This window comes from Drosophila miranda (assembly GCF_003369915.1).
Source record: "Drosophila miranda strain MSH22 chromosome Y unlocalized genomic scaffold, D.miranda_PacBio2.1 Contig_Y1_pilon, whole genome shotgun sequence".
Taxonomy (NCBI): domain Eukaryota; kingdom Metazoa; phylum Arthropoda; class Insecta; order Diptera; family Drosophilidae; genus Drosophila; species Drosophila miranda.
The window spans coordinates 22,141,834-22,371,717 of record NW_022881603.1 but is presented as its reverse complement, the minus strand read 5'-3'; the positions used below and the strand labels follow the sequence as shown (position 1 = coordinate 22,371,717).

At 44.4% G+C, this 229,884-nt stretch overlaps 11 protein-coding genes, 6 long non-coding RNA genes and 6 pseudogenes across 25 annotated transcripts; 10 read left to right on the top strand and 13 right to left on the bottom strand.

Moving 5' to 3' along the window:
• Nucleotides 1-6,082: 6,082 nt before the first annotated feature.
• LOC117190564 lies at nucleotides 6,083-6,782 on the top strand. The gene is made up of 2 exons (XM_033395623.1): nucleotides 6,083-6,425; nucleotides 6,484-6,782. Exons 1-2 carry the CDS (start codon nucleotides 6,398-6,400, stop codon nucleotides 6,756-6,758), a joined length of 303 nt encoding a protein of 100 aa, XP_033251514.1. The 5' UTR covers nucleotides 6,083-6,397; the 3' UTR covers nucleotides 6,759-6,782.
• Nucleotides 6,531-8,075, bottom strand: LOC117190563 (putative nuclease HARBI1). Of its 2 annotated transcripts, none has more exons than XM_033395621.1 (4): nucleotides 8,023-8,075; nucleotides 7,561-7,960; nucleotides 7,386-7,488; nucleotides 6,531-7,304 (listed from the first exon to the last, which is right to left on the bottom strand). In XM_033395621.1, the coding sequence occupies exons 1-4, from the start codon at nucleotides 8,065-8,067 to the stop codon at nucleotides 6,983-6,985; spliced, it is 870 nt and encodes a 289-aa protein (XP_033251512.1). In that variant the 5' UTR covers nucleotides 8,068-8,075; the 3' UTR covers nucleotides 6,531-6,982. The 2 variants fall into 2 exon arrangements, with proteins under 2 accessions (XP_033251512.1, XP_033251513.1); XM_033395622.1 differs by having other exon boundaries at nucleotides 6,531-7,298.
• Nucleotides 8,076-50,396: 42,321 nt separating this feature from the next.
• LOC117190671 (protein Shroom-like) lies at nucleotides 50,397-136,768 on the top strand. Of its 2 annotated transcripts, XM_033395735.1 has the most exons (8): nucleotides 50,397-50,650; nucleotides 51,158-51,570; nucleotides 52,157-52,919; nucleotides 52,983-53,973; nucleotides 54,054-54,250; nucleotides 134,381-135,851; nucleotides 135,916-136,173; nucleotides 136,244-136,768. In XM_033395735.1, the coding sequence occupies exons 1-8, from the start codon at nucleotides 50,472-50,474 to the stop codon at nucleotides 136,505-136,507; spliced, it is 4,536 nt and encodes a 1,511-aa protein (XP_033251626.1). In that variant the 5' UTR covers nucleotides 50,397-50,471; the 3' UTR covers nucleotides 136,508-136,768. The 2 variants fall into 2 exon arrangements, with proteins under 2 accessions (XP_033251626.1, XP_033251628.1); XM_033395737.1 differs by lacking the exons at nucleotides 50,397-50,650; nucleotides 51,158-51,570; nucleotides 52,157-52,919; nucleotides 52,983-53,973; nucleotides 54,054-54,250 and adding an exon at nucleotides 58,045-58,622 and having other exon boundaries at nucleotides 136,244-136,763.
• LOC117190676 lies at nucleotides 64,345-67,563 on the bottom strand. Of its 6 annotated transcripts, none has more exons than XR_004473787.1 (3): nucleotides 67,527-67,563; nucleotides 64,443-64,793; nucleotides 64,345-64,371 (listed from the first exon to the last, which is right to left on the bottom strand). It is a non-coding gene; the product is annotated as an uncharacterized LOC117190676 (long non-coding RNA). The 6 variants fall into 6 exon arrangements; XR_004473790.1 differs by lacking the exon at nucleotides 67,527-67,563 and adding an exon at nucleotides 67,296-67,443; XR_004473789.1 differs by lacking the exon at nucleotides 67,527-67,563 and adding an exon at nucleotides 66,281-66,316.
• Nucleotides 75,817-76,778, bottom strand: LOC117190677. Of its 2 annotated transcripts, XR_004473792.1 has the most exons (3): nucleotides 76,564-76,778; nucleotides 76,155-76,241; nucleotides 75,817-76,060 (listed from the first exon to the last, which is right to left on the bottom strand). It is a non-coding gene; the product is annotated as an uncharacterized LOC117190677 (long non-coding RNA). The 2 variants fall into 2 exon arrangements; XR_004473791.1 differs by lacking the exon at nucleotides 76,564-76,778 and having other exon boundaries at nucleotides 76,155-76,545.
• On the bottom strand, nucleotides 86,022-87,321 carry LOC117190674. The gene is made up of 2 exons (XM_033395742.1): nucleotides 86,322-87,321; nucleotides 86,022-86,264 (listed from the first exon to the last, which is right to left on the bottom strand). Exon 1 carries the CDS (start codon nucleotides 87,222-87,224, stop codon nucleotides 86,559-86,561), a length of 666 nt encoding a protein of 221 aa, XP_033251633.1. The 5' UTR covers nucleotides 87,225-87,321; the 3' UTR covers nucleotides 86,022-86,264; nucleotides 86,322-86,558.
• On the bottom strand, nucleotides 93,697-94,070 carry LOC117190679. Its single transcript, XR_004473794.1, has 2 exons — nucleotides 94,034-94,070; nucleotides 93,697-93,940 (listed from the first exon to the last, which is right to left on the bottom strand). It is a non-coding gene; the product is annotated as an uncharacterized LOC117190679 (long non-coding RNA).
• Nucleotides 99,148-101,137, top strand: LOC117190672. Its single transcript, XM_033395738.1, has 2 exons — nucleotides 99,148-99,219; nucleotides 99,297-101,137. Exons 1-2 carry the CDS (start codon nucleotides 99,211-99,213, stop codon nucleotides 101,112-101,114), a joined length of 1,827 nt encoding a protein of 608 aa, XP_033251629.1. The 5' UTR covers nucleotides 99,148-99,210; the 3' UTR covers nucleotides 101,115-101,137.
• Nucleotides 136,769-151,945: 15,177 nt separating the features above from the next.
• On the top strand, nucleotides 151,946-152,807 carry LOC117190675 (PRKR-interacting protein 1 homolog; the record flags this gene model as incomplete). The annotated part of the gene is made up of 2 exons (XM_033395743.1): nucleotides 151,946-152,155; nucleotides 152,213-152,807. Coding segments are annotated over 2 exons (732 nt in total), but the record flags the coding sequence as incomplete, so codon positions are not given.
• A 488-nt stretch (nucleotides 152,808-153,295) lies between these two features.
• Nucleotides 153,296-155,462, bottom strand: LOC117190673 (lissencephaly-1 homolog). Its single transcript, XM_033395739.1, has 7 exons — nucleotides 155,356-155,462; nucleotides 154,985-155,285; nucleotides 154,766-154,922; nucleotides 154,521-154,698; nucleotides 154,322-154,457; nucleotides 153,910-154,261; nucleotides 153,296-153,842 (listed from the first exon to the last, which is right to left on the bottom strand). Exons 1-7 carry the CDS (start codon nucleotides 155,391-155,393, stop codon nucleotides 153,769-153,771), a joined length of 1,236 nt encoding a protein of 411 aa, XP_033251630.1. The 5' UTR covers nucleotides 155,394-155,462; the 3' UTR covers nucleotides 153,296-153,768.
• A 395-nt stretch (nucleotides 155,463-155,857) lies between these two features.
• LOC117190680 lies at nucleotides 155,858-157,274 on the top strand. The gene is made up of 3 exons (XR_004473795.1): nucleotides 155,858-156,650; nucleotides 156,709-157,099; nucleotides 157,162-157,274. It is a non-coding gene; the product is annotated as an uncharacterized LOC117190680 (long non-coding RNA).
• A 4,547-nt stretch (nucleotides 157,275-161,821) lies between these two features.
• On the bottom strand, nucleotides 161,822-163,545 carry LOC108158819 (prominin-like protein). Its single transcript, XM_033395740.1, has 3 exons — nucleotides 162,775-163,545; nucleotides 162,548-162,708; nucleotides 161,822-162,458 (listed from the first exon to the last, which is right to left on the bottom strand). The coding sequence occupies exons 1-3, from the start codon at nucleotides 163,543-163,545 to the stop codon at nucleotides 162,329-162,331; spliced, it is 1,062 nt and encodes a 353-aa protein (XP_033251631.1). The 3' UTR covers nucleotides 161,822-162,328.
• A 1,843-nt stretch (nucleotides 163,546-165,388) lies between these two features.
• Nucleotides 165,389-168,825, bottom strand: LOC117190678. Its single transcript, XR_004473793.1, has 3 exons — nucleotides 168,699-168,825; nucleotides 165,486-165,837; nucleotides 165,389-165,414 (listed from the first exon to the last, which is right to left on the bottom strand). It is a non-coding gene; the product is annotated as an uncharacterized LOC117190678 (long non-coding RNA).
• Nucleotides 168,826-182,904: 14,079 nt separating this feature from the next.
• LOC117191502 lies at nucleotides 182,905-183,773 on the bottom strand (annotated as a pseudogene).
• Nucleotides 183,774-190,102: 6,329 nt separating this feature from the next.
• Nucleotides 190,103-191,037, top strand: LOC117191501 (annotated as a pseudogene).
• A 6,154-nt stretch (nucleotides 191,038-197,191) lies between these two features.
• LOC117189405 lies at nucleotides 197,192-198,804 on the top strand (annotated as a pseudogene).
• Nucleotides 198,805-204,608: 5,804 nt separating this feature from the next.
• Nucleotides 204,609-209,366, top strand: LOC117185940 (annotated as a pseudogene).
• LOC117191849 (splicing factor YJU2-like) lies at nucleotides 209,280-209,795 on the top strand. Its single transcript, XM_033396615.1, has one exon. The coding sequence runs from the start codon at nucleotides 209,316-209,318 to the stop codon at nucleotides 209,778-209,780; it is 465 nt and encodes a 154-aa protein (XP_033252506.1). The 5' UTR covers nucleotides 209,280-209,315; the 3' UTR covers nucleotides 209,781-209,795.
• Nucleotides 209,796-209,875: 80 nt separating this feature from the next.
• LOC117191500 lies at nucleotides 209,876-210,300 on the top strand (the record flags this gene model as incomplete). The annotated part of the gene is made up of 1 exon (XM_033396349.1): nucleotides 209,876-210,300. A coding segment is annotated over one exon (384 nt), but the record flags the coding sequence as incomplete, so codon positions are not given.
• Nucleotides 210,301-210,310: 10 nt separating this feature from the next.
• Nucleotides 210,311-211,353, bottom strand: LOC117191850. Its single transcript, XR_004474087.1, has 2 exons — nucleotides 210,860-211,353; nucleotides 210,311-210,476 (listed from the first exon to the last, which is right to left on the bottom strand). It is a non-coding gene; the product is annotated as an uncharacterized LOC117191850 (long non-coding RNA).
• Nucleotides 211,354-212,007: 654 nt separating this feature from the next.
• On the bottom strand, nucleotides 212,008-215,502 carry LOC117191499 (annotated as a pseudogene).
• A 1,627-nt stretch (nucleotides 215,503-217,129) lies between these two features.
• Nucleotides 217,130-220,662, bottom strand: LOC117191498 (annotated as a pseudogene).
• Nucleotides 220,663-222,221: 1,559 nt separating this feature from the next.
• LOC117191497 (leucine-rich repeats and immunoglobulin-like domains protein 3) lies at nucleotides 222,222-225,806 on the bottom strand. Its single transcript, XM_033396348.1, is given in 6 exon segments — nucleotides 222,222-223,409; nucleotides 223,470-223,751; nucleotides 223,821-224,195; nucleotides 224,248-224,347; nucleotides 224,350-225,099; nucleotides 225,792-225,806. Coding segments are annotated over 6 exon segments (2,664 nt in total). The 3' UTR covers nucleotides 222,222-222,267.
• Nucleotides 225,807-229,884: the final 4,078 nt, after the last annotated feature.

Sequence of the window (229,884 nt, the reverse complement as noted above, 5' to 3'; positions counted from 1 at the left end):
TCCCATAACTTGAGATGTTGCATTTCCAATACCACTGAGTTGTATGACTGAGTCGCGCATTTCTAGGCCCAGGGCCGAGACTATCCTAGCCGTCAGAAAATTTAATTGACTACCGGAATCTAACACGCACCTGCAATTGCGATATGCTCCGTCTATAGCTTTGATTTGAACTACAGCGGTCGCAAGAAATTTGGTGGATGATCTAGACAATAGGGAGCTATGCAGTGACTTTGGCTCTTGCAACGCCTGCCCTTTGAGCCCCGGCTCATTGGCAACATTAGGTATCTCTCGATGCAGAAGTTCATGATGCGGCTTGCTGCAAATCGTACATCGCGGACCATTACAGTTTCTAGTTGTATGTCGCTTGCTAAAACAAATCAGGCACAGCGAATGCTTCTTCGCCTCATGGTAACGTTGTACTGGTGATAGTTCGTTAAACCTTTGACACCCTTTCAATCCATGGGTCCCAGGACAAACGTAGCAGGCATTGCTGCCTATTGTTGCAGCTAAGGTCGCATTTTTCATCTCACCTTTACCACTGGGTCGGGCTCCATTGCCTCGCCGAACTTCCCTATTTGCCATATTGACTCCTCTGTTTATCAGAAACTGCGATAACAATGACCACGACGGTAACTTTTGGCAATCCCACTCAACTTCCCACCTATCCATTGTATCTTCATCAAGCTTTGTACGAATCAGATGGAAAATTACTGCATCCAGAATCTCCTTATCGTCGCTTAACGACTTGAGTGCTACTAATTGGGCATTTACATTGTCTACCAGCACTCTCAGTCCCTCTGAGTCGGGTCTTTTTAGCCGCCTTAAGTTGAATAGCTCCTGTACATGTGATTGCAGAATAACTGCCTTATTTTCATAGCGATCTTTCAATAATCGTAGTGCCTTGCGATAATTAGGCCCTGTTAATTCCAAACCCTCAATCGCACTTAACGGTCCAGCTCCTAACGATGATCTCAAATGAATAAATTTAGACAACTCATCCAATTCAGAGTCTGATTCTATTAGAGTAGCAAAGGTGTTGTACCAGCTGGTCCATTCCGTAAACTTTCCAGCGAACTCAGGCAGCTTTAGGTTGGGAAGTCTCGATGAACGAGACACCTGTGTGCTATTTAGAAGATCACCTACATTGGACTGCCGCCGTCCCCTATTTCCAAGACAGCTTAGTAACTTGGCCTTTAATTCGCAATAAACCTCCTCAGCTTCATAGCGGCTTTCATATTCGCTGGCGTCCTCGCTATCGTGTTCAATTTTAGCCTGAATGTTGCAGAACTGATTAAAGTTTGTCTCAATTAGACTTAACCTGGCTTCCAGCTCCGCAGCCGTCATGGAGTCGCTATTTTTTTCGATATAGACCTTGTTACGGACAAAGGAATTCATTAACGCCGTTCGAGAAGTGAGCACCTCCGCAGCCTTACCCTTTCTAGGCGCCATTTGCACTGACTATTTACACCGGTGTTACCCTTAACAATTTAACAATAAAAAATACTCAATATTGGCATGAGTAAGTAACACGGTTCCAAGTTTAGCCACTCTATTCAATAATCGGCTAACTTTAAATTCTCACTACACTGCCCAATTCAATAATTGATCAACAATTGACCACTGTGCGCCACTGTACCAAAATGTGTACTTGCGCCCCAACGAACCGGCAGGCAAAGAAGAAACGACTACAAAGTTAAATCAATGTCAAATAGCAATTACTGTTCTTTAGGTGCCGGCTTGTAACTGCATATATATGCAAGTATGTATGTGCCTTGCTTCAACGTATAGCAGTGCACGCAATAGGCTGTATGTGTGTATGCAGATACCTAAGCGCTCAAGCTAACTGTAATTGTAATCTGCTTTCTACACGAGACCCCGCTTACAGAACAATTAAAGCGCAGAAGTCTCAAAGCCGCGACCACTTGACACTAAAACAATTGTATTGTTTTAAGATTATTCACACACATCGAATTGGAACTAAACATGCCTGCAAGAAATATTAGATGCTCAAAGCAGTTCACACTCACAATTCGATACCGAAGCCGCTGTCGCACTCGCCGTCAGCCAGACTCAGGGTGAAATATTTATTGAGTTCCAGTCGTGAACTCCATCCGTTAATTTAACCTTCTCCAAAGGTCCCTGCTCGGGCGCCAAATGTACGAGCTAAGTCCCTCCAACAGTTTTCCAGTGGAATCCGTCTACACAATTAATACCTTCCTTAATCCGCTCGATGTAGTTCCTTGCTCGTTCGTTTTATTTCGTATGTCTCTTAAATCTAGTGATCATAATTCACATCGTTTTGGCTCGATACTATTGATACTATCGATTGCGCTTCTTTATATGTACATAATGTAACGCGCCAACTTCAAATTAATTCACAATTTTAGTAATATTTACATATTAATTCAAATATTCAAATTGTTAATCTTTATAAAGTAATTTAATTCTATATTCTATTAAGGGGCGTCAACAGCTTGCTTTTCATTTGGATACTCTTTAAGAGGGTATTATGTGCTTTCCTAGACACTTACAACGCAGGGAACGAATCATTTCATACACCATGGATTCTCTAGACTCCTAATAAACATCCATATCCAATTCCATAAATGCCATACACCGTACAGTTTCCATAGGAACTATACATCTGTCTCAACTTTCTTTTTTAAATGTTGGCTTTTATATGAATATTATACATATGAAATATCTAGAGCTATCGGTTGTAAAACAATTTATTTGTCATTGAAGTGAATTTAATAAAAATAAATAACCAAGATTATTTTAATGATATCCCATCTACATAACTAAGTCAAATTTGATAGAGTACGATGAAAAAAGTATTTATTCTTTTTATACCCGATACTCAAAATGAGTATTGGGGTATATTAGGTTTGTGGTAAAAGTGGATGTGTGTAACGTCCAGAAGGAATCGTTTCCGACCCCATAAAGTATATATATTCTTGATCAGCATCAATAGCCGAGTCGATTAAGCCCTGTCTGTCTGTCCGTCTGGTCCGTCTGTCCGTCCGTCCCGTCCGTCCGTTCCGTCCGTTCCGTCCGTCTGTCCGTCCCTATTAGCGCCTAGTGCTCAAATAACTATAAAGAGCTAGAGCAACGATGTTTTGGATCCAGACTTCTGTGATATGTCACTGGCTACAAGAAATATTTCAAAACTTCGCCCCGCCCACTTCCGCCCCCACAAAAGAACGAAAATCTGTGGCATCCACAATTTTAAAGATACGAAAAAACCAAAAACGCAGAATCGTAGAGAATGACTATATCTTTTAGACTGCAGAATCTTAATTGTATCGTATTATTATTATAGCCAACATCAAGAAAACAAATTCATTTTTTCTCGCCCTGTCTCTCTCTAACACACCACGTAGCATAGCCGGCTTTGCTTAGAGTAAAACATTAGCGGCCAAGATCTCAGAGACTATAAAAGCTAGAGCAACCAAAATTTGGTATCCGCTCTCCTAATATATCGGACCGAGACGAGTTTGTTTCAAAAATTTCGCCACACCCCCTTCCGCCCCCACAAAAAACGAAAATCTGTTTCAATCCACAATATTGAGGATACGAGAAAACTAAAAACGCAGAATCATACATAATAACCATATCTATCAGATTGCTGAATCTGGATCAGATCGGATCATTTTTATAGCCAAAAGGAACAAATCTATTTGCAGTGGCTACGCAGCGCCCGACGTCACGCTCAGACTGATTTTCTGTCTCTCTCGCACGCACTCTTTATCGTGTCTTTTAATATTAGTGGCGTCTGCCGGAGGAGAGCCGTACTGACTAAGTATCGGGTATAAATGTAGAGTTGCGGTCTCCGCAGCAACTCAACTCAGCAAAATGTAATTTCTATCAGATTCTACCATGATCTATGTGATTTAGTATCTCCGCATATGATATGGCTGAGAAAAAAAAAATCTATCTGAAAGGGTATCTCAAGCATCGGCACCTAGCTTTTATTAGCGCTATATATTTCTGTTGGTAAGGACCTCGTACCCAGACAGTGGCTTTCTCTTCCGCACTCTTAATCGCACTCGTTTCCTTCCCCCGTCGATATCACCGTTTGACGTTTTTTTGAGTGGCCGCCTAATGAGTTTAATGCTTTGTTATCATCGCTGTAATCGGCTTATGTAATATGACAGTATAATTGAATCCATCCGCGAATTATGGCAAGCTGCATGTACGAGCATGTACATACATTTAGAACGCACACATCGAATTGCTGTCGCATACAATTTACAATTGCAAATTACCTTCGGTTACCCTGCACCACCTACTCTACCATCGGGCTCCAGCCCAGCCAAAATTTGTGGCACGAGAGGGAAAGCACTTGGCACAAGCCTACTCCACACATTGCCAATAAGGGAAAACCACTTTCATTTTTTCGCCAGCAGCAGAGAAAGCGAATGAAACTTAACGGAAAAGAAAATTACATCATGCTCGTCTCAATGGGTCGACATAATATTATTTCCTCGGTCTCGGTCGAGGTCTTGGTCTTAGTCCGGGTGTGGTGATATAGAGCTAGGGCCAGGGCACCCACTGTGTCCCTGTTAGCACTCCTCCGGCCTCCGTCCTCCAGTCTGCATTTCACTTCCCTCCTTGTCTGGTAGTCAATTTTTTATTTATTTATTTTATGCCTACGCACATACACATACAGGACATGGGGGTAGAGGACAGGAGCCTGACAGGTGTCGCCGACTGAGTGGCTGCCTGACTGACTGAGGAGGAGGGCATGCGGAAGAAGCAGAGGCAGAGGATGAGGGCTGTGGGTGTGGTCCGGGAGTGGTAGCGGGCTGTGCTGTGGGGCCGAGGGTGAAAAATTGTAGCCTATTATTCTTTGTATTGTTTTATGTGGCATTTAGACGCTTATTTTTGCAAAATACGCAATACACAACCAGCACCCGCACACTCCTGGCCAGGTTCTAGTATTACCCATCTGGGCGGCAGGGAGGTCTGCGCTTGGGCTCCACTGCGAGTGTCTGCCGGGCGTTTTATCATCATCCAATCAGTAGATAAATAAGACATAAAATGAGGTGCTTAATCGGGTTCGAAGTGATGAAAGTGAAACTGAGCCCTAAGTATGCGGTGGGATGTTTGTGTGTCCGTCCTGTCTGGGAAAAGACAGGCCTATGCGGTTATCTGTCGGCCTGTATGTGTCCCGCCGAAGGCGATGTCTTTGTCTCTGGAGTAAATCTCGAGTATCAACTGTGTATTTCAATATCATTTACAGCCAACCAAACAGTGCTGTGTGTGCGTGCTGGTGTCACGGAACGTGTCCTCAAGGCGTGACAGCATAATTTCACTGTAATTTTGCACGCGTAGAGAAGTAATTTGTCAACATTATTTGCATAAATTAAGTAGCCAATAAAACTGCTAGAACAGAACTGTTGATTGACGAAAGAGAAACACACGGAAACCAATTGAACAATCTAATAGGCTATTCACACTGACGACCATCCACCATCCATTTCGGTGATGGTTCGTAAGGTTTTGCCGTTCCGAAAATTTCCCAGTTAGTCCACCATCCATTTTTGATGTTCCTAAACCGCACGTTTCTATGCGATAGTTAGCCGATGGTTTTCAAATGCAACTCTGAATAATTGTCATTCACAATGGAAAAATGGTATTCACGCGAAAACGTAAACAAAGATTGTGACAAAATTAACAAAAAACAAAAACAACAACAGAACAGCTCGGAAGGACAGCAGACCAAATTTTCGAAAAACTTATTAATAAAATGGATTTAGTGCCAGAAAACTCCTACAGTGGTACGTTGAATAGATATATTTGTTTTTTATTGTTTATAATATATAATATTATTACACAATGCAGCAAACAAGAGAACAACAGCAGGCGGCAGGGTGAAATGGAGTGCCGCGCTTGAGAGCCTGCTGATTGACATATGGAAGGAGAAAATTGAAAATTTGCGCGGACCACGCAAAAATTCACATGTGTAAATTAAGTTGTCCGTATGTCCAAGTAGCCTTAGCTGCTTGATGCGGTGGTCCTCGTGCGGGTTCCGTGGTATATAATCCTTTATGAAGATTATGTTGGAGAGATAACTGTCTCTCTTATCTCCGGCTGGTTGCCGGAGCAAGGTTTATTAACAAGCGTTAGCTTTCGTTATAAGAACAGAACTAAAACTAGGAGCCACCAGCAAGCTGGGGCATAAGCCGAATCAAAAGTATTTAATTGCCAAAGAATGCAAAGCTACAAAATATATGTACTTAGAGCTACAAAGCTACAGTCGGTAAGCCGACTTGGCATAAGCGATAATGCTGATCTTGCGGCATGTGCAAGATATCAGATTACCGCCGGTTGACCGTCACATTCAGGGCGCTGAACTGAAGTTCACTGATTTGGCATCTTGAGTGCAAACAACATGGAGCAGAGCACATTGGACAACGACAGTAAGTTTTATTAATTTATTGCTAAGAAAATATATTTCATTTAAGGTGTTCATTGCAGATCCGGATGAGTACTTTTCGGATATTATTGAGATGGACCTGGACGGATCTTGTAGCTCCAGCACCTTGTCTGGGCGTCCGCCAAAGAAAAAGAAAAAGACCGACATTTCGTGGCTGGCAGAGATCGCCCAGGAGCGTCTCGAACAACAAAAGGACCACCACAGAAAGAAGGAGGAGCACGACGTTAGGCAGGAGAAGATGGTGCAGGACTTGATTAGCACCCAAACAAAATTCCAGAACGACTTATTAGAAGTTTTGAAAAATAAAAATAAATAAGTTTTTAATTTTCATTACGGTCTACACAATATTTTGCGATTGCAGATCGTATCTGTTCTGCTGACTGATTAAAGTCAGCAGAACTGTTGCTGGTATCGTGCTGTTCGCGCTGCTCATTTGTTGCAACCTCCCAATTTTCATTAATCGCGCTGTTGTGCATATTTAATATATTGTGTAAAATACAACAGCTCATTATTATGGCGCTATTATTTTTGTGGTGGCTATCAAGACCTTTTCCGATTATTCGAAATCTGGCTTTTAAATGCATTTTCCACCACTCGCCTAGCTTTGGAAAGGTTGTAGTTAAACGTGCGCTGTTCCAAAGAGGCGACTGTGGAAAACGGGTAAGGTTTCATCAGCTTTTTAGAAAACCTAAATGCCGAGTCCCCGATAAGCATTACAGGGACGTTTACTCCGCTTATTTCCTTGGCTTTCTCTTGGAGTAATGCCGATGCTTCGATATGTTTTGCAAGGCTTGACTTCTGGTATATCATCGAGTTATTGCACCTTCCTGCAGAGCCGATATTTACATATGTAAATCTGTATCTAAAAAGAATCGGATTTAAATAATTTAGGACATTAAACCAACTTGCTAAATACATATTTTTGTGCAAGATATTTGCATACCTATAATCCACTAGGGCAAACAAGACTGTGGAATACCAGCCCTTATAGTTATGGTGGTCTACTGCCTCAGGTGCTGGTGGTTTTATTTCGATGTGGCATCCATCTAGAATAAAAAGGAAGTTTAAAAACCAATTTATATGTAAACATATTGCTGAAGTTCTTATTGATTTCCTACCAATTGCACCTAGGCACTGAGGAAACCCAATTGCCTCGAATCCCTTTACGCACTCATCAATTTTGTCGGAAGTTAGGTAATTGGGCGACATGTACTCCTTCGAAAACTCGTCGATAAGTGCTCTGCAAAACTCGTGCAGGATATTACACACACTGTTTGGAGCTACACCGAAAAGCCTGCCAACTGTTCGGTACTCAGAGGACGAGCCCAAAGTGTATAGCGCAATGGCGATGCGCTTTTCCAAAGGAATTGCAGCTCGGCAGTTGGTGTCCTTCTTTCGCAGCACTTCAAGCCGATTCACTAAAATATCAAAGCAGGGCCTCTCCATTCGGAAACTCTCTTTGAAAAACGCCTCGTTGTTTTCTGGTACATCTTTCTCCCAAAATGTCCCGAACCGCTTCTAAAACCATAAAATATGTCCTTGTAGTTTAAACTATGGTTGAAGTTAGTAGAAGTACTCACAAACGACCATAATCTTCCTGGCTTTTGTGTTTTTATGGCAGTCATCTGGGTCATCTATCCTCGTCAATGGTTAAAGTCATCATCGTCATCATCATTATTCATTGACAGCAACATTATTAGGTTGGTGCAAGAAAATATTTTGCTGTTGAACCACAAGCCGAAATAATTGCTATATCTTCATCATCCATTATAAGAACCAAGAATTAATAAATCTTCCGCGCAAATTTAATGAACTTGTTATTGGCATCAGCTGTTTTTGACGGATGGTGGATGGTGGCAGTGTGAATCGGAGTTTCACATCTGTCAAAAAATCCCACCATTCCCCCGGGATGGGCTCAGTGTGCAGGTATCGAAAATTTAATGTGCTATTTTTCGGGAATTTTGTAAAACATTCGATAGATCGATACTTGAACAAATAAGCTCATCTGGATACCGTTTTGCCTGTAAATATAACCGGATTTTCCCTGAATTTTTTAAATAAATTTTCTCTATTGAATTTTAAATATATTGAGCTAATCCGCCGATTGATCTGGCAACTCTATTTCACAAACAGTTCATACTTATTTACGTTGTTCGTTTGACCGCGTCTCGACTCCTACTACATAAACTTTAAATTTTTTAGAATCCCGTGACTCTACCGGGAACGAGCTCTGAAAACAACACTATGCCTATTCCGAGCATAACGGACATTACATGGCACAAGCATAGGGCGTACCCGAAAAGTACTAGGGGCTTTCGTCGGCGTGTTCCAAACTCTCGCGGGCGTGAGGTCTTGCGATGGAAGTCGACCCACACGATTCTATACCCACCCTTCCATGATTTCCAGTGGTGCGAAGGTTCTGGAAATCCCTAAACTTCTTACCCTACCCCATTACGTCACCCTGTCCCTTGGAAATGATAAGTCTACTCCATGTTCATTGCTAATAACATTCAATATATTTCGTTGTACTTCATCATAGACATGTTGCTTCAATCAAAAACTAGCAAACCAAGTTTCACTTCCAAAAATAACACAAGTATTGAACTACAATCAGCAGGCAACTCAAAAAAAATGTTTAGTGGAATGAAAAAAAAATAGGAGGCTTAATCCCTAAGGAGGAAAAAAAATTTCTAGATATAGGTATATATAAACGGTGGAGTATAAATAGAAAAGATAGGAATATAATATAGGATATTCGAAATAAGTAAATTAGGTATGTATAAAGGAAAAACGAGGGGGAACGTTGTGAGTTGCTGCGGAGAACGCAACTCTACAGTTATACCCGATACTAAGTCAGTATGGCTCTCCTCCGGCAGACGCCGCTAATATTAAACGACACGACAAGGAGTGCGTGCGAGAGAGACAGAAAATCAGTCTGAGCGTGACGTCGGGCGCTGCGTAGCCAGTGGAAATTGATTTGTTCCTTTTGGCTATAAAAATGATCTGATCTGATCCAGATTCAGCAGTCTGATAGATATGGTCATTATCTATGATTCTGCGTTTTTAGTTTTCTCGAATGTGCAATATTGTGGATGCAACCGATTTTCGTCCTTTGTGGGGGCGGAAGGGGGTGGGGCGAAATTCTGAGATATACGTTTTATAGTGATATCTAACAGAAGTGCGGATACCAAATTTGGTTACTCTAGCCTTAATAGTCTCTGAGATTTGTGGATGCCCCAGATTTTCGTCCTTTGCGGGGGCGGAAGGGGGTGTGGCGAAATTTGGACACGAAACGGTCAAGGTCCGATATCACAGGTGTGTGGATACCAAATTTGGTTGCTCTGGCTCTTATAGGTTCTGAGATCCTTGAACTCATATTTTGCAATTGGCAAAGCCAACCATGAAACCTGTGTGTTAGAGAGAGACAGAGCGAGAAAGAATGAAAATGTTTTCTTGATTCTGGCTATAATAATTATACGATCTGGTTGAGATTTTACACTCTAGAACATATAGTCATCCTCTACGATTCTGCGTTTTTGGTTTTATCGTATTTTTAAAAATGTGGATGCCACAGATTTTCGTCTTTTGTGGGGGCGGAAGTGGGCGGGGCGAAGTTTTGAAATATTTTTGTAGCAGTGACATATCACAGAAGTCTGGATCCAAAACATCGTTGCTCTAGATCTTATAGTCTTTGAGCACTAGGCGCTGAAGGGGACGGACGGACGGACGGACGGACGGTCGGACGGACGGACAGACGGACAGACAGACAGGGCTCAATCGACTCGGCTATTGATGCTGATCAAGAATATATATACTTTATGGGGTCGGAAACGATTCCTTCTGGACGTTACACACATCCACTTTTACCACAAATCTAATATACCCCAATACTCATTTTGAGTATCGGGTATAAAAATAAAAATCAAAAAAATTTTCAAAAGCAGCGGGGGTCATACCAGCGATCAGCAATGGTGAGCCAAAACGAAATTTAATTAAACATTATAAATTTATGGATTTTTTTTTTTCTGTGTTGAGGAGATTATTTTTCTATGTTGGTTAGTGTATGGCTTGACTACGTTTCCATGCATTAAAAGAATGCAGGGAATGCGAGCAAGGCAAGCTTAGCAGAATTGGCACCGAAGAGACCGAAAAGCTTCGAGCGTGTGGAACGCAAGCGTTGCGCTCTCTTATCAGCAGCGGCTGGCCGCTGCGCATGCGTTTTAGATTTTGACGAAGACAGGCGCAAAGGAGAAAATTGAAATTGGGTCACTTCCGGCTTTAATACAGTGGTCCCTCGCTGAAAGGCGCCTTTCGTTGTGGAGCTGTGGAAACCATGTTAATGTGTGCCCAGGGCGGAGTGGGATTGGTAAATAGGGGGGGTATGAAAAAGGTTTTTTTTGTTTTGTTTTTTTTATACCCGATACTCAAAATGAGTATTGGGGTATATTAGATTTGTGGTAAAAGTGGATGTGTGTAACGTCCAGAAGGAATCGTTTCCGACCCCATAAAGTATATATATTCTTGATCAGCATCAATAGCCGAGTCGATTGAGCCCTGTCTGTCTGTCCGTCTGTCCGTCCGTCCGTCCGTCCGTCCGTCCGTCCGTCCGTCCCCTTCAGCGCCTAGTGCTCAAAGACTATAAGAGCTAGAGCAACGATATTTTGGATCCAGACTTCTGTGATATGTCACTGTAAAGATACGATAAAGCCAAAAACGCAGAATCGTAGAGGATGACTATATGTTCTAGAGTGTAAAATCTCAACCAGATCGTATGATTATTATAGCCAGAATCAAGAAAACAATTTCATTCTATCTCGCTCTGTCTCTCTCTAACACACAGGTTTCAGGGTCGGCTTTGCCAATTGCAAAATATGAGTTCAAGGATCTCAGAACCTATAAGAGCCAGAGCAACCAAATTTGGTATCCACACTCCTGTGATATCGGACCTTGACCGTTTCGTGTTCAAATTTCGCCACACCCCCTTCCGCCCCCGCAAAGGGCGAAAATCTGGGGCATCCACAAATCTCTGAGACTATTAAGGCTAGAGTAACCAAATTTGGTATCCGCACTTCTGTTAGATCTCACTATAAAACGTATATCTCAGAATTTCGCCCCACCCCCTTCCGCCCCCACAAAGGACGAAAATCTGTTGCATCCACAATATTGCACATTCGAGAAAACTAAAAACGCAGAATCATAGATAATGACCATATCTATCAGATTGCTGAATCTGGATCAGATAGGATAATTTTTGTAGCCAAAGGAACAAATCAATTTGCAGTGGCTACGCAGCCCCCTACGTCACGCTCAGACTGATTTTCTGTCTCTCTCGCACGCACTCTTTGTCGTGTCGTTCAATATTAGCGGCGTCTGCCGGAGAGAGCCATACTGACTAAGTATCGGGTATAACTGTAGAGTTGCGGTGTCGCAGCAACTCACAACGTTCCCCCTCGTTTTTTTTGTAGTCTGTTACTTTTATGATTAAGTTTTTCGGTCTCCCAACCCGCAAAAATAAATTCCGGTTTTTGGAGACTTTCACATTCCGCCTATCGCAGTAGGGAACTGTGACGCAGAGTTAAGGAAAGTTACATAGTCATATAAGTGCTCAGAAGGAACAAAAAAAAAAAATTACAATTAAAACTACACTATGCTTACGAAATCTGGGTCCGGATCCGTGCGGCGTCTACTAGGCCGTCGCAGACAGCGAGTTAGCGGCGCATAGGGTGTGGCGGGGGGGGGGGGGGGGGGGGTGACTTCTATGCCCTCTATGCCCTCTATGCGCGTACGTTAGATATGGCGCAAGGGTTATGGCCGTGGAGGTTATGTCGCCGGGCAGGTGGATGCTTCAACGACTCCAAAAGGGAAAAAAAATCTCGGCCCCACACCAAGGTCGACTCCGAAGAGTACTCCCGTCAAGGGTGGGAGTTTGGTGTGGGTGGGGCAGAACTTTGGGAGAGCCGGTGGCTACCGCTCGGGCCAGGGCCCTATGGCGAAACAGAACCAAAACCACGAGGGCTAAGAAAAAAATCTAAATTTTCCCTACAGGGCACTTTAACATACCGGTTTTTCGGAATTTTTCCACGAGACACGAGCGTGGGTTCTCCTGGCAGAGCTGCGGGAGGCACGGGTTTGCAACAAGAACAACACTTGCTGGCGTGGCGAGGCAAATATGCACTTTCGCCAGGGTAGTTTCTTGCCAGTTTTCTCGCGCACGGTTATTAATTTCGACCGATTTTTGCGGCGCGCCCACCGTGTGGGATTTTCCCGTTCCGTTTTATTCTTTTTCGGTTTGTCTTTGGTGGCACTTATTTGGGTATTTTTCGTTTCTTTTGGGCTTACACGTGGTCGATTTAGTTATATATTTGCTACCGACACGGAGATAGCACCGGCTGCACAGATTCAAATTTTCGAAAGAGAACGTTCTGCGTGCTTTTGCACTGCTTAAATAAGAGCTTACCGATCTTAAGCTCGGCTTCGAAAGCTCCGTTGCGATGCGCTGCACAGCACTTACGGCAGCCCAGCTCAGCTGTTCCCTACCCTCGAGCTTGCTTGCACCATCCCAACTATACTATGCCCTGCAGCGATAATTGGCCCAAGGTTATTGCATGCGATATCCGAGCACCATAGCGATAACCTATTTTGAATCGGTATTGTCCAACCGCAACCGTTACACCACCCGATAATATGCCACCGTTAGACGGAATATTAGCGGGAATCAGGATCGAATGTCTTTCGCATGAAAGGTTCCTATTTCTCGGCCCTGCAGATTTTCCAGGAGGTAGACACAATTACCCCAGTTTTTTCCGCACGCGACATTTCAGAAATTTAGGAGCCAATTTGGCATTAAAATTTTGCGTGAATTTGCTCAAGGAAAAATTTCGGTGAAATACTTCCTGACCTTCTCGGAACGACACAGGCTTGGCTCGTAAATTGTATTGAGCAACGTTGCGCTCATACGCTTTCTTAATATTGCCCTGTATATCTTTTCGAATTAGAGCTAAATGTCTGACCTAGCTACCGGGACAACGGTTCTTCCAGCAAGTCTAAATCCTTCAGAAGCTTATAATCCGTCCCATGAGTGAGCATATCTAAGCAAACAGGGCTCGATATGGTGAACAACCTAAGGACTAATGTAGTGACGATCGCATCGAACAAGATATACTTGAGAGATGCTGATCCCCAGTATGTCTGATCCTGCTGAAGATATGCTCGCACGGCAGCTAACAATGAACGATTTACTCGTTCGCCCGCATTACTTGGGGAGAGTATAGTGCCGGTGTACATATGTTTAATTCACAGCTGTGTCAAGAATGCGTTGAATTCTGTAGCTTTGTTTTCCATTGTCGCTAACAATAGTTTCAGGCACCCCATATGCATGAAAGATATGCTTTAGCAGAAATTCTTGGATTACTACGGAAGTAAATTTCTTCAGGGGTGCAGCCAATGGTATTTACTGAAGTGATCTAAAACAATTAGCAAACCAACATGTCCATTTTTTGCTGCGTGGATAAGTCCAAGCAGATCTATGTATAATCGTTGAAATGGTCGACAAGTTGTATGTGGTTTCCCATGGGTGGCCGCAGAGTATAATTAGAGCTTTGCCATGTTTTGCACACCTCACAACTACGAATATACTCTCGAGCATCTTTAGCTAAGCCGGGCCAAAACAGACTTCTCTTCGAACTTTTTTCTATGGTCTTTTGCATGCCGGCATGCGCTGAAGTAGGATTGTCATGAGCTTGTTTAAGAACGTCGGTCTTCAATCGCTCGGAACCCATAACTTCCAAGTTCGACTGTCTTGCTCCGCCTTTCCATCTGCGTGTTCGGTTTGAATGTACAGAAATTGGTCGATAATCTTCAGATCGGGCAGTTGAGAGGAATTGTTCTGAAACTGTTCTTTTAACTGTTGGTAGCTCGCATCCTGAAAGGCATCGGATTCGAGATCTATCACAGGACTCATCACTACTGCGGATACTTCAGGGTCATGTAATCGGGAAAGAGCATCGGGGACAATGTGATCTTTTCCTTTTCGGTGCGATATCGAGAATTTAAATTGCTGCAATCTAAAAATCCATCGAGCTAACCTCCCCGACAAACCTTTTGCTGGCGCATTAGCCACAACAAACTGAATGATCAGTAACCACTTCGAATTCCTGCAGTTCCAGATAGCAACGGAACTTTTCGATGGCCAGAATTACGGCCAAGCACTCGCGCTCCGTAACGCTATAGTTACATTGCGCACGACTTAGTTTTTTCGACATAAACGCTATTGGCTTTTCCTGCAGATCCACCAATTGCACGAGCACGGCTCCTATATCAAAATCACTAGCATCACAGTGAGGAAAAATTTCTGTTCGACGTCTGGTTTTCGAGCACTGGAGCAGAAGTCAACACGGTTTTTAAAGAGTCCATTGCGACTTGTGCTTCCGGGGTCCAAAAAATTTCTTTTTGTTGGAAAGAAGCTCGGTGATAGGACAGGATAGCTCAGAGAAATTCTGGATGAATCTCCGGTACCAGCCACAGACCCCAAGAAAGCCGCGAACACTGTTTTAGATTCCTTGGCGGTGGCCAGTTCACTATACAAGCTACTTTGGAGGGATCAGTGCAAATACCTCCATTACTGATGACGTATCCAAGATAATTTACGCTGGTGACACAGAACTGACTCTTCTTAATATTCAGAGTCAGGTTGGCTTTTCTGAACTGTTCAGCGAGTCGTACCAGCACGGCTAGATGGAAGAGAAATCTGCTGATACGATGCAGAGATCGTCCAAGTATCCAAAGACGCAGTAACGCAAATCCGGGGGAATGATCTCATCCATCAAACGACACATAGTGGATGGAGCGTTACACAGGCCAAAAGGCATAACCTTAAACTGATATAAAGGCCTTCCCGGGACCGTAAAAGCAGTTAGTGACGTGGAATCCTCAGAGAGTTCGATCTGCCACTATGCATCTTTTAGGTCCAGCTTGGTTATGATATTTGCCTTGGGCAACCGGCAAAAATACCATCGATACTTGGTAATGGGTAGGCATCCTTACGGGTGACTTCATTCAGTCTTCGAGCATCGAGACACAGACGGACTTTGTGGGCTTGAGAACCAGTCGCATTGGCGAACTCCAAGCACTGGATGACGGTTCGATAAACGCCTAGTTGGAGCATGCGATCTACCTCAGCATAAAGCAACTTTTCACCGCTGGGCTAACCGGGTAAAAGCGTTGTTTTACGGGGGCGGCCTGACTACATCGATATGATGCTTAAGCAAGGCCGTACGCCTAGTCCTCCGTCGCGTTGGGAAATAACTGTTTTAACCTACCTCGAGTTGTTGGTTTTGCTGCCTAGTTAAAGATACCGTAAGGGATCTGGTTCGGCTGCCTCATCGTCTTTCGAGCTTATCTCGACAGCTGCAATGATGTCTGGGCCAGCGAAAAGGATCTCCAAAAATCGTGACCTAGGATTCGATTTTGTGTCAGGGATGGAATTATATATAACTTCATGGGTTTCTCGATAGTTCGATAACGCATGATGACATTTAATACCCCCAGTATCTGTTGACTTTGGCCATCTGCAGTTTTTGCAGTGGCTTTTATTAGTTTATATTCAGAAAAGGATGAAAAATCAGTCTGAGCTACTTCAGCACCTATACAGCTGATACTTGCGCCGGTGTCTAACAGCCCCTGTTCTGTTCGACCCAGAAAGGATACTTCGGCATAACTGCGCATATCCTTGGACTATTAATAATAGCGGAAACTAACAGTCTACGGTTATTTTTGACATTATCATAATATTTTCTTAAACGCTGGATTCGTTTGGGGCTTCATGTGGTTTTTCATTAAAAATTCTGTTTCGAACCTCTAAATATTTATGAATCCGTTCGGGATAGGGTAAAAACCGACAACCTCTCTTTACGATCGTATTCGTTTCCTTTCTTTTCTCACAACAAGAAGCCAAACTCTTCTTGTCTCGCTCTAAGTCAACGGGCAAGATTAATGGTGGTTTTTTGGGGGCATCCGGCTGTTGTTGGATGCACCTTCTGACGGTTTTCAGAAGCTCTTCGAATGCATGTTTGGCACTGCGGCTTATAGACATTCGAGCTCCACAGCCGTAACAAAATATCCGCCTATCTGCCATACAATTTTCCCACACATGTCCAAGCTCCTCACAATTCCAACAAGAACGCTTAGCCGTCGAACTTTGAATGGCCTATACGCTGATATCCTCATACTCTTCTTGATCGCTTTCAGGGCGCGATTCGTCCAGACTATGTATCGAACAGCGGCCGACCGAGACTTGTCAGATTTCTGTAACTCCTGCACTAGATTTTCATGCATCTGTACTAATCTTCTCAATTGACCAACTGAGCTAATGGACTGATATAAGATTTTGTGACGGGTTTCGGGAAGCAAATTTGCTTTTAATATTTCTATTAATTCCTCTTCCGCCATTTTAATGCCAAATTTATCTATAAGACCAGCCACGGCGTCGTGAAAAGCGACGAAGGGTTCTCCGACGTGTTGCTTTCGAGCTCGAATCAATTCCTTGCTCATAAACTCCGAACGATAGTCTTTATATTGTTGTCTAAGAGCTGCACAAAATTCTGTCCAAACGATGCGATCTACCTGCTTGTGGTATCTCCAATACCAATCGCGCGCTTTGCCAACCAGCAAGATGTGCAAATGTTTGCAAAGGCCGAGAAAATCGCTATCCAAGGTTTCATCGTTAATGTTTTGACTCGGTAAATGAATTCTTCTACCCCTAAACCTTCGGTAGAACCATCAAAAAGGAACATTCCACTTTTGCATAATGTGGCCGTCTTGGCCGTTCGCAGGCTAGTCATGCTGTTTATACATGAAACTGGTGGTGGGATATTTGGCCTCGCATACCCTTTCCTGCGGACTCGCTGGCGGCTGAATCTGCAAAGTGGATATGGCTCTGGCCACAGTGCGCTCAATTATCTGTTGGAGGACATCCAAGTCCAACCCCTTGGCTTAGAGGGGCTGTCCGTGCATTGGGTGCTTCCCAAGGGCTAGAGTGAGTGGCGACATTAGCTGACGGAGCTTCAGTCTGGTTGGAGCTACGGCTAGCATCCAATCCCGACAAACACACTACTTCCGACCGGAAGATCGACCTGGCGGGAACTTCGGGACCTGATTTTTGGCTGGTGCTCGAGTTCTTTTGGAACGAGTTGGCCTAGTAGTTTCGTTCTACCGGGACTGAACCTACAGTTGGAATTTGGCTCAATTGGGTATTCTTGCCATTTCCCTCGATATCTTTCCCGTCTCTGGCTGAAAATGTCCATTTGCCGGGGTCTGTACGACCTCCAAAGCTTTGGCAAGACTTCGAGTAGTAATTCCCGAGGGACCGGGTAATTCTGTTAGTTCCGGCTGCGGCTTGTTTGGAGAACAATTGCCAACAACTAGTTTTTGCTTGCGATAACGTACATACTCGGCTACAGTTCGGACAATCATCGTGATGAGGGAACCATTCTTCCAAACATGCTTTATGGAAAACGTGATTGCACGGAGTACAAAAACACGGCTGAGTATTGGAAATTTAGGAGCAACAAATGCCGCAAAAGTTTTCCGAACTCAGCGGATTGTTTGCTGAGGACTATGTCGCAGCGGCATTTTTTATAAGATTTTTTTAATTTTTTTTTTTTTTTTTTACTATATTCTACCAAATTTTTCCCAGGGTGACATTTAATGGGTGACATAATAAGATAGGGATAGGAGTTGCGAATCTTTGGAGAACAGCGACAAAAGAATTGTTTTTTGTTTGTGCTATGGTTTCTAATTTGCATTTTCTTAGTATCAGTGCACTGGTTTAAGTGTCCACATATGATTCGGCAAGGATACGCAAGCAGCATACGCGCTAGTTCCAGACAACCATATGCAGCCACCGCTGCGCTGGAATAATACCCGCCAATGGTAAGGGTATGAGTGAAGACCAAATCTGGGACCGCCATCTCTGTGCTTCCATCACCCGTACAGGGACAATCAGTACTGATATCCGGCCGAAACCAAATATGCAATATTCTGCAATTGTATGCAACCGTATGCTATGCGCAAAGAGTACAATTAAAACTACACTATGCTACGAAATCTGGGTCCGGATCCGTGGCGGCGTCTACTAGGCCGTCGCAGACAGCGAGTTAGTGGCGCATAGGGTGGCGGGGGGGGGGGGGGGGGGGGGGGGGGGGGGGGGGGGGGGGGGGGGGGGGGGGGGGGGGGGTGATTCTCTATGCCCTCTATGCCTCTATGCGCGTACGTTTAGATATGGCGCAAGGGTTATGGCCGGTGGAGGTTATGGGCGGCCGGGCAGGTGGATGCTTCAACGACTCCAAAAGGGAAAAAAAAAATCTCGGCCCACACCAAGGGCGACCTCCGAAGAGTACTCCCGTCAAGGGTGGGAGTTTGGTGTGGGGGTGGGGCAGAACTTTGGGAGAGCCGGGTGGCTACCGCTCGGGGCCAGGGCCCTATGGGCGAAACAGAACAAAACCACGAGGGCTAAGAAAAAAATCTAAATTTCCCTACAGGGCACTTTAACATAACCGGTTTTTTCTGAATTTTCCACGGAGACACGAGCGTTGGGTTCTCCTGGCAAGCTGCGGGACGCACGGGTTTGCAACAAGAACAACACTTGCTGGCGAGGCGAGGCAAATATGCACTTTTCGCCAGGGTAGTTTTCTTGCCAGTTTATCTCGGCGCACGGTTATTAATTTTCGCGACCGATTTTTGCGGCGCGCCCACCGTGTGGGATTTTCCCCGTTCCGTTTTATTTCTTTTCGGTTGTCTTTGTGGCACTTAATTTGGGTTACTTTTCTTTCTTTTGGGCTTACACGTGGTCGATTTAGTTATATATTTGCTACCCGACGGCGGAGATAGCCACCGGCTGCACAGATTCAAATTTTCGAAAGAGAACGTTCTGGTGCTTTTGCACTGCTGTAAATAAGAGCTTACCGATCTTAAAGCTCGGCTTCGAAAGCTCCGTTGCGATGCGCTGCACAGCACTTACGGCAGCCCAGCTCAGCTGTTCCCTACCTCGAGCTTGCTTGCACCATCCCCAACTATACTATGCCCTGCAGCGATAATTGGCCCAAGGTTATTGCATGCGATATCCGAGCACCATAGCGATAACCTATTTTGAATCGGTATTGTCCAACCGCAACCGTTACACCACCCGATAATATGCCACCGTTAGACGGAATATTAGCGGGAATCAGGATCGAATGTCTTTCGCATGAAAGGTTCCTATTTCTCGGCCCTGCAGATTTTCCAGGAGGTAGACACAATTACCCAGTTTTTTCCGCACGCGACATTTCAGAAATTTAGGAGCCAATTTGGCATTAAAATTTTGCGTGAATTTGCTCAAGGAAAAATTTCGGTGAAATACTTCCTGACCTTCTCGGAACGACACAGGCTTGGCTCGTAAATTGTATTGAGCAACGTTGCGCTCATACGCTTTCTTAATATTGCCCTGTATATCTTTTCGAATTAGAGCTAAATTGTCTGACCTAGCTACCGGGACAACGGGTTCTTCCAGCAAGTCTAAATCCTTCAGAAGCTTATAATCCGTCCCATGAGTGAGCATATCTAAGCCAAACAGGGCTCGATATGGTGAACAACCTAAGGACTAATGTAGTGACGATCGCATCGAACAAGATATACTTGAGAGATGCTGATCCCAGTATGTCTGATCCTGCTGAAGATATGCTCGCACGGCAGCTAACAATGAACGATTTACTCGTTCCGCCGCATTACTTTGGGGAGAGTATAGTGCCGTGTACATATGTTTAATTCACAGCTGTGTCAAGAATGCGTTGAATTCTGTAGCTTTGTTTTCCATTGTCGCTAACAATAGTTTCAGGCACCCCATATGCATGAAAGATATGCTTTAGCAGAAATTCTTGGATTACTACGGAAGTAAATTTCTTCAGGGGGTGCAGCCAATGGTATTTACTGAAGTGATCTAAAACAATTAGCAAACCAACATGTCCATTTTTGCTGCGTGGATAAGGTCCAAGCAGATCTATGTATAATCGTTGAAATGGTCGACAAGTTGGTATGTGGTTTCCCATGGGTGGCCGCAGAGTATAATTAGGAGCTTTGCATGTTTTGCACACCTCACAACTACGAATATACTCTCGAGCATCTTTAGCTAAGCCGGGCCAAAACAGACTTCTTCGAACTTTTTCTATGGTCTTTTGCATGCCGGCATGCGCTGAAGAAGGATTGTCATGAGCTTGTTTAAGAACGTCGGTCTTCAATCGCTCGGGAACCCATAACTTCCAAGTTCGACTGTCTTGCTCCGCCTTTCCATCTGCCGTGTTCGGTTCGAATGTACAGAAATTGGTCGATAATCTTCAGATCGGGCAGTTGAGAGGAATTTTTCTGATACTGTTCTTTTAACTGTTGGTAGCTCTCATCCTGAAAGGCATCGGATTCGAGATCTATCACAGGACTCATCACTACTGCGGATACTTCAGGTTCATGTAATCGGGAAAGAGCATCGGGGACAATGTGATCTTTTCCTTTTCGGTGCGATATCGAGAATTTAAATTGCTGCAATCTAAAAATCCATCGAGCTAACCTCCCCGACACGTTTTGCTGGCGCATTAGCCACAACAAACTGTAATGATCAGTAACCACTTCGAATTCCTGCAGTTCCAGATAGCAGCGGAATTTTTCGATGGCCAGAATTACGGCCAAGCACTCGCGCTCCGTAACGCTATAGTTACGTTGCGCACGACTTAGTTTTTTCGACATAAACGCTATTGGCTTTTCCTGCAGATCCACCAATTGCACGAGCACGGCTCCTATACCAAAATCACTAGCATCACAGTGGAGGAAAAATTTCTGTTCGAAGTCTGGGTTTTCGAGCACTGGAGCAGAAGTCAACACGGTTTTTAAAGAGTCCATTGCGACTTGTGCTTCCGGGGTCCAAATAAATTTCTTTTTGTTGGAAAGAAGCTCGGTGATAGGACAGGATAGCTCAGAGAAATTCTGGATGAATCTCCGGTACCAGCCACAGACCCCAAGAAAGCCGCGAACCGGTTTTAGATTCCTTGGCGGTGGCCAGTTCACTATACAAGCTACTTTGGAGGGATCAGTGCAAATACCTCCATTACTGATGACGTATCCAAGATAATTTACGCTGGTGACACAGAACTGACTCTTCTTAATATTCAGAGTCAGGTTGGCTTTTCTGAACTGTTCAGCGAGTCGTACCAGCACGGCTAGATGGGAAGAAAAATCTGCTGATACGATGCAGAGATCGTCCCAGTATCCAAAGACGCAGTAACGCAAATCCGGGGGAATGATCTCATCCATCAAACGACACATAGTGGATGGAGCGTTACACAGGCCAAAAGGCATAACCTTAAACTGATATAAAGGCCTTCCCGGGACCGTAAAAGCAGTTAGTGACTTGGAATCCTCAGAGAGTTCGATCTGCCAATATGCATCTTTTAGTCCAGCTTGGTTATGATATTTGCCTTGGGCAACCCGGGCAAAAATACCATCGATACTTGGTAATGGGTAGGCATCCTTACGGGGTGACTTCATTCAGTCTTCGAGCATCGAGACATAGACGGACTTTGTTAGGCTTGAGAACAGTCGCATTGGCGAACTCCAAGCAATGGATGACGGTTCGATAACGCCTAGTTGGAGCATGCGATCTACCTCAGCATAAAGCAACTTTTTCACCGCTGGCTAACCGGGTAAAAGCGTTGTTTTACGGGGGCGGCCTGACCTACATCGATATGATGCTTAAGCAAGGCCGTACGCCCTAGTCCCTCCGTCGCGTTGGGAAATAACTGTTTAACTACCTCGAAGTTGTTGGTTTTTGCTGCCTAGTTAAAGGATACCGTAAGGAATCTGGTTCGGCTGCCTCATCGTCTTTCGAGCTTATCTCGACAGCTGCAATGATGTCTGGGGCCAGCGAAAAGGATCTCCAAAAATCGTGACCTAGGATTAGATTTTGTGTCAGGGATGGAATTATATATAACTTCATGGGTTTCTCGATAGTTCGATAACGCATGATGACATTTAATACCCCCAGTATCTGTTGACTTTGGCCATCTGCAGTTTTTGCAGTGGCTTTTATTAGTTTATATTCAGAAAAGGATGAAAAATCAGTCTGAGCTACTTCAGCACCTATACAGCTGATACTTGCGCCGGTGTCTAACAGCCCCTGTTCTGTTCGACCCAGAAAGGATACTTCGGCATAACTGCGCATATCCTTGGGACTATTAATAATAGCGGAAACTAACAGTCTACGGTTATTTTTGACATTATCATAATATTTTTCTTAAACGCTGGATTCGTTTTGGGGCTTCATGTGGTTTTTCATTAAAAATTCTGTTTCGAACCTCTAAATATTTATGAATCCGTTCGGGAGAGGGTAAAAACCGACAACCTCTCTTTACGATCGTTTTCGTTTCCTTTCTTTTCTCACCACAAGAAGCCAAACTCTTCTTGTCTCGCTCTAAGTCAACGGGCAAGATTAATGGTGGTTTTTTGGGGGCATCCGGCTGTTGTTGGATGCACCCTTCTGACGGTTTTCCGAAGCTCTACGAATGCATGTTTGGCACTGCGGCTTATAGACATTCGGAGCTCCACAGCCGTAACAAAATATCCGCCTATCTGCCATACAATTTTCCCACACATGTCCAAGCTCCTCACAATTCCAACAAGAACGCTTAGCCGTCGAACTTTGAATGGCCTCTACGCTGATATCCTCATACTCTTCTTGATCGCTTTCAGGGCGCGATTCCTCCAGACTATGTATCGAACGACGGCCGACCGGTGGCCGAGACTTGTCAGATTTCTGTAACTCCTGCACTAGATTTTCATGCATCTGTACTAATCTTCTCAATTGACCAACTGAGCTAATGGACTGATATAAGATTTTGTGACGGGTTTCGGGAAGCAAATTTGCTTTTAATATTTCTATTAATTCCTCTTCCGCCATTTTAATGCCAAATTTATCTATAAGACCAGCCACGGCGTCGTGAAAAGCGACGAAGGGTTCTCCGACTTGTTGCTTTCGAGCTCGAATCAATTCCTTGCTCATAAACTCCGAACAATAGTCTTTATATTGTTGTCTAAGAGCTGCACAAAAATTCTGTCCAAACGATACGATCTACCTGCTTGTGGTATCTCCAATACCAATCGCGCGCTTTGCCAACCAGCAAGATGTGCAAATGTTTGCAAAGGCTGAGAAAATCGCTATCCAAGGTTTCATCGGTTAATGTTTTGACTCGGTAAATGAATTCTTCTACCCCTAACCCTTCGGTAGAACCATCAAAAGGAACATTCCACTTTTGCATAATGTTGGCCGTCTTGGCCGTTCGCAGGCTAGTCATGCTGTTTATACATGAAACTGGTGTTGGGATATTTGTCCTCGCATACCCTTCCTGTGGACTCGCTGGCGGCTGAATCTGCAAAGTGGATATGGCTCTGGCCACAGTGCGCTCAATTATCTGTTGGAGGACATCCAAGTCCAACCCCTGGCTTAGAGGGGCTGTCCGTGCGTTGGGTGCTTCCCAAGGGCTAGAGTGAGTGGCGACATTAGCTGACGGAGCTTCGTTCGTTTGACCGCGTCTCGACTCCTACTACATAAACTTTAAATTTTTTAGAATCCCGTGACTCTACCGGGAGCGAACTCCGAAAACAACACTATGCCTATTCCGAGCATAACGGGCCTTAAATGGCACAATCATAGGGCGTTCCCGAAAAGTACTAGGGGCTTTCGTCGGCGTGTTCCAAACTCTCGCGGGCGTGAGGTCTTGCGATGGAAGTCGACCCACACGATTCTATACCCACCCTTCCATGATTTCCAGTGGTGCGAAGGTTCTGGAAATCCCTAAAATTCTTACCCTACCCCATTACGTCACCCTGTCCCTTGGAAATTATAAGTCTACTCCATGTTCATTGCTAATAAAATTCAATATATTTCGTTGTACTTCATCATAGACATGTTGCTTCAATCGAAAACTAGCAAACCAAGTTTCACTTCCAAAAATAACACAAGTATTGAACTACAATCAGCAGGCAACTAAAAAAAATTTTAGTGGAATGAAAAAAAAATAGGAGGCTTAATCCCTAAGGAGAAAAAAAAAATGTATAGATATAGGTATATATAAACGGTGGAGTATAAATAGAAAAGATAGGAATATAATATAGGATATTCGAAATAAGTAAATTAGGTATGTATAAAGGAAAAAAAATAAAAATCAAAAAAATTTTCAAAAGCAGCGGGGGTCATACCAGCGATCAGCAATGGTGAGCCAAAACGAAATTTAATTAAACATTATAAATTTATTTTTTTTTTTTTTTTCTGGGTTGAGGAGATTTTTTTTTCTATGTTGGTTAGTGTATGGCTTGGCTACGTGTCCATGCATTAAAAGAATGCAGGAAATGCGAGCAAGGCAAGCTTAGCAGAATGGGCACCGAAAAGACCGAAAAGCTTCGAGCGTGTGGAACGCAGCTGTTCCCTACCTCGAGCTTGCTTGCACCCACCCCAACTATACTATGCCCTGCAGCGATAATTGGCCCAAGGTTATTGCATGCGATATCCGAGCACCATAGCGATAACCTATTTTGAATCGGTATCGTCCAACCGCAACCGTTACAACAGAGAGAGCAAGAGAGAGAGAGAGAGAGGTCAGGGGTTCAAGGAACACAGAACCCAAGGTTGCCAAACAATCCCATCTTTGTTTTTGGGAATAGGTTGAATGATTTACAACCTTTTGAAGAGAACAGTATTCGTAGATGGTCACTGCTGGAAAGATCTAAAGATTAAGATATCAAAGATCCAAACCGAAAAACACGGGGAAACTCAAGGAGAAAGATTTCACGGTTGGAAGAATAGGAACTTACAGGGAAAAATATTGATTTACTTCTGCTCTAAACATAGATCTTGGCATGAAGATACGAAAGAGCCGTGTGTTCCGAAGGATTTCGGGGTTAAGCATCATAATTTAGCTGAAAATGTGAATTTATTTTGCCATAAAGGGATCTTCCAGTATCTGAATGGATACTGGAATTTAGGGAGTCAATCAGTAGAAGAAAAATCATACCATCTACCGTATACCGTATCGTCGGATGGATTTCCCGAGTGAATCAATAGAAAAACGAGGGGGAACGTTGTGAGTTGCTGCGGACACCGCAACTCTACAGTTATACCCGATACTAAGTCAGTATGGCTCTCCTCCGGCAGACGCCGCTAATATTAAACGACACGACAAAGAGTGCGTGCGAGAGAGACAGAAAATCAGTCTGAGCGTGACGTCGGGCGCTGCGTATCCACTGCAAATTGATTTGTTCCTATTGGCTATAAAAATGATCTGATCTGATCCAGATTCAGCAATCTGATAGATATGGTCGTTATCTATGATTCTGCGTTTTTAGTTTTCTCGAATGTGCAATATTGTGGATGCAACAGATTTTCGTCTTTTGTGTGGGCGGAAGGGGGTGGGGTGAAATTTTGAGATACACGTTTTATAGTAAGATCTAACAGGAGTGCGGATACCCAATTTGGTTACTCTAACCTTAATAGTCTCTGAGATTTGAGGTTGCCCCAGATTTTCGTCCTTTTCGGTGGCGGAAGGGGGTGTGGCGAAATTTGGACACGAAACGGTCAAGGTCCGATATCACAGAAGTGTGGATACCAAAATTGGTTGCTCTGGCCCTTATAGGTTCTGAGATCCTTGAACTCATATTTTGCAATTAGCAAAACCGACCATGAAACCTGTGTATTAGAGAGAGACAGAGCGAGAAAGAATGAAATTGTTTTCTTGATTCTGGCTATAATAATTATACGATCTGCTTCAGATTTTGCACACTAGAAGATAGAGTCATCTTCTACGATTGTGCGTTTTTAGTTTTCTCGTATCGTCGAAATTGTGGATGCCACAGATTTTCGCCATTTGTGGGGGCGGAAGTGGGCGGGGCGAAGTTTTGAAATATTTTTGTAGCAGTGACTTATCACAGAAGTCTGGATCCAAAACATCGTTGCTCTAGCTCTTATAGTCTTTGAGCACTAGTCGCTGAAGGGGACGGACAGACGGACGGACGGACGGACGGACGGACGGACAGACGGTCAGACGGACAGACAGACATGGCTCAATCGACTCGGCTATTGATGCTGATCAAGAATATATATACTTTATGGGGTCGCAAACGATTCCTTCTGGACGTTACACACATCCATTTTCACCACAAATCTAATATACCCCAATACTCATTTTGAGTATCGGGTATAATAACCTAAATTCCTTAATAAACAGATCTTTTGGGATTCGCGGACCATTATTTTTCCATAAAGATCAATATATTCGTTTAGCTCGAACCAACGCTCGTCGATCGCACGCTCTGGTCCGGGGTTTTAGCCATTTCTGACCTCGCCATCGATTGGCCAGAAATCAAAACCCGTTCTTAGAGTCGCTCTGGTCGGTCGTCTAGTCGATGGGGAGCTCGAAGCTTTTGAGCTGGGAGCTCGGGAGCTCGGGAGCTGGTAACTGGAATTGGTATTGGGAACTGGGGAACTCTTGGTGTTTCGCTTTGGTTTTTGTTTTGGGGTTGGGGTTGGGGTCTGGGGGTTGGGTCTGTGCTTGTTTCACTGGCGCCACTCTCTGTATGTTTGCATGTTTTCCGCATTATTTTTTTTGTCATTTATGCATTTCGATGTTGAATATTACGTGAGACCCGTACCCAGACCCGTACGTACAACGGCAGCAAAAGTGTCTAATTTCGGAAATCACTACGAGCGAATACGACTAGTCGTATTCATTGCATTCTGCCAAGGCCATAATTAGCAAATCGTGGGGGGGGGAGGAAAGCTTTCACATGTTGGAGAAGGTGGAGAGGCTATTTCCTCCAGGGGGGGCATGAAACTGCAACGAGGAGGAAGTGTCATTGCACTCTCTCCTGTGGCTGAGGCTGAGACTGTGGCTTTGGCAAGTAAGTAGATTTATCTGCCTCGTTCTTTTCCCCCCTCGCCACCCATCTCATCCCATCCCAAAAAACAGGCTTCTTCCTTCTCTTTGGGGGCTTCTTGTGCTGCTTCTCAGCTTGGGCCCAGGTCTGGTGTGTCTTTGCTGCTGCTGCTTCCCGGTCTGTGTCTGTGTCTGGGTTTGTCAACAGGCAGCAAGAATCCAGTTTTTCTCCTAGGACAAGCTCTAGCTCCAAGCAGCAGCAGAAGCCCCAGTCGATGCTGCGTTCCTTTGGCAGGCAGGCTGGCAGGCAGGCGGCGGTGGTTCCAATTTCAATTCAAGTTCCAGTTCTTTGGCCCTCATAATTATGCACTAAACACTTGAGGTTTACGGGCCCCAGAAGTGGCAGCTGCTGCTGCTGGTGGCAGCCTCTGGTGGCGTTAATGGACATAAATTTGCATAGAAACCATACAGAAAACGATGACATTTTAAAGAGAGGCAGAGATACAGAGACAACTGCGTGGGCCAATCGGAGACGATGAAATGCAGTCGCCAAATCGCAATTGGGCGCAAATGCTGGGCAACAACAAAACTTGTTTATTGGCTTAGACGGACGACCGACCAACAGACCGACCGACCGGCCGACCCTCCCCTGCTGTCGCCTCCCAGTCGACACTTGTGTTGCCTCTTCTCTCCTCTCCTCACGTCACGTCTCTCCGCTCGTTTCATGGGTCAATGTTATGCAAACCTGGTTCACTTTTTATACCCGATACTCAAAATGAGTATTGGGGTATATTAGATTTGTGGTAAAAGTGGATGTGTGTAACGTCCAGAAGGAATCGTTTCCGACCCCATAAAGTATATATATTCTTGATCAGCATCAATAGCCGAGTCGATTGAGCCATGTCTGTCTGTCCGTCTATCCGTCCGTCCGTCTGTCCGTCCCTATTAGCGCCTAGTGCTCAAAGACTATAAGAGCTAGAGCAACGATGTTTTGGATCCAGACTTCTGTGATATGTCACTGCTACAAAAATATTTCAAAACTTCGCCCACTTCCGCCCACGCAAAGGATGAAAATCTGGGGATATTCACAAATCTCAGAGACTATTAAGGCTAGAGTAACCAAATTTTGTATCCGCCCTCCTGTTAGATCTCACTTTAAAACGTATATCTCAAAATTTCGCCTCACCCCCTTCCGACCCCACAAAGGACGAAAATCTGTTGCATCCACAATATTGAGGATACGAGAAAACACAAAACGCAGAATCATAGATAATGATCATATCTATCAGATTGCTGAATCTGGATCAGATCATTTTTATAGCCAAAAGGAACAAATCAATTTGCACTGGCTACGCAGCCCCCGACGTCACGCTCAGACTGATTTTCTGTCTCTCTCGCACGCACTCTTTGTCGTGTCGTTCAATATAAGCGGCGTCTGCCGGAGGAGAGCCATACTGACTTAGTATCGGGTATAACTGTAGAGTTGCGGTGTCCGCTGCAACTCACAACGTTCCCCCTCGTTTTCCTTCTTTTATACCCGATACTCAAAATGAGTATTGGGGTATATTAGAATTGTGGTGAAAATGGATGTGTGTAACGTCCAGAAGAAATCGTTTCCGACCCCATAAAGTATATATATTCTTGATCAGCATCAATAGCCGAGTCGATTGAGCCCTGTCCGTCTGTCCGTCCGTCCGTCTGTCCGTCCCTATTAGTGCCTAGTGCTCAAAGACTATAAGAGCTAGAGCAACGATGTTTTGGATCCAGACTTCTGTGATATGTCACTGCTACAAAAATATTTCAAAACTTCGCCCCGCCCCCTTCCGCCCCAACAAAGGACGAAAATCTGTGGCATCCACAATTTCGACGATACGAGAAAACTAAAAACGCAGAATCGTAGAGAATCACCATATCTTTTAGACTGCAGAATCTAAATTGGATCCTAATATTATTATAGCCAGCATCAAGAAAACAATTTCATTTTTTCTCGCCCTGTCTCTCTCTAACACACACGTAGCATAGGTGGCTTTGCTTAGAGTAAAACATTAGCGCCTAGATCTCAGAGACTATAAAAGCTAGAGCAACCTAATTTGGTATCCACACTCCTAACATATCGGACCGAGACGAGTTTGTTTCAAAATTTCGCCACACCCCCTTCCGCCCCCGCAAAGGATGAAAATCTGAGGCATCCACAAATCTCAGAGACTATTAAGGCTAGAGTAACCAAATTTGGTATCCGCACTCCTGTTAGATCTCACTTTAAAACGTGTATCTCAAAATTTCGCCCTACCCCCTTCCGCCCCCACAAAGAACGAAAATCTGTTGCATCCACAATATTGAGGATACTAGAAAACTAAAAACGCAGAATCATAGATAATGATAATATCTATCAGATCGCTGAATCTGGATTAGATCGGATCATTTTTGTAGCCAAAAGCAAGAAATCAATTTGCAGTGGCTACGCAGCGCCCGACGTCACGCTCAGACTGATTTTCTGTCTCTCTCGCACGCACTCTTTGTCGTGTCGTTCAATATTAGCGGCGTCTGCCGGAGGAGAGCCATACTGACTTAGTATCGGGTATACCTGTAGAGTTCCGGTGTCCGCTGCAACTCACAACGTTCCCCCTCGTTCTTTTTATACCCGATACTCAAAATGAGTATTGGGGTATATTAGATTTGTGGTTAAAGTGGATGTGGGTAACGTCCAGAAGGAATCGTTTCCTACCCCATAAAGTATATATATTCTTGATCAGCATCAATAGCCGAGTCGATTGAGCCCTGTCTGTCTGTCTGTCCGTCCGTCCGTCCGTCCGTCCGTCCGTCCGTCTGTCCGTCCCCTTCAGCGCCTAGTGCTCAAGACTATAAGAGCTAGAGCAACGATGTTTTGGATCCAGACTTCTGTGATATGTCACTGCTACAAAAATATTTCAAAACTTCGCCCCGCCCACTTCCGCCCCCACAAAGGACGAAAATCTGTGGCATCCACAATTTCAAAGATATGAAAAAACCAAAAACCAATCATTCGACCATATCTTTAAGACTGCGGAATCTGAATTGGATCGTATTATTACTATAGCCAGCATCAAGAAAACAGTTTCATTTTTTCTCGCCCTGTCTCTCTCTAACACACACGTAGCATTGGCGGCTTTGCTTAGAGTAAAACATTAGCGCCTAGATCTGTCTAGTCACGCTCAGACTGATTTTCTGTCTCTCTCGCATGCACTCTTTGTCGAGTCGTTTAATATTAGCGGCGGCTGCCGGAGGAGAGCCATACTGACTTAGTATCGGGTATAACCGTAGAGTTGCGGTGTCCGCAGCAACTCACAACGTTCCCCCTCGTTATTTTCTTGTTATACACGATACTCAAAATGAGTATTGGGGTATATTTGATTTGTGGTGAAAATGGATGTGTGTAACGTCCAGAAGGAATCGTTTCCGACCCCATAAAGTATATATTCTTGATTAGCATCAATAGCCGAGTCGATTGAGCCATGTCTGTCTGTCCGTCCGTCCATCTGTCCGTCTGTCCGTCCCCTTCATCGCCTAGTGCTCAAGACTATAAGAGCTAGAGCAACGATGTTTTGGATCCAGACTTCTGTGATATGTCACTGCTACAAAAATATTTCAAAACTTCGCCCCGCCCACTTCCGCCCCCACAAAGGACGAAAATCTGTGGCATCCACAATTTTAAAGATATGAGAAAACCAAAAACGCAGAATCGTAGAGAATGACCATATCTTTTAGACTGCAGAATCTGAATTGGATCGTATTATTATTATACCCAGCATCAAGAAAACAATTTGATTTTTTCTCGCCCTGTCTCTCTCTAACACACACGTAGCATAGGCGGCTTTGCTTAGAGTAAAACTGGACGGTTTTCTAAAGGTTAAACTACAAAGAGAGTGAGAGCGCTCTAACTGCGATTGCCCACTCGGAGAACGGCGTCGTTTCATGCTAGGGCGATACTCAAAATGAGTATTGGGGTATATTAGATTTGTGGTAAAAGTGGATGTGTGTAACGTCCAAAAGGAATCGTTTCCGACCCCATAAAGTATATATATTCTTGATCAGCATCAATAGCCGAGTCGATTGAGCCATGTCTGTCTGTCCGTCTGTCCGTCCGTCCGTCTGTCCGTCTGTCCGTCCCCTTCAGCGCCTAGTGCTCAAAGACTATAACAGCGAGAGCAACGATGTTTTGGATCCAGACTTCTGTGATATGTCACTGCTACCAAAATATTTCAAAACTTTGCCCCACAAAGGGCGAAAATCTGTGGCATCCACAATTTCGACGATACGAGAAAACTAAAAACGCAGAATCGTAGAAGATGACTATATCTTCTAGAGTGCAAAATCTGATTCAGATCGGATAATTATTATAGCCAGCATCAAGAAAACAATTTCATTTTTTTTCGCCCTGTCTCTCTCTAACACACACGTAGCATAGGCGGCTTTGCTTAGAGTAAAACATTAGCGCCTAGATCTCAGAGACTACAAAAGCTAGAGCAACCAAATTTGGTATCCACACTCCTAATATATCGGACCGAGACGAGTTTGTTTCAAAATTTCGCCACACAACCTTCCGCCCCCACAAAGGATGAAAATCTGGGGATATTCACAAATCTCAGAGACTATTAAGGCTAGAGTAACCAAATTTGGTATCCGCACTCCTGTTAGATCTCACTATAAAACGTATATCTCAAAATTTCGCCCCACCCCCTTCCGCCCCCACAAAGAACGAAAATCTGTTGCATCCACAATATTGAGGATACGAGAAAACTAAAAACGCAGAATCATAGATATTGACCATATCTATCAGATTGCTGAATCTGGATCAGATCAAATCATTTTTATAGCCAAAAGGAACAAATCAATTTGCACTGGCTACGCAGCACCCGACGTCACGCTCAGACTGATTTTCTGTCTCTCTCGCACGCACTCCTTGTCGTGTCGTTTAATATTAGCGGCGTCTGCCGGAGGAGAGCCATACTGACTTAGTATCGGGTATAACTGTAGAGTTGCGGTGTCCGCAGCAACTCACAACGTTCCCCCTCGTTCTACCTCGTTCCGCGTTCAGTTAAATGTACAAATAAAATCATATTTTACCGGCTGCAACTCTAAACGGCAAACACAACGCAAACCAACGGTTTATCCAACAGCCGCTATCTCTCGCACGAAGCAGGGACAAAGAAGACCAGACGATAGCTCTGCGCCTGGACAGTAGCACACAACAACAACACAAGCCGACGGTTAGACAGCAGCCTCTCTCTCGTGCAAAGCAGAGACCAAGAGACCAACGAGCGTTCTGTTGCTGCACATCATCTCTAGACACAAGGCCTCAACTCAACGCTCACAGTAGCACAGTTTCTGATCTCCGCTCGGACAACACCAACAACAACGACTCGCAAGTTCTCTTAAGCTACGCTTAAAGCAAAGAGAAGCACTCCCGAGTACCAGTGTAAGTGTTTCGTTGTGGGTATTTTGTACAAGGTCAAAGAGAGTGCAACTAAGGGTGAGAAAGGTACATACACATATAACAGCAACATGTCAACAGCCGAGTCCCACGACCTCGAAGCCGATCCTCAGGTGGAGATCGACAATCTCAGTGTTATTCAGACAAATCTCATTGCGAGGGTTAATCAAACGGTGCGTAATTTCAGAAAGGATGGCAGATCGGAAAACAAAAGGTTATTTTCAAACGCGCTTACAAACTTTGCAACGGTTCTTAGGTGAATTTGAGCAAAATCATCAACGTTTACTAATACTTCGATGTCCAAGTACGCATAGTTATGTGTCCAGCGAAGTGGCCTTTCGCTTTGATGAAGACTATACAACGGCATTCAGCATCATATCAGAGGCCTACGAAAATGTATGTCCAAGAGCACCACCGGTACAGCAGAATCCGGAGCCAGCAAATCCATCTGTATCATCAGTGCAATTGCCCAAGCTACCTGTACCGACATTTACAGGCAAGTTTGTGGATTGGCCGGCATTTCACGATGCATTTGTTCAACTCATCCATAACAACCAGAAACTGTCCGACGTCCAAAGGTTTCATTTCCTGAAGCAAGGTCTTCCCTCGGATCGCGACGAGGATATTCAGCAGATGGCGCTAGCGGGAAATAACTATGCAACAGCTTGGAGTCTCGTCCTCAAGCGATACGACAACAAACGGCTGCAGTTTATGTACCATATGAACGGTTTGTATGACTTGCCACAGTTGACAAAAGGGCAGTCTGCTGATATAAAACATATGCTTAATGTTGCGACGGTTTGTCTCAATGCTTTCAAGAATCTAGATGTTCAGCATTGGATGGCTCATCATCTCACTTCCAGACTGCCAAGCACGACACTGCAAGCTTGGGAGCTCCATCTCGGTAGCTCTGCCGAACTTGCCACATTTTCTCAGCTACAATCATTTCTCAACGACCGTCTCGTCAGCATCGATGTGTTCGAAAATCGAGGCCACTCCACGACGCGGACACCTGTGCCGCAGCCTGTCAATCAAAGGCACCAGAAGAAGTCAGTTGGCAACGTAACATACAAGGGCAACAGTTTCCACGCCAAGACTGCGGTTGCCGAACACACTCGCTGCCCTCACTGTAGCGACAGTCACAATCTTCGGCATTGCCCGGACCTTTTGTCCAAGGACTGCTTTGCAAGGAAAGCCATCGTCGATCATGCAAAGGCATGCCTCAACTGTCTGAGCCGTTCCCATGCACTTTCAAAATGTACCAGTAAAAGGAACTGCACGCAGTGTGGTCAAAGACACCATACACTGCTGCACTTCCCAACTCCTGCTCAGGTGGCAACCCAGCCTCACGCTGCCTCCCATAGCGCTCGGTCCGGTAACTCCTGGCAGTATACAACGAGCGACTCATCTGGCAGGGCTACACCTACGCAACTCTACGCTAGGACCCCACTTCCTACTCAGAGCACGGCAACGCTACGGCAACGCATCGCGGACCCAGCACTGTCCTTCTGGCCACTGCCCTGGTCACAATCCACAACCCCCACACTGGCCAATCAGCTGTGGTACGTGCGTTAGTGGATTCAGGCTCGGAAGGAACCCTCATTACAGAGCACACAGTGCAGGCTCTCAACCTCAAGCGGCATCCAATTTCGGCAGAAATCGCTGGAGTTGGGACCACCTCCAAGAACAGGTGTACCTACACTACAGAATTGTCATTAAGTTCTTGTACTTCGCAGTTTTGTACTACCATTGATACTGCGTTTATACTTAAAACGCTTACATCGCAATTACCTTCAAAATCCATCAAATTGCAGCAATGTCCTCATTTGAACGGAATAGAACTCGCCGATCCCAGGTTCTACAAATCACAACGGATTGATCTTCTGCTGGGAGCGGACGTAATCCCACAGATCCTGCTTTCAGATATCCGCAGAGGAAAGGAGAACCAACCAATTGCACAGCACACCCAGCTGGGCTGGATAGTCTTTGGTCGAGCCACTTCCACACTCTCACACGCTGTCACCATTAGATGTCACCACAACAGGCTAGAGAATCTCGTCCAGAAATTCTTCGAAATGGAGCATCTCGGTTCTGCAAAACAGCTCAAACCAGAAGAGCGATGGTGCGAGGAGCATTTTAAACGAACTCACATCCGTCAACGAAACGGCAAGTATTTGGTACGGTTACCACTTAAGCGTTTGTTTGACCCTTCGAAGTCCTTCCGAAGTCATGAAGGAGTACTTTCAACTAGGCCAGGTGACCAAAGTAACAACCAAGGAGCAGCAGCATTGCATCATTAGCAAGGAGAATGGAACCGAGTCCACATGTTGCTCCTTGCCTCATCACGCAGTATTCAAAGAGGAAAGTGTCACTACTAAGGTTAGAGTAGTATATGACGCCTCCTGTAAAACGTCAAACGGAAAATCGCTCAATGACGTCCTATGCACCGGACCAGCGCTCCAAAACGGTCTAGCCGGCGTGGTCCTGAATTGGCGTTTCCATCGTTTTGTTTTTGCTGCCGACATTCAGAAGATGTATAGATGCATTGACATGAATGCAGAGGATTCGCAACATCAACGCATCTCTTGGCATGACGAACACAACCAAGTAGCTGAGTATTATCTCAACACAGTTACGTTTGGAACCGCTTCAGCTCCTTACACAGCCATTCGCGTCATACATCCACTGGCGCAGGATGAACGAGACCGATACCCACTCGCGGAAAGGGTCCTTCGACACGAAATATACGTTGACGACGTACAAAGCGGAGCTTCCACTCGCGAAGGAGCATTAGAAATTCAAAATCAATTGATCGGAGCCTTACGATCAGCAGGAATGGAGCTTCGAAAGTGGTCTGCGAATGACGCTTCTCTGCTACAAGACATACCTCCAGACCATTTATCTTATAAGACATTAGAGTTTGAGTACCAAGATCCCGTTAAAACCTTAGGCCTTTATTGGCATCCACATCAAGACTATTTTGGGTTCAAGATAAATTTTGAAATCAGTCACGCACATACTAAACGTTCTTTACTTTCCACAGTCGCCCGACTGTACGACCCATTAGGTTTCATCACGCCCTGTGTCATGACCGCGAAGGCGATACTCAATGACTCATGGATGGCCCGCATCAAACGCAACGATGGCAGCCTAGAACAACTGGACTGGGATGATCCGCTGCCAACCGAACTGCTTGATAGATGGCAGGGATTCATACAGAACTTGCCATATTTCGAGCAAATTCAAGTACCACGATCGCTGCGCTTCAACATCCACGAGCTTGCGTCATTACAGCTACATGTTTTCTGCGATGGATCATCACTGGCGTATGCAGCATGTGCATATATTCGTGCAGAGCTACCAAACGGAATGATTCAAACTCATTTGCTAGCTGCACGCAGTCGAGTCACACCCACGAAACCGATCACAATTCCAGGAGTCGAACTTTCGGGTGCGCTGCTGGCAGTTAAACTGGCCAAATGCATCCGCGACCAACTTCGCACTGCAGGACCACCTATGGCAACCTTCTATTGGTCAGATGCTACTATCGTTTTGTTTTGGATAAATGGAGATCCCCACCGATGGCAAACCTTTGTGTCAAATCGCGTTGGACAGATTTTGGAGCATAGTACATCAACTCAGTGGAGACATGTACCTACTGCGGTAAACCCAGCGGACTGCGCAACTCGTGGCTTAGCACCACAAGAGTTAGCAGCCGGAAAGCCAATGGCCGGCAAACGGAGTTCCCAGTCAGGACATCGACAGGACTATAATCGAGGAGAAACCATCAGTTTTGTTCCAAAATGCTGTGCAAGTCTCGGAGGCTCCAGAAGCCTTCATCCAAAACTCGTCCTCATACGACAGGTTAATATCAGTCATGGCATATGTTCTACGGTTTATACATAACATTCAAGCCAAAGGGGACAAACTGTCTGGACCACTGAGTGTGCAGGAGCTCGACAACGCTCTAATTCATCTCGTTCGCAGCATTCAACAGGAGGTCTACGCGACAGAAATATTGAGGTTGAAGGGAAACAAGGCACTATCGGGCACACACAAGCTGTGTCAATTATCCCCATTTCTAGATGACTAACAAATTCTACGAGTCAGAGGTCGACTGCGAAATGCAATGCACCTTCCAATAAGCCAGCGACAACCAATGATCATTCCCAATCATCATCATTTTACCGATCTCGTCGTGCGTAATGCCCACCGTCTCGCACTCCACGGCGGCACCGAATTAACGCTGGCCACTATTCGACACAAATTCTGGATAGTCAACGGAAAACAAGCTGTCAAACGCATTCTTCGACAATGCGTCCGATGTTTTCGTCACCGACCGAAACCAGCAGCACAATTGATGGCCGATCTTCCCCTACATAGAGTCAATCCGCCAACTCGTGCATTCATCGCCACCGGAGTGGACTATACAGGCGCGTTCGAAATTCAAGCATCCAGATTCCGTGGACACACAAACTACAAGGCGTATATCGCAGTTTTCATCTGTTTGGCTACAAAGGCAATTCATCTTGAAGCGGTCACGGGCTTAACCACCGAACACTTTCTCATGGCCCTACAACGTTTCATCGCGCGTCGGAGCTACTGTCAACACATGTGTAGCGACTGCGGCACGAACTTCATTGGTGCCGACCGGGCTCTTCAAACCTGGCAAATACATTTGAAACGAGAGCTACCCACAACTGTAATACCTGCTTTAGCGGCCCGAAACGTCCAATGGCATTTTAATCCACCGCATAGTCCTAATTTCGGAGGCCTTTGGGAGGCAAATGTAAAGTCTGTCAAAACACATCTCTATCGAGCCTTTTCAGGATATAAAATGACCTACGAACACCTACGTGCTAACACAAATTGAAGCCTGTTTAAATTCCAGGCCATTATGTCCACTAAGCGCGGAGCCGGAGGACCTAGCTGTCCTCACCCCGGCACATTTTCTTATTGGAGATTCATTATTAGCTCCGCCGGATGTAACGACAAGGGATGTTCCACTCACAGTCCAATTTCTGGAAGGACAGAAAATGATCCGGCAATTTTGGAAGCGTTGGAGTTCGGATTGGCTATCACATCTTCAAGCCCGTCCAAAGTGGCGACATGAAACCGACAATCTACAAGTCAGCGATCTAGTAATTGTCAAGGATGACCGACTGCCACCCAACGAGTGGAAACTGCGAAGGATAATAGAAGTTCACCCTGGAGCTGACAGTTTAGTCAGAGTCGCAACTGTTAAAACAGCAACAGGCGTATACAAACGATCGGTCTCTAAACTATGTCGGCTACCGTTGCCACAGACCTCAGAATAATCCTACCACCGTTGCTAGCTCCATTCGACCATACATGTACCATAACGAACACTTTATTTATTCACAGAGCATTCACATGTGACATCCTTTGGTTTCTAATACTGGTCCCAGTATTGGGGGCGGCATGGACGCTTTTCTAAGGGTTAAACTACAAAGAGAGTGATAGCGCTCCAACTGCGATTGCCCACTCGGAGAACGGCGTCGTTTCATGCTAGGGCGGCGTAACCTCGTCTCCGATCACCAAGATGAGTCTTCGTTTGCGTGTCGACGAAATCACAACGACAATTAGCAGTTGCAGCCGGCCGCGCTTAAACCCGTATTACCCATTACATTGTACTCTATACGCGATTAAGATTAAAGTTTAAGTTGAGTGAAGTCCAAATGAATAAATCTCGAATTGTCTATATCGTGTAGTACATTATTAAACGCAAAGATTCCCCAGAGCATTTCTGCTCAACATTGAAATCTCGTATCGAGGATTTCACAACAAAAACATTAGCGCCTAGATCTCAGAGACTACAAAAGCTAGAGCAACCAAATTTGGTATCCACACTCCTAATATATTGGACCGAGACGAGTTTGTTTCAAAATTTCGCCACACCCCCTTCCGCCCCCGCAAAGGACGAAAATCTGGGGATATTCAGAGACTATTAAGGCTAGAGTACCCAAATTTGGTATCCGCACTTCTGTTAGATCTTACTATAAAACGTGTATCTCAAAATTTCGCCCCACCCCCTTCCGCCCACACAAAGGACGAAAATCTGTTGCATCCACAATATTGCACATTCGAGAAAACTAAAAACGCAGAATCATAGATAATGACCATATCTATCAGATTGCTGAATCTGGATCAGATCAGATCATTTTTATAGCCAATAGGAACAAATCAATTTGCAGTGGCTACGCAGCGCCCGACGTCACGCTCAGACTGATTTTCTGTCTCTCTCGCACGCACTCTTTGTCGTGTCGTTTAATATTAGCGGCGTCTGCCGGAGGGGAGCCATACTGACTTAGTATCGGGTATAACTGTAGAGTTGCGGTGTCCGCAGCAACTCACAACGTTCCCCCTCGTTATACCCGATACTCAAAATGAGTATTGGGGTATATTAGATTTGTGGTAAAAGTGGATGTGTATAACGTCCAGAAGGTATCGTTTCCGACCCCATAAAGTATATATGTTCTTGATCAGCATCAATAGCCGAGTCGATTGAGCCATGTCTGTCTGTCCGTCTGTCCGTCCGTCCGTCTGTCCGTCCGTCCGTCTGTCCGTCCCTATTAGCGCCTAGTGCTCAAAGACTATAAGAGCTAGAGCAACGATGTTTTGGATCCAGACTTCTGTGATATGTCACTGCTACAAAAATATTTCAAAACTTCGCCCCGCCCATTTCCGCCCCCACAAAGGACGAAAATCTGTGGCATCTACAATTTTAAAGATATGAGAAAACCAAAACCGTAGAATTGTAGAGAATGACCATATCTTTAAGACTGCGGAATTTGAATTGGATCGTATTATTATTATAGCCAGCATCAAGAAAACAATTTCATTTTTTCTCGCCCTGTCTCTCTCTAACACACACGTAGCATAGGCGGCTTTGCTGAGAGTAAAACATTAGCGCCTAGATCTCAGAGACTACAAAAGCTAGAGCAACCAAATTTGGTATCCACACTCCTAATATATCGGACCGAGACGAGTTTCTTTCAAAATTTCGCCACACCCCCTTCCGCCCCAGCAAAGGACGAAAATCTGGGGATATTCAAAAATCGCAGAGACTATTAAGGCTAGAAAAACCAAATTTGGTATCCGCACTCCTGTTAGATCTCACTACAAAACGTATATCTCAAAGTTTCGCCCCACCCCCTTCCGACCACACAAAGGACGAAAATCTGTTGCATCCACAATATTGCACATTCGAGAAAACTAAAAACGCAGAATCATAGATAATGACTATATCTATCAGATTGCTGAATCTGGATCAGATCGGATCATTTTTGTAGCCAAAAGCAAGATATCAATTTGCAGTGGCTACGCAGCGCCCGACGTCACGCTCAGACTGATTTTCTGTCTCTCTCGCACGCACTCTTTGTCGTGTGGTTTAATATTAGCTGCGTCTGCCGGAGGAGAGCCATACTGACTAAGTATCGGGTATAACTGTAGAGTTGCGGTGTCCGCAGCAACTCACTCACAACGTTCCCCCTCGTTTTGTGTTTTTTTGGTGTTTTCTGTCAAATCAGCCAAAGCACTTGACGCTGCAATGGTATTTATTATACCCGATACTCAAAATGAGTATTGGGGTATATTAGATTTGTGGTAAAAGTGGATGTGTGTAACGTCCAGAAGGAATCGTTTCCGACCCCATAAAGTATATATATTCTTGATCAGCATCAATAGCCGAGTCGATTGAGCCCTGTCTGTCTGTCCGTCTGTCCGTCTGTCCGTCCGTCCGTCCGTCCGTCCGTCCGTCTGTCCGTCCCCTTCAGCGCCTAGTGCTCAAAGACTATAAGAGCGAGAGCAACGATGTTTTGGATCCAGACTTCTGTGATATGTCACTGCTACAAAAATATTTCAAAACTTTGCCCCGCCCACTTCCGCCCCCACAAAGGACGAAATTCTGTGGCATACCCATTTTTAAAGATACGATAAAACCAAAAACGCAGAATCGTAGAGGATGACTATATGTTCTAGAGTGTAAAATCTCAACCAGAACGTATAATTATTATAGCCAGAATCAAGAAAACAATTTCATTCTTTCTCGCTCTGTCTCTCTCTAACACACAGGTTTCATGGTCTGTTTTGCCAATTGCAAAATATGAGTTCAAGGAACTCAGAACCTATAAGAGCCATAGCAACCAAATTTGGTATCCACACTCATGTGATATCGGACCTTGACCGTTTCGTGTCCAAATTTCGCCACACCCTCTTACGCCCCCGCAAAGGACGAAAATCTGAGGAATCCACAAATCTCAGAGACTATTAAGGCTAGAGTAACCAAATTTGGTATCCGCATTTCTGTTGGATCTCACTATAAAACGTATACCTCAGAATTTCACCTCACCCCCTTCGGCCCCCACAAAGAACGAAAATCTGTTGCATCCACAATATTGCACATTCGAGAAAACTAAAAACGCAGAATCATAGATAATGACTATATCTATCAGATTGCTGAATCTGGATCAGATCGGATCATTTTTGTAGCCAAAAGCAAGATATCAATTTGCAGTGGCTACGCAGCGCCCGACGTCACGCTCAGACTGATTTTCTGTCTCTTTCGCACGCACTCTTTGTCGAGTCGTTTAATATTAGCGACGTCTGCCGGAGGAGAGCCATACTGACTAAGTATCGGGTATAAATGTAGAGTTGCGGTGTCCGCAGCAACTCACAACGTTCCCCCTCGTTTTTTTCTCGGTTTTGTTGTTACATATTTTGATTATTATTATGGTTTCGTTTCGTGTGAAGTTCAGGCTGAATCCTAGCCCTAGGCCACTGATCAGTGGGTCACCCTAATCGGTGGTTCAATTCCGCGGCAGAGCTGCTCTTCTTTTAGCTGCGGAAATGATCGCATATTCCGCCAAAAGAGATCTTAAGATTCCAAGCAATTAGGGGCGGCAAAGGCGGTCGGTCAATCTGCTAAATGGCTGATACACTTCCTAGAATTCAACTAGAGAGAGAGAGAGACACGCTCTTGGTATTTGTTGGTTCTCTTTCAATTGAGTGAAAAGTAGTAGAGCCAAAGGGGGGAATTTCTCAGAGAATTCTTAAGAGAATCATTTGCAGAAACAATCTTTAAGATCTTTATTTGTGGGAGATTTTTATACCCGATACTCAAAAAGAGTATTGGGGTATATTAGATTTGTGGTAAAAGTGGATGTGTGTAACGTCCAGAAGGAATCGTTTCCGACCCCATAAAGTATATATATTCTTGATCAGCATCAATAGCCGAGTCGATTGAGCCATGTCTGTCTGTCCGTCTGTCCGTCCGTCCGTCTGTCCGTCTGTCCGTCCCCTTCAGCGCCTAGTGCTTAAAGACTATAAGAGCGAGAGCAACCATGTTTTGGATCCAGACTTTTGTGATATGTCACTGCTACAAAAATATTTCAAAACTTCGCCCCGCGCACTTCCGCCCCCACAAAGAGCGAAAATCTGTGGCATCCACATTTTTAAAGATACGATAAAACCAAAAACGCAGAATCGTAGAGGATGACTATATGTTCTAGATCGTAAAATCTCAATCAGACCGTATAATTATTATAGCCAGAATCAAGAAAACAATTTCATTCTTTCTCGCTCTGCCTCTCTCTAACACACAAGTTTCATGGTCGGTTTTGCCAATTGCAAAATATGAGTTCAAGGATCTCAGAACCTATAAGAGCCAGAGCATCCAAATTTGGTATCCACACTCCTGTGATATCGGACCTTGACCGTTTCGTGTCCATATTTCGCCTTACCCCCTTCCGCCCCCGCAAAGGACGAAAATCTGGGGCATCCACAAATCTCAGAGACTATTAAGGCTAGAGTAATCAAATTTGGTATCCGCACTTCTGTTAGATCTCACTATAAAACGTATATCTCAGAATTTCGCCAGAGTCCGTCCGTCCAGAAGCGGCAATGGCAACAATAGCCAGATTCCAGCTAAATTGTTTGTGTCTTTGTCTTTCAACTCGAACCGCCTTCAGGAGAGGCTTTTGCTGGTGCTGCTGCCACATCCACTGTTGCCGATGGTTTGCATTTTTTAAGCAGAAGAAACAAATTATAGCAAATAATTGCCATCTGCTCTGGCGACAGGTGCATATGGTATGCCCGTACACTTCTTCATCTTCCAGCTGCAGATTCCATTGATCCAGAGATGTTCCACTGCACTTTTTGAGCCACTGCTCTGGCTGCTGCTGCTTCTGCTGCTTTAATTAATTAACAAACCAAGTGAAAATGCGTTTATTTTGTTGTTGGCCGTTGGCCGTTTGGCTCTCCTTCACCTAGCTGTCTCTTCGATTTCATTTTTGTATACTAGATCTCACCCACACGAGCACCACCGAAAATTTCACTTTTGTTTCTCCTCCAGCAGCGGCAGCGGCAGACAAAGCGACATGCAAGCCACGAAACAATTTTGAGGTCAACAGAAGACCAGAGAAGAGACTCGTTCCCATTACCAAGATTCGTCGGCTGTTGGCCAAAAGTGTGGCTAGGGTGGGGGGGGGGGGGGGGACAGACCTCGAGGGGGCTACAATGTTGCTTTGGAGTCCATTGAAATTCTTGCTGCTTACTCGACCAGCGACGGGTGCTGCCACAAATGAACTGAAACTCTGCTTCTCTCTCTTGAGATAATTTAATGCCAACTTAGAAGAATCCAGACCCAAGAGTCGTCTCTGGTGGAGTGGCAGACAGACTCGTCTCAAGATAGACAGCTGCCCTTTCGATACAGTTGCAATTTTTTGTTGCTTTGGGCCAAAATAAACATGATTTGCCGTTTTCTGTGCTGTCATCGCGAGAGTGGAGGATCCTCGTGTCTCGTCGACAATCGAAAGTACAAGAGTTTTCTGTTTTCTAATTAAGCGTGTTCGGTTCTGTGGCATGTCCAGTGGCATGCGTGGCAAGCCACTGGGGCTTGGCTAATTAAGGGCCTCTCTCCGTCTCTGCCTAATTATGGCAAGTATTTTCCACTTTTTGCAACATGTGTGAAAGTGAATTGAAGTCCAAGAAATGGAAATCAAGTTACGCTCCGTTGCATCAACTAAAGATACATATTCGTATGACCTTCTGGTGTGGAGTTCTTGGGTTCTGGAATTGGCATTCTCCCGCATTTCAAGAACCAGTTGGTGCCCACAAAGGGGTCTGGTCTCATGAGTGTGCCTGTACCGCCTGTACCGCCTGTGCCTGTTGAGGTTGAGTGGCCCCAAAAACAAACAAAACTGCGTTGCCATGTTCGTTCTTATTTGCTGCATGCCTGAAACTTATCTTGCCGCATGCCACAGCCAACGCCACAGCCAAAGACCGAAAGACCGAAAGACAGACACGGCATACCAGACCAAAGGAGAGCCAGTGGAGACCAGTGGATACCAGCATACCAGTTGCCGTGCCATGACCATTACCAGTTCTCGCCACTCCGGCCGGGGGTTTTTGATTTTTTGTTTTTTTTTTTTTTCCAAATTTTTTAACGTCAAAGAGGCTGCAGCCGGAGCAGCCGAAGCCAGGCCATCCATCGAGGTGAAGGATGCAGCAGCAGCCATATCTCTCTGGCCTGGCATATGTATATCCTGATCCCATTGCATAAACACTCACTCATTCGCTCGCTAATGAGGCGATCGCTAGTTCGCTCCTTCGCTCCCGAGAAATGCCAAAAATTATTACTAATGAAGCGCGTGCGCAGCAGATTCACTTTCATCGGTGGCCCACTTTAAGGGATTCACCGCCAGACAGACGATGTCCGATGACCACTTGACAGCTGGCGAAAGGAGTCTCTCTCTCTCTGTCTCTGTCTCTGTCTCGTTGCGAAAGTGTGAATCCCGTGAAGACCTCCACGGTGGGTCAGCATATCTTCCTGGCCTCACAAACCGAACAGAAAAGAAAAGAAGCCAAAAGCAATGCAATCTCTGGCCAGAAATAAGTGTTCAAGCTGCCGGCCATGCCACAGTGGTTCAAAGATGAGTTGTAGTGGAGGCTAAAACTGCATTAGGACTCTCCTCAAATCTCTGCCACAAATATCCCCTGGCTGTGGCTGTTTCTTTGCACAAACATCGCATATTCCCTTCACTAAATCTTAGACTTTGTCCCACTGTGCAATCAGTTTTAGCCTGGACGTCGCGTTGCCTGACTGCCGTTTTGTGATTGTGTCCAATTTGGGTGCAGATTGACAGCGATATGCGTTTAATTTGACGATAAATGGCCAATGTAGCACGCAAGCAAAAGACTGTGGTGGGGGGAGCGGGGAAGGGGGCGCACAGGACTCTCGGTTTTGGGCCTCTTTTTGTTGCAATTCAATTCTAATGCCCCACGCGGCCTGCGGGCCTGCGGACCCCCTCGTCCGACTCTTGTTCGTGCTCTTGCCAATTGCCAAATTCAAATCTAAATCGCAGCACGATCGCCACAGTAACAAAAGCCCCAAACTGAAGTTGAGACTGAGACTGAGGCTGAGTCTGAGACTGAAAGCTGAAGCTCAGAGCTAAGGTTGAAGCTGGAGCTGAAGCTGAAGCTTGGCCACGTCTGCTCGCATTTTGATGGCAATTTCTTTTCCTTTTGCTGCTGCCAGGGATACCCGAAGAGTCTTCAGAGTCAACGAGTCGTGTTGGCCATTAAAGAAACGCCAGCGACAATGGAAAACGCAAACGGACACCCCAACTCTACGGTTATACCCGACACTAAGTCAGTATGGCTCTCCTCCGGCAGACGCCGCTAATATTGAACGACACGACAAAGAGTGCGTGCGAGAGAGACAGAAAATCAGTCTGAGCGTGACGTCGGGCGCTGCGTAGCCACTGAAAATTGATTTGTTCCTATTGGATATAAAAATTATCTGATCTAAACCAGATTCAGCAATCTGATAGATATGGTCATTATCTATGATTCTGCGTTTTTAGTTTTTTCAAATCTGCAATATTGTGGATGCAACAGATTTTCGTCCTTTGTGTGGGCGGAAAGAGGTGGGGTGAAATTTTAAGATACACGTTTTATAGTAAGATCTAACAGGAGTGCGGATACCAAATTTGGTTACTCTAGCCTTAATAGTCTCTCAGATTTTTTAATATCCCCAGATTTGCGTCCTTTGCGGGGGCGGAAGGGGGTGTGGCGAAATTTTGAATCAAACTCGTCTCGGTCCGATATATTAGGAGTGTGGATACCAAATTTGGTTGCTCTAGCTTTTGTAGTCTCTGAGATCTAGGCGCTAATGTTTTACTCTAAGCAAAGCCGCCTATGCTACGTGTGTGTTAGAGAGAAAAAATGAAATTGTTTTCTTGATGCTGGCTATAATAATAATACGATCCAATTCAAATTCCGCAGTCTTAAAGATATGGTCATTCTCTACAATTCTACGGTTTTGGTTTTCTCCTTTGTGGGGGCGGAAATGGGCGGGGCGAAGTTTTGAAATATTTTTGTAGCAGTGACATATCACAGAAGTCTGGATCCAAAACATCGTTGCTCTAGCTCTTATAGTCTTTGAGCACTAGGCGCTAATAGGGACGGACAGACGGACGGACGGACAGACGGACAGACAGACATGACTCAATCGACTCGGCTATTGATGCTGATCAAGAATATATATACTTTATGGGGTCGGAAACGATTCCTTCTGGACGTTACACACATCCACTTTCACCACAAATCTTATATACCACAATACTCATTTTGAGTATCGGGTATAAAAATCAAAAGCCAAACGAGAAAAATGTACAAATTTTCCTCACGAAACGAATCACTGATGAGCCCAATGGAGGGGCCCCAATGGCCAAAACTGAAAGCCGATCATCAGATCAGACCTCGAGCGCGTTGCATTCTCGTTTGGGAATACCGCGCATCTGTGGGGGCGGCGGCTGTCAGTCTGTCTCTCAAGTGTATCTCTCCGTTGTCTCTCTCCCTCTATCTGTCTGGCTGTCTCTTATCACGCGCTCGGCACGAGAATGTGGCGTTCTTGGGTGGCATGAGCATGAGTCAGTGGCAACGTCATCGCCATCGCCATCTAATGAATGCCAGACGGCGGGGCCAAGCTAATGTTTGAACTGAGTTTTGCCATTCGTTTCGTTCGCTTGGGGGTATAAAATCTACAACTATTTCCAGCGAAACGATATATATCTTTTAACTTGCCCCAAAGGCTGACTTCTGGGGCAAAGTTTCTTCTGTTTCCACATACGAAAGAAAACGAGGGTGAACGTTGTGAGTTGTTGCGTACACCGCAACTCTACATTTATACCCGATACTTAGTCAGTATGGCTCTTCTCCGGCAGACGCCGCGAATATTAAACGACACGACAAAGAGTGCGTGCGAGAGAGACAGAAAATCAGTCTGAGCGTGACGTCGGGCGCTGCGTAGCCAGTGCAAATTGATTTGTTCTCTTTGGCTATAAAAATGATCTGATCTGATCCAGATTCAGCAACCTGATAGATATGATCATTATCTATGATTCTGCGTTTTTAGTTTTCTCGTATCTTCAAAATTGTGGATGCCACAAATTTTCGTCCTTTGGGGGACGGAAGGGGGTGAGGCGAAATTTTTAGATATACGTTTTATAGTGAGATCTAACAGGAGTGCGGATACCAAATTTGGTTACTCTAGCGTTAATAGTCTCTGAGATTTGTGAATATCCCCAGATTTTCGTCCTTTGCGGGGGCGGAAGGGGGTGTGGCGAAATTTTGAAACAAACTCGTCTCGGTCCGATATATTAGGAGTGTGGATACCAAATTTGGTTGCTCTAGCTTTTATAGTCTCTGAGATCTAGGCGCTAATGTTTTACTCTAAGCAAAGCCGCCTATGCTACGTGTGTGTTAGAGAGAGACAGGGCGAGAAAAAATGAAATTGTTTTCTTGATGCTGGCTCTAATAATAATACTATCCAATTCAGATTCTGCAGTCTAAAAGATATGGTCATTCTCTACGATTCTGCGTTTTTGGTTTTCTCATATCTTTAAAATTGTGGATGCCACAGATTTTTGTCCTTTGTGGGGGTGGAAATGGGCGGGGCGAAGTTTTGAAATATTTTTGTAGCAGTGACATATCACAGAAGTCTGGATCCAAAACATCGTTGCTCTAGCTCTTATAGTCTTTGAGCACTAGGCGCTAATAGGGACGGACAGACGGACGGACGGACAGACGGACAGACAGACATGGCTCAATCGACTCGGCTATTGATGCTGATCAAGAATATATATACTTTATGGGGTCGGAAACGATTCCTTCTGGACGTTACACACATCCACTTTTACCACAAATCTAATATACCCCAATACTCATTTTGAGTATCGGGTATAAAAAACTGTGCCCCGTGGGACAGTTGCTGATTTAAATTCCGTGTTAGAGAGACAAAATAATTGCGGCAATTTGTCGTAGAAGCCGGAAAAAAAAACCAAAATGAAATGAAATGAAGAAACTGCACGACGATCGACCCAACGAGTGAGTGAGTGAATCAATGAATAAATGACTCTTCTTGGAACCATGGAGAGTCTTTGGTTTTTGTTTCTGTGCCTTGAGTCTTGGGAACATTCGAAGGAGGAGAGTGGCAGCATAAATCATTAAAATTCTTTGTCGATGCGCCCCCGGGGCACCCAATGCTCGAGAACATTTCGGCTTCAGAACTAAGTAGTCGACCCAGAAAATGATATTCTATTGCATATATCTGACTCCGACAGTCTGTCTATTTGTCTGTCTGACTGACAGACTGACTGACTGACTGGCAACTGTCAGTCATATGATTCTTTCCATTATTCTGAGCATTATTATTATATATATTTATGATTTTCTGATTTATTTTCGCCTTTGTGGCGCCAAAGTCAAAGAGACAATCAACAGCAGCTGCTGCCCACGTACCTGGGCATTAAAATACAGAAATAAAATCAACGATAAAAAAAAAGATACAAAAATACAATCCCCAAACCCCCAATCTCAATGCAATCGAGAGACTTGAAGCCAAAAGTCTGTCAAGTGGCTTAGAGGCTTGGTCTTGCTCGTTTCGATATTTCTCTCGGTGTGTGTGTGTGTGTATTCGTACGAGTATTCATGAGTATTTACAATTCGATTTGGTTTATGAGACACACTCTCGTAAGCGCAAAAGCGCAAGCGCAGGCATCAAATTGTTAAGTATACGACGCGTGAGCTTTGTCTAGGGATGGCAAAAAAATTGAATGGATGAATGGATGTGTATGTAATGCTGGCACTCGAAGATGGGGCTACTGTGATCACTGAACCAGTCACCGTATTTCATATAAACATTTATGAATCCATAAATTAGTAGAGGAGATGGTCAGTATCCATTTATTTTATGGTACGAGTGAATATAAATGTTGTCCATCAATCAGCAATTATTGTTGTTTTTGAACCATCACGGATTTTGAAACGTCCCGCAAATTTCGAAAAAAAAAACAAAATACATGTGGCGTACATGACGCGTTGCTATTGGTTGTGCTGCCAAATCTATGAAGCCTGTCCACTGCTGATCTAAAGAGCATATATAGACGATAGCTAGACGATAGCTTTCCATTCAGAAATGATACAAATTGCAGAACAATTACCACAAGAACTGATGTTACTGGCATGATCTGAGTGGATTATATGATAATGTATATCGCAACATTCTGCAATATTTTTTCATTCATTAGTAATTAGTAGTAATTGTTGAACTTTTGATCGCAAATCTGTGATTGAATATGAATAAGTTAACTTTAGAATAGTTTTCCCTCCAGATTTCTACAAATTCTGATATTTTTTGCGATTTTTACCTTCGCCAATTCTCATTTATGGTATAAGTCTTTCCACCATACCAGGTAATACTTCCATTTGATCAATCTGTGATTTCTGATTGCTGTTTGCTTAAGATCTCCTCCCCCCAGTCACTGTGATTGTGATTACGCTCGCTATCTGTTACTGTGTCGAGTGAATATTATATGTTCGCAAGTTACCACTCCATTCACTGATTACTTGGATCACCGTATCACCGCATGAATCACTGCCTAGAGCCGTCGAGCCACTGCCATCCAGCCCTGTGTCCGTGTGCCCGTGTGCCCGTGTGCCTGTGCGCCTCTGTGTGCTGTGTGGCTCTGCTCGTAGCGTACGAGATCTATGACTCCATCCATCCATTCGTTCGATGCACACAGCATTACTTAATCCGGCTTATTATGGACGCTCCGATTCGCTGACGGTTTGCGAGTATCCGCCTCACCCCTTTCATCCACCCACGTGGACGGTTGCTACAACATCGCAAGCGGAGGTTTTCGGCTTTTCGGTTGCACTTCAAAATTTGTTTGCTCTCTGGCGGGAGATTGCCAATTGCATGGACCATCTGCGCGGGCCTGGACTGCAATAATTTTCACTTAATTATCTAATGAACACAGGGGGCAAAAGGGGGCAGAAGGGGCAGCAGGGGAAGCAGGGGACTCTAGTTATTGTTGATGTTTGTGGGGCTCCCGTAATTATGGCCGGGGATCATTTGCAAATGTGAGCTTTTCGGCCAGACCGATGGTCGATGGTCACATAACTAATGATTAAACCATTTTAATGTTTTCACTCTCCATTGTCTATCGTCTGATCTTTGCAGGACCACCAGCACCACCAGCACCAGCAGCAGCAGCACCACCACCATCTCCATCCCCAATAGCAGCAGCAGCAGCAGATGGATCAGTGCGGTTTGACCCAAGCGGGATTGGAGGAGTACAACATACGATCCTCCTCGCAGTACTACGACCAGACGGCATTCCATCACCAGAAGCAGGCCTCGTACGCACAATCCGAGGGCTATCACAGCTATGTCTCAAGCTCGGATTCCACATCGGCCACGCCATTCTTGGACAAGTGAGTTGTTGGAGGGGGCCCCCACGGGGGCAGAAGGAGGAGCTTCTCTGGGGCAGGGTAGTGCACTGCAAACACGTTTCCGAGCGGCGACAATTATGAATTTTATTCGTCTACTAAAAAAAGGCCATTAAAAATTCTTGGTAACGCCATAACACATGAAAGAGAGAGAAATAAAACCGAAAACGACGACCAGTGCTTAGGCTCTTGGCTTTCAAGGTCTTTCAGACGCGACTCAAGTGGCTCCGTCTCCGTCTGCGACTGAGGCCTGAACTTGCCCCAAAGTGTAGCTATGGAGCCGCGTCTCTCTCTATGGCTCTATCAACATGCTGAATTTGTGAAGGCTAGGCCAGAAACTCAAGTAATTACTTTGCGACCATGCGAAAAGCGAGAAACCAGAAACCAGAAACAGAAATTTCTGTAGCACGCAATGATTTGCCAAAATGCCAGACCCCACTCGAAAGCCCCAAAAACCCTTCCTTCATTCTTTCATTTCTTCCATTTTTGCAGATTACGTCAGGAGAGCGATCTGCTGTCGCGGCAGTCACATCACTGGTCTGAGAACGATCTCTCGTCGGTCTGCAGCAACTCGGTGGCACCCTCGCCCATACCGCTGATGGCACGCCAATGCAGCAGCAGCAGCAGCGGTGCCAGCAGCAATGGACCTGGCTCCCATCACTCCCACTCACATTCCCATTCCCATAGCCATTCCCATGGCAACTCCTCCTCTTCCGCCTCGAAAGCCAGCTCCAATAGCAACAGCAACAGCAAAAACATCATCGGCAGCAGCACCAGCAATGGGAACAGCAATAATAACAGCTCCGAGAGCACTTCATCCACGGAAACCCTGAAATGGTTGGGCTCCATGAGCGATATATCCGTGGCGAGTCATGCCACGGGCTACAGTGCCATTGCGGAATCGGGTAAGTGTCTCAAAGAAAGGGGAAAACAATCGAGAGAGAGAGAGCCATAGCCATATCCATGTAGAATATCGATTTTAGAATCGATCGAAGTTTAATATTGATCATTCGACAAGTATATGGAAATATTTATTGTTCATCAATTAACTATCGATTCCATGGGAAATTTACTTTCCTACAATTATGGATCGATTTCACTTAAATATCGATCAGCAACTGGAATTTCCAATGGAATTATCTTGCAAATACTTGAAAACATTTACTTTCGAAAAGAACACTAGCCAGAAAATAGGAATAGTATACCATTCTTGGTATGACAATCAATTGCAGAATTATCATAAAAAATATCATTAAACGCTGTAAATTTCGATCTTTATGGCGATCCCATAATAAGAGAAGGCTTCTTGGACAATTGCCGAAACTTTTGGGCGACTGGCAGCCGCAACCACAGCCACAGCCACAGCCCACTCACTCACATATACGACCTTGGCTCATTGTCTGTCGACCCACTTTTACTCCTGAGAAACACGCCCTAACCGAAAAACGGAAAACGACCAAACATTCTCCCTTTGTTCTTTATTTCCTGCAGTTTCCTCCTCGCAGCTGATTGTCCACAGCTCCCGGGTGCCGACCCCGAAGCGACACCACAGCGAGAGCGTGCTCTACCTGCACGACAGTGATCCCCCAACGACGACGGTGACGGCGACGACGATGACCTCCTCCTCCCCCACAGAGAGCTGCTCCTCGCAGCACGTCCTGCATGCCACACAGGCCTCTGAGGACGGTAGCAGCTGCAGCAGCAGCAGCAGCAGTTCGATGGCAATGCAACCGCTGCGCGTCCAGCATCGCCACAGTCCCAGCTATCCGCCCGTGCATACGTCCATGGCCCTGCACCACTTCCACCAGCAGCCCCGGATGAGCACACAAAGTTCCGTGCCCGGACTGGAGTCGCCCACGGATAAGCCTCGCTCGCTGATGGGCCAATCCCATTCCACAGGCGATCTCCAGCAGCAGCACCATCACCACCAGCACCACTTGGGGCGCGCCGGCCAGCAGCACAAGTCCAGCATTTCGATGACCATATCCAGCAGTGAGCCCCAATCCCAGAAACAGCCCCAGCCGCTGCTGCCGTCCAGTAAGGCTGGCAAGCAGCCGCTGATCAAGTCAGACGTCCTCAGCTGCAGTGCACCCAATGTGGGGGAGCAGTCGGCGGCCGGCGCCAACGACTCGTATCGCAGCAACCTTCGCCTGTTCCCGGTCAGCACATACACGGAGCCTGTCCACAGCAACACCTCGCAGTACGTGCAGCATCCCAAGCCGCAGTTCAGCTCCGGCCTGCACAAGTCCGCCAAGTGAGTAGATGTCAAGCAGATCCAGCGCTTGAAGCTAATCTCTCTCTCATTGTTTTCTTGCAGACTACCTGTGATAACGCCAGCGGGAGCGGCTGTCCAGCCCACCTGGCACTCGGTGGCCGAGAGAATCAACGACTTTGAGCGCAGCCAAATGATCGAACCGCCGAAATTTGCCTACCTGGAGCCCAGCAAGACCCATCGCCTGTCAAATCCCGCTTTGAAGGCCCTCCAGAAGAACACCGTGCAGTCGTACGTGGAGCGCCAGCAGCTGCAGCAGAAGGAGGAGCAGCAGCTGCTGCGCCCCACCTATCAGGCGCTGCATGTGGAGCGCAAGTCGCTGCCGAACAACATGAGTCCCATCATGATGGGATCCTCGTCGTCGAGTGGTTGCAGCTCGCCCACGCCACCACCGCCGCCCCCACGCTCCCGCTCGCTGCTGCCCACGCTGTTGCGCCGCTCCAGCTCTGCCTCGGACTATGCCGAGTTCCGGGAGCTGCATCAGTCGAAGGTGCCTCCTCCCAGCATACGGAACATCAGCAGTGCGGAGAAGCTCTCCTTCAACGACTGTGGCACGCCGCCGCCTCCGCCGCCACCTCGCGGACGCGTGGCCATGCCCGCGAGACGCACATCCTCGGCCACGGAATACGCTCCAATGCGGGACAAACTGCTCCTGAAACAGGCAGTGGCCCTGGCCCACCAGCAGCACCATCCGAAGCAGCACCGACAGGCCGCGTACCAGCCGCAGGCGCCCGAGCGTCCGCCCAAGCATCCGAATCTGCGTGTGCCCTCGCCCGATCTGCCACCGCCGCCTCTCGGGGCAGAGCTAGACACCAGCTACACCTTTGACGAGCCACTGCCACCGCCACCGCCGCCGGAAGTGCTCCAGCCACGCCCACCGCCATCGCCCAATCGGCGCAAAAGTTTCGCTGGGGCATCCACGCGCCGCTCGGCCTACCCGCCGCCACCAGCCACAGCCACAGTCGCAGTCGCAGCCCCAATAGTTCCAGCAGCCAAGGTTCCTCCTCTTGTGCCCAAGAAGCCAACGAGCTTGCAGGTGGGAGCTTGACACTCGACTACCGATTACTGAGTGCGACAATAGAATTGTAATTTCTGATTTCTGTTCTCTGATTGCAGCACAAACATCTCGCGAATGGATCCGCCAATCTGCCCACTAACAATCGCAAGCGTCCGCATCACACGCCACCGCAGCAGCCCATCCTCGAAAATGTTATTGTTGCGCCTCAGGTGCCGCCGCCACTGATGCCGCGTGCCCGGCCCTCGGCCAATGACATTGTCATCGCCAGCAATCCGGAGAGCCATCAGCAGAGGGGGTGAGTGCAAGAATCTCGTAGTCTAGTCTAAACAAGTCCAAGGACCGTTCGATCCATCAAGCGTTGAGCATTGAGTGGATCTCGGTTCAGTGGGCTAATCGTCTGGGTGCGCCCTCGCTCTCTTTGGGCCATTGTTCTTGACCTTATCGAATCCAATTAACTTTCAATGGAGTGCGTGGCCCGGTAGCCAAGCCGCTCAAGCTCTCGTGGCTCAATGATCTGGTGATCTAATGAGCTGCTTCCTTTGAGGCAGAGCAGAGCCAGGACTGTGGCCTGTGGGGCCGTCAATCAGCTGTCGTCTAATGCTTAATTGGATTATGAAACACACAGACCAGGCCATACCGATCACTGAGCAGAGACTTTCGCTTTCGACCCACTAAGCCCGACTTGGATCCAATTGCCAATCGCCAAAACGCTAAACGCCAATTGAGAGCTGCCGCCACCTGAACGGTGGCCCCGCAGAAATGTGTCAACTGTGGCAACAATTTATGCTTTTGCTCCTTTGGCGTGTGGGCAGCAGCAGCACCGTGCACCAGTCCACACCAGTCCACACTCCCGCCCAGTTGTGGAGTTCTTTGTTCTGATTGTGGCGGTAAAAGCCAATCAAATTGAATATCGAAATGTATCTGGGTAGGCGGGACAAAAGGTCCATCTTTTGGCCACTGACATTGATAGATGAACGCCGTGCGGTTCATTAGCGCATGGAGCGCATAGCGCATAGTTTTTGCAGTCACTGTTTGGGCATCGCACCCAATTTCGACCATTAGATAACTCAGAGCCACACATTCGGGGTTTCAGGTTGTGGCACGATCGGTGGATCAATATATCCGTAGGTATATATTTGTGTGGTTTCAATTCTCTATAAATCCACACTGTGTCCCAGTGCTCCCCCCTGTCCGTGTTCAATAATTTCTATGGCCTGTCATGTTTTTCGGTGGGTTTGTTATTTGTTTTTTTCCTGTATGTCGTTTTTGTTTAGATTTCATTTTGGTGGCTTTGCTTGACACCGGAGGAGACCTTTGCGGCACGATTTTTTGCAGCGGCAGCAGCAGCAGCAGCATCCAGTTATCCAGTATCCGGCATTCAGCACGAGACAAATATTGACACAACTTGTGGCAAAGTTTTCAACTTCGGCTGGCTGGCTGGCTGGCAATGGCTTGTAAATGGGCTTGTCGTTGGTGGAGAGGAGAGCTTCGCTCCGTACCATAGTCCAGAGTCCAGAGTGGGTTCAAATGCCGTTCACCGAACGAAGGAACGTGCCTAATTTGCATTTTGAAAGTTTTCGCGTGCTGAAAATAGAGCAAAGGGCAGCCAGCGCTTGCATTTCGTCGAACCGAACAGAGATCACCTGCACCGCATGTAGACTCTGTCCGCCAAAAGCTGACTTCAATTAGAGCAACACTCCAACTCCAATTCCAACTCCGAGGAGAACCGGAAAAACCCCCCCGTCCGCTAGAGAGGTGTGCCATGTGACATGTGTTCTCTTGACAGGGACTCTAATTATCGCCTCGCGCAGCCGTCGCACAGCCCCCAAATCGCAGTAAAGTGCAGGCATTTTGTGGAATTAATTCTCTTTTGGCAATTTGGCAACACTCTCGAGTGCTCGAGTGCTCGATTGCTTGATCTGCGGGCTGTATTATTTTCAAATTAACTGGCGACCACAGACCACGCGTCGTATGCGCACTATAAATCACTCATTCGCCATTTTTCCCCAGCCATGAGCCCAGCACGAAAGGAACAACAGACAGGTACATACTCGTATAATGAAACGAGGCGGAACGTTGTGAGTTGCTGCGGAGACCGCAACTCTACATTTATACCCGATACTTAGTCAGTATGGCTCTCCTCCGGCAGACGCCGCTAATATTGAACGACACGACAAAGATTGCGTGCGAGAGGGACAGAAAATCAGTCTGAGCGTGACGTCGGGCGCTGCGTAGCCAGTGCAAATTGGTTTGTTCGCTTTGGCTATAAAAATGATCTGATCTGATCCAGATTCAGCAACCTGATAGATATGATCATTATCTATGATTCTGCGTTTTTAGTTTTCTCGTATCTTCAAAATTGTGGATGTCACAAATATTCGTCCTTTGGTGGACGGAGGCGAGGTGGGGTGAGGCGAAATTTTGAGATATACGTTTTATAGTGAGATCTAACAGGAGTGCGGATACCAAATTTGGTTACTCTAGCGTTAATAGTCTCTGAGATTTGTGAATATCCCCAGATTTTCGTCCTTTGCGGGGACGGAAGGGGGTGTGGCGAAATTTTGAAAAAAACTCGTCTCGGTCCGATATCTTAGGAGTGTGGATACCAAATTTGGTTGCTCTAGCTTTTATAGTCTCTGAGATCTAGGCGCTAATGTTTTACTCTAAGCAGTGTTAAAGAGAGACATGGTGAGAAAAAATGAAATTGTTTTCTCGATGCTGGCTATAATAATAATACGATCCAATTCAGATTCTGCAGTCTAAAAGATATGGTCATTCTATACGAATCTGCGTTTTTGGTTTTATCGTATCTTTAAAAATGTGGATGCCACAGATTTTCGTCCTTTGTGGGGGCGGAAGTGGGCGGAGCGAAGTTTTGAAATATTTTTGTAGCAGTGACATATCACAAAGTCTGGGTCCGAAACATCGTTGCTCTAGCTCTTATAGTCTTTGAGCACTAGGCGCTGAAGGGGACGGACAGACGGACGGACGGACAGACGGACAGACAGACAGGGCTCAATCGACTCGGCTATTGATGGGGACGTTACACACATCCACTTTCACCACAAATCTAATATACCCCAATACTCATTTTGAGTATCGGGTATAAAAACAAAAATTTATAGGAAATCTTGTATTTTTCTACATGACATTTACATTTAAACTACATGGCTCCTCGGCGACCCGTCACCGACGTAATAGACGCAAGTTTTTCCACCACTTGTCCCATTGACTTTACTTCCGTCATGCTATGACAAATTTGACAAACGTGTTTCCAAACAATTCGAGTTGCAGTGCAGATCAATCCGATCAATATATTTTTATTGGGCCAAAGAAAAATAGCAATTTTACACGATTTTTACATTCATTCTACGTGGTGAGGTGTGAAAACTGTAGCATACTTTTGCGCTGTACAGAAATGAATAGGGTAAACGAAAGAGAAAACATCAGTAGCTCTCTCTTTAAAATAAAGAGTATTCTCCTAAGAGAGAGAGAGAGAGCCCGCACTTGTCCGATAGACTATTAAAGTTGTAGATGTTAATCTCTAGCAAATATGCAATAAATGGCAAGAATCTGCCTAATTCTATGGGCCATAAATAACCTGGGACTATTAAAGAGGCCAAGAACCCAAAGGTGAATTCCACTTTTATTCTTTTAGGAGAATTCCTAGCCAGTGACTAGCGTTTGTTGTCCATTTATGAGCCGTCTCTTCGCTGCTGGCGACACTCTTGGCCCGCTCTCTTCGACTCCGCAGAGTTGAACCGGCTCCAGTTGACTATTTTTGTACCCGATACTGATATCACGAAATTGTGTGCCATCCAGAATTTTGAAGATACGAGAAAATGTTAAACACAGGTTTATTAAGACTGATCTTGTATACCAGATTTTCAAAAATGATTACAATCGGTGCATTATTATATGCAGAATGAATAAAAATAAGTTTCTCCCGCTTCGCGCTTGCGCTCTCACCGCCGACACGAGTACACTGAGGCGAGACTGAGAGACTCTTACTCTTAAAAATAATAAAATACGTTTCGACTGGTTTTGGTCTTTTGCCTGTGGCCATCAGTGCGCTGGCGATGCTTCAACTTCAAACGATTGGCAACCGTGGACGCGTTCGGACGTACGAATGGTGCTGACAGGCGATGCGCGTGTGAATCCCCAACGAAAATAAATCAATTGCATTCGATATTTGGGCAATTAAAAATGCCAAACTCTCGTGACACTTGCATACGTGTGTATCGACTGCATAAGACACGTTAACTTCCTGCTAACCAAAAATAAAAACACAAAATACAAAACACAAAATACAAGCCCGCGAAACGAAAGCGAAAAAGTGCCGAGTGCCAGCGCCAGCGCCAGTGCCGAGCGACAAGGAAGTTCATTCGCCGCGCGGGTTCAAATGTTAGGCCAGCCGACAGACGAGCGGGGGCCAACAAACCAAAAGTTGCATACAATTTGCACAAATAACTGACAAACAAAAGGAAGAAAGATATCACGCAAAGTTTTACCTTATTTTGTTGTCACTTGTGCGCCAGTGTATCTGTGTGAATCCGGCATCGACATCGGCATCGGCATCTCTATCTTCATCTCATATTGGATTTCACAATATTGGATATCGTCCATCACATGAAAATGGTGTTCGGCGGCAAATTTCGAATCAGAAGGTAAACATCATTGGCCCCCCCAACTCAATTGCTTGCTTGGATGTTCAGTTATTTTCGCATGATCTCAGAGCTGATAAGGAGGGGGTCGGCCTATTGCCGGACCACTGATTAGTCAGCCGCACTTGGGGCCTTCTGTGAACTTCATTAGTTGGCAAATGAAACGGAGAACATGACTCCCAGATACACTAGGAATAAGTAATCGCAGCTGTTTGTTTTCCAGCCAATTTTTAAGACAGGAAACTTCCCTTTGTTGGGATTATACGAGTATACTATATAGAGAGAGATATTATCTACGTATTTAACAAAAATCATTGCAATCGAGTAATTATTAAAACCACAAGTGACAAAAACTAGTTTCTATATAGTATTTGGTCCCCATTAGCGGGTATATTTTAGTCGGAATGTGGCCAATAGCGTTACGTTCTTTCTGGTTTAGAGTAGTTTGTTTTTTCCCAAGATCTCTCGTACGAGTGCGAGTATGCTCTGTATGTAAGTCGTTTGTAAGCTGCATTGCTGTCTCGATTGGATCAGTCTGCTGCTGCTGCTGGCGTTGTACTAGTTTGTGGCGATGTCGGCGGCGGCTAACTTCAGTGGAACCATATTTAGCATGCTCAATGCCTTGCATGTCCGCTAATGACGACAGTTGCTGCTGCTGCATCTGCCGACTGGCTGGATCTCTGACTCCATTTTTAACAACTGTGGCCTAACCTTACTACCACTCGCATAGCGGAGCTGATAAATTTTCACAGCTGTTGCTGTTGCTGTTTCTGTTGCCCTCTCCACCATTAACCATCCACCATTTACCATCCTCGTGCTCTCTTTCAATCTTTCTCCGTCTCTCTTTCTTTATCTATTACTGCCATTCCCTTTGGAAGCCACGTAGGCCGCAGGTGCCAAACTGAAGCACGTTTCCTGCTGCTGCCCCGCTTACCTGCCGCTTCGGCATGGCAAATTGTCTTCGCATTCGGTCTGCATATGCGTCTGTATCTGTATCTTTTTATACCCGATACTCAAAATGAGTATTGGGGTATGTTAGATTTGTGGTAAAAGTGGATGTGTGTAACGTCCAGAAGGAATCGTTTCCGACCCCATAAAGTATATATATTCTTGATCAGCATCAATAGCCGAGTCGATTGAGCCATGTCTGTCTGTCCGTCTGTCCGTCCGTCCGTCTGTCCGTCTGTCCGTCCCCTTCAGCGCCTAGTGCTCAAAGACTATAAAAGCTAGAGCAACGATGTTTTGTATCCAGACTTCTGTGATATGACACTGCTACAAAAATATTTCAAAACTTCGCCCCGCCCACTTCCGCCCCCACAAAGGACGAAAATCTGTGGCATCCACATTTTTAAAGATCCGATAAAACCAAAAACGCAGAATCGTAGAGGATGACTATATGTTTTAGAATGTAAGATCTCAACCAGATCGTATAATTATTATAGCCAGAATCAAGAAAACAATTTCATTCTTCCTCGCTCTGTCTCTCTCTAACACACAGGTTTCATGGTCGGTTTTGCCAATTGCAAAATATGAGTTCAAGGATCTCAGAACCTATAAGAGCCAGAGCAACCAAATTTGGTATCCACACTCCTGTGATATCGGACCTTGACCGTTTCGTGTCCAAATTTCGCCACACCCCCTTCCGCCCCCGCAAAGGACGAAAATCTGGGGATATTCAAAAATCTCAGAGACTATTAAGACTAGAGTAACCAAATTTGGTATCCGCACTTCTGTTAGATCTTACTATAAAACGTGTATCTCAAAATTTCGCCCCACCCCCTTCCGCCCACACAAAGGACGAAAATCTGTTGCATCCACAATATTGCACATTCGAGAAAACTAAAAACGCAGAATCATAGATAACGACCATATCTATCAGATTGCTGAATCTGGACCAGATCAGATAATTTGTATAGCCAAAAGGAACAAATCAATTTGCACTGGCTACGCAGCGCCCGACGTCACGCTCAGACTGTTTTCTGTCTCTCTCGCACGCACTCTTTGTCGTGTCGTTTAATATTAGCAGCGTCAGATACCAATGACCCGTGCCATTGGCATGCACGATTCCTTGCTCTAGTCAAGTCATACGTACTAAAACCACCCCACACACATACACACCTCTTCCCCCGCGGGATCACCGTGAGGTATTGCTTCGCGGGGAGGGGGGGCCTATTCTAGGCCGCTACATGCCGCTCTTTCTCGCATCGTCTCAGGTCATCCTGGATGCGCTTGATGAGACGGTACACGTATATATAGTTATCCTCCGATGCTGTCATAAAGCTAACCAGCAATTCTGCTGGGGGATATTCTCCGTCCATGCTGCGTATCTCTTACAGCCGTAGAGGGCATGCTCCGGGTCTTCGATTGCGGTTGGGCACGTAGGGCAGTATGGGCTGGTATCGTGTTTATAGGTAGCTACGATAGCCCCCATGCGCGGTTAGGAATTGCGTTATGTGGTAGTCCGCGTTGCCTCTGCTCCTTCCGATCCACTCCTTCGCGCTACTGATCAATTTATGCGTCCACCTCCCTTTGACGCTCTGATTCCACAGTTCCTGCCATGTTTCGATGGAGGCCTGTCGCGCTGTATTGCGGATGGCCGCCGTGCCGCCTATGGTTCCCTGCGCCGTACTCTTTTCGTACACTATTTTCATCTCCCTGGCCAGTATGTCCACGGGTATCATATCCGCTAGGACTAGTGCTGCGTCCTCGGACACAGTCCTGTAAGCCGAGATGACCCTCAGCGCGGCTAGCCTGTATGGAGCAGCTAACTTCCTTCGCAGGCTTTGGTTGTTTATGACCGCTGCCGCCCAGATTGGCGCTGCGTGGAGAAGGATGGAGGACACTACGCTTGCCATCAGTCTTCGGCATCCAGTCTTTGGTCCACCAACATTTGGAAGCATGCGGGAGAGAGCTCCTTGCATCCTCGCTGCCTTCTGGCTAGCATACTCCACATGCGAGCGGAAGGTTAGGCGGTTGTCCAACATCACTCCCAAATACTTGATGGAGTCTTGCGATTTTATCAAGTCTGCTCCTACTCGCACTGTGGCGTACTCCGTCTTCTTCCTGCTCGTGATGAGGACTGCTTCCGTCTTGTGGCCAGCCAGATCCAGACCGGCTTCCCGCATCCATCCCGAAATTAGATCAATAGCTGTATTGGCTACCAATTCGACTTTCTGGACCTCCTTAGCTACAACGTCTAGGGCCAGGTCGTCAGCGAAACCGATTAGCTGGCAACCTGGGGGTAGCTGCAGTCTGAGCACGCTGTCGTACATGAGGTTCCACAGGAGCGGTTCCCCAAGACTGATCCTTGCGGGACTCCTGCCGTAACCTCGTACGCTATCTCTCCTTGGTCCGTCTCGTAGCCCAGCACCCTGTCCGAGAAGTAACTGGAGATCATCCTCAGAAGGTATACCGGTACCCCGATTCGGTACAACGCCGTCTCGATCCTTGACCAGTTGGCCGAGTTGAAAGCGTTTCGGATGTCCAGCGTCACGATGGCACAGTACTCCTTGGTGCCCCACCTCCATCTTGTTCCTTCTATGACCTTCGCTGCGATGCTAGCTACCGCCATGATGGCGTCCACGGTCGAGCGGGATTTCCGGAATCCATATTGCGCCTCTGAGAGTGCTTCTGTTTCCTCCACGAACTCTAGAAGCCTGTTGTACAGCACTCTTTCAAGCAGCTTGCCCACCGTGTGTTCCAGTCCCACCTGAACGATAGGTGGCCAGGGCTGAGGGCGACGCGCCATCTAGCGGAAGTCCAGGGAGGCTCGATGGTGTATTGGGACATCGGGGGGAGCTGGAGCCGTTACTGGGGATATAAGGAAGAGAATAGGATTAGTTATATGTATTAGTAAGGGAAAAAGGGATAAATAGGAGTGAAAATATTAGAAAACGTGGATTGGATTATGGAAATCGTGGAGCGTGGACGGAGTAACGTCGAAATTTGAAATTTTGTGCTTAAAACAGAAAGTTTGAAGTGAGTACAGAAAAGGCGGGCGATAAAATAGGTTGTAATGCAGAAAATTTTACTAACAGCCGGCAAGGAATATAGCCACCAGAACCGGGCCAGAAGGTTTCCTGGAGAGGGACACTGGAGTTCGAGAAAGTCGACTGCAGAGAAGAAGACTGCCAAACGGAACCTGAGTGAGTTCGTTCCAGTTGCACGTGTGTGAGCCAAGTAGCGCGGGACGTGTGAAGGGGGAGGGTGAAAGAGGACGATTTAGCTGCCAGGGCGATTCTAGCCACACCGCACGATCGTTGCATCGCCTTCCAGTGCGTGCCACACGTTTGGTCTCATTCACCAAGTAAAAACCCCGAAACCCTATTCACACACACACACACGCACACGTATACACGGACCTATATAAATTTAGGGCTGACCGGCCGCGGCCAGCGATCGCCCACGTCGTTTGAACTTAAAGAAAAAAAACATAATCCGCACTCCAAACACCGTTCCACATTAAATGTTATTTTGTTCCGTGTGTTGTCCTTTATTTAGTAATTAGTATTAGCTTAAACCGTTTAACGTAAAATCTTGGCCATTGAAAAAAAATATGTAAAAACACCAACACCTTTCACGAACCTAAATCTGCGATCAGCTGTTCAGTGCCAGAAGATTAACCCTTAATGGGTGACGCGGGGGTCCCATCAGTCCACCGTATTTGGTCGAGCGATTTGTGGAAAAATATTGTTTATTGTTTAAGTCCCGGGGATCCTTAACAAGAGCTCTTGGTAGGTTAAGTCTCCGTAGGGGCCCGAGTTAAATTAACTCCCGTAAAACTGGATCCACTCATCTACACATATTCCATTACGTATGGGTGAGGGTATCCCTGTTGGTTGAACGAAATTTCAGCAGTTATTTCCTTGTTTGCCTTTGTGTCGAACGTTTTGGTGTTTCTTAGTGGTTAGTGATAATTTTGAGTATAGCTATTTATTAATGAGAAAAATGAAATTGTCAATTTACGATTATTAAAGCTTGGATATATATTGAAGCATGATGCATTAAATTTAAAATAGAGGGAGGACGCGTGGCGTAGCCATGGATTAGGCCAGCCGTTACCGTTCCAGCAGAGGGTGGCCAAAATGAACGTTGTGTTTGGTCACAGGTAGGGCGGGCGCGCGAAGTGATAACACCCAAGCTTCACCCACTTGATAGCCGTCTGTTTATGATTTTCTTTGTTGTTGTTAGGTTGTTGTTAGTTTTGATGTCCCGAGAAGTAGTATGTCTCCTTTTTTGTCTACATTTGTCGGGCAAGGGGAACTACCCAGCCCTGGGGTCGACAGCTAGCCGGCATTGCCCTCTGGGAAACAAGCCAAGTGTAACAAATGGCGCCCAAACTTATTTTCGAATTCGCATGCATCTGGACTGACGCAGGTTCGGGTGGTATTACAACAAATGTCACTCGGGCTGGTAAAGGCAGATGCGGGGAATGAAAAAAAAAAAAAAATGTTGTGGGGAAGACGACAGCTCGCGAAGGGCAGTTTAGCTGTCCCGGCAGAAGTCGCTGCTGCAGGCTTAAGGTGAGCGTAAAGCTGGTCCTTAATGGCGCGGGGTGATTGATGCTAGGGATGGATAGACGGAGGCAGTTAACGGATATATAAAATATGTGATAGGGACTTACGAATTACAGTTGAACATTTTGTCGCTATTCGATGTCGCAAGTGAACGTAAGTCACTGCCGTTCAACAAAAAAATGGACAGGGAGTTTGCGACGGACACATTGCCTGGTGGACTGTGATATCGAATAAATCTGTGATGGAATGTGATATTGGAATAAGTTAGAGTAAGTCATGTAGGTAAATGTTCATTGTAGTTTCGCACCTGTTTGTTTAAAACAAAGCCGCTTTCGTGTTTTTGAACCTGTTGTCTGTCTGCCGAGAGGTGGTGAGGAGTAGGTGGCCCGGGAGTCGTAAAGACAACGCGCGATGCATCTGTTGTCATGGCAGATCGGTATGATGGATGACAGGAACAAATTTCAAGCAAAGTGAGCTCATGCACCGTGAAGCTTCTCGTTTATCGGCCATCGCTTAGAGCGATGACTAGAGTAGATGACAGGCAACACAAAGGTGGTGTTCGTAATTGTAGGATATCCGTAGGGCGACTGTCAAGTGGAGCGCAGAAACTGGAGCGGTTGCTGGTCCCGGCTAGTCACGTGTCCCCCTCTTAATGAATCTTGTAAGAAAAAGAAGAACTGTTAGGAATTTTTGTTGTTAGGTTTTGTGTTGTGTTGAATGTGTTTGAAGTTTGAGTGTCTTAGGTGTCGATCGAATATACATGTATGTTATTATTTATTTATTCAAATATTTAATTGCATATATCTCGTTAACGGCGCTAGTTGGCGCAATATTTATATCGGTATTTATTTATTTATTTATCGGAGTATTTATTGGTCCGAAGCGTGATGTTATTTATTCTTACTAGTTATTTCTTTGGGTATTTATTTCTTTATTTATATATATTATCTTAGTTTAGGAGTTTCCCTTTTTTTTTGTAATATTGGTGTTGCTCGGTGCAGATGCCACAAGAAGGGGGTAGTCGACAGTATCATACGCGATCACGCGTAAACAAAACAGTGGACCAGATAGGAGAAGTGTCAGGGGCGATGTTTGATCTAGATCGGGAGGAACTTGGAGCTGTGGGTGGGTTGCCAAGAACACCGGTCCAGGCCAGGTCAGAAGAATGGCCAATGTCCGATCCTACACCCACGCTTGCTTCCGAACTGGCATCAGCAGTCAACGTATCGTTGGCTCAGGCTCATGCGACACACAGGGCAGCGAACACTGACTCGATTAGTCGGGTGTTGCAGGAGGAGTTGCGTAAGGGGTTTATCGAGATGATGCACCAACTCAACGAGGTACTCCAGCCGGTTAGACAGCTGCAGCAGCAGAAGGAACCGCAGCGGGAGGAGGTTCACCACGAGCAGGAGTATCGAGGAGCAATCCCGAAAAGGAAGCCGTCTAGCACGACTGATGCGCCGATTCCGCCACCAAAACCATTTTTGGCTCGCTCGGGGCGAGGTGGTATTGGTCCGGAACCGTCTTCAGGAGTAGGACCGACCACATCCAGTGAGCAGCAACCCCCTTGGGCATCAAGCGCGAAATTGGCGAAACCCGATAGCACTCAGACACTCGGGTCAGGGTCGTGGCGAGGGTAGGAGAGCTGGTGGGATTCCTCGAGAAGATCCGCATCCAAATCCCCGGGTTATAGACCTTGGCCACGGTGGGGCCGAGTCGAAAAATGGGACGTGACGTTCGACGGAGACAGCAACAAAATGACAGTCGAGGATTTTGTGTTCCGAATTGAATTCCTACAAGCCCAATGCCGCTGTCCGTGGGATGAAGTTCTAAAGGGATTTCATCACCTGGTTACAGGAAACGCGCGGGAATGGTACTGGCCGTACATCCGTGATCATGGCGGTGGTGTTTGGCAGGAACTAAGGGGCGACTTAATTGCTCGTTTCCGAGGCACGGCGTCCGAGTTCGACCGCATGAGAGAACTGCGAGAAAGAATGCAGCGGTCAAACGAGAGTGTGGAAGACTTTTTCCATGTCATGAGAAAGCTCGCGTCGAGGTTGGAGATGCCACCACCTGAAAAGGAGATGGTAAAAATCGTCAAAAAGGCACTCACAGATGAGATAGCGAGTTTCGTCTACGGCTTACGGGTTTATTCCTTAGACCAACTGCGGGATGAGTGCGTGGAAATAGAGGCACATCTGAAGAGGAAGGCTCGATCTTCGTGGCGAGGAGCACCCAAAGCCACAAACTATGGTCGCGGGCCGAATGCGAACGTCAGCGAGGTCGCGCAGGATCGGTCGATTGGCGATGAAGAGGCAGAGGTCATTGAGGAAGCGCAAGTGACACAGCGTGTTCCACAGAAGTTGATTTGCTGGAACTGCGGGCAGACCGATCATGGCTTTAGGGACTGTATGGCATCGGAGAGGCGAATTTTCTGCTACCGGTGTGGAAAGCCCGATGCATATTGTCCAACCTGTCCGAATTGCGCGGGAAACGTGAAGAGGGGTGCGATCCAAGCAGGCGAATCCCGCTCACAGAAGGGGCCTGCGCAGAGAAAGTAGAAGAAAATAAAAATGAATTAGATAGACGTAAATTGCATGCTAGGTTAAGGAACTTATCATATGAAGAGCGCTTAAGAAATTATTTAGAAACCAGAAATATAATATTTTCTGAACTACGAGTGGATGGTATGCGAGCACTGTCGGTGCGGGTGAGAAAGGCGAGATCCCGTTTTAAGCAAAGGCGAGCTATGAGGAGGCAGGTGATTGCTTCAGTAAAGCGTTGGTGCAAGAAAGACCCGAGAGTTTTCGCAGAAATCTCTATAATGGGCGAGTCCGTGCGAGGCCTGTTAGATTCAGGCGCTACACACAGCATGCTAGGGTGTAATGGTCAGGAATTCCTGGAGAAGCTGGGCGTGGAGGCTCGTCGATTCTCATTGGCTCCTGAGGTGATGGGAGAAGGTCCAGTAGGGGCATCTCACAGATTAGTGGAAGAAGTGCTGGCTGATCAAGTCGCTCACTATGTGGAAGGCCCGGAGAAGGAGATAGTGCAGGAAGAATGGGAGTTGTCAGAAGAGCAAAAGGCAGCCTTGGATTAGGTGAAGGCAGTGTTTCTGACTTTCGAAGCCGTAGGCCTGGGGAGGACGTCGAGAGAGACTCACAAAATTCAGTTGGTGGAGAAGGCCGAGCCTGTGAAGGATCGACATTACCCGCTGTCGCCAGCGATGCAGGAAGTGGTGTGTGGTGAGGTGGACAAAATGTTGGCTTTGGGAGTCATCGAGTACAGTGATAGTCCGTGGAGCAACCGTACCACCGTGGTGCGAAGGCCGGGCAAAAATCGTTTCTGCCTCGATGCCCGAAAGCTCAACAAAGTAACCATCAAGGACGCTTACCCACTTCCTAGCATCGAGGGGATTTTGTCGCGTCTCGATCAGACGATATATATCTCCAGCGTCGACTTAAAATTCGCTTTTTGGCAAATCGAGCTGGACGAGCAGAGTCGACCATATACGGCGTTCACGGTGCCGGGACGGCCTCTGTACCAGTTCCGTATGATGCCATTTGGCCTCTGCAACGCCGCACAACGCCTATGTAGACTGGTCGATAAGGTGATTCCGGTTGAGATGCGGTCAAACGTCTATGCGTATCTCGACGACTTGCTGATTATAGCTGAGGACTTCCAAACGCACGTGAAGATTCTGCGACAGGTTGCCGAGCGTCTACGAGAAGCAAATTTAACGATAGGGCTGAGCAAATCTCATTTTTGCTATAAAAACATGAAATACCTGGGATTTATAGTGGGAGGAGGAGCGCTGAAGATGGATCCGGATCGTGTGTCGGCCATTTTGCGCATTCCCGAGCCGCGATCTGTTCGAGAATTGCGTAGTTTCCTGGGAACTGCGGGCTGGTACCGGCGCTTTATGAAAAACTATGCTGAGATGGCCGGTCCGCTCACAGACGCCCTGAAAAAGTCGGGAAATGGAAAGTTTAAATTGACGGAGGAGGCAAAACGAGCCATGGGGGAGCTAAAAGCTGCACTCACCTCGGCACAAGTCCTGGTACACGCGGATTTCAAGCGGCACTTCTACATTCAGTGCGACGCCTCACATTATGGAGTAGGAGCCGTACTCTTCCAAAGGGATGACGAGCAGAACGAGAGGCCCATAGCGTTTTTCTCTGCCAAACTGAATTGCCACCAAAAAAACTACTCGGTGACAGAGAAAGAGTGTCTGGCAGCCCTCATGGCGATCCTTAAGTTCCGTCCGTACGTAGAGCTTATGCCGTTTACAGTCATAACTGACCACGCCAGTCTCAAATGGCTCATGACCATGAAGAACCTGGATGGTCGCTTAGCTCGTTGATCCCTTCAACTGCAGGCCTTCGATTTCGGCATAGAACACCGGAAAGGAGCGGACAATGTAGTGGCAGATACATTGTCACGCAGTATTGAAGAGCTGGAAGTGGATCCGAGTAGTATCCTGGGTTTTGAAACGGTGGAGTTTGAATCTGGAGAATATCAGGAGTTAAGGAAGGAAATAACAGAGAACCAAGACCGCTTACCTGATCTCCAGATTGTTGACGGCATGATATTCAAGCGCATGCGCTTTGAACGATTGGATGATCAACTGGAGGGCGCCGTCTGGAAATTGTGGGTTCCGAGTTCGCTGACGGCCGCGTTGATAGACAAAGCACATTCGGAAGAGAAGACAGCGCACGGAGGAATCGCGAAAACCTTGCACTTATTGCGTAGGCAGTTTTACTGGCCGAACATGGCGACAGAGGTGCGGGATTATATCCGACGGTGCACCGTGTGCAAGGAGTCGAAAGCGCCGAATTATCGGATGCAGGTCGGGATGGGGCAAGAAGTGGTCACTGAGCGCCCGTTCCAAAAACTTTATATTGATTTTTTGGGCAAATATCCGCGGTCAAAGAACGGTCAGGCGTGGATATTTATTGTAGTTGACCAGTTCTCTAAGTTCACATTCCTAAAGACCATGACCAAGGCCACAGCAAAGGAAGTTGTAAGATTCCTCGTTCACGAGGTGTTTTACAAGTTTGGAGTGCCGGAGATGATTCACTCGGACAATGGGGCTCAGTTCGTCCCGAAAACTTTTAAGGAGATGACCAATGCATTCGGAGTCACTCATATGAGGACGCCAGTGTATTCTCCGCAGAGTAACGCAGCCGAACGCGTGAGTCGCACAGTACTCAGCGCGATTCGGGCGTATCTGGAAGACGATCACCGGGACTGGGATGTGCATCTGCCGGAGATAGAACTGGCTATTAGGAACTCGGTTCACGAGGCAACAGGCGTAAAACCATTCTTTGCAGTCTTCGGGCAGCAAATGTATTTGCATGGGTCATGCTACAAGCTGGCAAAGCGACTGCGGTCAATCGGCGAGCATGACATATGGCTGCTGGAGGGTCAGGACAAGCGACAACTCATCCAAGAGAGGATTCGCGCTAGTTTACATCAGGCATACGAGCGTAGTAGGGTAAGATACAACCAGCGAGCTCGGGTTTTTTACGCGAGGCCGGGACAAGAGGTATTCCGCCGAAATTTTGTCCTTAGTGACTTCGGAAAAGGCTTTAATGCCAAGTTCGCGCGCAAATTCATCCGATGCCGGGTAGTGAAGCCAGTAGGAGAGAACGCGTATGCTCTGGAGGACCTTAACGGCCGTCCCATAGGAGTGTACCACGCCAAAGACCTGAGAATGTAGTGAGGTGTGGGTGTGGCCTACGTTGGGCGCGGCAGAAGAATGCAGGGCACGCCGGCGTGTGCTCAATAGTGTTCCGGAATCCGGTGGGCATGCCCACGCGTATGTTGTCCGTCCTGGGACTGACGACATACTCGTGGTGGTGTTCCAGTCCCACCTGAACGATAGGTGGCCAGGGCTGAGGGCGACGCGCCATCTAGCGGAAGTCCAGGGAGGCTCGATGGTGTATGGGGACATCGGGGGGAGCTGGAGCCGTTACTGGGGATATAAGGAAGAGAATAGGATTAGTTATATGTATTAGTAAGGGAAAAAGGGATAAATAGGAGTGAAAATATTAGAAAACGTGGATTGGATTATGGAAATCGTGGAGCGTGGACGGAGTAACGTCGAAATTTGAAATTTTGTGCTTAAAACAGAAAGTTTGAAGTGAGTACAGAAAAGGCGGGCGATAAAATAGGTTGTAATGCAGAAAATTTTACTAACAGCCGGCAAGGAATATAGCCACCAGAACCGGGCGAGAAGGTTTCCTGGAGAGGGACACTGGAGTTCGAGAAAGTCGACTGCAGAGAAGAAGACTGCCAAACGGAACCTGAGTGAGTTCGTTCCAGTTGCACGTGTGTGAGCCAAGTAGCGCGGGACGTGTGAAGGGGGAGGGTGAAAGAGGACGATTTAGCTGCCAGGGCGATTCTAGCCACACCGCACGATCGTTGCATCGCCTTCCAGTGCGTGCCACACGTTTGGTCTCATTCACAAAGTAAAAACCCCGAAACCCTATTCACACACACACACACGCACACGTATACACGGACCTATATAAATTTAGGGCTGACCGGCCGCGGCCAGCGATCGCCCACGTCGTTTGAACTTAAAGAAAAAAAACATCATCCGCACTCCAAACACCGTTCCACATTAAATGTTATTTTGTTCCGTGTGTTGTCCTTTATTTAGTAATTAGTATTAGCTTAAATCGTTTAACGTAAAATCTTGGCCATTGAAAAAAAATATGTAAAAACACCAACACCTTTCACGAACCTAAATCTGCGATCAGCTGTTCAGTGCCAGAAGATTAACCCTTAGTGGGTGACGCGGGGGTCCCATCAGTCCACCGTATTTGGTCGAGCGATTTGTGGAAAAATATTGTTTATTGTTTATGTCCCGGGGACCCATAACAAGAGCTCTTGGTAGGTTAAGTCTCCGTAGGGGCCCGAGTTAAATTAACTCCCGTAAAACTGGATCCACTCATCTACACATATTCCATTACGTATGGGTGAGGGTGTCCCTGTTGGTTGAACGAAATTTCAGCAGTTATTTCCTAGTTTGCCTTTGTGTCGAACGTTTTGGTGTTTCTTAGTGGTTAGTGATAATTTTGAGTATAGCTATTTATTAATGAGAAAGATCAAATTGTCAATTTACGATTATTAAAGCTTGGATATATATTGAAGCATGATGCATTAAATTTAAAATAGAGGGAGGACGCGTGGCGTAGCCATGGATTAGGCCAGCCGTTACCGTTCCAGCAGAGGGTGGCCAAAATGAACGTTGTGTTTGGTCACAGGTAGGGCGGGCGCGCGGAGGGATAACACCCAAGCTTCACCCACTTGATAGCCGTCTGTTTATGATTTTCTTTGTTGTTGTTAGGTTGTTGTTAGTTTTGATGTCCCGAGTAGTAGTATGTCTCCTTTTTGTCTACATTTGTCGGGCAAGGGGAACTACCCAGCCCTGGGGTCGACAGCTAGCCGGCATTGCCCTCTGGGAAACAAGCCAAGTGTAACACGTGTCCAACAGGCAGATTGGTCTGTACGCCGATGGATCGTCTGCTGGCTTGTTGCCTTTGGGCAGCAGAATTAGACGCTGCCTCTTCCATCGTTTTGGGAATGTTCCCTCCCTGAGGCAACTGTTGAAAGTCTCCGCAAAGGGTTCCGGTCGGGTGGCCACCGCGAGCTTTAGGGCCTTGTTGGGTATTCCATCCGGCCCTGGTTGCTTCCGGTCGCCAACTTTCCTGGTTGCTTCTTTGACCTCCAGTGTAGATACTGGCTCGTATGGTGGTTCCTCCTGGTCCAGGTTAGTTTCTTCCTTCTGCGGGTGCCTGGGGAACAGCGCTGTCACAATACTATGCAGCAGCTGCGGGCACGTCGGGGTAGGAGTGCTTATTCCTCTGATCCTTTTGATGACTACTTTATAAGCAGTACCCCAGGGGTCTACCTCCGCTTCGTCGCATATGTGGCGGAAGCAGTCGCTCTTACTCTTCTTGATGGCCACCTTCAGCCCGTGTTTTGCCGTGCGAAATTCCTCTTGCCTGGTTTCGAAGGCGTAGCGGCCTCTCGCTCTTTGGGCACGCCGTCGCGCTCGGAGACAAGCCCTTCTAAGCTCGCCTATTTCCTGCGTCTACCAGTAGCAAGGTCTTCCTCGTAGAGACGGCTTCCTCCTTGGCATGGACTGGTCGCATGCGTCGGCTATCCTCTGCGTCAGTTCCCGTGCCGCTTCCTCCGCTGAGATACCAGCTAGGTTCCACTCGTGTTGCCTGAAGGAGTCCGAGAAGGCTGCGACGTCCAGTAGACTATCCTTCCACTTTGGCCCCTTTGTTTTTGGCTTCCTGGGGACAATGTTGCGCTGTCCGAGCTCAAAGTGTATCGCCTGGTGGTCGCTAAATGTGAATTCGTCACCCACTCTCCAGGTGGAATGTCTACATAGCGAACTGCTCAGAAAGGTCAGATCTATTATTGAAGATCTTCCCGCCCTGCAGAAGGTCATCTTTTTCCCGTCGTTAGCCAGTCCGACGTCGAGAGACGAGAATTGCTCCAGTAGGCAGTACCCTCTTGCGTTGGTCTCTTTGCTGCCCCATTCGACGGCCCACGCATTAAAGTCCCCTGCGATGACGAAGGGTGTCCTCCCACGAGTGTCTTCCGCAATGTGTTCCAACATAGTTTGGAAACGCGACAGGTCCCAACTCGGCGGTGCGTAACAACTGTAGAAAGTTACACCCTTGAGTCTAGCTCTTACAAAGCCCTCCTTTGACGAATCCACATCGAGCGGCGGGGTCTCGACGCCCCAGATCGCGGCCTTCCTGCACTTACTTTGTGCCCAACCGCTGCCTGGCACCGGTTAGTATGGTTCGCATACGATGACCACGTCCGGTTTCCTCTCCCTGGCGTCTTGGCTCAGTAGTCCCTGTGCCGCATCGCAGTGGTTAAGGTTCAGCTGCATGCACCTCATCCTATCCTCTTTGCAAGTGCCTGTCTAAAGAGGGGGCACCTGCCGCTTCCTGCGATATGCCTCCAATCTTCCTTCTTTCCCTTGCAGAACATGCACTGGGGGTCCTTGTCGCAGTCTTTTGCAAGGTGGTCCTCCTTCCCGCATCTGCGGCACAGCTTAGAACGATCTACATCGCTCCTACACTGTCTGGCCATGTGACCGAACTCCATGCAGCGGAAGCATTTGGTGACGCTGACCCTTCCCTAAGTCTGCCTCTTACCCAGCCGACCTTCAGTCCTCCTATTTTGAGTGCCCTGCGGGCGTCCTCTGTCGGAAGTCGGACAGTTGCAATCTGCGTCTGTCCGTACCCTCTCCTTATTGATATGTCGTCCACTGCCACGTTTGCCAACTGGACCTGGGACATGAGGGCGTCCCTTATCTCCTCCTTGGTGGTCACCTCGTCCAAGTCGCTGCATTCAACGATGACTCGCTGTTGGAGGGCGCGGATCTCTGCTGCGTCCCCTAGCGACTCGCCGACCAGACTCTGGAAGGACGAGGTTTCCTCTCCTGATTTGCTGAGCTGGAGCAGGAGTTCCCCTTTTGGGTGCGGCGGATTCTTGCCACCGCCTCTCCTAGCCCTTGTAGCTTCTCGTCTCCTTTTACCTTTCGCAGAATCTCTGCTTAGCTGCTCGGGTCTTTCGCCGCTATGATGATGGCATCCGGGCGTGCCTTCTCCGTCATCACCCTAGAAGGCTCCGGCTTCCTTACTCTCGGCCTTCTTTCAACTTTCCTCCACTCCCTGTTCGGAGGCGCCGTCGGTGTCTTCCCTGTGTCGTTATCTCCTGGAGTTGGAGTTTTCGCATCCACTCCAACCGCGCAGGTTTTCGTCTGGGTGTCCACCCCTTTGCTCCTCTTGTTTTTCGGTGCTGTGTGGTGGATGTGTGTAACGTCCAGAAGGAATCGTTTCCGACCCCATAAAGTATATATATTCTTGATCAGCATCAATAGCCGAGTCGATTGAGCCCTGTCTGTCTGTCCGTCTGTCCGTCCGTCCGTCCGTCCGTCCGTCCGTCCGTCCGTCCGTCCGTCCGTCCGTCCGTCCCCTTCAGCGCCTAGTGCTCAAAGACTATAAGAGCTAGAGCAACGATGTTTTGGATCCAGACTTCTGTGATATGTCACTGCTACAAAAATATTTCAGAACTTCGCCCCGCCCACTTCCGCCCCCATAAAGGACGAAAATCTGTGGCATCCACATTTTTAAAGATACGATAAAACCAAAAACGCAGAATCGGTGAGAATGGCCATATCTTCTACAGTGCAAAATCTGATCCAGATCGTATAATGATTATAGCCAGAATCAAGAAAACAATTTCATTCTTTCTCGCTCTGTCTCTCTCTAACACACAGGTTTCATGGTCGGTTTTGCCAATTGCAAAATATGAGTTCAAGGATCTCAGAACCTATAAGAGCCAGAGCAACCAAATTTGGTATCCACACTCCTGTGATATCGGACCTTGACCGTTTCGTGTCCAAATTTCGCCACACCCCCTTCCGCGCCCGCAAAGGACGAAAATCTGGGGCATCCACAAATCTCAGAGACTATTAAAGCTAGAGTAACCAAATTTGGTATCCGCACTTCTGTTAGATCTCACTATAAAACGTATATCTCAGAATTTCGCCCTACCTCCTTCCGCCCCCACAAAAGACGAAAATCTGTTGCATCCACAATATTGCACATTCGAGAAAACTAAAAGCGCAGAATCAGAGATAATGACCATATCTATCAGATTGCTGAATCTGGATCAGATCGGATTATTTTTGTAGCCAAAAGCAAGAAATCAATTTTCAGTGGCTACGCAGCGCCCGACGTCACGCTCAGACTGATTTTCTGTCTCTCTCGCACGCACTCTTTGTCGTGTGGTTCAATATTAGCGGCGTCTGCCGCAGGAGAGCCATACTGACTTAGTATCGGGTATAACTGTAGAGTTGCGGTGTCCGCAGCAACTCACAACTTTCCACCTCGTTTTTGGTTGTGATTGTGGTGTTTCCATTCTAATGGGTCACAACTCCCGGGTCGTTGTTCCTGTTCGCTTGCGCAGTCGCGTTATTAATCTCATGGTTGTCTATGCAAGCAGTGAGGCCATGCTAGGGTGTAGCATATTGGATATTACCAAACCTTCACGGAAGGCTGAGCAGGTGATGGTTCGTCTCCCGTCCGGGCACGTGCTTGTTCCGGCTTCCGTCTCATCGGCAAGAAATGGGGGGGTTTTTTTATTTCCCAGAACGGACGGGACACAGCTCTACTCCAACAATCATAATACTGACACAGTAACGTTCATTAAAATTTCACGTGCAAGCGAAGTATCGACACAAATATGTACAAGAGCAAATTCACCTAACTACACACACACGGACACATACACACATACAAGTCGTGCCACGGTGTTGTTGTGACCACTCATGCCCACCCTACCATGATCACCGCTCCCGGTTCATCCGGTGATCCCATAAAGAAGGCTCTTACAGCCTCCTATCCAACCCCATTACCCTCCTTTGCCCAGCATGGTCCCCGCATATAGAACTCTAGCCCCGATTCATGTTAAATCCTATATTTCATATTGAGCAATAGCACATGCATCGCACTAGTAAACTAATAAATGATTAACTCTTAATAATACACTTTAGATTGAAATTTAACTTACAAATTGAAAGAAGGAAAGGGTACATATCTCCAGCTTTTATGTTGGGCAAATAGATAATAATAATAAATAAATATGCAAAAGGGAATGTAAAAACTGTGCGCCGCGATCGTTATGGCAGGTCAGTTATTCAAGTGCATTAGCGAAAGCAACCGCAAGTAGAAAGCATAAAAGAACGTCAGAGCGACCAGCCTCGCATCTTCCCTTTTGTGCCTTGTTCTTAAGAGGGCTGGTTCTTATGCGCGGCGTAAGCGCTTATGGTTGCCAGCAGGGCATAAGGGAGAGCGCACAGCCTCTCTTAAGCGACGAAGCCCCTGACTACGTGAAGTTTTTTTTTTTCGGTCATGCAATAAATAGTTGCTCATAACAAACAAACTCCAATATTTTATCTTTATGTTTTGGGATCACTTACGGCCTTCCTTTGATTTGTTTTAATAAATGCGTTGAAACAGCGATGAAAGCGCCTCCATGGACTGCGGCAACGTTCCTAAAACGAAAGCTGGAGAAATACTTTTACAAAAAAAAAACTCACGCTCTCCTCTGCCGTTTAACCGTTGTTCACTTTCGCCCTGTCACACATTCCACTTGCTATTTCTTCCGAACAGAATTTAAAAACACAACCAAAAGAAATTTACTAAGCTAATTACACTAATGACACTATAGCATAAAAATAGGAATCAGCGGTTACACTGATGGATATAAAAAAAAAAAACGACAGTCGTTGCCGCCGGCTTCACATCTGGGCACTCCTCGGCACTTCGTATGGGGAAACGAAAATAGGTCGAGACCCAGATCTATATTTCGGGTAGCAATTGGCTGACCGTTTACATAGCTTTAATAATTTCCGCAGAATTGGGCGGCCTCCAATATATCGCGGGTCCGTGACACATAAGTGGCTCGCGCCCGCAAAGCGACTGATGAGCCGATCTTTTACGCCTCCCGCTTTATGCTGCTCGGCCTAGCGCTGGGAATTTTTGGTACGGAGCTGTAGTTGGGCGAGGAGCATAAGTCCCTTGCCGCGGGCGGAGGCCCTAATATCAGGGAAATTGTTGTTGCGAGCTTTAGTATTGGGGTTCAGACAGGTACCCAAACGATTGCCCGAAGTTTAAGCCGGTACTAACCGCCAATCTGAAAAATTAATTTCCTACAATAAAAAAAAAGCACTACCCTACGCCACGAGTGTATGTGGTGTATATTAGCGACGCTGAAATACATACCAATTGAGATTGGCACTTAACACACTTTTACTTTATAAACGCACAATATTTCTTTCTTTTTGCTGTATTCAGCTGTTAAGATCTTTTCCCGGTTTTTATTCCTCTTTTTTTTTCTTTATACTTGGACTGGACAAAAATAGCACGTCTGTCTTCGCCAACAGTTTTTCTTCCAAGAGACCGAGGCTAGATCTGCACAGTCTGTGACCCCCCAGTACAGCGTTAAACTTGAGAATCCTCCATTTTCGAATTGACGCCGTAATTATTTTACAAGTTTCAACTCAAACGAGGGGAACGTTGTGAGTTGCTGCGGACACCGCAACTCTACAGTTATACCCGATACTAAGTCAGTATGGCTCTCCTGCGGCAGACGCCGCTAATATTGAACCACACGACAAAGAGTGCGTGCGAGAGAGACAGAAAATCAGTCTGAGCGTGACGTCGGGCGCTGCGTAGCCACTGAAAATTGATGTCTTGCTTTTGGCTACAAAAATGATCCGATCTGATCCAGATTCAGCAATCTGATAGATATGGTCATTATCTATGATTCTGCGTTCTTAGTTTTCTCGAATGTGCAATATTGTGGATGCAACAGATTTTCGTCTTTTGTGGGGGCGGAAGGGGGTGGGGCGAAATTCTGAGATATACGTTTTATAGTGAGATCTAACAGAAGTGCGGATACCAAATTTGGTTACTCTAGCTTTAATAGTCTCTGAGATTTGTGGATGCCCCAGATTTTCGTCCTTTGCGGGGGCGGAAGGGGGTGTGGCGAAATTTGGACACGAAACGGTCAAGGTCCGATATCACAGGAGTGTGGATACCAAATTTGGTTGCTCTGGCTCTTATAGGTTCTGAGATCCTGGAACTCATATTTTGCAATTGACAAAACCGACCATGAAACCTGTGTGTTAGAGAGAGACAGAGCGAGAAAGAATGAAATTGTTTTCTTGATTCTGGCTATAATCATTATACGATCTGGTTCAGATTTTGCACTGTAGAAGATATGGTCATCCTCACCGATTCTGCGTTTTTGGTTTTATCGTATCTTTAAAAATGTGGATGCCACAGATTTTCGTCCTTTGTGGGGGCGGAAGTGGGCGGGGCGAAGTTTTGAAATATTTTTTTAGCCGTGACATATCACGGAAATCTGGATCCAAAACATCGTTGCTCTAGCTCTTATAGTCTTTGAGCACTAGGCGCTGAAGGGGACGGACGGACGGACGGACAGACGGACGGACGGACGGACGGACGGACGGACGGACGGACAGACGGACAGACAGACATGGCTCAATCGACTCGGCTATTGATGCTGATCAAGAATATATATACTTTATGGGGTCGGAAACGATTCCTTCTGGACGTTACACACATCCACTTTTACCACAAATCTAATATACCCCAATACTCATTTTGAGTATCGGGTATAAAAACCGCTCTCCTTCGTTTACCTTTTAACTTGAATTGAGGCGGCAAAGTTGAGTAACATAGGGAGACCAATATCCCTTCTTGGTACTTTTCCAAATGTTCCCTTTTGTGGATCCCAGTATTTATACCTTTTTTTTATACGTTACTCTTTCAAACCACTTCAAATCCCCCCTACCAAAATCACACTTTGGGGAAGAAGGACCAAAAGGGTGATTCCCACTTAGAGCGATTTTTAACCATGGTGCTACTGTTTGATATCTTTGGCATGGAATTTGCCGATCAGACGTCCTTGCAGATCCTCTAGCTCGTAATAGGCTTGACCCAACGGTCGCCTTACCCGGGACTTCACAAAAACGGGAGCCAACTTGGCATTAAATCCTTTCACGAAATTACTTTGCTGGAAATTTCGACGGTTAACCTCCTGTCCCACTCTGAATGATACCTCCTTACTTCGAAGGTTATACGTCTTTTCATTTCGTTCGTGCTGAGCCCTCATTGCCTCCTTTGCCGTGCCACGCATCAGGTCAAATGAGTCGTCCCTAGAAAAATGCACCCAACGATCTTCTAACATCTCTAGCTGCCTCAACAACTGATACGTGGTACCATTCGTGATCATCTGTTGCCCAAACGCCAACTGGTATGGACTCGCCTTTACGGCACTGTGCACAGCCGATCTTAACGCACATGCTACACTGCTGAGCTGCTCATCCCAGTTACCTTGGTCAGTATTTATGTAGGCTTTGATTGCTGCCAAGATAGATCTGTTAACTCGCTCGGCCGCGTTAGCCTGCGGAGCGTAAACGGCGGTGTAAGCGTGCTCTATGCCATACTTCTGAAGCAAGGAGTTGAATACATGGGACTTAAATTGGACGCCGTTGTCCGAGACTAGCTTTTCCGGCACTCCAAAGCAGTGAAATAATTGTTCCTCAATGTATGGTACGATGGCGTCGGCGGTAAATTTTCTTACGGGTTTAATAAACGGAAATTTGGAAAAATGATCTAACACCACAAATATCCCGACATTCCCACTACGACTTCTAGGATACGGTCCCAGAAAATCTACGTAGAGCTTCTGGAAGAACCGTTCTGTTTCCCCCGTTTTTGCTAGTGGCGGTCTTAAAGGTCTATTTGGATGCTTAGTACACTTACAAATTTCACACCGGTTTATGAACTCTTTGACATCTTTTAACAACGTCGGCCAATAATAGTAGCGCCGAACCTTTTCGAGCGTTTTATTTATGCCTCCGTGTGCAGATAGGGCGTGCTCGTGGGCCATTTTCAGGACCGAATCTATGAGCCCCTTGGGAATCCAAATTTTCCAACAGAGTTCATCCGCTACCCTTTCGCCTGTTGCGTGCTCGGTGCGACGATATATATGCCTGCCTACCACCTTTACATCTGGCATCTAAGCCTGACTACTCGCTAAGGGAAACGTAATCCGTCGAACTAAAGTGCTCCGACTCCAAATCGATCCTTTCTTCTGGTTCGATCTCTGACAAATCTGGGGAAAAGACCCGAGACAAGGCGTCTGGAACGATGTTTCGAGACCCTTTTCGGTGGCTAATATTAAAGGAATACCCCTGAAGTTTCAAAGCCCATCTGGCCAGTCTGCTACTCAGATCTGATTGGGACATCAGCCACTTCAAGGAGGCATGGTCGGTTATCACCGTAAATTGATGTCCCTCTACATAAGCGCGAAATTTCTTGATGCTCAGAATGGCAGCTAAGCATTCCTTTTCCGTCACCGAGTAAGCACGTTGGCACTTATTCAATTTTCGTGACATAAACGCAATTGGTACTTCATCGCCCTCTTCGTTTATCTGCGTCAGTACCCCTCCTACTCCTGAGTGACTAGCGTCGCAGTGGATAAAGAAAGGCTTTTCAAAATTCGGTGTGTGTAAGACGGGAGCTTCACACATTGAGTTCTTCAGAGCTGTGAATGCAGCTTCTGCTTCTTCGGACCAAATGAACTGGCGTTTCTGCTTCAGGGCGTCCGTCAGAGGCGCCGCAATAGCCGCAAAATTCTTTATAAATTTGTGGTATCATCCCGTCATACCCAAGAATCGACGCAACTGTTTCACCGACTTCGGAGCAGGATATTCCTTAATGGCCTCTATTTTGTCCAAGTCCATGCCTATAATACCGTGACCCACTACATGCCCCAGATAGCGGACCTCAGGCACACAGAACTTGCTCTTCTGTATATTAATTGTAAGCCCCGCTGCAGACAGCTTCTCTGCTAATACTTTTAACACACTCAGATGCCTTTCAAAGGTGTCTGACACTATAAGCAGGTCATCCAAGTATATAAACACTTCGTTTCGAAGATTGGCTGGAATAATGCGGTCCATAAGTTTGGACATAGTAGACGGCGCATTGGTAAGCCCAAACGGCATAACTTTAAACTGGTAAAGCGGCCGTCCAGGCACTGTGAATGCTGTTTTATCCCTAGAACCTTCTTCTAGCGGTATTTGCCAGTAGGCATCTTTCAGGTCGAGGCTAGTTATGTATTCTGCCTTTGGTAACCGGCTTAAGATCCCATCTATGAGCGGCATGGGATACGCGTCCTTCCGAGTCACCTCGTTCACCTTGCGGCTGTCTATACAAAGACGAACCTTCTCCGGCTTCCGGACGCACTGTTGGATTCTTCGATGACCCCTAGCGCTAACATGCGATCCAACTCCTCATACATTAATTTCTCGATAGCTGGGGACTCCCAGCTTTGCCTCCCCTACATCTATTACATGGGACAACAACGTGGTTTTTCCTAAACCATTATCCGCGAAGGACGGAAGACACTGAATGGTTTTATTCAGTTGTTCTCGTTGCACCTCCGATAAAGGACGTTGGTTTTCTGGCTTCCACACCTCATCGCAATGGTTCATCGTGTCATTAGCACTTCCTTGTGGATACAAATCGGCTGGCAATAAGCCAAATTCGGTCCAAAAGTTAATGCCCAGATACAGAGGCTGCGTTAGGGTTGGAACGATGTATAGGGTAACAGACCTGGTAACACCTTTATAGCCCACTTCCGCTTTAAGCTTCCCCACCACTCTCTGAGACTGCCCACCCGCTGTCCGAACTGTGGATGTCATGGGCTTAAATTGAAATTGGCTTTCAAGCAGCTCGCTGGCCAAATCTCCACCAATGCAACTAATAGATGCCCCTGTATCCATTAATCCAACAAGCTTTCTGTCTAATAATGTGACCTCTGCATATGGCCTGAGATCTTCTGATATTATCGACGATACCAGAGCTTTTTTCTCTAACCTTAGATTTCTGACAAATTCTTCCCGACGTACTTTAGCTCGTGCCTTCCGTTTAGACTCCCTATCCTCTTTTTCTTCCTGTGTTATTTTCTTATTAACTATGGTAAAATTATTGTTTACTATTGGGATTGGGAATTGCGTAGCAGCTTCTATCGCTACTCGGTGTTCGTCGCTTTGGACGCTGATGGTCTGCGTGCCCTTTTCAAGGGTGCACGCACTTGGGTGTTTTTTGTTGCTTGGCATTTTTGGCACGACGGCTTGTAAGTGTCAGGCTGGCCACACCCATAGCAAAAAACTACTCGCTCTGCTACGCAATCCTGGTAGCGATGACCATTACCACGGCAGTTCCAACAGACTAAGTTGAACGCTGCTATCTCCCCATCACTTTCGTCTGACTCCTCTTGCCCTGGGCTTTCTACCGCGTGAACCAACCGTCTTGGTGCTGGTCGTGGTCTAGCCACCGGATCTTTACCAACAGTTTGCATGAACAGTTCCCGAGTCTTCACCAAGTGTCTTAACTGTGCAATGCTAAAGATCTTTTCATATAGCAGTTCATGCTGTATCTCCGGCAATAAATTGGATCGGAGTGACTCCATCAGGGAACCTTCTGACAAGGGCGTTGTCAGGGTATCTGCCAGTCGGACAATCGCTTCGTAGAACTCATCAAATGATTCGTTCTCCTTCTGCTTCCTTGCAGCTCGAATGTTGACGTCTGTCCTCGCATCCTTGAATCGTACTAACAATGAAGATTTAAGGTCGGCCCAAACGACCGTCCTAACACTCTTATGGTAGCGCCAATACCAGTCACTGGCACTTCCCTCAAAGAGATTGCTCACGTATCTCGAAAGCAACTCGAAATTCCCGTCCAATGTTTGGATCGTGAGCGCTTCTACCCGATAAATGAAATCGTCGACGGAAATTCCAGTCCGCCCAGAGAACCTAAGCTTCCAATTGACTAAAATTTGACTAACACGCTCTGGTCGAATATCCACACTCATGGGGGAATTCCTGCTGGCTGTTTCGAAACCCTGAAACCCGGGCAAAGGTGTCGGCCGTCGTGCCGATCCTTCTCCAGCTTGGTTATCCCTCGAAGGAACATCCGCTGTATTTGCCAATTGGCCCATGAGAGAGCTGAGAATACCTTGAAAACCATTAGCGATCGCATTGCTTAGCATCTCGGTTTGTGTCAACGAGGCTTCAGCCATGGCTTCGGCTATCATTCGCTGAAGCTCGTTACTAGGCGGCGGATCTACCACCACTGGCGGACCAGCTTCCCTAGTTTGCGGCTGATTGGCCGAAGCAGACGTCGAAGCTCCCTGTGGAGCCCCCACATGGGCTTTACTCCTTGTATCAGGCATTTTTGGTACCAATAAGGTTCCGACGGTATCCCCAGCAGTTTCGTCTAATAAATTCAACGTCGATGACTGAAAAGACGTTTTGCAGACAGGACAAACCTTCTTAGAACCCACTTGTGCGCCAAAACAGGCCCTATGGAAAGTGTGACCACAAGACGTGGTAAGGAGCTGAGCCAAATATTCCACCTGAGCCTGGCAGATCAAGCAAACACTTTCTTGTAATTCTTCGTCTGCTAAATTCTCGCAACTGCCAAATACGGGCATAATATAAAATATAAAATATAATAATAAAGTAATTAAATAGATAAATAAAATTTAAGAAATTAATAAAAAAAAAAAAAAAAAAAATACAGTATCAAACAAAAAAAACAATCTGCTAGGACCATGCTTAAGTCAAAGGGAATAATAGGGCTTTTTTTTTTATTTTTTTTTTTTTTAAATTCCATTTAATTGCTTGTATTTACAACTTATTTTATACTTAAAGCAAACTATATTAAAGGTTAGGCTATGCAAGCCCAACATGTGTGGTACGGCCGTGAAGCAATGCTTCACACATGTGCAGGCTTCGTTTAGACTAACTGGACTCTTGTCTGGTGCTCAACAGCGCGCAGTTCCCTCATAATGGTCGCCGCGAAGCAGCTCGTCACCTCCCAGTTTTCCGGGGACAGGAGCATGCACGGCACCAAGCTCTGCTTGACTACGGCTCCACACAGCGCTTCTTCTAGCCGCTGGCGCTGCGCTGCGAACCTGCCACACGAAAATATCGCATGCTCGGCATCCTCCTCCACGTAGTGCCCGCACCAAGAGCATTCTGCGGAGTCCGCGTGCCCGAAGCGATGAAGGTAGCTTCGGAAGCAGCCGTGACCACTGAGGAGCTGAGTCAGGTAAAAGTTGACCTGCCCGTGCTTCCTGCTTACCCACGCGTCGATGGACGGGATAAGCTGGTGGGTCCAACGCCCCTTAGTGGTCGTGTCCCAGCGCTGTTGCCACCTTCTGAGACTCTCCTGTTTGCACGCCATGCGTACCTGCCTTTTCGCCGCCGCGTCCATTCCTCTGCCATGTGTTTCCTGGTAGTATGTGGACCGTTCATCCGCCAGGAAAACCAGGGGTGCTATGCCCGCGATCACGTGTGCTGCCTCGTCCGAGACCGTTCGGAAGGTACTGGTGATCCGAATCGAAGAGAGGCGGTGCGTGGCTGCCAGACCCCGTGCGTAGCTCGCTGTTCGAAGGGCCTTTGCCCAGATTGGCGCCGCATATAGCATCACCGATCTCGTGACACTCGTTAGCAGTTGTCGCCGCCATTGCTTTGGTCCTCGGGTGTTCAGCATTAGCCTCGAGAGCGCACCGTTGGTGGTCGCCGCCTTCGTGCCCATGTAGGCCAAGTGCTCCCGAAAGCAGAGACGTGTGTCCACCAGGACACCAAGGTATTTGATAGCGCGCTTAGACGCAACCAGGGTACCTGCCACTGAGATGTTGGCCGTCTCGACTTTCTTCCGGCTGGATACCAGCACTGCCTCTGTTTTGTGGGGTGCGAGTTCGAGCCCGACCAGGTTCAGCCACTGTTGAATGCGCGCTATCGTTTGGTTGCAGGTCGTTTCCACGACGGACAGGTCTTTTGCCACCACTAGGACAGCCACATCGTCTGCAAAACCCACCATGTGTACTCCGTGGGGGAGGCTGAGTCGCAAGATGCCGTCATACATTGCGTTCCACAGAGTGGGGCCAAGCACTGAACTCTGCGGGACGCCTGCCGATACCTCGTATTCCTCCGTGCCAGCCTGCGTGTCGTACAAAAGCAGCCTTCTCTCAAAGTAGCTTTGTACCATCCGCTGCAGGTACCTGGGTGTGTCGAAACTCTCCAGCGCCCTTAGGATGCAGCTCCACCTCGCCGTGTTGAACGCGTTCTTAATGTCTAGGGTGACTACTAGGCAGTACTCTTTCCCGCCGCCTTTCCACCGAGTGCCGGTAATTGCACCGGAGGCAATGTCCACCACCTTACGAACGGCGTCTATCGTGGATCGGGCCTTGCGAAAGCCGTATTGGTGCGGTGAGAGGTCGCCAGCCTCCGCGATGGAGCGTTCCAGTCGCGCGCAGACCAACTTCTCAAGCAGTTTACCCGCGGTGTCGATCAGGCAGATAGGCCTATACGACGACGCAGTCCCCGGCGGCTTGCCTGGCTTGGGAATAAGCACTAGCTTCTGTATTTTCCACCTCACTCCTTCCCGAAGGCACTGATTTAGCAGCTTCGCAAAGATGTCCGGACGCGTGGAGAGGGCTCTGTTCGGGATAGAGTCCGGCCCAGGAGCCTTGTTCGGGCTGATGCTCCTGGCTGCGCTTTCGACTTCCTCGAGTGACACCTCCTCGATGTGTGCCTGACTGTGCGGTTGCAGTGTGAGGCAACGGACATCCCCGATGTGGTCAGCCCTGTGCGGAAAGAGTTCCTCCACGATAGATCTTGTCGTGTCGGGGTCCGATGGGGGGGCCTGCCTCTTGGCGCAAAGTTTGTTCGTCACCAACTTGTACGCCCTTCCCCATGGGTCCTGCTCCGCAGAGTCGCATAGCTTGAGAAAGCACTGGCGCTTGCTATCCCTAATGGCCGCCTTGAGGGCCCTTCTGCAGTCCCTAAACGTGGATTGCCATTGCGGAAAGGCAGTGCTTCCGCGCGAGCGCTGGTAGCGGCGTCGAGCTTGGTTGCATTCCCGGCGTAGCGCGGCAATGCCCTCGTTCCACCAGAACACAGCTTGGTGGTGGCGACCGTAGTGCTTCCTCTGCGCCATGGTGGCATTGCATGCTGCCTCCAGATGCTTCATGACATGGTTGGCCATGCATTCAGCATTTCCATTCGCCATGAGGTTGGACATAAGCTCCATGAACAGGGCCGTATTGAGCGTTTCGGCGCGATAGCATCTCCATCTGGGCGCAGCTGTCTCTACGCTACACGTCTGTTGGCCTGTGTCCCATATAATTGCCCTGTGGTCGCTCCCTGTGTAGATGTTGCTGATGCTCCAGTCCGATGAATTAAAAAGTGAGCTGCTGACAAATGTAAGGTCGATGACCGATCCTGTTCCTGCTCTGGAGAAGGTATGCTGGTTTCCCTCGTTGAGGAGCGCGATGTCCAGGGGCGCAATGATCTCCAGCAGAGCTCTACCTCTCGCATTCGTCGCCACGCTTCCCCACTCCTCAGCCCACGCGTTGAAGTCCCCTCCAATGGCTATTGGGTGACGTCCTCTAGCATCAGCCGCTAGGTTGTCTAGAGTACCTGCGAACTCGGAGAGCGTCAGGCTTGGGGCAAGGTAGACGCTGTATATCTACACACCTCCGACCTTGGCGCGCACAAACCCAGCAGCAGCGCTTGAGAGGGAAAGCTGCAATGGCGTGGCCCCGCATAGCCATATCGCGGCCTTTTTGGTGGCATCCAAGATGAACCCAGGGGACTCCCTAGTTTGATATGGCTCGCTGAGGATGGCGAGGTCAATTGCCAATTCTCTTATGGATTGGCTCAGCAGGTCTTGAGCCGCAGCGCAGTGGTTGAGGTTGAGCTGCATAACCTTCATTATTGGGCCGGCAAGCTGGGCACGCTCCTGGCTGCTGGACATCTCCTGCTAACCGCATAATGGTTCGTCTCATTGCTGTTGTTAGCGGTGCAGATGAAACACCGCGGATCGCTTTGACAGGTTGCCGCCTTGTGCCCGTTCACGCCGCATCTGAGGCAGCATCCGGTGCGATCCACCGCGCTCTTGCACCTGATTGCTAGATGCCCAAACTCCAGACACCTGTAGCATCGTCGTTGAGCTGTCCGCTCCCGGATCCTACAGCTTGTCCATCCGACTTTAAGTTTCCCCACCATGAGCAGGGCTCTTGCCTGCACGGGCGGCAGGCACACAACTGCCAGTTGCGTACCAGCGAACGATGGCCTCAGACTTTTAATGGCGCTGGTGTCCACGCTGGGGGCGTCTATCGATGCAGCTATCGCTGCTGCGATGTCCTCCTTCTCGACCAGGCTGTCGAGATCCCTGACCTCCACGCAGAGTTCTTCTGACACCGCCCTGATGCCCGTCTGCAGTCCCAGTGCCGCGCTGATATCCTCCTTGAGCTTAGCTGTGTTGCTTTTGCTCGCGCCGTTGAGCTCGAGCAGCAGCTCGCCCTTTGCCGTCCTCCGGATTCTGTTAACATTATCCCCTACCTCCTGAAGCTTGCCATCCTGGCGCCTGGTGACCATACGGAGGATGTCGCTATAGCTAAGCTCGCCCTGGGGTTGAATGATTATTGCGTCTGGCCTTGGCTCGCGCTCACGGGGCTCCCTTTTTTTCCTTACCCTAGGGCAGGGAATAATAGGGTATATCTATGTGTGTGTATGGGTATGATGTTTCCCATGTACTACATTTACTCAACTACATGCATAAAGAAATTAATAATAACCCACAACTCGTAGCTATAGGCGGTCCGGGTCTTTCGCGGTGGGTAATAGTTTTATACCACGTTTCCATCCAACGATACCAGATACCCAGCCCGATGAGTATGAGTCCATTCACAACTCCTTCCTGGCAAATTGAGGCCTTTCACCCACCGTTCCTGATCGGATAATCCAAACCGAAAAAAAAAGGAGCATTCCTCCAGCATTGGCCAGAAGGAACAGGAAGGAAAGGAAGACAAACGAATAAAGAAAGAAAGAACGAAACGAATAGTAATAAGCTCGATGCATCGGGGTGGTACCGGTGTTATATGTACTCATCATTCCGGCCTGCATCCTAGGAGCCCGCTTGGTCACTTACAACGGTGGCAATAGTTTAATAACCCACTGCGCTGATCCAGCATAAAGTGATAAAGCCAAAACAAACAAAACAGAATGACAACTAGAAAGACACATCTGTCCCTATACTGGTTGGGAATGTAAGGTCACATCTACATTCCACAATTTTCACAATCATTTGGGCCTTGCCGGTTTGTTGTCAGTTGCGACAACTCGGGCTCCACGTTGGGCGCCAAATAATAAACTAACTGTAGCATATTGGATATTACCAAACCTTCACGGAAGGCTGAGCAGGTGATGGTTCGTCTCCCGTCCGGGCACGTGCTTGTTCCGGCTTCCGTCTCATCGGCAAGAAATGGGGGGGTTTTTTTATTTCCCAGAACGGACGGGACACAGCTCTACTCCAACAATCATAATACTGACACAGTAACGTTCATTAAAATTTCACGTGCAAGCGAAGTATCGACACAAATATGTACAAGAGCAAATACACCTCACTACACACACACGGACACATACACACATACAAGTCGAGTGTCGAGTGTGACTCAGTCGAGTGTGACTCAGTGTATTCTAGTGAGTGCGGTCGTGTTTTAAATCGTTCCGTATAATTCAGTGGAAAACGTCGGAAGTTAGCCTGGAAAAGAGGCAAAGAGTTGTTAGCGCGAGCCATAGTAGTGCTGCGTTACTTACCTGCGCGGATCGCAAGTCCGCAAGCAGAGAAGCAGCCACCTGGCCAATAGTACTGGCCGAAATCCCAGTGGGACGCCGTCGAGCCCTAGGCCGAAGGGGGGGGAAGGAACAGCAGGTAAGTGCCTGTTTTCCTACTCTTCTTCGCTGTGATTCTTGGCGCCACTTGTTGGTTGCTGCCTTCTTTTTGTTTTTGGGCAAAATTGGCCAAGCACACCGCAAGTGGTGTTGGATAACGACGGAAGAACAGCTGACTAAAGGCACGGAGCTAAGTGCGGGAAAACGACAGCGTCTGGCCAATAGAGGGCGCGGCCACAGCAACCGGAGTTGCCAGATCAACGGCCAGATCGGAGATGAGCGATCAGCGGGAACAAGCTGCGGCTTGCAGCACTCCACTGACAAGCTCATTCGCCTGGGATGAGGAGAATCCCTTTCGCCGGAAAAATGCTCTGGCGCGATCGCCAAACCAGCTGGCGGAAGCAGTGGAGGAGCGCTCAAGATCCTCTCCTCCAACGCTGCAGCGCCCCCAAGAGGAGCAAGCAGACCAGAAGGAGAGGGCCATGGCGCATTTGGCGAGCTTGGGCCAAAAGGCCAGAGAGTTGAGGAAGCTGATGGTGCTCCCAAAGAGGTCCATCACGAACCCAATGAGGGATCTGGTGGATGAGATCGAATATCTGCAGCGAGAGTTGGAATCGTGCTGGCAGGCGATCTCTGCGGAGCAGGCTGTAGCCAAGGTTACACAGCCGGCAGTGACGGAGAGGGCGGGAAAGAGGGCACGGCCAGAGCCCAGGAACACCACCCACCCGTCCCCGTCCCCGTCCCCAAGGCCGAAGAAGCCAAAACATGGACCCAAAAAGTCAAAAAAAACGGAGAAGAAGCCGCAGGAAGGCCAAATGAAGGACGCCGTAGCTCGCAAGGGACCGGAGGACGCCCCAAAGGATCGAGATGTGGGGTGGGTGAAGGTCGTAGCTAGGCAAAGGCCAAAGCCAAAGCAGCAGCAACGACCAAGACCGCCACGCAGCGATGCAATAGTCATCACCGCCACCAGCACTGTCTCATATGCAGACATTCTAAGGAAGGTCAAGACAGAGCTAAGTCTTAAAAAGCTAGGGCAATCGGTGCAAGGGGTGCGACGCACGGCAAAAGGAGAGCTGTTGCTGTTGCTGGAAAAATCGGCGGACCCGAGAACCCACGAGATGCAGGCAGCAGTCAAGGAAGCGCTAGGAAGCACGGTTGAAGTAAGGAGTCTTACCGAAACTGTCATCTTGGAGGTAAGGGACATAGACGAAGTGTCCACCCAAGAGGAAGTCCTAGCGGAACTCAAAGCGCAGGCAGGGGTGGAAATCTGCGAGGCCGCAGCCACCTCCATCAGACCAGCCTATAGGAGCACGCAGACCCTGACTCTGAAAGTTCCACCGGCTATAGCAAAGCCCCTCCTGGAGAAAGGAAGAATTCGCCTGGGGTGGGGGTATTGCAGAATACGACCCAAGTCAACTCCCCGAAGATGCTACAAGTGCATGGAATTTGGCCACATCGCGCCTAATTGTAAGAGCAGCCAAGACTTCACGAAGTGCTGCTACAATTGCGCAGGAGCCGACCACCAGGCCAAAGATTGCAAAGACGAACCAAGTTGCATTCTTTGCAAGCGCCACCGGGTGAAGGACCCGAAGCACCAAACGACGAGTTCGAGGTGCCCGCAGTACCAAAAGGCGATGCAGCAAATGAAGGATAGATGAAAATCATCCAACTAAACCTCAACCACTGCGAGATGGCACAGCAGCTGCTGGACCAGACCATAAGGGAGCACCGTATTGATGTAGCAGTCATAAGCGAGCAATACCGGAATCGCAACTCGGGAGAGTGGATTGCTGACTCGAGCAAGAAGGCAGCGATATGGAGCTGTGCGAGTCCCACACAGCAACTACTGCAAACATACGTCGGAGACGGATTCGCCAGAGCCCGGATAAATGGAGTGCACATATATAGCTGCTACCTGCCCCGAGCCTCAGCCTACAGCAGGCGACGCAGGCACTGGAAAGGATTGCTGAAGATGCGCGGGAGAAACACCCTACGCTCATAGCCGGCGATTTCAACGCTTGGGCGACGGAGTGGGGATGCCCGAGAACGAACCCAAGGGGACAGGCGCTCTTAGAATGCTTTGCGACGTTGGATGCCGTACTGCTGAACACAGGCACACAGCAGACGTTCGGCAGAGCTGGAACGGGGTCTATAATAGACCTTACGTTCGTGAGCAGCAGCCTCAGCCGCAGGACAACGTGGGAAGTTAGTGGCTTATACACCGGGAGTGACCACCAAGCCCTCATATGTGAAATCCAGGAAACGGGCGCACCTACCCCGTTCATTGGTAAGCAGATCGGTTATAAGACCGAAACGCTAGAGCCGGATATGGTCCGGGCCATGTTTGAGGACTACGAGACCAACGGTACGGCTGACGAGAGAGCACGCCAACTGGCTATACATACGCTGGAAGCATGTGATGCCTCCATGCTAAGGAAAAGAAGAAGCCTGAACAACCGCAGGCCAACGTATTGGTGGAACGCTGCAATAGGTAGCGCCAGGCAGGAGTGCCAGCGGAAAAGACGACTATACCAGCGTTCGAGAGGTTCCCCGGAATTCGAGAGGCTCCAAGGAGAATATAAGGAAAGCAGACGCTACTTGAAAAGGCAGATCAAGGATGCCAAGCGCAAATGCTTCGAAAAGCTCTGCGATGACGCAGATGCGAACCCTTGGGGCTACGCATACAGGCTGGTAATGAAGAGACTGCGAGTGTTCAGTCCCCCGCCGCCAATGTGTGCAGATCTGCTGGTTAACATAGTAGAAACCCTATTTCCAGAGAAAGTGGCAGCCCAGAGGGTGATGGATAGAATACCGCCACCTGAAATAGAAGCCACCACGGGAGCAGAAGTCCTCGAAGCTCTACAACGGATCAAGAACGGCAAAGCACCAGGACCTGATGGGGTCCCAAATGCCGTTCTCCGCACGGCTATTGAGACCAATCCACAAATGTACGTGGATTTATTCAATGCGTGCATGTCCGAAGGGACCTTCCCCAGACCATGGAAGCGACAGCGGCTAGTCCTCTTACCCAAGGGGAACAAGCCGACCGAGGAGCCATCATCCTATAGACCACTCTGCATGCTCGACACAGTGGGTAAGATCCTCGAGCGCATAATCCACACCAGGCTGGAGAAGGCAGTAACGCGTCAGCTCTCACCGAGACAGCACGGGTTTCGCAAAGGCAGGTCCACGGTGGACGCAATCGGCGAGGTATGTGAGATAGCAAAGCGAGCTATCGATGGCACCCGATGGATGTACGGGACCAAAGAGTATTGCATAGTGGCAACACTCGATGTCCAAAATGCATTCAACTCTGCCAATTGGGACCACATACTAGAAGAATTGAGAAACTTTCAAATACCGCCGTATCTGCAGAATATCATCGCGGACTACCTAAGAGACCGAGTGCTCATATATGAGACGGATAAAGGGACACGTGAGCACCAAATCACTGGAGGAGTTCCCCAAGGATCGGTCCTCGGCCCGCTGCTGTGGAACATCATGTATGATGGAATCCTCAAGATGGATATGCCAATGGGCGCTACGGTGATAGGCTTTGCCGACGACATAGCAATAGTCGTAGTGGCAAAACAGAAAGAAGCGGCGGAAGAAATCTGCAACGACGCGGTAGAGAGAGCCAGAACATGGCTATCAGGGAGGGATCTCTCATTAGCCACCCACAAAACGGAGGCGGTGCTCATAAGCAGCAGGAAAGTAGTGGAGACGGTCACGATCCGAGTAGGAGACTGCACTATTAGCTCCAGTCCAAGCCTGAAGTACCTGGGGGTCATGATTGACCACAGACTCAGCTTCAAGCATCACATGGCGTATGCAAGCAGCAAGGCAGGAAAGACGGCAGTGGCCCTATCCCGCATCATGGCCAACACCGGAGGCCCGAAACAGCCAAGGCGAAAGCTACTAGCGAGCGTAGTTGGCTCAACGCTAATGTACGCTGCACCAATATGGGTTGATGCAATGAAGCATAAAACATATGCCCGAGAATGCAACGCAGTCCAGAGGCTGTGTGCCCTGAGGGTGTGTTGCGCATTCAGAACGGTATCCCAAGACGCCGCACTTGTGGTCGCAGGAATGATTCCCATCCATCTGCTGGCAAGAGAAGCCGCAGGAATCAGGGCACAGCGAACCCTGGGGACTACGGACCAGGACACCAGAGGTGCCTTAAGGCAGCGCACAATCCTGCAATGGCAAGATTCGTGGGATAACAGCAGCAAAGGGCGATGGACCCATAGGCTAATCCCAGACCTGAAGAGTTGGCTGAACCGTAGCCATGGACAAGTGGAGTATCACCTGACACAACTGCTGACAGGACACGGTTGCTTTAAAGCCTACCTGCATAGGTTTAAGCACGAGGACGACCCCTTCTGCGTGGTCTGCGCAGGGGTCATCGAAGACGCAGAGCACTGCTTCTTCGAATGTCCAAGATTTCGGCAAGAACGAGAGGATCTAAGCAACAAGCTTGGAAGAATGCCAGCGGTGTCAAACCTGGCAGAATGCCTGCTGGAGTCGGAAGGAAACTGGGCCTCGATTAGATTCATGGCCGTAACTATGGCTACCAAACTGCGTCGCGAAGAAAGAGCACGCAATGCAAGGAGATAAAGGATAAAGGAGATTATTAAGAGAAGAGCCCTACGGGCATCTCCCCCCGGCGAAGTAATATCTCGCGACAGTACCGCCGGGATCCGGGATAGGTGTGGTTGGTTTTAGAGCGGTTAGAGTCCCTCACTTCGGCTTCGGCTGAGTCGGCATGAAGCTTTCCTGTAGTCACACAAAAAAAAAAAAAAAAAAAAAAAAAAAAAAAAAACACATACAAGTCGTGCAACGGTGTTGTTGTGACCACTCATGCCCACCCTACCATGATCACCGCTCCCGGTTCATCCGGTGATCCCATAAAGAAGGCTCTTACAGCCTCCTATCCAACCCCATTACCCTCCTTTGCCCAGCATGGTCCCCGCATATAGAACTCTAGCCCCGATTCATGTTAAATCCTATATTTTATATTGAGCAATAGCACATGCATCGCACTAGTAAACTAATAAATGATTAACTCTTAATAATACACTTTAGATTGAAATTTAACTTACAAATTGAAAGAAGGGAAGGGTACATATCTCCAGCTTTTATGTTAGGCAAATAGATAATAATAATAAATAAATATGCAAAAGGGAATGTAAAAACTGTGCGCCGCGATCGTTATGGCAGGTCAGTTATTCAAGTGCATTAGCGAAAGCAACCGCAAGTAGAAAGCATAAAAGAACGTCAGAGCGACCAGCCTCGCATCTTCCCTTTTGTGCCTTGTTCTTAAGAGGGCTGGTTCTTATGCGCGGCGTAAGCGCTTATGGTTGCCAGCAGGGCATAAGGGAGAGCGCACAGCCTCTCTTAAGCGACGAAGCCCCTGACTACGTGAGGTTTTTTTTTTCGGTCATGCAATAAATAGTTGCTCATAACAAACAAACTCCAATATTTTATCTTTATGTTTTGGGATCACTTACGGCCTTCCTTTGATTTGTTTTAATAAATGCGTTGAAAAAGCGATGAAAGCGCCTCCATGGACTGCGGCAACGTTCCTAAAACGAAAGCTGGAGAAATACTTTTACAAAAAAAAAACTCACGCTCTCCTCTGCCGTTTAACCGTTGTTCATTTTCGCCCTGTCACACATTCCACTTGCTATTTCTTCCGAACAGAATTTACAAACACAACCAAAAGAAATTTACTAAGCTAATTACACTAATGACACTATAGCATAAAAATAGGAATCAGCGGTTACACTGATGGATATAAAAAAAAAACGACAGTCGTTGCCGCCGGCTTCACATCTGGGCACTCCTCGGCACTTCGTATGGGGAAACGAAAATAGGTCGAGACCCAGATCTATATTTCGGGTAGCAATTGGCTGACCGTTTACATAGCTTTAATAATTTCCGCAGAATTGGACGCGGGTATCGCGTGACAATATATCGCGGGTCCGTGACACATAAGTGGCTCGCGCCCGCAAAGCGACTGATGAGCCGATCTTTTACGCCTCCCGCTTTGTGCTGCTCGGCCTAGCGCTGGGAATTTTTGGTACGGAGCTGTAGTTGGGCGAGGAGCATAAGTCCCTTGCCGCGGGCGGAGGCCCTAATATCGGGGAAATTGTTGTTGCGAGCTTTCGTATTGGGGTTCAGACAGGTACCCAAACGATTGCCCGAAGTTTAAGCCGGTACTAACCGCCAATCTGAAAAATTAATTTCCTACAATAAAAAAAAGCACTACCCTACGCCACGAGTGTATGTGGTGTATATTAGCGACGCTGAAATACATACCAATTGAGATTGGCACTTAACACACTTTTACTTTATAAACGCACAATATTTCTTTCTTTTTGCTGTATTCAGCTGTTAAGATCTTTTCCCGCTTTTTATTCCTCTTTTTTTTTCTTTATACTTGGACTGGACAAAAATAGCACGTCTGTCTTCGCCAACAGTTTTTCTTCCAAGAGACCGAGGCTAGATCTGCACAGTCTGAGACCCCCAGTACAGCGTTAAACTTGAGAATCCTCCATTTTCGAATTGACGCCGTAATTATTTTACAAGTTTCAACTCAAAAAACAGAAAAAAACCGCTCTCCTTCGTTTACCTTTTAACTTGAATTGAGGCGGCAAAGTTGAGTAACATAGGGAGACCAATATCCCTTCTTGGTACTTTTCCAAATGTTCCCTCTTGTGGATCCCAGTATTTATACCTTTTTTTTATACGTTACTCTTTCAAACCACTTCAAGGGTTGACTCGCCTTCACGGGGTCAAGAGTTCAGAGCCGGATCCGCGCTAGTCGGGAGCGTTACTCAACCGAGCCTGCACCACCAACTTCATGGCGACGAATCAGGAAGCGTACCTAGGAGAACTGCCAGTTTTTAACGGGACGGGGGCGGCCTCATCATTAGCCTAGAAGCTATTTCAGCAGGATTTCACTCCGCTTACTGAAGTTCTAGAATACTGACGCCGTCAGCCCAACAACGTCTTTCCGTGCCGGTGTTTCCAGTTTTATAATCAAGGCTGTACTGGTTTCGGCCTTGATGCCGTGTTTTGTCGCCTCCTGCGACAGGCAGCGGCTCGCCGTGGTGGTTACTATTATTAGGTTCCACTACCTTTAGTACGACTGCCTCCTAGTACGTCCCATATCACCAATAGTACCGTGTCCAAAAACTTAATTTTGGCACTGTGTAGCCACCTTAATACAGTGGCGTCCTCTGGTGGGGGAACATAATCTATGCTACATGTAGGTGTAGCAGATGTAGGAGTAGATAACCCTAGATCAGCATGAGCACGCCCTCTGCCGGTGGCTCATTGGTTCCGCTGCAGTGCACTGGTCGGCAGCTGATATATCGATCAGCTGGCCTGACGAGTAACACTTGCAGTGAAGAACAAGAGCAAGACGGCCGGGCCGAAAAGTTACAATTAAAACAACAAAGAATATCGAGTGCTGAAAGAGCAGGGAGAACAAGAAAGGAGGGCAAACTCACCTGTCGGATGGACAGCAGCTGACTGATGTGCAACTCAAATAAGTGAAGTTTATATGGGAATAGCCCAAACGAATGCAAGAATAACCCTCAAATAACATACAATCTTAGCGAAAATTGGTAGATAAACAGAGAAAAGTGTCTTCTACACTTTCCTTGGCCTCAAGTTTGCCTTGCATACCCATCTTTTGTATAGGGTATATCTTTGCCGAGACAAAACGAGCCCCAATTAAACAAAAAAACTTTAATATTATTCTGCAATGCCGAATCGGTCTTTTTTTATTGAGGCTTCGCTCGAATTGCGTCAGGAATTTGCTGTCTAAGAGTAAAAATGTTTTGGGTTTTCGAACCCCAGAGCAACGGCATAAACAGAAACTGAAAGAAATAATCAATAAACATTTACAATATCAAAGCAGCGACAAGAATTTCGTACGATTGCGATAGATCTTGTGTTACACCCAACCCGCAGCAGATCAGATCCATGAAATTAGTTCGACCTTCGATGGAACTTTGATTTTTATACCCGATACTCAAAATGAGTATTGGGGTATATTAGATTTGTGGTAAAAGTGGATGTGTGTAACGTCCAGAAGGAATCGTTTCCGACCCCATAAAGTATATATATTCTTGATCAGCATCAATAGCCGAGTCGATTGAGCCATGTCTGTCTGTCCGTCTGTCCGTCCGTCCGTCTGTCCGTCCGTCCGTCTGTCCGTCTGTCCGTCCGCTTCAGCGCCTAGTGCTCAAAGACTATAAGAGCTAGAGCAACGATGTTTTGGATCCAGATTTCCGTGATATGTCACTGCTACAAGAAAATTTCAAAACTTTGCCCCGCCCACTTCCGCCCCCACAAAGGGCGAAAATCTGTGGCATCCACAATTTCGACGATACGAGAAAACCAAAAACGCAGAATCGTTGAAGATATATATATCTTTTAGAGTGCAAAATCTGAACCAGATCGTATAATTATTATATCCAGAATCAAGAAAACAATTTCATTCTTTCTCGCTCTGTCTCTCTCTAACACACAGGTTTCATGGTCGGTTTTGCCAATTGCAAAATATGAGTTCAAGGATCTCAGAACCTATAAGAGCCAGTGCAACCAAATTTGGTGTTCGGTCAAACTCCTTTAAGGAACAAGTATTCAAATGATCCTCGTAAAATAGAGAGCCTACGCTCACTTTTTGTATTTACTCACCATTATTGTACTTCATTATTATTGTAATTATTGTAATTCACCACTGTATTCTCTCTCTTATGCTCAGTACTCAAGCACTAAGATTTGTAATAAATAGTTATTCCCTAATACTCAACTGGATCGATCGATTTTTCTCTTTCTTGTATAGACTTTGATTCGTTTGCAGAAAAAACTAACACACCCCCATCCGTGAATTAACATTAATGCGGAAAACGGGGCATGTGTGTTATGTTAATTCTTCTGTGAACAATTAAACTAATCGCAATCTACAAAGGCAACAATTACAACATTCGCTCGTCTCGCAGCTGCAATCGAAAGTTCCGAAAACCGTATCAGAATTGTTCGTCTAGATCGCGGGATCGTTGTCCTCGCCTTGCTCTCGCCGTTCTCGCTTAATTTTATCATTCGCTTGTCACCCACAACGCATTCAACGGCGCTTGCATTCTCGGTTCGTTCGCTTTGTAGCTACCTGCTTTGGTCCATCGATCAACGCATTCTTTCTATTGGAATTCCACCGCTTCACTTTCGTTTTACTTTCGTTGCCGCTGCTGGAACTTTTGCTTTTGCTCTAGCTGCTGCTGCTAGACGAATGGAGAAACTGACAGTGGCGTTCCAAAAGCTGTGTGCATGCTAGCCAGGTTTGCAAAGTTTTGTAGTCCTGCGATTCCTTCCACTTGTTCCGAGTTTGCTGATCACACTTTTCCATTATAATATATATAACCATAGCGTGAACAATGTTCTCAGGTTTGCCGATGGACTCCAGCGAGCTTAATATAGCGGATGCCTTATCCACTAGGCTGTGAAGCTGCTGACTGTTTGACCTTTCCACAGGTTGTAGTGCAAACAATGCCTCAATACCTTCTAAAAATATAAGAGTAGGATTATCAAAACGGCCTTTGAGTTTTGCTAGGGCCTTCGGATAGTTTTCGCTTGTAACCTGGAATGCCTGAATTGTATCTAATGCCGGCCCCGTGAGGCAGGTCAGCAAATAATTAAACTTTTCTATATTAGACAATCCAGACTCACGCACAACAATTTGCTCGAACGAGTGAATGAAATTCTTATAGCTTGCATATGTTCCGTCGAAAGTGGGTAGCGACAACCTTGGTAATGATGACTTCACTGGCGGTGGGTGGTAGTCCGGCGCAACAATGCTGGCGTTCAGATCTCCTCCCATTTTTTCCCTTATGGCTAGCTTGATTGCTATGTATGTATCCTCTAAATCTGACCGTCCTTCATCATTCGGACTAAGGTCTTCAATATTAGCTTGGACATTTAAAACATTCTTGAAATACGTTTCTAAGATGTTCAACCGATAGCGAAGCTCATCATTGCATATCGGGGTTTCCGATTTAGCATCTACCACAGATTTGATCCGAGTTATATTTCGTTTTATATTGCTCCGTTGGCGTTTTAAGTCTTCGAGCGTCGTCATTTTGTTGTGTAGTGTAATTACGCTGACACAGAACTAGAGCTTCCAAAAATAACAACAACAAAAAAACGCAGCAAGCAGACGAAAGACGAAAGGCTGAATCCAATAAATCAAATCGTCATTCTAATCACCAAATAAACTCGTCGTTTGCTATCACTAATCCGTCTTGTACACTTTGTTCTAGTTCTGGCCATAAGATCTCTAATTGCCCTCAGTTCAAGGCTATGAACAGCAACCAACGGTACGACAATGCAAAACGCCTCGGTCTCTGCATCAATTGTCTTGGAAATGGTCATAGAGTGGCGCAATGTTCATCGACTCATCGTTGCCGATCCTGTAATCGGAATTATCATTCATCTTTGCATCACTCTCAGCCGCAAAAGCCACCCCAATCATCAGCAGGACAATCTTCAACTACTGAACCGGTACTCCAACCAGCGCAACCCTCCTGGCAAACAGCTCATCAAGCTGCTTCACATTCTCATATGGAGATCGCAGCAGATGATCAAATTTTGTTGGCAACAGCTATGGTTTTGGTAAAGGATGCCACAGGTGAATACAAACTCGGTAGAGCGTTGCTTGATTCATGCTCTCAGGTTAATTTTGTAACCGAAACCTTTGCACAAAAGCTTCGCCTTCGTCGTGAAAAACACCACATTGGAATTCGCAGTATAGGAGACTCCCTTACTAGTTTGAAGGCTCGTACGACTACCTCTATTAAGTCACGTACTTCCGGCTATCAGCTCACTCTCCAGCTTGGAATCACATCCCATATTGCCTACCAGCCAGATAGTGAGATCGACATATCGAATTGGAACCTACCAGCTAACACTCCATTGGCTGACGAATCGTTCTATAGGACTAAACGTATTGATTTGTTACTGGGGACCGAAGCCTTCTATGGAGCTCTAGCTGTTGGCCAGATTCGCATTGGTCCAAATCTTCCCACTTTGCAGAAGACTCTTTTTGGTTGGGTTGTTGCTGGGAGGTACCAGCGGCAATATAGCAGACAGCCACCATTGTGCTTGGCGACTGTAGAAGAGTCGATCGACAAGAATTTGCAGCAATTATGGAAAGTGGACTCATTTGTCGATCCAAGCGCTAGAATGCTCCCAAATCATCGTCGCTGTGAGGACCATTTCAGGGACACAACACATCAGGATGTCAGTGGGCGGATTGTCGTTCGCTTGCTATTTCAAGAAGATCCAAGTTGTCTTGGAAGTTCCTTCGATACAGCTCGAACTCGATTTTTTGCCATTGAGAGACGTCCCGCTCGTCTACCGGAAATTCGCTCGCACTATATCTCGTTCATGCAGGAATATGAAAGTCTCGGCCATATGTCCCTCGTACTGAATCCTAACTTGGAAGAACCGCATTATTATATACCCCACCATTTCGTTCTGAAACCAAGCAGTACCTCGACGAAACTCAGAGTTGTCTTTGACGCCTCTTGCCGTACAACATCTCAAAGGTCACTTAACGATCTACTTTTAGTCGGCCCTACCATTCAGGATGAGTTGTACTTGCAATTGCTGCGGTTCCGCATGCATAGGTTCGGCATCACAGCCGACGTCACAAAAATGTACAGGCAGGTACTTGTGAGTGAGAAGGATAGAAAATTCCAGTACATTTTGTGGCGAGCATCTCCAAATACGGATCTTCAAACCTACCAACTCAATACAGTGACATATGGGACTGCGTCTGCCCCATTTCTCGCAACTCGTAGTTTGCATTACTTGGCTGAGGATTGTAAGGATGCATGGCCATTAGGGGCTGCTGCTGTTAAAACTGCATTTTATGTTGATGACCTTTTGTGTGGGGCTGATGATATAGATACACTCTTCAAACTAAAAACTGAAATCACATCAACTCTCGCTCGTGGTCAGTTTCCATTATGCAAGTGGCATTCAAATCATCCAGGCGTGATGGAAGACGAATCTACCAAGGAATTAAACATTTCAGAAAACTCAGTCAGCAGCACACTCGGCTTAACTTGGCATCAACGAAGAGATGCATTTAGTTTCACATTTAATCCAAAGGAAGTCTATCCCACTACCACAAAACGAACAATTTTGTCTACTGCGTCGTCGCTATTCGATCCAATCGGTCTGCTATCACCGTTAGTCATTGTCTCTAAGATCATTCTTCAGGAGTTGTGGCTTTTGAAACTCGACTGGGACGAGTCTGTCCCCCAGAATTTAAGCCACGCATGGAGCAAGTGTTTGGAATCGCTGAATTCACTGTCGTCACTAGCGGTACCTCGTTTTTGTTTGCAGCCTGATACTAGGAGCATTCAAATACATGGATTTTGCGACGCATCGATTCGGGCATACGGCTGCTGTGTTTATGTGCGCACGGAGAATTCGCTTGGACAGGTCACAGTGAAATTGTTCACTTCTAAGTCTAGAGTAGCACCAGTGAAGAAACAGTCTCTTCCGAAGCTTTAACTATGCGGCGCACATCTACTTTCTCAGTTGTATAACAAAGTCAAGGCCATATTCAGTAAACACACTATCACATCTTATTTTTGGAGCGACTCACAGCTCGTATTGCATTGGTTGCAACAACACTCAGTCACCTTATCGACCTTTGTTGGAAATCGAGTGTCCGATATTCAGGATTTAACGTCTGATGGAAAATGGCGCTATGTGCCAACACATCAAAACCCTGCTGATATTCTGTCGCGAGGCTGTAACGTGAGCGAGTTGATTAAGTCTCCATGGTTTTCGGGTCCTACGTTTCTAGTCGAAGATTCACTAAACTGGCCCGCCACTGGTGGAAAACTTGATATTGACATGGACGTGGTTAACTCGGAGAATCGGAAAAGTTTGTTTGCTGCCGTACACGAGACAAATCATATCCTCAACATCGTCGATAATATCAGCTCGTACACTCACAGTCTGCGTCTCATTGCTTGGATGATTAGGTTCATAAGGAGATGTCGGAAGCAATCGACGTTTACCACAACCTCACCGACGCCAGATGAACTTCGTTTTGCTTCACATTGCCTTATTTGGAACATTCAACAAACTCATTTTGTAGAGGACATCCGTTTACTTCAGAAGCAAAAACCATTAAAAAGCAGCTTAAAGTTTCTTACTCCCTTTTTAGAAGTCGTGAACGGATTCGAACTTATCAAGGTTGGTGGACGTTTGGAATACTCACCCCTACAAGACGGTCAAAAACATCCGTTGCTGCTGCCTAGTCAGTCCAAATTTGTATGGAACTATATTCGCCATTTGCATCTTCGGAACTATCACGCTGGACCTAAAGCCCTAGTCGCTCTCATTCGTTTGGAGTATTGGATCGTTTACGCCAGAGACTTGGCACGTAGAATTGTTCGCTCCTGTGTACACTGCGTTCGCTACAGACCGAAGCTGCTACAACAACTCATGGGCTCATTACCGCCTACGCGACTCGCTCCGGCTCGACCCTTTGAACGCTGTGGAGTTGACTTTTGTGGACCCATCAACACATATCTACGCATTCGAGGAAAAGGACCTACAAAAGCATACATAGCCGTGTTCGTCTCACCAAGGCCGTTCACATCGAAGTAGTCTCTGATTTGTCAACAAAGGCGTTCTTAAACGCATTGAAACGGATGGGAGGTCGTCGCAAGCTGCCGACAGACATCTTCTGCGATAATGCCACTAACTTTGTAGGGGCATCGAATCAACTGCAGGAACTAAAAAAGTTTATGTTTTTAAAGCAGACCCAAGATGAAATCTATAAATTTTGCGCATCTGACTTTATTAATTTCCATTTTATTCCCCCCAGGGCACCTCATTTCGGAGGCCTTTGGGAAGCGGCAGTCAAGAGTGCAAAGGGGCTGTTAAATCGTACGCTGGCCAACACCAGGTTCACCTGGTCGTCGAGATAGAATCGATCCTCAACCCGCGCCCGCTATCGCCGCTTTCGTCAGACCCAAATGTCTATAGCACTCTCACGGCTGGTCATCTCTTGGTTGGCGAATCATTGTGATCACTACCTGAAAGGTCCCTCGAGAATATCAAGCTGTCAAGTATGGACCGCTACGATGCGATTACGGCCGTCAAGCAACGGTTTTGGGAGCAATGGTCTGCTGACTATGTCAACGAATTGCGATCGCGCACGAAGTGGACAGCACCCTGAACGAACCTCACCGAGGGCACGTTGGTCATCATCCATGAGGACAACCTGCCACCGCTACGCTGGAAACTAGGCCGAGTGCAGGCTACTGTGCTTGGGAAGGATGGACTTGTACGGGTGGTGCACCTCCGCACTGCAAATGGAACATGTTGCAGGCCAATACACAAGTTGGCAATTCTTCCGGAGGTTTGAAAGCAGTCCTTTCAACGGGGCCGGGATGTTCGGTCAAACTCCTTTAAGGAACAAGTATTCAAATGACCCTCGTAAAATAGAGAGCCTACGCTCACTTTTTGTATTTACTCACCATTATTGTACTAAATTCACCACTGTATTCTCTCTCTTATGCTCAGTACTCAAGCACTAAGATTTGTAATAAATATTTATTCCCTAATACTCAACTGGATCGATCGATTTTTCTCTTTCTTGTATAGACTTTGATTCGTTTGCAGAAAAAACTAACACACCCGCATCCGTGAATTAACATTAATGCGGAAAACGCTCTGAGTACAAACATTTGGTATCCACACTCCTGTGATATCGGACCTTGACCGTTTTGTGTCAAAATTTCGCCACACCCCCTTCCGCCCCGCAAAGGACGAAAATCTGGGGCATCCACAAATCTCAGAGACTATTAACTATTATTAACTAACTATTAGATCTCACTATAAAACGTATATCTCAAAATTTCGCCACACTTTCTTCCGCCCACACAAAGGACGAAAATCTGTTGCATCCACAATATTGCAGATTCGAGAAAACTAAAAACGCAGAATCATAGATAATGATTGCTGAATCTGGATCAGATCAGATCATTTTTATAGCCAATAGGAACAAATCAATTTGCAGTGGCTACGCAGCGCCCGACGTCACGCTCAGACTGATTTTCTGTCTCTCTCGCACGCACTCTTTGTCGCGTCGGTTAATATTAGCGGCGTCTGCCGGAGGAGAGCCATACTAACTTAGTATCGGGTATAACTGTAGAGTTGCGGTGTCCGCAGCAACTCACAACGTTCCCCCTCGTTTCTTAATGATTTGCGTGGCTGCGATGTGTCTGTTATGAATTAAAATTTTTATACCCGATACTCAAAATGAGTATTGGGGTATATTAGATTTGTGGTTAAAGTGGATGTGTGTAACGTCCAGAAGGAATCGTTTCCGACCTCATAAAGTATATATATTCTTGATCAGCATCAATATCCGAGTCGATTGAGCCATGTCTGTCTGTCCGTCTGTCCGTCCGTCCGTCTGTCCGTCTGTCCGTCCCCTTCAGCGCCTAGTGCTCAAAGACTATAAGAGCGAGAGCAACGATGTTTTGGATCCAGATTTCTGTGATATGTCACTGCTACAAGAATATTTCAAAACTTTGCCCCGCCCATTTCCGCCCCCACAAAGGGCGAAAATCTGTGGCATCCACAATTTTAAAGATAGGAGAAAACCAAAAACGTAGAATTGTAGAGAATGACCATATCTTTAAGACTGCGGAATCTGAATTGGATCGTATTATTTTTATAGCCAGCATCAAGAAAACAATTTCATTTTTTCTCGCCCTGTCTCTCTCTAACACACACGTAGCATAGGCGGCTTTGCTTAGAGTAAAACATTAGCGCCTAGATCTCAGAGACTACAAAAGCTAGAGCAACCAAATTTGGTATCTACACTCCTAATATATCGGACCGAGACGAGTTTGTTTCAAAATTTCGCCACACCCCCTTCCGCCCACGTAAAGGACGAAAATCTGGGGCATCAACAAATCTCAGAGACTATTAAGGCTAGAGTAACCAAATTTGGTATCCGCAATCCTATTAGATCTTACTATAAAACGTGTATCTCAAAATTTCGCCCCACCCCCTTCCGCCCACACAAAGGACGAAAATCTGTTGCATCCACAATATTGCACATTCGAAAGAACTAAAAACGCAGAATCATAGATAACGACCATATATATCAGATTGCTGAATCTGGACCAGATCAGATCATTTTTATAGCCAAAAGGAACAAATCAATTTGCACGGGCTACGCAGCGCCCGACGTCACGCTCAGACTGATTTTCTGTCTCTCTCGCACGCACTCTTTGTCGTGTCGTTTAATATTAGCAGCGTCTGCCGGAGGAGAGCCATACTGACTTAGTATCGGGTATAACTGTAGATTTGCTGTGTCCGCAGCAACTCACAACGTTCCCCCTCGTTTTTCTTGGTTTTTTAGTGGCTAAAATGTAATGCAATTAACATTTTTTACATATATTGTGGTGTTTGTATGTACTTTTAAACGCAACAATTTCTCATTGGCCTGGGAAGGTTTTTTGGCCAATGAAATGCTCATAAACTTGGAAATTGAAAGCGTTTCTTTGTGGTATGCGGAGTAGGAGCCAGTGCTGGGAATATACTTCATTATGCATTAAATATATTTGATTTTGCGAGGGTATCCTATTGTGGTAAAGGGGTTGTGAATATATGACTATACTACGGCTATTTCAATCGAATGTAGCTGTAGATTTTGGGTGAACTAGAATAGTTATTGACGTGTGAAGTTTGGCATATATAACATGTAAAGAACAGGTTTAGACGAGCAGAACGAACAAATATTTATAGTAAGTCCGTCGATCCCCAATGCAAGGGGATTTGTGACGCGAAGTTGTGAAAATCACTTATCGATTGCATTGGCTTTCGCCTGATATTGCGTCTTTGGCTTTTGCCATGGGAAAGTTCTCTCTGTCTCCCTCCCTTTCTGTGTGACTATTGGCCAAAGCCTAATGGCCAAGTCGATAACCGCAACGCAACGCAATCGGGCGTGTCGGCTGCGGCGGACGCAGTGACTGTCGCTGTCAATGAACTTCGTGGCTAAATTACGTGCCTGCAATTATTCTTTGGAAAAAGAAGGAGGCCCTCGCCGAATAAAAGACTCGAAAATCTTTAGTTTGCATATGTGCATATATGCATTCAAATGCTGTGTTGCGCAATGAGAACTCCCTCGGTCGTACGGTCGTACGGTCGTTTTGGTCGTTTGGTCGCCTGCTGCTTCATCAATATTTAAATTTTTTGGAAAGATTTTTATGGGTCTACGTGTAGATCACATTTGCGACATTTGCTCCCCTCCATAAAGTGCCGTTAAGAGTCCCGAACAGCGTGGAGCAGAGTGGAGTGGAGCTGAGTGGAAATTCAATTAGCGACACCCACAGCAATGGCACTGGGCCTCGGACTCGTACGCGAACTCGGACGACTCTGAGGCTGACAGGTCATTATGGGAAACAGAAAACTTAAAAAGCAATTTAGTTTTATGATAGAACTCAAATTGACACCAAAAATAGTGATTGCCGTTCGCTCCATTTCGAATGGGAATCTCAATTGAAAAGGCTTTTAGAAATTGTCATTGAAATGTGCGGCAGCGTCGTCGCACTTTGGAGGGAAATAAAAAAGTGAAATAAACTCAGACCGAAATGAAATCAAATGAAATGAAAACAGGAGAAAGACGAAAGAAATGTGTGCATTATGCATATTAAATGCTTTCACTTTCGTTTCAGAAACAAAACCATAGACGAAAAAGTGGATTAAAATGTATGATTTTTATTGGGCACTTTTTTTGGCACTGACTTGCGTGAATGCCCCCTCCAACCGATCTCTGGGCCACAATTGAAATGCAAAACGAGCAGTGCATCTATTTCTATATTTATTTCTATGGCCATTCGGATTCGGCCATGGTCAGCTGTAGTCTGTTGGCTGTTGGCTGTCCGTCCCCCGTTCGCGTTTGATTGTCAACCAGTACGAGTCGTTGTCTGCCTTGTGCTCAATCATTATTGCCCGTTGCATGTTTTATAACACATCGAGAGATGATGATGATCATGATCACATGCACTTGGCATTGCATTACTCGTGTACGACTATTCGCAAGGGGTTTAATAACTCTCCGGTGATTCGATGAGACCCGCGTTCGTGTCTAGAGTCTAGACATTGTCTGTGTCCCGGTGATTGATTCCCACAAATGCAAATGAGCTGCGGCGAGAACAGCAGGACAGTCAAATGAAATGCAATCAATGATTGTTCCCTGCTTTCAGCCAGATCCATAAGCCACGGCACCGGCCATTATTATGCGTCCGGCTTGTACTTGTGCTTGGGCTTTTGCTTTTGCTTTCATACGTGGCCTCAAGGCCGACACTGTCCAGGCCAGGGTCTGGCTCTGGTCCGTCCTCTTCTTGGGTCTCCTCTGGGGTCCTCCTCTGATCTCTGGACAAAGCGTTAACTAAGCAGCCGCATATTGCTTTGTTGTTCTCGATCGCATGACGAATTCCCCAACAAAGAAAACAAAGACCACAAATATGCATCGATCCGAGCCCTACCCCCTGCCCTGCCCTGCACTCTGTGGCCTTTTGCGGCTTGCCTCTTTTTGCACGTTCTTCAGGGAAAACAACCCAAAGAAATCCAAGAAAACCAGAGGAGAGGAGAATATGATAATGGTAGAGGATGAGGACGAGGAAGCTGGTGCTTCTTGGGAGTACCTTCTGGTAAACAATTTTTAATCAACTCCCTTAGCTCACGGACAAACCAATTAGCAATTTAACCAAATGAAATGCAAACCCAAGCGAACAAATTTCAATTTCGAATGCACAAAAGAGATAAAAGAGCTGAAAGAGCCGATTGCGGATGGTGGATCATAAATAAACATAAGGAAAACCAAACAAACGCCCAGAGACAACCTGCATTCCTCTGCCGTATACTATATATAAAGGTAATCATGCTATTATACACAATATATGCTTTTGTAGTTGGAACATTTTGGGTCAGCCACTGTTGCATAAATCAGAGCAACAGAGCAACAGCCACATTTATAACGAGGGGGAACGTTGTGAGCTGCTGCGGACACCACAACTCTAGTTAACCGCAGTTATACCCGATACTAAGTTAGTATGGCTCTCCTCCGGCAGACGCCGCTAATATTAAACGACACGACAAAGAGTGCGTGCGAGAGAGACAGAAAATCAGTCTGAGCGTGACGTCGGGCGCTGCGTAGCCACTGCAAATTGATTTGTTCCTTTTGGCTACAAAAATGATTCGATCTAATCGAGATTCAGCAATCTGATAGATATGGTCATTGTCTATGATTCTGCGTTTTTAGTTTTCTCGAATGTGCAATATTGTGGATGCAACAGATTTTCGTTCTTTGTGGGGGCGGAAGGGGGTGGGGCGAAATTCTGAGATACACGTTCTATAGTAAGATCTAATAGGAGTGCGGATACCAAATTTGGTTACTCTAGCCTTAATAGTCTCTGAGATTTTTGAATATCCCCAGATTTTCGTCCTTTGCGGGGGCGGAAGGGGGTGTGGCGAAATTTTGAAACAAACTCGTCTCGGTCCGATATATTAGGAGTGTGGATACCAAATTTGGTTGCTCTAGCTTTTGTAGTCTCTGAGATCTAGGCGCTAATGTTTTACTCTAAGCAAAGCCGCCTATGCTACGTGTGTGTTAGAGAGAGACAGGGCGAGAAAAAATGAAATTGTTTTCTTGATGCTGGCTATAAAAATAATACGATCCAATTCAGATTCCGCAGTCTTAAAGATATGGTCATTCTCTACAATTCTACGTTTTTGGTTTTCTCATATCTTAAAAATTGTGGATGCCACAGATTTTCGCCCTTTGTGGGGGCGGAAGTGGGCGGGGCAAAGTTTTGAAATATTCTTGTAGCAGTGACATATCACAGAAATCTGGATCCAAAACATCGTTGCTCTCGCTCTTATAGTCTTTGAGCACTAGGCGCTGAAGGGGACGGACAGACGGACAGACGGACGGACGGACAGACGGACAGACAGACATGGCTCAATCGACTCGGCTATTGATGCTGATCAAGAATATATATACTTTATGAGGTCGGAAACGATTCCTTCTGGACGTTACACACATCCACTTTTACCACAAATCTAATATACCCCAATACTCATTTTGAGTATCGGGTATAAAAATTTTAATTCATAACAGACACAAAATAAAATAAAACGAGGGGGAACGTTGTGAGTTGCTGCGGACACCGCAACTCTACAGTTATACCCGATACTAAGTCAGTATGGCTCTCCTCCGGCAGACGCCGCTAATATTAAACGACACGACAAAGAGTGCGTGCGAGAGAGACAGAAAATCAGTCTGAGCGTGACGTCGGGCGCTGCGTAGCCACTGCAAATTGATTTGTTCCTATTGGCTATAAAAATGATCTGATCTGATCCAGATTCAATAATCTGTTAAATATGGTCATTATCTATGATTCTGCGCTTTTAGTTTTCTCGAATGTGCCATATTGTGGATGCAACAGATTTTCGTCTTTTGTGTGGGCGGAAGGGGGTGGGGCGAAATTCTGAGATACACGTTTTATAGTAAGATCTAATAGGAGTGCGGATACCAAATTTGGTTACTCTAGCCTTAATAGTCTCTGAGATTTTTGAATATCCCCAGATTTTCGTCCTTTGCGGGGGCGGAAGGGGGTGTGGCGAAATTTTGAAACAACCTCGTCTCGGTCCGATATATTAGGAGTGTGGATACCAAATTTGGTTGCTCTAGCTTTTGTAGTCTCTGAGATCTAGGCGCTAATGTTTTACTCTAAGCAAAGCCGCCTATGCTACGTGTGTGTTAGAGAGAGACAGGGCGAGAAAAAATGAAATTGTTTTCTTGATGCTGGCTATAAAAATAATACGATCCAATTCAGATTCCGCAGTCTTAAAGATATGGTCATTCTCTACAATTCTACGTTTTTGGTTTTCTCATATCTTAAAAATTGTGGATGCCACAGATTTTCGCCCTTTGTGGGGGCGGAAATGGGCGGGGCAAAGTTTTGAAATATTCTTGTAGCAGTGACATATCACAGAAATCTGGATCCAAAACATCGTTGCTCTCGCTCTTATAGTCTTTGAGCACTAGGCGCTGAAGGGGACGGACAGACGGACAGACGGACGGACGGACAGACGGACAGACGGACAGACAGACATGGCTCAATCGACTCGGCTATTGATGCTGATCAAGAATATATATACTTTATGAGGTCGGAAACGATTCCTTCTGGACGTTACACACATCCACTTTAACCACAAATCTAATATACCCCAATACTCATTTTGAGTATCGGGTATAAAAATTTTAATTCATAACAGACACAAAATAAAATAAAACGAGGGGGAACGTTGTGAGTTGCTGCGGACACCGCAACTCTACAGTTATACCCGATACTAAGTCAGTATGGCTCTCCTCCGGCAGACGCTGCTAATATTAAACGACACGACAAAGAGTGCGTGCGAGAGAGACAGAAAATCAGTCTGAGCGTGACGTCGGGCGCTGCGTAGCCACTGCAAATTGATTTGTTCCTATTGGCTATAAAAATGATCTGATCTGATCCAGATTCAGCAATCTGATAGATATGGTCATTATCTATGATTCTGCGTTTTTAGTTTTCTCGAATGTGCCATATTGTGGATGCAACAGATTTTCGTCTTTTGTGTGGGCGGAAGGGGGTGGGGCGAAATTTTGAGATACACGTTTTATAGTAAGATCTAACAGGAGTGCGGATACCAAATTTGGTTACTCTAGCCCTAATAGTCTCTGAGATTTTTGAATATCCCCAGATTTTCGTCCTTTGCGGGGGCGGAAGGAAGTGTGGCGAAATTTTGAAACAAACTCGTCTCGGTCCGATATATTAGGAGTGTGGATACCAAATTTGGTTGCTCTAGCTTTTGTAGTCTCTGAGATCTAGGCGCTAATGTTTTACTCTAAGCAAAACCGCCTATGCTACGTGTGTGTTAGAGAGAGACAGGGCGAGAAAAAATGAAATTGTTTTCTTGATGCTGGCTATAAAAATAATACGATCCAATTCAGATTCCGCAGTCTTAAAGATATGGTCATTCTCTACAATTCTATGTTTTTGGTTTTCTCATATCTTTAAAATTGTGGATGCCACAGATTTTCGCCCTTTGTGGGGGCGGAAGTGGGCGGGGCAAAGTTTTGAAATTCTTGTAGCAGTGACATATCACAGAAGTCTGGATCCAAAACATCGTTGCTCTCGCTCTTATAGTCTTTGAGCACTAGGCGCTGAAGGGGACGGACAGACGGACAGACGGACGGACGGACAGACGGACAGACAGACATGGCTCAATCGACTCGGCTATTGATGCTGATCAAGAATATATATACTTTATGGGGTCGGAAACGATTCCTTCTGGACGTTACACACATCCACTTTTACCACAAATCTAATATACCCCAATACTCATTTTGAGTATCGGGTATAACAACTGAAAATTTCACAAATTAACTTTATAGCACGAAAATTTCTCGGACGCCAGACGCGAAGATGATATATCAGACGGACACACAGCACACACATGTACGAGTGTGTATAAAAATTAATAATTATGAGCCGCAAAGTGGCCAAAAGGTGAATAAGTCTGGCTTCCTGCTTGCCGGCTACTGGCTACTGTCGAAACCCGATTGGGGATCGCTTGGATCTCCTCCGTAGGGTCTTTGGCCTGGGCCTGGGCCTGGGCCTGGGCCCGGGCCTGATTCGATTTTCAGTCTCTGCTCTTGAGCCATGCACGAAAATTGCTTTGACACAAATAAAAACGAGGGGGAACGTTGTGAGTTGCTGCGGACACCGCAACTCAACAGTTATACCCGATACTAAGTCAGTATGGCTCTCCTCCGGCAGACGCTGCTAATATTAAACGACACGACAAAGAGTGCGTGCCAGAGAGACAGAAAATCAGTCTGAGCGTGACGTCGGGCGCTGCGTAGCCAGTGCAAATTGATTTGTTCCTTTTGGCTATAAAAATTAGATAATTTTTAGATAATCAGATGATCTGGTCCAGATTCAGCAATCTGATAAATATGGTCGTTATCTATGATTCTGCGTTTTTAGTTTTCTCGAATGTGCAATATTGTGGATGCAACAGATTTTCGTCCTTTGTGGGGGCGGAAGTTGGTGGGACGAAATTCTGAGATATACGTTTTATAGTGAGATCTAACAGAAGTGCGGATACCAAATTTGGTTACTCTAGCCTTAATAGTCTCTGAGATTTGTGGATGCCCCAGATTTTCGTCCTTTGCGGGGGCGGAAGGGGGTGTGGCGAAATTTGGACACGAAACGGTCAAGGTCCGATATCACAGGAGTGTGGATACCAAATTTGGTTGCTCTGGCTTTTATCCTTGAAATCATATTTTGCAATTGGCAAAACCGACCATGAAACCTGTGTGTTAGAGAGAGACAGAGCGAGAAAGAATGAAATTGTTTTCTTGATTCTGGTTATAATAATTATACGATCTGGTTCAGATTTTGCACTCTAGAAGATATAGTCATCTTCTACGATTCTGCGTTTTTAGTTTTCTCGTATCGTCGAAATTGTGGATGCCACAGATTTTCGCCCTTTGTGGGGGCGGAAGTGGGCGGGGCAAAGTTTTGAAATATTCTTGTAGCAGTGACATATCACAGAAGTCTGGGTCCAAAACATCGTTGCTCTCGCTCTTATAGTCTTTGAGCACTAGGCGCTGAAGGGGACGGACAGACGGACAGACAGACATGACTCAATCGACTCGGCTATTGATGCTGATCAAGAATATATATACTTTATGGGGTCTAATATACCCCAATACTCATTTTGAGTATCGGGTATAAAAAAACCAAAAACCAGCTAGAAACGAGGGGGAACGTTGTGAGTTGCTGCGGACACCGCAACTCTACAGTTATACCCGATACTAAGTCAGTATGGCTCTCCTCCGGCAGACGCTGCTAATATTAAACGACACGACAAAGAGTGCGTGCGAGAGAGACAGAAAATCAGTCTGAGCGTGACGTTGGGCGCTGCGTAGCCACTGCAAATTGATTTGTTCCTTTTGGCTATAAAAATTATCTGATCTGGTCCAGATTCAGCAATCTAATAGATATGGTCGTTATCTATGATTCTGCGTTTTTAGGTTTCTCGAATCTGCAATATTGTGGATGCAACAGATTTTCGTCCTTTGTGGGGGCGGAAGGGGGTGCGGCGAAATTCTGAGATATACGTTTTATAGTGAGATCTAACAGAAGTACGGATACCAAATTTGGTTACTCTAGCCCTAATAGTCTCTGAGATTTGTGGATGCCCCAGATTTTCGTCCTTTACGTGGGCGGAAGGGGGTGTGGCGAAATTTGGACACGAAACGGTCAAGGTTCGATATCACAGGAGTGTGGATACCAAATTTGGTTGCTCTGGCTCTTATAGGTTCTGAACCAAATTAGGCAAACAATTTAAACATGTGCTTTGCGGCCGTCCCGCCGGGAAACCCGGGCCAAGTGCTGCTCCGATTTTAATTTGGGTTTTTGGACGTCTTTGGTTTTGTTTTTTTTGCGCATGTTTTGATTTTTATACCCGATACTCAAAATGAGTATTGGGGTATATTAGATTTGTGGTAAAAGTGGATGTGTGTAACGTCCAGAAGGAATCGTTTCCGACCCCATAAAGTATATATATTCTTGATCAGCATCAATAGCCGAGTCGATTGAGCCATGTCTGTCTGTCCGTCCGTCCGTCTGTCCGTCTGTCCGTCCGTCCGTCTGTCCGTCTGTCCGTCCCCTTCAGCGCCTAGTGCTCAAAGACTATAAGAGCTAGAGCAACGATGTTTTGTATCCAGACTTCTGTGATATGTCACTACTACAAAAATATTTCAAAACTTCGCCCCGCCCACTTCCGCCCCCACAAAGGACGAAAATCTGTGGCATCCACATTTTTAAAGATACGATAGAACCAAAAACGCAGAATAGTAGAGGATGACTATATGTTTTAGAATGTAAGATCTCAACCAGATCGTATATTCTTTCTTTCTCATTCTTTCTCGCTCTGTCTCTCTCTAACACACAGGTTGCAAGGTCGGTTTTGCCGATTGCAAAATATGAGTTCAAGGATCTCAGAACCTATAAGAGCCAGAGCAATCAAATTTGGTATCCACACTCCTGTGATATCGGACCTTGACCGTTTCGTGTCCAAATTTCGCCACAACCCCTTCCGCCCCCGCAAAGGTCGAAAATCTGGGGCATCCACAAATCACAGAGAATATTAAGGCTAGAGTAACCAAATTTGGTATCCGCACTTCTGTTAGATCTCACTATAAAACGTTTATCTCAGAATTTCGCCCCACCCCCTTTCGCCCCCACAAAGGACGAAAATCTGTTGCATCCACAATATGGCACATTCGAGAAAACTAAAAACGCAGAATCATAGATAACGACCATATATATCAGATTGCTGAATCTGGACCAGATCAGATCATTTTTATAGCCAAAAGGAACAAATCAATTTGCACTGGCTACGCAGCGCCCGACGTCACGCTCAGACTGATTTTCTGTCTCTCTGGCACGCACTCTTTGTCGTGTCGTTTAATATTAGCAGCGTCTGCCGGAGGAGAGCCATACTGACTTAGTATCGGGTATAACTGTAGAGTTGCGGTGTCCGCAGCAACTCACAACGTTCCCCCTCGTTTTTCTTGGTTTTTTAGTGGCTAAAATGTAATGCAATTAACATTTTTTACATATATTGTGCTGTTTGTATGTACTTTTAAACGCAACAATTTCTCATTGGCCTGGGAAGGTTTTTTGGCCAATGAAATGCTCATAAACTTGGAAATTGAAAGCGTTTCTTTGTGGTATGCGGAGTAGGAGCCAGTGCTGGGAATATACTTCATTATGCATTAAATATATTTGATTTTGCGAGGGTATCCTATTGTGGTAAAGGGGTTGTGAATATATGACTATACTACGGCTATTTCAATCGAATGTAGCTGTAGATTTTGGGTGAACTAGAATAGTTATTGACGTGTGAAGTTTGGCATATATAACATGTAAAGAACAGGTTTAGACGAGCAGAACGAACAAATATTTATAGTAAGTCCGTCGATCCCCAAAGCAAGGGGATTTGTGAGGCGAAGTTGTGAAAATCACTTATCGATTGCATTGGCTTTCGCCTGATATTGCGTCTTTGGCTTTTGCCATGGGAAAGTTCTCTCTGTCTCCCTCCCTTTCTGTGTGACTATTGGCCAAAGCCTAATGGCCAAGTCGATAACCGCAACGCAACGCAATCGGGCGTGTCGGCTGCGGCGGACGCAGTGACTGTCGCTGTCAATGAACTTCGTGGCTAAATTACGTGCCTGCAATTATTCTTTGGAAAAAGAAGGAGGCCCTCGCCGAATAAAAGACTCGAAAATCTTTAGTTTGCATATGTGCATATATGCATTCAAATGCTGTGTTGCGCAATGAGAACTCCCTCGGTCGTACGGTCGTACGGTCGTTTTGGTCGTTTGGTCGCCTGCTGCTTCAACAATATTTAAATTTTTTGGAAAGATTTTTATGGGTCTACGTGTAGATCACATTTGCGACATTTGCTCCCCTCCATAAAGTGCCGTTAAGAGTCCCGAACAGCGTGGAGCAGAGTGGAGTGGAGCTGAGTGGAAATTCAATTAGCGACACCCACAGCAATGGCACTGGGCCTCGGACTCGTACGCGAACTCGGACGACTCTGAGGCTGACAGGTCATTATGGGAAACAGAAAACTTAAAAAGCAATTTAGTTTTATGATAGAACTCAAATTGACACCAAAAATAGTGATTGCCGTTCGCTCCATTTCGAATGGGAATCTCAATTGAAAAGGCTTTTAGAAATTGTCATTGAAATGTGCGGCAGCGTCGTCGCACTTTGGAGGGAAATAAAAAAGTGAAATAAACTCAGACCGAAATGAAATCAAATGAAATGAAAACAGGAGAAAGACGAAAGAAATGTGTGCATTATGCATATTAAATGCTTTCACTTTCGTTTCAGAAACAAAACCATAGACGAAAAAGTGGATTAAAATGTATGATTTTTATTGGGCACTTTTTTTGGCACTGACTTGCGTGAATGCCCCCTCCAACCGATCTCTGGGCCACAATTGAAATGCAAAACGAGCAGTGCATCTATTTCTATATTTATTTCTATGGCCATTCGGATTCGTCCATGGTCAGCTGTAGTCTGTTGGCTGTTGGCTGTCCGTCCCCCGTTCGCGTTTGATTGTCAACCAGTACGAGTCGTTGTCTGCCTTGTGCTCAATCATTATTGCCCGTTGCATGTTTTATAACACATCGAGAGATGATGATGATCATGATCACATGCACTTGGCATTGCATTACTCGTGTACGACTATTCGCAAGGGGTTTAATAACTCTCCGGTGATTCGATGAGACCCGCGTTCGTGTCTAGAGTCTAGACATTGTCTGTGTCCCGGTGATTGATTCCCACAAATGCAAATGAGCTGCGGCGAGAACAGCAGGACAGTCAAATGAAATGCAATCAATGATTGTTCCCTGCTTTCAGCCAGATCCATAAGCCACGGCACCGGCCATTATTATGCGTCCGGCTTGTACTTGTGCTTGGGCTTTTGCTTTTGCTTTCATACGTGGCCTCAAGGCCGACACTGTCCAGGCCAGGGTCTGGCTCTGGTCCGTCCTCTTCTTGGGTCTCCTCTGGGGTCCTCCTCTGATCTCTGGACAAAGCGTTAACTAAGCAGCCGCATATTGCTTTGTTGTTTTCGATCGCATGACGAATTCCCCAACAAAGAAAAGAAAGACCACAAATATGCATCGATCCGAGCCCTACCCCCTGCCCTGCCCTGCACTCTGTGGCCTTTTGCGGCTTGCCTCTTTTTGCACGTTCTTCAGGGAAAACAACCCAAAGAAATCCAAGAAAACCAGAGGAGAGGAGAAGATGATAATGGTAGAGGATGAGGACGAGGAAGCTGGTGCTTCTTGGGAGTACCTTCTGGTAAACAATTTTCAATCAACTCCCTTAGCTCACGGACAAACCAATTTGCAATTTAACCAAATGAAATACAAACCCAAGCGAACAAATTTCAATTTCGAATGCACAAAAGAGCTAAAAGAGCTGAAAGAGCCGATTGCGGATGGTGGATCATAAATAAACATAAGGAAAACCAAACAAACGCCCAGAGACAACCTGCATTCCTCTGCCGTATACTATATATAAAGGTAATCATGCTATTATACACAATATATGCTTTTGTAGTTGGAACATTTTGGGTCAGCCACTGTTGCATAAATCAGAGCAACAGAGCAACAGCCACATTTATAACGAGGGGGAACGTTGTGAGTTGCTGCGGACACCGCAACTCTAGTTAACCGCAGTTATACCCGATACTAAGTTAGTATGGCTCTCCTCCGGCAGACGCCGCTAATATTAAACGACACGACAAAGAGTGCGTGCGAGAGAGACAGAAAATCAGTCTGAGCGTGACGTCGGGCGCTGCGTAGCCACTGCAAATTGATTTGTTCCTTTTGACTACAAAAATGATTCGATCTAATCGAGATTCAGCAATCTGATAGATATGGTCATTGTCTATGATTCTGCGTTTTTAGTTTTCTCGAATGTGCAATATTGTGGATGGAACAGATTTTCGTTCTTTGTGGGGGCGGAAGGGGGTGGGGCGAAATTCTGAGATATACGTTTATAGTGAGATCTAACAGAAGTGCGGATACCAAATTTGGTTACTCTAGCCTTAATAGTCTCTGAGATTTGTGGATGCCCCAGATTTTCGTCCTTTGCGTGGGCGGAAGGGGGTGTGGCGAAATTTGGACACAAAACGGTCAAAGTCCGATATCACAGGAGTGTGGATACCAAATTTGATTGCTCTGGCTCTTATAGGTTCTGAGATCCTTGAACTCATATTTTGCAATTGGCAAAACCGACCATGAAACCTGTGTGTTAGAGAGAGACAGAGCGAGAAAGAACGAAATTGTTTTCTTGATTCTGGCTATATTAATTATACGATCTGGTTGAGATTTTACATTCTAGAATATATAGTCATCCTCTACGATTCTGCGTTTTTGGTTTTATCGTATCTTTAAAAATGTGGATGCCACAGACTTTCGTCTTTTGTGGGGGCGGAAGTGAGCGGGGCGAAGTTTTGAAATATTTTTGTAGCAGTGACATATCACAGAAGTCTGGATCCAAAACATCGTTGCTCTAGCTCTTATAGACTTTGAGCACTAGGCGCTGAAGGGGACGGACGGACGGACGGACGGACGGACGGACAGACGGACAGACAGACAGGGCTCAATCGACTCGGCTATTGATGCTGATCAAGAATATATATACTTTATTGGGTCGGAAACGATTCCTTCTGGACGTTACACACATCCACTTTTACCACAAATCTAATATACAACAATACTCATTTTGAGTATCGGGTATAAAAACCAATATGTCAGGCGGGCCTCTAATTTGTTGGCTAATCAGCTGCAGAGTCTCCCAAGAATCGGACGGACGGACGGATGGACGGACGGACGGACGGACGGACGGACGGACGGACGGACAGACGGACAGACAGACAGGGCTCAATCGACTCGGCTATTGATGCTGATCAAGAATATATATACTTTATGGGGTCGGAAACGATTCCTTCAGGACGTTACACACATCCACTTTTACCACAAATCTAATATACCCCAATACTCATTTTGAGTATCGGGTATAAAAACCAATATGTCAGGCGGGCCTCTAATTTGTTCGCCAATCAGCTGCAGAGTCTCCCAAGAATCTGTGTAAATGGAACGGCGCCTCTGTGGGTGCTGTTGGTGGATCGTCATTATCGGTGTATCTTTTATCAATAAACCGTTAATTATCAAAGCCCCTAACTGCAGTTGGCTCTGTGGCAGCGAGGCAAATAATACGCGGATGTATTTCTGTATTTTATTTTATTCCGTTGTACTCTGCTGTGCTGTGCTGTGCTGTGCCCCCAACACACAAAAACTAGGAGTGCCACTCATCAGCCAGAGCAAGACGGACCAGGCCAGCGAGCGAGCGAGCGGCCGCATGGGGCAACGCTCGAGATCGCCACGTCCAAGGTTTTGTAAACACCCCAGCCATTGGGAGAGTGTGGGCGTGGGTTGGGTCTGGGTTTGGGGTCGGGCTCTGGGCTCTGGGATTGGAATTGAAATTGAATTGGGTCTGTGAATTGGGTGTTCCGCTCCACGAAATCCTCAAATCCACAAATTGTGGTTTATATAAGAATATTTCAAGAACAACAAAGGACTATTATGGCAACACTCAAAGATCTCTCCGGTCTCCGGAGACAAAGGGCCCAAGAACCCAACCCAAATCCAAGATGAGTTTTACTTGAGCATTGTTTTTGCTTGTGCAGCATGAGCCGAGACAAAATCTCATAGGAGTGACCTTGTAATGGAACATTTTCTGTGGCACGTAAGAGGAGGAGAGGCTCCCCCGAATAGTTCCTCGGTTTTCCATTGTTTTTCTGCACTAGTTCGTTCTGAAGACTACTGGGGCCTTGTGATGTCACTAGAAACAGAGGGGGTTTGCTTTTCCAGCGCGTGACACCAAAAAACAATAGAAGCAGCGCCCCGCCTCCCCCGCTTCTTATTGAAATCGCCATCAGAAATCGATCAATCGATTGGGGCCTGTTGCGGGGCTCGGAACTACAGCTCAATTCTGAATTTGCCAGCAGCGGGAGAATATCTGAACTTCTTTGCTGTGAACTTCTCGCAGGGAATTTGCATAAATAATTGCTGATTGATGCAAATTCAGTATGCTCTACTGAAGTCGTATCCAATACGGATCGGGTCGGTGTTGGTTTCTTTTGGGGCCAGCCTTGATTGCTGACTGATTTGTACCTTTGCTCAGAATAAATATCATTGTTTACTCTCGCTTATTCGAGATCCATTAATATGTATGCTAAAGGTCCCATTCGCTCTGGTCTGGCCAATTAAATTGGTCCGAAACATAAGCTTAAGCGTGTCCCCGTCAAACCATCGCAGATCATTCATCAATCTCTCACTTTCGTTCCGAAAAGTGTGTACTTGAATACGCGTATGTATCTATATCTCCATCTGTGTCTGTACGTGTACATATGTATGTGTACATATCTACAGTACCAGTGCCAACGTTGGCACGACCATCGCATGGATCGGTCTCTGTCTCACAGTATCCTCTGTCTGATGCAGTTCTGCATGCTACTTTTACGACATCATTCGGCTATTTCCAGATCTCAGAAGTTTGTTGGGAAATTGCACTTCATAAAGACTTTGCAATTAAGAGCTAATAAAGGAAGGTACTCGTAACGCACATCTCTGAAATTTATGATCCAACCAAGACACTTCCCTAATAAATAACTTTTTAATTTTATCATTAAAAACAACAGCAAAAAACTGGTAAAGAATTCTTTGTCACTCTCTCCCCGCCCTCCCCTCTGTTTCTTGCACTGTCTTTTTCTCACTTTTTGTTGAGAAATTTCGTGCGATTAAGAAATTAAGAGCCGCTTCGCATGCTTTTCTTTTCTCTCTCGCTCGAAGAGGACCTCGCCGGATCTTGGCTAACAAGTAGAAACCCGTAGATACATATGTGTGTGCCTGGCCTCTTCACACTCATGTGTGTCCACTGTGTTTTGCTCTCTTTCGACTGAAATTAGTTGGCTAAAAACAAGGAGAAATCCGTATTCAGGGCAGTTCCTTCAATAGCCGCAACACTTTGGCATTCGGGGGCGGACACCGGACCGCCGGATCGGAGAGCGGCTTTTGTGTAATATCTAAAAACCCAACAAACAAAACAAAAAACCAAAAAAAAACGAGGGGGAACGTTGTGAGTTGCTGCGGACACCGCAACTCTACGGTTATACCCGATACTAAGTCAGTATGGCTCTCCTCCGGCAGACGCCGCTAATATTAAACGACACGACAAAGAGTGCGTGCGAGAGAGACAGAAAATCAGTCTGAGCGTGACGTCGGGCGCTACGTAGCCACTGCAAATTGATTTGTTCCTATTGGCTATAAAAATGATCTGATCTGATCCAGATTCAGCAATCTGATAGATATGGTCATTATCTATGATTCTGCGTTTTTAGTTATCTCGAATCTGCAATATTGTGGATGCAACAGATTTTCGTTCTTTGTGTGGGCGGAAGGGGGTGGGGCGAAATTTTGAGATACACGTTTTATAGAAAGATCTAACAGGAGTGCGGATACCAAATTTGGTTACTCTAGCCTTAATAGTCTCTAAGATTTTTGAATATCCGCAGATTTTCGTCCTTTGCGGGGGCGGAAAGGGGTGTGCCGAAATTTTGAAACAAACTCGTCTCGGTCCGATATGATACCAAATTTGGTTGCTCTAGCTTTTGTAGTCTCTGAGATCTAGGCGCTAATGTTTTACTCTAAGCAAAGCCGCCTATGCTACGTGTGTGTTAGAGAGAGACAGGGCGAGAAAAAATGAAATTGTTTTCTTGATGCTGGCTATAAAAATAATGCGATCCAATTCAGATTCCGCAGTCTTAAAGATATGGTCATTCTCTACAATTCTACGTTTTTGGTTTTCTCATATCTTTAAAATTGTGGATGCCACAGATTTTCGTTCTTTGTGGGGGCGGAAGTGGGCGGGGCGAAGTTTTGAAATATTTTTGTAGCAGTGACATATCACAGAAGTCTGGATCCAAGACATCGTTGCTCTAGCTCTTATAGTCTTTGAGCACTAGGCGCTGAAGGGGACGGACAGACGGACAGACGGACGGACGGACACACAGACAGGGCTCAATCGACTCGGCTATTGATGCTGATCAAGAATATATATACTTTATGGGGTCGGAAACGATTTCTTCTGGACGTTACACACATCCACTTTTACCACAAATCTAATGTAGTGTATTGACACTCAGACTTAAGCACGCGTTGTCTTCAAGATTCTCTTTTATTCTATCTCACTTGGATGGTGTGACCGTATATAGATATTAATATAATACCTAACACGCCTCTCCTTAGATGTTTAATATACATGTCATTTACAAATCTATTTTCTTATAACAATTTGATTTGTGTACTTAATCTAATTAGCGTATATAAAATTTATGTGATTTCGTATTTTTCTTTCTTCTTAATCTGTTTAGTATTTGTTTCAGTGTTTAATTTGTACATAATTTGATTTCATAATTCCTTTCTTTATATTATTTTATTGTTAAATACGCTTTACTACCTTCCCTGCCACACGTGGTCTCAACTCTCTCCTGGTGGGTGTTGGTTGAGAAACTATTTGTTCATTGTTGGTTTTGGAATTGTCATCTACTGAACAATTGCTTTCGACATCAGGTGTTTTCGCATTAGGCGATGTATGATTGTTAGTGCTTTGGTTTCTAATTTGATCCAGGTGACGTTTTATTTCTCTGTTATTGTTCGCCAAAATACAACAATACGAACGCGGGCCCAGTTGTTGTTTTACAGTTGCCTGAGTCCAGCTTGCTTTGTTAGGATTTTTGTAGTCCCTAACCATAACTTTTTGACCCTTTAAAAATTCTGTGCTTCGTCTACCTTTGTGATTTACAACACACTCAGTCTGTTTTCTATTTATTATGCTTTCGACCGTAGGTGGTTTTAACAACGAAAATCTTGTTTTTAGTGTACGACCAAAAAATAATTTAGCAGGAGATTCGCCCGTAGTACAATGAATCGTATTTCGGTAATCGATCAAAAATCTATTTAAAATTGTATTAAAATCTTGTCTTTCATTAGCCTTTATGTTTGCATATAGTGATTTCTTAACAGTCTTTACAAAATTTTCTGCTTGACCATTAGTCGCTGGATGTCCTGGAGCAGTAAAAATGTGATTAACACCATTGTTTTTCATAAACGTTTTAAAATCATCAGAAGTAAACTGTCGTCCATTGTCACTAACTAACACGTCTGGTAAACCATATCGACAAAATACTTCTCTAAGCTTGTTGATAGTAAACAATGAAGTTATTTCCTTCGTTTTGAATACTTCTGCCCATTTTGTATAAGAATCTATAATAACCAATAAATGAAAACCTCTAATTGGTCCTGCAAAGTCTATGTGTACTCGACTCCAAGCCTTTCCTGTGGATTTCCACGGTATTAACAGACTCTTTTCTGGACTTGATTGTAGTTCCTGACAAGGAATACAATCTCGAATTAATTTCTCAATTTCAGAATCCATGCAAGGCCACCACACATAAGAACGTGCTAACATTTTGGTTTTTACTATTCCCAAATGCGATGCATGAAATTCTGCTAAAATAGCTTGTCTCAGTTTGGTTGGAATTACTACTCTGTGTCCCCATAAGATACAATCATATTCCACTGAAAGTTCATTTGTTTTAGAGATGTAGGCAGAAAACTCGCTGCCTTTTAATCTTGTCTTCGAACCAGTGTTAATTGCCTCACAAACTTTTGATAATATTGGGTCACGTCGTGTTTCACGAGCTATTTCTTTGAAGCTAATTTTGAACACCTTTTCGGACTGTATAAAATGTATGTAATTATAGTCTTCGTTTGGTACAGCCGTTTCCCATTGAGGCATTCTTGAGAGTCCATCTGCTATATTTAAGGTCCCCTTTATGTGTTCAACTGTATATTGAAAACCTGACAAAGTCAGTGCCCATCTTTGCATTCGTGCAGAGGCCATCAATGGAAGTCCTTTCAGGTCTCCAAATATGCTTAGTAATGGTTTGTGATCTGTTCGAAGGATGAACTTGTTTCCTAAAAGATACTGTCTTAATTTACTCACACAGAACACTATAGCCAGGGCCTCTTTCTCGATTGTACTGTAATTATGCTCGCTTTTGGATAATGCTCTTGATACAAATGCTATTGGTTTGATATCTTCATTGCATTTATGTGATAAAACACCTGAAACTGCATGACTGCTAGCATCAGTCGTTAATACTAACGGTTGATCTGGGTTGTAGCGAACTAAAAATTGTTCGGAAGTTACTTCTTTCTTTACCTCTTCATATGCACTCTGACATTCGCGTGTCCAATTAAATTTTGTATTTTTCTTTAATAATGCATATAAAGGACTCATTATCTGAGCGAAATTATTGATAAACTTTGAATAATAATTTACCATGCCTATGAAAGCTCTAAGCTGTGATACGTTTTCCGGAGCCGGTGCAAACAATACACTCGCAACTCTATCATTGTTTTTGCTCAGTCCTATCCTGTCAATTGAAAATCCTAGGTAACAAATTTTGGATTTAAAGAACTCACATTTCTTGTCATTTAATTTAAGTCCAACTGATTTCAGTTTTCTAAGTACAGCTTTTAGGTTTGAAATATGTTCTTGAAGATCTCGTCCTGTAACTGTTATGTCATCTTGATAAACCACAACTCCTCGCATACCCTGAAACAACCCTTCCATTGTTTTTTGAAAAATAGCTGCTGCAGTTTTTATACCAAATGGTAAGCGTTTAACTTTCAATAGTCCAATATGTGTGCTCCAAGTACACAAATTTTGAGATTGCTCATCTAAATTTAGCTGATTGTAAGCATTTGACAGGTCAAGTTTTGAATACAGTGTACCCCCTTCAAGCGCTGCAAAAATGTAGTCTATTCGAGGTAGTGGATACTTTACGTCGACTAAAGACCGTTTAATGTAACCTTATAGTCACCACAAATTCGTATGTCACCGTTTGGTTTTAAAATCGGTACCAAAGGTGTTGCCCATTCAGAACTAACAACTTGCTCTAAAATTCCATCATCTATGAATTTTCGTAACTGCACTTCAATCTTTTCTTTCCATGCTAATGGTACTGACCTAGGCTTGAAAAATATTGGTTTTGCATCTTCTTTTAATAGTAACGATATCGTATTCGTAGTATATGAACCTAAACGAGGCTCAAAAACTTCAGCAAACTCCGATTTAATCTGTTCTGTAATTACAGAATTTGGTTCATTTACGTACACATTGTTCACCTGCATTAACTCAAAATTAAAAGCTCTCAAAAATGTTCTACCTAGCAAAGGTGGACTCACTGCATTGGTTACAACAACAACAATTTGTTTTTTTAGACCTCGATATTCGATCGTTGCATCGTACTCACCAATAACTTTGATTGAATCTCCATTGTAATCTACATATGGAACTAGACATTTTCTAAGTGGTCTGCTGGTATTTAAGCTTTCGTAAAATGTTTTTGGAACCAATGTGCACGGTGCACCAGTGTCGCAAGCAATTTTCGTTATGTTTCCATCAATTTTTACAGGTAAATAATATACTCCATTAGTTGAGGTTGTATCAACGCTATAGATAGAAAAGTTATAATTATCATTATCAAAATTATTATCAGAATAGGTGTCATGTTTTATTTGAGATACATAATTTACGGATTTTTTTGATTTATTTTTACAAATGCTCGCCAAGTGACCTATTTTTCCACAGCTGTGACATTTGCATGCCTTATACTTGCAATTGTTTGAGTTATGATTTCGCCAGCCACAGTGTGTGCATGGCTGCTGCTTCTTTTCTCTGCCAGCGTCGCAGTCGTTTTCGCCGTCGCCGTCACCGTCGCTTCTGCCGCCTCTGTAACTCACGTTTCGGTTGCCCTTGAAATGACTTCTGCCGTTGCTCTTTGCTTGATCTCTGTTCTCGCCTCTTTGCCTCTGCCATTGACTAGTCCCGTTCTTTTGATGCATGTAGTTGACGTTGTGTTCTGTCTTCCTTGTGCTGATCTTCGTCTCCATGATCATCGCCTTCTTGAGTGCATCAGCCAGAGTTAGATTTTCGTCTTCTTCACATATTCTTTCATATATAGGGTTGGGAAGGCTCATCACAAATTGGTTTAATACAAACGCTTCCAGATTTGAGCCAAATTTGCATTCCAATGCCAATTGTTTAACTCGAGCATACCACTCCGCTACAGTCTCATCTTCACTTTTTGTGGACATGTGAAATTTTTTTCTTTCTCTGAATATGAGTGTAGGTGGTGTGTAGTGTGTTTTTAAAATTTCACATAATTCTTTGTATGCTTTTGATACGGGTGATACCGGATTGCACAAACTATGTAGTACAGTGTAAGCCGCTGTACCGATCGACTTCAACAAAACTGCCTTTTTTGTGTTTTCCTCTTTCACATTCAATTCGCACAAATGTATGTCGAATTTTTCCTTCCAAATGCAGAACGTTTCTTGGTGTGGCGAAAACTCAGCAATTGTTGCCATTTGATAGAATGTTGGTGCTTCATTTTTCGTCATGTTGCTATTCATATATTATATGCACTTTTAACATGTGTATGTATATTAATACGTTTTATTTTATGCTCGTCGCCAATTATGTAGTGTATTGACACTCAGACTTAAGCACGCGTTGTCTTCAAGATTCTCTTTTATTCTATCTCACTTGGATGGTGTGACCGTATATAGATATTAATATAATACCTAACATCTAATATACCCCAATACTCATTTTGAGTATCGGGTATCAAAAGCAAATGGCTCAAAGACTCCCCCTGTCCCGTGCACCTACCCATGCCCCGTGCCCCCCATCCATTGCCTCCCCTATCCACTCACCCCTCTAAATGGTGATCCGGCCATGGCGGACGTGTTGCGCATACGCCTGAGGGCAATACAATTTTGGGTCCGACGTCTATTGTGTCTTTTGCCATACAACTTACAAATTGCCATACAATTTATATGCCAAGTGGGATGAGAGTGAAAATGTCATTGGCAGATGTGTCGCCGATATTAGCCACCTGCCCCCGCATCCTCTTTGATCTCCCCCCCCCCCCCCCCCCCCCACAATCCACCCCAACATCTACAACCATCTACAACTGCCTCCGGTGTCGTCCCCTATGCAACATTCATAAGACAAAAGGCCCGCACTTGACTGGATAATATGTTTGCGCTGATTGTAACAAAGTTAAGTGTTCCTCCCCTCTGGAATGGTAGAGTATACACAGAATGGTGTCTCTGGGAATGTAATTTCTCTATATACAAAGGTAGGGTATCAGCGGAGAGTCTCTGGGGAGTGCTAGGGGAGTCTCTAGGAAAGGGTGGTACACGCAATATTTACAAGCTTGTTGCTGTCGTAGCCGAGTGCACACCCAGACACAAACATGTGGTGCAGGGCACAGACTGCTGTTGCTGCTGGTGCTACTGTTGCTACTGTTTCTACTGCCGCTGTGTTCTGCCCCCTGGTGGCAGGCATCTTTTTAGCTGTAATTATGATGGGCTGGTGCTGGTGCTGGGGCTGGGACCATCGTTTAGCCATCACAAGTTAATTACCCCGTTTCAGACCGTTTCAATGGGACAGGCCGACCGACCGACCACTTTCGACACTTTCAATGGGCTGGGCAGTGCTGGAGAGGAGCAGGGGCATCTGATCGAGGCATTCTTCTGCTTCTACTGCTGCTGCATTTCCCAAGTTGTCTATTATTGGTGTTTGGCTCGGGGCCCTCGAGCGAAAAGCGCCATTAAATCGATTTTACATTAAAAATATTGCACAAGGCATCATTGTTGTTGTTGCTGCCAGAATTAATGGATCATAATTATTGCTGAGCGGCAGCCAGGCAGCCAGTCAGCAATCAGCCACAGACCGAAACACCACTAGCCACAACAGATATCTCCATCCAACCATCCATCCATCTATCCGCCAAACAGTAGCTGAAGCATTAGAAAAGAAAACAAGAAACCAATAGGAGAGGCTGCCCCGCAATTGAGGACCGATCACGAGGCAGAAGACGATGCGGGATTATCGCGGAGGAAAAGTTTTCTGGGGAAAATCTAAAGCAGAAGCAATAGCAGAGGCAGCAGCAAAAGTGGCAACAATCGGTACGAGTGGATTCTCATGATGGGAAGATGCCTATCGAAACCACTGTACGAGATGGCAGATGGGAGATGGAATATGGCCAGCCACTTAGCCAACATTCAACATTCAGGCACTTTCAATGGAAGATAGTTCTCTAACTTTTCTTTTTATACCCGATACTCAAAATGAGTATTGGGGTATATTAGATTTGTGGTAAAAGTGGATGTGTGTAACGTCCACAAGGAATCGTTTCCGACCCCATAAAGTATATATATTCTTGATCAGCATCAATAGCCGAGTCGATTGAGCCATGTCTGTCTGTCCGTCTGTCCGTCCGTCCGTCTGTCCGTCCCCTTCAGCGCCTAGTGCTCAAAGACTATAAGAGCTAGATCAACGATGTTTTGTATCCAGACTTCTGTGATATGTCACTGCTACAAAAATATTTCAAAACTTCGCCCCGCCCACTTCCGTCCCACAAAGGACGAAAATCTGTGGCATCCACATTTTTAAAGATACGATAAAGCCAAAAACGCAGAATCGTAGAGGATGACTATATGTTCTAGAGTGTAAAATCTCAACCAGATCGTATAATTATTATAGCCAGAATCAAGAAAACAATTTCATTCTTTCTCGCTCTGTCTCTCTCTAACACACAGGTTTCATGGTCGGCTTTGCCAATTGCAAAATATGAGTTCAAGGATCTCAGAACCTATAAGAGCCAGAGCAACCAAATTTGGTATCCACACTCCTGTGATATCGGACCTTGACCGTTTCGTGTCCAAATTTCGCCCCACCCCCTTCCGCCCCCGCAAAGGACGAAAATCTGGGGATATTCAAAAATCTCAAAGACTATTAAGGCTAGAGTAACCAAATTTGGTATCCGCACTCCTGTTAGATCTTACTATAAAACGTGTATCTCAAAATTTCACCCCACCCCCTTCCGCCCCCACAAAGGCCGAAAATCTGTTGCATCTACAATATTGAGGATACGAGAAAACTAAAAACGCAGAATCATAGATAATGATCATATATATCAGATTGCTGAATCTGGATCAGATCAGATCATTTTTATAGCCAAAAGGATCAAATCAATTTGCAGTGGCTACGCAGCGCCCTACGTCACGCTCAGACTGATTTTCTGTCTCTCTCGCACGCACTCTTTGTCGTGTCGTTTAATATTAGCGGCGTCTGCCGGAGGAGAGCCATACTGACTAAGTATTGGGTATAACTGTAGAGTTGCGGTGTCCGCAGCAACTCACAACGTTCCCCCTCGTCTTTTTTACTGCTTTGGATGTTGCCACAGCCACTGCCACTGCTGCTGTTGCCACTGCTGCTGTTGCTGTTGCATTGTTGCTTTGTGTTTTACTTGTAGTTTTCCAAGAGAAATTTATTGCATAGTTTGACGGACGATGATGTGTGGCTGTCTCTGCCTAAATACCAAAGAAAAAGAGTCTTTTGGCCCTGGTCGCATCTTCAGTTGCATGCCACTATCTCTCCTGTCTCTCTCTCTCTCTCCCTCCATCCGACCCTGTGGGCATTGAGCGATTTGTTCTGGCTACAATGTTGACCTCCACTCGACTCCTCCTCCTCCTCCTCCTGTGGTGCAAGCCTCCGCAAAGAAAGCGGACGACCATCTGTTTCTACTGTATTTTGTTGCGGTTGTTGTTTTTGTTGTATGTTGACTTGACGTCATTTTGCGGCAAGTGAAAATGTGTGCGATGCGATGCCGACAATCCGGTTTCCAGGTTTCGGTTTCGGCTGAGCTTGTGAGATGTTTATGTTGAACATTCAGCATCAGCCGTAACAGCGGCACAGCCGAGCATTTGTTTGCCTCTTTGCTGCCACTTTTTGTTGCTGTTGTTGCTGGTTTTGGCCCAATGTTAAGACGAGAGATGTTAAAAACGTGATTTCCATGCGTCGCCAGCGTTGTCGTCGTAGTCGGCATATTTAAATAAAATACTTTTACTATCAATGAAAACTAGTCGTCCACCGGCGGCAGCAACAGCCAAACAGCTCGTTATATTCGCTGATCAAAAATTATAGTGCAACAACGGCGCCAGTCGTTGGCAGTTCCTTGTTGCAGTTGTAGTTGTTGTTGTTGTTGTCGTTGTGGCAAGTGCCAGTGGCATACGCAATGCGCCACGCAGTGTAGAGGCCACTGACCAAGGAGATCTGCACCCCAGATGACACTGCAGCAGCAGCGCAGCACCACCACCAGCACCACCCCACCGCAAACCATTGACTATGCCAGGCAGTCGTCGCGCAAGGCCACTGACCCCCACCAAAAGCGGGTGGATCATGGGTGAATAGTATCAAAGACTATACAATACCAAGATGTCGCATGAGCGACCAAAAAGCTGTTCTATGGCGGGTCCCAACATCTCCGCCGAAAGAGCATTATCGGGTATTATACAATATTAGCGGGCGCAAAAAAAAACACAGAGTTATTTTTGAATTCGGCATAAATCAGAGATTAATGTGAATCATAACATAATCATAATAAAGGTGTTATAGTTGGGGCTATAGTTGTTTTTGGGGGGGTGTGTGCTGGTAATAGGCTTATGTCAGATCTCCGACCGGAGTACTGGTCTTATCTATGTTTCTTGGTCGAGATTACAAGATGGTAACCAAGAGATTAGTGTTGGGTAAACATCGTTCAATTTACTGAATAAGTTCGTTCGTTCATTTTTATGCAGTGAACTAGGTCGTTCTTTTAGTTCGTTCCTTTTTGTTCATCTTATTCGTTCTTTTTCGTTCATCGTTCTTTTTTGTTCATCGTTCTTTTCCGTTCGTTCTTTTTTATTCATCGTTCTTTTTTGTTCATCGTTCTTTTTTTTCATTGTCCCTTTAGTTCGTTCTTTTTTGTTCTTTGGCCTGTTTTGTTTATCGGTCTTTGTTTGAGATGCCAAGCTTTTTTGGCACCTATGTGTTTCAAAAATAAAAAGAGATTTCGGGTTAAACTTTATAATTCGTATTTAATCTTGGTGGCTTAGCGGAAGCCGATTGCTATTGCCAGATAAACCTTATGCAAGATCGATATGCAACCAATGCGCAGAGGGGTTAGCATAGAACTAAACTATAGACGACGGCGTTAGATCAAAGTGATTGCCGAAGTGGCGGCAGCAGATCAAAGTAGTTGCCGAAGTGGCGGCGGCAGAGAGCCCCTTTAGCGGGAGAGCGCAGCAGCTCTGCAGAACGTCAACGTTTTACAACATAGGCGGCTCTCTCTGCTCATACAATAATAATGTTAAAGTTACGGTTATTCTTCAGCGGCTGGCCCGAACAGTCTTTTTGTTCTTAGTTCAATTTTAAAGTCTCATATCTAGTTTTAAGCTTATATGTAAATAATGCACTACAATTCATTGACGTTTTAACTTCTTAAATTTATTTTAATTCGTACTTAGTACTTGATATCGTTAGGACACAACCAACAGTTTCAATTAAGTATCTCGTTTTCCATTTTTTATGTTTCAGAAGTCGGGGCTGAAAAACAATAATCAATTTTACTTATGTTGTCCATTATAATTTTAAAACCTATAAAATGTAAAAACATAAGGCTTTCAACCTTATTGGGCGTCAAAAGCGTTCGTCTTTTGCGGACTATTTCTCCTGCTGCAGAAAATAGGCGCTCACATGGCACCGACGTGGCCACCAAACAAAGACGTTTCAACGCATATTCGTATAGTCGTGGATATACATTTTTTCGCTGCGTCCACCAGATCAAAGGGTCCTGCTTTCTATTGATGTCCTCTTCTGCTAGGTATTTATCTACCTCTCTAATGGCAGCAGCCGTGTTACAGCTTGGCTTTGTTATTTGGTTATACTGCTTGTCATACTCGTCCCAAATGCCACTTTTGGTTGGCGACGTTTTGACGGTTTCGATTTGTGAAGACAGATCATCAGCAACATTATCAACCAATCCTGTTTGAGCGGTCTTACATTGTAGAGCTGCAACTGTTTTTTCATAGCATTCATCGGACCTAAAACCCCGTTTTTTAAATCTTGGGTCTAGTATGGTGCTCTCTGCATACAAAATATTATTTTCCAAATCCCCAAAACGTACGGTCAACTGCTCTTTGAGTTTTTCTACGACTGCCCGTAGAAAATCATCTTTTGGAATAGCTTTGGCTATGGATTGATGCAGCAATGTGGCCATTATAATAACATTTGATAAGGTGACATTTTTCTCTGCTGAAATTTCAGTTGTTATTTCAGAAAATGGCTTCAGCACTGGCAATACACCATCAATAATTTCCCATTCTGCCTGGGTCAGGGCGTAGAAGGGAAATGACCACCATAACTCCATCTTTTAAAATAGACAAGCGCTGAAACATTTTGTATGTTGAGTTCCAACGTGTAGGCACATCTTGTGTCAGCTCAAGGTCGGGAAGATTTAATTGGCTATTAATTTCTTTGAGCTTCTTGAATCCGGATGAGCTGCGATTGAAAAATTCTACAATTGCCTTTGCTTTGACCCTTACACTGTCAATTGGTCCCAGTGCTTTCTGTACAATGATGTTCAAAGTGTGGGCAAAGCATGGAATATGGCGCCAATTTCCCAATTTTATCGCTGATACGATATTGGCAGCATTGTCTGATGCAATTGCAGTAATTTTATCTAAAATTTTCCAATCAGGTGCAACACTCTGAAGAAAAGAGCAAAGATTGAGGCTTGTGTGCCTCTCTCTTCCCTTTCACATTGGCAATTAACTCACAGTGTATATTTGGAAGTAGCACATTAGACAGCGTTTTACGTGTGGGCAACTTATATCCAGGGCAATTTGAAACGTCCTCTATCAGCTTCTTAAAATCCGGCTCCTCCACGATCCGGAGAGAATGATGGCCTTTGGAAATCATTCGCACTAACTGTTTGTCTAATTGCTCACTTTTACGCGCTGTCGGTGGCTTCTGAACAAATGCAGTTATTTCTTGCTGCGATGTTGTGGCGGCAGAATAACTGGCTTCAGTACTTCCTTGTCGTTCAATTTCATCGAGAGAAGCTGGGTGTTTCAACTTCAAATGCCGTGTTAAATTGCTCTGTGAACCTCCGGCTATACTCAAATCCGACTTGCAGTACTTGCACTTTGCCTTTTTGTCATCTATGGCATCGAAGTGATTCCATAAAGCACTAAATTTACGTTTAAGCATCATTTCAAAACAGTTTAAATTTCTTTTCAACTTTCTTGCCAGAGTCCGCCACAACAAAATGTGAAAAGAGCTGCCATACCAACTCAAAAATAGCGAACAAAACGAAATGAGCAAAACAAAAAGAGCTGCCATACCAGCTCAAACATAGCGAACATGAGGAACAAAAACGAACAAAAACGAACGATGAACAAAAAAGAACGACAGATGAACAAAAAAGAACGATGAACAAAAAAGAACGAACGGAAAAGAACGATGAACAAAAAAGAACGATGAACGAAAAAGAACGAATAAGATGAACCTATTCAGTTCGTTCACTTCCATGAATAGTTCATTTTTGTTCGTTCGTTCATGAACAACCCAACACTACAAGAGATATGAGGCGTTATCTCTTCTGTTTGACTTGCACTGTGTTGGAAGTGTTCTGTGGACCTACTTTGTAACCAAATATGTTCATGTTCTGCTCTCTGTTTTCTGCTCTGTTCTGGGATCCATCTTTAGATCTTTTTAGTCTGTGATGTCATCCGCTGATACATTTACGAGTACTTTCTGTCATATGCAAATCTATGCTAATGCAACAGCTTGAAGCTGGAAGGAAGCCTTTGCCTTGGCCAAATTGACAACAGAAACACACACATTTTCTTCATCTTACTTAACCGCGAAGGCGAACGGAAGTGATTAAGAATGGCAGATAGTGGCCCCTGTCTCCCTCTAACCATCTCTCTCGGCTGTCAAAGAAAGTGAAGAAGAAGTCGAAATGAGGGAGGTGGAGATGAATAGACGCTTATGCAAATGCTAACTAGTCCGATGAAAGAGCCACTAGAGATACATCTGCCTCTGCTGTTACACAGATACATCCGCAGTCACAGCAGCAGCAGCACAAGCGGCAGATCTGCCACAGCTGTTTTGTCTAGCTGTGAGCGCTCTGTGATGTAAGCCAGTCCAAAATGTTGCCGCTTCACGAAAAGCTCTTTCTCCACTCCACTCCATTCCGGACGACCGACCGACCGACCGACCGACCGACCGACTGCTCTTAATTTATGCAAATGCGACAACATTTCTTCGACGGCTTTCTTCAGATGCAAAACACTTTGAACCCGAAAACCCCGCGAAAATCTGCACAAAATCTTTACAAAATTCAGTGAGAGTGAAAAAAATAAACGCCTAACCACCTCACAAATTAGTTTAGCACTTTTGAAAGTTGTCAGAGAGGTATAGAGGGACGGAGGAGGAGGGATGTGATCCCAGGGAAGCGGACGTACGGACATACCCGTCATACGCCTTGCACACTAAAATGAGTGCCCGGGCCCGGGCCGACTCCGACTTTGTCTAGAGTGAAACATAAAACTCTTTATAATTGCACTGTAAACATTTCACTTTCGTTTTTATTTCGCCTGTTTTGGGCTTTGTCTTGGAAATCATTTACTTTACACAAAATGTCGTCTCCGCGCGTCGTGCACAGAATAATTTCCGTGCCGGCTATCTCTCTCTCGCTCTGTCTCTGCGCTTTCCCCATCACTCGAAGATATGTGGGTGCCTGAAAGATAAAAGATTGTTTGTGCATATCGTGAAACGAGAGAGGGAGACTCTGAGCGGCTCTGAGGAATCAATTAGCATCTGTCCAGATTATGGGCCCCACATTTGCATTAATGAGGCGTGTGTCTTGTTTCTTTTCGCTAAGGAGACAACTGCCAAATCGTGGCAGCTACTGTCGATAACCCCCACGAATGACCCCCGGGTGCTGCTTGGGGCTGCTTGGGGACGCTGACATTTCCTCTGGTACTACCCAGGCATTGCAACACACAAAAGTTACACGCAACTAATGCTTGCAACTAATGATATGAATTTCGCTTCGATTCTTTGCAGATCGAATTCCAAGGCCAAGTATCTGCCGCGCCAGAGCCTGGAGAAGCTGAACAACACGGACCCGGACCATGGCATCTACAAGCGCACGCTAACCTCCAACGAGGACCTGGTGGTCCACCCGAAGCCCACCTATGTGGTGAGCGGTAAGCTGCCCAACAATCTGCCAGATGTCCTGCCACTGGGCGTGAAGCTGCAGCAGCAGCCGGCGAAGCCACAGCCCGGCTCTCCTAGCGGAGAGGGTAACGTGACTCTGCGCTACGGCTCCAACAATAACCTCGCAACGAAATCAACCACGAATGACACACCTCCCTACACTATGATCTATGGCCAGGCGATGGCGGGTGGCGGGCAGCGATACTCCACGCCGCCACTGGGACACGGATACGGAAAGGCTACGCCCCAGCACTACACGAGATCTCAGTCGTACGACGTGAAGCAGACCTCCGTCCTGCCCGCACAGAAACAGCTCATGTCCCAGTCACATGTGGACCTGAAGCAAGCCGTCTATGACCTCGAGACGACGCTGGAGGAGGGGATCCTGCCACCGCCAACGCCGACACCCACCGAAACACCGACGCCAACGCCGCCGCGCCTCTCGCCGGCCACATCCAACTCGGACTGCAGCCTGAGCTCGCACAACAGTTCGCTGGAGTGCAGCATTATTCCTAACACGAATGCGAACACGGTTCCTAATCCCGAGGCACACATCTTCCGCGCCGAGGTGATCAGCACCACTCTGACAACGAGCGCACCTCCCAAGCCCGTAATGAACCGCCAGGATTCTCTGAGAGAGAACATCGAGAAGATCACCCAGCTGCAGTCGCAGCTAATGTCAGCGCATCTGTACGACTCCGGCTTGCTTGGTGGCTACACCAGCACCAAGTTGGCAAACACCAGTCCCAGTCCCAGCACAGAGTTCCATCAACAGTCGCTGCAGCCGCCGCCGAGTCCGACCAGTCCACCGCCCGTCGAGGAAGACCCAATCGATGCGCAAGGTGCGGCAAACGAAGGGCTGCAGCTGATGCAACGCAGCGAACTCGTGCTGATGGTCAATGTCAAGCCCACCACCATGGACATGGGCTGCCAAACGGATGAGGTGGCGAACTGGGACACCAATCTGGTGGCGGGACGGGAGGAGCAACAGACGCGGACCACACTGCAGCCGCGCCAGCGTCAGGCCGTTGAGCTAGACTACGAGAACCTGAGCAGTGAGCTCTTGCAGCTGCTGGCGCCTAACGACAAGCTCGTCGACATCCTCACACCAAAGAGCTACAGGCCCACCTCCCACTATGTTAGTAATCTGTACAATCCGAATGTGCCACTGCGTCTGACCAAGAGGGACGTGGGCACGTCCACCCTGATGCGAATGAAAGCGGCGGCGGCACCCACAGAGACCACCAAGGTGGTCAGTGTTGAGCTGCAGCTCGGCGATGCGAGTGGCGAGGGAGCGAATGTCATCAAACAGAAGCTGGTGAGTACCCTCTGAAGCTTCTATCAGGTATTTTTTACTAATTTATCCATGAACTCGCCTCTAGGATGAGCTGATCAAACGGTTGAACCAAAAAATTGGTGCCCTCAAGCATGAGCAGCAAACCATTGGCGAGGAGTGCTCGACGAACGACAAACTGGGTCAGGATCTTTTTGCCAAGCTGGCGGAGAGTGTTCGCCCCAGCCAGTCATCCAAGTTCCGGACCTACATCGACGATGTGGGTCACATCACGAGTCTGCTGCTTTCCCTGTCCGAACGTCTGGCCCATACCGAGTGCAGCCTAGAATCACGTCAGCAGGATAAGGTGGGTACCATCATGGCAATCTTCATGTAAACATTTTCTAATGTATGCTTTACACATCTCCAATCCCCAGACCGTGCTGGAATCGAAGCGGACGCGTCTGTACGAGCAACTGGAGGAGGCGCAGCGCCTCAAGTCGGACATCGATCGACGCGGTACCAGCATTGCTGGCCTCCTGGGCAAACATCTCAGCGCAGATCTGTGCGCAGACTACGATTACTTTATCAATATGAAGGTCAAGCTGATTGCCGACGCACGCGACCTGGCAGACAGGATCAAAGGCAGCGAGGAGCAGCTGGGCGCCCTCACCGATGCGCTAGTCCAAAGCGATTGCTAAGTTTCCCCGACTGCCGGCCAATTTTCCCAGCTGTCAACTCTCAGTTGAGAGCCGTCCGAGAGAATTATCCAGCCGTCCGCAATATGTATTAGTTTAAAACGATGTGCTTAATTTCAACACCCACACTATATAGTAATGTATAATTGTATGTTCATTTGTGATTTTCAACTAGCTTGTAGGTTAATTATTCTATGTATCGGCCGCCTAAGCGTAAGCATTTTTTACCTCTTTATCAAAGCAAAGATAAACATTATGCATTAATAAACATATAAAAACTACAACGAAATTTTCTTGGAGGAGGAAAAGAACGTTACCAAATTGTCCTGCCTAAAAATATTGTTTTAGCAGCAAATTGGCACTGCACCTGTATGAGATTACTCGACACACACTATGGGATAAGCCGAGGTTGAATATCGAATTCGACACCACTTTTAAAACCTTCTTTAATGGATTCGGCTATTAATCAAAACAATATCTCTAGCGTTCATTTTCACTTAAACTATTTATTTATTTACAGCTGCAGTCAAAAGATTACTTATTTATTGTTGTGCTGATTTTACTTTGCGTGCAACTGTTATTTTTAATTCCATTTTGAGCTTACCACTATCGCCAAACACTGCGGTTATATCGATAGATAGTGATGGGAGTTACTTAGATAAAAATCATTTTACAGTGTAGAAAAAAGTTTTTTTTGTTCACGTTGTTACGAACCTTTGTTTTTCTTTGGGGCAAGGCCGGCTAGCCAGTCATCCCAGGGCTGGATACTTCCCAAGCCCTCAGGTCGCACAACAACCAACTGATTGGACATCTCGAACAAAATGAAACAACAAAAATAACCGACAAAAAAAAACTGAAAAAAACGGACTCTACTCGACAAACAACATTACAGTCTTCTCTCAACACAGACTTGGACCAGGTCGAGGTGTCGATGTTTTACCCCCGACGCACCCACCCTACCTGAGATCTGAATCACACGTTCCGGATCTCCCTGCCATTGGCAAAAGCCTTACCCTCTCGTTGCTGTGGCTCCTCTTCCCCCCATACGAAACGCTTAACAATTCATTTCTTCGTTATAATCTTCACTTCATTTCCTATTTTCACACGATATCATTTCTAAACTAGGCCTGCCTATTCATCCCCCCCTCATCTTAGTACTACTGGCGGTTAATAAATAATTAGATTAATAGGAATAAATAATATAATAAATATAAATAAATAGGTTACATATATATAATAAATATGGACGGACTTAAATTACATATACTTATAACTAGAGACGTCTAACAAAAATAATTAATGGGAGTAAATAAGTTGATGTGCTTTTTTTTCTTCTCCCTAAGTGGGCGAGGGTCCCGCACTACGTGGCCAGGTCTGATCCTTCGAGACCAGCAGGAACAACAGGCCAGGGTGGCGGAGCTGTGACCTATTCCCTACGGCCAACAAAAAAATAAATTTGGGGTTTCTTTACTCCCCCTTTGGAGCGGACTCACTCTTATGCTTCCTGGTCCTGGTTCCTGGTCTTTCCCTGATCTGGATCCCCTGGAATCACATTTATTTATCTTTTATTCATTTTTTTGCAGGGTGATGGCCACTACTCCATCCTCATCCCACTCACTTTTTCTTTCAGAACAAAAAAAATCGCTAAGTCACTAGGTCCGGCGCGCATGCTCCTCCGTTGCGGGAACTTTTTTTTCTGAACCCCCTCTTGGCTGTTCTGTTTAATGCTCCCGGCTGCCGATCCCCATCGCTCTCTGTTCTATCGCCCTTGAACTAGGTTCAAGGGCATGGCCTGATTCGGGCTGCTGTCGGCTCTCTTTTCTTTTGGGTGTGGGTGAGTTGGCTTCGGGACTCCGTTATGGGATGAGATCGGAAATCCTCTCACAACGGCTCCGGAGAGCGCGCGGAACTCTAACTCTCCAGGACCAGGTGGCCACTCTTCGCTAACCTTTCCCCTTAAATTTTGGCCCTGCCACCCTGTTCAAAAAAATACCTTCCTCTCAGCGCTTCTAGGGTCTCGCCTATCGATATCTTCGCATGCAACACCTAGCGAAAATTCGAGCGACCATGGCCGCGGAGAATTATTTGCAAACATCGAAGAGCTTCACCAAAAATGCTGGCATTCTCGGACATTACAGTGCCTAGGAGGATCTTGCAGCGCCCAACGTAGGCTTACACCCACGTATCTGATAATCCTTAAGTGAGTGTTTTTAACTCTGAAGTCCCCAGTCTGCAATTTTCGCTACAATTTTAGGTCTTTGGCGTGAAAAATCCCCACCGGCCTCCCCGACAGATCCTCCAGCTCGTAGGCGTTATTCCCTACTGGACGTTCGCCTCTGCATTTTAGAAATTTCCGGGCGAACTTGGCGTTGTAGCTTTTGCCAAAGTCGCTGAGGGTGAAGTTGCGCCTGTAGACTTCTTGGCCAGGTCTGGCGAAAAAGACTCGGGCCCGTTTGTTATAACGCTGGCTGCTCCGCTCATACGCTTGGTGTAGGCTGCGTTTAATTTGCTCGCGAATGAGGTGTCGCTTATCCGCGGGATCTAATGCGTGCACTTCGTGTTCCGTCAAAGACTGCAGCTTCCTCGCCAGCTTATAGCAGTTCCCATTCAGGAACATCTGCTGTCCAAATACAGCGAAGAACGGCGTGACGCCTGTGGCTTCGTGCACGGAGTCACGGATTGACACTTCGATCTCCGGTAGGTAGATGTCCCAGTCCCTGTGATCCTTCTCCAGATACGTCCTTATTGCAGCGAGTATCGTCCGATTTACTCTCTCGGCTGCATTGCTTTGCGGCGAGTATACTGCTGTGCGCATGTGTCGGATCCCGAAGCCGCTGACCATGTCCATGAAAGTCTTCGACAGGAACTGCTTTCCGTTGTCGGAGTGGATCACCTCTGGCACCCCGAATTTGTAAAAGACCTCTTGCACCAGGAATTGAATGACGTTCGCCGCGGTCGCCTCTCTCATCGCCTTCAAGAAGGTGAATTTCGAAAAGTGGTCTACGACGACGAAAATCCAAGCCTGTCCCCTTTTCGACCTGGGATACTTTCCAAGGAAGTCTATGTAGAGCTTTTGGAATGGCCTCTCCGTGGTTACTTCCTGACCGATCCCGACTTGGCTCCGGTAATTGGGTGCTTTGGATTCGGACGTATTCCCGCACTTGTGCCGTCATCGCCGGCCAGTAGTAGTGCCTTTTTAATCTATGCAAGGTCTTCTTCATTCCACCGTGTCCAGCTGTGTGGTCTTCGTGGGCCTTTGCGATGAGGGTTTTCGTCAATGCCGCGGGAATCCATAATTTCCACATGGAACCTTCCACTTGGTCGTCGATTTGCGCGAAGGCCATTCGCTTGAATACTAGGTCCCCGTCTATTCGCAGGTCAGGCAATACTTCTTTGTTCCTGCAGATTTCTTCTTTCAGCTCCTGGTATTCCGTTGACTTGAATTCCGTCGTCTGGAATCCGAGGATTTCCGTTGGGTCTAGAACCACCTCCTCGATGCAGCGTGATAGTGTATCCGCCACTATATTTTCGACTCCCTTGCGGTGTTCGATCTCAAAGTCGAACCTCTGCAGCCGCAATGACCATCTCGCTAGACGCCCATTCAGGTCCTTGAGTGACATTAGCCACTTGAGGCTGGCGTGATCAGTAATTACCGTGAACGGCATCAATTCCACATATGGCCTGAATCTCTCTATCGCCAATACCGCAGCTAAACATTCTTTCTCCGTTACAGAATAATTTATTTGGTGTTTGTTCAGCTTGGAAGAAAAGAATGCCACTGGACGCTCTGCTTTGTCGTCATCCAGCTGGAAAAGCACTGCTCCCACTCCAAAATTTGAGGCGTCGCACTGGATGTAAAAATGGCGTTTGAAGTCGGCATGGACTAATACAGGAGCCGTGGTGAGGGCCTTTTTCAGGGATTCTATGGCCGCCCTCGCTTCCGTTGGCAAGGAAAACTTCCCGCGCGCATGCTTCTTCAGAGCATCTGTTAACGGTACAGCGACGGTTGCGAAGTCCTTGATGAAGCGCCTATACCATCCTGCGGTTCCTATGAAGCTCCGTAGCTCCTTCACTGAACTTGGGTTCGGGATCTTTTGTATAGCCACAACCCTATCGGGATCCATTTGCAGCGTGCCACCTCCGATGATAAACCCTAGGTATTTTAGCGACTTAAAGCAGAATTTGGATTTTTTTAAGCCTATCGTCAAATTCGCTCTTTTCAGGCACTGGGCCACCAATCGCAGATACCGCAGATGCGTCTGGAAGTCCGGGGCTATCACCAAAAGATCGTCCAAATAAACGAAAACGTTTGATCGGAGCTGAGTTGGAATTACCTTATCCATCACTCTGCATAACCTCTGGGCAGCGTTACACAGACCGAAGGGCATCATCACGAATTGATACAGCGGACGGCCTGCGACGGTAAATGCGGTGCACTTCCGGCTTTCTGGGTCCAGTTTAATCTGCCAGAATGCGAATTTGAGGTAGACGCTAGAAATGTAGTATGTCTGGTCAATCCTGGATAGTATACCCTCGATACTAGGAAGAGGGTAAGCATCTTTTACGGTGAGTTGGTTCAGTTTCCGCGCGTCCAAACAGAATCTATTTTTGTTTGGCTTTCGCACCACCGTCGTCCGATTGCTCCATGGACTATCGCTAACTTCGATCACTCCTAGCTCCAGCATTTTATCCACCTCGGTCCAGATCACCTCCTGCATCGCTGGGGATTGAGGGTAATGCCGATCTTTAAATGGTTCTGCGCCCTCGATCAACTGGATCCGATGCTGCTCTACCGTCGTTGTTCCCAATCCGGCATCCTCATAGGTCAGAAACTCCTTCTTTACCTTCTCCAGCTCTTCGGTTTCCGTGTCTTCCAGGGCCCAAGCTTCCACTTCCACGTCCTCCGGGCGATGTTCGGCGTACTGGCTGATTTGTGACATTTGGATCTCGCCTACTTGGACCTCGCTGGATCTACTGGACTCTTCTCCGAGGACTGTGGGAGCCAGCGCGAAGGATCTCCAGAAATCTATGCCCAAGTACATGGCTTGCTCTAGGTACGGGCATACGTAAAACAAGATCTCTTTGTTCATTCCGTTATATCTTACGCAGAGTTTGGTTTTGCCGATTATGGACCTGTCTTCTCCAGAGGCTGTCTTGATGATCGAGACATAATTGTCCATTTCCACCTCAAGGTCGGCAAGGAGTTCACGGCTGCCCTTTCCTAAGACACTAACGGATGCCCCAGTATCTAGGAGTCCAGCAATCCGATGTCCTCTTATCTGCACTTCGGCAAACACTCTGGGATCGCGTCCTGCTCCTCGTCTGACTGCCTCGGCCACCTCTTTGCGAGTCTGTCGCCTTTCCTTAAATCTGGAACGGGCCTTTTGGAGTCTACGACTGACACCGCGCATCCCCTCCAGCTGCCTGTCATCAAAGATTTGGTTTCGAATTTGTATGTATCTCCTCATCCTTTCTTCGGCCGGTACAAACTTCAAACTATTTTTATTTAATTTATTCGGGCTATTATTCTTAAATTCTATATTCATTAGTGGACCATCGTTCATTTCTTCGCGGGCTTCTGTCCCGAGCGCTGATCTCCCGCTTTCATCATGCCCGCTCGTGCGTTTCCCGAGCAATTGGGACACGTTGGAGTAAACATTTCTGGTTTCCCGCAGCGGTAACAGAATATTTTGCGTTCCTTCGCCACGCAGTCTCGGAATCCGTGGTCGAACTGGCCGCAATTCCAGCAACACAGCCTGGGTTTGTTCGCCAGGTGAGTTTCTTCCACCATCCTTGCTTCGTCTTCATCCAGAAACTCCGTTTCCGGCTCTAGCTCCTCCACTCGCTTCCCGGCTGATTGGAATTTCGGCACAGGACGGAACGTCGACTTCTGCTCGCGTCCGCGAAAGTGGTACTCCACTTCCAGGCACTCTTCCCTCAGCTGCTCCACGTTCCGGACTCGGATCGCGTAAACGTAGCGGGCGATCTCATCATCGAGCCCCTTCTTCAAGACTCGCACCATTTCGGACTCAACCAAAGGTGTGGTGAGTCTAGCCGCCAGTCTGCGCATCGCTCTAAAATATTCTTCCACAGATTCGCCAGATTGTTGCCTTCGCTCATGCAAGGTGCGTAGCCGCTCGAACTCGCCACCCACTGCTCGGAACCGGGACACCAACTCGTCCTTCAAATCCTCCCATCCTTCCGGAGGCCGTTCTCGGACAAATTGCCAATACCACTCCGCCGCTTGTCCTTTGACGAGATGGTGAAAGTTGTCAAGGACCTCGTCCCACGACCGTCGGTTCTGCCTACGGAGGAACTCGACCCTGAACACGAAGTCCTGCACCGTCATCTTATTTGGATCTCCATCTCCGTCGAAGTGGATTTCCCATTTGTCGACGCGCCCCCATCTCGCTCCTCTCCAATCATCTCTCCTTTCATATGGTGGCAGATCTGTTGGACCTCCGCCGTCTCCTGATGTCTCCCGTCTCTGCCTTCCAGCACCTGGATCCAGGTCCGCATCGGCTATTCCTCGGCGCCAGTTCTGGCTCAACCTCGCCGGCTTCCTTGGAGGCGACTGTGAATTCCATGCGTCATCGTCCTTGGGTCTTTTGGGCATGGTCCCTGTGTTCGGCTTCTGCCTGAGGTGAGCTAGAGGCTGCTGATCGCCATTATTATTATCGTTGTTTTCACCCTGGTCTCTTTCCAATCTCAGATCTTGGATCAATTCCACGTTCTGGCGAAGAGGCGCCATCACCTCTGTTATGGCCCCCATCAGCTCCATAAAGCCGCGACGGATCTCCTCCTGCAACGTCCTACTCAGAGTATCTGCCATGCTGCCTCTCCACGTCTCCTGTGCTTGCGCTATGGCGACATTTACTCCTGAGAGAATCTCGGAGGGCAGTGCGTTCGATTGGCCTGGCAAATTCCAGCTGTCGTCTTCACGCCCCTCAGCGCCCTGTGTGTCCCCGCCTTGCATCTGTCCTTGGAGGTTACCTGGTGGAGGAGTCCTGCGAGTCATTTTCTGCTTAGACCGCAAGTTGTACGCGCTCATCAACCTAGCCCTGTATTTCCCTACCTCGAACTATCCTACTTATCTTTTTATTCAATACAATTAATTATCTACTCTTCTTTCAGAACAATCGCATAAACACTACCTATAACGCCAACTCACTGATCTTCAGCACAAAAACGTTTAATACGGCAAAAACACTAATAAGGGGGAAAGGAACCACAACTACTACTAGGGCCAACTCTGCACATGGTGTTCTACGTCTTTTCCTGTCCAACGTCTAAAATTTGGCGAGCGCTGTTGACTGATCTTATCTTCCTTGAAAGATTAAGAGTCAAGGGCGCTCACTTCCCTACAGTCGCTGTTTCCGCCTACTTCCCTACTGAATGTTCGTTGCGGGATGTTGTAGCTGCTCCGAGTGCAACGCGTGGCCGACATCTGTCCCCACGGGCCACTCAGAACAAAAAATCTCCTTGAGAATCTACTCTCCCGACTCCATCCAGCGGTAAGCAGGGGAAGCGAAAAACAGAAATCTTTCTGACCATTCCTAACTTCGGGTATTTCTTTTTCTTCAGGTTCTCCTTTTGCACACCAGGCACCGGGCCGGTTGCTAACTGGCTTTTGGATTCTCCTCTGCCAGTGCCAAACCAAATCCCCTCTTGAGATTGCCTGCTTCCCGTTGTCAGATAAGTGCCGAAACATCCAACATCAAAAAAAACTATTTACTTTGTGGATTTTTTTCTTGCATCCTCAGGTCCCTCCGCGCCGTGCTTCTGTGAGCCAACTCGTCGAGTCCCTCACAGGCCACCGGAACACCGATGGACCCCAGATTGCAGAATACCACTCGAGATCTATCTTCTCTGCTGGATATTTATAATTTCTTCGACGTCCGTATGATTCGCATCCGTACTCTCCCTCTTTGATGGTCGAGCCAGGACTGCGAGTCCACTTCCCTGTCTCAGATTGGGCGCCATTATTGTTACGAACCTTTGTTTTTCTTTGGGGCAAGGCCGGCTAGCCAGTCATCCCAGGGCTGGATACTTCCCAAGCCCTCAGGTCGCACAACAACCAACTGATTGGACATCTCGAACAAAATGAAACAACAAAAATAACCGACAAAAAAAAACTGAAAAAAACGGACTCTACTCGACAAACAACATTACAGTCTTCCCTCAACACAGACTTGGACCAGGTCGAGGTGTCGATGTTTTACCCCCGACGCACCCACCCTACCTGAGATCTGAATCACACGTTCCGGATCTCCCTGCCATTGGCAAAAGCCTTACCCTCTCGTTGCTGTGGCTCCTCTTCCCCCCATACGAAACGCTTAACAATTCATTTCTTCGTTATAATCTTCACTTCATTTCCTATTTTCACACGATATCATTTCTAAACTAGGCCTGCCTATTCATCCCCCCTCATCTTAGTACTACTGGCGGTTAATAAATAATTAGATTAATAGGAATAAATAATATAATAAATATAAATAAATAGGTTACATATATATAATAAATATGGACGGACTTAAATTACATATACTTATAACTAGAGACGTCTAACAAAAATAATTAATGGGAGTAAATAAGTTGATGTGCTTTTTTTTCTTCTCCCTAAGTGGGCGAGGGTCCCGCACTACGTGGCCAGGTCTGATCCTTCGAGACCAGCAGGAACAACAGGCCAGGGGGGCGGAGCTGTGACCTATTCCCTACGGCCAACAAAAAAATAAATTTGGGGTTTCTTTACTCCCCCTTTGGAGCGGACTCACTCTTATGCTTCCTGGTCCTGGTTCCTGGTCTTTCCCTGATCTGGATCCCCTGGAATCACATTTATTTATCTTTTATTCATTTTTTTGCAGGGTGATGGCCACTACTCCATCCTCATCCCACTCACTTTTTCTTTCAGAACAAAAAAAATCGCTAAGTCACTAGGTCCGGCGCGCATGCTCCTCCGTTGCGGGAACTTTTTTTTCTGAACCCCCTCTTGGCTGTTCTGTTTAATGCTCCCGGCTGCCGATCCCCATCGCTCTCTGTTCTATCGCCCTTGAACTAGGTTCAAGGGCATGGCCTGATTCGGGCTGCTGTCGGCTCTCTTTTCTTTTGGGTGTGGGTGAGTTGGCTTCGGGACTCCGTTATGGGATGAGATCGGAAATCCTCTCACAACGGCTCCGGAGAGCGCGCGGAACTCTAACTCTCCAGGACCAGGTGGCCACTCTTCGCTAACCTTTCCCCTTAAATTTTGGCCCTGCCACCCTGTTCAAAAAAATACCTTCCTCTCAGCGCTTCTAGGGTCTCGCCTATCGATATCTTCGCATGCAACAACGTTTAAATCTAATTGTATATACATTCCCTTAAAGAGTGACTTTAAAGTGAGCCAATCTAGTAGAAAATTGATACATCAATTGGATAAAACGATTTTTTAGCGTTGAGGGTCCTTGCTAGTTAATAATTTAAGACCGTAAAAAATATGTAAAATATTTAATGTATTAAATATTATTATTCTGTATTATTCTGACGGTCAGACCGTAAAATGTATAGACACTTTCCGGTAATGCTTTTGATATGTAGTTAATATGTTCAAATGTGTAGTTACCACGTACAAATGAATTTACTAGAAATGGTTGTTGACCTATTTTGTTGAAACCTGATTTTACAAATATTCCAATAAAGATAAGAACTTAAAATTAGCCAGTCCTGGTGAAAATTGATTCATTAATCAGATAAAATTATGTCTTCAGGTATGAAGATCCAAACTAGCAAGTAATATCAAATAGAATATCAAAATCGAGGAATATGGTCTCCAATCCTTGAAGGATTAATAATCCATAGCAATGGAATTAGCAGGAAAACAAGTCAAGTATTTATAACAAGCCAGTCAAGTAGGAAATTGATTCATTAATGGGATAAAATTATGTGGGCAGGGCTGAGAATTCTACCTAGTTATTAATATTTGACGGAATATCAAAAACGAGCAATATATATGATGGAACTTGGATAGTTCGTCAGTATATTTACGGTATATTTTGGAATATTTTTGAGAGCTGGTCGCACTGGCAGTCAAGTCTGAAAAAAAAACAAGTTTTGTCAACAAAGCATGTCGCTTAGAGGTTGTTCAACACTGGTATGGCGCGTACCTAAAATTGTTTGCGGAAGGAAAAAATTAACATATTTCAAGACGTTCGCTGATAGTTTTAATCAAAAAGACATTTTCCGAAGCTTCTGGGGGTGCCTCACACGCCTACGAAGACGGCGCGAAGAAATTCCCAAAGCTTCATCAATTAAGTCGAAAAACCTGGAATTTACTGCATGGAATAACTCTTAAAACGGCTCTTGGAACTCCGTCTGGACCCTGAGAAGCATGGCAAGCATAGGAAAGACAAGGATGGCCACGGAGAAGGCGACGGGAGTTAAAATTCGCATGGAAACGCTGAAAAAAAGGGAAGGAGAAGCTAAATCCGCCATGCGGGTAGGAGTAAAGATGGCGGCAAAAACGGCTCCGCAGCTGTTGGCTTCTAAACTGCTGTGCAAGAAACCAAACTTGTCGACGAACGTGTCGACAAACATGTCCACCAACACGACAACAAGCATGACATCAAACATTTCTACGACGAAAGAGAGAGAGAAGACTGACGCGGTTTGTGTGGCTTCCGTGAGTACGAAAAACGGAAGTAACCGCAAAATCATCGTTAACAAGTATTATGAGGGGCATAAAGGCCCATACATTGTTTGTATCGACAAAATGAGTGCGAATAATGCCAGAATTGTTATAAACCAGTTTGATCTATCCGATCTACTGCTGAAACAGGGCATTAGCGATATCGAGGAGGTTGCTAGAATGGGCTATGGCAGGTGCAAGATTGTGTGCGGGTCGGCGGAGTGTGCAAACGGGCTAGTGGAAAACAGTGTTTTCGCTGCTCAAGGGTACTCAACCCGAATCTTTAGGCACTTCGTCCAAAAAGCAGGGTTAATTTTTGGGATCCCCGGGCACTACTCGGAGGAACAGCTAGCGGAGCTTGTAACCTCGGATATCCCAATTGAGGTGATAGTTCGGATTACGCGAAGGGATAGAGCATCGGGGGAACGTGTACCTACTGGCAGGGTGAAACTCTGGTTCAGAGGAGAGCAGTTACCAACCAAAATCAATTTTCTATATTCTAAAGTAGAAGTGAAACCTTTTGTTCTGCTTATTCAATGTTTTAGGTGTTTTAGGTTTGGCCATCTGGCGCAACATTGCAAGAGTGGAGCGAAATGTTTCAAATGCGGACAAGATCACAGCAAAGATATTATCTGCTCAGGGCTGGTCTGTGCTAACTGCAAGGGGGAACATGCTGCCACCCACCCGCAGTGTGAGGCCAGGAAAAAAGCGTACGCCATTCAAAAGTGCATGACACTGGAAAACCTAACTAGAGTTGAGGTCAAGGCTAGATATCCGATCCTTTTTGATAGAGCTTCCCCCAACCTAAGGGAACAAGGGGAATTTCCTAGACCCAGTTGGCAATCTAACCGCTCCCCTGAATTCTTAAATAACAGCTTAGAGTCCGCCAAGGAAATTCATTCTGTCACCTCTTTCGCGGAAGTGACCAAATCCAATAGGGTTGCCGCCCGGAACGCAGAGGCGGCCAAGGCAGCAGCCAACATGGCAGAGTGGAAGAACTCAATAAACTCAGACTACGTCCAAATGAGCGAGAAATTTGTGAGATCTTCATCCGTGGCATCTTCTCTGGCCCAGGATAAGCTAAACGCACTAGGAGCCAAGCTCACAGCGTTCCTGATTGATCCAAACAACATCATTAAAGGGGATTCTTTAGCGAATAAATTTATTAAGGAAATTAGAGAATTTGTCAATGCTTCCAACGCAGAACTAGATAGGCGTCAGATTGCCCAAGGGATGGCAGTTGGTTCTCAAAACATCCAACAATGAAGATTCTTCAGCTAAATATTCAAAGTCTGACACACAACAACAACAAACAGCTCCTCTCAATGTTCCTAGACAAGAACGCAATAGATATTGCCATCCTCTCAGAGATTTGGGTGTTGAACAACGCGGACTGCAGCATTTTAGACTATAACTTTTTCTGCAGGCCCAGAGAGGACGGCTACGGCGGGGTTGGCATCTACGTCAGGAAAAACATTCAATTCAGCATTTTAAAAATAGAGAACGACTTGGAAATTTTAGGAATAAAAACATTAAACCTCAAGAGCAATTTCAATATTTTTAGCATATATGCACCGCCATCAACAACAGTTTAACAGTTTAAATCGGGCACAAAAAAGTTTTTCGAATTCGCGGCTTCGCTTGACATACCCTCAATAGTGGGCGGGGACTTCAACGCTAGGTCTTCTATCTGGGGAAGTCCGATCTGTGATCGCAAGGGTCGCAGCATTGAGAATTCCACCCGGGAGGCCGGATTTATCTGCCTAAACGACGGTTCGCCAACCTTCTCCAGGAGCCCATCTCAATTCTCCGTTCTTGACCTTTCTTTTTCGAACTACAGAAATGGAACTATTAACTGGCAAGTCCTCAAAACCCCCCTCAAAATGCCCCCCTCCAAGGCAAGAAGATCCTTCACAACAGAATAGCCCGGATTCTGGGTGCAAGTGATTTCTCAAATCTGGAGGAGCTCAATGAAAAAGTGAAATCCCTGACCTTAAAAAACACGGTCACATTCCCAAGCAAGAACAAGTACGTTGCTAAGAAATGGTGGAACGAGGAAACGGAAAAACTTTTTCGCGTGAGAAACGCTTGCAGGCAAAAATTCTACCTCACCAAAAAATTGGCTGATGCCAGAGCAACCTTAGAAGCTGACAAAAATCTACAAAATCACGTAAAAAATCTTAGAAAGCGCAACTTTTCCAAGTTTATAGAAGAGGTCTCCTCATCGCCCTCTATGTGGAGCAGGGTGAAGAACATCAAAAAATACGGTCAAATCAAAAATGTGGGGAACAAATGGATGAACGAAGATGACAAAAACTTTCTCAATATGGTTAAAGTAACCCCATCCACGTCAAACAGTAGGCCCCCTAAGAAAATTCCTGCCCCTTTGTTAGGACCAGACGACCCGGAACCCCTGGAACTGGAAGAATTCCTGGCCTTCCTAAAAACCAGGAACACCAATTCGGCTAGAGTCCCTGATGGCATCTCGTTCAGGATGCTTCAAAAGCTACCAAGTGGGAAAAAACAAGACATTTTTGAAATTATAAATAAAGTATGGCTGAGTGGCGTCATCCCTGAAGTCTGGCGCAGAATAAAAGTGGTACCCATCCCCAAGAAGAATGCAGACCCTACTTCCTTCCAGAACCATAGGCCGATTTGTTTGATTAACACGCTGTTTAAATCCATAGAGGGGTTGATAAAGTTGAAGTTGGACGAGCACATAGCAAACTGTGACCTGCTGCCGGTCAGGTCCTATGCCTTCAGGAGAAACAGGTCCACGGCTCTTTGCATCAACGACCTTATCAACAAAGTTCTGGCGCTGAAGGCGAGGGGTTGTCAGGTTGTCGCAGCTTGCCTAGATTTACAAAGAGCGTTCGACTGCGTAAGAGTGGACACACTCGAGCACAGGATGAGGCATATGCGGTTCAATACAAGCCTCACGGCTTGGATCTCCAGCTTCCTTAACAGACGAATTCTCATAAAGGGCAAAAGCGAGGTAGAGGTGAACAGAGGTGTTAGCCAGGGTAGCTGTCTCAGCCCAACCCTTTTTAACCTTTACACAGCCGAACTACATGATATTAACAGTCATAACTGCTTACTGTTTCAGTATGCTGATGACTTTTTCATAGTTTGTTTTCATAAAGACGTATCCATTGCGAAAGGTGTGCTGGAAGACAGTATAGATAAGTTCGAAGAAAAATGCAATAGGCTAAACCTGTCATTCAATCCGGTGAAGTCTAAAGTGATTTACTTCAACAATCGTAGAGCTGCGCTAAATATCTCGCATCAAGGAGTTGAGATCAGACAAGTAGAGCAGATCAAATACCTAGGCAGGACTATCTCAGCAAACAACTCAGCCTCTGGTCACATTGATCTGGCCATCTCGGAATCGAACAGAAACTGTGCATTTCTCAGATTACTCAGTGGGTGTCACTATGGTATCAGCCCCAAAAGAGGGCTTATATTTTACAAGGCATTTGTCAGAAGTAGGCTAGAGTACGCGTGCTCATCATTCTGCAACCTGTCCAAATCTGCCTTGGCCAAAATCAAATCCCACTGCAACCATCACCTCAGAAAGTCACTGGGTCTGATAATCTGCACTCCCGTTCCTATCATATATCACATGGCAGGAGAACTTCCCCCGGACTACAGGATGAGATTCCTGGCGGCGAAAGAGTTGGTTAAGGTGTTTGCATTTAATCTCCCAGCAAGTGAAACAGTGTCAGCAAATAGGGATTTAAACACGGGCTACGCTAAGGCATATCGGGAGTTTGGCAGCATAATAGATAGAGTTGAGGTTTTCGAGAACACAGCTTCATTTTGCACTAAAATTAGCTCCGACTTAGAATTTTTCAAGGGTTCTGCACCCAACAAGCACGCTATAGACCAGGCAGGTATCATGCTGCTCCACGGGAAAAAGAAGGATCAGCTGACAAAGGGTGGTTTTAAAATCTATTACACGGATGGGTCAGTCGCAGATGGGCATTCCAGCGCCGCTTTCCTGCACGATAGGACAGGTTTTTTAGATAGCTATTACACGCACAAAACCCTTTCCTCGTTGTCCGCCGAGCTCCTTGCTATCGAGAAGGCATTAGACCATGCTATTTTGTACAATTTTCCTCGTGTCGCGCTCCTGACAGACAGCAGAAACGGGGCCCTCATTCTGGCGAAGAACATTCAGGATAACTCTATCGCCTACAAAATCAGAGAAAAGATCCAACAAAATCCACATCTAAGAACTGTAGAGGTTCACTACATTCCCGGACACGCTAACATCCCTCAGAACACTTCAGTTGACGCAGCATCCAAAGAAGCCCACAGACGAGGAAAATACACAGTGGTTAAATGGAACCTTAAAGACGCTATGTGCGAAATACACAGAATCTTAAAAGCAGAATGGGAGAGAGAATACGCCGAGTTTGCTAGTATCAAGCACCGAGGTTACTGCTCGCTTTTCCCCTCAACATCATCCAAACCGTGGTTCCTAAATAAAACTAAGCTTAAAGCCATTGACGCAAAAAGAATCAACAGACTGCTTAGTGGTAACGCATTCGATAGGCACACTCTCGCCAAAATGCATGTAGTTCCTAGTAACATATGTGATACATGCGATAGTATCGATAACGCCTCGCATTTAATTTTCAATTGTACAAAGTACAACACAACAAGGCAAAACTTCCCATCTCTAAGAAAATATAATGATATTTACAAATTCTTTGAAAAAGAAAAAAACATCAGCGCGTACCAAACACTAATTGACTTCATCGACGAAATTGATGTAAAGCTATAAACAGTACTCCAACATCTTCTATTCTTTGACTTGGCAATTTCCACCTTCAAAAGGCGGGCGGCCAAATAAGCCGAAGAAGAAAAGGAAAGATGCTGGATCCGGGGACAGCGATTCTGATGGCAATGGAGGGCCACTGCGACCATTTGTCAAAACGGCCACCGATCTGCAGAGGATAAAATTAGAAAAACTGATGAAGCATCCTGTGAGTGCAACAATATTGATTCAGTATACGTACTAACCATTGGTTTTTAATTCCCAGGAGAAGCCAGTAATCATACCAGAGGCACGTCGCGAACGGGACTACAATGCGTCGGTACCAACATTTGTGCGAAACGTAATGGGCAGCAGTGCTGGAGCTGGATCCGGGGAGTTCCATGTTTATCGGCATTTACGTAGGAAGGAATATGCCCGCCAAAAAAATATACAGCATCAAAGCGCTCGCGAGGCTGCAGACGACGCATTCCAACAAAAAATAGATGACAACCGACGATTGGCAGAGGAGCGTACAGCCAAAAAAAGATCAAAGAGGCTCAAGAAGAAACAGCGCGCAAAAAAGCCACGAGAAGAAAAGACGAACGTAGTAAAACCGGAATCGGAGTCAAGTGGAAGTGCGTCGGAAGATGAAAATGTTGAGCAGAAGCCAGATACAGTAGATCGAAAGCCAGAGAGCCCAGATTCGCAGAAAGAGACGGCAGATCCAAAGTCAGAAATCAACGGTCCTGAACCACCAGAGACATCGGATCTCTTTGATGCTTCTGCCCCTGCGAAAAACGAGACCTGATTAGATATCTCCAATCTAAGGACTTCAGTGCAAAGAAATACATCTAGTTTATTAAAACAAAATTGCAGTTTTATTTATATGTATTATTTTAGATAGGTATATATGTTGTATATGAATTTTTCAATTTTCCACAAATAAATATGTATTGTATAATATTAATATATATATATATTTGCTTTTGAACTTATAAAAACTATTAAAATAAATTTGCAGCATTTTTCTACTATGTAAAACGTAAACGTAAATCATATTTTGAACTTAAAGCCAACTTAAACATGTAAGCATTTTGATAAATTTTGTTTTGGTTAGATGCTTCTCTCTCAAAAAAGAACTCAAAACAGAGCAGAGTGAATACGGTGAAAAGAAGAAAACAGTTTTATTTTAAAAATTACCTCATTTATGGTAAAAATTGTATATAAATCAAGTAATTCCAATTTCAAATTCCAAGTTTTCGTAAATCGTTGAAATACTTTCCTTTTCTTCGCATAACATTACTATGCTTCATTAGCAAACCTTTAAAGACTTTCAACAACATCAATATAATCTTTCCGACTGTGTGTGTGGGTGGAAAATCAATATTTATCTACTGGAACATTTTTCAGATGAATATATTTGGTTGTACAATTGCCAATACTCCGTTTCCATTCATCATTCAAGTATAGACGTAAATTTCAGCTTGTGCCTGTTTTGCTTAGCGAGCCGCTGCTTGGGAACCTAATCGTAGGTGTATATGCATAGGCATTAACGTATACATGTACTTTTTATATAGTAGGTAGGTAGTTACATAGTTAGTTAGAAGGGCGTACAATTAAATAAATAATTCTTTTCGCGATTTTGCATTCGGGTTTAAAATACACTATGTTCATTTTGCTCACGGACGCTGACACTGAAAGCGTCTAGAAAATAAACTTGCTGGAGGTGGCCGAGACTGTTTTTGTTGTTGTTTTTGTATGTGTGTGTGGTGTGTGATTTATTATAATAGCTTTATGTTTAAATTGAGAAGTAAGAAAAAGTTTTGCTGAGTTAACTTTGCTTTAACGACACTCCCAGACCTTAACTGTTTGATCCACACTGCCGCTGATGACGTACGGATGCGCCTTGTGAAAATCTGCAAGGGAATAAAATGTATACTTAATGTGTGCACAGTATTGCATTGGAGTACTTTCTCCACTAACCTATGGAGGTGCAGAAATGCTGATGTGCGTAGAGCGTCTTCATGCATCGCTTGTTCCGCAAGTCCCAGACCCTGATGGTCTTGGCATCACTGGCCGACACCAAATACTTGCCACCCGGATGGAATGCCAAGCCACGCACCCAATTGTCATGGCCATTCAGCGTGAGCAGGCACAGTCCGACGCTCACATCCCAAATTCGTATAGTTTTATCTCGAGAACCGGATGCAAGGAATGGGCCCTGGTGGTGACCTTTCTTGTTGTCCGCTCCGGCTGCTTCGTTTATTGCTGATGCTGCGGCTTCCGGAGCCCAGGCAATGCACTCCACGGTGTGCTCATGATCGCGTAATTCAACCTGTGAAAATGTAAATCTGTTGAAAGTCCATCACTTGTCAAGGATCCCTAGAATTTCTACCTTGCAGTCTTTTGAATTCGTCAGCCAAACACGTATTGTGTGATCATTTGAGCATGTGGCAAAGATGCTGCCTTCAATGTGCACTCGCACCATTCGTACCCACTCCCTATGGCCTGTATATGTCTTCACGCAGTATCTGTAGAGCGAAATTAACAGTAAAAAACTAGCATCCATCTATCGTCTCGGACTAGCAGCTTACCCGGTGGCCACCTCCCACATTTTGATGGTTCGATCACGTGAAGCAGACAGAACATAGTCGCCAGCGGGCACAAAGGCCACCGATGATACATTGTGATCGTGACCATGCATTGTTTTAACACATTCGTAGCTCTGCTGGAAATCCCACAACTTAATGGACAAGTCAGCGCTGCAGGAAGCTTTAACCAATGAAGAACCGAATCCATTAATTCGTTTTCAGAGCAGATCGATGCTATATTAACGTACCCAAGAGCTTGCCCTGAGAATCGAATGACACGTCCTGCACAGAGTCGGTATGTCCTTTTAGACTACGCTCATACTCGCCAGTTTCAAAATCCCAAATCTTAATGGTGGCATCTTCCGATGCTGAAACCATGAGGCCAAAAATTGGGTGAAATATAACCTGGAACAAACAAACATCCTTCATATATGATTCCATCGCCTTGGTTTTTATGTTTCACTTACCCTCGTTATGCTGGCTCGATGACCAGTCAGAGAGTACTTTTCTGGTGGGCGAGGTATCCATTCGCCGGGAGTGCGTTTGTTCTTTGTGGGCGCCCCCTCGATAACCTCCTTCTCAGCTTCGGTAAGCTTAGCCTCTAGTTCCATTACTTTCTTCTGTAACCGTATGACCGATGTCCACTTCTTCTCCAGTAGACCGCCAAACTTCTTCTCTGCCTCTGTGCTGACATCGGCCTCCTTGCGAAAGGTCTCAAGTGAGTCGCCGTAGCCATTTGAGCCTAGATAATCGGCAATCGCTTGGTTACTGTTTAGAGAGAGACGCGAAAGTAAATTGAATTAATAATATAAAGCAAATAGTTGATGGCTTAACTTACAGCTCCTCGCGCTGCCGCTGCGACAACACCATTTTCATACTGTTCTCCGATTTGGCTAGTTTTCTGGTATTTTTTGGTCGCTTTTTCCGTTTTTAGTTCGTGCAGTTCTGCAATGCAAAAAAGAGATGATATGTTTTGCACATGTATGAAGTATTTCTATACTGGAAACAGGAAATTAGTTTCGCAAAAGTTAAATGACAAAAATGCCAAAGAGTTTCGTTTGAGTTCTCATATAGGGCAAGTCACCTACATACATTTCGTTACGTTTTGGGATTTCGGCAAGAGCCAGAGCCCAAAGCCAAAGGGGCGGAGGCATTTGGGTCTGTTTGTTTCTTATGCTCATCTTTCGTCTAGTCATTATTATGGCGACTGCCATTAAAGTTCGCATTGTACGCGAGTCTCAGCAGGGCTCTGAGCTCTGAGCAAAAAAATTCATACATAATTGTAAAAAGGAAGTAAGAATTCTGCCTTCAGTTGGTAGCACTGCAATTGACGTGTACCGACCAGCAATGGGTTTAAGGGTCGCGCGACAATCGAAGCATTCAAATGGAATTAGACAAGGCAGCATTTATTGGCGTTTCTGTTGCTGCTGCGAGACCATTTAATTGCCTCTCAAGGTGGGGAAAAAGCAAAAGCAAATCACAGGTAACACGCAATAAAGCGACATTCGCCAAAGCAGCGAACGCATTTCGGTATCGCGTACACGAGAGATAACCAATAGACCATTGTGCAGCAGTGTTGCCAATTTAGCTTATTTAAGGCTAGATCTAGCTTATTTGAAAACGGAACAGCTTGAAAAATTATGAAAATGCTTATAGCTTTAAATCTAACCTTTTTCAATTTCACTTTGCTTAGTTTTTCCTTTTTATATCCTACATGTATTTTTTGGTATTTTTTAAGACAAATCGAACAAAAAGTATATTTGTAGTACATATTTTGGTGTATCATGGTATTTTAGAATTTATTTATGGTTTATTTTCGTTGAAAAGTTTCGGTCTATACAGAAACTTGCTTGGTGATCGTGAAATGTGTAAATGTGTAAAACATGCCAAAAACAGTTTACAAACAAAACTTTCATCGACGAGCATCGATTTCCTCAAAAATAAAATAATACCGCCTGATGCAAAGATTGATGTCTTGAAAGATGACTTGGATGAATTTGCTGTGTCTTCATTATATATGGGATATTTATTTGAAAAGGAAATTAAAGAGAAAAATTATAATAATGAAGTTAACGAAATCAGAGAGATGTGCAAGGATTTTATAAAGGAGCTAATTATCCAACTCAGAGAAAGGTAAGCTTCAATTGGATTTGATATTAAAAATAAATAATAATCTGATGCTTAATTTCAGACTTCCAGATAATTTTGAGCCATTAGAAAAACTGCAAGTTTTTGCAGCAGAAAATGTACTCAAACATAATAAAAATCATAATGATCTCATTTCCATATTGGAACACTTTAACTATAAGAATATAGATGGAATTCTTGCCCAATATGGCAAAATTCAATTAGTCCCTTGGCAAAGTACAGATGACACGATACAATTTTGGTCAGAAGTACTGACTTATAAAGATGCTGGCAAAAACAAGCCTTTTGAAGAAATCGCTTTATTTGCCATTGGCATTTTAAGTCTACCGTGGTCAAATGCTGCTATTGAACGACCCCCATCAAATGAATATTGTTAAGACCAAGCTAAGGAACAAAATGACCGTTAAATCCTTAAACTCAATATTAAATATAAGGTTTGTTTTAGAAATATTTAATTGTTTCATGAATATGACTAAAATTCTTTTGAATTTTACAGATATGGATTGCGCCGTCATGGAAAATGTTGTCACAACTATCAATTGCCGGAGAAATATTTGAATTTAATACGTTCCAGCGATAAATATACCGATTCAAGCAATTGCGAAATGGATGAAATAATAACACAATTAGAAATGTATATATCTATGTGTTGTTTTATTTTTAGCCTATTTTTTAGCCTGTTTTTTTTTACAATTTTTAGCTTATTCTAGCTTGTATTTTTGTGAAATCTAGCTTATTTTGGCGCTCAAAATCTGGCAACACTGTTGTGCAGTACGATTCGCACGCGTTGCCAACCTCCGGAAAAGCAGCCATTGACAAAGCCAATTAGCCAGACTTAACGGTTCAGCAACGAACATCAATACACAGTCGTACTTCAGGCAGAGTGGGATTTGACAACAGCACATGGGACCAGCCAGGCCGTGACGTGACTCACCCAAGGGACACAAATCGAGCGAGACTCTTGGCTCTTATCAGCTGTGCAAGAACGGCATTTACAAATATGAGTTGGTGGATGGATGCTCTCTGTTGGGACAGAACAGACAAACTACTGCGCATCTAAATATAAATGAAAATCAATGAAAAATCAACAACAGCGCTCCCTGCCAACGTCACGCGCGTGGGCTGGTCGCGTGGGGAGTGAGGGTTCCTGGGCTCTTCCAATGCCGAGCCGAGTCAACACAATTTCTGTTGTGGCAACCAACATTCCACCACTTTGGCATGCGCATTGTAACTGTATCTGGCTGTGTGTGGGCCTCTGCTCTGCTCTGAAAGAAACGGTTCCACAAAGCAGAAACAATGGACATACGGGCACCAAAGACTATACAATACCAAGATGTCGCATGAGCGACCAAAAAGCTGTTCTATGGCGGGTCCTAACTTTAGGACCCAAAAGGCACGAGGGAGCGCGCGGGGTTTCAATTCCCTTTTCGCCTGTACTTCGTCTCTACCGCGACCCCGCTGCCCATCGGTTTCGTCTGTTCGGCAACAGCACCGTCGAAGCGGTGGTCGCGGATCGCCGATGTCTTTGGAGCGGCACAGTGGGACCTTTGGCCGTCTCAGCTTGCTAAATTAGTTAGTTAGTCAATAAATATTTGCACACTGAAAAAATGTTAAACTTTGAGTGCTTATATCTCCTAAACTAAAACTATCCTGAAAATTCGATTGGAAAATTCTCTATTAGATGCGTACATTAAATTTATCTAAAGCACTCATACAATTTTTTGACCATTTCGGCTGAGTCCCCACTGTGCCGCGCCAAAGACATCAGCGACCACGCTGCCCTACGGTTTCGGCACGCAGCACTGACATGCTTTCAGTGCGCTTGTGTGTGAAGCTAAAAGCCGTATATGCTGCGGGCGAAACCGGTTTATGGCCGTGCCGACCTAGGACATACACACATATACACAACTACAAGCATATTTCTGGGTTGGCTCGAGCTCGTGCTGACCGAGGCATTGACGAAGCCGAGTAGCACTTCGGAGGCGAAGGTAGCGTAAAAGAGAATTGAAGTACTAGCCCCGCGCGCCCGTACCATGAAGCGTCAAACGAAAATTGAAAAAGCATTTGTTCCTCATGCGACATCTTGGTATTGTATAGTCTTTGGTAAAAGAGAATTGAAGTTCTAGCCCCGCGCGCCCGTACCACGAAGCGTCAAACGAAAATTGAAAAAGCATTTGTTCCTCATGCGACATCTTGGTATTGTATAGTCTTTGGTAAAAGAGAATTGAAGTTCTAGCCCCGCGCGCCCGTACCACGAAGCGTCAAAGGAAAATTGAAAAAGCATTTGTTCCTCATGCGACATCTTGGTATTGTATAGTCTTTGGTCACACGCTGCAACAGTAGAAACAGAAGTTGCAGGAAGAAAAGGGTGCCGGGCACCACAAATAATAGGAAAGAGCCGAAACCAGGTTTAATTCTCACACTTGTGCTTGCTCAAGCTATTTAATATTTGCATTTAAATGATTTCTACCTCTCAGAAGCTGTGAAACATCCCGCGCGTGGGCGTGTGATGTCAGACAATGGTTGGCAATGCGGAATTACCAGGGCTGCCGCACACCACATACTTTGACATGATGCAATCTCTCTTTCTCTCTTGATTGCTGCTGTTCTCTTTCTCTCTTTCTTACGGCAGACCTTGCACTTGCTTCTGCTTTTACAGCTCTGGCATGTGTTGTTTGTTGTTGTTAGCTCTCGCGCAATTTTTTTTTGTATTTGCGTGTTTCATTGATTAACCCACACACGCAAAGCACATGCAGCTACAACTGTTTCAAGTGCAGTAAGGAAATAATGCCGAAAAACCGATTAGACGGGATAACAGATATGAACTTTGATTTAATAGGGACAGTAATAGATTTTGGTGTAACTGGGCAAACCATGTAACACATGTATAAAACTACTATGTAATTAGAAAAAGCTCGTGAGGAAGTATTTAGATAAGTTGAGTACCGAAAGCAGAGACGCCTTTATGAGATAGAGAGCAAAAGAAAATAGATAAGGCGAGGCATATGACCCGCTAGTTTTCAAGTTTAAATAATTTTGCAGTGTCAGAAGCCGGACAGTTCGACAAGTTCGTTCCCAGGCTCAGTACTTTTCGCACATTCTGGGAAATTACAACGGCAACGGGTCTGCCCGCCGTCGTTAACAGAACTAAAATACCTAAGAGAATGCCCTGGCCATGGCCAAAGAAAAAACCCAAAACGGGAAAACTGTGAAAAAGAAAATAAAACTAGATTCTTCAGCATGTGCAGAACTGGTTTGCGTTATTTTTCAACGTTTCGCCCATGTAAAGGTGTTGGTTTGTCTTTTGGTGCATAGAACTATTGAGCAAGGAATTGAGTGTTGGTCGTTGGCGCTGCAGCTATGCCGGGGATGGGAATAGGTAAAAATCGATCAACGCTTGGTGAGGCCAGGGGGAGGACACATTCTCCAACACATGCGCAAAAATTCAATACACATACACACACTGCGCCGCGGAGCGATGTGTCATCACTTTCTGGTGGTTGTACAAATGTAATTGTTTTTTTCTTTTTTTTCCATAGTTTTTGCACCGTTTATCTATTTTTTAGTGTCTGTTTTACACATTTTGCCCAATTTGCATAACTCTTTCTTTTGCTTTTGGTTTTCTTTTCAATAACAAACACAATAACAACACACACAAACGAAAATATAAACTGTTACGACGGCCATCTTGGATAGAGAAGAGGGAGCAATGAGAGTCAAAAGGTAATATGCAAAACCGAAAATGGACAAATCCATCATCATTCTACGATCAAAAGCATCACCAATGGCTTTAAAATGCTGGCTTTATTTTTTATCTCGCCACACAACGCACACACTAACACACTAAAACTTCCAATGTCGTACGTATGACAATTTTTTCATTTTTTCTCAGTCGCTCATTACACACACCGTCACTGTTGCGAAATGGGTTTTGAGTATGCGGTTGATCGCGGCGCTTCAGCTTCTTGCTTTGATTATGTGCAACGAATACTTACACCAATTTTGTAATTCATATATTATATTTATACTTATTTTGATTTTATTTATCTGTTTTTCTTATATTTGACAATTGTTTGTTAAGCAGCGGACTAGAGCTCAGTGTGACCGCGGATTTGTCGATAAAATATACCGTCCAACCCTCAGATATACCGTCTCACTTTCAAAATATACCGAAAATATACTGACGAAGTTAAATTCTATTATACATATTCCTCGTTTTTAATATTCCGTCGAATATAACTAGCTAGATAAAACCTTCAGGTCTGCCCACTTATTTTTATCCGATTAATGAATCAATTTTCTACTTGGCTGTCTTGTTTTAAATACTTGAGTTGTTTTCCTGCTACGGCGATTGCTTTGATTGTTTTTGCCTCAATTTTGGTTCCTCACTACAATATAGCCTCCAGTATATCGGTAACAAATCGAACTTAACCCACTGAAAACACCTCTATTTAAACACTTCAACGAATTGAGGTAAATGGTGGAAAATATTAACGATTGTAAATTCTTCTTGAAGATCAATGCCATCTTCCTGTAAACCTAAAGAAACCACGATATCTCTCACCTGAACTGCGCTACAATGTTCAATGTTTATTTAATTCGGCAGAATATTAATGGGTTAATCATTCTCCGTCAAGGGTAGAAAACCATATTCCTCGTTTTTGATATTCCGTCGAATATTACTAGCTAGGTGGAATCCCAGCCCTGCCCACATAATTTTATACAATTAACGAAACTATTTTCTACTTGACTGGTTTATTTTAAATACTTGCTTTAATTGGATTTTGCCAAAAAAAAAGGTTTTAGCGAAAAAAGAAAACAACAATTTCCAATAAATTAATTTCCTTACATGGTAACTACACGCTAACTACACAGTTGATCCAAAATAACTACATTTTAAAAGTAATTACCAAAAGCGACACCTGAAGGGGAAATGTGTACATTTAAAAAATATTTGCCCTTTTTTCATATAAGCCCCATAAAAGCGCCTGTGTGTAAATATTTTTGAAAAAATTGCATTATGTTCGGTGGATGCCTCGATTTTAATATTTTAAATTAATTTTAATTTTCTGTCGAATATTACTAGCTAGATAGAACCTTCAGCTCTGCCCACAAAGTTTTATCCCATTAGTGAATAAATATTCCACAAGATATGCTACTTTTAAGTACTCCCTTTTATTGAATTGGTCTAAAATAAAGGTTTTAAAGATTAAAAAACCTTAAGTGTATACGATGTGTGAAAAAAGGTGTGTTTGGAATTTTTGTGCAAATAAAAAAGGTTTCGGGACTTAGTGGTTGCATTGAAACCAATTCATTTGGATTTTAAACATATCGCGGATAGCCGCTGACACACGAAACCTAAAACTTAATCAATTTCAGGAATCACTGTAGTGACTTATTCTGGAATTAATATGTTGAATTATTTAAATGAGTCCGGATATCACGAAATGGCACTTTTAATTAACAGTATTTGCTGTATAAAGCGGCTCTTGCCTCGCAAAGTGGTCGGCCCAATGAACATATTTTTAAACGAGGCATCAGTAGTCTGGAAGCAAGTGTCTGAGTCACTTCTTAAAAAATATTCTTTAAAGACATTTTATATTCAAACACCACAACATGAAACTCATTTAAACCGATCTCTCATTTCGTTCACCTACTCTTTCTTACGTTTGCTGTTCGCTACGGATGGTGCTCAACTCCTCTGAAGCTGGGAGCCCAGACGTGCCCCGATGATCTTGTGGCCAACTAGTCGCCGGCCCTAGCCAGACCGGCGGCCCTGTGCATACTGGACATCTGGAGGAAGTAAAGGACGGTGTCGGAAAGAGACAGTTAGTTCTCTGGATCGGGCTGAGTATGAACTATTTTTGCTGTGAAATGCTTACTTTGCTGATTCTGCAGCTTCTGCTGCTGCTGCAGCTGCTGCTAGTTGAGTGACAATCGGAGAGGGACAGATTTTGAGGTACATGCACATCAGACGATGGGCTACCGGCAATACAGGCAGGAGAAACATGCAGCAAAGAAGGGTGGCCATAGCAAATGCGTTCTTCAAATACAAAAATATAAACACAGTATTGATAGAGTGGTGCATTCAGGGGAAATCTGTACTCACTATTGGATCCACTAGGCGTTCACAAATTAAGTAAGCGCTTTGACTGTAAATGTACGCGAGGGGCTGACAATGTCCAACGTTGTTGTTCACTTCCGAGATAACTCTTTCGATATATTCTTGAAGCTGAAGGTTGACTGAAATCGAAAGGTTGTGGGCCAGTTTGTTGATGTAACTGTTGCCTTTATATCTAATAAAGTCCTCGGATCTTTGCACCGCGTCCATCAGTACTCCAATGGAGTTGCCAAAGTTATTGTTGTCGTATAGAATAAGGCTATCAATTTCATTTACTTTTTTCAATGCTTTGTTCACGGCATTCGTCAATGGTACCACTAAATATTCGTCGTACTTAGCTAGATCTGAGCTAGCCAAGTAGTAGGCAAGGCAGGCTGGAAACCCTTTAAGATATCTTGTGTTTATTTCATAAGCAAATTCTCTCGTTTTGGTCGTTAGTATGGAGTAATCCGTATGGATAAATTTTGTGCAAAGATGCTCGCTGTATAAGATGCTGTGGTATTCGGACAAATTGCCTGCACGCATTTTATTGAGGTGTACTTTATCTTCTTCCAGGATCAGTTTCAGCGTGGTTAAGTCCCCAGTGAACACTGGTGGGTCTTCAAAATCTTCGACGAATATTTCCTTGTTTAACAAGTTGTCTATATCGTAAATATTCTTCGCTCTCAGCAGCTCAAAGTGTTCCAGTCCCACCTGAACGATAGGTGGCCAGGGCTGAGGGCGACGCGTCCAGGGCGGCTCGATGGTGTATGGAGACATCGGGGGGAGCTGGAGCCGTACTGGGGATATAAGTAATAGAATAGGATTAGTTACATATATGTATTAGTAAGGGAAAAAGGGATAAATAGGAGTGAAAATATTAGAAAACGTGGATTGGGTTATGGAAATCGTGGAGCGTAGACGGAAGAGTAACGTCGAAATTTTAAATTTTGTGCTTAAAACAGAAAGTTTGAAGTGAGTACAGAAAAAAGCGGGCGAGAAAATAGGTTGTAATGCAGAAAATTTTACTCACAGCCGGCAAGGAATATAGCCACCAGAACCGGGCCAGAAGGTTTCCTGGAGAGGAACACTGGAGTTCGAGAAAGTCGACTGCAGAGAAGAAGACTGTCCAAAGTGAACCTGAGTGAGTTCGTTCCAGTTGCGCGTGTGAGCCAAGTAGCGCGGGACGTGTGAAGGGGGAGGGTGAAAGAGGACGATTTAGCTGCCAGGGCGATTCTAGCCATCGCCTTCCAGTGCGTGCCACACGTTTGGTCTCATTCACCACGTAAAAACCCCGAAACCCTATTAACACACACACACGCGCACACGTATACACGGACCTATGTACATATGTATATAAATTTAGGGCTGACCGGCCACGGCCAGCGATCGCCCACGTCGTTTGAACTTAAAGAATAAAAACACAATCGGCACTCCAAACACCGTTCCACATTAAATGTTATTTTGTTCCGTGTGTTGTCCTTTATTCAGTATTTAGTATTAGCTTAAACCGTTTAACGTAAAATCTTGGCCATTGAAAAAAATATGTAAAAACACCAACACCTTTCACGAACCTAAATCTGCGATCAGCTGTTCAGTTCCAGAAGATTAACCCTTAGTGGGTGACGCGGGGGTCCCATCAGTCCACCGTATTTGGTCGAGCGATTTGTGGAAAAATATTGTTTATTGTTTATGTCCCGGGGACCCTTAACAAGAGCTCTTGGTAGGTAAAGTCTCCGTAGGGGCCCGAGTAAAACTGGATCCACTCATCTACACATATTCCATTACGTATTGGTGAGGGTATCCCTGTTGGTTGAACGAAATTTCAGCAGTTATTTCCGTGTTTGCCTTTGTGTCGAACGTTGGTGGTGTTTGTTTTTGGTTAGTGATAATTTGGAGTATATCTATTTATTTATGAGAAAGATGAAATTGTCAATTTATGATTATTAAAGCTTGGATATATACTGAAGCATGATGCAGTAAATTTAAAATAGAGGGAGGGCGCGTGGCGTAAGCCATGGATTAGGCCAGCCGTTACCGTTCCAGCAGAGGGTGGCCAAAATGAACGTTGTGTTTGGTCACAGGTAGGGCGGGCGCGCGAAGTGATAACACCCAAGCTTCACCCACTTGATAGCCGTCTGTTTATGATTTTCTTTGTCTTTAGGTTGTTGTTAGTTTTGATGTCCCGAGAAGTAGTATGTCTCCTTTTTTGTCTACATTTGGCGGGCAAGGGGAACTACCCAGCCCTGGGGTCGACAGCTAGCCGGCATTGCCCTCTGGGAAACAAGGCAAGTGTAACAAATGGCGCCCAATTTATTTTCGAATTCGCATGAAAAAAATAATAAATTTTGTGGAGAAGACGACAGCTCGCGAAGTGCAGTTTAGCTGTCCCGGCAGAAGTCGCTGCTGCAGGCTTAAGGTGAGCGTAAAGCTGGTCCTTAATGGCGCGGGGTGATTGATGCTAGGGATGGATATACGGTGGCAGTTAACGGAAATATAAAATATGTGATAGGGACTTACGAATTACAGTTGAACATCTTGTCGCTATTCGATGTCGCAAGTGAACGTAAGTCACTGCCGTTCAAGAAAAAAATGGACAGGGAGTTTGCGACGGACACATTGCCGGGTGGACTGTGATATCGAATAAAACTGTGATGGAATGTGATATTGGAATAAGTTAGAGTAAGTCATGTAGGTAAATGTTCATTGTAGTTTCGCACCTGCTTGTTTAAAACAAAGCCGCTTTCGTGTTTTTGAACCTGTTGTCTGTCTGCCGAGAGGTGGTGAGGAGTAGGTGGCCCGGGAGTCGTAAAGACAACCCGCGATGCATCTGTTGTCACTGCAGATCGGTATGATGGATGACAGGAACAAATCACAAGCAAAGTGAGCTCATGCACCCTGAGGCTTCTCGTTTATCGGCCATCGCTTAGAGCGATGACTAGAGTAGATGACAGGCCACACAAAGGTGGTGTTCGTAATTGTAGGATATCCGTAGGGCGACTGTCAAGTGGAGCGCAGAAACTGGAGCGGGTACTGGTCCCGGCTAGTCACGTGTCCCCCCTCTTAATGAATCTTGTAAGAAGAAGAAGAACTGTTAGGAATTTTTGTTGTTAGGTTTTGTGTTGTGTTGAATGTGTTTGAAGTTTGAGTGTCTTAGGTGTCGACCGAATATACATGTACATATGTTATTATTTACTTATTTATTCAAATATTTAATTGCATATATCTCGTTAACGGCGCTAGTTGGCGCAATATTTATATCGGTATTTATTTATTTATTTATCGGAGTATTTATTGGTCCGAAGCGTGGTGTTATTTATGCTTGCTAGTTATTTCTTTGGTTATTTATTTCTTTATTTATATATATTATCTAGTTTAGGATTTTCCCTTTTTTTTGTAGTATAGGTGTTGCTCGGTGCAGATGCCACAAGAAGGGGGTAGTCGACAGAATCATACGCGATCACGCGTAAACAAAACAGTGGACCAGATAGGAGAAGTGTCAGGGGCGATGTTTGATCAAGATCGGGAGGAACTTGGAGCTGTGGGGGGGTTGCCAAGAACACCGGTCCAGGCCAGGTCAGAAAATTGGCCAATGTCCGATCCTACACCCACGCTTGCTTCTGAACTGGCATCAGCAGTCAACGTATCGTTGGCTCAGGCTCATGCGACACACAGGGCAGCGAACACTGACTCGATTAGTCGGGTGTTGCAGGAGGAGTTGCGTAAGGGGTTTATCGAGATGATGCACCAACTCAACGTGGTACTCCAGCCGGTTAGACAGCTGCAGCAGCAGAAGGAACCACGAGCAAGAGTATCGAGGAGCAATCCCGAAAAGGAAGCCGTCTAGCACGACTGATGCGCCGATTCCGCCACCAAAACCATTTTTGGCTCGCTCGGGGCGAGGTGGTATTGGTCCGGAACCGTCTTCAGGAGTAGGACCGACCGCATCCAGTGAGCAGCATCAACGGGGTGGGCAACAAGCGCGAAATTGGCGAAACCCGATAGCACTCAGACACTCGGGTCAGGGTCGTGGCGAGGGTAGGAGAGCTGGTGGGATTCCTCGAGAAGATCCGCATCCAAATCCCCCGGGTTATAGACCTTGGCCACGGTGGGGCCGATTCGAAAAATGGGACGTGACGTTCGACGGAGACAGCAACAAAATGACAGTCGAGGATTTTGTGTTCCGAATTGAATTCCTACAAGCCCAATGCCGCTGTCCGTGGGATGAAGTTCTAAAGGGATTTCATCACCTGGTTACAGGAAACGCGCGGGAATGGTACTGGCAGTACATTCGTGATCATGGCGGTGGTGTTTGGCAGGAACTAAGGGGCGACTTAATTGCTCGTTTCCGAGGCACGGCGTCCGAGTTCGACCGCATGAGAGAACTGCGAGAAAGAATGCAGCGGTCAAACGAGAGTGTGGAAGACTTTTTCCATGTCATGAGAAAGCTCGCGTCGAGGTTGGAGATGCCACCACCTGAAAAGGAGATGGTAAAAATCGTCAAAAAGGCACTCACAGATGAGATAGCGAGTTTCGTCTACGGCTTACGGGTTTATTCCTTAGACCAACTGCGGGATGAGTGCGTGGAAATAGAGGCACATCTGAAGAGGAAGGCTCGATGTTCGTGGCGAGGAGCACCCAAAGCCACAAACTATGGTCGCGGGGCGAATGCGAACGTCAGCGAGGTCGCGCAGGATCGGTCGAGTAGCGATGAAGAGGCAGAGGTCATTGAGGAAGCGCAAGTGACACAGCGTGTTCCACAGAAGTTGATTTGCTGGAACTGCGGGCAGACCGATCATGGCTTTAGGGACTGTATGGCATCGGAGAGGCGAATTTTCTGCTACCGGTGTGGAAAGCCCGATGCATATTGTCCAACCTGTCCGAATTGCGCGGGAAACGTGAAGAGGGGTGCGACAAGCAGGCGAATCACGCTCACAGAAGGGGCCTGCGCAGAGAAAGTAGAAGAAAATAAAAATGAATTAGATAGACGTAAATTGCATGCTAGGTTAAGGAACTTATCATATGAAGAGCGCTTAAGAAATTATTTAGAAACCAGAAATAGAATATTTTCTGAACTACGAGTGGATGGTATGCGAGCACGGTCGGTGCGGGTGAGAAAGGCGAGATCCCGGTTTAAGCAAAGGCGAGCTATGAGGAGGCAGGCTTCAGTAAAGCGTTGTTGCAAGAAAGACCCGAGAGTTTTCGCAGAAATCTCTATAATGGGCGAGGCCGTGCGAGGCCTGTTGGATTCAGGCGCTACACACAGCATGCTAGGGTGTAATGGTCAGGAATTCCTGGAGAAGCTGGGCGTGGCGGCTCGTCGATATTCTTCTATAGTGAAGGTAGCGAATTGGGAAGATCGCGCAATCGTTGGCCGAGTAGAATTACCGGTGAAATACAAGGGAGAGGTAAAAAGATTAACGTTTTTCGTATGCCCTTTCTTGGAACAGGAAATTTACTTGTGGGTAGACTTTTGGCGGGGATTCTCATTGGCTCCTGAGGTGATTGGAGAAGGTCCAGTAGGGGCATCTCACAGATTAGTGGAAGAAGAAGTCGCTCACTATGTGGAAGGCCCGGAGAAGGAGATAGTGCAGGAAGAATGGGAGTTGTCAGAAGAGCAAAAGGCAGCCTTGGATTAGGTGAAGGCAGTGTTTCTGACTTTCGAAGCCGTAGGCCTGGGGAGGACGTCGAGAGAGACTCACAAAATTCAGTTGGTGGAGAAGGCCGAGCCTGTGAAGGATCGACATTACCCGCTGTCGCCAGCGATGCAGGAAGTGGTGTGTGGTGAGGTGGACAAAATGTTGGCTTTGAGAGTCATCGAGTACAGTGATAGTCCGTGGATCAACCGTACCACCGTGGTGCGAAGGCCGGGAAAAAATCGTTTCTGTCTCGATGCCCGAAAGCTCAACAAAGTAACCATCAAGGACGCTTACCCACTTCCTAGCATCGAGGGGATTTTGTCGCGTCTCGATCAGACGATATATATCTCCAGCGTCGACTTAAAATTCGCTTTTTGGCAAATCGAGCTGGACGAGCAGAGCCGACCATATACGGCGTTCACGGTGCCGGGACGGCCTCTGTACCAGTTCCGTATGATGCCCTTTGGCCTCTGCAACGCCGCACAACGCCTATGTAGACTGGTCGATAAGGTGATTCCGGTTGAGATGCGTTGAAACGTCTATGCGTATCTCGACGACTTGCTGATTATAGCTGAGGACTTCCAAACGCACGTGAAGATTCTGCGACAGGTTGCCGAGCGTCTACGAGAAGCAAATTTAACGATTGGGCTGAGCAAATCTCATTTTTGCTATAAAAACATTAAATACCTGGGATTTATAGTGGGAGGAGGAGCGCTGAAGATGGATCCGGATCGTGTGTCGGCCATTTTGCGCATTCCCGAGCCGCAATCTGTTCGAGAATTGCGTAGTTTCCTGGGAACTGCGGGCTGGTACCGGCGCTTTATGAAAAACTATGCTGAGATGGCCGGTCCGCTCACAGACGCCCTGAAAAAGTCGGGAAATGGAAAGTTTAAATTGACGGAGGAGGCAAAACGAGCCATGGGGGAGCTAAAAGCTGCACTCACCTCGGCACCAGTCCTGGTACACGCGGATTTCAAGCGGCACTTCTACATACAGTGCGACGCCTCACATTATGGGTTAGGAGCCGTACTCTTCCAACGGGATGACGAGCAGAACGAGAGGCCCATAGCGTTTTTCTCTGCCAAACTGAATTGCCACCAAAAAAACTACTCGGTGACAGAGAAGGAGTGTCTGGCAGCCCTCATGGCGATCCTTAAGATCCGTCCGTACGTAGAGCTTATACCGTTTACAGTCATAACTGACCACGCCAGTCTCAAATGGCTCATGACCATGAAGAACCTGGATGGTCGCTTAGCTCGTTGGTCCCTTCAACTGCAGGCCTTCGATTTCGGCATAGAACACCGGAAAGGAGCGGACAATGTAGTGGCAGATACATTGTCGCGCAGTATTGAAGAGCTGGAAGTGGATAATATCAGGAGTTAAGGAAGGTGTTCAGCCACAGACATGTATTTAATGAATATTAGGAATATACAGTTCAATCTCATACACAAATACTCATAAATAAAATTGTCCATGTCATTTCATGTAACTGAATATGACGACACGAAAAATACATTAGCAACTAAGTATAGACAATAGCACTTGTAAACTCGAACCCACCAAAAGGTATCAAGCAATAAACTATCTACTTTATTGCCGCCAAGTACCTAAGTAAATGCACTGAAATATAACCGCCGCACAGAGTAAATGTACCCAATCTAAAAATACACTCACAAGGAGCCTGTGCGTTCCTTCCCATAGAATAAGAATACCACTGCTAGCTATATAAGGAGATGCATGTGTTCAATAAAAATCAGTATCAGAAACAGTACCATAGCTGCCTGTCACTCATCTTCCATCGCAATCATCAGAGGCTGTCGCCGTGTCTTCAGATCCTCACTTGCGCACCGTAGGATACCCACTCCGCAGTCCATCTGGTTCAAGTTCTAGTTGCGACGACCAAACTGTAGACGGTTTATGTACCGTATGCAACCCAGCTTCCTACACACACACACACACATTAACATTTGGTGACCCCGACCTTGGTCATCCTTTCAAACTGTCTAACAAGCTACAGTGAAAGGATTCGATCTGGACATCAGATTGAAGCAGTCAACAGGACATCTTCAATAAAAATTTGGCATCAGGCCATACACTTACGGTAGCATCTCCTACCAATAAGTATCACTTTGGCAAATCGGACATATTCAGGTTATCAGCCAACAGAAAAACAGCTATAGAATTCGATTACCACCAAGGCAATAAATTTTTGTTGTTCCGTGCGTTCCATAAATTGGAAACAGCACAAATCCCTCCATCCAACACATCACCTGTACTATTACCTTTCTGACCAAGAACGGTTGCGATTCGGAGCGTATCCAGCTGCAAAGCAAATAAAACACTCCCAACGGGTCAAAAGTAATAAGTACAAACAGATAGAATGGAGACACTTATGGAGGCAGAAGCTGCCGCTACAATGGCAATGGATGTGCAGCAAGAGATTGGTGAGGAAATATCGAGGTGCATTCGGAACTTTAAAAAAGATTCCCAAGAACGAAAGCAAACGGCCTCTTATTTTCAAGCCAAAATATCAGCACTCGAAAATGCGTGGAATCGCTTCAACAAAAACGACTCCAAACTTCGCGATACAGACAAAACGGATAAATACGTAAAATTCCGTTAAGACTTACGTACAACATGTAAGCAACACATTACGATCTTTACCGAATGCATGGATAAGCTATCACAGACGTCTAGTGCTCGTGGGGAACGTCAAATCATCTTTAAAGAAAAGCATGAGAATCCTCCAGTAGATCCCAAAGAAAGCGGTCTGATCCAGCAGCCCTCGAAGGATTACAGCAAACTGCTTTCACTATGTCGCCGACAAAAGGCCATAGTAGAGTCTGTTAAACGCAATCTGGAACAACTTTCAGAGGCGGAAGGACGCACATCAAGTGATTTGATAAAATCACTATGGACTCAAGCGCAGGAAGTCCACTTCACAATTCATGAGGAATACGAGGACCCAGTGGAAGGAGGATATGACATGGAATCCTACCTAACACTGGAAAGTAAGGTCCAAAGAGCATTGACAAAATCAGCCACACCAAACACGGATAACGTGCATCTTCCACGCATCAGCATCCCAAAGTCTGATGGGGATCTATTAAAATGGACCCAGTTCTTTGATCTGTTCTCATGCATGGTGCATGAGACCAACATGCCTACGGTGAAAAAGATGTGGTATCTTAAAACCACCGTTACCGGCGAGGCAGAAAGATTGATTCGACATATCGATCTAAAGGAAGAAAATTATGAAGCCGCTTGGGAAATACTAGTTGACGCATACAACAATCCCAGAGATGTTTCGAACACGGTACTGAACCGCTTCCTCAATCACCAAACAATTAATGACGATCCCAAGTCATTAAAAGAGTTGTATATAACAACCATAGAATCGCTTGCATCACTAAAGGGATTGGGCATCAATATATCTACATGGGATCCGATATTGATTGCCATTATCAGAAACAAACTGGATGTAACAAATAAGGCCTTGTATGAGCAATCATTGGGAAGCTCAAAGAACATTCAGGCGCTGGATACGATGCTTCAGTTCTTGGAGCAAAGAATTCGGGTTCTAGGAACCAGTAAGAAGCCACCAGCATCAAGGAGAGAGCCAAAAGGCACGACATGTGCATCAGCAAACACAGGGAGAACGCGAGCACCCTTATGCACATTCTGCAAAAAAGCAAGCCATTAGCTCTACGGATGCGAAGAATTTCGCTCCAAATCTCCATTAGAACGACTAAATTGGGTACAAAAACAAAAAATGTGCGTTAATTGTTTTAGAACAAATCACAAAACAAACGCATGCCCTGGTCGAAACTGCTTCAAGTGTGACAAGAAGCACAACACGATGCTACATTTTGAAACAGCATCAGGCGCAGCTACAGAATCAAGAGGCCCGACGGTTGGTGCAGCAAGTAACAATAGTTACAATCTTCTGGCCACAGCAAAGGTGGCAGTAGAAGCCAACAACGGGCAGGTTGCTAATTTAAGAGCACTGCTAGATTAAGGATCACAGATAAACTTGATCTCTGAACGAATGGCATCAATGTTGTCACTCAAACTAAAAGACACAACATTACGGATCGAAGGAATTGGAGGTCAATCAAAGACCAGCAGAGCACGAGTAAATGTGCTCATGAAATCCCTTCACAATGGTTTTACGCAAAGAATTGAAGCTTTCGTATTACCACAGATAATAGCTGATCAACCAGCTCAGGCACTCGATTCAGATAGCTTAAACATACCAAGCAAGATCTCACTGGCAGATCCAAACTTCCATAAGCCAGGCAAAATCGACATGCTAATCGGAGCTGCTGCTACCAGATCAACAGCAGCTAAGGACAGGAGGCCCGTTGCTACAAAACACGAAACTGGGATGGATTGTGGCAGGAAAAGTCAAATCTGCCCACAATTCCTCACCCATTTGTGCAACGGGAGTAAACGAGCTCATGGAAAGATTCTGGACTCTGGACAATCTAGAGACGGAAGACAAACCACGCACTCCAGTGGAAGCACGGTGTGAAGCTCATTTTATAGAAAATCTTCAGACAGCTTTAGACGGCCGTTTTATTGTAAAGCTCCCATTTTCCGAACACCCTTCAGCCCTGGGGGAGTCATTGGAAACCGCAACAAAAAGATTCCTAGCGTTGGAGCGGCGAAGCTCAACAGAAACTTGGAAGAGTTATGTGGACTTCATGGAAGAGTATGAAGGACTAGGACATATGAAGATTGTGCCAGCATCAAAAGTTCCCAAAAGGCACTACTTCATTCCACATCATTGTGTACTCAAACCTGAGAGCACCACCACAAAGCTTCGGGTAGTATTCGATGCCTCATGCAAATCAACAAGCGGGAAATCTTTGAACGACATTCTGCAGGCTGGACCCACCGTTCAGAGCGAACTTATGTCCATTCTGCTACGATTTCGAATTCATAAGTACGTATTCACAGCGGACATAGAAAAGATGTACCGGCAAGTGTGGATGAATCCGGAGGATCAATTCCATCAGATGATAGTCTGGAGAAACAATCCATCCGAAGAGATCAGGTACTATCGCCTGAAAACAGTAACATATGGGACAACAGCTGCTCCGTTCCTAGCAACGAAATGTCTGGATCATTTGGCAATACAATACAAAGACAGACTACCAGTAGGATCAACAACATTAAAAACAGATTTCTATGTTGACGACTGTCTAACTGGAGCAAACACGATTCCAGAGGCAATTCATGTTCGACAAGAACTAAATAAGATATTGCTACCGTCCGGATTCAAATTGCGCAAGTGGTGCTCCAACAATGAGCAACTTCTCCAAGGAATCCCCAAAGAGGATATTGTAACCGATGTTAAATTAGGAGAGACACTAGAGCACTACAGCGTGAAAACTCTGGGTCTCATCTGGATGCCGAAGAAGGATACATTGTGTGGACGAACACAGAAAAGTCAGGCTACACGCATCACCAAACGGGTGGTATGTTCCGAACTGGCCCAAATCTTTCACCCACTAGGACTCTTTGCACCGGTGGTAGTAAAGGCAAAAATCTTCATGCAACAACTTTGGGAGCTCAAACTGGATTGGGATGACGAATTACCATTACAACACCAAATCGAATGGAAAGAATACCGGGACGACTTACAAACATTGAACAAAATGCAAATTTCCCGGCATATCTACGATAGTAAAATTCCAGTTACCCAAGAACTCCATACATTTGTAGATGCATCAGAACGAGCATATGGCGCAGCAGTATATGTACGCGCTACATACAAAAACAACCAAGTGTCAGTAAGACTGCTCTGTTCGAAATCACGTGTGGCGCCGACAGCCAAACAATCGCTACCACGGTTAGAACTTTGTGCTGCAGTCCTCGGTGCCGAGCTCACAAACCGAGTCCGACAGGATCTGAACATGGACATTAACACGGTTTCAGGATGGTTTTGGAGTGATTCCACCGTTGAGTTATCCTGGATAAACGCATCGTCATCAACATACCATACCTTTGTGGCAAATCGAATAGCCAAAATCCAGGCATTAACAAACCAGTCACAATGGCGTCACGTGTCATCGGCCAACAACGCAGCCGATGTCCTGTCGAGAGGAATCGCAGCAAGCAGACTGGCAGATCACAATCTGTGGTTATATGGACCATTATTCCTGCACGGATCTCGAGACAACTGGACGAAGGCACCCAACATAGAACCCAGCAATCTTGAGAGAAAAGCTAAACATGTAAGCTTGCCAATCACACCTAGCGCACTTGGGGATGAATTATATACTAGCAGACATAGCAACTCGTTTCACAAACTGCAACGCATTGTGGCATATATGTTACGCTTCTGCTACAAAACCAACAGAGCGAACACCACGACGCTCTGCGCAGAAGAACTGACTCACGCCCGCACTATAATCCTGCGAACCATACAACAAGTCGAGCTTACAGCAGAGTTAAAACAGTTCCAACGCTATAAGACTGTGGATAGAAAGAGCTCGATCATATCGTTATCTCCCTTCCTAGGAGACGATGAGCTCATCCGAGTTGGTGGTAGACTTGAAGAAGCTCTACTTCCATACAACGCAAAACACCCAGTTTTGCTGCCTTACAATGACCCAATCGTCAAAATGATTTTGCGGGAGCTACATGAGGAGAACATGCATTGTGGTGCTCAAGCATTAAGGGCAATCGCAAGACAACAATATTGGATTATCAATGACAAGACAATGGCTAGAAGCATCATCCACAGCTGTGTTAGATGCACCAAGGCTAGACCAAAGCTGATGCACCAGAACATGGGCAATCTCCCAGCACAACGAGTCACACAAGCACGCCCGTTTCTTAATGCAGGCGTCGACTACTGTGGACCAATCTCGATCCACCATAAGATCCGAGGCAAAAGACCAGATAAGGCGGACATCGCCGTGTTCTGCTGCTTTTCCACAAAGGCAGTACACCTGGAGCTGGTAAGCGACCTGACCACAGATGCATTCTTGGCCGCCCTGCGTCGATTCTTAAGCAGACGTGGGAGGTGCCAAACTATTCATTGCGACAATGCAACGAACTTTGTGGGTGCAAACAACCAGCTTAAAGAATTAGAAGACTCTATATTCAGCTCAAAGGCAAGTGCTCTGATCACGAATCATTGCAACAAAAAGCAAGTGGATTTTAAATTCATTCCTCCCAGGGCTCCATCGTTTGGCGGCCTCTGGGAAGCGGCTGTAAAATCAGCAAAAAAGCTGTTGATAACAACCACCAACACAGCCTCATTGACATTTGAAGAACTAAACACAGTGATAATCGAAATTGAAGCAATTCTCAATTCTCGACCCATCACTCCAATGTCAAATGATCCCACTGATACAACAGCGCTCACCCCAGGACACTTCTTGATTGGTGAACCATTGACAACGCCTCCTGACGTCAATACTGATCATCAAGGAAGAACATTGGTCAAGCGCTGGGAATTGGTATCGCGCCTAAAGCATTCATTCTGGAAACAATGGTCTACAGAATACCTCCAAGAATTGCAAGCTCGGCATAAATGGAAGACCGCTTCACCAAACGTACCTGAAGGATTATTAGTTTTGGTTAAGGAAGACATCATTAAGACATATCCTGGACAGGACAACCACGTATGTACGAGTGGTTGACGTTAAGACAGCATCTGGCGTATACAAGCGCCCGATCACTCGTCTAGCGCCGCTCTTTCCAGAAGATGTGGCAATCAAACGTTCCCACAACGTGATCAGTGACACCACGGCGATTGATGAGCCACCCACACAGCGAACAACAAAATTGTCACCTACATTAACATCAACATTAGTGGTGCTGTTGCTCATGCTTCCATTAGCATTGTCACAGTCAATAAATGTGACACAATTCGCAAACAAGCCTGGAATATTCTATGAGAAACTTGGAACATCAAGAATAGCAACGTCTGAGTGGACCATGATCGTATACTATGACTTGGACCCATATTGGAAGGATATGCAACTAATGTCTGCTGGAATTTCAGAGTTACGATACATGTGCCCTGAATTAAAAAATGTTCCGGCATGTAACTCCATAGTTCAACACTTTCAACATGTGCATAACGAGCTACAAGCAGGAAGCGTTTTAATGAAAACTTCTCGAAAACGCAGATCGCCGCTGGACATCATAGGAAATGTAGCAAGCAGTCTTTTTGGTGTTCTCGACGCAAAATACGCAGAAGAGATGACTCAAGTAATTGAGAAAGTGAAAACCAATGAAGACTTTCTACTACATCTGCTCCAAAACCAAACATCAATTGTCGACGCGACAATAAACGTAGTCAGAAAAGACAAAGTAACAACTGATAATCGCCTAAAAATTTTGGAACAGCATATGGCTACTATCAACCGAGAAAGAGGGTCATATCACAGCGATCATCTGACTCAAGCGTACTTAGGACTAATAGCACAATTAACCCTGCTCACAACAACTCTCCAACGAATGCTGACCGATATATCTGATGTCCTAATCGGTATTCATCATCGGAGAATAAACTTCACGCTGGTGTCTCCCGAGCAACTAATAGACCAACTAGACCAGATACGGGATCATTTGCCACAAGATCAAATGCTGCCGGTCACAACGAAGGAGGTGATTCAACTATACAGAATCATGCGAGCCGAAGGAACCCCGACTGCAAAACACGTCATCTTCAAGCTGACGCTACCGCTAGTTTCAACAGCTCAGCTCGAAGTTTTCAGCATCATCCCAATTCCGTTTTGGGATTCAACAAGCTGGAGTCTATTTGACCTCAGAACTACCATAATAACGGTGAACATCCATCGAGACCAGTTCATGGGCACTACCCAAGAGGAATTCCAACGTTGTCTTAAAGTACACAACGAGGAGTTCATCTGCTTTGACCATCAGACGATCTTCAATGTGGACAATTGCTGTGAGTTTCAACTGTTTAACAATAAAACAGAAACACTGTGTCAGGTAACACACACAAAGGCTGATACGGTGTGGCTAAAAACTCAGCATCCAAATAAATGGATCTTCGCAACGCATTCTATAACTAAACTTCAGGCAGTATGCAACGGAGTTCCGTCAACCATAACACTGGAAGGAACTGGTCTACTCTCCATGTCCCCTGGTTGCACTGCTCGCAATACTGAAGTATACCGAGAGAAGTATCAACTATGGAAACCAAGGCCATCAAATCCCGATCCAGCCATGTCATCACCCCCTATACCCCCTGCACGCCGGTTTGCCGTCGACTTGAGCGATGGTTGAACACCAGTTCAACGGCCGGGAGAATGTTCAGCCACAGACATGTATTTAATGAATATCAGGAATATACAGTTCAATCTCATACACAAATACTTATAAATAAAATTGTCCATGTCATTTTATGTAACTGAATATGACGACACGAAAAATACATTAGCAACTAAGAATAGACAATAGCACTTGTAAACTCGAACCCACCAAAAGGGATCAAGCAATAAACTATCTACTTTATTGCCGCCAAGTACCTAAGTAAATGCACTGAAATATAACCCCCGCACAGAGTAAGTGTACCCAATCTAAAAATACACTCACAAGGAGCCTGTGCGTTCCTTCCCATAGAATAAGAATACCACTGCTAGCTATATAAGGAGATGCATTTGTTCAATAAAAATCAGTATCAGAAACAGTACCATAGCTGCCTTTCACTCATCTTCCATCGCAATCATCAGAGGCTGTCGCCGTGTCTTCAGATCCTCACTTGCGCACCGTAGGATACCCACTCCGCAGTCCAACTGGTTCAAGTTCTAGTTGCGACGACCAAACTGTAGACGGTTTATGTACCGTATGCAACCTAGCTTCCTACACACACACACACATTAACAGAAGGAAATAACAAAGAACCAAGACCGCTTACCTGATCTCCAGATTGTTGACGGCATGATATTCAAGCGCATGCGCTTTGAACGATTGGATGATCAACTGGAGGGCGCCGTCTGGAAATTGTGGGTTCCGAGTTCGCTGACGGCCGTGTTGATAGACAAAGCACATTCGGAAGAGAAGACAGCGCACGGAGGAATCGCGAAAACCTTGCACTTATTGCGTAGGCAGTTTTACTGGCCGAACATGGCGATAGAGGTGCGGAATTATATCCGACGGTGCACCGTGTGCAAGGAGTCGAAAGCGCCGAATTATCGGATGCAGGTCGGGATGGGGCAAGAAGTGGTCAATGAGCGCCCGTTCCAAAAACATTATATTGATTTTTTGGGCAAATATCCGCGGTCAAAGAACGGTCAGGCGTGGAATTTATTGTAGTTGACCAGTTCTCTAAGTTCACATTCCTAAAGACCATGACCAAGGCCACAGCAAAGGAAGTTGTAAGATTCCTCGTTCACGAGGTGTTTTACAAGTTTAGAGTGCCGGAGATGATTCACTCGGACAATGGGGCTCAGTTCGTCTCGAAAACTTTTAAGGAGATGACCGATACATTCGGAGTCACTCATATGAGGACGCCAGTGTATTCTCCGCAGAGTAACGCAGCCGAACGCGTGAATCGCACAGTACTCATCGCGATTCGGGCGTATCTGGAAGACGATCACCGGGACTGGGATGTGCATCTGCCGGAGATAGAACTGGCTATTAGGAACTCGGTTCACGAGGCGACAGGCGTAACACCATTCTTTGCAGTCTTCGGGCAGCAAATGTATTTGCATGGGTCATGCTACAAGCTGGCGAAGCGACTGCGGTCAATCGGCGAGCATGACATATCGCTGCTGGAGGGTCAGGACAAGCGACAACTCATCCAAGAGAGGATTCGCGCTAGTTTACATCAGGCATACGAGCGTAGTAGGGTAAGGTACAACCAGCGAGCTCGGGTGTTTTACGCGAGGCCGGGACAAAAGGTATTCCGCCGAAATTTTGTCCTTAGTGACTTCGGAAAAGGCTTTAATGCCAAGTTCGCGCGCAAATTCATCCGATGCCGGGTAGTGCAGCCAGTAGGAGAGAACGCGTATGCTCTGGAGGACCTTAACGGCCGTCCCATAGGAGTGTACCACGCCAAAGACCTGGTAATGTAGTGAGGTGTGGGTGTGGCCTACGTTGGGCGCGGCAGAAGAATGCAGGGCACGCCGGAATCCGGTGGGCATGCCCACGCGTATGTTGTCCCTCCTGGGACTGACGACATACTCGTGGTGGTGTTCCAGTCCCACCTGAACGATAGGTGGCCAGGGCTGAGGGCGACGCTCCATCTAGCGGAATTCCAGGGAGGCTCGATGGAGTATGGTGACATCGGGGGGAGCTGGAGCCGTACTGGGGATATAAGTAATAGAATAGGATTAGTTATATGTATTAGTAAGGGAAAAAGGGATAAATAGGAGTGAAAATATTAGAAAACGTGGATTGGATTATGGAAATCGTGGAGCGTGGACGGAAGAGTAACGTCGAAATTTGAAATTTTGTGCTTAAAGCAGAAAGTTTGAAGTGAGTACAGAAAAAAGCGGGCGAGAAAATAGGTTGTAATGCAGAAAATTTTACTCACAGCCGGCAAGGAACATAGCCACCAGAACCGGGCCAGAAGGTTTCCTGGAGAGGAACACTGGAGTTCGAGAAAGTCGACTGCAGAGAAGAAGACTGTCCAACGTGAACCTGAGTGAGTTCGTTCCAGTTGCGCGTGTGTGAGCCAAGTAGCGCGGGACGTGTGAAGGGGGAGGGTGAAAGCGGACGATTTAGCTGCCAGGGCGATTCTAGCCACACCGCACGATCGTTGCATCGCCTTCCAGTGCGTGCCACACGTTTGGTCTCAAACCCCGAAACCCTATTCACACACACACACGCGCACACGTATGCACGGACCTATGTACATATATAAATTTAGGGCTGGCCGGCCACGGCCAGCGATCGCCCACGTCGTTTGAACTTAAAGAATAACGAGGGGGAACGTTGTGAGTTGCTGCGGAGACCGCAACTCTACAGTTATACCCGATACTAAGTCAGTATGGCTCTACTCCGGCAGACGCTGCTAATATTAAACGACACGACAAAGAGTGCGTGCGAGAGAGACAGAAAATCAGTCTGAGCGTGACGTCGGGTGCTGCGTAGCCAGTGCAAATTGATTTGTTCCTTTTGGCTATAAAAATGATCTGATCTGATCCAGATTCAGCAATCTGATATATATGATCATTATCTATGATTCTGCGTTTTTAGTTTTCTCGTATCCTCAATATTGTGGATGCAACAGATTTTCGTCCTTTGTGGGGGCGGAAGGGGGTGTGGCGAAATTTTGAAACGAAACGGTCAGGGTCCGATATCACAGGAGTGCGGATACCAAATTTGGTTGCTCTAGCTTTTATAGTCTCTGAGATCTAGGCGCTAATGTTTTACTCTAAGCAAAGCCGCCTATGCTACGTGTGTGTTATAGAGAGGCAGGGCGAGAAAAAATGAAATTGTTTTCTGATATAATAATTATACGATCTGGTTCAGATTTTGCACTCTAGAAGATATAGTCATCTTCTACGATTCTGCGTTTTTAGTTTTCTCGTATCGTCAAAATTGTGGATGCCACAGATTTTCGCCCTTTGTGGGGGCGGAAGTGGGCGGGGCAAAGTTTTGAAATATTCTTGTAGCAGTGACATATCACAGAAGTCTGGATCCAAAACATCGTTGCTCTAGCTCTTATAGTCTTTGAGCACTAGGCGCTGAAGGGGACGGACAGACGGACAGACGGACAAACGGACGGACGGACAGACGGACAGACGGACAGACAGACATGGCTCAATCGACTCGGCTATTGATGCTGATCAAGAATATATATACTTTATGGGGTCGGAAACGATTCCTTTTGGACGTTACACACATCCACTTTTACCACAAATCTAATATACCCCAATACTCATTTTGAGTATCGGGTATAAAAACATAATCGGCACTCCAAACACGGTTCCACATTAAATGTTATTTTGTTCCGTGTGTTGTCCTTTATTCAGTATTTAGTATTAGCTTAAACCGTTTAACGTAAAATCTTGGCAATTGAAAAAAATATGTAAAAACACCAACACCTTTCACGAACCTAAATCTGCGATCAGCTGTTCAGTTCCAGAAGATTAACCCTTAGTGGGTGACGCGGGGGTCCCATCAGTCCAACGTATTTGGTCGAGCGATATGTGGAAAAATATTGTTTATTGTTTATGTCCCGGGGACCCTTAACAAGAGCTCTTAGTAGGTAAAGTCTCCGTAGGGGCCCGAGTTAAATTAACTCCCGTAAAACTGGATCCACTCATCTACACATATTCCATTACGTATGGGTGAGGGTATACCTGTTGGTTGAACGAAATTTCAGCAGTTATTTCCGTGTTTGCCTTTGTGTCGAACGTTTTGGTGTTTCTTTTTGGCTAGTGATAATTTGGAGTATATCTATTTATTTATGAGAAAGATGAAATTGTCAATTTATGATTATTAAAGCTTGGATATATACTGAAGAATGATGCAGTAAATTTAAAATAGAGGGAGGGCGCGTGGCGTAAGCCATGGATTAGGCCAGCCGTTACCGTTCCAGCAGAGGGTGGCCGAAATGAACGTTGTGTTTGGTCACAGGTAGGGCGGGCGCGCGAAGTGATAACACCCAAGCTTCACCCACTTGATAGCCGTCTGTTTATGATTTTCTTTGTCTTTAGGTTGTTGTTAGTTTTAATGTCCCGAGAAGTAGTATGTCTCCTTTTCTGTCTACATTTGGCGGGCAAGGGGAACTACCCAGCCCTGGGGTCGACAGCTAGCCGGCATTGCCCTCTGGGAAACAAGCCAAGTGTAACAAAAGATGGACTCATTTGCATTGCATGCCCTGATTGCATCCGACACTGGCAGCGATGGTTTCGTTTCTCCCGATCTCCCCGACATGTAGCGATTGAGATCGATCACGGGGTCAAGATGGCGGAAGATGTTTTGCCCATCTTTTAATGGAGCACAAGCGCTCGTGTAAGTTATCAAACCGATCATCAAGTAAAACAGTCCAACTAGCGTGATGAACGAGAACACACAAAATATCATGTGTCCAAATATGGACACAAATGGCGGTTGCAGCAAATTCCTCGTTATGCCAAAGACTAGAGATTACTTACAGAGGTAAGCATGAGGCAGCCATGCCCTTTGAGAATACTCCAGAGGGTCCTGGCTTTGTCCGGCTAGGCCCTAAGCAGCCGCATACCAGTGCCGAAATTAGGATTACTATAATCTACCGCCGGGAAAAATGTTATGTATGTATTATTCTTTCTTAACATTTCTCTTTTATATCTATATACATATATTTTAAAGTTAGCGCAATCTGCTAAATATGGTCATTTTTTATGTTTCTGCGATTTTAGTTTTCTCGTATGATCAATATTGTGGGGGCGGGAGAAATTTTGAAATAAACTTATAACAGTGTGATACAACAGGGGTCTGGATACAAAATTAGTTTTGTCTAGCTCTTATATGTAGTCTCTAAGCACTAGGCGTCAAACAAGCCGGACGGACAGACCTAGCTTTATCGACTCGGCTACGCAGAAACAGGAGTAGGAGCAGCCATAGCAGCTGGTAATCAAGATGAAAAAGGAATCTGAGCTCTTTTAGTTATAGAAGCTAATATAACTAAAAACCCAATTATTAATATTTCATAATCATTTTTTATAACTTCTAAATAAAAAATATAGTTTCAACTCCCATAATTTAATATTCAAGCAATAGCTAACAATAAAGCTACATCTCCCACACGATTTGATAATGCTGTTAATATACCAGCATTATAAGATTTTACATTTTGAAAATAAATAACTAAACAATAAAAAAATAATCCTAAACCATCTCAACCCAATAAAATTCTAATTAAATTAGGACTAATAATTAACATTATTATTGATAAAACAAATATCAAAACTAATATAATAAATCGATTAATATTTTCATCTCTACTTATATATTCTTTTCTATAAAAAATAACTAAAGAAGCAATTATTAAAACAAAAGATATAAATAAGAAACTTATTCAATCAAATAATAAAGTTATTACAATTCTCAAAGAATTTAATGAAACCAATTCAAATTCAATAAAATAAACTATATTATTTAATAAAAAATATAAACTTAATAAAAAACAACTTAATCTAATAGAAATTAAATTAACAAATCTAATTCTACAAATTGATAAATATTTCACGATCTAAAATGAATTATTTCATATTACTAACACCACAAATTAGTATTTTTATTAAACTATTTAAATTTATAATCATAATATACATGAGTCTCTTCTTAAAATTAATAAATTTAGAGGTAATCAATGTAAAATTATTAATAAATATTCACGAATTTTCCCTCCTCTAAAAGAATACACACCAGAAAATAATTTTCCATGTTGACTAAAAGAATATATATATAAAGTGTAAGCTGCTCTAAAAAATGATAAAAATGATAATATAATTATTGTTAATCATGATCAAGAAACAATTCTATTTTTATAAAGAAATTTCTCCTAATAAATTTAATGTAGGAGGAGCTGCTATATTAGCTGAGCTTAATAAAAATCATCATAATGTTATAGCAGGTATAAAATTTAATAATCCTTTATTAATTAATAAACTTCGTCTACCTAAACGTTCATAAGATACATTAGCTAAACAAAATAATCCGGAAGAACAAAGCCCATGAGCAATTATTAATGTGTATGAACCACATAATCCTCAATAAGTTATTGTTAAAAGACCAGCTAATACAATTCCTATATGAGCAACTGAAGAATAAGCAATTAAAGCTTTTAAATCAGTTTGTCGTAAACAAATTAATCTTACTAAAACACCACCCACTAAACTAATTCTAATCCAGATAAATCTATATTTTAAATTTATTAATTGAAGAAACGAAATAACCCGTAACAAACCATAACCTCCTAATTTTAATATAATTCCAGCCAAAATTATAGAACCTGAAACAGGAGCTTCAACGTGGGCTTTTGGCAATCATAAATGAACTAAAAACATTGGTATTTTTACTAAAAAAGGACACAATATACAAAAATATAATAAATCATAATTAAATATATAATTATTTATTAAATAAAAATTTATTGAATTTACTTCATTTATTACATAAAAAATACCAATTAATATAGGTAAAGAAACTAATAAAGTGTAAAATAATAAATAAACACCAGCCTGTAAACGTTCAGGTTGATAACCTCAACCTAAAATTAAAAATAAAGTAGGAATTAAACTTCTTTCAAAAAATAAATAAAATATAAATAAATTTATTCTTCTAAATGTTAAAACTAATAATAACAATAATAAAATAACATTTAATAAAAATAAATTTTTATAATTATTATATTTATTAACACTTTCTCTAGCTAATAATATTAAAGAACAAATTCACAAACTTAACAAATTTAATCCATAAGAAAGCATATCACTCCCTAAAAAATAAGAAATTTCAGATCAATAATTTATAAAATTATTTATAATTAAAAAAATAAATCTAATAAAAAATAATACAATTTGTACCATCCAGTACATATTATTAATAAAACAAATTGGAGATAAAAATACTAAAAAAAATACTAACTTTAACATTATATAATTCTAAAAGATTGAAAATAATCATTACCATGAGTACGAATTATAGAAACTAAAATAGATAAACCAAGAGCACCTTCACATACACTAAAAGTTAAAAATATTATTCTAAAATAAATTTCATAATTTAATAAATTTAAATAAATAAATAATATAAAAAACAATATTAAAACAATAAATTCTAAACTTAATAATATAGAAAGTAAATGTTTTCGATTAGAAACAAAACAAAATAAACCTAAAATAAATAAAATTATAGGTAATCTTCAATATAAAATTATAATCATTAGTTTTAATAGTTTAATAAAAACATTGGTCTTGTAAATCAAAAATAAAATATATTTTTTTAAAACTTCAAGAGAAAAGAAATTTCTTTTTCATTAATCCTCAAAATTAATATTTTAAATAAACTACCTCTTGATATTATACAATTAATTCTATATTCATTAATTTTAACAACTTCAATTATTTTTTTAAATATAATTCATCCTTTAGCTATAGGATTAACTTTATTAATCCAAACAATTTTTATTTGCCTAATTTCAGGATTAATAACAAAAAGTTTTTGATATTCTTATATTTTATTTTTAATTTTTTTAGGAGGAATTCTGTTGGACAGAATTTCGCTGCCGTTGCAAGGGAAGTTCTTGTACCGAAAAGTAAAAACGCAACCATTCATATGTAAGGTTTATTTGTGACTAATAAATGCTCTGCTCGCAGGCAGATAGAGACCGAACGAAAGGGAGAACAAAAAGGGAGATAAGAGAACGTCGCTTCGTTACGTCTCTCACTCATACATACGTCTACATACTCATATGTCTGTCAATACATGCGTGCATTGCTAGAGATGGTCATTCTTCAACACCCTTCCTCAATGCGTGCATGCTTCCATTTAACTCAATTTAAACTTAATAATTTTGTAAATTCGACATGCTTTCTCTTAGGGAGATTCTTGGTCAAGATATCTGCAATCATATCTGTTGTACTAGCATACTTTAACTTAACTTGACCTTCTTCTACAACCTGTCGTACAAAGTGATATCTAATATCAATATGCTTGGTCCTTGAGTGATGCACTGGGTTCCTAGCCAGCTCTTGTGCGCTCAGATTATCGCCATATAAGGTAGTTGAGGTAGCTTCATCTCCACAGCCAATTTCAATGATTAAGCGACGTAAGAATATGGACTCCTTACACGCAGCCGACAGTGCCATGTATTCTGCCTCCGTGCTGCTAAGTGCCACGCTGCGTTGTTTCTCAGATCGCCAAGAAATTGGGCCACCTGCCAAAAAATAAACATAGCCCGTATACGACTTCCGGTTAGTTCGATCGCCGCCCCAATCCGCATCCACATATCCAGTAAGTGGCTGGTGACACCCTTTGTAGTGTAGTTTGAAGTTCATCGTCGCTGCCAAGTACCTCAGAACGTGCTTCACACCAGCCAGATGCTCTGCGTGCGGATCTTTGTTCCTCTGGGCCAACTTTGCAACTGAATGCAAAATGTCCGGTCTGGTTGTGAGTGCCAGCCACATCAGCTCACCAATCATGGATTGATACATGACAGGATCAACCTTTTGACACTGCTCATTAGTACAATCCACCTGGAACCCCGCATCCAACGGAGTAGCCACTGGTCTACATTTGCCCATGTCGTGAGCTTGCAATAGTTCCTTGATGTATTGCGAGTGGCCTATGGTGATAGGCCCAAGCTCACCTTCACGGTGCACCCCTAGGCTTAAAAACAGCTCTGGAACACAGTTGTCGATACATTCGAACGCATTTGAAATAGCCGATTTGATACCGAGCATGTCCTCTTTGGACTGGCATGCTATAAGTAAATCGTCAACATATACCAAGATTAACGATAAGTTACCTTTCCCTCTCTGCTGGTAGAGGCACGGCTCGTTGTCACAGGAAACAAAACCCAGATTAGTCAGGACGCCATTCAGCTTCGAATTCCATTCCCTTCCTGACTGCTTCAATCCATATATTGCCTTTTTAAGCAGCATAGCCTTCGCTGGATAAGCTCGATCAATGTACCCTTGTGGTTGCTTCATGTACACCGTATCGCTCAGGTCACTGTTGAGGTATGCCGTACATACATCCATTTGGTTGACATATAATTTCAATTCTGCTGCTAGCGCAAGAATAAATCGCACGCTCTCCAGTCTGCAGACTGGAGAAAATGTTTCCGCATAGTTTATGCCGTTCTGCTGGGAGCAACCTTTTGCCACCAGCCGCGCCTTAAAACGTTCGATTTGACCATCTTTGTCGCGTTTCAGGCTATATACCCATTTGCATCCAACTGCTCGTTGTCCTGCCGGTAAGTCTGCCAACTGCCATGTCTCGTTTGCCATTAATGCCTCATATTCGCGTTGCATCGCTTCGGACCAATGTGATGCATGAATACTGATCAACGCCTCCTCGTAGGATACTGGAATCTTTACGTCGCTGGCAACCAGAGCACCAAGAATGTTGTACTCCTTTCTCGGACGGCCAGGTTTGCCGGTCCGAATCAGCCTTGGTCTGCCAGGTCCAACGCGAGGAGCTGGCTCATCTGACTCAACCTTTTCTGTTGCGCTCTCGTACCCATCAGTACCGCTGCTACTGGGATTCAACCCGTCAACGCTTGCACCATGGCTGCTGTCTCCACCGCTGCTGTCAATGTCATCAGTATCGCCGCCTGACTGCATGCTAACTTCTGCCTTCGGAAGTTCGAATGTGACTGTATCCTTGTCGTCTTGGATCTCATCAAAGAGAACATCTCGCCTCTCAATCACCTGATGAGACACAGGGTCATACAGTCGATAGCCCTTAGCCGCTACTGAATATCCAATCATGCGATATTCTTTGCCTTTTGGTTGAAGTTTACTCTTCCTTGGACCCTTGTCCAAAGCTACTGCAACGGAGCCAAAAACCTTTAGATGACCAACAAAAGGTTTCTTACCAGTCCACGCTTCCATAGGCGTCATACTGGTCAGCGCCTTGGTCGGTGATCGATTCCGTACATACACAGCTGCGTTGACTGCCTCAGCCCACAAGGATTCGCCTAATCCTGACTGGACCAGCATACATCTTGACATTTCCACCAGAGTGCGGTTTGCCCTCTCAGCAACGCCGTTTTGCTGTGGAGTGTACGCCACTGTCAGCTGCCTCTCAATCCCATTAGTTTTCAGAAATTCATCAAACGATTTGTTGACAAATTCACCGCCATTGTCGCTCCGGATACATTTGAGACTTTTTCCCGTTTGCCGTTCAACCAGGGTTTTGAACTCGACGAACTTTTGGAAGACTTCATCCTTTGTCCGCAGGAAATACACAAATATACGCCTTGATTTGTCATCGATGAAGGTTAGAAAATACTTTGATCCAGCAAGCGACTGTGTGCCAAAGGGCCCGCACACATCTGCATGAACTAGTTCCAATATATCTTGAGCTCAACTGGTGGTTGCAACAGGAAATGGTTGCGCATGAATCTTGCTGACCATACATGTTTTGCAATTCATATTCGCCTGGAAAACCATATTTTCAATGCCGCGCACCATTCCTTTGCTGATCAAATCTTTCATACTACTGATGTTCAAGTGGCCGTACCGTTTATGCCACAGGGCACCATCAGCCTTAACCGCCGCAAAACAGTTGTTTTGTTTTCCTCGAAACATATACAAGTTTCCAACTCTGTTCGCCTTTACAATGCATTCGCCATTTTGGATAACTCGTGCATATTCTTGTCCAAAAGTGACGAAACATTTATTCTGTACAGCGCTGCTCACCGAGAAATAATTTCCATTCATTTCGGGCACATAGAGAACATTCTTTAACAGCAGCGTGCATATCTCTGTCTTCAGCTCTACTTCCCCTTTTCCTTCAGCTTTTAGGAAACCGGAGTCAGACAGACCAATCATTTCTATGTGTTTCTCGAACTTTGTGAAGAACTGTTTCTCACAACACATGTGGCTTGTGGCACCACTATCCAAACACCACATACTCTTTTTCAAATTATCTGCGTCCAACGCATTTAATAGACTGCACTGCTTGTTCTCCACTCTTGCTGCCCTTTCCACATTTGCGCTCTCCTTCTTACACTGAGCCTTCATATGCCCGCGCTCACCACACTTGAAACATATCATTGTATTGTTTCTCTTCTTTAGCGCTCTGTGCGCGGCCGGCTTATGTACTGCGGTATATGCCTTTGCGTATTCCTTTTGATCTTCTGTGTTTCCCTTTCGTTCGCCTTCTTCCTTCAGTTTTACGCATAGAACATCGAAAGTCGGCAGACTGTCGCGCGTCTCTATGGCGACAACGAAATTTTCGAATTGTTCTGGAAGGCTTGACAACAAAACAATTGAGCGCAGTTCATCATTTAGCTCGATTCCTACTGACCCAAGGCCATCAAGAATATCCACGAACTCATTAATGTAGCTTGAAATGCTTTGCCTTTGGTCCATGCGCTTGCTTAGCAATTTCTTGTACAGTTAAACCTTTCGTACAGGTCCACTTGGTTGATGAACACTCTTTAATTTGTTCCATGCTTCGGACGACTTACTGCAATTTTTAATGTATCCCAACTGTGAAGTTTTCACACTCAATGTGATCATGGCCAGCGCCTTTTCATCCTTGGCCTGCCAATTCACACCTTCGGGAACATTCGTTGGTAGCAGGTCACCAGATGCCACACTCCACAATTCAGCGTGCACCAACACAGACCGCATTTGAATACACCAGGAGTCATAATTTCCCTCCTCTAATTTGTCTATTTGATACATCCCGCTCATTGCTGATTATCGTTTAGTCTCTGAGTCACACCGATGTTAATAGTTCGTAACTAAAACAATCACTTTACTTTTAATTTACAAAATCCGAACCTGGGCCCATAACCTGTTGGACAGAATTTCGCTGCCGTTGCAAGGGAAGTTCTTGTACCGAAAAGTAAAAACGCAACCATTCATATGTAAGGTTTATTTGTGACTAATAAATGCTCTGCTCGCAGGCAGATAGAGACCGAACGAAAGGGAGAACAAAAAGGGAGATAAGAGAACGTCGCTTCGTTACGTCTCTCACTCATACATACGTCTACATACTCATATGTCTGTCAATACATGCGTGCATTGCTAGAGATGGTCATTCTTCAACATAAACCTTTACGAACTTCCCATCCATTATTTAAAATTGCTAATAATGCATTAGTAGATTTACCAGCCCCTATTAATATTTCAAGATGATGAAATTTTGGTTCATTATTAGGATTATGCTTAATTATTCAAATTTTAACAGGGTTATTTTTAGCAATACATTATACTGCTGATGTTAATATAGCTTTTTATAGAGTAAATCATATTTGTCGAGATGTAAATTATGGATGATTATTACGAACTTTACATGCTAACGGAGCATCATTCTTTTTTATTTGTATTTATTTACATGTAGGACGAGGAATATACTACGGATCTTATTTATTTACACCTACATGATTAGTAGGAGTGATTATTCTATTTTTAGTAATAGGAACAGCTTTTATAGGATATGTTTTACCTTGAGGACAAATATCTTTTTGAGGAGCTACTGTAATTACAAATTTATTATCCGCCGTACCTTATTTAGGTATTGATTTAGTACAATGAGTATGAGGTGGATTCGCTGTTGATAATGCAACTTTAACTCGATTTTTTACTTTTCATTTTATTTTACCTTTTATCGTATTAGCAATAACAATAATTCATTTATTATTTTTACACCAAACAGGATCTAACAATCCTATTGGTTTAAATTCTAATATTGATAAAATTCCTTTTCACCCTTATTTTACATTTAAGGATATTGTTGGTTTCATTGTAATAATCTTTTTATTAATTTCTCTTGTACTTATTAATCCTAATTTATTAGGAGACCCTGATAATTTCATTCCAGCTAATCCATTAGTTACACCAGCTCATATTCAACCTGAATGATATTTTTTATTTGCTTATGCAATTTTACGTTCAATTCCAAATAAATTAGGTGGAGTAATTGCATTAGTGTTATCAATTGCTATTTTAATAATTTTACCTTTTTCTCATCTAAGAAAATTCCGAGGAATCCAATTTTATCCTTTAAATCAAATTTTATTTTGAAATATATTAGTAACAGTAATTTTATTAACTTGAATTGGAGCCCGACCAGTTGAAGAACCTTATGTATTATTAGGACAAATTTTAACAGTAATTTATTTTCTATATTATTTAATTAATCCTTTAGTTAGAAAATGATGAGATAATTTATTAAATTAATTAGTTAATGAGCTTGAATAAGCATATGTTTTGAAAACATAAGATAGAATTTAATTTTCTATTAACTTTACTAAATTAAATTCACTATAATAAAGAAAATAATAAAATTTTAAATCCAATAAAAAATAATAAATAATTTAAAGAAAAAGATAAAAAACATTTTCAAGCCAAATATATTAATTTATCATAACGAAATCGAGGTAAAGTTCCTCGAGCCCAAATGAAAACAAAAGAAATAAAAGTAAGCTTTACATAAAATAATAAATTAAAAACATCACATCCTAAAAAAATTACACAAAATAATATTCTTATAAATAAAATTCTTGCATATTCAGCTATAAAAATTAAAGCAAACCCACCTCTTCTATATTCTACATTAAACCCTGAAACTAATTCTGACTCACCTTCAGCAAAATCAAAAGGAGTTCGATTTGTTTCAGCTAAAGAAATAGTTAACCAAACTAAAGCTATAGGAAATAAAATAATTAAAAATCAAATATAAATTTGGTAAACAAAAAAATACATAATATTATAACTACCAATCAAAAATACAAAAGATAACAAAATCAATGCTAAACTTACTTCGTAAGAAATTGTTTGAGCAACAGCTCGTAATCCACCTAATAAAGCATAATTTGAATTAGAAGACCAACCAGCAATTATTACAGTATAAACTCCTAATCTAGTACAACATAAAAAAAATAATCCTCCTAAATTAAAAGAATATAATTTAACGAAAAAAGGTATACATATTCAAACAAATAAAGATAAAAATAATGAAAAAATAGGAGAAATATAATATCTTAAATAATTAGACAAAAGAGGATAAGTTTGTTCTTTTGTAAATAATTTAATTGCATCACAAAAAGGTTGAGGAATTCCTATTAAACCTACTTTATTTGGACCTTTACGAATTTGAATATATCCTAATACTTTACGTTCTAATAAAGTTAAAAAAGCTACACTCACTAATACACAAATAATTAATAATAAACTTCCAATTAATGATAAAATAAATTCTATATAAAACAAGTACTATTTGTAATAAAAATTACATAAATAAATTCTAAATTTATTGCACTAATCTGCCAAAATAGCTTTATTTATATTAATAATATTCTTTTTTTAAATATAATTATTCTAATATTTGGTCCTTTCGTACTAAAATATTATAATTTTTTAAAGATAGAAACCAACCTGGCTTACACCGGTTTGAACTCAGATCGTGTAAGAATTTAAAAGTCGAACAGACTTAAAATTTGAACGGCTACACCCAAAATTATATCTTAATCCAACATCGAGGTCGCAATCTTTTTTATCGATATGAACTCTCCAAAAAAATTACGCTGCTATCCCTAAAGTAACTTAATTTTTTAATCATAATTAATGGATCAATTATTCATAAATTAATGTTTTTAAAAATTAAAAGTTTTTTAAATTTTAATATCACCCCAATAAAATATTTTTATTTATTAAAATAAAATTAATCTTTACAATTAAAATAAAAAAAATATAAAGATTTATAGGGTCTTCTCGTCTTTTAAATTTATTTTAGCTTTTTGACTAAAAAATAAAATTCTATAAAAAATTTAAATGAAACAGTTAATATTTCGTCCAACCATTCATTCCAGCCTTCAATTAAAAGACTAATGATTATGCTACCTTTGCACAGTCAGAATACTGCGGCCATTTAAAATTTCAGTGGGCAGGTTAGACTTTAAATTTAATTCAAAAAGACATGTTTTTGTTAAACAGGCGAACATTATTTTTGCCGAATTCTTTATTTAAACTTTTCATTAAAATTTATCTAAACAAAAAAAAATACTAATTCTATCATTATTTCTTAACTTTAAAAATTAAAATTAATATTCTAATAAATAATTAAAATATAATAAATAATTTAATTTATAAAATAAATTATAACACATTTTTTAATAATTGCTAATTCTAAGCATATATTTATTAAATTTATTTATTATTTTTAAAAATTTATTTTATAGCTTATCCCATAAAATATTAAAATTATAAATTATTAATTTAAATAAAAAAATTAATAAATTTATAATTTCTGAATTAAGTTCATTTCTTAGAAAACTAGATACCTTTAAAAACGAATAACATTTCATTTCTAATATAATATTATAAATAATTTTATTACATTAACTTATATATTATATTAACTCTTTTAAAATCGAGAAAAATATATTTATACTTTTTATTTAATAAACACTGATACACAAGGTACAATAAATTAAATTTTCTTTTAAAATAAAAATTTTTCAAATTATTTCAATTTTCTTTTACAATACTATTAAACTATTATTAAAATTATTTTTTCTTTAAACAATACTAAAACTTTAAATTTTACAGTTATTTCTAATATTTAAATTTTAAACAAAAAAAAATTAATAAATAAAAACTAATCAATCTATATTGATTTGCACAAAAATCTTTTCAATGTAAATGAAATGCTTTACTTAATAAGCTTTAAATTGTCATTCTAGATACACTTTCCAGTACATCTACTATGTTACGACTTATCTTACCTTAATAATAAGAGCGACGGGCGATGTGTACATATTTTAGAGCTAAAATCAAATTATTTATCTTTATAATTTTACTACCAAATCCACCTTCAAAAACTTTTTCATAATTTTATCCGTATAAATAATTTTATTGTAACCCATTATTACTTAAATATAAGCTACACCTCGATCTGATATAAATTTTTATTAAAATTATTGAATATTATTATTCTTATAAAATATTCTGATAACGACGGTATATAAACTGATTACAAATTTAAGTAAGGTCCATCGTGGATTATCGATTACAAAACAGGTTCCTCTGGATAGACTAAAATACCGCCAAATTTTTTAAGTTTCAAGAACATAACTATTACTACTTTAATATTTATATTTACATTTTAAATAATAGGGTATCTAATCCTAGTTTTTTAAAAAAACTTTTTAGCTTCAATTATTTTTTATACAAATATTTTGAATATAAAATTTCACTTAATAAATTCAATTTTCTTTTAATTTATAAATTTAACTAATTCTAAAAAAAATTTATTTGTATTATTAGTGTAACCGCGACTGCTGGCACCAATTTGGTCAATACTCTTTAATATTGCTATTTCTAAATTTCTTTAATTAATAATACTAATTACTGCGAATAAATAAATTATAAATATTTTTAAAATAAATATAAATTCATACAAAAATTTACATATAAATCAAATTAATAATAACGTTTTAAGCCAAAATAAAACTTTAAAATTATAATAAAAACTGTTAATAAAATTCATTAGTAAAATTTTATTTATAAAAATAATAAAATTTAATAAATAAAATTTTATAAATAAATTTTTATAAAAATAATTTTTATTAATTACTAAATCTGATAAAATCCCTGCAATAAAATAATAATTACAATTAATAAATTAATGATTTTAAATTTTAATTACTAGTAATTAATTATCTAATAATTTTATTCCCCCCGAATAAAAAATTTCTTATTAAATAAAAATTCTTGTAAAAAAAATCATAAAAATTTAATTATTTATTTATTATACTTATTATAAATTTTAATTTATATAATAATAAAAAAAAATTTCAAAATAAATAATATTTTAATAATAAAAATTAATAAAATTAAATTTATTTATAAAATTTTATAAAAATATTTAAAATTAATTAAAAAATACAATGATATATTATAAATAAATTTATAAAATTATTTAAAATTTAATAGAATTAAAAATATAATTATTTTACAATAATAATAATAAAATTATTAACATTAATTAAATATTTTTTATAAATTAAAAAAAAATTAATTAATAATAAAATTATTAATATTAATTAAATATTTTTATAAATTAAAAGAAAGTTCATTAATAATAAAATTATTGATATTAGTTAAATATTTTTATAAATTAAAAGAAAATTCATTAATAATAAAATTATTGATATTAATTAAATATTTTTATAAATTAAAAGCAAATTCATTAATAATAAGATTTCTCCTATTTTTTTTTTTTTTCTTTTAAATTTACAATTTATATAATATTATTTATTATATAAATTTACAATTTATATAATATTATTTATTAAATAAATTTATATTTTATTAATATTTCATGAATTTTATTTTTATAATATTATTAAAAATTTTTTATATACTAGTTCTAGATTAATAGATAATATATATATATATAAATGTTTAATATATTATTATATAGTTAACAATTTAAATAAAAAATTTCGCAATCCAAAAATTACTACATAACATGTAAATAAGATAATTGTTAATAATTTATCTAACATTTCTTTTATTTATATATATATATATATATGTTTATTAAATTATTATATATTTATATATTTATATATAGTTGATGATTTATATAACATATATATATATATAGAAAAAAAAAATTATTTAATTATTTTTTTTTATTTAAAAATTTGTATACTAAAATGTATTATTAATTAAAAAACTAATTATTTTTTAATTTTGTAATTTACAAAAAAAAATAATAGAACAAAAAAAAAAAAAAAAATAGGAGAAATCTTATTATTAATGAATTGCCTGATGAAAAGGGTCACCTTGATAGGGTGGATTATGTAGTATACTGCATTCATTGACAGGTTTTATTGTTTTTTTTTATAAAGACTTTATATTTAATAGAATTAAACTATTTCTAAAAGTATCAAAAACTTTTGTGCATCATACACCAAAATATATATATTTATATTAATTTTAAAAAGATAAGCTAATTAAGCTACTGGGTTCATACCCCTTTTATAAAGGTTATAATCCTTTTTTTTTAATTTTTAATAATTCTTCAAAAATTTTATTTTTAACAATTATAATTATCGGAACAATAATTACAGTTACATCTAATTCTTGGTTAGGAGCTTGAATAGGACTTGAAATTAATTTGTTATCTTTTATCCCCCTGCTAAGAGATAATAATAATTTAACTTCAACTGAAGCATCTTTAAAATATTTTTTAACCCAAGCATTAGCTTCAACTGTTTTATTATTTTCATCAATTATTTTAATATTAAAAAATAATATGAATATTGAAATTAATGAATCATTTACTTCAATAATTATTATATCTACTCTACTATTAAAAATAGGAGCTGCTCCTTTTCATTTCTGATTGAATAAATGCATTAATATTAATAACTTGACAAAAAATTGCCCCACTAATATTAATTTCTTATTTAGACATTAAAAATGTATTACTTATTAGAGTAATTTTGTCAGTAATTGTGGGAGCAATTGGTGGATTAAACCAAACATCTTTACGTAAATTAATAGCATTTTCTTCAATTAATCACTTAGGATGAATATTAATAAGTTTAATAATTAGAGAATCTATATGATTAATTTATTTCACATTTTATTCTTTTTTATCATTTATTTTAACTTTTATATTTAATATTTTTTAATTATTTCATTTAAATCAATTATTTTCTTGATTTATAAATAGAAAAGTTTTAAAATTTACTTTATTTATGAATTTTCTATCTTTAGGTGGATTACCTCCATTTTTAGGATTTTAACCTAAATGACTAGTAATTCAAGAATTAACATTTTGTAATCAATATTTTACATTAACAATTATAATAATATCAACATTAATTTCACTATTTTTTTATTTACGAATTTGTTATTCAGCATTCATGCTAAATTATTATGAAAATAATTGAACAATTAATACTCAATTTAATAATATAAACACAAATTTATATTTAATTTGTACTTTTTTTCAATTTTTGGATTATTTTTAATTTCTTTATTCTTTTTTATACTTTAAGGCTTTAAGTTAAATAAACTAATAGCCTTCAAAGCTATAAATAGGGGTAATCCTTTAAGCCTTAGTAAATTTTTACTCCTTCAAAATTGCAGTTTGATGTCATTGATGACTATAAGACTTTGATTAAGAAGAATAACTCTTATAAATAAATTTACAATCTATCGCCTAAATTTCAGCCACTTAATCGCGACAATGATTATTTTCTACAAATCATAAAGATATTGGAACATTATATTTTATTTTTGGAGCATGAGACGGTATAGTAGGAACATCTTTAAGAATTTTAATTCGAGCTGAATTGGGACATCCAGGAGCTTTAATTGGAGATGATCAAATTTATAACGTAATTGTTACAGCTCATGCATTTATTATGATTTTTTTTATAGTAATACCTATTATAATTGGTGGATTTGGAAATTGATTAGTTCCTTTAATACTAGGAGCTCCTGATATAGCTTTTCCACGAATAAATAATATAAGATTCTGACTACTACCACCTGCCCTTTCTCTTTTATTAGTAAGAAGAATAGTTGAAAGAAGAGCTAGAACTGGATGAACAGTTTACCCTCCCCTATCATCAGGAATTGCACATGGAGGTGCATCTGTTGATTTGGAAATTTTTTCTCTTTATTTAGCCGGGATTTCTTCTATTTTAGGAGCAGTAAATTTTATTACAACTGTAATTAATATACGATCTTCAGGAATTACTCTTGATCGTATACCATTATTTGTATGATCAGTTGTAATTACAGCTTTATTATTATTATTATCGTTACCAGTTTTAGCGGGAGCAATTACTATATTATTAACTGATCGAAACTTAAATACTTCTTTTTTTGACCCTGCTGGTGGTGGAGATCCAATTTTATATCAACACTTATTTTGATTTTTTGGTCACCCAGAAGTTTATATTTTAATTTTACCTGGATTCGGAATAATTTCTCATATTATTAGTCTAGAATCAGGTAAAAAGGAAACTTTTGGATCTTTAGGAATAATTTATGCTATATTAGCTATTGGATTATTAGGATTTATTGTATGAGCTCATCATATATTTACAGTAGGTATAGATGTTGATACACGAGCTTATTTTACATCTGCAACTATAATTATTGCTGTACCAACAGGAATTAAAATTTTTAGTTGATTAGCAACTCTTCATGGAGCTCAACTTTCTTATTCTCCAGCTATTTTATGAGCATTAGGATTTGTGTTTTTATTTACAGTTGGTGGATTAACAGGAGTAGTTTTAGCTAATTCATCTGTAGATATTATTTTACATGATACATATTATGTGGTAGCTCACTTTCATTATGTTTTATCGAGCTGTATTTGCAATTATAGCAGGATTTATTCATTGATTCCCATTATTTACTGGTTTAACAATAAATAATAAATTATTAAAAAGTCAATTTGTTATTATATTTATTGGAGTAAATTTAACTTTCTTTCCTCAACATTTTTTAGGATTAGCAGGAATACCCCGACGATATTCAGATTATCCAGATGCTTATACAACTTTAAATGTAGTATCTACAATTGGTTCTTCAATTTCACTTTTAGGAATTTTATTCTTTTTTTATATTATTTGAGAAAGTTTAGTATCACAACGACAAGTAATTTACCCAATTCAATTATGTTCATCTATTGAATGATATCAAAATACTCCACCCGCTGAACATAGCTATTCTGAATTACCTCTTTTAACTAATTAATTTCTAATATGGCAGATTAGTGCAATGGATTTAAGCTCCATATATAAAGTATTTTCCTTTTATTAGAAAATTAATGTCTACATGAGCTAATTTAGGTTTACAAGATAGAGCCTCTCCATTAATAGAACAATTAATTTTTTTTCACGACCACGCATTATTAATTTTAGTAATAATTACGGTATTAGTTGGATATTTAATATTTATATTATTTTTTAATAGCTATGTAAATCGATTTCTTTTACATGGACAATTAATTGAAATAATTTGAACAATTTTACCAGCAATTATTCTTTTATTTATTGCTATGCGTTCTCTTCGATTATTATATTTACTAGATGAAATTAATGAACCTTCAATTACACTAAAAAGAATTGGACATCAATGATATTGAAGTTATGAATATTCAGATTTTAATAATGTAGAATTTGATTCTTATATAATTCCAACAAATGAATTATCAAATGATGGATTTCGACTACTAGATGTAGATAATCGAATTGTTTTACCTATAAATTCTCAAATTCGAATTTTAGTAACAGCCGCTGATGTTATTCATTCATGAACAGTTCCAGCTTTAGGAGTTAAGGTAGATGGAACACCTGGACGATTAAATCAAACTAATTTTTTTATTAACCGACTTGGTTTATTTTACGGACAATGTTCAGAAATTTGTGGAGCTAATCATAGTTTTATACCTATTGTAATTGAAAGTGTTCCAGTAAATTATTTTATTAAATGAATTTCTAATAGAGTAAATTCTTCATTAGATGACTGAAAGCAAGTACTGGTCTCTTAAACCATTTTATAGTAAATTAGCAATTACTTCTAATGATATTATTATTATTAATGAATTTTCTTTTAATTTATAAAAAATTAGTTAAATCATAACATTAGTATGTCAAACTAAAATTATTAAATTTTTAATATTTTTTGATTCCACAAATAGCACCAATTAGATGATTACTTTTATTTATTGTATTTTCTATTACATTTATTTTATTTTGTTCAATTAATTATTATTCATTTATACCTTCTTCACCTAAATCTAATGAATTAAAAAATATTAATTTAAATTCAATAAATTGAAAATGATAACAAATTTATTTTCTGTCTTCGACCCATCAGCAATTTTTGGACTATCATTAAATTGATTAAGAACATTTTTAGGACTTTTAATAATTCCCTCAATTTACTGATTAATACCATCTCGATTTAATATTTTTTGAAATTCGGAAAAGCTTGCTTCTTTCTAATAAAACCCGAAACTGTTCGAGTACCGGGTATAAAAATATGCATAAAATTTGAATAAAATATGCATAAACTCAATCGAATTACTATAAAGATTAATATGCAAATGACGATGTTGATAGCCCTGCGATCTGCGCCAAACTTATCGTGGATGTCGTCGAACATCCTTGAGGTCCTCAGTGTGTTCAGGTGAATATCGTTGATAATTGAATCGATCAAATCGCGGATTCCCGTAGCTTCATCCAGAAGCATTAACCTTACGCTAGCGAGGCTTTTAAATACTGGCAGAAAAGCGAGTGCCATATGTTTCATGATCAAGTCTTTTATATGTTTGAGGCAGGCCAGCCCGCTTAAAGGGATTAGATAAGTTTTGTCCATAATAATATTCTTCATCCCTTCGACAAAGACTGTAGAATTAGGAATCTAGAAATTGCACTGATTATAATTAAGTGTTCAGCTCTGTGGGTTCTGTGTAGGGAAAAGATAGTACCAGGTCGAAGTGCAGGCACTTTGAAACATCGTATGTCGTATGTCATGGTTGAACTTATAGCATTTTGGCAAATGGTACAAAGCATAAGCAGCGTATCTGGGATCTCGTTTCTGGCCCCGCAAACCTGAAAAGGCGAAAAGGTTAGGGCAGAGCTTTATCGCAGACTATCCATCCGATATCCGATGAGAGAAATTCTCTGGCTCTAGTAGTTACCATCTCTAAGCTGGGACCCAAGCAAACGGATATCCTTCTCTAAGTCATCAACTTGTGACATTATCATAAGTGCTCTCGGCATGTTGACCAAGATGCGCTCCATTTCAATCAGCGCATTGCTCTCGGAAGTATCTCCCACGTCCAGCAATATGTGATTACTTGCGGCTATGGAGACAGATGGAGGGTGGAAGATGGAAGGTATATTGTTTCCGAGTCGAACTCACAACTTAGTTGTTCATCGAGGTGGGCCTCCAGTCAAACCTAGCCATTGACAATGCCAAATGCAACAGAAGCTTCCAGCAGAAGTCCTTACCAATCCAATTAGCTGCAGTCTGGGTCTGGGCTTTATGCACTTGTATTTAAACATACATCGAAACATTTGAAGAGAATTTATTGCTCATCCATTATTCGCTTTTACGGCCATACGAGCGTCGAGTGTAGAAGGCGTTATCAGTCGACTCTGATTATATTCTGTCGATAGTAGCTCAGCAACTTGTTCGCCGTATTCGTCAGCCTGTAAGCGCTAAATGGTTATTATTGGCTTATTTGGGGTTTTTGGGAATGGAGTGGAGTGTCAGCCTGTCAGCCCTGTGCGCAGTGATTTGTTTAAACTCCCAACGACTCGTTGGGCGGTTTGACTAGTTCCGCGAAGGGAGATAACGAATATGTCGGAGTGCCATTAATAAGTATCGAGAAATGTAATTCATTTGCCTTAAGTATAAACGTATCTTCCGCTGCCACCGTTGAGTCGATGTGACAACGAAATTTAGTAATTAGTGCTGCCGTTTTTGCAGTTTCTGTTTGATTAAAAGTCGACAGCAGCAATGATGATATACATACATATATGTGTCCGTATATCTAGTTTCCATAAAATGAACCTGGGGGAGGCGTGATAAGAATACGGCAGAGCCGAAGGCCCTCGTTAATCGCATTTATTTGAATCCATTTTCGATCGAGTCATTTATTTTTAAGTCCGATCAACCGTATGCACATACATACTATTTATTGGTTGTACAAGCAGAGGTAGATCACTATCAGGGATGTATCTGCTGGCCACTTGGCGCTCATCTCAAGTGCCTTGATAATACATTCTTTCACAATCCAGCCATTCCCATTCTGCACCCGACATCGGTCGCGCTTCGAGCTCCCAATCTTTTGTATTATTCGCTCTTTCGAAATATAGGCGCCTCCCTCCCCCGCACTTCATTGATTAGCTTTCTTGGATATCTCGACTTTGACCTCGTTCCTTGTTTACATTTTCTCACTTCGTTGCATTGTTGCGCTGCACTGTGGGCCAGCGACCCCATTTTTCGACGTTAATTCGAAAAAATGCATGTCAATGAAACTTAATTTTAATTTAACATTTAATTAGTATATACATTAATTAAAAAAAAATCAAAAATCTTTTTTGTTTTAATGCATCCTTGGCCTTTTTGCAACGTTTTAAAGTCAGCTGTTTGATAAGCTGCAATCGATAGTAAAAAACGCGGGAAACTGTTTATTTACTTTGACAGCTTACCAAATTGAAACTAAGTTCAAAAACTGAAATCAAAGTAATGGAAAAGAAAGGCCAGGGTATGTAGAGTTATTATATTAAACAAGTTTGTGCTCATGTTTTTGAATATGTTTTTGTGTGTATTAATTTGTGTCGTCCAAAGGTAGAGAATACTTAACCAATGTGCCCGTCTCTTATGGTCAATAACTAATTTTGTGCGCAATTGTGCGAGAAAGTAATTATGTAATATTGTAGTGCAAGCTGTGTATAAAATAATCCTAAAACTTGTTTTTGCGCCATTTTGCGCCGGTGTGCGCATTTTAATTTATTTGTAGGTGAGGTGGAGTTCACTTATGAAAAGCTGCTCAGTATTTACATTGAGAATAATCGAAACGCCGCAGCACTTTCGAGTTGGATTTTCGAAGAACTGAAGGCCTACAAAATAAGCACGGAGAAAAAACTTTTTTGTCAGCGATCCAATGGTTTTTGACCAATCCCTTTTCGCGACAACAATGGTTCCTCTCAAATTAATGGATGATATTGGAAATATATTGTGGCTATATCGTACTCCTCAGTCTATTAGATTTTGTAGGCCAATCAAACTTGAATTTGTTAAAGAGACTAAAGACCATATTATCGAAGAAAAAAAAAATTTGGACGATCAAATTAAAGATTTATCTTCATATGTCTGCACATTTATAAATGGAAGAAACATAAGAGTAAAATATAATCTGCATATGACACTTTGAGACGGGAAAGTTTTGAACATTTTGACTGAAACTAAATCTTGCCAATTATGTCCCATCTGTGGAGCAAGTCCAAAAGATTTCATGGAAAGTGGAAATATGGATTCACCGAAATTTAAGCCTAGACATGGAACATTACAATATGGCATGAGTCCACTTCACGCATGGATTCGATTTTTGAGTTTGTTCTTAAAATTGCTTATAGAACTGGACTCGAAAAATGGCAAGTTAGAGATGAAAATGGAAAAAAAGAAATGGCGAAAAAGAACAAGCTCATACAAGAGAAGATGTGGAGGAATATGGCTCTACATGTCGACAAGCCTAAACAAAATGGAAGTGGAAACACCAACGACGGCAACACAGCAAGAAAAGCCTTTTCAAAACCTAAGCTATTCGCTCAAATCTTAGGTCTTGATGAGTCTCTCATCACATATTTTCAAAATATTTTAATTGCGATTTCCTGCCAGCTGTCAATTGATGCAAAACTATTTAAAAAATATTGTCAAGAAATAGTTACACTATATATGTCCTTGTACTCATGGTTTCCGATGTCGGCAACAGTTCATAAAGTTTTAATTCACGGTTTCCAAATAATAGAAGCATCAGTACTGCCAGTAGGTGTTCTTGGAGAAAACGCTTCGGAAGCACGCAATAAATACTATAAGAGTGACAGACGATTACATGCTCGAAAGGATTCACGACGCAACAATATGACAGATGTTTTCCAAAGAGCAATGGATTCCTCTGATCCTCTTGTATCGAGCATCTATCTGACAAAAAGATTGGGTGGAAATAAAAAGGATCCATTGCCGATCCATTGAACTTTTAGAAACACCAGGTTTTGAAAATATTTTTTATAACAATAATGCTTCCCTAGAAACTGATACTTATTCTGGTATGTGTGAAAGTGACGAATCGGATTCCGATAATGAAAATTCATTTTCAATAGAAATAGATGTAGAAGAAGATTAATAATAAATTCGTTGTACTTTGAAAAACTTCAACATTCATCCCCCTCTAAGTATTAAGTTTAAGTGTAAAAATATAAATTTTTAAGAATTTTAATAACATATTCTATTATAATGGACTACGTGTTAAAAATCAATATTAGCGAATCTTTTTTTTTATGGGCGTTTGGTGTGGGCGTGGTCGGATCGGTCTAAAATTAAGATATATATATATACACGTCGATAATATTTTGTGTACAAAATTTGAAGTCTCTAGCTTTATTATTTTAATTTACGTCAAAAAATGGGATCGCTGGCCCACTGTGCGCTGGTCAGAAACCTGCAGGCGATGATCCGGACCTAACAAGGTTCAGCGTCCAAAAATCTTTGATAAATCACACCTTTCCTCCGCCTGCCTCCCCACCAACTGCACATACATGCACATTGAACCCTTTATTATTTGTTATTATAAATAACAGAATGCACACATACGCACACAAATGTTTGTGTGGAAGTCAAATTATTTGCAGTTGGGTGAGGTTAATGATTTACGGAAATCCCCGGGCTAACCGGTTGTACGTACTCCTCGTGCCAACATGCAAAATAAAAATGTTATATTTAATAATTTATAATTAATAACCACCCAAAAAAACTTCCACAGCATCCGCAACCGATACAATGTGGCCCTAAGATGGACAGCTATCAATGGAATCCAGCACTCACGATATACGGACTCATCCTTCTGCTGCTGTTAGCATGGACCCAGGCGCAGACTGATCAGTACCTCCTTCGACGATCAGGAGTTGGCCGACAGTGAGTGTTCGGTATGCTGCAGTATCCTAACAGTATCTAACATTCCGCTGTGGCTCGTTCCAGAGGTGGAAATCAATATTGTCTCGACGGCTTACACACTTAGCTTCAGCATCGCCGTTGGGGACACAGACTATACCATCGAGAGCATCACTTGCCGCAACGGAAGCGGGAAGGAGACCAAGGCGAACGAGGCCAATGTGTGGTAAGCAGAGATCGAGCAGAGGGAGAGTCTGTCCTCAAGCCGATACTGGCATGTTTTCCCTTGCAGCGAGAGTCTCGATCCATGCACCTTCTACACGTGTGTAGTCGCGCTGCGGCCCATCGACAACAACCCGCCGACCCATGACCAGACGATCTACGCCTACACCGAGTACAAACGTGAGAGAGACCAGCCCGATGGCTTCAGACATGTCTTGATCCTCATGCCCTCCTGCATTTCCTCAATTTCAGAACCCAGGACGGAAGTGACAAACGTGCAGCCCACCGCCAACACCATCAAAGTCACCTGGCAGACGAACGACCGCGCCTGTGTCGAGGCCTTCGAGATCACGGCCAAGGCGTCCGAGTACTCCTACACGACGCAGCAGCTGAGCGAGAAGAGCACCTACACCTTCAAGGACGTCTATGCCTGCCTGGCCCACACCATCACCTTGACGACGCGCAACAATGCTAGTGTCGTGGTGGACACAAGCTCGACCGAGGTGGAGACGCTCTACTCGGAGCCAGGCGACCTCTCACTGAACATCACTAACTTGGCCAACGGCATAACGGTCATCAAATGGTTGGATCCCACGGAAAAACACTGCATCGCCAACTACACTTTCAAGTGGAAGCGAGACGACTGCGAGCAGGAGAACGACCAGCAGCCGGAGGAGACGACCACGGATCTGCCAAGCACCATGACCACATTGGATACGGATTATGACATGGAGACAAGCGAACCAACAGAACCAGTGGAACCAGCAGAACCACCCGAAAACAGGAACAGAGGTAAGTATTTGTTGGGGTATTGGACACAGAGTACTTACACCTACAATTTCTTATCGGGCATTCCCTTGGGCTATCCCCAGTTGAGTGCGAGTGGAGTGACAATTCCGATAACTGCAAGCTGAGAGAATATCAGCCCACCGATCTGCAAGGATGAGAGCCGCATACCTTCGAGATCTACATCAATCAGAACGAAACATCCAAGGCATCCCAGCAGTTTACATCCGCCGAAAAGAGTAAGTTGGCGCCAAGGAATCACCCACCCCAGCTCCTGATCATTCTTCTCTAGCGGCCAGCGCTGTCTCCGACCCCGTTCACAGCAATAACTTGACAGAACTTCGATGGATGTGGTCCGAGACCCAGAATCATCCCAAGTGTGTGGCCAACTATAGCGTGCAGCTGACGGGACCCACACAACGACTCAACGAGACACTTGAGGTGGTGACTGAGGAAATGGTGGCGGTCTTCGATAACCTCGATCCGTGTGGCGTCTATATAGTGGAAATTGTGCCGGTGATGCTGAATGGAAGCTTCGGTGCCACGTATCAGTCGGAGGCCACCGTCAGCGAAGATCGTAAGTCGATGATTGCGATAGCGAAGGCCTGTCGATTAAACTTTTTCGGTTAGGGCCCTCGCAGATCCTGGAACCCGTCGTCCTGCCCGGCTCGTACTCTCTTGAGATAAGCTGGCTGACGCCCGCATATGCGAACTTGTGCATCGACGGGTACCGCCTCTCCGGCTGGATGGAGGACAACAATGAGGTGCTCAGTGCGACCACCAAGAACACGTCCGTGACCTTCAACGATGGCCTGCTGGCCTGTCAGATGTACACCATACAGGTCATACCCTATACCCGGGAGAATCTGGACGGGGATCTGCGACAGGAGGTGGTGGAGACAACGGCTGCCGTAGTGAACTCTGATAAGGTGAGAGATCTATAGAGGTCTAACTGCCGACTCTGACTGTGTTTGATCCCTTTGAATCCGCACAGATAACCCTGCAGATGGGGACCAACGGAGCCGCCTCGCACAGCCTGACATTAATTGCCAACAATCAGGACTACAACAACACCTGCCACCTGCGCACCAGCGCCAAGGTGCGCTACACATATGGGGAGCGGTACGTGGAGGGGTACACAAAGACAGGTATGTGCCAGAATACGGCGCAGCACCCAGATCACGCTTTCATCTTCTCATTCCCTGGCTTTCCAAGGATTCCAGGCCCAGATCAGCCCACTGTCGCCGAACACCGCCTACTTTTGCGACGTGATTCTGTACAATGATTGATTCTGTACAATACCCTGGAGAACACCCACACGCAGAACTACTGTAAGCGATGCAAATGAATCACTTTCTCTCGATCTCTTGCTAAGTAAATCCATTCGCTTGCAGTTCCCGAGCAGCCAGAGAGCGTGAACTTCTCCCAGGCAGCGTGCAGAGCCTGCTGTTCACCTGGAATCCGCCCACCTATCTGAACGGCCCCATCAAATACTACCAGGCCTATCTGATGCGACATGAGCCCGACTACTTTGTGCCCGAGGACTGCCCGGAGGTCAGCGAGAACCCCAGGTCGGAGACCAAGGGCGATCTGACCGTCAACTTTACTGAACTGTCGCCGGGCATTCGGTACATGATGCAGGTTGCTGCCCAGAACGATTTTGGCATGGGAGAGTATACCTCGCTGATTATTGGCATCACTCTGCCCACGGGTAAGTTAGCCCGGGTCAAATGCGCGTCAGTGCCAACGAGACAAGTCACCCAACGAGATCGGCCATCGTTCGACTTCCGGCGGATATCCAGAGCTCCGAATCGGGCAACATCACCTACATCGCCTTGCTGCTCTCGCAGAAGAAATGTGCCGGAACGCCGACGCTGGGCTCCGCCTTGGTCAATGCAGCCTCGTCGTGGCCAGATGTGCAGTCCTATGAGACGGCAGGCGCAGATGGCTCTGTGAACTGCGTCTTTCAGTATCAGACGACGGAAGAACGCTGGAACCCGAACGCAGGCAGCAGAGAAAGGGGCTCCGACGACGAAATCATCTTCACCATCGGCGAGGACAAGTGTCCGAATGGCAAGCGGTACTGCAATGGTCCGCTCCTGGCAGACACGCAGTACCACATGGTGGTGCGTCTGTTCACCAAGTCGGGATATCGCGACGCGGCCCTGCTGGAGTTCAAGACGGATGCGGCCATCAAGGTGACACTGATCCTGATCAGCGTCTGCTCCTGTCTGCTTCTGGCCTTTGTGCTGGGACTCGCAGTGATCTGGGTGCGCAAGCGTCTAGCCTGGTAGGTGCCGGCCTGATGCACCACAACCAGAAGCTGATTCGTTTTTTCCCCACAGGCATCGGGACTCTGGTCAGGGTATTGAGGATCCTTTTGGCAACGTGATCGCGAAGAACTTTGCCATTTTCTACGCAGAGGTGGCCAAGCCGGAGAAGTTGGCCCGCGAATTCAAGGAGATAACCGTAGTGGCCCTGGAGCTGAGCTACTCGGCCTCCGAGCTGGGCTGCCACAAGAATCGCTATGCGGACATATATCCATGTGAGTGAGGATCGCTATCCCCTTTGGGCTTAAAGCTTAAAGCGTCTTAAAACCGAATTTGATTTCTATTAACAGATGACATAGATGCGGAAGGATCGGACTATATCAATGCCTCCTTCATAGATGTAAGTGCTTGGATTTTTGCCCTAGTATTTGCTGTCACCTAACCCGCAATTTCATAGGGACACACCCGCAAGAAGGAGTACATTGCCACCCAGGGACCGAAGCCGGAGAGCCTCATGGACTTTTGGCACATGATTCTCCAGTACAACGTTCGAATCATTATCCAGGTGACCCAGTTCCGAGAAGGCAATACGATGAGCTCCAATCTAAATCGTATTCAAATCGAATTGAAACATAAATCGAATCCAAAAACAGATAAAATGCCACGAATACTTCCCGTACAACATGCGCGGACTGACGGTGACCGTCAAGTGCAAGGAGTACTTTGAGCTCTACGATCAGACCGAGCTAACTGTAGTGCACGATAAGTACGGTCTGAAGGAGAAGGTCGTGCACTTATACTTTAAGATGTGGCCCGATTACGGCTGTCCCGAGGATCCCATGCACCTGATTGCCTTCGTAAAGAAGGTCAAGTCAGAGCGACGTCCCAGCTATTCACCCATCGTCGTTCATTGCAGTGCGGGCGTGGACAGGACCGGGACCTTCATTGGTCTCGACTTGATTATGCAGCGCTTGAAGAGCGAGTCGAAAATCAACATATTTGAAACGGTCAAGAAGCTGCGTTTCCAGGTAGGTCGTCTATTTCATCTGATGTGATCCGAGAGCGTTTTTCTCCATGCCAATCCGTTTCAGCGCATGAAAATGGTGCAGACGCAGCAGCAGTACACATTCCTTTATGCCTGCACCTATGAGCTGGTGAAGCACAAGATTCCGCGGGCACACCTTTCAGCGAAAGGTTCTTAATGTAAGTCTTAAATACATTTACGGTACTGTGTTAAGCCGACGACTAATTCCAATGCATTGCAGAAATACTATCCCCCGGACTTCGATCCGTCGAAGATTCCGCGGATGAAATTGGCCAAAAACCGTCAATACACCGTTCGACTAATGGCCCCGTTCAATATGCGATGCGAGACCTGCGGCGAGTACATCTACAAGGAAAAGAAGTTTAATGCGCGCAAGGAGGATGTGGAGCACGAGACGTACCTGGGCATACGCATCTACAGGTTCTACATCAAGTGCACCCGATGTCTGCAGGAGATCTCATTCAAAACAGATCCGCAGAACACCGACTACGAGATCGAGGCGGCAGCCACGCGGAATTTCATGGCCCTGAAGCTGGCCGAAGAGCAGGCCCGTCGCGAGCTTCAAGAGGAACGCGAGGAGGAGGCGAATAATCCCAAGAAAATGCTCGAGAATCGCACCGAGCAATCGCGCAATGAAATTGAAATGCTGGAGGGGTCTCGAGGAGCTGCGCGACCTGAACCGACGACAGCAGACCGTAGACTACACAACAATGCTGCAGCAATATAATACGGGAGAAACGGAGGGAGAACGCTTGGACCGAGAGGATGAGGAGTTTATCAAGTGAGTTCTCCACTTAAACTTGCCAATTGAGACTGTAAATTTTTCTGTTCCGTTTCAGATCTGTAAACTTTAAAAGCAAGCCCGAGGGTGGCACTCGAATAGTAGCCGAAGAAATCATTGAAGAGGTCAAAGAGGAGGCTGTGGACCCATTGCCAGCCCCCCCGCCGGCTAAATTAGCCAAACCCATTTTCCCTCTTTCTGCGGCCGCAACCACAAGCAAAGTTTTGGCCGCTCAGCCTTTGGTTAAACGTAAAACCCCCTTGGTGCTGGTCAAGCCCAAGGCAGCAGCAACGACTAAGCCGACAGCAACCTCAACTACAGCAACGGATATTCCAAAGGCAGCTGAAGTTCCAAAGACCCCAGCTCCAGCAGCGAGTCTATCCCTTCTAGCCGCCTATAGCGATAGCTCAGAGGATTCCACCTGACACAGCATTTTACTGATCTTGTTTTTACCAATTCCAATAAATATATATATATATATACTTTGAATAATGCATCATTTAATTAACATCCGGCTTCAATTTAATCCAATTGTAATCCAATGATTTCGTCAAAGCCAATTAATCATAAGTCAAATAAATTTCAATTTCAAACAAATAGTACGAGTAGATTATCCATTATCAAAATATCCATCGATGGTACCTGTGGAGATAATGTTTTTTATCCCCAATCGGCCGACTAATTATTTCGAATTAAATAAAACTCTGCGCAGAAATAAAATTACGATATGTTCGTTCATGAAGAGCCGAGACATCCAAATTTCAAGTGTGGCTTGCCTGCCCTTTACATTGCCGCTCCGATCGCTAAGCGCAGCTTCGCTCGGCCGACGTCGGTAGGCAGACGCAAAGCGGTGATAGCGAAGAGCGAGCTGGCAGAGAGCGTTTAGCAGGGCAAGCAAGCGCAAAGCTTTAACAAACAAATGAGTGACATAGACATAAGTAACAAACAAAATAAGCGGCTGAGGGCTAAGAATTAGGTGCTATTTGGCAAGCAGCTAATCGGCTGGGTTCTGCCCCGAACAGTACCCACTCCCACCCCACTCTACAGAAGTCCATTTCGTGGATCGTAGTGTTGGGTGTGGATAGACTTACAAAATGACTTGTGGTTTAGTTAGAGCTAAACTATGGGCTATTTACAGAATGAATAATGTGAGAGTGTGTGTGTTTTATGTTACGCTTAAAACTCGGGCAATCAAAATAATAAATAATATCACAAGCGAAACAAAATTATAAAATACACGATGGGTATGTCCTAGGCATACGGTACGGCTGTCTATACAGGTGATTATCAATAAGGGTTAGTTATAGTAGGTATAATAGTAAATCCATTTAAATGATTTATTTCATAAATTACGAAGACACTGGTATTTTTCTATAGCTGTCATACATAGAATAGCAATCAATAGCATAGGCAATAGATAAGGCCTCCTCTCTCTGGTTCGCTCTCCTCCATGGGAGTGCGATTAAACATTACAAATTTCGGTTTAAACAGTCTTTGTTCATTTTGGGGTGTGGCGGGTCACGGTCACTCATATTGCAAAATATGAGTTCAAGGATCTCAGAACCTATAAGAGCCAGAGCAACCAAATTTGGTATCCACACTCCTGTGATATCGGACCTTGACCGTTTCGTGTCCAAATTTCGCCACACCCCCTTCCGCCCCCGCAAAGGACGAAAATCTGGGGCATCCACAAATCTCAGCGACTATTAAGGCTAGAGTAACCAAATTTGGTATCCGCACTTCTGTTAGATCTCACTACAAAACGTATATCTCAGAATTTCGCCCCACCCCCTTCCGCCCCCACAAGGGACGAAAATCTGTTGCATCCACAATATTGCACATTTGAGAAAACTAAAAACGCAGAATCATAGATAACGACCATATCTATCAGATTGCTGAATCTGGACCAGATCAGATAATTTTTATAGCCAAAAGGAACAAATAAATTTGCACTGGCTACGCAGCGCCCGACGTCACGCTCAGACTGATTTTCTGTTTCTCTCGCACGCACTCTTTGTCGTGTCGTTTAATATTAGCAGCGTCTGCCGGAGGAGAGCCATACTGACTTAGTATCGGGTATAACTGTAGAGTTGCGGTGTCCGCAGCAACTCACAACGTTCCCCCTCGTTTTGGTATATATTTTGCTGCTTTCTTAATTTGGTTTAGCCTTCACTTAGATGTCCACTGTGGTGGCCTGCTGAATGGCGTTGTAACTGTTGGCAGCACTGCCACTGACACCGGCACCAGCACCGGCGCTGCATTTACGTGGAAGCACTTTAGGTGCTGCACCTGCCACACCACCACCACCCGCACCTGCACCACCGCCCCCATCGTAGTTGTGATTGTTGTTTTGCAGGAAATGCTGCTGATCGGCGTCGGCCACCGAATGAGTCAGCTCATACAACTCCAAGTCGTCGTACTCTGAGATGCCCAGAGCTCGTGTGGGAGCATATTGCAGATCATTGTCTCCATCTTCTTCGTCATCTGTGTGCGGGTGATTCTTATGCCTGGTGCTCATGGCCACGGCAAAGTCCTCCAGGCTGCGCTTGACTGCCGCATCCGAGCCAGTACCCGAATCCTTGCTGGACAGATGATCCTGCTGTGCCTCTAAGTCGGTTTGCTGCAGATAGCTGAGCGTCAGACCCTGCTCCAGGCAGCGTTGCTCATACGAAGGCGTTGTGGTCACAATAAGTCGACTGTGAGCCCCCCCCTGGCTATCGCCGCATCCCAGATCGAGACTGCGCGGTCGCAGTTGCGCTGGCTGCTGCTGGGAAGGAATACCATCTAGAACAAGCTGGGACTGGTGGGGCCTCAGCATGGTGCGATTCCACGTGGTCAAATGGGTTTGATCCTTGTCCAGAGTGGAGTGCTGACTGGCGTGGGTGCGCGCTGCCAGCCGTTCGGCAGCAAGGCTCAGCAGGAACTTTCGCTTCTGGTAGCGCAGGGTGCACCAAATGATGCAGCAATCGACCAGGACGCAGGTCACAGTCAGCAGGACTATACCCAGCAGCAGAACATCCCAATTGAGATTCTCCTTGACCACCACCAGCTCCGACTGCAGGAGCTGCCCGCATCATTCGATTGGGCGTTCAGAATCACGAGCAGTTCCTTGCTGCTCGTAAAGTAGTAGCGCTCTCCTTCCGCCGTCGTTGGTGAGATGTGGATCGGCTTGTTCTCCTTAAACCATTCGCGGTGGGGATGCTCCAGCTCCAGCTCTGCGTTCGCTGCCTCACTGAGGCACTCAAGCACACACGTGCGCCCGACAACCACCTCCTGATGCACCAGGGGAATGGAATGCTGTGGCTTGTCTATAGTAGGGAAAGAAACATCACTAGGAGCCCCAAAAGCAGATGCTTTGCCACATGTACCATTCACCATCAGCGTGGCGTTCACCTTGATCTCGCCAGCAGCGCTCTCCGCCGTGCACGTGTAAATGCCCGAGTCGCTGGGCTTGGCGTTGGTTATGAGAAAGGCGTTTTCCTCGCGTATAACTTGAAGGCGACGCTCGGTAGCCGCTGGGAAATCAGTGGCCCCAAACTTTTGCAGAGCTATCTCCGGCATAGGGTCTCCACTGGCGGAGCACACAAGTCTGGCTGTTTCGCCGGCGTCCAGTGTGAGGTTAGAAGGCACGTGCATGAAACTGGGATGAACTTTTAAAGAGAGAACATTACGATTATTGTGAGTGAAATCGATACGATTATGTGGCATGTGGTACTTACTTCCTATGGATATCTTGAACTTTTGCGCATAGGTCGTCCCAAAGGCATTGGAGACCACACACTGAAAGCGTCCTGCACTCTCGTAGGTCACATTGGTCAGGTCGTGATGGATTTGTGTCTCTGTGCTGGCTCCATCGTGCAGGGCCCCTGGACGCTCCTGAATGTGCTGATTGTCGTGGCGCCACTTGATCTTTAGCTCATCGGCGGCCGCCAGTGAGGCGGCTGTGGGAGAGCTGGCAATGCATTCCAATGTGATGTTGGCACCCTTCACGGCCAACATATTGTCCGGCTCCTGTTTAAGCTTTGGTTTCGGCGAGTCAGCTAGGGAAATTTTAGCTTTAGATTATTGGATTCGGTGAAGAGGCATTGGGTCTAGGCATCTACTCACCACATATCAGCTCCGAGTTGGTCAGTGTGAGCAGCTGACGATCCAGCAGATGCTCGGGATAGCCACAGACCACGGTGGCCAGTAACTGGGGGGCCTGCATGGCAAAGTGACTCTGTAGCCACTGGCGGAACCAAATGAGCTCGCAGTCGCAAATGAAGTTCAGGGACTTGAAGATCAACTTCTGCAGTCGGAGCATGTGCTCGAACGCATTCGGCTGGATGCTGGCGAGAGCATTCGAGCCTAGATTCAGCAGCTCCAAGTTATTAAGGCCACTGAGGGCTTTGCCACTGATCTGTTTCAAATTATTGCCGTGCAGATCGAGGCGTCGCAGCTTGCGCAGGGCCTTGAACGGTGCAACGGCACTCTGATCCTCAATGATCCAGGTCAGACGATTGCCACGTAAATTTAATTCCTCTAGATTCTTAACGCAATCGAAGGTGTTTTCCTGTAGATACTGCAGTTTGTTGTGGGCCAAATTGAGCTGCTTCAATCGCTGCAAGCAGTCCAAATGCTGCGGCTTGAACTCGCTGATGGAGTTGTGCGACAGATCGAGGGACTCTAGAGACTGAGTAAACTCCCAAGTGTCCAGCTCGATGCGGGAGATAGAGTTGTTCGACAGCGAGAGGTAGTGCAGCTTTGTCAGGTTGAAAAGGCCCTGCCGGGAGAGCGAACTGATTTGGTTGTGATCCAGCTCGATGCTCTCAATGTTCCGCATGACATAGAAGACGCCGTCCTGCAGCGATCGGATTTGGTTTGACTTTAGCTGAAGCCTCTGCAGCGATAGAAGACCCCGAAACGTGGACCAGTTAATCTCCAGATGATTGTAGCTAAGTGCGCTATCCCTTCTAGCCGCCTATAGCGATAGCTCAGAGGATTCCACCTGACACAGCATTTTACTGATCTTGTTTTTACCAATTCCAATAAAAACAAGCGTCCTGCATCCTTTTGCCAGTAAAAACTGATAAAATCTATATAGTATTTATGTTTTTATATACTTTGAATAATGCATCATTTAATTAACATCCGGCTTCAATTTAATCCAATTGTAATCCAATGATTTCGTCAAAGCCAATTAATCATAAGTCAAATAAATTTCAATTTCAAACAAATAGTACGAGTAGATTATCCATTATCAAAATATCCATCGATGGTACCTGTGGAGATAATGTTTTTTATCCCCAATCGGCCGACTAATTATTTCGAATTAAATAAAACTCTGCGCAGAAATAAAATTACGATATGTTCTTTAATGCGTGACATCCAAATTTCAAGTGTGGCTTGCCTGCCCTTTACATTGCCGCTCCGATCGCTAAGCGCAGCTTGGCTCGGCCGACGTCGGTAGGCAGACGCAAAGCGGTGATAGCGAAGAGCGAGCTGGCAGAGAGCGTTTAGCAGGGCAAGCAAGCGCAAAGCTTTAACAAACAAATGAGTGACATAGACATAAGTAACAAACAAAATAAGCGGCTGAGGGCTAAGAATTAGGTGCTATTTGGCAAGCAGCTAATCGGCTGGGTTCTGCCCCGAACAGTACCCACTCCCACCCCACTCTACAGAAGTCCATTTCGTGGATCGTAGTGTTGGGTGTGGATAGGCTTACAAAATTACTTGTGGTTTAGTTAGAGCTAAACTATGGGCTATTTACAGAATGAATAATGTGAGAGTGTGTGTGTTTTATGTTACGCTTAAAACTCGGGCAATCAAAATAATAAATAATATCACAAGCGAAACAAAATTATAAAATACACGATGGGTATGTCCTAGGCATACGGTACGGCTGTCTATACAGGTGATTATCAATAAGGGTTAGTTATAGTAGGTATAATAGTAAATCCATTTAAATGATTTATTTCATAAATTACGAAGACACTGGTATTTTTCTATAGCTGTCATACATAGAATAGCAATCAATAGCATAGGCAATAGATAAGGCCTCCTCTCTCTGGTTCGCTCTCCTCCATGGGAGTGCGATTAAACATTACAAATTTCGGTTTAAACAGTCTTTGTTCATTTTGGGGTGTGGCGGGTCACGGTGGGGCAGCCACAGGCCACTTGTTTTGTTTTTATACCCGATACTCAAAATGAGTATTGGGGTATATTAGATTTGTGGTAAAAGTGGATGTGTGTAACGTCCAGAAGGAATCGTTTCCGACCCCATAAAGTATATATATTCTTGATCAGCATCAATAGCCGAGTCGATTGAGCCATGTCTGTCTGTCCGTCCCCTTCAGCGCCTAGTGCTCAAAGACTATAAGAGCTAGAGCAACGATGTTTTGGATCCAGACTTCTGTGATATGTCACTGCTACAAAAATATTTCAAAACTTTGCCCCTCCCACTTCCGCCCCCACAAAGGACGAAAATCTGTGGCATCCACATTTTTGAAGATACGATAAAGCCAAAAACGCAGAATCGTAGAGGATGACTATATGTTCTAGAGTGTAAAATCTCAACCAGATCTTATAATTATTATAGCCAGAATCAAGAAAACAATTTCATTCTTTCTTGCTCTGTCTCTCTCTAACACACAGGTTTCATGGTCGGTTTTGCCAATTGCAAAATATGAGTTCAAGGATCTCAGAACCTATAAGAGCCAGAGCAACCAAATTTGGTATCCACACTCCTGTGATATCGGACCTTGACCGTTTCGTGTCCAAATTTCGCCACACCCCCTTCCGCCCCCGCAAAGGACGAAAATCTGGGGCATCCACAAATCTCAGCGACTATTAAGGCTAGAGTAACCAAATTTGGTATCCGCACTTCTGTTAGATCTCACTACAAAACGTATATCTCAGAATTTCGCCCCACCCCCTTCCGCCCCCACAAGGGACGAAAATCTGTTGCATCCACAATATTGCACATTTGAGAAAACTAAAAACGCAGAATCATAGATAACGACCATATCTATCAGATTGCTGAATCTGGACCAGATCAGATAATTTTTATAGCCAAAAGGAACAAATAAATTTGCACTGGCTACGCAGCGTCCGACGTCACGCTCAGACTGATTTTCTGTTTCTCTCGCACGCACTCTTTGTCGTGTCGTTTAATATTAGCAGCGTCTGCCGGAGGAGAGCCATACTGACTTAGTATCGGGTATAACTGTAGAGTTGCGGTGTCCGCAGCACCTCACAACGTTCCCCCTCGTTTTGGTATATATTTTGCTGCTTTCTTAATTTGGTTTAGCCTTCACTTAGATGTCCACTGTGGTGGCCTGCTGAATGGCGTTGTAACTGTTGGCAGCACTGCCACTGACACCGGCACCAGCACCGGCGCTGCATTTACGTGGAAGCACTTTAGGTGCTGCACCTGCCACACCACCACCACCCGCACCTGCACCACCGCCCCCATCGTAGTTGTGATTGTTGTTTTGCAGGAAATGCTGCTGATCGGCGTCGGCCACCGAATGAGTCAGCTCATACAACTCCAAGTCGTCGTACTCTGAGATGCCCAGAGCTCGTGTGGGAGCATATTGCAGATCATTGTCTCCATCTTCTTCGTCATCTGTGTGCGGGTGATTCTTATGCCTGGTGCTCATGGCCACGGCAAAGTCCTCCAGGCTGCGCTTGACTGCCGCATCCGAGCCAGTACCCGAATCCTTGCTGGACAGATGATCCTGCTGTGCCTCTAAGTCGGTTTGCTGCAGATAGCTGAGCGTCAGACCCTGCTCCAGGCAGCGTTGCTCATACGAAGGCGTTGTGGTCACAATAAGTCGACTGTGAGCCCCCCCCTGGCTATCGCCGCATCCCAGATCGAGACTGCGCGGTCGCAGTTGCGCTGGCTGCTGCTGGGAAGGAATACCATCTAGAACAAGCTGGGACTGGTGGGGCCTCAGCATGGTGCGATTCCACGTGGTCAAATGGGTTTGATCCTTGTCCAGAGTGGAGTGCTGACTGGCGTGGGTGCGCGCTGCCAGCCGTTCGGCAGCAAGGCTCAGCAGGAACTTTCGCTTCTGGTAGCGCAGGGTGCACCAAATGATGCAGCAATCGACCAGGACGCAGGTCACAGTCAGCAGGACTATACCCAGCAGCAGAACATCCCAATTGAGATTCTCCTTGACCACCACCAGCTCCGACTGCAGGAGCTGCCCGCATCATTCGATTGGGCGTTCAGAATCACGAGCAGTTCCTTGCTGCTCGTAAAGTAGTAGCGCTCTCCTTCCGCCGTCGTTGGTGAGATGTGGATCGGCTTGTTCTCCTTAAACCATTCGCGGTGGGGATGCTCCAGCTCCAGCTCTGCGTTCGCTGCCTCACTGAGGCACTCAAGCACACACGTGCGCCCGACAACCACCTCCTGATGCACCAGGGGAATGGAATGCTGTGGCTTGTCTATAGTAGGGAAAGAAACATCACTAGGAGCCCCAAAAGCAGATGCTTTGCCACATGTACCATTCACCATCAGCGTGGCGTTCACCTTGATCTCGCCAGCAGCGCTCTCCGCCGTGCACGTGTAAATGCCCGAGTCGCTGGGCTTGGCGTTGGTTATGAGAAAGGCGTTTTCCTCGCGTATAACTTGAAGGCGACGCTCGGTAGCCGCTGGGAAATCAGTGGCCCCAAACTTTTGCAGAGCTATCTCCGGCATAGGGTCTCCACTGGCGGAGCACACAAGTCTGGCTCTTTCGCCGGCGTCCAGTGTGAGGTTAGAAGGCACGTGCATGAAACTGGGATGAACTTTTAAAGAGAGAACATTACGATTATTGTGAGTGAAATCGATACGATTATGTGGCATGTGGTACTTACTTCCTATGGATATCTTGAACTTTTGCGCATAGGTCGTCCCAAAGGCATTGGAGACCACACACTGAAAGCGTCCTGCACTCTCGTAGGTCACATTGGTCAGCCGTAGATATCCATAGATGCTGGTCTGATTGGTGCTCTGGTCGTGATGGATTTGTGTCTCTGTGCTGGCTCCATCGTGCAGGGCCCCTGGACGCTCCTGAATGTGCTGATTGTCGTGGCGCCACTTGATCTTTAGCTCATCGGCGGCCGCCAGTGAGGCGGCTGTGGGAGAGCTGGCAATGCATTCCAATGTGATGTTGGCACCCTTCACGGCCAACATATTGTCCGGCTCCTGTTTAAGCTTTGGTTTCGGCGAGTCAGCTAGGGAAATTTTAGCTTTAGATTATTGGATTCGGTGAAGAGGCATTGGGTCTAGGCATCTACTCACCACATATCAGCTCCGAGTTGGTCAGTGTGAGCAGCTGACGATCCAACAGATGCTCGGGATAGCCACAGACCACGGTGGCCAGTAACTGGGGGGCCTGCATGGCAAAGTGACTCTGTAGCCACTGGCGGAACCAAATGAGCTCGCAGTCGCAAATGAAGTTCAGGGACTTGAAGATCAACTTCTGCAGTCGGAGCATGTGCTCGAACGCATTCGGCTGGATGCTGGCGAGAGCATTCGAGCCTAGATTCAGCAGCTCCAAGTTATTAAGGCCACTGAGGGCTTTGCCACTGATCTGTTTCAAATTATTGCCGTGCAGATCGAGGCGTCGCAGCTTGCGCAGGGCCTTGAACGGTGCAACGGCACTCTGATCCTCAATGATCCAGGTCAGACGATTGCGACGTAAATTTAATTCCTCTAGATTCTTAACGCAATCGAAGGTGTTTTCCTGTAGATACTGCAGTTTGTTGTGGGCCAAATTGAGCTGCTTCAATCGCTGCAAGCAGTCCAAATGCTGCGGCTTGAACTCGCTGATGGAGTTGTGCGACAGATCGAGGGACTCTAGAGACTGAGTAAACTCCCAAGTGTCCAGCTCGATGCGGGAGATAGAGTTGTTCGACAGCGAGAGGTAGTGCAGCTTTGTCAGGTTGAAAAGGCCCTGCCGGGAGAGCGAACTGATTTGGTTGTGATCCAGCTCGATGCTCTCAATGTTCCGCATGACATAGAAGACGCCGTCCTGCAGCGATCGGATTTGGTTTGACTTTAGCTGAAGCCTCTGCAGCGATAGAAGACCCCGAAACGTGGACCAGTTAATCTCCAGATGATTGTAGCTAAGTGCGCTATCCCTTCTAGCCGCCTATAGCGATAGCTCAGAGGATTCCACCTGACACAGCATTTTACTGATCTTGTTTTTACCAATTCCAATAAAAACAAGCGTCCTGCATCCTTTTGCCAGTAAAAACTGATAAAATCTATATAGTATTTATGTTTTTATATACTTTGAATAATGCATCATTTAATTAACATCCGGCTTCAATTTAATCCAATTGTAATCCAATGATTTCGTCAAAGCCAATTAATCATAAGTCAAATAAATTTCAATTTCAAACAAATAGTACGAGTAGATTATCCATTATCAAAATATCCATCGATGGTACCTGTGGAGATAATGTTTTTTATCCCAATCGGCCGACTAATTATTTCGAATTAAATAAAACTCTGCGCAGAAATAAAATTACGATATGTTCTTTAATGCGTGACATCCAAATTGCAAGTGTGGCTTGCCTGCCCTTTACATTGCCGCTCCGTTCGCTAAGCGCAGCTTCGCTCGGCCGACGTCGGTAGGCAGACGCAAAGCGGGGATAGCGAAGAGCGAGCTGGCAGAGAGCGTTTAGCAGGGCAAGCAAGCGCAAAGCTTTAAAAAAAAAATGAGTGACATAGACATAAGTAACAAACAAAATAAGCGGCTGAGGGCTAAGAATTAGGTGCTATTTGGCAAGCAGCTAATCGGCTGGGTTCTGCCCCGAACAGTACCCACTCCCACCCCACTCTACAGAAGTCCATTTCGTGGATCGTAGTGTTGGGTGTGGATAGACTTACAAAATTACTTGTGGTTTAGTTAGAGCTAAACTATGGGCTATTTACAGAATGAATAATGTGAGAGTGTGTGTGTGTGTTTTATGTTACGCTTAAAACTCGGGCAATCAAAATAATAAATAATATCACAAGCGAAACAAAATTATAAAATACACGATGGGTATGTCCTAGGCATACGGTACGGCTGGCTATACAGGTGATTATCAATAAGGGTTAGTTATAATAGGTATAATAGTAAATCCATTTAAATGATTTATTTCATAAATTACGAAGACACTGGTATGTTTCTATTGCTGTCATACATAGAATAGCAATCAATAGCATAGGCAATAGATAAGGCCTCCTCTCTCTGGTTCGCTCTCCTCCATGGGAGTGCGATTAAACATTACAAATTTCGGTTTAAACAGTCTTTGTTCATTTTGGGGTGTGGCGGGTCACGGTACCCGATACTCAAAATGAGTATTGGGGTATATTAGATTTGTGGTAAAAGTGGATGTGTGTAACGTCCAGAAGGAATCGTTTCCGACCCCATAAAGTATATATATTCTTGATCAGCATCAATAGCCGAGTCGATTGAGCCATGTCTGTCTGTCCGTCTGTCCGTCCCCTTCAGCGCCTAGTGCTCAAAGACTATAAGAGCTAGAGCAACGATGTTTTGGATCCAGACTTCTGTGATATGTCACTGCTACAAAAATATTTCAAAACTTTGCCCCTCCCACTTCCGCCCCCACAAAGGACGAAAATCTGTGGCATCCACATTTTTAAAGATACGATAAAGCCAAAAACGCAGAATCGTAGAGGATGACTATATGTTCTAGAGTGTAAAATCTCAACCAGATCGTATAATTATTATAGCCAGAATCAAGAAAACAATTTCATTCTTTCTTGCTCTGTCTCTCTCTAACACACAGGTTTCATGGTCGGTTTTGCCAATTGCAAAATATGAGTTCAAGGATCTCAGAACCTATAAAAGCCAGAGCAACCAAATTTGGTATCCACACTCCTGTGATATCGGACCTTGACAGTTTCGTGTCCAAATTTCGCCACACCCCCTTCCGCCCCCGCAAAGGACGAAAATCTGGGGCATCCACAAATCTCAGCGACTATTAAGGCTAGAGTAACCAAATTTGGTATCCGCACTTCTGTTAGATCTCACTACAAAACGTATATCTCAGAACTTCGCCCCACCCCCTTCCGCCCCCACAAGGGACGAAAATCTGTTGCATCCACAATATTGCACATTTGAGAAAACTAAAAACGCAGAATCATAGATAACGACCATATCTATCAGATTGCTGAATCTGGACCAGATCAGATAATTTTTATAGCCAAAAGGAACAAATAAATTTGCACTGGCTACGCAGCGCCCGACGTCACGCTCAGACTGATTTTCTGTCTCTCTCGCACGCACTCTTTGTCGTGTCGTTTAATATTAGCAGCGTCTGCCGGAGGAGAGCCATACTGACTTAGTATCGGGTATAACTGTAGAGTTGCGGTGTCCGCAGCAACTCACAACGTTCCCCTCGTTTTGGTATATATTTTGCTGCTTTCTTAATTTGGTTTAGCCTTCTCTTAGATGTCCACTGTGGTGGCCTGCTGAATGGCGTTGTAACTGCTGGCAGCACTTCCACTGACACCGGCACCAGCACCGGCGCTGCATTTACGTGGAAGCACTTTAGGTGCTGCACCTGCCACACCACCACCACCCGCACCTGCACCACCGCCCCCATCGTAGTTGTGATTGTTGTTTTGCAGGAAATGCTGCTGATCGGCGTCGGCCACTCGGTACTCTGAGATGCCCAGAGCTCGTGTGGGAGCATATTGCAGATCATTGTCTCCATCTTCTTCGTCATCTGTGTGCGGGTGATTCTTATGCCTGGTGCTCATGGCCACGGCAAAGTCCTCCAGGCTGCGCTTGACTGCCGCATCCGAGCCAGTACCCGAATCCTTGCTGGACAGATGATCCTGCTGTGCCTCTAAGTCGGTTTGCTGCAGATAGCTGAGCGTCAGACCCTGCTCCAGGCAGCGTTGCTCATACGAAGGCGTTGTGGTCACAATAAGTCGACTGTGAGCCCCCCCCTGGCTATCGCCGCATCCCAGATCGAGACTGCGCGGTCGCAGTTGCGCTGGCTGCTGCTGGGAAGGAATACCATCTAGAACAAGCTGGGACTGGTGGGGCCTCAGCATGGTGCGATTCAACGTTGTCAAATGGGTTTGATCCTTGTCCAGAGTGGAGTGCTGACTGGCGTGGGTGCGCGCTGCCAGCCGTTCGGCAGCAAGGCTCAGCAGGAACTTTCGCTTCTGGTAGCGCAGGGTGCACCAAATGATGCAGCAATCGACCAGGACGCAGGTCACAGTCAGCAGGACTATACCCAGCAGCAGAACATCCCAATTGAGATTCTCCTTGACCACCACCAGCTCCGACTGCAGGGTGAGAGTGCGCGAATTGTCCGTAATCTCGCAGCGATAGTGTCCCGCATCATTCGATTGGGCGTTCAGAATCACGAGCAGTTCCTTGCTGCTCGTAAAGTAGTAGCGCTCTCCTTCCGCCGTCGTTGGTGAGATGTCGATCGGCTTGTTCTCCTTAAACCATTCGCGGTGGGGATGCTCCAGCTCCAGCTCTGCGTTCGCTGCCTCACTGAGGCACTCAAGCACACACGTGCGCCCGACAACCACCTCCTGATGCACCAGGGGAATGGAATGCTGTGGCTTGTCTATAGTAGGGAAAGAAACATCACTAGGAGCCCCAAAAGCAGATGCTTTGCCACATGTACCATTCACCATCAGCGTGGCGTTCACCTTGATCTCGCCAGCAGCGCTCTCCGCCGTGCACGTGTAAATGCCCGAGTCGCTGGGCTTGGCGTTGGTTATGAGAAAGGCGTTTTCCTCGCGTATAACTTGAAGGCGACGCTCGGTAGCCGCTGGGAAATCAGTGGCCCCAAACTTTTGCAGAGCTATCTCCGGCATAGGGTCTCCACTGGCGGAGCACACAAGTCTGGCTGTTTCGCCGGCGTCCAGTGTGAGGTTAGAAGGCACGTGCATGAAACTGGGATGAACTTTTAAAGAGAGAACATTACGATTATTGTGAGTGAAATCGATACGATTATGTGGCATGTGGTACTTACTTCCTATGGATATCTTGAACTTTTGCGCATAGGTCGTCCCAAAGGCATTGGAGACCACACACTGAAAGCGTCCTGCACTCTCGTAGGTCACATTGGTCAGCCGTAGATATCCATAGATGCTGGTCTGATTGGTGCTCTGGTCGTGATGGATTTGTGTCTCTGTGCTGGCTCCATCGTGCAGGGCCCCTGGACGCTCCTGAATGTGCTGATTGTCGTGGCGCCACTTGATCTTTAGCTCATCGGCGGCCGCCAGTGAGGCGGCTGTGGGAGAGCTGGCAATGCATTCCAATGTGATGTTGGCACCCTTCACGGCCAACATATTGTCCGGCTCCTGTTTAAGCTTTGGTTTCGGCGATTTAGCAAGGGAAATATTAGCTTTAGATTATTGGATTGGGTGAAGAGGCATTGGGTTTAGGCATCTACTCACCACATATCAGCTCCGAGTTGGTCAGTGTGAGCAGCTGACGATCCAGCAGATGCTCGGGATAGCCACAGACCACGGTGGCCAGTAACTGGGGGCCTGCATGGCAAAGTGACTCTGTAGCCACTGGCGGAACCAAATGAGCTCGCAGTCGCAAATGAAGTTCAGGGACTTGAAGATCAACTTCTGCAGTCGGAGCATGTGCTCGAACGCATTCGGCTGGATGCTGGCGAGAGCATTCGAGCCTAGATTCAGCAGCTCCAAGTTATTAAGGCCACTGAGGGCTTTGCCACTGATCTGTTTCAAATTATTGCCGTGCAGATCGAGGCGTCGCAGCTTGCGCAGGGCCTTGAACGGTGCAACGGCACTCTGATCCTCAATGATCCAGGTCAGACGATTGCGACGTAAATTTAATTCCTCTAGATTCTTAACGCAATCGAAGGTGTTTTCCTGTAGATACTGCAGTTTGTTGTGGGCCAAATTGAGCTGCTTCAATCGCTGCAAGCAGTCCAAATGCTGCGGCTTGAACTCGCTGATGGAGTTGTGCGACAGATCGAGGGACTCTAGAGACTGAGTAAACTCCCAAGTGTCCAGCTCGATGCGGGAGATAGAGTTGTTCGACAGCGAGAGGTAGTGCAGCTTTGTCAGGTTGAAAAGGCCCTGCCGGGAGAGCGAACTGATTTGGTTGTGATCCAGCTCGATGCTCTCAATGTTCCGCATGACATAGAAGACGCCGTCCTGCAGCGATCGGATTTGGTTTGACTTTAGCTGAAGCCTCTGCAGCGATAGAAGACCCCGAAACGTGGACCAGTTAATCTCCAGATGATTGTAGCTAAGTGCGCTATCCCTTCTAGCCGCCTATAGCGATAGCTCAGAGGATTCCACCTGACACAGCATTTTACTGATCTTGTTTTTACCAATTCCAATAAAAACAAGCGTCCTGCATCCTTTTGCCAGTAAAAACTGATAAAATCTATATAGTATTTATGTTTTTATATACTTTGAATAATGCATCATTTAATTAACATCCGGCTTCAATTTAATCCAATTGTAATCCAATGATTTCGTCAAAGCCAATTAATCATAAGTCAAATAAATTTCAATTTCAAACAAATAGTACGAGTAGATTATCCATTATCAAAATATCCATCGATGGTACCTGTGGAGATAATGTTTTTTATCCCCAATCGGCCGACTAATTATTTCGAATTAAATAAAACTCTGCGCAGAAATAAAATTACGATATGTTCTTTAATGCGTGACATCCAAATTGCAAGTGTGGCTTGCCTGCCCTTTACATTGCCGCTCCGATCGCTAAGCGCAGCTTCGCTCGGCCGACGTCGGTAGGCAGACGCAAAGCGGTGATAGCGAAGAGCGAGCTGGCAGAGAGCGTTTAGCAGGGCAAGCAAGCGCAAAGCTTTAACAAACAAATGAGTGACATAGACATAAGTAACAAACAAAATAAGCGGCTGAGGGCTAAGAATTAGGTGCTATTTGGCAAGCAGCTAATCGGCTGGGTTCTGCCCAAACAGTACCCACTCCCACCCCACTCTACAGAAGTCCATTTCGTGGATCGTAGTGTTGGGTGTGGATAGACTTACAAAATTACTTGTGGTTTAGTTAGAGCTAAACTATGGGCTATTTACAGAATGAATAATGTGAGAGTGTGTGTGTGTGTTTTATGTTACGCTTAAAACTCGGGCAATCAAAATAATAAATAATATCACAAGCGAAACTGTTAGGTATTATATTAATATCTATATACGGTCACACCATCCAAGGGATATAGAATAAAAGAGAATCTTGAAGACAACGCGTGCTTAAGTCTGAGTGTCAATACACTACATAATTGGCGACGAGCATAAAATAAAACGTATTAATATACATACACATGTTAAAAGTGCATATAATATATGAATAGCAACATGACGAAAAATGAAGCACCAACATTCTATCAAATGGCAACAATTGCTGAGTTTTCGCCACACCAAGAAACGTTCTGCATTTGGAAGGAAAAATTCGACATACATTTGTGCGAATTGAATGTGAAAGAGGAAAACACAAAAAAGGCAGTTTTGTTGAAGTCGATCGGTACAGCGGCTTACACTGTACTACATAGTTTGTGCAATCCGGTATCACCCGTATCAAAAGCATACAAAGAATTATGTGAAATTTTAAAAACACACTACACACCACCTACACTCATATTCAGAGAAAGAAAAAAATTTCACATGTCCACAAAAAGTGAAGATGAGACTGTAGCGGAGTGGTATGCTCGAGTTAAACAATTGGCATTGGAATGCAAATTTGGCTCAAATCTGGAAGCGTTTGTATTAAACCAATTTGTGATGAGCCTTCCCAACCCTATATATGAAAGAATATGTGAAGAAGACGAAAATCTAACTCTGGCTGATGCACTCAAGAAGGCGATGATCATGGAGACGAAGATCAGCACAAGGAAGACAGAACACAACGTCAACTACATGCATCAAAAGAACGGGACTAGTCAATGGCAGAGGCAAAGAGGCGAGAACAGAGATCAAGCAAAGAGCAACGGCAGAAGTCATTTCAAGGGCAACCGAAACGTGAGTTACAGAGGCGGCAGAAGCGACGGTGACGGCGACGGCGAAAACGACTGCGACGCTGGCAGAGAAAAGAAGCAGCAGCCATGCACACACTGTGGCTGGCGAAATCATAACTCAAACAATTGCAAGTATAAGGCATGCAAATGTCACAGCTGTGGAAAAATAGGTCACTTGGCGAGCATTTGTAAAAATAAATCAAAAAAATCCGTAAATTATGTATCTCAAACAAAACATGACACCTATTCTGATAATAATTTTGATAATGATAATTATAACTTATCTATCTATAGCGTTAATACAACCTCAACTAGTGGAGTATATTATTTACCTGTAAAAATTGATGGAAACATAACGAAAATTGCTTGCGACACTGGTGCACCGTGCACATTGGTTCCAAAAACATTTTACGAAAGCTTAAATACCAGCAGACCACTTAGAAAATGTCTAGTTCCATATGTAGATTACAATGGAGATTCAATCAAAGTTATTGGTGAGTACGATGCAACGATCGAATATCGAGGTCTAAAAAAAACAAATTATTGTTGTTGTAACCAATGCAGTGAGTCCACCTTTGCTAGGTAGAACATTTTTGAGAGCTTTTAATTTTGAGTTAATGCAGGTGAACAATGTGTACGTAAATGAACCAAATTCTGTAATTACAGAACAGATTAAATCGGAGTTTGCTGAAGTTTTTGAGCCTCGTTTAGGTTCATATACTACGAATACGATATCGTTACTATTAAAAGAAGATGCAAAACCAATATTTTTCAAGCCTAGGTCAGTACCATTAGCATGGAAAGAAAAGATTGAAGTGCAGTTACGAAAATTCATAGATGATGGAATTTTAGAGCAAGTTGTTAGTTCTGAATGGGCAACACCTTTGGTACCGATTTTAAAACCAAACGGTGACATACGAATTTGTGGTGACTATAAGGTTACATTAAACCGGTCTTTAGTCGACGTAAAGTATCCACTACCTCGAATAGACGACATTTTTGCAGCGCTTGAAGGGGGTACACTGTATTCAAAACTTGACCTGTCAAATGCTTACAATCAGCTAAATTTAGATGAGCAATCTCAAAATTTGTGTACTTGGAGCACACATATTGGACTATTGAAAGTTAAACGCTTACCATTTGGTATAAAAACTGCAGCAGCTATTTTTCAAAAAACAATGGAAGGGTTGTTTCAGGGTATGCGAGGAGTTGTGGTTTATCAAGATGACATAACAGTTACAGGACGAGATCTTCAAGAACATATTTCAAACCTAAAAGCTGTACTTAGAAAACTGAAATCAGTTGGACTTAAATTAAATGACAAGAAATGTGAGTTCTTTAAATCCAAAATTTGTTACCTAGGATTTTCAATTGACAGGATAGGACTGAGCAAAAACAATGATAGAGTTGCGAGTGTATTGTTTGCACCGGCTCCGGAAAACGTATCACAGCTTAGAGCTTTCATAGGCATGGTAAATTATTATTCAAAGTTTATCAATAATTTCGCTCAGATAATGAGTCCTTTATATGCATTATTAAAGAAAAATACAAAATTTAATTGGACACGCGAATGTCAGAGTGCATATGAAGAGGTAAAGAAAGAAGTAACTTCTGAACAAGTTTTAGTTCACTACAACCCAGATCAACCGTTAGTATTAACGACTGATGCTAGCAGTCATGCAGTTTCAGGTGTTTTATCACATAAATGCAATGAAGATATCAAACCAATAGCATTTGTATCAAGAGCATTATCCAAAAGCGAGCATAATTACAGTACAATCGAGAAAGAGGCCCTGGCTATAGTGTTCTGTGTGAGTAAATTAAGACAGTATCTTTTAGGAAACAAGTTCATCCTTCGAACAGATCACAAACCATTACTAAGCATATTTGGAGACCTGAAAGGACTTCCATTGATGGCCTCTGCACGAATGCAAAGATGGGCACTGACTTTGTCAGGTTTTCAATATACAGTTGAACACATAAAGGGGACCTTAAATATAGCAGATGGACTCTCAAGAATGCCTCAATGGGAAACGGCTGTACCAAACGAAGACTATAATTACATACATTTTATACAGTCCGAAAAGGTGTTCAAAATTAGCTTCAAAGAAATAGCTCGTGAAACACGACGTGACCCAATATTATCAAAAGTTTGTGAGGCAATTAACACTGGTTCGAAGACAAGATTAAAAGGCAGCGAGTTTTCTGCCTACATCTCTAAAACAAATGAACTTTCAGTGGAATATGATTGTATCTTATGGGGACACAGAGTAGTAATTCCAACCAAACTGAGACAAGCTATTTTAGCAGAATTTCATGCATCGCATTTGGGAATAGTAAAAACCAAAATGTTAGCACGTTCTTATGTGTGGTGGCCTTGCATGGATTCTGAAATTGAGAAATTAATTCGAGATTGTATTCCTTGTCAGGAACTACAATCAAGTCCAGAAAAGAGTCTGTTAATACCGTGGAAATCCACAGGAAAGGCTTGGAGTCGAGTACACATAGACTTTGCAGGACCAATTAGAGGTTTTCATTTATTGGTTATTATAGATTCTTATACAAAATGGGCAGAAGTATTCAAAACGAAGGAAATAACTTCATTGTTTACTATCAGCAAGCTTAGAGAAGTATTTTGTCGATATGGTTTACCAGACGTGTTAGTTAGTGACAATGGACGACAGTTTACTTCTGATGATTTTAAAACGTTTATGAAAAACAATGGTGTTAATCACATTTTTACTGCTCCAGGACATCCAGCGACTAATGGTCAAGCAGAAAATTTTGTAAAGACTGTTAAGAAATCACTATATGCAAACATAAAGGCTAATGAAAGACAAGATTTTAATACAATTTTAAATAGATTTTTGATCGATTACCGAAATACGATTCATTGTACTACGGGCGAATCTCCTGCTAAATTATTTTTTGGTCGTACACTAAAAACAAGATTTTCGTTGTTAAAACCACCTACGGTCGAAAGCATAATAAATAAAAAACAGACTGAGTATGTTGTAAATCACAAAGGTAGACGAAGCACAGAATTTTTAAAGGGTCAAAAA

What these genes read in the sequence shown, in the direction of transcription:
- LOC117190673 (XM_033395739.1), bottom strand. Translation starts at nt 155,393, where the DNA reads ATGAAAATGGTGTTGTCGCAGCGGCAGCGCGAGGAGCT. An exon ending in CGAATTCAAAAGACTGCAAG is followed by an intron (nt 154,262 to 154,321) that starts GTAGAAATTCTA and finishes ACATTTTCACAG; the next exon opens with GTTGAATTACGCGATCATGA. An exon ending in GCATTTCTGCACCTCCATAG is followed by an intron (nt 153,843 to 153,909) that starts GTTAGTGGAGAA and finishes ATTCCCTTGCAG; the next exon opens with ATTTTCACAAGGCGCATCCG.
- LOC117190564 (XM_033395623.1), top strand. Translation starts at nt 6,398, where the DNA reads ATGGAGCAGAGCACATTGGACAACGACA. An exon ending in GAGCACATTGGACAACGACA is followed by an intron (nt 6,426 to 6,483) that starts GTAAGTTTTATT and finishes TGTTCATTGCAG; the next exon opens with ATCCGGATGAGTACTTTTCG.
- LOC117191849 (XM_033396615.1), top strand. Translation starts at nt 209,316, where the DNA reads ATGAAATTGGCCAAAAACCGTCAATACACCGTTCGACTAATGGCCCCG.
- LOC108158819 (XM_033395740.1), bottom strand. Translation starts at nt 163,545, where the DNA reads ATGTCTCCATACACCATCGAGCCGCCCTGGACGCGTCGCCCTCAGCCC. An exon ending in AACGCCTAGTGGATCCAATA is followed by an intron (nt 162,709 to 162,774) that starts GTGAGTACAGAT and finishes TTGTATTTGAAG; the next exon opens with AACGCATTTGCTATGGCCAC. An exon ending in GAAGCTGCAGAATCAGCAAA is followed by an intron (nt 162,459 to 162,547) that starts GTAAGCATTTCA and finishes TACTTCCTCCAG; the next exon opens with ATGTCCAGTATGCACAGGGC.
- LOC117190671 (XM_033395735.1), top strand. Translation starts at nt 50,472, where the DNA reads ATGGATCAGTGCGGTTTGACCCAAGCGGGATTGGAGGAGTACAACATA. An exon ending in AGAAGCCAACGAGCTTGCAG is followed by an intron (nt 53,974 to 54,053) that starts GTGGGAGCTTGA and finishes CTCTGATTGCAG; the next exon opens with CACAAACATCTCGCGAATGG. An exon ending in ATGTCATCAAACAGAAGCTG is followed by an intron (nt 135,852 to 135,915) that starts GTGAGTACCCTC and finishes ACTCGCCTCTAG; the next exon opens with GATGAGCTGATCAAACGGTT.
- LOC117190674 (XM_033395742.1), bottom strand. Translation starts at nt 87,224, where the DNA reads ATGGTCACCAGGCGCCAGGATGGCAAGCTTCAGGAGGTAGGGGATAAT.
- LOC117190563 (XM_033395621.1), bottom strand. Translation starts at nt 8,067, where the DNA reads ATGACTGCCATAAAAACACAAAAGCCAGGAAGATTATGGTCGTTT. An exon ending in CAGGAAGATTATGGTCGTTT is followed by an intron (nt 7,961 to 8,022) that starts GTGAGTACTTCT and finishes TTATGGTTTTAG; the next exon opens with AAGCGGTTCGGGACATTTTG. An exon ending in TCAGTGCCTAGGTGCAATTG is followed by an intron (nt 7,489 to 7,560) that starts GTAGGAAATCAA and finishes TTTTTATTCTAG; the next exon opens with ATGGATGCCACATCGAAATA.